Source organism: Amblyraja radiata, chromosome 16 (assembly GCF_010909765.2).
Source record: "Amblyraja radiata isolate CabotCenter1 chromosome 16, sAmbRad1.1.pri, whole genome shotgun sequence".
Taxonomy (NCBI): Eukaryota; Metazoa; Chordata; class Chondrichthyes; order Rajiformes; family Rajidae; genus Amblyraja; species Amblyraja radiata.
The window spans coordinates 35,615,609-35,903,966 of NC_045971.1; the positions used below are offsets into that span (position 1 = coordinate 35,615,609).

A 288,358-nucleotide genomic window follows, 5' to 3' on the forward strand; every position below is an offset into this window, starting at 1 on the left:
AGGGGGATTGAGTATAAAAACACGGAGGTCTTGCTGCAGCTGTACACAGTATTAGTGAGACCACATTTGGAATACTGTGTACAGTTCTGGGGTCCATACTTAAGAAAGGATGTACTAGCCCTGGAGGCAGTGCAGCGAAGGTTTACAAGATTAATTCCTGCAATGAGGGGATTGACATATGAGGAAAGGTTAAGTAGGCTGGAACTCTACTCTTTGGAGTTTAGAAGAATGAGAGGCGATCTCATTGAAACATATAAGATCGTGAGGGGCCTTGATCGGGTGGATGCACCGAGGATGTTCCCAATGATCGGGGAAACTAGAACTAGGGGACATAGTTGCAGAATAAGGGGGGGCTCTTTTAAAACTGAGATGAGGAAGAACTTCTTCACCCAGAGGGTGGTTAATTTATGGAATTCACTGCCCCAGGGAGCAGTGGAAGCAGAAACTTTAAATATATTTAAGACTAAAATAGATGGTTTTTTAGCTGCCAAGGGGATAAGGGGCTACGGGGAGAGGGCAGGGATATGGACCTAGGTATGGTTAGTATAGTAAGACCTGAGTGATCTCCTGGACAAGTGTCGATCGCCTGGATTGGGGTCGGAGAGGAATTTCCCGGATTTTTTTCCCGAATTGGACCTGGGTTTTTATCCGTTTTTTTGCCTCCCCCAGGAGATCACGAGGTTCTTGGGGTGGAGAGGGGTGATAGCGGTATAAAGGGGAGGGTAGTGTCTTGTGTTCTGTGTCTTGTGTCTACTGTTTGTGGGTAAGTGTGTCTGTTTAGTGTTCAGCCATGAGCGAATGGCGGTGCGGGCTCGACGGACCTGGTGGTCTACTCTCGCACCTACTTTCTATGTTTCTATGTTAACATGCCATTTGCTTTCCTCACTGCCTGCTGTACCTGCATGCTTACTTTCATTGACGGATGAACAAGGACCCCCAGATCCCATTGTACTTCCCCTTTTCCCAACTTGACACCATTTAGATAATAATCTTCTTCCGTTTTTGCTACCAGAAGTGGATAACCTCACATTTATCCAAATTTAACTGCATCTGCCATGCATCTGCCCACTCCCCCAACCTGTCCAAGTCACCCTGCATTCTCATAGTATCCTCCTCACAGTTTACACTGCCACCCAGCTTTGTGTCATCTGCAAATTTGCTAATGTTACTTGTATAATCCCTTAATCAAAATAATTGATGTATATTGTAAATAGCTGTGGTCCAAGCACCGAGCCTTGTTGTACCTCACTAGTCACTGCCTGCCATTCTGAAAGGGAACCGTTAATCCCTACTCTTTGTTTCCTGTCTGATAACCAATTTTCTATCCATGTCAGCACTCTACTCCCAAAACCATGTGCCCTAATTTTGCCCACTAATCTCCTATGTGGGACCTTATCAAATGCTTTCTGAAAGTCCAGGTACACTACATCCACTGGCTCTCCCTTATCCATTTTCCGAGTTACATCCTCAAAAAATTCCAGAAAATTAGTCAAACATGATTTCCCCTTCGTAAATCCATGCTGACTCTGACCGATCCGGTTACTGCTATCCAAATGCGCCGCAATTTCATCTTTTATAATTGACTCCAGCACCGATGTCAGGCTAACTGGTCTATAATTCCCTGTTTTTTCTCTCCCGCCTTTCTTAAAAAGTGGGATAACATTAGCAATTTTCCAATCCACAGGAACATATTATAATATTGAAGTACTTTTTTTCCGCTAATAATGCCAGGGGAAGATCCCAAGGGGGCCATGAGCTAAAACAGGTTGGGAACCACTGCTCTAATCCACAGGAACTGATCCTGAATCTATAGAACATTCGAAAATGGTCACCAATGCGTCCACGATTTCTAGAGCCACTTCCTTAAGTACTCTCGGATGCAGACCATCAGGCCCTGGGTATTTATCAGTCTTCAGTCACATCAGTCTACCCAACACCATTTCCTGCCTAATGTGGATTTCCCCCAGTTCCTGACACACCAGATCCTCTGCCCACTAGTACATCAGGAAGATTGTTTGTGTCCTGCTTAGTGAAGACGGATCCAAAGTACCTGTTCAACTCATCTGACATTTCCTTGTTCCCCATAATAAATTCACCTTTTTCAGTCCTCAAGGGTCCAACTTTGGTGTTAACTAATGTTTTCCTCTGCTATCCAAAATTTGCCGTTATTATTACTTTAATAATTGACTCCAGCATCTTCCCATCACCGCTGTCAGGCTAACTGGTCTATAATTCCCCGTCATCCCTACAACCTGAAATAGTAAAATTTGCAGCTATGATAGTAACAGCCATACCTCCCACTCAGGTCGGCATGAAAAGACTGTTCTCCGCACTGAAAATAATTAAATCAGATTTAAGGGCTTCAATGAAAGAGGATATGGAAGAAGCAATTCTGTTCCTAAGGGTTTTATTAATCAAATTCAAGGTACACTTTGGCAACTTTTTTTTCTCTTCACTTACCTAAAGAAGCTTTTACTACCCTCCTTTATATTCTTGGCTAGCTTGCCTTCATACCTCACCTTTTCTCCCCATTTTGCCTTTTTGGTTATCTTCTGTTGCTCTTTAAACATTACCCATTCCACTTGCTTCCCGCTCATCTTTGTTTTGTTGTACTTCTCTTTTTATTTTTTACTGTCCCTGACATCCCTTACTCCCCTTGGAATCTTTCTTCCTCTTAGGAATGAACTGATCCTGCACCTTCTGTATTAGTCCCAGAAATACCTGCCATTGTTGTTCCACTGTCATCCCAGCTAGGGTATATTTTTAGTCAACTTTGGACAGTTCCTGGCTCCTCCCTCATGGCTCCATAGTCCCCTTTGTTCGACTGTAACACTGACACCTCGGATTTATCCTTCTTCCTATCAAATTGTAGATTATAACGTATCATATTAGTCTAGGCCTCCCTGATGTAGTTTGGCCTAGTTCTGCCCTCCTCGGCCTACTGAGTCCCAGCCTACAGCCATCCCAGGACTGTTTGAGCCCAGTTTGGTGGCTAGATTTAATTTGCGCCCTTTATCCAGACTACTGTTTGGGGGCTTGTAGGTAACTGCCATTATGGTATTTTTACCCTTACAATTCCTCAGTTCTATCCATACTGACTCCACATCTCCTGATCCCATGTCATTCCTCGCAAGGGACTGAATTTCATTCCTTACCAACAGAGCTACCCATCCCCTCTGCCCACCTGTCTGTCTTTTCAATAGGACGTATGCCCTTGACTATTCAGTTCCCAGCCCTGGCCCTCTTGCAGCCATGGCTCTGTAATTCCCACAACATCATACTTGCCAATTTCTAACTGAGCCACAAGCTCGTCCACTTCATTTCATATTATTTGTGCATTCATATATAATATTTATCATCCATTACTCCTCTCACCTTTCACATCCATTCCTATTTCACTTGGCCTTACGCTCCTATCCCTTCCTGCCCCTGTGAATTCTGGTGTTTTTCTTAACTTTTCCTGTGCTGTCTTTCCCTTTAACTCCATCCTTGTATCCTTGCACCGCGGCCTCCCGCCGCCAGGAGGCGCAAAAGCCGGAGGACCAGAGGGCGCCCAGACCTCCTTCCCTGCCTCACCCACTGCTGACCAAAGATCATATAGCTCCCTCTATAATCTTTGCTGCTGACTCACATTCCCCTCCCCCCACCACGTCCGCACACCTCGGCCTCGGGCTCGGGCTCCGCCTCCTCGGGTCGCCGGCCGCAGGATCGCCTTCGAGCGGCGGCGACTGTTCCCACCTGAGCTGCGGCGCGACGCCGTCACGTGACCGGCGACCAGGTACCGCCTCCTCCCTCCCCCCCAATGACGGGCAACGCCACCGGCGAATGGGAGCAGGAACTGCTTAACCTGCCCCGACGTCACAAAGGACCAGGTCCCGCCCCCTGCATGCGTCCGAGCAATCAGAGCCGCGACCCCGCAGCAGGAGACCGCACAATATAGGCCGAGCCGCCGCCAGGTGGCAGTAAGGTCGGAGGACCATAAACGCTGCACTGCGGCTTCCCGCCGCGAGGTTGCGATGATCCCGGAGGACCAGACACGCTGCACTGCGGCCTCCCGCCACCAGGTAATAATAATAATAATAAATTTTATTTATGGGCGCCTTTCAAGAGTCTCAAGGACACCTTACAAAAATTGAGCATGTAGAGGAAAAACATGTAAGGGGAATGAAATAAATAGTAGAGACATGACTAGTACACAAAGTAAAGACAGAATTCAATACAAAACACAGTATGAGGCAATTAATGCACAGATGAAAAGGGAGGGGGACGTGGGGCTAAGGATAGGCACAGGTGAAGAGATGGGTCTTGAGGCGGGACTGGAAGATGGTGAGGGACACGGAATTGCGGATCAGTTGGGGGAGGGAGTTCCAGAGCCTGGGAGCTGCCCTGGAGAAGGCTCTGTCCCCAAAACTGCGGAGGTTGGACTTGTGGATGGAGAGGAGACCGGCTGATGTGGATCTGAGGGACCGTGAGGGTTGGTAGGGGGAGAGGAGGTCAGTGAGATATGGGGGGGCCAGATGGTGGAGGGCTTTGTAGGTGAGGACCAGGATTTTGTAGGTGATCCGGTGGGAGATGGGAAGCCAGTGAAGTTTTTGAGGACTGGAGTGATGTGATGCCAGGATTTGGTGTGGGTGATGAGTCGGGCGGCTGCGTTTTGGACCAGTTGGAGTCGGTTGACGTAGGTGGAGCTGATGCCAAGGAGAAGTGAGTTGCAATAGTCCAGTCGGGAGGAGATGAAGGCATGGATGAGTCTTTCAGCAGCAGGCGGCGTGAGAGAGGGTCTGAGTTTGGCGATGTTGCGGAGATGAAAGAAGGAGGTTTTAATGACATGGCGGATGTGAGGCTCAAGGGAGAGGGTGGAATCAAAGATCACGCCAAGGTTGCGGGCCTGGGGAGATGGGGAGACAGTGGTGCCGTCGATGGTGAGAGTGGGGTTATTGATTTTGCCGAGTGTGGCTTTGGAGCCTATGAGGAGGAATTCTGTCTTATCGCTGTTGAGTTTGAGGAAATTATGTTGCATCCAGGATATTATAGCTGACAAACAGGAGTTGATATGGGAGGGGGGGGGGGATTGTGGGGGGATTTGGTGCCAAGGTAAATCTGGGTGTCATCAGCGTAACAGTGGAAGTCCAGATTGAAGTGGCGGAGTATCTGACCAAGGGGGAGGATGTAGATGATGAAGAGGAGGGGGCCGAGTACGGAGCCTTGGGGAACGCCTTGAGTGACTGCAGCTGTAGCAGAGGTGTGGTCGTGGAGAGAGATGAAGTGGGATCTGTTGGAAAGGTAGGAACGGAGCCAGCTGAGTGCAGAGCCTTCAATGCCGAGGTCTTTGAGTCTGGTGAGCAGGGTGTTATGGTTCACTGTATCGAAGGCTGCGCTCAGGTCGAGGAGGATGAGGATGTTGAGGGAACCAGTGTCAGCAGAGGTGAGGAGGTCGTTGAGGACTTTGAGGAGAGCAGTTTCTGTGTTATGGAGGGGGCGAAAGCCAGATTGGAGGGGTTCAAGTAGGTTATACGCAAGGAGGTGGGAATGAAGTTGCGACGCAACGATACGCTCCAGGGTTTTTGACAGAAAGGGGAGGTTTGAGATTGGGCGGTAGTTAATGAGAGAGGAGGGATCAAGACCAGTAGTAGTAGTAGTGAGGTAGTAGTAGTATATCTTTATTGTCATTTTCCTGAGTACTCACATACCCAGAGGAAACAAAAAAACATTGCTCAACCAGTGTCCATTCAGTGTGCAGTAAAAAATAAATAGAAATAAAAATACATATATCATGAACAAATTAAACACTCTACTCTCTACTAAACATCAACAGGCGTTCCGATCGGCAGCGGCACGACAGTGGCTCTGATGCAGTGTGTCCAGGTTGGTGTTTGGTGCGCGATACTTTGTAGGGGGGGCAAAGTCCGTTTATCAGTCTTATAGCCTGCGGGAAGAAGCTGAGGAGCATCCTGCTGGTTTTGCAGCTAATGCTCCTGTACCTCTTCCCAGATGGGAGGATGGAGAATATGTGATGCGATGGGTGGTAAGGGTCTTTGATGATGGAGATGGCTCTGCTGATACATCTCTTCCTGTATGTCCAGCAGGAAAGGGAGTGGAGCACCAATAATCCTGCTGGCGGTCTTCACAACCCTGTCTAGTTGGAGCCGTTCGTACGCCTTGCAGCTCCCGAACCAGGAAGTGTGCCGTAGGTTTATGTGCTCTCGATTGTCCCCCTATAAAAAGTTCGTAGGTGTGTAGTGGGGAGACCTGCTTTCCGTAGTCTTCGGAGAGGGTGTATTCGCTGCTGGGCTCTCTTGACCAGTGCTGTGGTGTTGGTCGTGGACGTCAGGTCATCTGACAGGTCCTAGGAACTTCACGCTGCTGACCCTTTCCACATCAGCTCCATCGATGTGCAGAGGTGTATGGTGTTGTTTTCCTGCCCTCCTGAAGTCAACCACCATCTCCTTAGTTTTTCCCACGTTGAGAATGAGGTTGTGGGATTTGCATCATCCTGTGAGCAGCTCCACCTCCATCCTGTACGCCGACTCATCATTATCACTGATGAGACCCACCACTGTTGTGTCATCAGCGAACTTGTTGCTGAAGTTGTTGTTGAGTCTAGCAGTACAGTCGTGTAAGCAGACTAAACAGCAGGGGGCTTAGGACACAGCCTTGGGGCGAGCCAGTCCTCACGGCTATGCTTTTTGATGTCCTACTGCCCACCCTGACCGTCTGCTGCCGTTGCGATAGAAAGTTCAGGACCCAGTTACATGTGCCAGCATCAACCCCCAATAGCTCCAACTTCTCCACCAGCTGCTGTGGAATGATTGTGTTAAAAGCAGAGGTGAAGTCGATGAAGAGGATCCTGGCATAAGTATTTTTCCGATCAAGGTGTGACAGTACGAGGTTCAGTGTTGTTGAGACTGCGTCCTCTGTGGATCGGTTGGCTCTGTTGGCGAACTGCAGTGGGTCTAGATCGGCAGGTAGACTATTTTTGATATGCTGCATAACCAGTCGCTCGAAACACTTCATTACTATGGGTGTCAGAGCCACTGGTCTAAAGTCATTATGGCAGGCTGGGTTTGGGTTCTTCGGGACAGGGACGATGGTGGCACTCTTAAGACAGTTGGGCACTACTGCCTGGCTGAGTGAGATGTTAAAAATGTCTGTGAAGACATCTTTCAGTTGCTCGGCGCAGTCTCTTAAAACGCATCCAGGAATGTTGTCCGGCCCTGCAGAAATTGCGAAATACTAAGCCCGAGGGAGCATAGCGACCAAGGAGGGGTGGGGGGGGGAGGAGTGTGTCCCTCTCCCATTGCTACGGAACCTTTGCATTTTTCAGCATGAAATTGTCCAATATGGTGCATACTGTAGCGAGTCTTTTAACTTACACTTGAATGCAATATATATGCTTTAAATTGGATTAGAGCGTTTTTGAAAGGGGGGAGGCTGTGCGATCACTGATCACTGGCCTTGGGAGTACCTGGTGAGGAACTGGAGCAAACGAGTGGGGAGAGGATGTGGAAGAAGGGTGTTCCCCCTCCCAGGGTAGGAACCTTTTGAAATTTGATGTATTAAAATCATGTTTTAGTGCACTGTAGAAGTATGATTTCAATGTATTTTGTATGAAGTATTTTTAAGAGGTAACTTTTTAAGGGGTAACTTTATCCACACAAAGGGTGATGGGTGTATGGAACAAGCTGCCAGAGGAGGTAGTTGAGGCAGGGACCATCCCAACATTTAAGAAAAAGTTAGACTGATACATGGATAGGACAGGTTTGGAGGTATGGACCAAAAGCAGGTGGCGTAGCTGGGACATGTTGGCGGGTGTGGGCAAGTTGCACCGAAGGGCATGTTTTCACACTGTATCACTCTATGACAACATTATACCTCCACCATGCATAAATGCTTCAGAATCAAGTGATCGAGTTTTATTGCCATATACTCAAGCATAGAAACATAGAAAATAGGTGCAGGAATAGGCCATCGGCTCTTCGAGCCAGCACTGCCATTCAATATGATCATGGCTATTCATCTAAAATCAGCACATCTTTCCTGTTTTTTCCCCATATCCCTTGATGTCGTTAGCCCCTAGAACTAAATGTAACTCTCTCTTGAAAACATCCAGTGAATTGGCCTGCACTGCCTTCCGTGGCAGAGAATTCCACAGATTTACAACCCTCTGCGTGAAGAAAGTTTGTTCTCATCTCAGTCCTAACGGCCCCCCCCCCCCCCTTTATTCTTAAACTGTGACCCATGGTTCTGAACGCCCCCAACATCGGGAGCATTTTTCCTGCAGTTACAGTATGTGAAATCTAGCAAACAAGCAGGATGCTTTCACAAACCACCCCCATTTGAAGTCCACTATCTTCCACCGTATCTACCCAGTGCTTGGTACTTACTTCCAGCAGCCACTGGTTGTCCTCCATGATGCACCGAGCCGCAGCCTGATCCATGCCGGTCACCTGGGCGAATTCGGAAAAGAGACTCTCATGGCAGCGGCGTAACGCTTCGACGCCTCCGACTGCCCGGGACTCTTGCACTGAGGCTGCTCCATGGCCGGAGCTGCAGTGAACGACCCGCCAGCCCAGCAAACACTCGCCAGCCGCGCTCCCCGTCCGCATCTGTCCCCGCCGCTGCTTCTGCTTCCAAAACCCGCGGCCCATGCAGTTGATATGCGTTTTGAAACTTTCGTTGATCACAGAATTTCTCACAACAGAGCGAGAGAAATGTGTGATCAGCGTGAGAATTTGGTGAAATGCGTGATTCTCACGCTCAATGCATGGGAATTGGCAGACCTGCCTCTCCCTCTCCCCTCCGCTTTCTCTCCCCCTCTCTCTCCTCTCTCTCTCCTCTCTCTCTCCAACTCTCTTTCTCTATCCTCTCTCTCCCTCCCACCTCACACTCACCCCTCTCTCTCTCCCCCTCTCTTCCGCTCTCTCTCCTCTCAACCCTCTCTCTCTCCCCCCCATCCCCCTCCCCCTCTCTCTCCTCTCACCCCTCTCACTCTCTCCCCTTCCCTCTCTCCCCCCTTTTACTCCCCCCTCTCTCTCTCTCCTCTCTTCCCCTCTCTCCCCCCTCTCCCCCATCTCTCTCTCCCTCTCTCTCTCTTCCCCTCTCTCCCTCCCACCTCACTCTTCCCCTCTCTCTCGTCCCCTCTCTCCTCTCTGTCCCCTCTCTCCTCTCTCCCCCTCTCCCCCTCTCCCTTCTATTTCCCCTAACTCTCTCTCCCCTCTCTATCCCCTAACTCTCTCTGCCCCCCCTCTCGCTCCCCTCCTCTCTCTCTACTCTCCTCCCCTCACTCTCCCCTCTCTCTGCCCCCCCCCCCTCTCTCCCTCTCTCTCTTCCCTCCCACCTCACTCTTCCCCTCTCTCTCGTCCCCTCTCTCATCTCTCCCCCCCTCTCTCCCTTCACTATCCCTTAACTCTCTCTCCCCTCTCTTTCCCCTAACTCTCTCTCCCCTCTCTTTCCACTAACTCCGTCTCCCCCTCTCTCTCCCCCTCTCTTACATCTCTCTCTCTCCCTTTTCTCTCTCCCTCCCTCTCTTCCCCCTCTCCCCTTCTCTCTCTCTTTCTCCCTCCCTCTCTATCTCTCCCTCTCTCTCCCTCTCTACACACTCTCCCCTCTCTCTCTGTCTCTCCTCTCACCTCTCTCTCACCCCTCTCTCTTCCCCACTCTCTCTCTCTCTCATCTCTCTCCCTCTCTCCCCCATTTCTCCCTCTCACCTCACTCTCCTCCTGGCTCTCTCTCTCCTCTCTCTCTTTCTCCTCTCTCTATCTCCTCTTTTTCTTTGCTCCCCATCTCTCTATCTTTCCCCCTCCCTCCCCGCTCTCTTCCCCCTCTCTCTCTCCCATTCTCTCCCATTCTCTCCTACCCTGTCCTCCCCCTCTCTCTTCCCTCGTTCTTCCCTCTCACCCCTCTCTATCACCCCTCTCTCTCTTCCCCCTCTCTCTCCCCTACCTCTCTCTCTCCCCTCTCCCTCTTCTCCCTCTCCATTCACGCCCCCTCTGTCTCTCCCCTCTCTCTCCTCTCACCCCCCCCCCCCCCCCCTCTCTCTCTCCCCACTGTTTCCCTGTCTGCTTCCCCTCTCCACCTCCCTTTGAGAGTCTGTCCCTTCGGCACAGAGACTCTCGCGGCATCGGAGCTTCTGACGGCTCCGCGGCCCGGACACTCGCACTGTCCGGGGCGCTCCATGACCAGAGCTGCAGCGAGCGACTCGCTAGCCGCGCAAACACTGGAAAGCGCCGCAAACTCACCAGTCCCGGCTCCCCGCATCTGTTCCCGCCGCTGGTTCGGCTCCCATCCCTCCCGCAGCCCGGCTCTCCAACACCCGCGGACCATGCAGTTTATCCGAGTGTTGAAATTTTCGTTGATCACAAAATTTCTCACCACTGAGCGTGAGAAATGTCTGATGAGCGTGAGGGCGTGAGAGTTTGCTTGAGGGCGTGAGTCTCACGCTCAAAGCGTGAGAGTTGGCAGCCCTGCATTCAATATGATCACGGCTGATCATCCACAATCAATACCCCATTCCTGCTTTCTCCCCATCTTCCTTGATTCCGTTAGCCCCAATGGCATAATCTAACTCTTGAAAACATCCAGTGAATTGGCCTCTACTGCTTTCTGTGGCAGAAAATACCACAGATTCACAATTCTCTGGGTAAAAACGTTTTTCCTCATCTCAGTCCTAAATCACCTACCTCTTATTCTTAAACTGAGGAACCTGGTTCTGATTACCCCAACATTGGGAACATGTGTCCTGCATCTACCCTGTCCAATCCCTTAATAATGTTATATGTTTCTATACGATCCCCTCTGATCCTTCTAAATTCCAGTGAATTCAAGCCCCGTCGACCCATTCTTACATCATGTCAGTCCCGCCATCCCGGAAATTAACCTGGTGAACTGACCCTGCATTCCCTCAAAAGCAAGCATGTCCTCCCTTAAATCAGGAGACCAAAATTGCACACAATACTCCAGGTGACGGTCTCACCAGGGCCCTGCACAACCGTAGAAAGGGTTCTTTGCTCCTCAACTAAACTCCTCTCATTATAAAGGTCAACATGCCATTAGCTTTCTTCACTGCCCACTGTATCTGCTGCATACTTTCAGTGACTGATGTACAAGAACAGCCAGGTCTTGTTGTACTACCCATTTTCCTAACCTGACACCATTCAGATCATAGTGCTGGAGTAACACCTTACACTTATCTCTGTGTCTCCCTCTCCTGTGACTCTGAGTCTGAAGAAGGGTCTCGACCCAAAACGTCGCATATTTCTTCTGTTCATAGATGCTGCCTCACCCGCTGAGTTACTCCAGCGCTTTTTGTCTACCTCAGTCTTGAGAAGGTTCTTAATCATCAGAGATGCTGCTGTCCCGCTGAGTTACTCCAGCATTTTGTGTCTGTCTGTGGAGAACTTGTATAGGTGACGGTTTTTGGATCACGACTGTTCTTCAGACATGAAATATTGCCTATCCACGTTGACCAGGGATGCTGCTTGAACCAGCATTAGCATTGTCTGCCAAAGATAGGCACAAAGTGCTGGGAGAAAAATATGGGAAACCTTTCAGATCAGGACACTTGGCTACTTGTCAAACTTTGAGATGAGAAATGTCATTCTCTGGTTTTAGTTATCTATTCAACAACTACCTCCCTTTTATTGATGTTTAAGAAGGAACTGCAGATGCTGGAAAATCGAAGGTAGACAAAAATGCTGGAGAAACTCAGCGGGTGAGGCAGCATCTATGGAGCGAAGGAAATGGGCAACGTTTTGGGGCCGAACCCCTTCTTCAGCCTTCTTCAAGCGTCGCCTATTTCCTTCACTCCATAGATGCTGCCTCACCCGCTGAGTTTCTCCAGCATTTTTGTCTACCGTCCCTTTTATTGATAGCAGTATGAATATTGATTTATCTAACTTCAACTAACCCTCACTTCTCTTCTCCCTCCTTCCCCCACCCAAGTCATACCAGAATCAGTCATCTTGTTGAATCTCATTGTCTGTAACTCAATTTCACGTCACCCACAGCTAACAATGGCCTGTTTCCTTTAACATCGTCAATTATTTTGCATATCTTGAGCATCTGCTTTGTTCTGTCATTTTCACATCACCATTTTACATCCCAATGGCAGTGGCCTGCGCAGTTTGCTGGCATTTAGCGTTGGCGGAATCAGGCCCAATGGCGATGTCTCGTATCACGATGCTCCGCCACCGACCTACCCATCTACTGACGGACTTTCTCTTCCCACACGAGCTGCAGCTGCAGACCTACCCCTGGTTGTGTCTCCAGCTCCCTCACCGCCACAACTCGCTGCCCCGCTCGCCTGCCTCGCTGTGTTTGTCCCCCAGGTCCCCAATGCTCCCGCCGCACAGGGCCACGACATTCTCGCCGGTGAAGGGAGGAGATGCGGATCTGTACCGTACGCGCGCGGAACGGGTTTGTAGGCCGACCCTTAAATACAAATACTTTGTTTGAACCACCTGAATTCCCTTGTATGCGCTATTAGCATTTTCGGTCACATTATTAATCAGTCAGCACCTAGTAACGGACATACATATATATCCTGTCAAATATTAGTCCTGTCAAAAAACAAATGTTATTTGGAGGTCTTTTATGTGGTGGGTGGGGGAGGGTCGGAGAGGCGGTTTCCCTCCGAGATGCTTCTTCGCCCCTTCCTCGCGGCCTACCTTCAGAACTGGAGCAGCGTTTCCTATCGGGACTGGCCGGGACGGCAGCTTCGGTGGCGGCACAGCGCTGGGATACCAACACGGTGGCTAACTGGGTTGCTGTGCGGTAATCTCCGGAGTGCGGTGACCGCCAACTCCAACATCGAGGAGCTGTGGCTGCGGAGCGTCCAGCCCCGTGCCGCACTGGATTTAGAACACCGTGGAGCCTGGGATCCGGGATCGCCAGTCGGACCTCCAGCCAACGCGGCCTGAGGACTACGGGTGCCGCGGTCTCCGGGGAGGGAGCGGCCGCTTCAGACATTTCCAAGCCACTGAGGAGTATTTACCCAACGCCTGGGTTAAAATGCGTTTTTTGTCCTACCTGACCTGGATATATTTTCTCGGAGTGCAAGCTTTTGCTGAAGAATTGTTCCGACGCCGTTCTGTGAATTTTTTATTTTAAATTGCCTGACAATTTCAGCACTGGAGTAATTTCAAAATCAGCTTCTAAAGCCGTCAACGACGACAACGGGGCGGATATCACGGATGGGACAGGGAAAGCCGTTTATTTTATGTATATATGTGCTTCTTAAGATGCCTTTAATCCACGTTTTACGTTGCGAAATGGTGATTTAGGACCCAAACGAACCGGCAATATTGTTCTGCCGATATGGGCTTTAAATTCACCGCAACCGCAACCGCAACGTTCCAATCGATCGCTTTCCTCAAAAACCCACTCGCAAGATGATTTAAATCAAAGATTATAGAGGAGCTCCTCTATAATCTTTGATTTTAATGGCCATTAATTTACGGGAATTAAACACTATATCCCTTACATTTGGCCTATAAATCCATGACAATGAGACTTAAAAATCATGTTATATTGTGAATTCTTGTGTGAATGTTATTTGGACACTTAGGCTATTTAAAAATGTTAATCTTTTCTTAAGAAATGGATAGATGTTTAGATCTAGTAATTGAATTTTGTAATTAGCTACAATTGTGTAACTAACGAATTATATGCTTTAATTTCAGGTCATCCAAGTAAGATTGTTTAATATTTGTTTCAGAATGCTTCAATCTATAAGAACTGAAAATTTCTTTCAGTTCTGTTAATTTATAAGAAAGTTATGGACTTTTGACTGTCCTTGATCACAGCTTTTGTGTTAAGTCAATGGAAAAGCAATAGAGAACAAGATTCTAATTTCCGAGTATGAAAATGGCCATAACTGTTTCAATACTGAAGATATGAAAGTGAATTAGGTGTCAAATTAAACTTATTTTTACGCTTTATCTGATGGGATAAATTGCAGACTTGATATTTAAAATCTCGAAATTTTGTAACATTGCTATGTAAAGCACTTTGGTTTCAACGCGAGTTGATTTAAATGTGCTATATAAATAAAACTTACTTACTTACTTACTATATTACTTTATTGTAGTCGTGTTTCACTCTTTATTCTTATTATTCTTACAAGGAAAGATGTAGATTGTACATTACATTACTGACCAATGTAATGATTTATTAATATAAGCTCCGCCTATTACTACACCATTCATATTATCAAAAGCCGACATGTGCTGTTAGTTGGTGATACAGCACGGTAGAATTGATATGCTGCTGAGTGTTGTACGTGTTACTCAGTAAATGCTGTTGTACCAGTCCCTGAGTACGTGTGACTTACTCAACAGGAGCTGGGCTAGAGAAGAGCAGGGGGATGAAGGAACACAGTGGGGTAGAAGAAGAGGGAGTGACCTGGCTTGGGGTGCAGGCAGGGAGGGAGGGAGGGACGTGGAGAGTGAAGGAACAGGAGAGTGAGGAGTGAGGGGAGGAACTGGTGGAAGGTAGTGAGGGCATGGAGGACTAGAGAGGAGTGAGGAATTGAGGTAACAGTGGGAGTGAGGGGGGGGGGGTCAAGGAGAGAGTTATGCCCCTGTCCCACTTAGGAAACCTGAACGGAAACCTCTGGAGACTTTGCGCCCCACCCAAGGTTTCCCTGCGGTTCCCGGAGGTTGCAGGTGGTTGCCGGAGGTTGCAGATAGTGGAAGCAGGTAACATAGAAACATAGAAAATAGGTTCAGGAGTAGGCCATTCGGCCTTTCGAACCTGCACCGCCCTTCAATATGATCATGGCTGAACATCCAACTCAGTATCCTGTACCTGCCTTCTCTCCATACCCCCTGATACCCTTAGCCACAAGGGCCACATCTAACTCCCTCTTAAATATAGCCAATGAAATGGCCTCAACTACCTTCTGAGGCAGAGAATTCCAGAGATTCATCCAGAGATGTGTGAAAAATGTTTTTCTCACCTCGGTCCTAAAAGATTTCCCCCTTATCCTTAAACTGTGACCCCTTGTTCTGGGCTTCCCCAACCTCGGGAACAATCTTCCTGCATCTAGCCTGTCCGAACCCCTTAAGAATTTTGTAAGTTTCTATGTTCCCCCTCAATCTTCTAAATTAAGTAGGGAGACTGACAAAACCTCCGGGAACCGCACGGAAACCTTGGGTGGGGCGCAAAGTCTCCAGAGGTTTCCGTTCGGGTTTCCTAAGTGGGACAGGGGGTTGACGCGACTATTGAAATGCCCAATGATCCCTGGTTGTGACGCTGAGATGCCGATGGTTCTTTGCACCGGTCGAAGAACAGGTCGCCTCTGTTGCGACACTCGCGCTGAGAACCAATCGGCATTCTCTTTGCCTTTGTCTCCCCGTTCCACGGGTCACTGGCGGCCAATCACAGCGCAGCCCGGGTGTATGGACGTTCTATTGGGGCGGGGTATAAAAGGGATGCGTTCGGCGAATGCGACACATTGTCTGGAGCTGAGAGACTGGAAGGGACATCATGGTGGGTGATCCCGGGGCTGGGCGGCGGGGCGTCGTGTGAAACCGGTGATCGGGAGAGCCGGAATAACTCCAGAGAACCGGGAACGAAGGTCCATGGGTGGAGAGTGATTCCGCGGTGACCACGCTGGGTAACGCGTTGATCCGGTCGCACACTGTGGTGTGGCGTGGTGGAAATGTTAGCTCTCGGAACCAATATTCGTGGGAATAACACAATCATCTCTTCCCCCTTTCCTCCACCGACCCACCCCCTCTTTCTCCCTCTCTCCAGCGTGAGTGTATCTCCATTCACATCGGCCAGGCCGGAGTTCAGGTCGGCAACGCTTGCTGGGAGCTCTATTGCCTGGAGCATGGGATCCAGCCGGATGGACAGATGCCCAGCGACAAGACCATCGGCGGCGGTGACGACTCCTTTAACACCTTCTTCAGCGAGACCGGGGCGGGCAAGCACGTCCCCCGGGTCGTGTTCATTGACCTGGAGCCCACGGTGATCGGTAAGCTGAAACCGGGGAGTGTCCTGACATGTTGGGCCTTGTCTGAAACCTTCCCCGCGGCGTTTGTCGAGGGGCGTGTGATTCTTAATGAACCAGTTTCATAATGAACTGGTCCATTCTCCGTTCTCTGTTTGCTCCCCTGTAGATGAAGTGCGGACCGGCACATACCGGCAGCTCTTCCACCCCGAGCAGCTCATCGCCGGCAAGGAGGACGCAGCCAACAACTACGCCCGGGGTCACTGCTCCATCGGCAAGGAGATCGTCGACCTGGTCCTGGATCGCATCCGGAAGCTGGTACGTTGTGGAAACGAATCCAACCGTGAACCAGCGCCCGGCGTTCAACGACCTGGTGATCCTGGTTTGCCCGCGACGATTCCGCACTTCGTGAATGACCTATCCATCAGAATACTCTCTAGCAACTTTCCAACTCCAGATGTTACACACCAATTACAGTTGTTAGGGTGCGACTACAGAAGTTAGACACCTCTCCAGAGGGTCAGTTTACTCCTGCAACACTCACACTCACCCCACCTTTCTCCTTCTCAATGCTCTCCGCTTTATTTGCCCACTGGCCGACCAGTGCACCGGACTGCAGGGGTTCCTCATCTTCCACAGTTTCGGGGGCGGCACCGGCTTGGGCTTCACCTCCCTCCTCATGGAAAGACTGTCCGTCGAGTACGGCAAGAAATCCAAGCTGGAGTTTTCCGTCTACCCGGCGCCGCAGATCTCCACCGCCGTGGTCGAGCCCTACAACGCGGTGCTGGTCACCGACTGCACCCTGGAGCACTCCGACTGCTCCTTCATGCTGGACAACGAGGCTATTTACGACATCTGCCGGCGGAACTTGGACATCGAGCGTCCCACCTACACCAACCTCAACCGCCTGCTGGGGCAGGTAGTGTCGTCCATCACCGCCTCTCTGCGCTTCGACGGCGCCCTCAACGTGGACCTGCTCGAGCTCCAGACCAACCTGGTCCCCTACCCGCGCATTCACTTACCGCTGGTGACCTACGCGCCCCTGATCTCGGCCGAGAAGGCTTACCACGAGCAACTGTCCGTGTCGGAGATCACCAATGCCTGTTTCGAGCCGGCCAACCAGATCTTCAAGTGCGACCCCAGCCAGGGCAAATACATGGCGTGCTGCATGATGTACCGTGGGGATGTGGTGCCCAAGGACGTCAACGCCTCCATCGCCACCATCAAGACCAAGCGCTCCATCCAGTTCGTGGACTGGTGTCCGACCGGGTTAAAGGTGGGTGTAGATTGTAGACCAATCCACGCAACAGAAGCTTGACCCAACCCGCGGTTCCACACTGTATTGTGATATCTAACACATCCAGAACAGACGAGAACCTTCCTGAACGGTGGCCCAGGTTTCTTAACATTTAGCTCGCAATGGATACTATTGAAAGTTTCTATGAGTCTCTTCTTGCTCTCCCCCGCAGGTGGGCATCAACTGCCAGCCCCCGACGGTGGTGCCGGGGGGCGACCTGGCCAAGGTGCAACGCGCCCTCTGCATGCTGAGCAACACCACCGCCATCTCCATTGCCTGGACCCGCATGAACCTCAAGTTCGACAAGATGTACGCCAAGCGGGCCTTTGTCCACTGGTAGTGGGTGGGGGTCTGGAGGAAGGAGAGTTCCAGGACGCGCGGGAGGACATGGCGTCGCTGGAGAAGGACTACGAGGAAGTGGGAATCGATTCGGCGGATCTGGACAGGAAGGCGGAAGAGGAAGAGTGAATGTTGTTGTATATCTGGAAAGATTGGTTATTTTTAATAATGGTGTAAATCTAATTTATGAAATTAAATATATTTGAGACATAGTTTGCTATTGCGTCCTTCGCAAAGCCACAATTGCTTAATGTCTATAGTTTCATACCGTGGAAGCAGACCCCTCGGCCCAACTTGTCCATGCCCACCATGCCGCCTCATCTCTGATCATCCAATTTGCCCACGTTTGGCGAATATCATTCTATCCAATTCTTCGACACGAAACTGCATGAATATCCTTTAAATGTTACTGTACCTGCCTGTACTAGATCACCTGGAACCTCGTTCCATGTTCCACCACCGCCTGCGAGATATATGTCCCCTCAGTTTCCTATAACCTGTATCTTAATCCTATGCCCTCTAGTTTTTGATTCATCTTTGGTGCTGAAGGTTTCTGTGCATTAATTCTATCTATGCCGCTCATGGGTTCATATACCTCCACAGGAACATTACTCAGCTGTCTTTACTCCAAACATTTTAAATCTCAATCTTCCGAGTCCTGGCAACGTAAATCATCGCCTCTCACAAATCGTCACACTGATGTATCTCGGGATGGGGATGATTGTAAAGATGGGGATTGGTCATTGGGGGAAGCAATCTGTTTCTTGAAAGAGCACGGGGGTCCAAGGACCACAACGTTCCTGTCATTGAAACTCCTTGTGCTGATGGAGCGGGCTGACCGGGCGCCGACAATGGGAGATACTCCAGTGTTCATAGACCACAGAACATACCACAGTACAGCACAGGAACGGACCCAGCGGCCCACAGGATTTGCGCCGAACATGCTGCCAAGGTAGACTTATCTCATCTTCCAGTACATGATCCATATCCCTCTATTCACGGCACTTCGACGCGTCTATTGAAAAGCCTTTCCAATAGACGCGTCGAAAATACACCGCACATCTTCGTTAAAATGTCCTCCTTTTATTTCATAGCTACCCCTCTGGGGTTAAACATTTCCACCATGGGAAACCTGCTATGTCTCTACTCTATCTCTTATTATGCCCCTGTTCCACTTAGGAAACCTGAACGGAAACCTCTGGAGACTTTGCGCCCCATCCAAGGTTTCCGTGCGGTTCCCGGAGGTTGCAGGTGGTTGCCGGAGGTTGCAGGTAGTGGAAGCAGATAGGGAGACTGACAAAAACCTCCGTGAACCGCACGGAAACCTTGGGTGGGGCGCAAAGTCTCCAGAGGTTTCCATTCAGGTTTCCTAAGTGGGACGGGCATAACTCTCATAATGTTTATACCTCCATCATGTCTCTCTTCAACCTCGGCGTTCCACAATAAACTATCAAATCACGTTACCACAGCCCCCTTTGTTTTCTCGGGTTTTGCGAGCGCCTCTTGTTTTACTTCGCGGATTCCAGCTCTGATTCCAGAATTCCCAGTTCGGACCCAACTCGGCATATAGGTTCCGACATTCGATCTCCCATTTCAGTCCGCCGAAACCTACCTGATCTCCCGGTTGTTCAGCACTTTAACAGCCCCTCACATTCCCAATCTGACCTTTCTGTCCTGGCCCTCCTCCATTGTCAGAGTGAGGCCCAACGCAAATTGGAGGAACAGCACCTCATACTTTGCTTCGGTAGTTCACACCCCTGCGCTATGAACATGGACTTATCTAACTTCAAATAGCCCTTGCTTTCCCTCTCTCTCGCTCCCCTCCCCCTTTAAGTTCAAGTTCAAGTGAGTTTATTGTCATGTGTCCCTGATAGGACAATGAAATTCTTGCTTTGCTTCAGCACACAGAACATAGTACTGATTTACTACAAAACGGATCAGTGTGTCCATTTACCATTATATAAATATATACACACATGAATAAATAAACTGACCAAGTGCAAATAACAGATAACTTCCCAGTTCTCCCACATTTCTTACTGTCTCTTGCCCAAAGTAGGGGAATCGAGGACAAGAGGACATAAGTACAAGGTGAAGGGGAAAATATTCAAAAGCAATCTGAAGGCTAACGTTTTCACACAGAGGCTGGTGGGTATGCGGTACAAGCTGCCCGAGGAGCTAGTTGAGGCTGGTACTATCCCAACGTTCAAGAAATAGTTACACAGCTACATGGATAGGACAGGTTTGGAGTGATATGGACCAAGTGCACGCAGGTGGGACTGGGGTAACTGGGACATGTTGGCCGGTGAGTGCAAGTTGGGCCGAAGGGCATGTTTCCACACTGTATCACTCTATGACTAGCTTACTCCGCCATTTAATCGTGGATGATCTTTCTTCCCCTATCAGCCCCATTCCCCTGCCTTCACGCGAGAGCCTCTGCAACCCATTTGTTTCAGTCAGGTTCTCTTGAATAATAAACAAGAAGTGAATATCACCACCAGCCATCAAGATCCAGCAAACCCTGAGACAGACACCACCAAAATGTTCCTTCTGCACTCCAGCGAGTACAGGTAAAGTGTCGTCAAACGTTTAACATACGTGAACCCAAATCGGTGCTGTGGTCATTCTCATAATCATCCTCCACACCCTTTCTAACGCCAGCACATCAGTCCTTAGATATGGGGTCCCAAATTGGTCACAATACCCCAAATGCGCTCACCAGTGCCTTTTCAACCCTCAATATTACATCCGTTTTTTAAATATTATTGTCCTCTCCAAATACATGCTTGTATTGCAATTTCCTGCCTTACTATCAATTGAACTTGCAAATTACATTTTTCTGAATCCTGTATCAGCATTCCCGTTACAGCTGGTGCTTTACAGCGCCAGAGACACGGGTTCGATTCTGACTATTGGTGCTTATCTGCACGGAGTTTGTATGTTCTCCCTGTCACCGCGTCGGTTTTCCCAGCGTGCTCCGGTTTCCTCACACACTCCAAAGTCTTACAGGTTCGCAGGTTAATTTGGCGTGTGTAAATTGTCCCTGGTGTGTAGGATAATTTGAGGTAGGGGAATTGCTGGTCGCCGCACGCTCAGCCAGCCGACGGGACTCTTTTCGCGCTGTATCTCTGAAAAACAAAATACACTTGAAGGAAACTGATGAGTCTGAATTTGGGTCTCGACCGCAAACGTCCCCTATTCCTTTTCTCCAGAGATGCTTCCAGACCGCTGCTATTCCAGCATTCTGTGTCTATCTTCGGCGGTACACCAGCATCTGTAGTTCATTCCTACACAAAAGGAAATACAAGTAAGTTTTTGGAAGGTGAGATGGGACAGGGACCCGATGGAATTTATAAAAAGGAACAAAGCACTTAGATTGGGAATCGGGAAGGTCAAAAGTCCTTGGCCACTGGGAATATGAAAAATCCCATGGGTTTCAACTATACATAGATTATATGAGGGGAGGCGGGAAGAGGGGAGGACCATTCACGAGGGAAGTTATGGATTGGATGAGGAGGAAATGGCCATGGGACATTTCTTGTCTTCCCCAAATAAATGCTTGCATTGCATTTTACTGCCTTACTATCAATTCAAATTGCAAAATATATTTTTGGGAATCCTGTATCAGCATTCCAGAGTCCATTTGCACCTCAGATTTCAGAATTATCTCCTCATTTAGAGAATAATCTTCGATTGATTCCTACTATCAAAATGCTGGTCTCCGCATTTAGCTGCGCCATATTCCATCTACCATGTCTTTGCCGCCTTTCCAAACATGCCCAAATCCTTCGGCAGAGCCGCTGCTGTCTCTACACTATCTGCCCCTCCACCGACCTTCGCAGCATCACCAAACCTCGCACCAAGCATTCAATTCCCTCATCCAAATCATTGATATATAACGTGAAGAGCAGCGGCCACAGCACCGACCCCTAGACTCTGGCAGCCAATGAGTGAAGATTTACGCGGATGCTACCAGGGCTAGGGGGTCTGAGCTTATGGGAGAGGTTGAGCAGGCTGGGTCGCTATTCCTTGTAGCGCACGAGGATGAGGGTGATCGTATAGTGGTGTTAAAATAATGAGAGGAAAGGGTCGGGTAGATGCACAGAATCTCTTGCCCAGAGTAGGGGCATCGAGGACCAATAGATTCAAAGTGAAGCGGTAAAGATTTAATAGGAATTTGAACGGTAACTTTATCAAACATAGGGTGGTGGTTGCATGGAACCAGCTGCCAGAGGGGGTAGTTGCGGCTGGGACTATCCGAACGTATAAGGAACAGTTAAACAGGTACATTGATGTGACACGTTTGGGTGGATATGGTCCAAAGGCAGGCAGGTGGGACCAATGTAGCTGGGACATGCTGACCGGTGTGGGAAGTTGAGCCGAAGAGCCTTTTTCTACACTATATGTCTCTATAAAGCCATCAATGTGATATGCTTGTGATTCATCCTAACGAAATTGGAGATTGCTGGGGCTCTGATGGATTGCGCGTCATCATATTTGTAGAGTACATCTTTCAATCAATCAAGATGTTCAATGGCACTTTATTAATCAGAGATTTATCAATTGGAATCTAATTGCATGCCATCGTCACAATCAAGGGACACTCCCACCCCTAACCTCTCCCTCCCTTAAGCCCCGGTCATTCACTCTTCTCTCCACTTCTGTTGGACAGCGTGTACTAAAGCATGAAAGAACGTACCACATGATTCAGGGACAGCTTGTTCCCAGCAGACCTCTCGTGTGCTACCTTCATGTGGTTCTCATGCTTAAAAATAAAAATGCTATTTTTATTCTCTAGATGTGACACTACACTCTGCACGTTGCTCATTTGTTTCGTGCTGCGCTACCAGATACACCGAGGAGTGATGTGATCTGCCTGTATAATAGGCCTAACATTTTTTTTCGCAGAACACGTGATGGTAATCAATCAATAACCATTGATCTTAGACAATGCGATGATAGACCGGGGATCCCGGATTATGAAGTGATTAATGGAGCGAAATTGATGGTTATCTCTTGTATGCGTGGGATTAACATCGCATTCGCTGTGATCGGCAGCAATGTTTCCACTGGTAAAGTAGATAAATTAATACGACCAGTTGATTGCATGGGGTTAGGAAGTCAAATAGTTGGCGCTAGGTATCATTTGCAGGCATGTGGTCAGATACTTTAACTTCCAGCTGTAATTGATAGATTGTAATCTGGGAGGTGAAGGCAGACAATGGATTGCGTCACTGAAGGTCCATTGTTCTACGTCACACACTGTGGATTATTCAGCAACGAGCGCCTTGGAACCTTCTATGTTTGTTTCCTGTGGCAACCAAGGTCATTGTTCTCATTGCCCAATCGGCGCGCGTTTGGCCAACGCCAACGTTCTATCCCCGGGGGCCGTATAAATACCGGAGCGGCGCCGCATTGCGTCACAGTCTCGAGAACCACGCGAGCGGAGCAACATGGTCAGCGCGCGGGAGAATGTCCGCGGGACGCGCGTGTTCCCCCCGGGCGAGGGATCCACGGGGGAGGGAATCGAATGTCTACAGACACCGGACACGGGAAGGGGAGAGCGCACCCGGGAAATGGGAACCTAGTGGGTAACTGGCAACTGAGAGCGGGAATTAGACGGCGACGGGGGGAGGGAGGGCGCAAGGTAATATAGGGCAGGGAAACGAGGAATGCAATTTCGAGGAATTTGAGGGTTACATACGGCGAAGGCAGCGTGGAGAGTCTGCGAATTGCAATGTTGGGTGGAACTGAGAAGGTGGTCATATTGGGCGGGGGACGGTGAGCGATTAGGGTCAAACAGGCTATGAATAAGTCCAAATGGTGATCAAAAGGAATTATGGAAATCACGCGGCCCGCAGCAGTAAACGAGAAATTACCAACGCTCACCTCTCGCCCTAACATCTCACCGCCTGTTTCCCCTCGCCAACAGCGCGAATGTCTTTCAATCCACATCGGCCAGGCTGGCGTCCACCTTGGCAACGCTTGCTGGGAGTTGTATTGCCTGGAGCACGGGATCCAACCGGATGGACAGATGCCCAGCGACTCGACCATCGGAGGCGGCGACGAATCGTTCAACACCTTCTTCAGCGAGACGGCTGCGGGCAAGCACGTACCAAGGGCGGTGTTCATCGACCTTCCGGGGAGGGGGCAGTGTGTGGCAATGGTTAATTATCTCTCTATACCGCCCTACAGATGAGGTGCGGACCGGCACCTACCGCCAGCTCTTCCACCCCGAGCAGCTCATCACCGGCAAGGAGGACGCGGCTAATAACTACGCCCGGGGCCACTGCTCCTGGATCGCATCCGGAAGTTGGTAGGTTGCTCAGCGACTGCAAATTACCGACTGCCGCTCCACGTGCTTACAGCGCCAATGTATCCGGTTGCACCAGCCCATTCGCGAATGCTGCGGCCACGATGTTCCCAAATTCTCATTGTCACCGCTTTATTTATCACAGAGATACTCACCGAACCATCTCGCTCTGCGCCGGCTGTAGAGAGGACCATGACCCTGTCGTGTCGTTCCTTCTCTTTAAACGTTGGCACAGAATTGAGCTTTTGTCCCTTCTCCACCCTCAGGCCGATCTCTGCACCGGACTGCAGGGGTTCCTCATCTTCCACAGTTTCGGGGGCGGCAGCGGCTCGGGCCTCACCTCTCTCCTCATGGAGAGACTCTCCGTCGATTACGGCAAGAAATCCAAGCTGGAGTTTTCCGTCTAACCGGCGCCGCAAATCCCCACCGCAGTGGTCAAGCCCTACAACGCGGTGCTGGTCACCCACTGCACCCTGGAGCACTTCGACTGCGCCTTCATGATGGACAACGAGGCCATTTACGACGAGTGTCGGCGGAACCTGGACATCGAGCGCCCCACCTACCCCAGCCTCAACCGCCTGATGGCACAGTTAGTGTCATCTATCACCGCCTCGCTGCGCTTCGACAGCGCTCTCAACGTGGACCTGACTGAGTTCCAAACCAACCTGGTTCCCTACCCGCGCATCCACTTCCCGCTCGTCACCTACGCTCCCATTATTTCTGCAGAGAAGGCTTTCCACGAGGAACTGTCCGTCTCCCAATTGACCAAAGCCTTCTTCGAGCCGGGGAAGTACATGGCGTGCTGTATGCTGTACCGCGGGGACGTGGTGCCCAAGGATGTCAATGCATCTATCGCCACCATCAAGACAAAGCGCTCCATCCAGTTCGTGGACTGGTGCCCGACCGGGTTCAAGGTGAATGTGACCAACGCTCGCGTTTCCATGCACACACATGCAGTCTAACTCATCTGCTGGAATAACAACATACATTAAACGACTCAGAAGACATCCTTGGCACCATTTGTACTCTGCAAATAAATCATATCAGCACCCGAAGCACACACACACACACACACACACACACACACACACACACACACACACACACACACACACACACATTCTTCAAGGATGTGAATATTTTGCAAAGGGTGCAGGAGGGTGTCATCCGGACCATCCTTGGCCTTGCGGCCTTGTGTTTATGGGAGAGGTTAGATAAGCTGGGGCTTTTTTTATTTGGGGCGTAGAAATCTGAGGGGCAGGACATATCTGTGTCCCGGAGTGGTAGCTGTGTGGAATGAGCTTCCAGTGATGGTGGTGGAGGCAGGTTCGTTTTTATCATTTAAATATAAATTGGATAGTTATATGGATGGGAAAGGAATGGAGGGTTATGGTCTGAGCGCAGGTATATGGGAATAGGGGAGATTATGTGTTCGGCACGGACTAGAAGGGTCGAGATGGCCTGTTTCCGTGCTGTAATTGTTATATGGTTATATGGTTATATCCTGGTGTGCAAGATCACAAGGGACATGTGTAGATGGTCCATGCATACAACCAATAATATAGCTACCTCAGTACCACTAACCACGCATTAGTTATCAAGTATAATAACTCTCTCTCTATCTCTCCCTCCCTCTCTTGGTTCCAGCACGGTTACAGACTGCTAGTAGTCAGTGTTGGAATGTGTTTAACCTGAGTGATCATTAAACAATAAGTAAAGTTACAAGTGTGTCAGACGTAAACTCTTTACATGGTGTCAGATAGTTAAAACGCGCGCCTCCTGTTCATCGGGTTTTATTTATTTATAAGTGTTGCTTTATCGGAGTTTTTTCACGCACCCCTCCACCACTATGGCCTCCTCGTGCCGCAAGCCCTCGCCCCTGGTCTTTGATGCCGACATAGCGGAGCGCTGGGCGACTTTTGAGTTGGATTTCACACACTACATGAATATCGTTCACCGTAACGTCCTGACGCCGTCAAAGCATCTCTCCTGTTGAACCTTGCCGGTCCTGATGTCATGAGGAGAGCACTTGCTTTTGCTTACAATCCCGCGGTCCAGGATGACAACGATCTGGTCCTAGTACCTGCGCAGTCCGCCAACGATCCGGTTTGTTTGCTACGGAAGTTTGCTGAAATTTGTGACTTGCCCTCTAACCGCATTTTAGAGCGAGCTAAGTTCTTTACGCGGAAACAACAGCCTGATAAGCCAGTTGAGTGCTTTATTGCTGATCTGCGCTATCTCGCCCAGAGGTGCCGATTTGAAAATATGACTGACCAGCTTACTAGGGACATTTTAGTAATGGGGATGCTGGATCAGAAGTTGCGATCGGAGCTACTGAGAAAGCCAGATCTTACTCTGACCGAGGCCATGCACGCATGCAGGTTGGCCGAAGTTGTTGACCCGCCGTTCGAACAGCGGGAGTCCGATAGCCGCGCTATCAATCTAACGGTTCTCAACAGACCGCGTCCCAAAATAGACTGCAATAGACCTGTGCCGCGTACAAGCTACCCTCCCGGCGCTCACGTTGTTAAAAAGTGCCCCAATTGCAATTATGTGCATTCTATGCGGTCGCAGTGCCCGGCTTACGGAAAATCCTGCAATTTCTGCAAGAAATTTAACCATTGCTCTGCTGCCTGTCGGTCCCGTGGGAAACTTCCCCCAGCTTCCAGACAAGTATTAAACAACCTGGTACAAGTCGATAACGAGTTTGGTTCCCAGTCCTCTATCGACACTGCCCACGACTCTGAGCCAATTAGTTCTCAAGGAGATGCTAGTGTATTCACACTCCTGCACGCACCTGTTCTACTCCCTGATCCATCGGTCCTCGTTACTGTCAACAATCATTCTTTCTCGGCTAAGCTCGATACTGGGGCAAAGGTCAATGTTATGTCAACAAGCCTGTTCATGAAGATTAGACTTAATGAGCTGCTGACTGCAGACCGTTCGACTTTACATGGTTATGGGGGTGAGGTGCTGAAACCTGTGGGGAAGGTCACTTTCAATTGTGTGCTGCAGAAGTTATCGCGGCCTCTCCTGTTCTATGTTCTCGACTATGACTGTGTGACTCTGTTGGGCAACCAGGCAAGCCAGGACCTATGACTGGTGTCCTTCGACCGCACTGTCAACGAAGTGCAGGTGTTGCTGAATCCGATGTCTGAGTACCCGGACCTGTTCGACAACGAGCTGGGCAAGCTACCACTCGTTTACAAAATCGCCACAAACCCGAAAGTGGTGCCCGTGGTCCGTGCACCACACAGAGTATCCCTCGATATGAAGGATAAAGTTGAGTTTATGCTGAAAAGCATGGTCGCGATGGGAGTGCTGGAAGCGGTTAGCGAACCCACCGACTGGGTTTCTACCATGATCGCCACCCTGAAAAAGGACAAGAACGAGATACGGGTGTGCATCAATCCGAAGGACCTGAACCTCGCGATAAGACGACCACACTACCCCCATGAGAACCGTGGAAGACGTTGCAGCTCAAGTCGTTCGGATGCAGACTCCCGCCTCGCGACCGTGGTCGGTATGGCTGACTCCCCAAGATCTTACCTAAGATGTGCTCACATCTTAACATCTCAAAACTGGATGTCCTCTACGTGGCTTCATGGCTCTAACACACATGTATTGGAGCTTGCAATCCGGAGAATAATTACATCCAGAGATTTATTTAATGGAATCGCTAAGCTATTAATCAATGATAATTTGTGCAATTTAAGGGCGCAGTACTAAACTGATAATGCAAGCATATTTGTGCAAGTAGAATTAATTTTAAGATTTGTTTTCCGGCCGCAGGTGCGCATCAACTACCAGCCCCCAACAGTGGTGCCGGGGGACGACCTGGCCAAGGTGCAACGCGCCCTCTGCATCTGAGCAACACCACCGCCATCTCCATGGCCTGGACCCGCCTCAACCTCAAGTTCGACAAGATGTACGCCAAGCGGGCCTTTGTCCACTGGCACGTGGGAGAGGGGCTGGAGGGAGGAGAGTTCCAGGACGCGCGGGAGGACATGGCGTCGCTGGAGAAGGACTACCAAGATGTGGCCGTGGATTCCGCCGACCGCGAGAGAAGGGGGGAAGAGGAAGAATAAAATGTTTTAATTTAGTAGTTAAAAGTTTAATTTAATACAGATTTAATAGATTATATTGATAGATATTATACTTATGATGATAAAATTATTTTAAGGACCGATTGTTTAGTTGATTTATTTGAGAAGACGGAGAATGGAAAAAAAACAACATTGTTAGGCGGAAAGTTGGGAGAGTAATTTGGGAGCGGCTGTTCGTATGTAAGTCCTCATCCTACCTGTAGGAGTCATTTAAAGATGAGGTGATGGGAATTCAGTTCTGGCGTGCTCCGCAGAACATGAAGGATCCGGATGGAGGTTTTCCTGAAGCTTGGATGGTAAATTCAGTCAATATGAAAAGAGGAAACGACCTCGGCGGCGCAGCGGTACAGTTGGTGCTTTACAGCGCCAGAGACACGGGTTCGATTCTGACTGGTGCTTATCTGCCCGGAGTTTGTATATTTTCCCTGTCACCGCGTCGGTTTTCCCAGCGTGCTCCGGCTTCCTCACACACTCCAAAGTCTTACAGATTCGCAGATTAATTTGGCGTCTGCAAATTGTCCCTAGTGTGTAGGATAATTTTGAGGTAGGGTAGTTGCTGGTCGCCGCACACTCGGCCAGCCGACGGGACTCATTTCGCGCTGTATCTCTGAAAAACAAAAAACACTTGAAGGATGAAGATGAGTCTGAAGTAGGGCCTCGAATCGAAACGTCACCTATTCCTTTTCTACAGAGATGCTTCCTGACCGCGGCTATTCCAGCATTTTGTGTCTATCTTTGGTGGTAAACCAACATCTGTAGTTCATTCCCACACAACATGAAATACAAGTAAGTTTTGGGATGTTGAGATGGGACAGGGTCCCGGTGGAATATACAAAAAGGAGCACAGCACATAGGTAGAGCATCGGAAAGTTCAAATGTCTTTGGCCACTGGGAATATGAAAAATCTCATGGGGTTTCAACTATATATGGATTATACGAGGGGAGGCGGGGAGAGGGAAGGACCGTTAATAGGTGATGGAATTTAATACTGAGAAGTGTGAGGTGTTGCATTTTGGGACGTCGAACAAGGGAAAGAGCTACACAGTAAATGTCAATGCTCTGAGGAGTGTTGTGGGGCAGAGGGTTCTAGGCGTGCAGGTGCACGGTTCCTTAAAGGTCGAGTTTTAGTTAGATAAGGTAGTGAAAAAGGCTTATGATACATTGACCTTTAGCAGTCAGAGTAATGTATATGGAAGTTGGGAGATCATGTTGCAGTTGCACAAGTCGTTGGTAACTGCATTTAGAATATTGTGCCCTGTTGTTGGGCACCATGTTATAGCAAAGATATGTTCAAGCTTGAAAGGGTTCAGAAACGATTTACGAGGATGTTGTATTGTATTGTATTGTATTGTATTCAATTAATTGTCATTCTCTCATATTAGAGACAACGAAATGAATGTTCCTTACAGTCAAATATCATTAAATAATAAAGAAATGATAAATAAATAAAACATATTAAAATAAAAAAAAGCACAAGCACAGAAGTCCACGACACAACATAACCACAACCAATCAATCAATCAATCAATCAATCAATCAATCAATCAATCAATCAATCAATCAATCAATCAATCAATCAATCAATCAATCAATCCATCCATCCATCCATCCATCCATCCATCCATCCATCCATCCATCAAACCATCAAACCATCAAACCATCAATCAATCACATGGACTGAGCTGTGGCAGGCTGAACCACAGCGCATCAAGCTTTGAACATGTTTTTCTTCAAGCCCTCTAGTATTGATCAAGCCTTTCTGTTGTGCAAGAAGGGATTATCAGTTTTTCGTGATTTGTTTTTGTTTTTGTTTTTTTGTTTTTTTTTAAATTATTTTTATTAGAAGTACGGTAAATTACAATAATACACAGCACATATATCTTAATACATTTTTTGTACCGCTTCATTTTTTTGTGCTTTAAGTAAAAGATAGAAGTAAGGAAAGTAAAGAAAGTGCGCAAGAGTCGTGAAGTGCAAGAGAGTGTTGGGAAAAGAAAGCCGCTTAGAAAAGAAGTTAGAGAAGGAAGTAAAGTAAGAAAGTAGACCCTAGAAAAGAAAGAAAAAGAAAGTAGGAATAATCGCTCTATTATAACATTAAACTCCGCAGAAAGGGGACTACCAACCAAGTCTGTTTTTGTTGTGTTACCTCCCATTGCCAGGTCCTCATACCATTTATTTATTTATTTATTTTTTAAATTACTATTGCACCTCATGCTTGTAATAGGACCAGAAACGTAGACCACGTCTTTTGGAATTGGTCTGCTTTACCTGCTAAGAGGAATCTCATCTCTTCCAGATGTAATGTTTCAAACATATTTGATATCCACATTTTTATTGTTGGTGTGGGCGCATTTTTCCAGAATTTAAGTATGAGCTTTTTTCCCATTATTAGCCCGTAATTGAATAAATTCTTCTGATACACGTTTAATTCAGGGATACCTTCCGATATTCCAAAAATGATCCATTCTGGTTTCGGTGCCAGTTTTATTTTGATTAATTTTGAAAAAAAAATCAAATATTTCATACCAGAATTTTTGGATTTTTGTACAAAAAACAAAAGAATGCGCTATGGTAGCTTCTTGACACAGACATTTATCACAGATTGGTGAAACATTAGGAAAGATTTTATTTTATTTAGTTTTTGAATAATATAGTCTATATAATGTTTTGAATTGGATGAGCGTATGTCGTACGTTGATCGAACATTTATGCACCTGTAGTAAATGATTATCCCAGCTCTCTTTTGAAATTTTTATAGCTAATTCTTGTTCCCAGTCTCTTCTAATTCCATCTGTTGTGGGTATTTCTATGTTTAAAATGATATTATATAAATTCGATATTAGATTAGCTGATTCAGCCTTTGTCTTCATTGCTTCATCCACTAAGTCGGAAGGCATATTATGATAGTATTTTGTGTATTTTTTCAGATAATCACGAATTTGAAGATATTTAAAATATTGGTTATTTTTCAAATTATATTTCAGTTGTAGTTGTTGAAATGATAGTAATTTTCCCAATTCATACAGATCTTCGAGCGTTTTGATTCCCATTCTTTCCCATTGTATAAATGATGTGTCTATGATTGATGGTTTAAACGATGGGTTATTGACTATTGGTAATGAAAGAGATAGGTTTCTTAATTTTAGTTTCTGTTTTATTTGTTTCCATGTTCTAATTGTGCTATGTATAATTGGATTTTTATTATAATTTTTATTATTCAAATTTATTGGTGAGAGGATAGTCGCTCCTATATTACTCGGGGAGCAGTCCCCTTTTTCCATTACAATCCAGTCCGCCTGCTGGGCAGAATTGTCCAGCAGGTGAATCATATTTTTAATATTTACTGCCCAATTATAATACATAAAGTTAGGGAGCGCTAGACCCCCCCAACTCTTTTCGTTTATTAAGGTGTGTTCTTTGTATTATATGGGATTTATAATCCCATATAAAATTTGTAATGTCTGAGTCCAATTTTCTGAAAAACTTTTTTGGGAGATATATATGTATTGATTGAAATAGGTATAGGATTTGTGGTAAGAAAATCATTTTTATAGCATTTATTCTGCCTATTAAGGACCGGAAGTGTTTTCCAGAATTTAATCAAATTATTTAATTTCTTAAGTAAGGGATTATAATTGGCTTTAAACATATCCTGGTAATTTCTAGTAATTTCAATTCCCAAATATTTGAATTTTTCTGTAGCTATTTTAAAGGGTAATTTCCGGAGGTGTGTTGAGTCTTTTGGTTTTATCGACATAATTTCACTTTGTTCCACTTTATTTTATATCCTGAGAAGGATCCAAAGTCCTCAATTAAATTTAATATATTTGGTATACTAAATTGTGGTTTTGTGATGTACATCATCGGCATATAGGGATATGTTGTTATTTGAATATTTTGTATTATAACCATAAATATCCAGGTGTGTTCTTATTTTTTCAGCAAGGGGTTCAATTACCAAAGCAAATAACAGCGGTGATAATGAACATCCTTGTCTATTGCCCCTTGTTAGTTCAAATTTCGAGGATAATATATTATTAGTTAGTATTCTAGCCGTAGGTTTGTTATATAATAGTTTTATCCATGCAATGAAATTCTCTCCCAATTGGAATTTTTGCAATACTTTAATCATATAATCCCAATCTACTTGATCAAACGCGTTTTCTGCGTCCAGTGAGATGATAGATAACTCTTGGTCATGAGATTTATGTGAGTGCATTATGTTAAGCAAACGTCTCAAATTATTGAATGAATGTCTCTTAGGTATAAATCCTGTTTGATCCTAATTTATTAGTCTACTAACATACCTGCTTAGTCTACTGGCTAGTTTTTTCGCTATTATTTTTTGATCCGTATTTAACAAAGCAATAGCTCTATATGATCCTGGTTCTTCTATATTTTTATCTTTTTAAAGTATTAATATGATCGTTGATTCTGCTAGTGTTTCAGGTAAGCTTTGCTCTTTAAAAGCATATGTATACATTTTCTGTAATCGTGGAGTAACTATGTCGTAAAAAGCTTTATAAAATTCATTACTGAATCCGTCCGGTCCTGGTGTTTTTCCATTCTTTAGTGTTTTTATTGTGTCTTCTATCTCCTTTGTTTTTGGATGGTTGTTTTATCTCCTTTGAACAACTCCAATAAATATAATCTACCTAACTCACAATTTTTTTTAGATATTTACGAATTAGACATTTTTTGAATATGTTGCCAAGATTTGAGACTATCGACAACAGGGATTTGATTTCGGGTTTAATTCATTACTGAATTACTGAGAGAAGAAGGGTCAGGACCCTAAACGTCACCCATTCCTTCTCTCAAGAGATGCTGCCTGTCCCGCTGAGCTACTCCAGCTTTTTACGTTTATCTTAATGTAATACTATCTTTTTGGTGGGCTGATGTTGCGACGATTGGACGTTGGGAGGGTCCGTGTTGACGCGACTATTGAAACGCCCAATGATCCTCGATTGTGACGCCGAGATGCCGACGGTTCTTAGCGCCGTTGGAAGAACAGGTCGCCTCTGTTGCGACACTCGCGCTGAGAACCAATCGGCGTTCTCTTTGCCTTTGGCTCCGCGTTCCAGGGGTCGCAGGCGGCCAATCACAGCGCGGCCCGGGTGTATGAACGTTCTATTAGGGCGGGGTATAAAAGGGATGCGTTCGGCGAATGCGACACGTTGTCTGGAGCTGAGAGACTGGAAGGGACATCATGGTGGGTGATCCCGGGGCTGGGCGGCGGGCGTCGAGTGAAACCGGTGATGGGGAGAGCCGGGATAACTCCAGATAACCGGGAACGAAGGCCCATGGGTGCAGAGTGTTTCCGAGGTGACCACGCTGGGTAAACGCGTTGATCCGGTCGCCCACTGTGGTGTGGCGTGGGGGAAATTTTAGCACTCGGAACCAATATCCGTGGGATTAACACAATCATCTCTTCCCATTTCCTCCACCGACCCAACCCCTCTTTCTCTCTCTCTCTCCAGCGTGAGTGTATCTCCATCCACATCGGCCAGGCCGGAGTTCAGGTCGGCAACGCTTGCTGGGAGCTCTATTGCCTGGAGCACGGGATCCAGCCGGATGGACAGATGCCGAGCGACAAGACCATCGGGGGCGGCGACGACTCCTTCAACACCTTCTTCAGCGAGACGGGGGCGGGCAAGCACGTTCCCCGGGCCGTGTTCCTTGATTTGGAGCCCACGGTGATCGGTAAGCTGAAACAGGGGAGTGTCCTGACATGTTGGGCCTTGTCTGAAACCTTCCGCGCGGCGTTTGCCGATGGGCGTGTGATGCTTAATGAACCAATTTCTTAATGAACTGGTTCATTCTCCGTTTTCTGTTTGCTCCCATGTAGATGAAGTGCGGACCGGCACATACCGGCAGCTCTTCCATCCCGAGCAGCTCATCACCGGCAAGGAGGACGCGGCCAACAACTACGCCCGGGGCCACTGCTCCATCGGCAAGGAGATCGTCGACCTGGTCCTGGATCGCATCCGGAAGCTGGTAGGTTGTGGAACCGAATCCAACCGTGAACCAGCGCCCGGTGTTCAACAATCTGGTGATTCTGGTTCGCCCGTGGCCCGCAGTTCATGAATGGTTCAGCGTTCATAATGTAGCTCAGCGATCGTCACCAGACTGGATCCCCGTTCACGTCTCCTCCCCGCGCGCACAGTGTCACATAGCGATAGAGTTGTGCAACGTGGAAACAAGCCATCGACCCACACCGATGCATCTACTTTGGTCCCACCTGTCCGCGTTTGGTCCATATCCCTCCAAACCTATCATATCCATGTACATGTCATTTTAAATGTTTCTTAAACGTTGCCATAGTACCTGCATCAACTACCACTTCTGGCAGCTCGTTCGATACACAGACCACCTTTTGTACAAAAGGGTACCTCTCGGATTCCTATTCAACCACCCCCTCCCCAATCTCGCACCCCCCCCCCCCCCACACCCCCTATCGACCCCGTCCCCTCTCACCAAGTATCTCTGTCCTCTGGTTTGCTATTTTCCCAAATCTGCCTCCCTGCTCATGTACTCAAATCCTTTTGCTATGAATCGTTGGCTGGTCTATCTTCCTCTCTTAAATCCATCAACCCCATTTAGAAGATTGAGGGGGGATCTTATAGAAACTTACACAATTTTTAAGGGGTTGGACAAGCTAGATGCAGGAAGATTGTTCCCGATGTTGTCAAAGTCCAGAACAAGGGGGTCACAGTTTAAGGATAAAGGGGAAGTCTTTTATGACCGAGATGAGAAAATCATTTTACACACAGAGAGTGGTGAATCTGTGGAATTCTCTGCCACAGAAGGTAGTTGAGGCCATTTCATTGGCTGTATTTAAGAGTGGGTTATATGTGGCCCTTGTGGCTAAAGGTATCAGGGGGTATGGAGAGAAGGCAGGTACAGGATACTGAGTTGGATGATCAGCCATGATCATATTGAATGGTGGTGCAGGCTCGAAGGGCCGAATAGTCTATTCCTGCACCTATTTTCTATGTTTCTATGTAAACCTCGATCAGATTCTTGACACACGACCAACCGGCTACACAAGCGTGCTGACTATCCCTAATCCGCCTATGACCATCTACATACATTCATAACCCGTCCCTCAGATAATCCCTCGCATGTTTCCGACCACAAATGTTTAACTAAAACCACTGACGTTAGGCTCCATCCACCTCTCCAGAGGGTCAGTTTACCCCTGTAACACCCACACACACACACACACCTTTCCCCCTTCTCAATGCTCTCCGCTTTATCTGCCCACAGGCCGACCAGTGCACCGGACTGCAGGGGTTCCTCATCTTCCACAGTTTTGGGGGCGGCACCGGCTCGGGCTTCACCTCCCTCCTCATGGAGAGACTCTCCGTCGACTACGGCAAGAAATCCAAGCTGGAGTTTTCCATCTACCCGGCGCCGCAGATCTCCACCGCCGTGGTCGAGCCCTACAATGCGGTGCTGGTCACCCACTGCACCCTGGAGCACTCCGACTGCTCCTTCATGCTGGACAACGAGGCTATTTACGACATCTGTCGGCGGAACCTGGACATCGAGCGCCCCACCTACACCAACCTCAACCGCCTGCTGGGGCAGGTAGTGTCGTCCATCACCGCCTCTCTGCGCTTCGACGGCGCCCTCAATGTGGACCTGCTCGAGTTCCAGACCAACCTGGTCCCCTACCCGCGCATTCACTTCCCGCTGGTGACCTACGCGCCCCTGATCTCGGCTGAGAAGGCTTACCACGAGCAACTGTCCGTGTCGGAGATCACCAACGCCTGTTTCGAGCCGGCCAACCAGATGCTCAAGTGCGACCCCCGCCAGGGCAAATACATGGCGTGCTGCATGTTGTACCGTGGGGACGTGGTGCCCAAGGACGTCAACGCCTCCATCGCCACCATCAAGACCAAGCGCTCCATCCAGTTCGTGGACTGGTGTCCGACCGGTTTCAAGGTAGGAGGAGGTTGTGCAGAAATCCACGCGGCAGAAGCTTGACCCAAACACTGGTCTCGCACTGGGCTGTGAAATCTACGACAGCCAGACCAGCCGGTCCACGATTGTAGAAACCAGGAGACGTTCTTTTCAAACCGAGGGCCCTGGGTTTTTAACATCCGGGGAACCATTGAAGGTTTCTAGGATATTTCTGTCCAATGGGTCATGCCGGCATTTTGATAACTAGCAGGGGTTTTCCTCGTTTAAAGGCGCAAATCTTCATTTTTTTAGACAAGGATCAGTAACATTCGGCCCATTGGGTCCATGCTGACCCTCCCACACTGATCTGTTTTGTAGTAAATGCCTATTATTTTCTGTGTGCTGAAGCAAAGCAATAATTGCATTGTCCTATCAGGGACACATGACAATAAACTCACTTGAAGTTGAACTTGAACCAGTAATTCCATTCTCTCCTGTCACTTATGTCTCGCTAGAATTTAGAAGATTGAGGGGGGATCTTTTAGAAAAGAACTTACAAAATTCTTAAGGGGTTGGACAGGCTAGATGCAGGAAGATTGTTTCCGATGTTGGGAAAGTCCAGAACAAGGGGTCACAGTATAAGAATAAGGGGGAAATCTTTTAGGACCTAGATGGGAAAAACGTTTTTCTCACATAGAGTGGTGAATCTCTGGAAATCTCTGCCACAGAAGGTAGTTGAGGTCAGTTCATTGGCTATATTTTAGAGGGTGTTAGACGTGGCCCTTGTGGCTAAATGGATCAGGGGGTATGGAGAGAAGGCAGATACAGGATACTGAGTTGGATGATCAGCCATGTTCATGTTGAATGGCGGTGCAGGCGCGAAGGGCAGAATGGCCTACTCCTGCACCTATTTTTTATGTTTCTATGTTTCCACCTCCGTCCCGTTAATATGGATACTCTCAATGTGTCTGCAACCGAACTAAACGCTGTTTCTCTCTCTCCCACAGGTGGGCATCAACTACCAGCCCCCGACGGTGGTGCCGGGGGGCGACCTGGCCAAGGTACAACGAGCCGTCTGCATGCTGAGCAACACCACCGCCGTCTCCATGGCCTGGACCCGCATGAACCTCAAGTTCGACAAGATGTACGCCAAGCGGGCCTTTGTCCATTGGTACGTGGGAGAGGGGCTGGAGGAAGGGGAGTTCCAGGACGCGCGGGAGGACATGGCGTCGCTGGAGAAGGACTACGAAGAAGTGGGCATCGATTCGGCGGATCTGGACAAGAAGGCCGAAGAGGAAGAGTGAATGTCCAGAAAGACTCTATTTTTATTACTAATGTTATAAATATAATTTATGAAATGTAATAAACGTAATTAATCTATTTTAAATTCAATTCGTCTTCCCTCCTACTTAAGGCTATAATTTCGCTTGAGACTTTGGACTTTTACTTCAGCGTGCGAGCAGGCCATTCGCCCCACTGAATTCGCGCTGACCAGTACACTGTTCCCTGTACACTGGCACCATCCCACACACTAGGGACACTATATATATATTATAGGAAGCCAATTAACCTGCAAAAATGTTTGTTTCTGGAGTGTGGGAGAGGAAATCGGAGCACCCGGAGAAAACTGGTGGTGTGTGAGGCAGCAACTCTAACGCAGTGCCACTTTGCCACCGAGAGCCAGAGCCATAGAGATATGCATGGAAATTGTCAACTTGTCAATGCCGACAACATTTTCCACCTAACCCACTCTCATTTTCCCACATGTTGGCTGAGTCCAGAAGAATATCCGGATCACTGTGTAAGAATAAGAGGAGACCATTTAGGACGGAGGTGAGGAGAAACATTTCCAGCCAGAGAGTTGTGAATCTGTGGAATTCTCTGCCACAGAAGGCCAATTCACTGGATGTATTAAAGAGAGAGTTGGATATGGGTCTTAAACAGAGAGAGAGAGAGAGAGAGAGGAGAAGAGAGGAGAGAGAGGAGGAGAAGAGGAGAGATGAGCGAGAGAGGATAGAGAGAGAAGAGAGAGAGCAGGTAGCTAGAGCGAGAAGTAATCGAGAAGATTCTATCTATATCTGATCGCTATCTCTCTCGTATTAGACTCTTTTCTTCTTTGTTCTCTTTTTTCTTCTTTAGTTTTGTGGGTAAAGGTTCTCGGGGGGGAGAGGGAGCGAGAGGGGCATTCCCATTCCTGTGTCTACCTAAACAGCGCCTATCCATGACGCGGTGTGCCAGCACGCTGGAGGAGCGGGCAACGGCCCTGCCAAAGAGCGGGCAGGTGACGGGGCGCTGGCCAGTGTGGATTCACCGGTGCTCCAGCAGGTGGTCAAGGCGGTTGAAGCCTTTGCCACAGGATGGGCAGGGGAAAGGACGATCACCACTGTGGGCACACCTGTGCTGCCACAGGCTGGACATGCGGGTGAAACTCTTGCCACACTCAGCGCACTCAAAGGGTCTCTCTCTGGTGTGTATCCGCTGGTGCTCCCTCAGCCCCCGTGCTCTCTTGAAACGCTTGCCGCAGTGGGAGCAGCTGCTCGCCGGCGTGAGCCCGCCGGTGCTGCTGTAACCCCCGCGAGCTGTCAAACGCCTCACCGCTGTACGGGCAGTCGTAGGGCTGGCCACTAGTGTGGACGCGCTGGTGAGACAGGGTGTGGGAGGCCATGGCAATGCGCTCTTCACACACCGGGCTGGGGAAGGGGCAGCCGCCGGTGTTCTCCCGCTGGTGGGACAGTAGCTTGGAGGGGCTTGTGAAGCCCTTGCCGCACTGGGCGCAGTTGAAGGGGGCTCGTCGGTGTGTGTGCGCTGGTGATCCAGCAGGTGATTGGACTGAGTGAAGCCCTTGCCACAGTCGCTACAGGTGTAGGACCGCTCGCCGGTGTGCAGGCGCCTGTGCCCCTTCTGGTTCGTGGACGACTTGAAGCCTTTGCCGCAGTCGGAACAGGTGAAAGGTCGCTCACTGCTGTGCACCTGCGAGTGGACCCGCAGCCACGACAACCGGGCAAAGCTCTTACCGCAGGTGGAGCAGCCGAACGGCTTCTCGCCCGTGTGAACCCGCCGGTGGTATCTCTAGCAGGCACGGGCTCTGCCTGGCCTTGCCACACACGTCACACTCATAACGCTTCTCCTTGTTGTGCCCCGTCATGTGGTCCCTCCACTGAAGCTCAGCCCCTCGAAGCTCAGCCCGCACACAAAGCAGATGGGGGGGGGGGGGCTCACCGGCACCCTGGCCGCCCTTAATGGTCGCTCACGTCCTCGTCTCTCTGTCCACAGCAACGGCTCCTAAACCCTGCAGGAGGGGAACACAGAGGGTCAACAAGGTGGTAAACAGGACATTACTAATGGGTAAACATTACTAGTGCTTAAAGGGCAGAAGGGGAAAACGGGGGGGAGGTGAGTGTGGAGGGGTGAGTGGGGGGGGGGTCAGCAGGGGGGCTGAGGGGGCGAGTGCGGATCGAGGAGTTTGGGGGAGAGGGGGAAGTGGGGGACGGCAGGGGTTGAGGGGTGAGTGAGGGGTGATTGGGGGGTGGGGGGTGGTGAGTGGGAAGGCGGTGATTGGGAAGGCGGTGAGTGGGGGGATGGGTGATTGGGAAGAGAGGGGGGTGGGGGTTGTGAGTGGGGTGAGGGGGATGGTTGGGTGGTGAGGGATGAGTGGGTGGCGTCACCGCCAATCCGAGGTGTCTGCCGGCCCGCCACCTGCCATTGTGCAGTCACATGGGGATGGCATGCAGCATGGGAAGAAGGTCACACAGTGCTGGAGTCACTCAGCGGGTCGGGCAGCTTCTGTGGAGCGAGGGACTGCGTGACGTTTCGGGTCGAGAACCTCCTTCAGTCTGATGTGAGGTACAGAGATAAGGAAGCGTAAGGAGTAAAAACAGAGCAAAGGGAATGTAGTTCAAGGAAAATGTAGAATAGATCGTTGTTAGTTGTGAGAAGGTAACATAGAAAATAGGCGCAGGAGTAGGCCATTTGGCCCTTCGAGTTCCATTCACTGTGATCATGGGTGATCATCCACATATCCCTTGATTCCTCCCATATCTCTTGATTCCGCTAGTCTAAGAGCTAAATCCAACTTGAACATCTCCAGTAAATAAGCGAGTTCTGAATTCCGACTGCACATGCCCAGGTCATAGGTCATTTGCTATAAACATCTCGGCGGCTGTGCTGCTGCGTGTGTGCAGACCTGTGTTTTGTTCCTAGTCGGGTTCGGGCCTGGGTCTGCGGCAATGAAGTTGCTGCTGGTCATCCACATCCCCTCCCGGGTGTCCTGTTGGTGTCCGGGGTGGGCCTGCGATGGCAAGCACCGGCCCGGGGCAGTCCTGGGTACAGGGGTGTTGGGGGGAGGCGCTGGCTCTAGTTCGGCTCTGCCTATCCCTCCGGATTGGGCGACAGCCCTGGACTGGCGGGGCACCAGCCCGGAGCACTGGATGCCCCGGACTTGCAGCCGACGCGGAGGGGTGGTCACAAGCTCCGGTTTGGCTCTGCTCCGGCTCCCGGTGGGTTGGGCCTATTTCCCAGCGGCCTGAGGACCGCCTGCTGAGCCTCGCTCCTTGTCTAGTAGCTGTCGGTTGCCCCCCTCGGTGCCGGTGGGAGCCGAGTGCCGGTCATCGGTGCTGATGCACACGGGGTGCTTCAGTGGCTCGGCGGGTCAGGCAACATCTCTGGAGAAGGGTCTCGACCCGAATCATCACCCATTCCTTTTCGCCGGGGATGCTGCCTGAAAGACATTTTCATCAGGCGAGAAATAGTATTGGGTAGGCTAATGGGACTGAAGGATGTAAAATCCCCTGGGCCTGATGGTCTGCATCCCAGGATCCTCACGGAGGTTACTCTAGAAATAGTAGACGCATTGGTGATCATTTTCCAATATTCAATAGATTCAGGATCAGTTCCTGTGGATTGGAGGATAGCTAATGTTATCCTACTTTTCAAGAAAGGAGCGAGAGAGAAAACGGGGAATTACAGACCATTTAGCCTGACTTCGGTGGTGGGAAAGATGCTGGAGTCAATTATTAAAGAGGTAATAATGGGGCATTTGGAAAGCAGTAAAAAGATTAATTCAAATCAACATTGATTTTTTTTTTTAATATTTTATTTATTAGAAGTGAGTACAATGCATTGGTACAAAAACGATGTTAACATATTACATTATCTGTACAACTTCCCTTTTTTTTAAAGAGAGAAGTGAGAAAGGAGAGAAGAAAAAGAGGTTGTGATTAGGAATAGTCAACATGGATTTGTGCCTGGAACTGATTAGGAATAGTCAACATGGATTTGTGCCTGGAAGGTCATGTTTAACTAATCTTCTTGAATTTTTTGAAGATGTTACTCGGGAAATTGATGAGGGTAAAGCAGTGGATGTTGTGTATATGGACTTCAGTAAGGCCTTTGACAAGGTTCCTCATGGAAGGTTGGTTAAGAAGGTTCAATGGTTGGGTATTAATGGTGGAGTAGCAAGATGGATTCAACAGTGGCTGAATGGGAGATGCCAGAGAGTAATGGTGGATGGTTGTTTGTCAGGTTGGAGGCCAGTGACGAGTGGGGTGCCACAGGGATCTGTGTTGGGTCCACTGTTGTTTGTCATGTACATCAATGATCTGGACGATGGTGTGGTAAATTGGATTAGTAAGTATGCAGATGATACTAAGATAGGTGGGGTTGCGGGTAATGAAGTAGAGTTTCAAAGTCTACAGAGAGATTTATGCCAGTTGGAAGAGTGGGCTGAAAGATGGCAGATGGAGTTTAATGCTGATAAGTGTGAGGTGCTACATCTTGGCAGGACAAATCAAAATAGGACGTACATGGTAAATGGTAGGGAATTGAAGAATGTAGGTGAACAGAGGGATCTGGGAATAACTGTGCACAGTTCCATGAAAGTGGAATCTCATGTAGATAGGGTGGTAAAGAAAGCTTTTGGTGTGCTGGCCTTTATAAATCAGAGCATTGAGTATAGAAGTTGGGATGTAATGTTAAAATTGTACAAGGCATTGGTGAGGCCAATTCTGGAGTATGGTGTACAATTTTGGTCGCCTAATTATAGGAATGATGTTAACAAAATAGAGAGAGTACAGAGGAGATTTACTAGAATGTTGCCTGGGTTTCAGCAACTAAGTTACAGAGAAAGGTTGAACAAGTTAGGGCTTTATTCTTTGGAGCGCAGAAGGTTAAGGGGGGACTTGATAGAGGTTTTTAAAATGATGAGAGGGATAGACAGAGTTGACGTGGAAAAGCTTTTCCCACTGAGAGTAGGGAAGATTCAAACAAGGGGACATGACTTGAGAATTAAGGGACTGAAGTTTAGGGGTAACATGAGGGGGAACTTCTTTACTCAGAGAGTGGTAGCTGTGTGGAATGAGCTTCCAGTGAAGGTGGTGGAGGCAGGTTCGTTTTTATCATTTAAAAATAAATTGGATAGTTATATGGATGGGAAAGGAATGGAGGGTTATGGTCTGAGCGCAGGTATATGGGACTAGGGGAGATTATGTGTTCGGCACGGACTAGAGGGGTCGAGATGGCCTGTTTCCGTGCTGTAATTGTTATATGGTTATATGGTTATAAAAGTGAAGAATAGATTAGTGAGCGTGGGTGAAAAACCAATAAAGAAAAAGTGAAAGATAAGGAATAAGTGAAGAAGGAAAGCAGGAGGGAGATTATTCCATTGCCACAGTGAGATGATTTTTTTTAAATATTCTAAATCATCTTTCACCCATACCTGAAACTGTTGGTTTTCATGATACTATGTCACCACATGAATCCAAGAAATCAATAAATGGGGACCAACTCCTTAAGAATAGGTCTTGTTTGTCTATTAGGAGGAGTCTCATTTCTTCCAAATGTGCTGTGTCCAGCATATTACTGGTCCACATATTAAATGTGGGTATATTAGCATTTTTCCAAAATTTAAGTATAAGATTTTTTGCTGTTATTAACCCATAATTGAAAAATGAGTTTTGGTGTGTATTTAATTTGTTCCCATCTCCACTTACTCCAAATATAATCATTTCAGTGTTAGGTTCCATTTTTGTCTTAAATAGCTTTGAGAATATATCAAATATATCACACCAAAATTTATAAAGTTTTGAACAAGAGACAAATGAGTGCGTAATATTGGCATTTTGAGAAAGACATTTATCACAAATGGGAGAAATATTTGGATAAAATTTATTCAACCTAGTTTTGGAATAATATAATCTGTGTAATATTTTTAATTGAATTAAGTTATGTCTAGCATTGATCGAACATTTATGTATATGTATCAAATATTTTTCCCATGTTTCTTTTGAAATTTTTATCATTAATTATTTTTCCCAGTTTTCTCTAATTGCCTCTGTTGATGGTAATTCTATATTTAAAATACTGTTATACAAGTATGATATTAATTTTGTTGACTCCGCATTGATATTCATTACTTCTTCCAGTGGGTCTAAAATTATACTTTGGAATCTTGGTATATATTTTTTCATAAAGTCACGTACCTGTAGGTATTTAAAATATGATTGTTATTCAATTTGAATTTTGATTTTAGTTGTTGAAATGATAATAAATTTCCCAATTCATACAAATCACCTACCTTTTAAATTCCCACTTTTTCCCATTGTTTACATGTTTTATCCATACCAGATGGTTTAAATACTGGGTTATTCACTATTGGTGTTAACACTGATAAATTTCTTAATTTTAAAGTGAATTTTATTTGTTTCCAGATTCGTATTGTATTTTGTCTAATTGGATTCTTCTTATATAACATATTATTCAGCTTTATTGGGGAAAAATTATCGCTCCTAGATCGTAGGGGGCGCAATCCTCTTTCTCCATTCTTATCCAACTGTTGAGCAGTGCTGTTCAACCAATAAATTATATTTTAATATGTACTGTCCAATAATAGTATAGAAAATTAGGTAATAACCCCCCCCCCCCCCCCCCCCCCCCCCCCACCTCTTTCGGTTTGCACAAGTGATTTCTTTTAATTCTATGTGCTTTATAATCCCAAATAAAATTAACAATATTCGAGTCTAATTTTTTTTTAAGTGTTTTGGTATATATATCGACAGGACAAATCAAAATAGGACGTACATGGTAAATGGCAGGGAATTGAAGAATGCAGGTGAACAGAGGGATCTGGGGATAACTGTGCACAGTTCCCTGAAAGTGGAATCTCATGTAGATGGTAAAGAAAGCTTTTGGTGTGCTGGCCTTTATAAATCAGAGCATTGAGTATAGAAGTTGGGATGTAATGTTAAAATTGTACAAGGCATTGGTGAGGCCAATTCTGAAGTATGGGGTACAATTTTGGTCGCCTAATTATAGGAAGGATGTCAACAGCATAGAGAGAGTACAGAGGAGATTTACTAGAATGTTGACTGGGTTTCAGCAACTAAGTTACAGAGAAAGGCTGAACAAGTTAGGGCTTTATTCTTTGGAGCGCAGAAGGTTAAGGGGGGACTTGATAGAGGTCTTTAAAATGATGAGAGGGATAGACAGAGTTGACGTGGATAAGCTTTTCCCACTGAGAGTAGGGAAGATTCAAACAAGGGGACATGACTTGAGAATTAAGGGACAGAAGTTTAGGGGTAACATGAGGGGGAACTTCTTTACTCAGAGAGTGGTGGCTGTGTGGAATGAGCTTCCAGTGAAGGTGGTGGAGGCAGGTTCGTTTTTGTCATTTAAAAATAAATTGGTTAGTTATATGGACGGGAAAGGAATGGAGGGTTATGGTCTGAGCGCAGGTATATGGGACTAGGGGAGAATACGTGTTCGGCACGGACTAGAAGGGTCGAGATGGCCTGTTTCCGTGCTGTAATTGTTATATGGTTATATGGTTATATCGGTATAGATTGGAATACGTATATTATTTGTGGTAGCGCTATCATTTTTATAGCGTTTATTCTGCCGATTAGTGACAGTGGGAGCGTTCTCCAAAATTTAATCAGTGAATCAAATGTATTTAATAATGGTATTAAATTAGCATTAAATAATGATTTATATCTTCTAGTAACTTGAATACCCAAATACTTAAATTTTTCCGTTGCGATTTTAAATGGAAATTTTAATAGGTGATTCGCTTTCTGGGGTTTTAATGACATCATTTCACTTTTATTCCAATTTATTCTATAACCGGAGAAAGAGCCAAATTCCTCTATTAGATTTAATAGATTCGGGATGCTCGTTTGGGAGTTTGTAATACATAAAAGTATATGATCTGCATATAGTGATATTATATTAATAGTATCCTTAGTATTATATCCCTGAATATCCGGATGCCTTCTTATCTTTTCAGCAAGCGGCTCTATCATAAGTGCAAATAGCAGGGGTGATAAAACACAGCCCTGCCTATTGCCCCTCGATAATTGAAATTTTGAAGATAATATATTATTAGTTAGTATTCTTGCCATTGGTTTATCATATAGTAATTTAACCCATCTGATAAAATTCTCTCCCATATTAAATTTTTGGAGTACTTTGTATAAATACAGCCATTCTACCTGATCAAATGCTTTCTCTGCATCCAGAGATATAACTGACAGGTCTTCCTTTTCCGTTTTGTATGAATACATTATATTAAAAAGGCGTCTCAAATTGTTAGATGATTGTCTTTTAGGTATAAACCCCGTTTGGTCCGGATTTATCAATTTATTAATATATTTACTCAATCTTCTTGCTGAAGTTCTTGCTAAAATTTTCTGATCTGTATTTAGGAGTGATATGGCTCTATATGAGCCCGGTTCTTCTAAGTCCTTATCTTTTTTAGGTATTAATGTAATTGTGGATCCGGCTAATGTTTCTGGTAATTTATTTTCGGGAAAGGCATATTTATATTACTTAACTACCCGTGGTACCATTAACTCCTGGAAACCTTTATAGAATTCATTATTAAAACCATCTGGTCCTGGCGTTTTCCCATTTTTCAGCTCTTTTATTGTTTCACTTATTTCTTCCTTTGTGATCTGTGCTCCTAATTCCTCTTGTTCCAAAATATCCAATTTTGGCAGATTACAATTATCTAAAAAATCTACAATTATATTGTCTTCTATTTTAGTTTTAGACGTATACAAGTTTTGATAAAATTGGGCAAACCTTTTATTAATATCCTGGGGTAACGTTAATAGTTCCCCATTCTCTGATTTGATTTTAGTAATCGTCTTTTCCTTCTCCTGTTTCTTCAATTGTCTAGCCAGAAGTTTATGTGGTTTATCACCAAATTCAAACTGTGCCTGTTTTGTGATCTGAAATAATCTTATTACTCTTGCCGATAATATTCGATTAAGTTTAAATTTCAATAATGTAATCTTATAATGTTTATCTATGGTTGGGTCTTTTGCGATATCTAATTCTAATATTTTGATTTCCTTTTCTAAAGTCTCTTGTTCTATGGAGTTCTTTTTATTTTGGTAACTTTGATATGAGATTATAACTCCACGTAAAAATGCCTTAAAAGTTTCCCATAATAAAGATGGTGAAATGCCTGGTGTCTCATTTGTATCAAAAAATAATTTCATTTGTTGTTTTAAATACTCATAACCTTGTGGATTATTAATTAACTGTGTATTAAAACGCCAAAACGATTATTAATTAACTGTGTATTAAAACGCCAAAACGATATTATTAGTTAGTATTCTTGCCATTGGTTTATCATATAGTAATTTAACCCATCTGATAAAATTCTCTCCCATATTAAATTTTTGGAGTACTTTGTATAAATATTGCCATTCTACCTGATCAAATGCTTTCTCTGCAACCAGAGATATAACTGACAAGTCTTCCTTTTCCGTTTTGTATGAATACATTATATTAAAAAGGCGTCTCAAATTGTTAGACGATTGTCTTTTAGGTATAAACTCCGTTTCGTAGCAGCCATGTCAGCAGCGTGTTAGTTTTTTTCAACTTTTTTTATTTTTTAGTATGTCTTAAAGTATGTTTTTGATGTTCCTCTGTGTGTTTTGTGTGGGGGGTGGTGTGGGAAAGGGGGAAACCGGTTCGGTCGCCTCCTCCATCGAGAGGCGACTTTTTCCAGGTCGCCTCCCCCGTGGCCTAACAGCAACGATCGGCGCGGCCTTTCTACGGAGACGCGCCCGGAGCTTCAGCGGCGGGCGCAGCGTGGACTCTCGGCGTGGAGCGGGTGACCCCTCGCTGGGGCTCACCGGAGGGGAGCGCTCCGTTTCGCAAGCCCGCGGCAGCCGGCAGCCTGAAGCCGCGGTCTGCAGAGTTCCAGCTGGTGCCGCGTCTACAGCCCGGGATCCCTCGTGGGGGACCCGGGGGAAAAAGGAGCTTCCACCGCCGGCCCGCGGCCAACTTCTACCGCGGGCCCGGCGTGGACTTAACATCACCCCTGAAGGGGAGCTTCGACCGCCGGCCCTGCAGTCTACGGTGCTTCTGGCTGCGGCGGAGACTTTAAATCTCGACCGCCGCCCTGCGGCCTACACCAACTTAAAGCCGCGGTCTCCGGTGAGGAAGAGCCGATCCTGGACTGACTCTGGACTCTGGTCCTGTCCACGGGGGTAAATGAAGGAGGACTGGCCAAATGTTGTGCCTTCCACCACAGTGATGAATGCTGTGGTGGATGTTTGTGTTACATTTTTATTGTGGTTGTGTGTTCTTTATTATTGTATCGCTGCTGGCAACCCAAATTCCACCGACCCTGGTTGTGTGGCAAATAAATTCTATCTATCTATACCTGGCGTTCTCTCTAGTTTTAAAGTAAAGCTCAATGGTGAGTGATCAGAAATAATACTATTGTGATATTTAGGGTTAATCGTATAAGGAATTGATTTTGTGTCCACTTAAAAATAATAAATTCTCGAATATGTTTTATGTACCGCTGAGTAAAATGAGTATTCCCTTCCCATAGGGTTGACTATTCTCCATACGTCTGTTATATTAGTGTTTTTTATATATATGTTTAAAAATTCACTAGTTTTAGATTTAACCTTACTCTTCCTTACTTTTATTGATTTATCTACATATGTATCTATAACACAATTAAAATCCCCCCCCTAATATTACATTTTGGTAATTATATTAATCTATTATATCTATTACATCTATTAAATTGGGGATTATCAAAATTTGGTGCATAAATATTTATCAGAGTCAGTAGTGTAGAATAAATTTCTCCTGCCACTATAGTATACCTTCCTTCCTTATCAGATATAGTGTTCTTTGATATAAATGGTATACCTTTCCGAATAATAATAACCGTACCTCTAGCTTTAGAAGTAAATGACGAATAATAATTTGGCCTATCCAATTTGCTTTTAGTCTCATCTGTGTTTGTAATTTCACATGCGTTTCTTGTAAAAACGCAATATCCACCTTTAAAGATTTTAATTGAGCCATAATCTTACCCCCTTTTAATTGGATCGTTCGCACCCCTAATGTTCCAACTACAAAATGTGATTCCTCCATTCCTTTTTCACTTAATGTCTTGCATTCTTAATTAGTTTTGCTAGTTTTAATTCATGTGGTGTGGTTAAATACCTTGAGGTTTTGGGTGTGGTGTAACCGTCCCCTATTAACGTTATTTTACATCTCCTCCGTCTATAGGAAGAAAAAAGAAGTGCGTTGAAAAATACATAGAAAAAACAGAATACTATTATTAAGTAAACCATATAACAGTGAATTATAATTTTTAAAAAAGAGTGATTTTAAGGTATCAAAAATGGGATACCTTAAATTCTCATAGCCACCTAAGGTGGCCCGAATATTATTGACTTCCGCCGTTGGAATTGTACATTGAGCTCAGCTCCCAAATTAAGCTGTCCGAGACAATATCATGCCATTTCCCCTTAATATAGCCAAAAATCTTAACCTACATGGAGAAAAAAAAATTGTAACCAGTCAAGCCAAAAACGAAAGAAAAAAACAACAACCAAAATGTCATCATAAAAAATTATCATCATCATTACTTTTCCACGTAATCTCTTAAATACCCAAACTTTAAACCTTCTATAATTCTTATTCCTTACTTACAATCATGAAATCATAAGACATAAGGACAGGCCTTGGCCTTATACTCAGAGATGCACCTAATTACCAGCCTGTTCCAAGGGTTAATTTTCTTTATCCTAATAGTAACCGTCTTCCTGTCGGAACCTTTGGAACTATTCCCAATCCTTAACACCTCCCCCTTTACTACAGGTTTATAGTATTATAATCTTCTTATACCTATTTTCATTCGTTCTGGAGTATTAGAATACATCCAGGATATATTTCCTTACATTTCATCTATTGGAATTATTTAACTGTTAGTAATTTAATAAGCTTCATATAATTAGTTGGTACTTTACTATTTAATCTTCATTCTAATAGTTAAAGCTTTAAATTCAGTCCATAATATCAGTTCTGCTGTTTTTCTTCAGCCTGTCATTTTTTCTTCAGTTGTTTATCTTCTAACTTTTCGTTCAAGGTGAAATCTGAACTCTGTCGTTGAAAACACATTCCATTGAGATAAGGCTGTCTGGTTAGTGTCTGAAGCAGGTCCGCCATCTTAATTGTAGTACAGACTTTTATTGAAAGTTTTAATGCTCATCCTTCTCAATTTTCTGTACAATCTCTTGTGCGTACTTAAGTGCCTTCTCCGGATCCCTGAATGAACGTTGAGTTGTTTTGTAAGAAATAAACATCTTGGCCGGATAGACCACGCCGTATCTTATCCCTCGTTGTCCTTGCAAAGTGTTGCTTGCTTTTTTTAATTGATTCCTTTTCTCCATTACTTCGGGAGGGTAGTCCCTATAGAATATCACGGACTATCCCTCGAATATAAGCCTCTCACCGTGTGGTATCATCTTCAGGAGTTTTTCCGGGGTTGAAATATCTAAGAACTTCGCAATAATTTTTCTTGGGGGAGCATTTGTTTCTCTTCGGGGAGGACCGACTCTGTGAGCCACATCAATCCTCACATTTTCCGTCAGCTTAAAGACCTCTTTGATTATTTTGGAGACAAGCTCCAGCATATCAATTCCTTGCTCTCGTCCCTCCTTTACTCCTACAATCCTTAAGTTCAATCTTCTTGCTCTCGCCTCCAAATCTTGACATTTGTCCGTCAATTTAATCAATTGCTCCCGATTATCACTTTGTTCCTTTTTCAGAATCGATATTTCACGAGCCATCTCCTTCATTTCAGTTGTAATCCCTTCTGTCACGATGTCAGAATGTTTCATCTCTTCAATCAACATATCAAATTTCTTTTTATGATCACTTTCTAGTCTTTCAAATTCCAGTGCTGTTCTCTGATCAAAGTCACTGAATTTCTGCTTCAGAGAAGTATACATTTCCCTTGATTCTTCTCGAGCAGCATCAATTTTCTTGGATAAGTTAACTTCCAGTTTACAGAGATTGTTCTCCAGTGTAGTATTAATACTGGCAAACATTTCGGAGAAGTCTTTAGTAAGATCTTTAGTAAGATTAGCTCTTACCGTTTGTTCCAGCTGTTTCAGCTCCTTCTCCTTCTCCTTTTCTTTGGCCTCTCCTCTTGTAGCCATTTCAAATACTGCTTGTTGAGGAATGGACTCTTCTTCTGAGCTTTCAGTTGTTTGATATGAAACAGACTTTGTTGATTGAAGAGCTTCCAAATCTTCTTGAACCTGAAGTCTGATAGTAGCTTTCCTGGGTCCTCGTGTGAGTTTTCATTTTCTCATCTAAATGTCCCGTTAAACTCCGATTATTTGTTGACTTATGATGACGTCACTCCCACGACGCCAAGCAACCTTCGGTGAGTATTATTTTAAATCGTTCCCGACTTTAAAAAGGCTTTTAATGCGATTCACGGGGAGCTGAGCTCAATGCTGTGCCCTCACCACAACATGACCACACCGGAAGTCCGTCATAAGTCAACATTGATTTATGGAAGGAAAATCATGCATGACTAAGATGTGACAAGTAAAATGGATGAAGGGGAGCCAGTGGATGTAGTGTATCTAGACTTTCAGAAAGCCTTTGATAACTCCCGCACGGGAGACTGTTGACTAAAATGAGAGCACATGGTATTGGGGGGTGTTGACATGGATAAACAATTGGTTGGCAGACCGGAAGCAAAGAGTAGGAGTGAACGGGTCATTTTCAGAATGGCAGGCAGTGGCGAGTGGAGTGCCGCAAGGCTTGGTGTTGGGGCCGCAACTGTTTACCATATATATTAATGATTTGGAAGAGAGAATTAGGAGCAACACTAGCAAGTTTGCGGATGACACAAAGCCGGGTGGCAATGTGAACTGTGATGAGGATGTTACGAGGTTGCAGGGTGACCTGGACAGGTTGAGTGAGTGGGCAGATGCGTGGCAGGTGCAGTATAATATGTGAGGTTATCCACTTTGGCGGCAAAAACAAGGGGGCAGATTATTATCTCAATGGAGTTAGGTTAGGTATGGGGAAGGTGCAGTGAAACCTTGTACACCAGTCACTGATAGTTGGCTGCACGTACAGCAGGCAGTGAAGAAAGCTAATGGAATGTTGGCCTTCATAACAGTAATTTCAGTATAGGAGTAAAGAGGTTCTTCTGCAGTTGTATAGGGCTCTGGTAAGACCACATCTGGAGTATTGTGTACATTTTTAGTCTCCTAATTTGAGGAACGGCATCCTAGTGATACAGGCAGTGCAGCGTAAGTTCACGAAATTGATCCCTGGGATGGTGCGCCTGTCATATGTGGAAAGATTGAAAAGACTAGGCTTAGATTCACTAGAGTTTAGAAGGATGAGGGGGAGTTCTTATAGAAACAGATAAAATTATAAAAGGACTGGACAAGCTAGATGCAGGAAAAATGTTCCCAATGTTGGGCGTCTCCAGAACCAGGGGCCACAGCCTTAGAATAAAGGGGAGGCCATTTAAAACTGAGATGAGAAAACCCTTTTTTCACCCAGAGAGCTGTAAATTTGAGAAATTCCCTGCCACGGAGGGCAGTGGAGGCTAAGTCGCTGGATGGATTTAAGAGAGAGTTAGACAGAGCGCTAGGGGCTAATGGAATCAAGGGATATGAGTAGAAGGCAGGCACGGGTTATTGATGGGGATGATCAGCCATGATCTCAATGAATGGCGGTGCTGGCTCAAAGGCTCAAATGGCCACCTCCTGCACCTATTTTCCATGTTTCCTGCTTAGTTGTTGCAGAGTTTTGTGTGTGTGTGTCCGTTAATGGCTGGTGGTCGGCTTTAGCCGGCGCCAGAGGGGGTTGGCCGGCGGTAGCTGGGGGGGGGGGGGGGGGTGTGGGGGGAGTGGGTGCGGGTGGGGGTCACCGGTGAGTTTCTAGGTAGTTGGAGCGAGGTTGGGCTGGTTTTGGCACTCCTTCTCCGTGCTGTCAATCCTCTGATTTTAACCATATAAGATTAAGGGGAATGGGAGGCAGTCGTCTCAGGGGAGTAAGGACAGGGAAGCTAGCTTGGGGGCACAAGAGATGGGAAGATGCCAGCATGAGGGAGTAAGGGATGGGACATAACCAGCTTGGGCGAGCAAGGGGAATTGGAGGAAACCAGCTTGGGGAAGTAATGAATGGGAGGTAGTCAGCTCTGGGGGTAATGAATGATAGGTAGTCAGCTTAGGGGAGTAAGGGATGGGAGGAAGCCAGCTTGGTGGAATAAGGTATAGGATGTAATCTGCTTGGGGTAGAAAGGGGTGTGGGATAGCAAGCTAGGTGTGGTAACGGATCGGAGGTAGCCATCTTGGGGATTAAGGGATACGAGGAAGCTAGCATGGGGGAGTAACGGGTGGGAGGCAGCCAGCTTGGAGTAGTATGAGCTGGGAGGTAGCCAGCTTGGGGGAGTAAGGGCATGGAATTAACCGGCTTGGGGGTTAAGGAATGCGAAGTAGCCATCTTGGGGGATTAAGGGATGGGAGGAAGAAAGTTTGGGGGATTAAGGGGAATGGGAGGTATCCAGCCTGAGTGAATAAGGGGAATGGGAGATAGGTAGAATCGGGGGTATGGGAATGAAATGTAGCCAATTTGGTGGAGTAAAGAATGGAGGTAAAGAATGGGAGGTGGCCAGTTGGGTAGTTTAAGGGGGATGGGAGGAAGCCATCTTTGGAGAGAAAGGGGAATGGGAGGTACCCATCTTGGTGGGGGTGGGGGGGAGGGTAACGGATGTGAGGCAGCCAGCTTGGGCAGTAAGGGAATGGAAGGTAGCTAGCTTGGGGGGAGTAAGAGGAATGGGAGGTAGCCAGTATGGGGAAGTAAGGGGAATGGGAGATAGCCAGCTTGGGGGAGTAAGGAATAGGAGGTAGTAAGGAATAGGAGGTGGCCAGCTTGAAGGTGGGGGGGGGGGGGGGGTAAGGGATGGGAAGAAGGCAGCTTGGGGGAGTAAAGAATGGGATGTAGCCAGTGTGGGGGATTAAGGGGAATGGGAGGTAGACGGCTTGGTGGAGTAAGGAGGGTAATGGGAGGTAGCCAGCTTGGGGGGAGTAAGGGGAATGAGAGGTAGACTGCTTGAATGAGTAAGGGGAATGGTAGATTGTCTGCTTGGGTGAGAAAGGCGAATGCTTGTTAGCAGCTTGGTAGCAGCGTAAGGGGAATGGGTGGTAGCCAGCTTGGGGCAGTAAAGTGAAATATGGTAGCCAGCTTGTCGGAGTAAGAGATGGAGGTTGCCAGCTTGGGGGAGTAAGGGGAAGAGGAGTTCGCCAGCTTGAGGGCAGTAAGGGGAATGGGAGGTAGCCAGCTTGGGGGTTAACGAATGCGAGGCAGCCAGCTGGGGGAGTAAGGGATGGGAGGTAACCAGGTTGCAGGAGCAATGGGAATCGGAGGAGTAAGGGATGGTAGTTAGCCAATTTAGGGGATTAAGTGTGGGAGGTAGACGGTTGGGGTGTAAAGGGAGTGTGAGGAAGCCAGCTTGGGCATTAAGGAGAATGGGAGATGGTGAATTTAGGGGATTAACGGATGGGAGATAGTGAGCTGGGGGGGGGGGGTAAGGGATGGGAGGTAGCCCGCTTGGAAGTTAACGGGTGCGAGGCAGCCAGCTTGGGGGAGTAAGGGATGGGAGGCCGCCAGCTTGGGCAACAAAGGGGAATCGTAGGAAGGGAGGGAGGAAGGAAGCCAGCTTGAGGGAATAGAGGACGGGAGGTAGCCAGCTTGGTGGAGTAAAGGATGGCAGGGAGCCAATCTGGGGGAATGAAGAATGGGAGGGAGCCAGCTTGGGGGAGGTAGTAAGGGATGGTCGTAGGAACACAGCTTTTGGTAGTAAGGTATGGGAGGGAGGTAGCCAGCTTGGGGCAGTAACGGATCAGGGGTAGCCAGCTTGTGGAGTAAGATATATGAGGAAACCAGCTTGGGGGAGTAAGGGATAGGAGGCAGCCAGCATGTTGGGGGGGGGGGGAGTAAAGGGATGGGGGGTAATCAGCTTGGGGTGGTAAGGGATACGAGGAAGCCAGCTTGGGGGAGTAATGGATAGGAGGCAGCCAGCTTGGGAGAGTATGGGATGGGAGTTAGCCACCTTGGGAGAGAAAGGGCAATCGGTGTTAGCCAGCTTGGGGGGTAACGGATGTGAGGCAGCCAGCTTGAGTGATGGGAGGCAACCAGCTTGGGGAATAACGGGTGGGAGGAACCCAGATTGGGGGAGTAAGGGATGGGAGGCAACCAGCTTGGGGGAGTAAGGGATGGGAGGAACCCAGCTTGGGGGGAGTTGGGAGGTAGCCTGCTTGGGGGTGTAAAGGATGGGAGGTAGCCAGTTTGGGTTAGTAACGCATCGGAGGTAGACAGCTTGGGCGAGTAAGGGATGGTAGGAAGCAAGCTCGGGGTGTAAGGTGAATGGGACGAAACCAGCTTGGGGGGGAGCAAGGGATACGAGGAAGCCAGCTTTGGGGAGGAGCCAGCTTGGGGAGTAAGGGATCGGAGGTAGCCTGCTTGGGGAAGTAATGGGAGTCGGAGGTAGCCAGCTTGGGGAGTAAGTGATACGAGGAAGACAGCTTGGGGGATTAAGAGGAATGGGAGGTAGCCAGTTTGGGCGTGTAAGGGGAAGGGAGGTAGACTGCTTTGGGGAGTAAGGGGTATGAGAGGTAGCCATCTTGGAGGTGTAAGGGATGGGAAGAATGCTGCTTGGAGGGGGGGGGGGTGTAAGTGATGGAGAATAGCCAGCTTGGTAGTAAGGGATGGGAAGAATGCAGCTGGGAGGGGGTAAGTGATGGGGAATAGTCAGCTTGGGGAGTACGGTATGGGATGCAGCCAGCTTGGAGGAGAAAATGATCTGAGGTATCCAGCTTGGGGAAGTAAGGAATGTGAGGGAGCCAGCTTGGGGGAGTAAGGGATGGTAGGAAGCAAGCTTGTGGTGTACGGTGAATGGGAGAAAACCAGCTCGGGGGAGTAAAGGGCCTGTCCCACTTGGCCTATTTACACGACAGGCTGGTAGTGACTGACGCGCGATGCTTCTTCATGCGGCCGCACACAGTCTGGATCGCATGATGTCATTTGAAAATAGACACAAAGTGCAGTAGTAACTCAGCGGGACCGGCAGCATCTCTGGAGAGAAGGAATGGATGATGTTCCGGGTCGAGACTGTTCTTCAGTCTGAAGAAGGGTCTCGACCCGAAACATCACCCATTGCTTCTCTCCAGAGATGCTGCTGGTCCCGCTGAGTTAATCCTGCATTTTGTGTCTATCTCCCATCGTCTTGGCCCCGCTCTGGGACTCGGATTGGGGGCGGATCCTGATCCGCAACGGCCGTGAACCCCAGGCCAAGTTTGGCGATCGCCTGCCTACTTCTGCTGCAGTTGGAGGTGAGACGTTGCGCGGCGCCAGGGTGACCCACTTGACCGTCATTTACGCGTGAAGAATACTGCAGAACAAAATCCTGGAGCGCTGCGTGACACCGCGCGCAGCTCCACACTCCTCCACACCACTGGATGCGCCCGTCCCGCGCTACCCACACGCTACCAGGTCGCGTAAATGGCGCACAAATAACGGCCAAATAGGACAGGCCCTTAAAGGATACGAGGAAGCCAGCTTGGGTGAGTAAGGAATGGCAGGTAGCCAACTTGGGGGCGTAAGGGGTGGGAGGCAGTCGGCTTGGGGGAGTAAAGGGAATGCGGGGTAGCCAGCTTCGGTCATTAAGGAGAATGGGTGGCCAGTTTAGGGGATTAACGGATGGGAGCTAGTCAGCTTGAGGGGTAAGGAAAGTTTGGAAGGTAACGGCTGGGAGGCAGCCAGCTTGGGGGGAGTGAGGGATGGGGGGCCACCAGATTGGTGTAGTAAATGGAATTGGAGGAAGACAGGTTCGGGCAGTAAGGGATGGGAGGCGTGGCCTTGAGTGGTAGCGGTTGGGAGGTAGCCAGCTTGGTGGAGTAAAAAGGATGTGAGGGAGCCAATCTGGGGGCATGATGGATGGCAGGTAGCCAGCATGGGGTAGTAAGGGATTGGAGGTAGCCAGCTTGGGGTAGTATGGGATGAGAGGTAGCCAACTTGGGGTAGTAACGGATCGGAGTTAGCAGCTTGGGAGTAAGAGATACGAGGAAAGCAGCTGGGGGGGGGGGGGGGGGAGGGGGATGGGAGGTAGCCAGCTTGGTAGAGTAAGGGGAAGGGGATGTGGACAGCTTCGGTGAGTAATGGTAATGAGAGATAGCTAGCTTGGGGGTGTAAGGGATGGGAGGAATGCAGCTTGGGGGTGGGCGTAAGTGATGGGGGCAGCCAGCTTGGGGAGTAAGTGATGGGATGCAGCCAGCTTGGAGGAGAAAAGGGACTGAGGTATCCAGCTTGGTGAAGTGAGGAATGGGAGGTAGCCAGTTTGGGGAGGGTAGCCAACTTGGGGGAGAAAGGTGAACGGGAGATACCTAGCTTGCGGGAGTAAGGGGAATCGGAGGAAGTCAGATTGGGGGAGTATGGGATGGGAGGTAGCCAGCTTGGGGGGAAGGGTAAGGAATGGGAAGAAGGCAGCTTGGGGAAGTAAAAGAAATGGGAGGTAGCCAGCTTGGGGGAGTAAAAGAAATGGGAGGCATCCAGTTTGGGGGCGTAAAGGATGTGAGGCTGCCAGCTCGGGGAGTGTGGGATGGTAGGTAGCCAGCTTGGGGTGTAAGGGTAATGGGAGTTAGCCAGCTTCGGGGGAGTAAGGAGAGTGGGGGGTAGCCAGCTTGCGGGAGTAAAGGAAATGCCAGGTAGCCAGCTTGGGGCATTAAGAAGAACGGGAGATGGCGAGTATAGTGGATTAACAGTTGGGAGATAGTCAGATTGGAGGGTAACGGTTGGGAGGCGCCTGCTTGGGGGAGTAAAGGATGGAAAATAGCTTGGTGAAGTAAAGGATGGGAGGGAGACAATCTGAAGGAATGATGGATGGAAGGTAGCCTGCTTGGTGGAAGTAAGGGATAGGAGATAGACAGCTTGGGGTAGTAACGGATCGGAGGTAGCCACCTTGGGGGAGTAAGCGATGGTAGGAAGCAAGCTTGTGGTGTAAGGTGAATGGGAGAAAACCAGCTTGGGGGAGGACGGGATACGAGGAAGCCAGTTTGTGGAAGTAAGGGATGGGAAGCAGCCAGCATGGAGGATTATGGGATGGGAGGTAGCAAGCTTGGGGGAGTAAGGGATAGGAGGCAGGGCCAGCTTGGGGCGGGGAGTTGTAAGGGATGGCAAGAAGGCAGCTTGGGGGAGTAAAGAATGGGAGGTAGCAGCTTGGGGGAGTAAAGAATGGGGGTTGCCAACTTGGGGGAGTAAGGGAATGGAAATAGACTGCTTAGTGAGTAAGGGGCATAGTAGGTCACCAGCCTGGGGAGTAATTGGAATGCTTGCTAGGCAGCTTGGGGGCATATGGGGAATGGGAGGTAGTCAGCTTGAAGGGGGAGGGGTACTGGATGGGCAGAAGGCAGCTTTGGGGTGTAAAGGGTGGGATGTAGCCAGTGTGGGAGATTAAGGGGAATGGGAGATATACAGCTTGTGGGGTAATGGCTGGCAGGTAACCAGCTTGGGGGAGTAATCGGTGGCAGGTGGGCAACTTGGGGGACTAAGGGGAATGGGAGGTATCCAACCTGGGGAGTAAGGAATGGTATGCAGCCAGCATGGGGGAGTAAGGGATGACAGGAAGCCTCCTTGGGGGAATGAAGGCTGGGAGGTACCCAGTTTGGGGGAGTAAATGATAGGAGGCAGACAGCTTAGGTGAGTAAGAGAAATGGGAGGTAGGCAGTTTGGGGGAATATGGGGAAGGGGAGGAAGACTGTTTGGGGAAGCAAGGTGAATGAGAGGTAGCCAGCTTGGGGGTGTAAGGATATCCGTAATGCAACTATGGTTTCCAGAGATAACGAATCAATTGCATCTGGAGGCGCCGTGGACTAAATAATGCCCAGCTGTGATTAAACTTTGTAACAAATGACTGTGATTTGAAACACGTGTTGGGACTGACTTCGAGCAGTCAGAAAGATGGATTCAATTGTAAACATTGGCGAGTCAAAGGCTCAAGAAGGGCGAGGTTTCAGCACCATGGCCAGAGGCAGCGCCCTGGCGGAGACACGGAGAAAGGAAAGCATCAAGCAGGAAATGGACATGGTACAAGCTGGTCTGGTACCGAGTGAGCCCTTGTTACCGCTGCCCCTGCACGGATTGCATCGGATCTTTTGAGTGGCAAACAACTATGAAGTGTCAGACAGCACAGATAATGCCATCCGGATGCCCGATAAGATACACAACGATTTCGGAATCGTTCGTTCTCGTCAACATAACGAACAAGTCGGGAGGAGATTAATTTGTGAAGGGTGCGTTTCATTTTTTAAATGTATGTCAAAGATAGGGGAACATAATAGGTTATTTAAATTATGTCACGGTTTTGAACCTGGTTTTAAGAGCGTAACTTGAGGTGACTCGGGAAACATGAATAAAATGACAAGGGCATTGATAGAAAGGAGCTTTAGGAAATATTCGAGGAAGTTTCACAGGGTCGCAAAGATAACTGCGTCTGACCTTTATCAGTGTATTGAAAAAAGGCAATTCCGGATAGGTACTATGGTTCTCTTATAACTGTACACCAATTGATAACATAAATTCTTTATTTATATAGCACATTTTTAGTCAACTTGCATTGACCCCAAAGTGCTTCACATAATTACATCCACACACACAGGCAAAGGTGGGTGAAGTGTCTTGCCCAAGGACACACACAGGCAAAGGTGGGTGAAGTGTCTTGCCCAAGGACACAACGACAGTATGCACTCCAAGCGGGATTCGAACCAGCTACCTTCCGGTTGCCAGCCGAACACTTAGCCCATTGCGCCATCTGTCGTCCCGATAAAACAGTTCTTCCCCAAACTGGGGTATAGTACTGAAGAAGGGTCCCGACCCGAAACGTCACCCATTCCTTTTCTCCAGAGATACTGCCTGTCCCGCACAGTTACTCCAGCATTTTGTGTCTATCTAAGACATAGTACCGATCCTCTCAACATACCACATTAGATATTAGACAGTTCTCTGGAGCTGTTACGCCACCTTACTGAAAAAAACTACATTCTGCACTGGTAATTTCTCTTCGATCAGTTTGTTGTACTCGTGTATGGTTTCGTTCCATTCATCTACAATGTACTATCATACATATCATACATATAACATCCAGCAGGTGGCGCCAGCAATGGCTGCCTCGCCAATAGTCTGTCTCGTCCATTCCTTCATCGTTGTTTATAGTGACCTCATCACTAGGGTCTATTGGCACGAACGTTCATTTGTCACCTTGCTGATGCTGGCTTTTCACAAAGATATGACACAAAATACTGGAGTAACTCAGTAGGTCAAGCAGCATCTCTGGAAAAGAAGGAGTTCATAAGGTGACGAAGGGTCCCGACCCAAAACATTACCTATCCTTTTTCTTTTGAGATGCTGCCTGACCCACTGAATAATTCCAGCACTTTGTGTCTGTAATAAGGAGGAACGTCAGATGCTAGTTTACACCAGAGATAGACACAAAGTGCTGGAGTAGCTCAGATCAATGAAGGGTCCCGACCTGAAACATCACCTATCCATTTTCTCCAGAGATGCCGCCTGACCTGCTAAGTTACTCCAGCGCTTTGAGTCTATCTTGGTACCACACCCAATTACTGGTGTCAATAACTTTTAAGTTTCTGTGGAAGTTAAATTGTGAACAGGGGTTTGTTCTTAAAAAATGGTTCTCACTTTAGTTAAACATAACAATCAACATAATTCTGTAAACTCCTGGATAATCTCCAAATCCAATGGCTAATTAGCATCCCGAGTTCCACGTGTCAACTTGTTCTGGAATACAGAGGAAATATTTTCTTTGTCAGCTCATTAAAATACCTCAAGGATGTTGAACACCTTCAATTGATCACTAAAATCCTTCTGTTTCATCTTAAGGGCTACAAGTTTTCTCCATGTAACGTGTGCTTACAATTTATAAACAAAGATTAGGCACAAAACGCTGGAGTAACTCAGCGGGTCAGGCAGCATCTCTGGAGAAGGAATGGGTGACCTTTCGCAGACCCGAAGCATCACTTTTCCTTCTCTCCAGAGATGCTGTCTGACCCACTGAGTTACTCCAGCTTTTTGTGTCCATCTTTGGCTTAAACCAGCATCTACAGTTCATTCTACACAACCAACAAACCTTTCAAGCGAGACATCTTTACGAGACGGAGGCAAGATGGTGCACTGGGAGTAGCCAATGAAGTCACCTGGAGAATATACAAACTCCACAGAGACTGTATTAAAGGTCAGGACTGAAGCCACTTTGCTAGATGAGTGAGGCAGCAGCTCTCTACCAGCTACACTACAGTGCTGTTCATGATTTTACAATATTATCTATATTACTAAAAGTCTGATATTGACCGCTTTTGGCACACTGTGCTGCGATTTCCGAGCGAATGCCGCCACCTACGGCCGTCATTTTTGGCCACCTCGCTCAGAGCCCCCCTCCGCCTTTAGGGACTGGAGGATTTTTCCCTTCGATGGGAAAATCGAGAGATATTAATGTTTATTTTTAAATTGCCATTCTCTCTGTTGCCCCTGCTGGTGGGAGGGGGAGGGACTATAAAACCCGGAAGTGGTGTGCCTCAGTCTCTGCAAGATGGAGGAAGCCTGAGGGTCATGTCTCTCTGAGCTGTGACTAACACAGAACACATGTATACTCAACTGTGAGTGCCCTTAATGTGGTTCTAAAATGCTGACAAAAAGTGTCTATTGTTTCTAAAATTGTTGCAAAAAGTATCTCCATTGTTTCTAAAATGCATGCAAAAAAGTGTATTTTTTGGTTCTAAAATGGTTACAAAAAGTATATTGGTTCTAAAAGGCTTACAAAAAGTGTCTCTATTGGTTCTAAAATGCTTACAAAAGGTGTCTCTATTGGTTATAAAATGCTTGCAAAAAGTGGCTCTATTGGTTTTAAAATGCTTGCATAAAGTGTCTATTGGTTCTAACATGCTTGCAAAAAAAGTGTCTCTATTGGTTCTAAAATGCTTGCAACAAGTGTCTATTGGTTCTAAAATGCTTGCAAAAAGTGTCTCTTTTGGTTCTAAAATGCTTGCAAAAAGTGTGTCTCTATTGGTTCTAAACTGGTTCCATAAAATATCTCTATTGGTTCTAAAATGCTTGCAGAAATTGTATTTTTGGTTCTAAATGCTTGCAGAAAGTGCCTCTAATTGGTTCTAAAGCTTGCATAAGTGTCTATTGGTTCTAAATGCTTGCAACAAGTTTGTATTGGCTGTTGTTGGAGGTAACTGCTTTTAAAAGGCTGCACTGCAAAAAAAATGGCTGTTGTTGGTGGTGGCATCTGCTTTTAAATAGCTGCACTGGGAAAATAATGGCTGTTGTTGGTGGTGGTAACCGCTTTTAAATGGCTGCACTGGGAACAAAATGGCTGTTGTTGGTGGTGGTATCTGCTTTGAAATGCTGCATTGCAAAAACAAAATGGCTGTTGTTGGAGGAGGTAACTGCTTTTAAAAGGCTGCACTGCAAAAAAAATGGCTGTTGTTGGTGGTGGCATCTGCTTTTAAATAGCTGCACTAGAAAAAAATGGCTGTTGTTGGTGGTGGTAACTGCTTTGAAAGGCTGCATTGTAAAAAAAAAAAGGCTGTTGGTGGTGGTAACTGCTTTGAAAGATTGCACTGCAAAAAAAACTGGCTGTTGCTGGTGGTGGTAACTGCTTTGAAAGGCTGTACTGTAAAACAAAATGGCTGTTGTTGGTGGTGGTAACTGCTTTGAAAGGCTGCACTGCAAAAAAAATGGTTGTTGTTGGTGGTGGTAACTGTTTTAAAAGTGTCTATTGGTTCTAACATGCTTGCAAAAAGTGTCTATTGGTCCTAAAATGCTTGAAAAATGTGTCTATTGGTTCTAAAATGCTTGCAAAAAGTGTGTCTATTGGTTCTAAAATGGTTCCATAAAGTGTCTCTATTGGTTCTAAAATGCTTGCAGAAATTGTCTCGTGGTTCTAAAATGCTTACAGAAAGTGACTCTATTGGTTCTAAAGCTTGCAAAAAGTGTCTATTGGTTCTAAAATGCTTGCATAACGTATTTTGGCTGTTGTTGTGGCGGTAACTGCCTTGAAAGGCTGCACTGCAAAAAAAATGGCTGTTGTTGGTTGTGGTATCTGCTTTGAAAGGCTGCATTGCAAAAAAGAAAATGGCTGTTGTTGGTGGTGGTAACTGCTTTTAAAAGGCTGCACTGTAAAAAAAAATATAGCTGGTGCTGGTGATGGTGACTGCTTTTAAATAGCTGCACTGGAAAAAAAAATGACTGTTGTTGGTGGTGGTAACTGCTTTGAAAGGTTGCACTGCACAAAAATGGCTGTTGTTGGTGGTGGTAACTGCTTTGAATGGCTGCACTGCAAAAACAAATGGCTGGTGGTGGTGGTGGTAATTGCTTTTAAATGGCTGCACTGGGAAAAGATTGTTGTTGTTGGTGGTGGTGACTGCTTTGAAAGGTTGCACTGCAAAAACAATGGCTGTTGTTGGTGGTAACTTTTTGACCATCTTACTCAGTGCCTCGCCACTCATCAGGTGCAGAGGATTCTTCCCATCAATTAAAAATAAAAGTGGTTTTAGTGTTAAAAAAATGTTTTGGGAATCTCTCTACTGTCAATCATGCCATGAATGCCACGCCCCTTCCAGTTGGAGGGGGAGGGATTATAAAAGTGTGGGTGTGGCTCAGTCTATGCAAGATGGGGGAGAGAGAGGTCCCGATTGTCTGAGCTGTGAATCAACTGAACACACTGAATGTCTACTGAACTGTGAGTGTGGTGTTTTGTGTGGTTTTATAGTGCTTTCATGGTGGTTTCACCCTGCTTGAAATGGCATGAAACTGCACTAGCATATGGTGGCCTTGCACCCTGCTTGAATTGACATGAAACTGCACTTGAATTTGGTGGCCTTGCACCCCGCTTGAAGTGGCATGAAACTGCACTTGAATTTGGTGTTCTTGCACCCTGCTTGAAATGGCATGAAACTGGACTTGAATTTGGTGGCCTTGCACCCTGCTTGAAGTGGCATGAAACTGCACTTGAATGTGGTGGCCTTGCACCCTGCTTTAAATGGCATGAAAGTGCACTTGAATTTGGTGGCCTTGCACCCTGCTTGAAATGGCAGGAGACAGCACTTGAGTTTGGTGGCCCTGCACCCTGCTTGAAGTGGTATGAAACTGCACTTGAATTCGGTGGCCTTGCAGCCTGCTTGAAGTGGTCGGAAACTGCACTTGCATGCGGTGGCCTTGCACCCTGCTTAAAGTGGTCGGAAACTGCACCTGAATTTGGTGGCCTTGCACCGTGCTTGAAGTGGAATTTCAAAGAATGGCCGTGAGTCAAGTGTGTTAGTCCACCAGCCGTTAGTGAGCTGCCCGCACATCAGGCTTGAGTGACTGAGCTGCCACCTCAAGAATCCATTTTGCCCACAATGTCCATACTAACCAGTCCCTTCGGCCCACAGTACCCATACTGCATCGGGGGACCAGCCTCCCGTGTGAACAAGGGACCCAACGGGTCCCACTTAGTCCAGTAATGTTTAAGTTTCTGAAATTAAAAAAATATTTATAGTTTGTAGTGTAACTTTTTCACACAAAGGGCGGTGGGTGAATGGAACGAGTTGTCGGAGGAGGTAGTTGAGGCAGGTGTTATCACAACATTTAAGAAACATTTAGACAGGTTCATGGATCGGACAAGTTTAGAGGGATATGGGCAAAATGCAGGCAGGTGGGACCAGTGCAGATGCGGCATGTTGGCCGGTGTGGGCATGTTGGGCGGTGGGGGCAGGTTTCTCCACTGCAAAACTCGATGACTCTAGTTATAAGGCACTTTCCCTTTCACAGAAATAGTTACTGCTAATGAAATACATCTGAATACTTAGACCTGGAAAAAGCTACCACACCACAGTGATCCCTTGCATATTTTTCAAACTGGGATATAGACCATCAGATGTTTAAGATGTATCAGGTTTCAGACTCATTAACCAATACAATACCTTTTATTATTAACATCCTCCTCTTACTTCCTCATTTTCACTGACCTCTTGGTTCTTCAGCATGCCAAGGATTTTGGTGCCTCTGTGAATATAGCTTGCTACACAAGCAGGAAACATTCACTAGGATTGGTACACCAATAATGGGATTTCAAACTGAAACGTCACCTGTGCATGTTCTACGATGATGCTGCCTGACTTGCTGAGCTACTCCAGCACTTTGTCCTTTTGTGTATTAACCAGCAGCTGCAGTTCTTTGTTTCTACAATCAATGGCATGACTGCCTTAACAGCATTGATGTACAGAGTGATTTTGTGGTCCAAGTCTATAACATGCAAGTGGCATTACAATGGGTGTGTGTAGTAAATGAAGGCATATGGTATGATTGTTTTCATAGGTCAGGGCATTGAGTATCTTGTTCGTGCATATGGCATGCACAGCTCAAAGCTGTTAGGCAACTTGTTATGTTTGATCTTCTGTTTGTGCACGCCAGGTTGATTGCATTCGTTGAAACGGTGGACCTCGTGAAGGTTGCAATCTCCTACCCCAGGCATTGGGTATAAGAGTCCGGATGTCATGATGCAGCTTTATAGGACTTTGGTTTTGCTGCATTTGGAGTCAATCTCAAAAAGCTGCAGTAACTCAGTGGGTCAGGCAGCATCTCTGGGGAAAAGCAATACACAACATTTTGGGTTGAGACCATTCTTCAGACTCATTTCTCATTTACAGTGTTGCCTGCAGTTCTGGTTGTCCCATTACAAGAAGGATTTGGAGGCTTTGGAAAGGGTGCAGAGGTGGGTTACCAGAATAATGCCTGGATTAGAGGGTATTAGCTACAGGGAAAGGTTGGACAGACTTAGATTGTTTTCTCTGGAAAGTCAGAGGATGCGGAGTGACTGGTTAGAAGTAAATAAAATTATGTGAGAGACATAGATGAGGTAGACAGTCCAAAACCTACTTCCCTGGGTGAAAATATTAAATAAGAGAATTCTTAGCTTTCAGGTCATAAGTGATAGGAGTAGAATTAGGCCATTCAGCCCATCAAGTCTACTCCGCCATTCAATCATGGCTGACCTATCTCTCCCATCTTTAAGGTGATAGGGGTAAAGTTTAAAGGAGATGTGTGGGAGCACCTGGAGTTTGCTGGGGGTGCAGGCCGGTACAATTGTGCAATTTAAGAGACTTGTAGATGAGCGTTTGGTTACACAGTAATTGGAGGGATATGAATTATGTGCAGGTAGATAAGGTTATGTCTTGGCATCATGTTCGGCACAGATGATGGGCTGAAGAGCCAGGTCCTGTGCTGTAGTGTTCTTTGTTCTATGTAATCAATGCCTTGCAGCAAAACCATATATTTAATAACTCAGTGGGACAATAATTAAAAGACTGAAATAAAGTGCAACGCCCACAACTTGCTCGAAACTTATCTGTACCAAGATTACATCCATTGTGGAGAGTCAAGTTCCAACTGAATACCAGTTAGTTAGTTTAGTTTATTGTCATGTGTAAAGCTTTTGTTGCGTGCAAACTCATCAGCGGAAAGACAATACATGATTACAATCGAGCCATCAACAGTGTACAGATACATGTTAAAGGTAATAATGTGAATAATCTTTAGTGCAAGATGAGGTCCGATTAAAGATAGTCCGAGAGTCTCCAATGAGGTAGATAGTATCTCAGGACTGCTCTCTAATTGTTGGTAGGATGGTTCAGTTGCATAATAACAGCTGGAAAGAAACTGTCTCTCAACTGGAGTTGTGTGTTTACAAACATCTATACCTCTTGCCTGATGGGAGAGGGGCGGAGTGGCTGGGGTGCAACATCCTTAATGCTATTGGCCAGCATACTTGTGCTACCATAAAAGTCCAGTGGGTCAAGGTGCAGCTAAATACCATTGGTATCCACTATGCTAGAGACATTATAGAAACACAGAAAATATGTGCAGGAGTAAGCCATTCGGCCCTTCGAGCCTGCACCGCAATTCTATTTGATCATGGTTGATCACCCAACTCAGTAACCCATCCCTGCCTTCTCACCATACCCCCTGAATCCTTTTGCCACAAGGGCCACATCTAACTCCCTCTTAAATATAGCCAATGAACTGGCTTAAGCTACCTTCTGTGGCAGAGAATTCCACAGATTCACCACTCTCTGTGTAAAAAATGATTTTCTCCTCTCGGTCCTAAAATACTTCCCTCTTATCCTTAAACTGTGACCCCTAGTTCTGGACTTCCCCAACATCGGGAATAATCTTCCTGCATCTAGCCTGTCTAACCCCTTAAGAATTTTGTAGGTTTCTATAAGATCCCCCCACAATCTTCTAAATTCTAGCGTGTACAAGCCGAGTCTATCCAGTCTTTCTTCATATGAAAGTCATGACACCCCAGGAATCAGTCTGGAGAACCTTCACTGTACTCCCTCTATGGCAAGAATGTCTTTCCTCAGATTAGGAGACAAAAACTGTACGCAATATTCCAGGTGTGGTCTCACCAAAACCCTGTACAACTGCAGAAGAAACTCCCTGCTCATATACTCAAATCCTTTTGCTATGAATGCTAACATACCATTTGCTTTCTTCACTGCCTGCTGCACCTGCATGCCTACTTTCAATGACTGGTGTACCATGACACCCAGGTCTCGTTGCATCTCCCCTTTTCCTAATCGGCCACTTTCTACTTTACTGGTTTTGTCACCAAAGTGGATAACCTCACATTTATCCACATTATACTGCATCTGCCATGCATTTGCCCACTCACCCAACCTATCCAAGTCACCTTGCAGCCTCCTAGCATCCTCCTCACAGCTCACACTGCCCCCCAGCTTCGTGTCATCCGCAAACTTGGAGATGTTGCATTCAATTCCCTCTTCTAGATCATTAATATATATTGTAAATAGCTGGGGTCTCAGCACTGAGCCTTGCGGTACCCCACTAGTCACTGCCTGCCATTCTGAAAATGACCCGTTTACTCCCACTCTTTGCTTCCTGTCTGCCAGCCAGTTCGCTATCCACATCAATACTGAACCTCCAACACCGTGTGCTTTAAGTTTGCATACTAAACTCTTATGTGGGACCTTGTCGAAAGCCTTCTGAAAGTCCAGATATAACACATCCACTGGTTCTCCCTTATCCATTCTACTAGTTACATCCTCGAAAGATTCTATAAGATTCGTGTGACATGATTTACCTTTCATAAATCCATGCTGACTTTGTCTAAAGAATTCACCACTTTCCAAATGTGCTGCTATCCCATCTTTAATAACTAACTCCAGAATATTCCCCACCACCGATGTTAGACTAACTGGTCTGTAATTCCCCGTTTTCTCTCTCCCAACCTTTTTAAAAAGTGGGGTTACATTAGCTACCCTCCAGTCCTCAGAAACTACTCCAGAATCTAAAGAGTTTTGAAAAATTATCACTAATGCATCCACTATTTCTGCGGCTACTTCCTGATGTACGCTGGGATGCAAATTCTCTGGCTCTGGGGATTTATCGGCTTTTAATCCATTCAATTTACCTAACACCACTTCCCAGCAAACCTGGATTTCACTCAGTTCCTCCATCTCATTTAACAAGTCTCTTGCTATTTCCGGCAGATTATTTAAGTCTTCCTTCGTGAAGACAGAACCAAAGTAGTTATTCAATTGGTCTGCCATGTCCTTGTTCCCTATGATCCATTCGCCTGTTTCTGACTACAAGGGACCTACATTTGTTTTAGCAAATCTTTTCCTCTTCACATATCTATAAAAACTTTTGCAGTCAGTTTTTATGTTCCCTGCCAGATTAAAATAGTGATCATTTGTTAATTCATCATGGCTGAAGCAGGTGGGCTCACTTCTGACTCTACTTTACTGTGGACATTTAAATAGGAAAAGTAAACTTTCTTTATTAACAATGAATGACCCAGACAAAGGAGAATGTTACTCCTGGAAGTTCATAGTCACAGCATGGAAACAGCCCAGCATGGAAACAGCCTTCCTTCGGCCAAACTTGCCCACACCGACCAACATGCCCCGTATACACTAGTTTCACCCCGACCAACATGCCCCATCTACACTAGTCCCACCGTCCAACATGCCCCATCTGCAATAGTCCCACACCGACCAACATGCCCCGTATACACTAGTCCCACCCCGAACAACATGCCCCATCTACACTAGTCACACCCCGACCAACATGCCCCATCTACACTAGTCCCACCCCAACCAACATGCCCCATCTAAACTAGTCCCACCCCGACCAACATGCCCCATCTACACTAGTCCCACCTGCCCGCATTTGGCCCATATCCCTCCAAATCTGTCCTATCTAAGTGTCTCTTAAACGTTGTGATAGCCCCTGCATCAACTACCTCCTCTGGCAGCTCATTCCATACACCCACCACCCTGTGTGCAAATGTTGCCCCTCAGATTGACATTATTAATGTGAACCATTTGTGCACAACTCTTCTGGTGTGAGTAATAAATGAAATGATAGATAGCAAAAATACACAGTGGTGCAGCGGTAGAGTTGTTGCCTCATAGCGCCAGAGACCCGGGTTCCATCCTGAATACGGGTGCTGTTGTACGGAGTTTGCACGTTCTCCCCGTGACCTGCGTGGGTTTTCTCCGGGTGCTCCGGTTTCTTTCTGCATTCCAAAGACCTGCCGGTTTGTAGGTTAATTGGCTTCTGTAAAATTGTCCCTAATGTGTGTAGGATGGAGCAAGTGTACGGGGTGATCACTAGTCGGCAATGACTCGTTGGACCAAAGGGCCTGTTTCCGCTCAGTGTCTCTAAACTCTTAACAATACCTGGTGACTTGGCCTCCACATGAATTCCACAGATTCACCACCCTCCGGCTAAAGAAATTCCTCCTCATCTCCTTTCTAAAGGCATGGGTGGGAAAGGCAGAGAGGGTGAGGGGCCAGACACGGGCATGTGGGACTAGCTTCGATAGGCATGGCTGTGTGTTTCTGTGCTGTGGGACTGACGGGGCTCAACAGGGTAGTAGTTTGATGCTTCAGCCTGCAGCAACCCAGGAGAACTGTGTTCCAGATGCTTCATTAGTTTGTTGTTTTGCACATCGATCGGGAGGCGATGAAATCTCCCGTTCACACGCAGCTGCCAGAGCAAACAGTGTACATACAGTGATGACAAACGCAATAAATGCAATATCCAGTGCAGAACTGTGCAAGATTGTGTTGCAGAAAGCCTGGGGCAGCATGGACGAGAAGGGCCGAAGGGCCTGTCACTGGGCAAGGTGACCACCGACGCTGTTTGTGTGGAGTTTGCTCGCTTCCCCTTCCGTGGTGGACAGGATGCGGGTCGGGGCAGGGGAGACGACCTCAGCCGTCCAAGCCTCAATCCAAGCTCAGCCTTCCTCCCTGGACAACAACCGAGGGGAAAAACAGACAAAACCTCTTCCAACTACCCGAATCCCTCAGGGAATGCCCCTGTCCTGTCTTTGAAATCAAGCCGTCACAATTGTGCACGATAAGTCAGCATTATCCTTTTTTTTAATATATAGACGAAAGCTGATCAAGTTCAAGTTCAAATTTATTGTCACGTCCACCAATTAAGGTACATTGATATTTGAATTACCGTACAGCCATACTGAGTAAAAAGCAACAAGACACACAGCCACATAAAATAAAATCTAACGTAAACATCCACCACAGCGGAATCCACATTCCTCACTGTGATGGAAGCTAATAAAGTTCAATCATCTTCCCCTTTTGTTCACCCGTGGTCGGGGCTGTTGAACCCTCCGCAGTCGCCGCTTGCTGCCGACACACAACATAAAAGTCCTTTTAAACATCCATGATCCAAAGACATCCTCATGAAGAAGGCCTATGCTTGGACAGCTATCCAGCCAGAAGATGCAAAAGCATTGCGGGAGTTTGCGATATGTCTTAGATGTATGAAAGAAATGACTACCCTCTTAGACCACATGCAAGAAATGAATGTTGTTAGCAATATGAAAATGATCACTCTAAAACTGCCCTATAGACTTAGAGAAAAGATAAAGCTGGTCTGTTAGAGCAAAATGAGAATGGAGAGGCCATGCTTCCCGATCTGAACTTCAGAGAAAAGGAAGTACGGTTCATGTCAAATTTACGCTATGGGAATATTCAAGATCCTAAACCAATCACAACTGTCAACGGTTCTACCTTTCCTAAAACAAAAGATCAGGACCTAAGGGAAGTAGTTTTGTTTCCCTGTAAATACCTGCAGAAACGAAACGCCAAAAGGAAGAAGATATATCTACTGTTAAGCCAAGACAGTTCTGCTTGTCATCCAGCGAGAAGAAGACAGAGGAATTACAAAGAGATGGCCCACGAGGGAAGGGAATGGGGGGGCTGTCGATGACTGATCAGCTCGGACCTTGCATCCCATCCCAAGATTGGACACCACATTCTTGACAGGGCCAAGGAGAGCTTGTAATAGGAACACTTCTCCATCCGTTTCTCACCACGAATGGCCGACCTGCTGAGTTCTACCGGCACTTTGGAGGGGAATGGACAGGTGACATGTCGGGTCTGGACCCTTCTTTGGACTGATGGAGTTGGGGGAGAAAGCTGGAAAAAAGAGATGCGGTTGGGACAGACTCCAGGACTTGATTAGGAGGGGGAGTTTCCTTAATTTGGAGAATTCAATGTTCATGTCATTGGGCTGTAAGCTATGAGGTGCTGTTCTTCCAGATTGCGTGTCACCTCATTCTGGCAATGTAGGAGGCCCAGGACAGAAACATCAGTGTGGGAGTGGGAAGGGGAGTTAAAATGGTTGGCAACCGGGAGATCCAGCAGGTCTTGGCGGACCGAGCACACGTGTACGGTGAAATGCACGCCATTTGGCCCTTGAACCAGCACCACCATTCAATGTGATCATGGCTGATCATCCACAATCAGTACCCCGTTCCTGCCTTCTCCCCATATCCCCTGCCTCCGCTATCTTTAAGACCCCTATCTGGCTCTCGCTTGAAAGTATCCAGAGAACCGGCCTCCAGGCAGAGAATTCCACAACTCACTGTGTTAAAAACTGTTTCCTCATCACCGTTCTAAATGGCTTCCCCCTTATTCTTAAACTGTGGCCCCTGGTTCTGGACTCCCCTAACATCGGGAACATGTTTCCTGCCTCTAGCGTGTCCAAACCCTTAATAATCCTATATGTTTCAATGTGAAACCCTCTCATCCTTCTAAACTCCAGAGTGCACAAGCCCAGCCGCTCCATTCTCTCAGCATATGACTTCCCCATCCCAGGAATTAACCTTGTAAACCTACGCTGCACTCCCTCAATAGCAAGAATGTCCTTCCTCAAATCAAGGGACCAAAACTATACACAATACTCCAGGTGTGGTCTCACTAGGACCCTATACAACTGCAGAAGGACCTCTTTGCTCCTATACTCAACTGCTCTTGTTATGAAGACCAACAATTCGTTTTATTCACTGCCTGCTGTACCTGCATGCTTACTTTAAGTCACTGATGAACAAGGGCCCCCAGATCCCGTTGCACTTCCACATTTCCCAACTTGACACCATTTAGATAATAATCTGCCTTCCTGTTTCTGCTACCAAAGTGGATTATCCACATTAAACTGCATCTGCTATGCATCTGCCCACTCCCCCAACTTGTCCAAGTCGCCCTGCATTCTCATAGCATCCTCCTCACAGTTTAGACTGCCACCCAGCTTTGTTTCGTCTGCAAATTTGCTAATATTACTTTTAAATCTCTTCATTGATGTATATTGTAAATAGCTGCGGTCCCAGCACCGAGCCTTGCGGCACCCCACTAGTCACTGCCTGCCATTCTGAAAGGGACCCGTTAATTCCTACTCTTTGTTTCCTGTCTGCCAATCACTTCTCTATCCATGTCAGAACTCTACCCCCAATACCCTATGCCCTAATTTTGCCCACTAATCTCCCATGTGGAACCTTATCAAATGGTTTCTGAAAGTCCTGGTGCACTACGTCCACTGGCTCTCCCTTGTCCATTTTCATAGTTACATCCTCAAATAAATTCCAGAAGATTAGTCAAGCGTGATTTCCCCTTTGTAAATCCATGCTGACTCGGACCGATCCTGTTACTGCTATCCAACTGTGTGGCTATTTCATCTTTTATAATTGACTCCAGCAACTTCCCCACCACCGATGTCATGCTAACTGGTCTATAAATCCGTTTTCTCTCTCCCACCTTTCTTAAAAAGTGTGATCACATTAGCTCCCCTCCAATCCATAGGAACTGATCCTGAGTCTATAGAACATTGGAAAATGATCACCAATGCGTCCACAATTTCTAGAGCCACTTCCTTAAGTAACCTGGGATGCAGGCCCTGGGGATTTATCAGCCTGCAGTCCCTGCAGTCTATCCAACACAATTTCCTGCCTAATGTGGATTTCCTTCATTTCTCCATCACCCCAGATCCTCTAGCCACACGTACATCAGGAAGATTGTTTGTGTCCTCCTTAGTGAAGACTGATCCAAAGTACCTGTTCAACTCATCTGCCATGTCCTTGTTCCCCATAATAAATTCACCTTTTTCCACCTTCAACAGTCCAACTTTGGTCTTAACTAATGTTTTCCTCTTCACATACCTAAAGAAGGACCAGCAGATGCCGGTTTACAAAGAGAGACGCAATCTCCTGGAGTAACTTGCACGTCTGGAGAGCATGGACAGGCAACATTCTAGGTCAGGACCCTTCTTCAGACTGCTTGGTGTGGGGGGTGGAGAAAGTTGGAAAGGAGAGGTGGGAGTGGTAGCCTTAGATTCCCTTCCCTCTACAGATGCGGCCTGACCCACTGAGTTCCTCCACCGCTTTAGAGGGAATGGACAGACAACGTTTTGAGTCAGGACCCTTCTTCAGACTGATAGGAGAGGGTGGGGGGAGGAAGCTGGAAAAGAGAGATGGGGGCTGGACAAAGCCTGGCAAGTGATAGGTGAACACAAAATGCTGGAGTAACAACGGGACAGGCAGCATCTCTAGAGAGAAGGAATGGGTGACCTTTCAGGTTGAGACCCTTCTTCAGAAGTGATAGGTGGGTATAGGTGAGGGAGACACAAGATACTGCAGATGCTGGAATCTTGCATAGAACACAATTTAGTTGGATGCACAGAATCTCTTGCCCAGAGTGGGGGAATCGAGGATCAGATGGCATGGGTTCAAGGTGAAGGGGAAACCATTTAAAAGGAAACTTTGAGTGTGACTATCCCAAGAAACAGTAGGACAGTAGCTTGGATAGGACAAGTTTGGAGGGATATGGACCAAACGCAGGCAGGTGGGACTAGTATAGCTGGGACATGTTGGTCAGTGTGGGCAAGTTGGGCCGAAGGGCCTGTTTCCACAATATGACTAACACAAAGTACTGGAGTAACTCAGCGGGTCAGGCAGCATCTGTGCAGAACATGTATAGGTGACATTTCAGAGTGCTGGAGTAACTCAGCGGGACAGGCAGCATCTCTGGAGGACATAGATAGGTGACATTTCAGAGTGCTGCAGTAACTCAGCGGGACAGGCAGCATCTCTGGAGAGAAGGAATGGGTGACACTGAAGATGGGTCTCAACCCTGAAACGTTACCCATTCCTTCCAGCATTTTGAGTCTACCTAAACAGTGCCTATCCACGTGGCGGTGTGCCAGCAGGCTGGAGGAGCGGGCAAAGGCCTTGCCGCAGAGCGGGCAGGTGAAGGGGCGCTGGCCGGTGTGGACTCGTTGGTGCTCCAGCTGGTGGTCAAGCCGGGTGAAACCCTTGCCACACTCAGTGCACACAAAGGGCCTCTCTCCGGTGTGTATCCACTGGTGCTCCCGCAGCCCCCTTGCTCGCGTCACAGTGCGTGCAGCTGCTCGCTGGCGTGGGTTCGCCGGTGCTGCCGCAACGCCCGCGAGCTGTCAAACGCCTCACCACAGTATGGGCAGTCGTAGGGCTGGCGACTGGTGTGCACGCGCTGGTAAGACAGAACATGGGAGACCATGGGAAAGCGCTCTCCACACACCGGGCTGGGGACGGGACGGTCGCCGGCGTGCAGCCGCTGGTGGGACAGCAGCTTGTAGGAGCTGGTGAAGCCCTTGCCGCATTGGGTGCAGGTGTAGGAACGCTCGCCAGTGTGGGTGCGCTGGTGCTTCAGCAGGTGACTGGATTGGGTGAAGCCCTTGCCACACTGGGCGCAGGTGTAGGGGCGCTCGCCGGTGTGGGTGTGCTGGTGGTTCAGCAGATGGGTGGAGCGGGTGAAGCCCTTGCCGCACTGGGCGCAGGTAAAGGGGCGTTCGCGGGTGTGGGTGCGCTGGTGCTCCAGCAGGCTGCTGGACTGAGTGAAGCCCTTGCCGCACTGGGCGCAGGTGTAGGGGCACTCGCCGGTGTGGGTGCGCTGGTGGGATAGCAGCCCGGTGAAGCGGGTGAAGCCCTTGCCACACTGGGCGCAGGTGTGGGGGCGCTCGCCGGTGTGGATGCACTGGTGGGACAGTAGGCTGGTGGAGTGGGTGAAGCCTTTGCCGCACTGGGTGCAGGTGTAGGGACGCTCGCCTGTGTGGGTGCGCTGGTGGGACAGCAGGCTGTCAGAGCGGGTGAAGCCCTTGCCGCACTGGGCGCAGGTGTGGGGGCGCTCGCCGGTGTGGATGCGCTGGTGGGACAGCAAGCCGCTGGACTTAGTGAAGCCCTTGCCACACTGGGCGCAGGTGTAGGGGCGCTCGCCGGTGTGGGTGCGCTGGTGGTACAACAGGCTGTCGGAGCGGGTGAAGCCCTTGCCGCAGTCGCTGCAGGTGTAGGGCCGCTCTCCGGTGTGGGTGCGCTGGTGGGACAGCAGGCTGGTGGAGTGGGTGAAGCCCTTACCGCACTGGGTGCAGGTGTAGGGACGCTCGCCGGTGTGGGTGCGTTGATGCCCCAGCAGGTTTCTGAAGCGGGTGAAGTCCTTGCCGCATTCGCTGCAGGTATAGGGCCGCTCCCCGGTGTGCAGGCGCCTGTGCACCTTCAGGTCCGGCGACGACTTGAAGCCTTTTCCGCAGTCAGAGCAGGTGAAGGGCAGCTCACTGCTGTGCACCCGCCGATGCACCTGCAGCCCATACAACCGGGTAAAGCTCTTGCCACAGGTAGAGCAACTATAGGGCTTCTCGCCCGTGTGCACCCGCCGATGCACCTTCAGGTTATTTAAAATCTTGAAGCTCTTGCCGCAGTCGGAGCAGGTGAAGGGCCTCTCGCCAGAGTGCACGCGGTTGTGCCGCTGCATGTTTTCATAGCGGGAGAAGCTCTTGCCGCACTCCGAGCAGTTGAAGGGGCGTTCTCCCGTGTGCACCCGCTGGTGGATCTCCAGCAGGCTCGGGCTCTGCCAGGCCTTGCCACACACGTCGCACTCATAACGCTTCTCCTTGTTGTGCCCCGTCATGTGGTCCTCCATCGAAGCTCAGCCGCACACCGAACAGATGGGTTCACCGCTCACGGCACCCTGACCGCCCTCAATGGCCACTCACGTCCCCGTCTCTCCGTCCACAGCAACGGCTCCTAAACCCTGCAGGAGAGGAACACAGATGGTCAACAAGCTGGCAAACTTGCACATATTGGGTGTGTTTATGGCGGAGGTAACTTATATAATTCTGCGCGGCACAGTGGTGCAGCGGTACACTAAACCAAAGAAGTCGTCCCATTCATTCTCTCCACAGATGCTGCCTGACCCGCTGAGTTACTCCAGCACTTTGTGTCTATCTTCTCCACAGATGCTGCCTGACCCGCTGAGTTACTCCAGCACTCTCTCTCTGTCTGTCTCTCTGTCTCTCTCCTCTCTCTCTGTCACTCCCTCTCTCTCTCTGTCTCTTGTCTCTCCCTCTCTCGGTAACTGTCTCTCTTTCTCCCTCTCTCTATCTCACCAAGGCTGCCAACTCTCACGCTTTGAGCGTGAGAATCTCGCATTTGAACAAAGTCTCACGCCCTCACGTGGATCAGAAATTTCTCACGCTCTGTGGTGAGAAATTCTTTGATCAACGAAAATTTCAAAACACGGATAAACTGCATGGTCCACGGGTGTTGGGGAGCCGGGGCTGAGGGAGGGATAGGAGCAGGACCAGCGGCGGGAACAGATGCGGGGAGCCGGGGCAGGCAATGCGCTCGGCCATGGAGCAGTGCAAGAGTCCCGGGCCGTTGGAGACGTCGGAAGCGTTGCGCAGCTGCCGTGAGAGTGCCTGTGCCGAAGGGACAGACTCTCAAAGGGAGGTGGAGAGAGAGAGAGAGAGGAAGGAGACAGGGAGACAGTTGGGAGAGAGAGGGGGTGAAAGGAGAGAGAGGGCAGAGACAGAGGGGGCGTGAATGGAGAGAGAGAAGAGGAAGAGGGGGCAGAGAGCGGGGAGAGAGGGGTGAGAGTGAGGTGGGAGAGGGGGGGAAGAGATAGAGGGGTGAGGGAAGAAAGAGGGCAGAGAGAGAAGGGGTGGAGAGGATGTGAGAGAATGGGGGAAGAGAGAGGGGTGGTAAAAGAGGGAGGGGGAAGAGGGAGAGAGAAGGAAAGAGAGAAACGGGGAAAGAGAGAGGTGGGGGGGGGCAAAGAGAAAGGGGAGATAGAGACAGAGGAGAAAGAAAGAGCGGAGAGAGAGCAAGGGGAGAGTGAGGTGGGAGGGAGATATGGGGAGAGAGAGGAGAGAGGGGGAAGAGAGAGAGGTGAGAGAGAGGGGGGAAGCAAGGGGGGGGAGAGAGAGGAGAGAGAGAGAGAGAGAGAGAGAGGGAGAGGGAGAGAGGGGAAGAGGGGGAGAGTGAAGGGGAGGAGAGAGAAGAAAGAGAGGGGGAGAGAGAGAGAGGGAGGGATACAATGTTATGGGAAAGAGAGGGGAGAGAGAGTTAGGGAAAAGAGAGGGGAGAGAGTTAGGGTAAAGAGAGGGGAGAGAGGGAGAGGGAGAGAGGGGAAGAGAATAGAGAGAGAGGGAGAGAGAGAAGAGAGAGGGAAGGGGAGAGAGTGAGGGGGGGACAGGGGAGGGAGAGGGGTTTTGAGGAGAGACAGAGAGGGAGAGAGAGAGAGAGGGGGAGGGGAGAGAGAGGGAGGGAGTTGCGAGGAGAGAGCGGAAGAGAGGAGGGAGAGAGAGAGAGGGGAGAGATGAGAGTGAGGTGGGAAGGAGAGAGGGGTGAGAGAGAGGGGGAGATAGAGAGGGTGAGAGAGAGGGAGAGAGAGAGAGGGGGAGAGAGAGGGGGAGAGAGGGGGGGGAGAGAGGGGGAGAGAGAGGGGAAGAAAGAGGGGGAGAGACAGAGGGGAGAGACAGAGGGGGAGAGACAGAGGGGGAGAGACAGAGGGGGAGAGACAGAGGGGGAGAGACAGAGGGGGAGAGACAGAGGGGGAGGGGGAGAGAGAAGGGGAGAGAGAGGGAGAGAGAGGCAGGGCTGCCAACTCCCATGCATTGAGCGTGAGAATCACGCATTTCTCCAAATTCTCACACTGATCACAAATTTCTCTCGCTCTGTTTTGATCAACGAAAATGTCAAAACTCATATCAACTGCATGGGCCGCGGGTGTTGGGAGCAGAAGCAGCGACGGGGACAGATGCGGAGGGGGAGCGGGGCTGGCGAGTGTTTGCCGGGCTGGCGAGTGTTTGCCGGGCTGGCGAGTCGCTCACTGCAGCTCCGGCCATGGAGCAGCCTCAATGCATGGCGTTGGAAGCGTTGCGCCGCTGCCGTGAGAGTCTCTGTGCCAAATTCGCCCAGGTTACCGGCATGGATCTAGCTGTGGCTCGGTGCATCCTGGAGGACAACCAGTGGCTGCTGGAAGTAAGTACCAAACACTGGGTAGAAACGGCGGAAGATAGTGGACTTCAAATGGGGGTGGTTCGAGAAAGCATCCTGCTTGCCTGCTAGATTTTCACTTACTGTAACTGCAGGAAAAATGTTCCCGATGTTGGGGGAGTTCAGAACCAGGGGTCACAGTTTAAGAAGGGGGCAGTTAGGACTGAGACGAGGACAAACTTTCTTCACACAGAGAGCTGTGAATCCGTGGAATTCTCTGCCACAGAAGCCAGTGGAGGCCAATTCACTGGATGTTTTCAAGAAAGAGTTACATTTAGTTCTTGGAGCTAACAAAATCAAGGGACATGGGGAAAAAACAGGAAGGAGGTACTGATTTTAGATGAATAGTCATGATCATATTGAATGGCAGTGCTGGCTCGAAGGGCCGATGGCCTATTCCTGCACCTATTTTCTATGTTTCTATGCTTGACTATATGGCAATAAAACTCGGATCACTTCTTCTTCCTCTTTCGTGTGGCGTGCACAGCCTACAGTTGTTGGACCACTTGTTCTATTTGATCTTCTGTTTGTGCACGTCGAGTTGATTGCATTAGTCGAAACAGGGCAGACCACGTGAAAGTTGCAATCTTCCACCCCAATCACTTGATTTTGAAGAATTCATGCATGGTGGAGGTATAATGTAGTCATAGTGATACAGTGTGAAAACAGGCCCTTCGGCGCAACTTGCCCACACCTGCCAACATGTCCCAGCTACGCTACCTGCTTTTGGTACATACCTCCAAACCTGCCCAATCCATGTATCAGTCTAACTTTTTCTTAAATGTTGGGATGGTCCCTGCCTCAATTACCTCCTCTGGCAGCTTGTTCCATACACCCATCATGTTTCGGAGTTAGCTAATGTTATTGATTTGTAATGAGCCTGATTTGTAATTAGTTGACAAAACATAGAAACATAGAAAATAGGTGCAGGAGTAGGCCATTCGGCCCTTCGAGCCTGCACCGCCATTTGATATGATCATGGCTGATCATCCAACTCAGTATCCCATCCCTGCCTTCTCTCCATACCCCCTGATCCCTTTAGCCACAAGGGCCACATCTAACTCCCTCTTAAATATAGCCAATGAACTGGCCTCAACTACCTTCTGTGGCAGAGAATACCACAGATTCACCACTCTCCGTGTAAATAATGATTTTCTCATCTCGGTCCTAAAAGACTTCCCTCTTATCCTTAAACTGTGACCCCTAGTTCTGGACTTCCCCAACATCGGGTAACCTTAATTTATTAATCCGGAATATCCAGGGGATGGGATGTGTAATATTAAATGACATGAAATGTGTCAGGCTGTCTGTCACAACATACAGCCCTGATAACCCATTATTTCCTTCAGTTAAATATTGGGAAGGTAGCACTATTGTCATTTGCCACTCAATTATTATGTTTGTTTACCTCACTGACTATTTCTAACCACCCCCCCCCCCCCATTCCTTTGACAGGTTGAATAAAAATGTTCCCAAACTCGTTGTTTTATTAATTGAACACAGATATGAACATCCTCAAGGAGTGTAATCAGATGGAAACTGATTCAGATGCGATGTTTAAGAACTTGTTCAAAGAAAGAAGGGGCATATTTTAAAGTAGTGACAGACATACTTGCGGGGGAATATGTGAGGAGATTATTATTTGTCTTTAGTTTTAGCTTGAACCAGGACATCTGAAGGTTCAAAGTTTAATATAGTAATTGTGCTGATACTGACCGCAACCAACCACATAATGAATATCATACATTCAGGAGGTTTTACTTTTATGATGCCATTTAAACTTCACTTGGATTTCTATCACTTAAATGTAAAAGTAATTGGGAATGGGGAGCATTGGAACAAAAATTTGCCCTCGGTACATATTAACTGTAATGTAATAATGTATGCATGTTGGTAGGTGCAATCAAAACAAATATTTTTTTATCATTGTTGTGTTATAAATACAACAGAAAATATTATGTACTCTCAAGATCACATTTAATAGAATATTGCTTAAAGCAATATTGCTTAATATTGCTTAATATTTCTCTAAGGATACTTAGAGATAATATATATAAGCATCAGGATAAACAGGGTCTGAACAGTCAACATGGATTTGTGCCTGGAAGGTCATGTTTGACTAATCTTCTTGAATTTTTTGAAGAGGTTACTCGGGAAATTGATGAGGGTAAACCAGTGGATGTTGTCTATATGGACTTCAGTAACGCCTTTGACAAGGTTCCTCATGGATGGTTGGTTCAGAAGGTTCAATTGTTGGGTATTAATGGTGGAGTAGCAAGATGGATTCAACAGTGGCTGAATGGGAGATGCCAGGTTGGAGGCCGGTGACTAGTGGGGTGCCACAGGGATCTCTGTTGGGTCCACTGTTGTTTGTCATGTACATCAATGATCTGGATGATGGTGTGGTAAATTGGATTAGTAAGTATGTAGATGATACTAAGATAGGTGGTGTTGTGGATAATGAAGTAGATTTTCAAAGTCTACAGAGAGATTTAGGCCAATTGGAAGAGTGGGCTGAAAGATGGCAGATGGAGTTTAATGCTGATAAGTGTTAGGTGCTACATCTTGGCAGGACAAATCAAAATAGGACGTACATGGTAAATGGTAGTGAGTTGATTAATGCAGTTGAACAGAGGGATCTAGGAATAACTGTGCACAGTTCCCTGAAGGTGGAATCTCATGTAGATAGGGTGGTAAAGAAAGCTTTTGGTGGCCTGGCCTTTATAAATCAGAGCATTGAGTATAGAAGTTGGGATGTAATGTTAAAATTGTACAAGGCATTGGTGAGGCCAATTCTGGAGTATGGTGTACAATTTTGGTCGCCTAATTATAGGAAGGATGTCAACAAAATAGAGAGAGTACAGAGGAGAATTACTAGAATGTTGCCTGGGTTTCAACAACTAAGTTACATAGAAAGGTTGAACAAGTTAGGTCTTTATTCTTTGGAGCGCAGAAGGTTAAGGGGGGACTTGATAGAGGTCTTTAAAATGATGAGAGGGATAGACAGAGTTGACGTGGATAAGCTTTTCCCATTGAGAGTAGGGAAGCTCCAACCAAGAGGACATGATTTAAGGGACAGAAGTTTAGGGGTAACATGAGGGGGAACTTCTTTACTCAGAAAGCGGTAGCTGTGTGGAATGAGCTTCCAGTGGAAGTGGTGGAGGCAGGTTCGATTTTATCATTTAAAAATAAATTGGATATGTATATGGACAGGAAAGGAATGGAGGGTTATGGTCTGAGTGCAGGTAGATGGGACTAGGGAGAATAAGTGTTCGGCACGGACTAGAAGGGCCGAGGGCCTGTTTCCGTGCTGTAATTGTTATACGGTTATATGGTTAAATATATAGTTATTGGACTTTGCATTTCAGAAAAGTCCCAGCTGAGAGGAAGACAGCAAAATACTGAAAATATTGGGAGTGAAAATAACTTCAGGACAGTTTGTTATGAAAATAAAAGAAATGGTAACAGAATACTTATACAGCTGAGTGAGCATAATTTTATGGATGAGAAATTGTGTTCAACCAATTGATGACTTCTTTGACAAAGTAACTAGCATGTTAGATAACAAGGAAGCCAATGAATGTAGCAAATTTTGTTATCCATAATTTGGTCTGTGAAATGCCCGATAACGGATTACTGCATTAGATAAGCATCTGGGGACTTGAATGTAACAGGTTAAGTCCAGGGGGTCAGATATGGGGCTTTATGTGTGGGCCAGATATGTTGTCAGTGCAAAAGAGCTGGGAGCGAGGCCAAGTTTGCATCCAGAGTCAAGGTCTGGAATAGTACTAGGTGTGCAGTCAAAGCTGGGGCCAGGGGTGTGTTCAGCTTTGTAGGTAAGCTGCTATGATCATGTTAGAATAGGGGGCCAGGTGCAAGGCTGGACTCAGGGACATGAATGAGAGAAGGTAGTGAACTGGAGTCAGGGCCAGGAGTAGTACCAGGTGTGCAGTGAGACCCAGGTTGGTCAACATGGGTCAAGTGTTTGATTATAACCTGATTTCCATACGTGAATACACTAAGATCATTCATGTGCTGCACATGTTGATCAGAGCCTGGGCTTTACTGTGGAATGTAATTAGGAATGTAATTTAGTCTAACCTTATTCATACCTAATCCAATTCAAAGCATATATATTGCATTCAAGAGGCAGTTAAAAGACTCGCTACAGTATGCACCATATTGCACAATTTCAAGCTGAAAAATGCAAATGTTCCGTACTAATGGGAGGGGGGACACCCTCCTCCCACACCTTCCACCCCCCCTGGTCGCTACGCACCCTCGGGCTTGGTCTCTCGCAATTTCTCACTCTCAGCTCTCACCCAATGTTGGCAGCCCTGGAGAGAGAGAGACTGAGAGAGAGAGAGAGACAGACAGACAGAGACGGAGAGAGAGAGACAGAGAGCAGAGATCCTCCCATTCTGGAACCAAGATGGAAGTAATTTGAAAACAAAATGGAGTTAATTGTCCATCCGGAATGGGCAGCCGTACTGAAGCTGTGCCAAGATTTGAGAATAAGGCTGACATTGCAAATATATGGGTCCAGACTCCCTTATTTCCCTTTGGCTACAGATCTTTCACTCAGATTTAGAAGGTGTGTTTTATTGATAAGAAAATGTATAATTACACTAAAGTGCCTGTCCCACTTTCATGACCTAATTCACGACCTTTTTTACTCGTGGACATTTTTCATCATGATAGAAAAAACGCCCCGACCTACTGATGCCACGACTACCTATGAGCATCACCACCTCCTACCTCATGACGACCAATGCTGCGAGTATGAGTCAAGGGCAAACTCGGCAGAGGTAGTGAATTAGGTCGTGAAAGTGGGTCAGGCCCTTAACCTTTTTCTTTGTTCTTTGAGTGGAGCCTGAGAAACACTGAGCAACGCGTGTGCTCTTTGTAATTTCGCCACTCCCGTCTCCTTATCCCAGGGTACTTAAGGAAGTGGCTCTAGAAATCGTGGATGCATTGGTGATAATTTTCCAATGTTCTATAGACTCAGGATCAATTCCTGTGGATTAGAGGGTCGCCAATGTTATCCAACTCTTTTAGAAAGGCGGGAGAGAGAAAACAGGGAATTATAGACCAGTTAGCCTGACATCGGTGGTGGGGAAGTCGCTGGAGTCAATTATAAAAGATGAAATAGCCGCACATTTGGATAGCAGCAACAGGATCGGTCCGACACAGCATGGATTTACGAAGGGGAAATCATGCTTGACTAATCTTCTGGAATTTTTTGAAGATGTAACTAGGAAAATGGACAAGGGAGAGCCAGTGGATGTGATGTACCTGGACTTTCAGAAAGCATTTGATAAGGTCCCACATAGGAGATTATTGGGCAAAATTAGGTCACATGGTATTGGGGGTCAAGTGCTGACATGGATTGAAAATGGGTTGGCAGACAGGAAACAAAGAGTAGGGATTAACGGGTCCCTTTCAGAATGGCAGGCAGAGAGTAGTGGGGTACCGCAAGGCTCAGTGCTGGGACTGCAGCTATTTACAATATACATTAATGGTTTGGATGAAGGGATGAGACAGATGTTCGGCAGCTGTGGCGGGGCCTGAATGCAATCACCTCCTACAAGGCTAAACTAGGAGGCAGCTCGAATGTAGGTGAAACATCACTCCCTGACGAACTCAATGCGTTTTACGCACGCTTTGACAGGGAGAATACTGATGTGCCTTCCCGATCCCCCATTCGCTGTGATGCCATTTCAGTCTCAGTCACAAGGCCGACGTCAGGAAATCCTTCAGAGGGGTGAACCCCCGAAAAGCACCTGGTCCTGATGGTATGCCCGGTCGTGTTCTAAAAACCTGTGCGGACCAACTAGCGGGAGTTTATACGGACATTTTCAACCTCTCACTTCTGAGGTCTGAGGTCCCCACCTGCTTTAAAAAGGCATCAATTATACCGGTGCCCAAGAAGAGTAAGGTGACATGCCTCAATGACTATCGACCAGTGGCACTAATGCCGGTGGTGATGAAGTGCTTTGAGAGGCTGATCATGGAGCAAATCAACTCCTACCTGGACACACTGCAGTTCGCTTACCGCCACAACAGATCAACGGTGGATGCGATCTCGCTGGCCCTCCACTCCGCACTGGACCACTTGGACAACAAAAACTCATATGTCAGGCTGTTATTCATCGATTACAGCTCGGCATTCAACACAATCATCCCCTCCAAACTGGTTACCAAACTCGCAGAACTGGGTCTCTGCGCTTCCCTCTGCAACTGGATCCTCGACTCCCTCATCCACAGACCACAGTCTGTTCGTATTGGTGGAAATGTGTCAGCCTCGATAACAACCAGCACGGGAGCACCTCAAGGCTGCGTGCTCAGCCCCCTGCTGTACTCACTCTATACCCATGACTGCGTAGCCAACCACAGTGCGAACTCCATCATCCAGTTCGCTGACGACACCACTGTTGTGGGACGTATCACTGATGGGGATGAGTCAGAATATAGAAGGGAGATCGAGCAACTGTCCATATGGTGCCAGCGCAATAACCTGGCCCTCAACACCAGCAAAATCGAGGAACTGATTGTGGACTTTGGAAGGAGTAGGAGGGGGACCAACGGGTCGATGGTTGAAAAGATCAAGAACTTCAAATTCCTGGGCGTGCACATCTCTGAAGATCTTTCCTGGTCCGAGAACACTAACGCAATTATCAAAAAAGCTCATCAGCGCCTCTGCTTCCTGAGAAGATTACGGAGAGTCGGTTTGTCAAGGAAGACTCTCTCTAACTTCTACACGTGCACAGTAGAGAGCATGCTGACCGGTTGCATCGTGGTTTGGTTCGGCAATTTGAGCGCCCTGGAGAGGAAAAGACTACAAAAAGTAGTAAACACTGCCCAGTCCGTCATCAGCTCTGACCTTCCTTCCATCGAGGGGATTTATCGCAGTCGCTGCCTCAAAAACGCTGGCAGTATCATCAAAGACTCACACCATCCTGGCCACACACTCATCTCCCTGCTACCTTCAGGTAGAAGGTACAGGAGCCTGAAGACTGCAACAACCAGGTTCAGGAATAGCTACTTCCCCACAGCCATCAGGCTATTAAACCTGGCTCGGACAAAACTCTGATTATTAATAACCACTTTCTGCTTTTTGCACTTTATCAGTTTATTTATTCATGTGTGTATATATTTATATCATGGTATATGGACACATTTATCTGTTTTGTAGTAAATGCCTACTATTTTCTGTGTGCTTAAGCAAAGCAAGAATTTCATTGTCCTATACAGGGACACATGCCAATAAACTCACGTGAACTTGAACTTGAACTTCAAATTAACATTAGCAAATTTGCAGATTACACAAAGCTGGGTGGCAGTGTGAACTGTGAGGAGGATGCTGTGAGAATGAAGGGTGACTTGGACAGGATGTGGGAGTGGGCAGATGCATGGCAGATGAAGTTTAATGCGGATAAATGTGAGGTTATCTACTTTGGTAGCAAAAACAGGAAGGCAGATTACTATCTAAATGGCGTCAAGTTGGGAAAAGGGGAAGTACAGCGGGATCTGGGGGTCCTTGTTCATCAGTCGATGAAAGTAAGCATGCAGGTACAGCAGGCAGTGAAGAAAGCGAATGGCATGGTGGCCTTTATAACAAGTTGTACAGAGCCCTAGTGAGACCACACCTGGAGTATTGTGTGCAGTTTTGGTCCCCTAATTTGAGGAAGGACATTCTTGCTATTGTGGGAGTGCAGCGTAGGTTTACAAGGTTAATTCCCGGGATGGCAGGACTGTCATATGCTGAGAGAATGGAGCAGCTGGGCTTGTACACTCTGGAGTTTAGAAGGATGAGAGGATATCTTATTGAAACATATAAGACTGTTAAGGGTTTGGTCACGCTGGAGGCAGGAAACATGTTCCCGATGTCTGGGGAGTCCAGAACCAGGGGCCATAGTTTTAGAATAAGGGGTAAGGCATTGAGAATGGAGATGAGGAAACACTTTTTTACACAGTGTTGTGAGTCTGTGGAATTCTCTGCCTTAGCCCGGCTCAGTCCGTCCGCCCGTTTCCCCGGAGACAGAGACAGAGACCGCGGGTGAAGCGTAGACCCTCCGCTCCGTGGAGACAGGTTCTCTGGATGCTTTCAAGAGAGAGCTAGATAGGGCTCTTAAAAATAGCGGAGTCAGGGGATATGGGGTGAAGGCAGGAACGGGCTACTGATTGGGGATGATCAGCCATGATCACATTGAATGGCGGTGCTGGCTCGAAGGGCCGAATGGCCTCCTCCTTCACCTATTGTCTGACGATTTGATTAAAGATTGCTTTGGTTTTACCTTTAACAATTTTGATGTTGTCTTCTTAGGAAATCTGACACTACTCCTCCCACCACCCCCACAGCCCCCGACATTACTCCTCCACCCCCCGGCCGGGCCGCCCATCCATCACCCCCTAGGTCAGGCCCGGCCCGGCAACATCCCCGAACTCTCCACCAACCCCAGGCCCGGTCACTGTGTGCGTCTCCCGGTACGAGGCGGCGGTCTGAACCCGCCCCCGGTCCCCGCCCCCGCCCGCCCGGCCCGCCGGGGTACTCACTGCTCAGCCCGTTCGCCCGTTGCCCCGGAGACAGAGACAGAGACCGCGGGTGAAGCGTAGACCCTCCGCTCCGTCACCCCGCCCCGCCTGGAGGACCATCTGTCATCCGCTCGCCCCGCCTGGAGGACCATCTGTCATCCGCTCGCCCCGCCTGGAGGACCATCTGTCATCCGTTCGCCCCGCCTGGAGGACCATCTGTCATCCGCTCGCCCCGCCTGAAGGACAGGCCCGAGCCGAGCGCGTAAACCGCAAATGACGTCACGGATGCGCTGCCTTCCACAAGCCAAAGATCAAAGATTATAGAGGAGCTGTAGTATCTTTGCCACAAGCGACCTTATCCCAAAAGATTCTTGCTTATCCCGTCCTACAGAGTCCACACAGGCCAGGCCGGGGGTCCCAGCCCTACAGGGCCCACACAGGCCGGGGGTCCCAGCCACTACAGGGCCCACACAGGCCGGGGGTCCCAGCCCCTACAGGGCCCACACAGGCCGGGGGTCCCAGCCCCTACAGGGCCCACACAGGCCGGGGGTCCCAGCCCCTACAGTGCCCACACAGGCCGGGGGTTCCAGCCCCTACAGGCCCACACAGGCCGGGGGTCCCAGCCTTACAGGTGTGGGAGGAGGGTGTCCCCTCTCCCAATATAACGGTGCTTTTGCATTTTTCAGCTTGAAATTGTGCAATCTGGTGCATACTGTAGCGAGTCTTTTAACTTGCACTTGAATGCAACATTTATGCTTTAAATTGGATTAGGCATGAATAAGGTTAGGCTAAATTTCATCCCTAATTACATTCCACAATGTAGGCCAGGCACAATAATGACTATATTCAAAAATCAGATTATATCTGTGCTGTCTTGCATATATAGAGAAAAACACAGAGAAACAAAGCAAAAGTCGGACTTCCATCACTGTTCTGCACAAATAAATCAATCAACCTTGTTCAAGAAGGAACTGCAGATGCTGGAGAATCGAAGGTAGATAAAATTGCTGGAGAAATTCAGCGGGTGCGGCAGCATCTATGGAGGGAAGGAAAGGCAACGTTTCGGGCCGAAACCCTTCTTCAGACAGTTTCAACCTTGCCCTTTGAATATAGAAACAAGACAAAAATAATCCCACATATTCAATCATATATGGTTCAATGAAATTAAGATATACATGTAAAAATACATATGGAAACAGGTCCTTCCGCCCACCAAGTCCATACCGACCAGCAATCTACCGTACCAATTCCATCCATCACGCCAGGGACTATTTACAGAAGCCAAATAACTTATGTAGAAACATAGAATATAAAAATGTATATTAGGCACTTTGATGCCATATGATTGTACTTACTTCTAATTAAATTTTAAAAAGAAACATAGAAAATAGTTGCAGGAGTAGGCCATTCGGCCCTTCGAGCCTGCACTGCCATTCAATATGATCATGGCAGATCATCTAACTCAGTATCCTGTACCTGCCTTCTCTCCATACCCCCTGATGCCTTCAGCCACAAGGGCCACATCTAACTCCCTCTTAAATATAGCCAATGAACTGGCCTCCACTACATTCTGTGGCAGAGAATTGCACAGATTTACCACTCTGTGTAAAAAATGTTTTTCTCATCTCGGTCATAAAATACTTCCCCCTTATCCTTAAACTGTGACCCCTTGTTCTGGACTTCCCCAACATCGGGAATAATCTTCCTGCATCTAGCCTGTAAAACCTCTTAAGAATTTTGTAAGTTTCTATAAGATCCCCCCTCAAACTTCTAAATTCTAGTGAGTACAAGCCAAGACTATCCAGTCTTTCTTCATATGAAAGTCCTGACATCCCTGGAATCAGTCTGGTGAACCTTCTCTGTACTTCCTCTATGGCAAGAATGTCTTTCCTCAGTTTAGGAGACCAAAACTGTACGCAATACTCCAGGTGTGGTCTCACCAAGACACTGTACAACTGCAGTTGAACCTCCCTGCTCTTATACTCAAATCCTTTTGCTATGAATGCTAACATACCATTCGCTTTCTTCACTGCCTGCTGCAACTGCATGCCTACTTTTAATGACTGGTGTACCATGACACCCAGGTCTCGTTGCAACTCCCCTTTTCCTAATCAGCCACCATTCAGATAATAGTCTACTTTCCTATTTTTGCCACCAAAGTGGATAACCTCACATTTATCCACATTATACTGCATCTGCTGCCATGCATTTGCCCACTCACCCAACCTATCCAAGTCACCTTGCAGCCTCCTAGCATCCTCCTCACAGCTAACACTGCCCCCCAGCTTTGTGTCATCTGCAAGCTTGGAGATGTTGCATTCAATTCCCTCATCCAGATCATTAATATATATTGTAAATAGCTGGGGTCCCAGCACTGAGCCTTGCGGTACCCCACTAGTCACTGCCTGCCATTCTGAAAAGGACCCGTTTACTCCTACTCTTTGCACTTCAACAAACATACTCCTACAAACCTGCACTTCTTTCGGATATGGGAGAAACCGGAATATCCAGAGAAACCCCATGTGGTAGTAAGGCAGCAACACTACCGCTGCGTGCCCGTGCCACCCCATTAAATTATTTTTTCTGTAATATATTTGTCACGTGAATAAAGATGAACACATGATTCTGATTTCTTCCCATAGTTGGATGACGCACATGTCCAGTCATTGTGTTTTATGGCTGGTTTTCAACCTCTTCAGGCTGAAGGTCTCGACTCGAAACATCACCCATTCTTTCTCTCCAGAGATGCTGCCTGTCCTGCTGAGTTTTTCTAGTTTTTAGTGTCTATCTTCAGTTTAAATCAGCATCTGCAATTCCTTCCTACACACACACACACACACACACACAGGGAGACACACAGGAGACACACAGGAGACACACACGGGGATGTACACATACACACACAAGGAGACACACACAGGGAGACAGACACACAAGCACACACATAAGATCTTTGGGCAGGAGGGAGGGAGCGAGGCTGCAGCGGCGGACGGTAGTGGAGCGCTCGCAGCCGACGCACAGAGGCGCTGACACCCGGCGGCTGCACATCCGACCAAGAGAGAAGAGGCGCGACGTCATATAACAACAATTACAGCACGGAAACAGGCCATCTCGGCCCTACAAGTCCGCGCCGAACAATTTTTTTCCCTTAGTCCCACCTGCCTGCACTCATACCATAACCCTCCATTCCCTTCTCATCCATATGCCTATCCAATTTATTCTTAAAAGATACCAACGAACCTGCCGCCACCACTTCCACTGGAAGCTCATTCCACACCGCTACCACTCTATGAGTAAAGAAGTTCCCCCTCATGTTACCCCTAAACTTCTGTCCCTTAATTCTGAAGTCATGTCCTCTTGTTTGAATCTTCCCTATTCTCAAAGGGAAAAGCTTGATCACATCAACTCTGTCTATCCCTCTCATCATTTTAAAGACCTCTATCAAGTCCCCCCTTAACCTTCTGCGCTCCAGAGAATAAAGACCTAACTTATTCAACCTATCTCTGTAACTTAGTTGTTGAAACCCAGGCAACATTCTAGTAAATCTCCTCTGTACTCTCTCTATTTTGTTGACATCCTTCCTATAATTGGGCGACCAAAATTGTACACCATACTCCAGATTTGGTCTCACCAATGCCTTGTACATTGGTCAATCACAGCCGTCAACCGACGCGCTTTCCCAGACCGCACAGATCGCTGTCATGTGGCGTAAAGAGACAAACTGTGCAGCAAAGATCCTATAGCTCCGCTATAGGATCCTTGCTGTGCAGAGACTGAAGACAGCATGAGAATTCTGTCATCAGCATGAAGACGTAGGAATTTGCTGAAATGAGTGACTCTCACGCTCAAAGCGTGATAGTTGGCAGCAAAGATATCTTTGGTTGGCAGGCCTGATTTTGTAGTCTGGTCTTCCTTGAGGTTTTATTTCAGGTTTGCAACCTCTGCTCATTGTTCCCCCTCTCCCCCCCCCCCCCCCCCCCCCCCCCCCCCCCCCCACGTAGTGTAGGAGCCGCGGGGGGCGCCCTCTGATCCTCCGAATGCAGCGTCACCTGGTGGCGGGAGGCCGCAGTGCAGCGTGTCTGGTCCTCCGAATGTAGCGCCACCTAGCGGCGGCTCGGCCTATAGGATGCGGTCTCTTGCGGCGGGAATGCGGCTCTGATTGGTCGGACTCAAGGAGGGGGCGGGACGTGGCCCTTTGTGACGTCGGCTCGGGGAAAGCGGAACCTTCTCCCATTGGCCGCTAGCGCTGCCTGTCAGTGGTTTTTTTTTATATGTATATATTTTTACCTTTTCTTATATATTTAAAATTGCTCTTGTGAATCGCACCGTGGGATTGACTTTTAAATTTCGTTGTACCATGTGCAATGACAATAAAGAGATTCATTCATTCAAGGGAGGAGGCGGGACCTAGTCGCCGGTCACGTGACGTCATCCTGCAGCCCTGGAGCGTCGTCGCGCCGCAGCTCAGGTGGGAACAGTCGCCGATGCCGCTCGTGGGCGATCCTGCGGCCGGTGACCCGAGGAGGCGGAGCCCGAGGCCGAGGGGTGTGGACGTGGTGGGGGGAGGGGGATGTGAGTCAGTGAGTGAGGCAGGGAAGGAGGTCTGGGCGCCATCTGGTCCTCCGACTGTAGCGCCTCCTGGCGGCGGCAGGCCGCGGTGCAAGGATACAAGGATGGAGTTAAAGGGAAAGAGTACAGGGAGGTTGAGTGAGACCAAGCGTAGGCCGAAGGGCCTGTTTCCATGCTGTGTGACTTTCCAGTAAGAATGTCATTGCTGGACCTGGGTCATGTGACAATGAAATACTCTTGACCCTTGACATGCTGCCACAGCGCCTCCCTCTGGCCGCCGTTTCACATTATACCTGTCACGTTACGTCACCGTGCTTGAGGCGGACGGAGCTGGGTGACGTGATGACCAAAGATACTAGAGGAAATGGTCAATGTTTGCGCTGTCAATAATTATGGAAATCAGGATAAGCGTGAGAGACATTTAGCCTACTTCAGAATTCCAAAAGTGAGGAGAAATTACGGTCGATAGAAGCGAGAGCTGAAGGGAGAACAACAGCCAAAGTGCTTGGCGAACATTGGTCGTTTGCTCACTGTATGTCATCATCAGTAAGGCTTTATTTGTGCTTTTTCTTGATTCCTTATTTCCTTCGCTCCATAGATGCTGCTGCACCCGCTGAGTTTCTCCAGCAATTTTGTGTACCTTCAGAAGTGATAAATCTGGCTGTAAAATTTTAAATTCGCCCACGGTTCTCAAGTGGGTTTTTACATACAAAATGAAATCGCCTCTGAAGCAAAATTTACAGACAGATTTATCACTTCTGAGACTTTTTAGATACCAAACGAATCAAGAAAAAACAAAAATAATGCCTTACTGTTGATGAAATGCTGTGAGCAAATGTGATAATTCCCAATATTTTCAATTTCGATATCTGCACGGCCAATGTTCACCAACCACTTTAGCTGTTATTGTCCCTTCAGCTCTCGCTTCTCTTTACCTTCATTTCGCTTCACTTTTGGAATTCTGAAGTTGGGTACATGCCTCACGCTTACCCCGATTTCCACAATTTTTCACAGCGGTTTTTAACAGGTAGTAAAGTACGCGTTTCGTGTATTAACAACAGAAACCGGAAGCTGCAATGTCCTCCAGATGGATTGAGCGGCTCCGTGCGTCAAGCCCTTTGACCCGGTGACCTTACGTGCAACCCCCCTAAAGGAAAAGTTAAGAAAAACACCAGAATTAATGGGGCAGGAAGGGATAGGAGAGTATGGCCAAGTGAAATAGGAATGGATGTGAAAGGTGAGAGGAGTAATGGATGAAAAGTATTATATATGAATGCACAAATCATAAGAAATGAAGTGGACGAGCTTGAGGCTCAGTTTGAAATTAGCAAGTATGATGTTGAGGGAAGGGGGCGAGGGCTGGGAACTGAATAGTCAAGGGCATACGTCCTATTGAAAAGACAGATAGGTGGGCAGAGGGGATGGGGTAGCTCTGTTGGTAAGGAATTAAATTCAGTCCCTTGCGAGGGGTGACATAGAAACAGGTGATGTGGAGTCAGTATGGATAGAACTGATGAATTGTAAGGGTAAAAATACTCTAACGGGAGTTATCTACAGACCCCTAAACAGTGGCCTGGATAAAGGGCGCAAATTGAATCTAGCCACCAAACACGCTGGACTCGGCTCAAACAGTCCTGGGACGGCTGCACTGGGACTCAGTAGGCCGAGGAGGGCAGAACTAGGCTAAACTACATCAGAGAGGCCTAGACTAATATGATAAATTTTAATCTACAATTTGGGAGGGAGAAGGGTAAATCCGAGGTGTCAGTATTACAGTTGAACAAAGGGGATTATGGAGCCATGAGGGAGGAGCCAGGAGCCGTCCAAAGTTGACTGAAAATATAACCTAGCAGGGATGACAGTGGAACAACAATGGCAGGTATTTCTGGGAACAATACAGAAGGTGCAGGATCAGTTCATTCCTAAGAGCAAGAAAGATTCCAAGAGGAGTAAGGAGAGACCGTGGCTGACAAGGGATGTCAGGGACAGTATAAAAATAAAAGAGAAGAAGTACAACAAAACAAAGATGAGCGGGAAGCAAGAGGATTGGGTAATGTTTAAAGAGCAACAGAAGGCAATATGGTGAGAAAAGATGAGGTACAAAGGCAAGTAGCCAAGAATATAAAGGAGGATAGTAAAAGCTTCATTGGGTAAGTGAAGAGAAAAAAAAGCTGCCAAAGTTACCCAAATGTACCTTGAATTTGTTCAATAACATCCTTCAGAACAGAATTCTTCAAGATACTCTTTCATTGATGCCCTTAAATCTGATTTAATTATTTTCAGTGCGGAGAACAGTCTTTCCACGCTGACCTGAGTGGGAGGTATGGCTGTTACTATCATAGCTGCAAATGTTACTATTTCAGGTTGTTGGGATGATGGGGAATTATAGACCAGTTAGCCTGACAGCGGTGGTGAGAAGATGCTGGAGTCAATTATTAAAGTAGTAATAACGGCAAATTTGGATAGCAGAGGAAACAATTAGTTAAGACCAAAGTTCGACCCTTGAAGACTGAAAAAGGTGAATTTATTATGGGGAACAAGGAAATGTCAGATAAGTTGAACAGGTACTTTGGATCCGTCTTCACTAAGCAGGACACAAACAATCTTTCTGATAGAAACATAGAAAACAGGTGCAGGAGTAGGCCATTCGGCCCTTCGAGCCAACACCCCCATTCATTGTGATCATGGCTGATCGTCCCCTATCAATAACCTGTGCCTGCCTTCTCCCCAAATCATAGAAACATAGAAAATAGGTGCAGGAGTAGGCCATTCAGCCCTTCAATATGATCATGGCTGATCAACCAACTCAGTACCCTGTACCTGCCTTCTCTCCATACCCCCTGATCCCTTTAGCCACAAGGGCCACATCTAACTCCCTCTTAAATATAGCCAATGAACTGGCCTCAACTACCTTCTGTGGCAGAGAATTCCAGAGATTCACCACTGTGTGAAAAATGTTTTTCTCATCTCGGTCCAAAAAGATTTCACCCTTATCCTTAAACTGTGACCCCTTGTTCTGGACTTCCCCAACATCGGGAACAATCTTCCTGCATCTGGCCTGTCCAACCCCTTAAGAATTTTGTAAGTTTTTATAAGATCCCCCCTCAATCTTCTAAATTCTAGCGAGTACAAGCCGAGTCTATCCAGTCTTTCTTCATATGAAAGACCTGACATCCCAGGAATCAGTCTGGTGAACCTTCTCTGTACTCCCTCTATGGCAACAATGTCTTTCCTCAGATTTGGAGACCAAAACTATATGCAATACTCCAGGTGTGGTCTCACCAAGACCCTGTACAACTGCAGTAGAACCTCCCTGCTCCTATACTCAAATCCTTGTGCTATCAATGCTAACATACAATTCGCTTTCTTCACTGCCTGCTGCACCTGCATGCCTACTTTCAATGACTGGTGTACCATGACACCCAGGTCTCATAGAAACATAGAAAACAGGTGCAGCAGTAGGCCATTCGGCCCTTCGAGCCTGCACCGCCATTCAATATGATCATGGCTGAGCATCCAACTCAGTATCCTGTACCTGCCTTCTCTCCATACCCCCGATCCCTTTAGCCACAAGGGCCACATCTAACTCCCTCTTAAATATAGCCAATGAACTGGCCTCAACTACCTTCTGCGGGAGAGAATTCCAGAGATTCACCACTCTCTGTGTGAAAAATGTTTTCCTCATCTCGGTCCTAAAAGATTTCCCCCTTATCCTTAAACTGTGACTCCTTGTTCTGGACTTCCCCAACATCGGGAACTATCTTCCTGCATCTAGCCTGTCCAACCCCTTAAGAATTTTGTAATTTTCTATAAGATCCCCCCTCAATCTTCTAAATTCTAGCGAGTACAAACCAAGTCTATCCAGTCTTTCTTCATATGAAAGTCCTGACATCGCAGGAATCAGTCTGGTGAACCTTCTCTGTACTCCCTCTATGGCAAGAATGTCTTTCCCCAGATTAGGAGACCACAACTGTACGCAATACTCCAGGTGTGGTCTCACCAAGACCCTGTACAACTGCAGTAGAACCTCCCTACTCCTATACTCAAATCCTTTTGCTATGAATGCTAACATACCATTCGCCTTCTTCACTGCCTGCTGCACCTGCATGCCTACTTTTAATGACTGGTGTACCATGACACCCAGGTCTCATAGAAACATAGAAACATAGAAAACATGTGCAGCAGTAGGCCATTCGGCCCTTCGAGCCTGCACCGCCATTCAATATGATCATGGCTGATCATCCAACTCAGTATCCTGTACCTGCCTTCTCTCCATACCCCCGATCCCTTTAGCCACAAGGGCCACATCTAACTCCCTCTTAAATATAGCCAATTAACTGGCCTCAACTACCTTCTGCGGGAGAGAATTCCAGAGATTCACCACTCTCTGTGTGAAAAATGTTTTCCTCATCTCGGTCCTAAAAGATTTCCCCCAATCCTTCAACTGTGACTCCTTGTTCTGGACTTCCCCAACATCGGGAACTATCTTCCTGCATCTAGCCTGTCCAACCCCTTAAGAATTTTGTAATTTTCTATAAGATCCCCCCTCAATCTTCTAAATTCTAGCGAGTACAAACCAAGTCTATCCAGTCTTTCTTCATATGAAAGTCCTGACATCGCAGGAATCAGTCTGGTGAACCTTCTCTGTACTCCCTCTATGGCAAGAATGTCTTTCCTCAGATTAGGAGACCACAACTGTATGCAATACTCCAGGTGTGGTCTCACCAAGACCCTGTACAACTGCAGTAGAACCTCCCTACTCCTATACTCAAATCCTTTTGCTATGAATGCTAACATACCATTCGCCTTCTTCACTGCCTGCTGCACCTGCATGCCTACTTTTAATGACTGGTGTACCATGACACCCAGGTCTCGTTGCATCTCCCCCTTTCCTAATCGGCCACCATTCAGATAATAATCTACTTTCCTGTTTTTGCCACCAAAGTGGATAACCTCACATTTATCCACATTATACTGCATCTGCCATGCATTTGCCCATTCACCCAGCCTATCCAAGTCACCTTGCAGCCTCCTAGCATCCTCCTCACAGCTAACACTGCCCCACCCCCCCCCCCCCCCCCCCCCCCCCCCCCAGCTTCGTGTCATCCGCAAACTTGGAGATGTTGCATTCAATTCCCTCGTCCAAATCATTAATATATATCGTAAATAGCTGGGGTCCCAGAACTGAACCTTGCGGTACCCCACTAGTCACTGCCTGCCATTGTGAAAAGGACCCGTTTACTCCTACTCTTTGCTTCCTGTCTGCCAGACAGTTCTCTATCCACATCAATACTGAACCCCCAATACCGTGTGCTTTAAGTTTGTATACTAATCTCTTATGTAGGACCTTGTCGAAAGCCTTCTGAAAGTCCAGATATAACACATCCACTGGTTCTCCCTTATCCACTCTACTAGTTACATCCTCAAAAAATTCTATAAGATTCGTCAGACATGATTTACCCTTCATAAATCCATGCTGACTTTGTCCAATGATTTCACCACTTTCCAAATGTGCTGCTATCCCATCTTTAATAACTGATTCTAGCAGTTTCCCCAATACTGACGTTAGACTACCTGGTCTGTAATTCCCCGTTTTCTCTCTCCCTCCCTTTTTAAAAAGTGGTGTTACATTAGCTACCCTCCAATCCTCAGGAACTACTCCAGAATCTAAAGAGTTTTAGAAACATAGAAATTAGGTGCAGGAGTAGGCCATTCGGCCCTTCGAGCCTGCACCGCCATTCAATATGATCATGGCTGATCATCCAACTCAGTATCCCGTACCTGCCTTCTCTCCATACCCTCTGATCCCCTTAGCCACAAGGGCCACATCTAACTCCCTCTTAAATATAGCCAATGAACTGGCCTCGACTACCCTCTGTGGCAGGGAGTTCCAGAGATTCACCACTCTCTGTGTGGAAAAAGTTCTTCTCATCTCGGTTTTAAAGGATTTCCCCCTTATTCTTAAGCTGTGACCCCTTGTCCTGGACTTCCCCAACAACATCGGGAGCAATCTTCCTGCATCTAACCTGTCCAACCCCTTAAGAATTTTGTAAGTTTCTATAAGATCCCCTCTCAATCTCCTAAATTCTAGAGAGTATAAACCAAGCCTATCCAGTCTTTCTTCATAAGACAGTCCTGACATCCCAGGAATCAGTCTGGTGAACCTTCTCTGCACTCCCTCTATGGCAATAATGTCCTTCCTCAGATTTGGAGACCAAAACTGTACGCAATACTCCAGATGTGGTCTCACCAAGACCCTGTACAACTGCAGTAGAACCTCCCTGCTCCTATACTCAAATCCTTTTGCTATGAAAGCTAACATACCATTCGCTTTCTTCACTGCCTGCTGCACCTGCATGCCCACTTTCAATGACTGGTGTACCATGACACCCAGGTCTCGCTGCATCTCCCCTTTTCCTAGTCGGCCACCATTTAGATAATAGTCTGCTTTCCTGTTTTTGCCACCAAAATGGATAACCTCACATTTATCCACATTATACTGCATCTGCCAAACATTTGCCCACTCACCCAGCCTATCCAAGTCACCTTGCAGTCTCCTAGCATCCTCCTCACAGCTAACACTGCCCCCCAGCTTAGTGTCATCCGCAAACTTGGAGATATTGCCTTCAATTCCCTCATCCAGATCATTAATATATATTGTAAATAGCTGGGGTCCCAGCACTGAGCCTTGCGGTACCCCACTAGTCACTGCCTGCCATTGTGAAAAGGACCCGTTTACTCCTACTCTTTGCTTCCTGTTTGCCAGCCAGTTCTCTATCCACATCAATACTGAACCCCCAATGCCGTGTGCTTTAAGTTTGTAAACTAATCTCTTATGTGGGAGATTATGTGGGAAAGCTTTCTGGAAGTCCAGATACACCACATCCACTGGTTCTCCCCTATCCACGCTACTAGTTACATCCTCGAAAAATTCTATAAGATTCGTCAGACATGATTTACCTTTTGTTAATCCATGCTGACTTTGTCCAATGATTTCACCACTTTCCAAATGCGCTGCTATCCCATCTTTAATAACTGACTCTAGCAGTTTCCCCACTACCGATGTTAGACTAACTGGTCTGTAATTCCCCGTTTTCTCTCTCCCTCCCTTCTTAAAAAGTGGGGTTACGTTTGCTACCCGCCAATCCTCAGGAACTACTCCAGAATCTAAAGAGTTTTGAAAGATTATTACTAATGCATCCACTATTTCTGGAGCTACTTCCTTAAGTACTCTGGGATGCAGCCTATCTGGCCCTGGGGATTTATCGGCCTTTAATCCATTTAATTTACCCAACACCACTTCCCGGCTAACCTGGATTTCACTCAATTCCTCCAACTCCTTTGACCCGCGGTCCCCTGCTATTTCCGGCAGATTATTTATGTCTTCCTTAGTGAAGACGGAACCAAAGTAGTTATTCAATTGGTCCGCCATATCCTTGTTCCCCATGATCAACTCACCTGTTTCTGACTGCAAGGGACCTACATTTGTTTTAACTAATCTCTTTCTTTTCACATATCTATAAAAACTTTTGCAGTCAGTTTTTATGTTCCCTGCCAGTTTTCTTTCATAATCTATTTATCCTTTCCTAATTAAGCCCTTTGTCCACCTCTGCTGGTCTCTGAATTTCTCCCAGTCCTCTGGTAGGCTGTTTTTTCTGGCTAATTTGTACGCTTCATCTTTTGTTTTGATACTATCCCTGATTTACCTTGTTATCCACGGATGCACTATCTTCCCTGATTTATTTTTTTGCCAAACTGGGATGAACAATTGTTGTAGTTCATCCATGCAGTCTTTAAATGCCTTCCATTGCATATCCACCGTCAACCCATTAAGAATCAATCGCCAGTCTATCTTGACAAATTCACGTCTCATACCCTCAAAGTTACCTTTCTTTAAGTTCAGGACCCTTGTTTCTGAATTAACGATGTCACTCTCCATCCTAATGAAGAACTCAACCATATTATGGTCACTCTTGCCCAAGGGGCCACGCACAACAAGACTGCTAACTAACCCTTACTCATTACTCAATACCCAGTCTAGAATAGCTTGCTCTCTCGTTGGTTCCTCTACATGTTGGTTTAGAAAACTATCCCGCATACATTCCAAGAAATCCTCTTCCTCAGCACCCTTGCCAATTTGATTCACCCAATCTATATGTAGATTGAAGTCACCCATTATAACTGTCTTACCTTTGTTGCACGCATTTCTAATTTCCTGTTTGATGCCATCCCCAACTCCACTACTACTGTTAGGTGGCCTGTACACAACTCCCACTAGCGTTTTCTGCCCCTTAGTGTTTCGCAGCTCTACCCATATCGATTCCACATCCTCAAAGCTAATGTCCTTCCTTTCTATTGCGTTAATCTGCTCTCTAACCAGCAACGCTACCCCACCTCCTTTCCCTTTCAGTCTATCCCTCCTGAATATTGAATATCCCTGGATGTTCAGCTCCCAGCCTTGGTCACCCTGGAGCCATGTCTCCGTGATCCCAACTATATCATAGTCATTAATAGCTATCTGCACATTCAACTCATCCACCTTATTACGAATGCTCCTTGCATTGCGACACAAAGCCTTCAGGCTTGTTTTTACAACACTCTTACCCCTTATACTATTATGCTGAAAAGTGGCCCTTTTTGATTTTTGCCCTGGATTTGCCGGCCTGCCACTTTTACTTTTCACCTTGCTACCTATTGCTTCTACCCTCATTTTACACCCCTATGTCTCTATGCTCACACATTTAAGAAACCCTTTCCCTTTAACTCCATCCTCCACTATCCCATTCGACACCCCACCTCCCTTATTCAGTTTAAAACCACCCGTGTAGCAGTGGCAAACCTGCCTGCCAGAATGCTGGTCCCACACCTGTTAAGATGCAATCCGTCCCTTTTGTACAGTTCCCCCTTACCCCAAAACAGATCCCAGTGATCTAAGAATCTAAATCCCTGCCCCGTGCACCAGTTCCTCAGCCACACGTTCAGGTCCCGTATCTCCCTGTCCCTGCTCTCGCCAGCACGAGGAACTGGAAGCAAACCGGAGATAACAACCCTGGAGGTCCTGCTTTTCAGCATTTTTCCGAGCTCTCTAAAGTCACGCTGCAGAATATTCATCCCCTTCTTTCCGACATCGTTTGTGCCGACATGCACTACCACGTCCGGATGTTCACCTTCGCCCTTGAGGATTTTCTGCACTCTGTCCGTGACATCCTGGATCCTGGCACCAGGAAGGCAGCACACCATCCTCGCATCCCGTCTGTTGCCGCAGAAACCCCTGTCCGTACCTCTCACAATGGAGTCTCCCACTACAATGGCGTTGCCTGCCTTAGGCCTTTTTGGTTTTGGCTCAACAGCCCTATTCGCATCACAAGCCAGTCCGTCGCCCAGTGTAAACACCTCTTCTGTCCCGACAGCTTCTAAGTGGGTGAACCTGTTCACAAGAGGTACAACACCCGGGGACGTTGGCATTCCATGCTTCTAAGTGGGTGAATCTGTCAAATCACTTGACTCCACTAGCCCCTAGAGCTCTATCTAACTCTCTCTTAAATCCATCCAGTGATTTGGCCTCCACTGCCCTCTGTGGCAGGGAATTCCATAAATTCACAACTCTCTGGGTGAAAAAGTTTTTTCTCACCTCAGTCTTAAATGACCTCCCCTTTATTTTAAGACTGTGGCCCCTGGTTCTGGACTCGCCTAACATTGGGACCATTTTTCCTGCATCTAGCTTGTCCAGTCCTTTTATAATTTTATATATTTCTATATGAGACCCCCTCATCCTTCTAAACTCCAGTGAATACAAGCCTAGCCTTTTCAATCTTTCCTCATATGACAGTCCCGCCATCCCAGGGATCAATCTCGTGAACCTATGCTGCACTGCCTCTTCCTCAAATTAGGAGACCCAAAACTGTACACAATACTCCAGATGTGGTTTCACCAGAGCCCTATACAACTGCAGAAGAGCCTCTTTACTCCTATACTGAAATCCTCTTGTTATGAAGGCCAACATTCCATTAGCTTTCTTCACTGCCTGCTGTACCTGCATGCCAACTTTCAGTGACCGGTGTACAAGGACACCCAGGTCTCGCTGTACCTCCCCCTTACCTAACCTAACCCCATTGAGATAATAATCTGCCCCCTTGTTTTTGCTGCGAAAGTGGATAACCTCACATTTATTTATATTATACTGCATCTGCCCACTCACTCAACCTGTCCAGGTCACCCTGCAACTTCCTACCGTCCTCTTCACAGTTCACACTGCCACCCAGCTTTGTGTCATCCGCAAACTTACTAGTGTTGCTCCTAATTCCCTCTTCCAAATCATTAATATACATGGTAAACAGTTGCAGCCCCACACTGAGCCTTGCGGCACTCCACTCGCCACTGCCTGCCATTCTGAAAAGGACCCGTTCACTCCTACTCTTTGCTCCAGGTCTGCCAACCAATTTTCTATCCATGTCAACACCCTACCCCCAATACCATGTGCTCTAATTTTAGTGACCAGTCTCCCGTGCGGGACCTTAACAAAGGCTTTCTGAAAGTCTAGATACACTACATCCACTGGCACCCCTTCATCCATTTCACTTGTCACATCCTCAAAAAATTACAGAAGATTAGTCAAGCATGATTTCCCTTTCATAAATCCATGTTGACTTGGACTAATCCTTTTACTGCTATCCAAATGGCCCATTATTACCTCTTTAATAATTGACTCCAACATCTTTCCCACCACCTAAGTCAGGCTAACTGGTCTGTATTTCCCCGTTTTCTCTCTCGCTCCTTTCTTGAAAAGTGGGATAACATTAGCTATCCTCCAATCCACAGGAACTGATCCTGAATCTATTGAACATTGGAAAATGATCACCAATGCGTCCACTATTTCTAGAGCCACCTCCCTGAGGATCCTGGGATGCAGACCATCAGGTCCAGGGGATTTATCATCCTTCAGTCCCATTAGCCTACCCAATACTATTTCTCGCCTAATGAAAATGTCTTACAGTTCCTCTATCCCCTTAGAACCTCTGTCCTCCAATACATCTGGGAGATTGTTTGTGTCTTCCTTAGTGAGACAGATCCGAAGTACCTATTCCCCTCTTCTGCCATTTCCTTGTTGCCCATAATAATTTCACCCGTGTCTTCCTTCAAGGGACTCACATTTGACTTTGCTACTCTTTTTCCCTTAACATATCTAAAGAAGCTTTTACTGTCCTTCTTTATATACCTGGCCAGCTTCCCTTTGTACTTCATCTTTTCAGCCCGTATTGCCCGTTTTGTTTCCTTCTGTTGTCCTATGAAAGTTTCCCAATCCTCTGGCTTCCGGCTACCTTTTGCTGTGTTATACATCTTTTCTGTTAATTTTATTCTATCCCTAACTTCTCTTGTCAGCCACGTTTGCCTCCTACTGCCCTTAGAATCTTTCTTCCTTTTTGGAATGAAATGATCCTGCGTCTTCCGGATTATGCCCAGAAATTCCTGCCATTGCTGTTCCACCATCATTCCTGCTAGGAACCCTATCCAGTCTACCTTGGCCAGCTCCCCTCTCATGCCTTCATAGTCCCCTTTGTTCAACTGCATCACTGACACTTCCGATTTAACGTTCTCCTCAAATTGCAGATTAAAACTAATCATATTATGATCACTACCTCCAAGGAGTTCCTTTACCTCGAGTTCTCTTATCGTATCTGGTTCATTGGACAACACTAAATCCAGAATTGCTCTTTTCTCTGATCGGCTCCATTACAAACTGCTCTAAGAATCCATCTTGGAGGCATACTACAAACTCTCTTTCTTGGGGTCCTGAACCAACCTGATTTTCCCAGTCTACCTGCATATTGAAATCCCCCATCACCACAGTGGCATTACCTTTGTTACATGCCAGTTTTAACTCCTCCTGCAGCCACGTCACAGTAATCCCCACAATGTCATATCTACCATCCTCTAACTGAGCCTCAAGCTCATCTACTTTACTTCTTATACTTCGCACATTCATGTACAATACATTTAATTCCTTATGCATCTCACCTTTCACATCGATCCCTATTACACTTGGCCATACGCTCCTATCCCTTTATGAGCTTCCTTTCCCGTTAATTCTGGGATCATTAACCATCCCTTTACTCTCTTTCCCTTTAACTCCATCCTCGACTATCCCATTTGACACCCCAACCCCCTTATTCAGTTTAAAACCACCCCTGTAGCAGTGGCAAACCTGCCTGCCAGAATGCTGGTCCCCCACCTGTTCAGATGCAATCCGTCCCTTTTGAACAGTTCTCCTTTACTCCAAAACAGATCCCTGTGATCTAAGAATCGAAATCCCTGCCCCCTGCACCAGTTCCCCAGCTACACATTTAGGTCCTGTATCTCCCCGTTCCTGCTCTTGCCAGCACGAGGAACTGGAAGCAAACCGGAGATAACAACCCTGGAGGTCCTGCTTTTCAGTATTTTTCCGAGCTCTCTAATGTCACGCTGCAGAATATTCATCCCCTTCTTTCCGACATCATTTGTGCCAACATGCACTACCACTTCCGGTTGTTCACCTTCGCCCTTGAGGAGTTTCTGCACTCTGTCCGTGACATCCTGGATCCTGGCACCAGGAAGGCAGCACACCATCCTCGAGTCCTGTCTGTTCCTGCAGAAACCCCTGTTCGTACCTCTCACAATGGAGTCTCCAACTACAATGGCCGCTGTCTACATACCACCGAGCGCCTTAGCTCCGTCCGCGTCGCAGCAACTGGCCGATCACATCATGGAGGTGGAGAATTCCAATCCAGACGCGGTTGTGCTGGCGTTAGGAGACTTTAATCACGTCACCCTAAAGAAGGCTCTCCCGAGATACAAGCCTCAGATCCACATTGCCACCAGGCTGGATAATACACTGGACCAATGCTATTCCTCCATCCCCGAGGCATATCAAGCTGTGGCTAGAGCCCCTATCGGTGAGTCTGACCACAATACCATTCTCCTGATTCCTAAGTATCGTCAAAAACTTAAGGTGGAAAACCAACTGTCAAACTTTTTAGGAAATGGTCCTCACAAGCCATAGAAACTTTACAGGACTGTTTTGACTCCACTGAATGGAGCAACTTCTGGGCTGATGGCCAGTACGATATTAACACCTACACTGACACTGTTACATCGTATATTCATTTCTGTGAGAGTGTATGCATTCCAACTAAAACTGTGACTCTTTATAATAACAACAAGCCCTGGTTTAATAATGATGCGAGGTTACTATGTAGGAAGAAGCATGATGCATTTAAATATGGAGACATGGTTCAATACAAACTGCTGAAATATGAATTTCAGCGAGCTGTGATCAAAGCTAAAGCTTCCTACAGAGTAAAGCTAGAAAACAAATTACAAGCTAATGACATCAAAGGGGTGAGGCAAGGTCTGCAGGCTATCACAGACTATAAAACCAAACACCATGTTCTAGACAGCGACCCCTCCCTCCCTGGGAGGCTCAATGACTTTTACTGTCGTTTTGACAAGGGCAACCATCAGTCCCCCTCTTTAACCACAGAGCTGGGCGACACTACTCCTACTGTCTCAGAACATGACGTCAGAACCCTGCTCCGCCAGCTTAACACCAGGAAGGCAGCAGGGCCTGACGGTGTGGCGCCTGCTACATTAAGACACTGCTCTAATGAACTGACACCCGTCCTCACCTCCATTTTCAACTGGTCACTTCAACTCTCAATTGTGCCTGCTTGTTTCAAGTCAGCTGTGATCGTACCAGTCCCCAAGAAAAATAACATCACTTGTCTTAACGACTATAGGCCTGTTGCCTTAACTTCAGTCATCATGAAGGTTCTTGAGAGACTGGTATGCAAACATCTTTCCAGCATTAACCATATAACCATATAACAATTACAGCACGGAAACAGGCCATCTCGACCCTTCTAGTCCGTGCCGAACACACAATCTCCCCTAGTCCCATATACCTGCGCTCAGACCATAACCCTCCATTCCTTTCCCATCCATATAACTATCCAATTTATTTTTAAATGATAAAAACGAACCTGCCTCCACCACCTTCACTGGAAGCTCATTCCACACAGCTACCACTCTCTGAGTAAAGAAGTTCCCCCTCATGTTACCCCTAAACTTCAGTCCCTTAATTCTCAAGTCATGTCCCCTTGTTTGAATCTTCCCTACTCTCAGTGGGAAAAGCTTTTCCACGTCAACTCTGTCTATCCCTCTCATCATTTTAAAAACCTCTATCAAGTCCCCCCTTAACCTTCTGCGCTCCAAAGAATAAAGCCCTAACTTGTTCAACCTTTCTCTGTAACTTAGTTGCTGAAACCCAGGCAACATTCTAGTAAATCTCCTCTGTACTCTCTCTATTTTGTTGACATCCTTCCTATAATTAGGCGACCAAAATTGTACACCATACTCCAGAATTGGCCTCACCAATGCCTTGTACAATTTTAACATTACATCCCAACTTCTATACTCAATGCTCTGATTTATAAAGGCCAGCACACCAAAAGCTTTCTTTACCACCCTATCTATATGAGATTCCACTTTCAGGGAACTGTGCACAGTTATTCCCAGATCCCTCTGTTCACCTACATTCTTCAATTCCCTACCATTTACCATGTACGTCCTATTTTGATTTGTCCTGCCAAGATGTAGCACCTCACACTTATCAGCATTAAACTCCATCTGCCATCTTTCAGCCCACTCTTCCAACTGGCATAAATCTCTCTGTAGACTTTGAAACTCTACTTCATTACCCGCAACCCCACCTATCTTAGTATCATCTGCATACTTACTAATCCAATTTACCACACCATCGTCCAGATCATTGATGTACATGACAAACAACAGTGGCCCCAACACAGATCCCTGTGGCACCCCACTCGTCACTGGCCTCCAACCTGACAAACAACCATCCACCATTACTCTCTGGCATCTCCCATTCAGCCACTGTTGAATCCATCTTGCTACTCCACCATTAATACCCAACCATTGAACCTTCTTAACCAACCTTCCATGAGGAACCTTGTCAAAGGCCTTACTGAAGTCCATATACACAACATCCACTGCTTTACCCGCATCAATTTCCCGAGTAACATCTTCAACAAATTCAAGAAGATTAGTTAAACATGACCTTCCAGGCACAAATCCATGTTGACTGTTCCTAATCAGACCCTGTTTATCCAGATGCTTATATATATTATCTCTAAGTATTCTTTCCATTAATTTGCCCACCACTGACGTCAAACTAACAGGTCTATAATTGCTAGGTTTACTCTTAGACCCCTTTTTAAACAATGGAACAACATGCGCAGTACGCCAATCCTCCGGCACTATTCCCGTTTCTAATGACATTTGAAATATTTCTGCCATAGCCCCTGCTATTTCTACACTAACTTCCCTCAATGTCCTAGGGAATATCCTGTCCGGACCTGGAGACTGTCCACTTTTATATTTCTCAAAAGTGTCAGTACTTCCTCTTCTTTGATCCTCATAGTTTCCATAGCTACTCTACTTGTTTCCCTTACCTCACATAATTCAATATCCTTCTCCTTGGTGAATACCGAAGAAAAGAAACTGTTACATATCTCCCCCATCTCTTTTGGCTCTGCAGATAGTTGGCCACTCTGACTCTCTAATGGACCAATTTTATCCCTCGTTATCCTTTTGCTATTAATATAGCGGTAGAAACCCTTCGGATTTACTTTTACCTTACTTGCCAAAGCAACCTCATATCTTCTTTTAGCTTTTCTAATTTCTTTCTTAAGATTCTTTTTACATTCTTTATACTCCTCAAGCACCTCATTTACTCCATGCTGCCTATAACTATTGTAGATCTCCCTCTTTTTCCGAACCAAGTGTCCAATTTCCCTTGAAAACCATGGCTCTTTACAATTTCCTTTCAACCGAACAGGGACATAAAGATTCTGTACTCTTAACATTTCACCTTTAAATGTACTCCATTTCTCTTCCACATCTTTCCCATAAAACAAACTGTCCCAATTTACTCCTTTTAAATCCTTTCGCATCTCCTCAAAGTTAGCCTTTCTCCAATCAAAAATCTCAACCCTAGGTCCAGTTTTGTCCCTCTCCATAATTATATTGAAACTAATGGTATTGTGATCACTGGACCCGAACTGTTCCCCAACGCATACCTCTGCCACCTGACCCATCTCATTTCCTAACAGGAGGTCCAGTACCGCCCCTTCTCTAGTAGGTACTTCTATGTATTGTTGCAAAAAACTATCCTGCACACATTTTACAAACTCCAACCCATCCAGCCCATTTACAGAATGTGTTTCCCAGTCTATGTGTGGAAAATTGAAATCTCCCACAATCACTACCTTGTGCTTACTACTAATATCTGCAATCTCCTTACATATTTGCTCTTCCAATTCTCGCTCCCCATTTGGCGGTCTATAAATACACCCCTATAAGTGTTGCTACCCCTTTCCCATTTCTCAGTTCCACCCAAATAGCCTCCCTAGACGAGCCCTCTAATCTATCCTGCCAAAGCACTGCTGTAATATCTTCCCTGATAAGCAATGCAACACCTCCACCTCTTGCCCCTCCAATTCTATCACACCTGAAGCAATGAAATCCTGGAATATTTAGTTTCCAATCACAGCCCTCCTGCAACCATGTTTCACTGATCGCCACAACATCACAAGAGGCCCGGGGAGCCGTTGGTGAGAGGAGGACTTACCTGGAGCTGTGAGTATAAATACAGCACGGGGTTTGCTTCTACAGAGGCCCGGGGAGCCGTTGGTGAGAGGAGGACTTACCTGGAGCTGTGAGTATAAATACAGCGCGGGGTTTGGTTCTACAGAGGCCCGGGGAGCCGTTGGTGAGAGGAGGACTTACCTGGAGCTGTGAGTATAAATACAGCGCGGGGTTTGCTTCTACAGAGGCCCGGGGAGTCGTTGGTGAGAGGAGGACTTACCTGGAGCTGTGAGTATAAATACAGCGCGGGGTTTGCTTCTACAGAGGCCCGGGGAGCCGCTGGTGAGAGGAGGACTTACCTGGAGCTGTGAGTATAAATACAGCGCGGGGTTTGCTTCTACAGAGGCCCGGGGAGCCGTTAGTGTGAGGAGGACTTACCTGGAGCTGTGAGTATAAATACAGCGCGGGGTTTGCTTCTACAGAGGCCCGGGGACCCGTTGGTGAGAGGAGGACTTACCTGGAGCTGTGAGTATAAATACAGCGCGGGGTTTGCTTCTACAGAGGCCCGGGGAGCCGTTGGTGAGAGGAGGACTTACCTGGAGCTGTGAGTATAAATACAGCGCAGGGTTTGCTTCTACAGAGGCCCGGGGAGCCGTTGGTGAGAGGAGGATCACTGATCGCCACAACATCATACTTCCAGGTGTCAATCCAGGCTCTAAGTTCATCCACTTTTCTTACAATGCTCCTAGCATTAAAATATATAGATTTAAGAAACCCACCCTCTCTTATTCTCTGATTATTTTCTTTTTCTTCTCTCTCCCCTACATTTTGGGTCAGAGTGCTACCATTCTCTGCCCCCTGCTTCACACACTGATTGCTAGCTTTCCCAATTTGAGTCCCTCCCCCCAACCATACTAGTTTAAAGTCTCCCCAGTAGCCTTTGCAAATCTCCCTGCCAGGAAATTGGTCCCCCTTGAGTTCAAGTGCAACCCGTCCTTTCTGTACAGGTCGCACCTTCCCCAAAAGAGGTCCCAATGATCCAGAAACTTGAATCCATACCTACTGCACCAGTCCCTCATCCACGTATTTATCCTCCACCTCGCTCCATTCCTACTCTCACTGTCGCGTGGCACAGGCAGTAATCCTGAGATTGTTACCTTTCCAGTCCTTCTCCTTAACTCTCTACCTAACTCCCTAAATTCTTCTTTCAGGACCTCTTCTCTTTTTTTACCTATATCGTTGGCACCTATGTGCACCACAACCTCAGGCTCCTCTCCCTCCCATTTCAGGATTTCTTGGACACGTTCAGACACATCCCTGACCCTGGCACCAGGGAGGCAAACTACCACCGGGACTCCTGTCTGCGTCCACAGAATCGCCTATCCGACCCCCTGACTATAGAGTCCCCTATTACAATTGCCCTCCCCTTCTTTTCCTTACCCTTCTGAGCAACCGGACCGGTCTTTGTGCCACAAATTACACTTGATCCCTATCAATTCGCCTACAGAGCCGACAGAAGTGTAGATGATGCAGTGTCCCTCTGTGTGCACTCCATCCTCCAACACCTGGAATCCAGACCCACATATGCTCGCATTCTTTTTGTGGATTTTAGCTCCGCATTCAATACCATCGTTCCTGTAAAGTTGATACACACTTTAAAGGAACTGGGGGTCAAATCATCTCTATGTAAATGGATCTATAGCTTTCTATGTGACAGAAAACAGGTGGTAAAAATTGGTAACCATGTCTCACTGGCTAGGTTCCTGAACATCGGCGCCCCCAATGGTTGCGTTTTATCACCTCTTCTGTACTCTGTATACACACATTTTTGCTGTTCACACTCTGACTCTGTCTTGTTATTTAAGTTTGCAGATGACACATCTGTGGCAGGTCTTATTACCAATAACATCGAAACCGTTTACCGTAGTGAAGTAGAGGAGCTAGTAAGGTGGTATGGGAACAACAACCTCATACTTAACATCTCAAAAACTAAGGAGCTGGTTGTTGATTTCAGAAATAAGGCCACCCCCCTCCTCCCTCTCTTCATCAATGGAGAGGTGGTTGAGAGGGTCACCTCCTTTAAGTTCCTCGGGACCACCATACATCAATCCCTATCATGGGAGCTCAACACCAGTCTCATAATCAGTAAGTGCCACCAGCGACTCTACTTCCTGCGGCAGCTCAAAAAATTCAGGGTCAGTCGACCAGCCATGACCCACTTCTATAGGTCTACCATAGAAAGCATACTCACATTCTCCATGCTTGTCTGGTATGGTCACACAACCTCGCAGGATAAGATTCGGCTGGAGAGAATAGTGCGCCGAGCTTCTAAGATCATCGGTTGCAGCAGACTTCCCTCAGTGACATCACTTTACTCAACAAGACTCACCAGAAAGGCCAAAAAAATCATAGCAGACCACTTTCACCCGGCACATTACCTCTTTAATCTCCTCCCATCAGGAAGGAGATATAGAAGCATTAAAAGTAAAACATCTCGCTTCAGAGACAGCACCTACCTCCAAGCCATCAGATATTTGAATTTGCACTAATCACTTTGCACTTTCTTTTGCACTTGCACTTACGCTTAACATGACGCTGCTGGGTACTGTCCTTCCTGTATATATTGTCCTTCGTACGGTATTGTCTGTATTATTTATTGTGGTGTATGTGGTGGTTGTACTGTACTGTATTGTATCTGTCTGAGAGCGAACCAAGACACATTCCTATCAACTTGTTGACATGGCAATAAACTTCTTGAATCTTGAATCTTGAACAATGGAATTGCCTGATGTTGGCTTCTTTGGTTTTGGCTCAACAGCCCTATTTGCTTCACAAGCCAGTCCGCTGCTCAGTGTAATAACGTTCTTCTGTCCCGACAGCTTCTAAGTAGGTGAACCTGTTCACAAGAGGTACAACACCCGGGGACCTTTGCATTCCATGTTTCCCTCCCTTTCTCACCGTCACCCACCTTCTCTCTTCCAGTACCTTAGGTGTAACAATCTTACTGTAGGGCATGTCGAGGAACGACTCAGTTTCTTCACCAGTTCCCCAACACGGTCCTTCGGGTCCGTGTTGGGGAACTTTAATATTTTTGGACCTGATCACATAATCCTGCGGCCTCCTATGCAGCATACTTGGGCTCTCCATTGCTCACTTTTATTACACCTTGCTAATTCCAGATTATGGGAATGGATAAGAAGGATCATTTTGTGGGAACTGTTGAAGGGAGCATTGCACGTCTGGTTTCTGTATGTGTGTGGGATCTACACTCTGTTGCACTCTACTGCCCCTGTCTTATCCCACATTATTGTTATTTTATCCTTTGGTAGGAAGTGAAAAGCATTGTGGAGCAAGCCCTGAAACTGTACAGCGCTGACAGGGTTGGATTGGTGGATTATGCACTGGAATCTGCTGGTAAGTATCAGACAAAAGCCGGGGCCAAGTAAAACTCCGAATGTAACAGACTGAAAGGGTTTTGTGTGGGCTGGCACTTTAGTCATGTTTGACTTGCTCCTGTGGAATGGGGTGCTCTTTCACACTGGGCAATATGTCCTGAATAGGCAAGTACAAATCTATGTTGACAGTACAGGTTTCCACAGAGCTGCTGAGATTCACACAGCTGAATGTTAATTTAACTTGTTGCACCAGCTACAACTCATTTAATGGCCGAGCCATCGGTGGGATGGCCTTGCCCTGGGGCACCATCGGCCATCTTCATTCTGTCCACTGCTCCACCATCCCTGCAAACACGTTGGTTAGTCTCTTGTGCACTTTCTCCGAAGCTTCATGCCTTTCGGAGGGCAAGGCAGCCAGGATTGGAAGCATTACTCCAGCTGTGCCAAACCTGTGTTTTACAAAGTTCCCCATCACTTCTTTGTTCTTGTACCCTGAGCCGTTATTTATAAAGTACAGGAGTTTTTAAACAACATCCTAAACTTCCATCTTTCAGTAAACTAGGCACATATATCACCCACGTGTGTAAGAAGGATGTGAAGGTCTGATGAAGGATCTCGACCCGAAACGTCACCCATTCCAGAGACACTGTTGTTTCTTCACTCCTTTTAGAATTGTGCCCTCTAGTTTACATTGCCTTACCCCTCCTCCCAAAGTGAAATATTTCACATTTGAATTACAGCTGTAACCAGCCTGTTCAAACCCTATTCTGTATTTGCCTCCAATTCCATTAATATCCCCAGTTCACAGTATCATCTGCAAATCTGGAACTCCAAGTCATTTAATGCGTGTGAAGTAAAGGTGGGTCTTATTCTGCCCTCTGGCCAATTTTACAACTTACAATTAACCTACAAACCTGTACATCTTTGGAGTGATGAAGAGCACCCGGAGAAAACCCATGCGGTCACAGGGAGAATGTACAAACTCCGTACAGACAGCACCTGTAGTCAGGATCAAACCCAAGTGTCTGGTGCTGTCAGGCATGAGGTCTACCGATCCGTCACTGCTGCCCTGATTTAATTGCTCCCCTCTTCTGTTGGTTAGCCAGTTTTATTCCTTGAAGCAAAGTTTACATTGCAGAGAAAGTGAGAACAAAATAGATAGACTGGAGACCAGGAGACATTTTAGATGAATGTCGATACCAGCTGGATCGGTGGAGATGCAACTAGTGGCAGATGAATGAAATCTTAAACACCTGTAGATGTGCAAGAAAAGAAGACAAGCTCATGGTTTGAAATGTAGATAGAAGCTTGGTTCTTCTCTAGCTAACATTGGACTTAATTGGAATTGTGTAGAAAGCTGAAGATCTACTTTAGGTTTCAGCCATCTGCAGAATGACCAGGATGCTGCCTGGATTAGACAGAATGCTAGAATAGAATATTAGCTATAAGGAGAGGTTGGACAAACAAAATGTTTTTGCTGGAGCGTCAGAGGCTGAGACGAGACCTGATAGACGTATATAAAATTATGAGAGATAAATAGATGGAGCAGGCAGTCTTTTCCCCAGAGTGGAAATGTCAAATATGCGAGGGCATAGAGTTAAGGTGAGAGGGGGGAAGTTTAAAGGAGATGTGTGAGGCAAGTTTTTCTTGCACAGCTGCAGGTGTGCTGTCAGGGGAGGTGGTGGAAGCAGATACAATAGTAATCTTTAAAAGGCATTTGGACAGATACATGTACAGACAGGGAGTAGAGGGATGTAGACCATGTCCAGTCAGATGGGATGAGTTAGGCTGACATCATGGTTGGTGCAGACACAGTGGGACAAAAAGGCCTGTTCCTGCAATATAAATATATGTTCTACAATATATGAAAAATATATGTTCTACAAGATAAATTGTCCTTTCTGGTTAGTCTCTAAACTAGGTCAGATGTAATGCTATATGGCTTTATATAATTGAGGAAAAAAACCTCATTTGTTGCACATGTTCCCAGCGAACTGCCCACAAATAACAATATGTTTATATCTTGGTCAGTGGGTAGAAGTTTTGCTTCCATTTTATGTTACAGAAATCTTTCTCATTGTACTTAACTTTTTGCAAAAATAGCTCCTAGTTTATTATAGTTGTATTGAATGGAAAAACGATGAGAGCAAGTAAATTTGGGAAGGTACTTATCCAACCACTGCCACCTGGTGGCCATTCAGCTGTGCATTGAAAGTTTCAGCTGGATTCTGTGCTCCAACCTGTTGGACATTGTATGAAAATTAGCTTTCAAGTTTACTTAAACAATTGAGATTGTAACATTAAATTATTTCTGCAGTTGTGCTGGATGTGTTGAGTTCTTGGACAAATTGGAAAATTCTTCTTAGTGGTCAACACTCAATCAAAACCTTTCCAATCCCTCTGCCAGAGTTTTGCAGTTCTCTGCAAACCTGCATATTTCTTGAAGGATTCATGATTAACCTTGTCCATTCAGTGATATGATAATGATTCTGTTTTCTCTTGTTAGGTGGCATTGTGATCCACACTCGCTGCACAGAGATGTTAGAGACCAAGACTATTCTTAGTCTGTTTGGCATTCCACTGTGGTACCAATCTCACTCACTCAGAGCTGTAATTCAGGTATATAATCCTTGTATTGCTGCTCCCTCCTGTCTTGAAAGCAGTAACCTTCGAATACTCTCCTAGAGGCAGAAAGGTACAGGGACGCTATAGGTCCACAACTTCAAGATTTGCTGTTGGGGGCACCACAACTAGTGTGTCTTCTGCTTTCCCCAGGTTTATGTGAAACATAATCTGTCTGCATGACAGTTCTTCCCAGTCAGAAGAATGCAAGGTATTGATAGATATGTTGAAAAAAATCATGCATTGGCCCACCATGCGTGCTTGTTCAGTACCACAGTTGTGGGATATGGAATAGAAACATGGAAATTATGAACAGGAGTAAGCAATGTGGCCCTTCAAGCCCACTCAACCCCTCAGTGTGATCATGGCTGATCATCCAAATTTAGTCCCCAGTTGGGGGACTCCCCATACCTTTCTCCCCATACCTCTTGGTCCCTCTAGCTACAAGAACAATATTTAACTCATGAGTATATTCAACGATCTGATTTCAATTGCATTCCATGATAGAGAATTCCTCTGGTTCACCACTCTGGATGAAGAGATGTTTCCCCCTCTGAGTTCTACATGACCTCACCTTATCCTCGCACTGTGATCCTGGTCCTGAAATGCCCCAGTATCAGGAACATCTTACCTCAAATCTTTCCAGTCCTGTTACAACTTCTAAATGTTGTAGGTTTCTATAAAATTTTCCTTCCTTCCTAACTCCAGTGAATATTGACCAGATTGCTCTTCATACGTCAGCCCTGCCATCCCTACAGTTAATCTGCTGCACTTTTGATGTGTTCCCTCCAAAGCAAAAATATCCTTCTTCAAGGAAAAGTGGGCTCCTTCCATCTGCTTTAACCAAACTCTGAGCGTTCTGCTCCCCATTCCTCTCACCTGGATGTAGATTGCCATTGTGTTTGTCAAATCTTCAATTCAGTTCAGATTTTAAAAATCTACTTATGGAGTCATATAGCTGGAAAATTGTAGCGCGTTTTCTCATTGTTCAGGGTTGAGGTAAATTGGCATAAAACATTGAGGGATGGAGACTGCAGATTCCTGCCATAGTAACCCTCACCCCAACAACCCATCCCTGTTCCCAAAATAACCCTTGACACCGGTTCGAATCAAGAATTGGTTTATCTCTGCCTTAAAAAATATCCACTGACTTGGCCTCCACAGCCCTCTGTGGCAATGAAGTTCCTCCTCACCTCATTTCTAAAGGTGTACCCTTTAATTCTGAGGCTTTGACCTCTGGTCCTATACTCTCCCACCAGTGGAAACATCCTTTCTACATCCACTCTATGCCTTTCATTATTCTGTAAGTATCCTCGTATGCTCATGTGGATCGTGTCCAAAAATACAAATCTTTGCTGTCCCTTTAGGAAGAATCAGTGTTCTGTTGAAAGGAAGGGGGATAATTGTAGGTAGAGAATTGTGGGCGGCACAGTGGTAGAGTTGCTGCCTTACAGCGCTTGCAGCACCGGAGACCCCGGTTCGATCCCAACTATGGGTGCTGTCTGTACGGAGTTTGTACGTTCTCCCCGTGACCTGCATGAGTTTTCTCCTAGATCTTCGGTTTCCTCCCACTCTCCAAAGACGTACAGGTTTGTAGGTTAATTGGCTTGGTAAATGTAGATTGGTTTATGCATGAAAGCCAATTATAGTAGAATAGCATCACTAACCCCACCCTACTGTGTGATTCATACTAACACCCACTTCCTACACTGGTCAGTCTTAGAAGATTTACTAGAATGTTGCCTGGGTTTCAGCAACTAAGTTACAGAGAAAGGTTGAACAAGTTAGGGCTTTATTCTTTGGAGCGCAGAAGGTTAAGGGGGGACTTGATAGAGGTTTTTTAAATGATGAGAGGGATAGACAGAGTTGACGTGGAAAAGCCTTTCCCACTGAGAGTAGGGAAGATTCAAACAAGGGGACATGACTTGAGAATTAAGGGACTGAAGTTTAGGGGTAACATGAGGGGGAACTTCTTTACTCAGAGAGTGGTAGCTGTGTGGAATGAGCTTCCAGTGAAGGTGGTGGAGGCAGGTTCGTTTTTATCATTTAAAAATAAATTGGATAGTTATATGGATGGGAAAGGAATGGAGGGTTATGGTCTGAGCGCAGGTATATGGGACTAGGGGAGATTATGTGTTCGGCACGGACTAGAGGGGTCGAGATGGCCTGTTTCCATGCTGTAATTGTTATATGGTTATATGGTTATTATATAGAAGCAGTTACGATGAACTAACAACTAACGACCTGCTGTACCGTTATAATATGGGTACTGATTAAAGATGATCTTGAACTTCAGATTGTGGATTTTGCTTATATACAGTAAATGTAAAACAAAATTGTCCCGAGTGTGGGTGGGATAGTGTTAATATTTCCTGTTTCTGCGCTGTATCTCTAAACTAAACTGAGAATCTTTCCTACTTTTTTTGTTCTTGATCTCTCTTGCAGCCGCAGGTTCATCCTGGGAACTGTTGGCCATTTAAAGGCTCCCAAGGCTTTGTTGTCATCAAGCTTGCTGTCCGGATCAGGCCTACAGCCTTTACCCTAGAGCACATTCCAAGATCCATTTCTCCGCGTGGATCAATTAGACGTGCCCCTCAAGACTTCTCTGTTTATGTGAGTGAAACGTATAGAATATGAATGAATGTTTGGGAAGCATGGTGTTTGTGTGGAGCATGCAGCTGAACATGGCAAGGCTTTCTTGGACATTGGGTTCCATGTTCAGGGTCCCGAGTGGTCTCACAATCCACGTCAATAGCATTAACAAGTTCTGTTAAAAATGAGCAAATTCCATTTCACAGTCCAGAACAATAATCCCTCAACTAGAAGGCCCTCTAAAATAATCTTCAATCTTCCATGCTACACAAGTTGCTCATACTGGTGTTTAAACTGTGATTCTGGGTTTTCAATGTCTTCACTGAGTTTTGTCACTTTATTGCACAATCCTCAACACTACTAACCACAAAAGCTTCATACAGTGATGAAGCAACTTTACAACCAATAGATGAGATTCAAGTTAACATTACCCTACACATACTAGGGACAATTTTTATGCCAAGTGCTTTCCTGAGGGGGTGTGAACAATTCGTTAGTGGTATTCTCTCAGGATTGAGGATGACTTGCTTCCACTCTAGTTCTGTGGGTATAGAGGTGCCTGATGAGGCCCCTGTGGGCGACCACTCTCATCTTCTCCCACAGATGAGAGATGATGCTACGCATGCACGACATCATTTCATTCTGTTTGATTGTGTACACATTCACTTCATGTGCTAAATGAGGTGATGACATTTTTCCAATTGACATTTAGGCAACTACTTTATGACTTTACATATTCAACCAAGCTTTCTTCCAGGCAAGGGTGAAAGTCCTGCTTCCACCAGGCTGGTATAATTGTTGGGGTGACTGGAGAGTAATTTTCTGTGTGAAAAGCTTGCTAATTTCTACTTATTCACAGGGCTTGGATTATTTACTTGACCCTACCCAGCCTATTTATTTGAAGCACCGTGTTACTACTTCTGTATTAATAGATTGCATTATTTCCCATAACTCTAAAAGACAGATTGATCTGTAACTTTCCATTTTTTTAATCTCCCTCCTTTCTGGAATTTGCTACCTTCTGTTTTGTGGGAAAAGTTCTACAATTTATGGAATTCTGAAAGATGACAACCGTTGCTATAGAAACAGAAACATAGAAAATAGGTGCAGGAGTAGGCCATTCGGCCCTTCGAGCCTGCACCGCCATTCAATTTGATCATGGCTGATCATCCAACTCAGTATCCCGTACCTGCCCTCTCCATACCCCCTGATCCCCTTAGCCACAAGGGCCACATCTAACTCCCTCTTAAATATAGCCAATGAACTGGCCTCAACTACCTTATGTGGCAGAGAATTCCAGCGATTCACCACTCTCTGTGTGAAAAATGTTTTTCTCATCTCGGTCCTAAAAGACTTCCCCCTTATCCTTAAACTGTGACCCCCTGTTCTGGACTTCCCCAACATCGGGAACAATCTTCCTACATCTAGCCTGTCCAACCCCTTAAGAATTTCTATAAGATCCCCGTCAATCTTCTAAATTCTAGCGAGTACAAGCCAAGTCTATCCAGTCTTTCTTCATATGAAAGTCCTGACATCCCAGGAATCAGTCTGGTGAACCTTCTCCGTACTCCCTCTATGGCAAGAATGTATTTCCTCAGATTAGGAAACCAAAACTATACACAATACTCCAGGTGTGGTCTCACCAAAACCCTGTACAACTGCAGAAGAACCTCCCTGCTCATATACTCAAATCATTTTGCTATGAATGCTAACATGCCATTTGATTTCTTCACTGCCTGCTGCACCTGCATGCCTACTTTCAATGACTGGTGTACCAAGACACCCATGTCTCATTGCATCTCCCCTTTTCCTAATTGGCCACCATTCAGATAATAGTCTACTTTCCTGTTTTTGCCACCAAAGTGGATAATCTCACATGTATCCACATTATACTGCATTTGCCCACTCACCCAACCTATCCAAGTCACCTTGCAGCCTCCTAGCATCCTCCTCACAGCTAACACTGCCCCCCAGCTTTGTGTCATCCGCAAACTTGGAGATGTTGCATTCAATTCCATCGTCCAAATCATTAATATATATTGTAAATAGCTGGGGTCCCAGCACGGAGCCTTGTGGTACCCCACTAGTCACTGCCTGCCATTCCGAAAAGGACCCGTTTTCTTCTACTCTTTGCTTCCTGTCTGCCAGCCAGTTCTCTATCCACATCAATACTGAACCGCCAATACCGTGTGCTTTAAGTTTGCACACTAATCTCTTATGTGGGACCTTGTCGAAATCCTTCTGAAAGTCCAGGTATAATACATCCACTGGTTCTCCCTTATCTACTCTACTAGTTACATCCTCGAAAAATTCTATAAGATTCGTCAGACATGATTTACCTTTCATAAAACCATGCTGACTTTGTCTAATGACTTCACCGGGGGGGGGGACACAATTTCTTGGCGGCCGCATGCGCGCACAAACACGCACACACACACACACACATGCGCGCGCGGCTTTGGAGGCTTCAGCCGTGAGCCCTGTGGAGACCCGCTGTCAAAATAAACTTAAGCGAGAGAGATGGCGGAGCGAGCGCTTGGAGAGCTGGTGCTCGGTCTGTTCAGCAGCAAGAGTGAGATCAATATCTTGCTAGTGGGGAGAAAAAGACTCCGTACAGACAGCGCCCGAAGTCAGGATCTAAACCCGTGTTCCTGGCGCTGTGAGGCAGCAGCAACGCACGGGCCGAGTGGCCTCTCTGTGTACCTGCCAGCAGCCGCAGCAGACCCTTCACCTTCTAGACAGAGAACCGCATCCCTGGCGGTGACCCGGTCCCAGTTCCCTCTGCTCATCGGGCACCAACTCCACGCTGTACCGAATCACCCCTGAATCATGCGGCGCGCTGGGCTAGAGGAGAGAGCGAGATGTATTAGTTCGAGGCTTCGGCTGTGGGGCTTGAATCAGTCCGTTTAGGGGGTCTTTCATCGGCCGGCGGAGGCTTAATCATCGGGAGCCTTAATCGCCTCGATGCAGCAGTTTGATTTTAAGCCGTGATGGGCCCTTAGAAAGCGGCTGATAAAGTCTGGATGAAAAAAACATGGGGGGATTGTCCCCCACCTCTCAAAGCACGAGTTCCCCCTGTACCTCCCAGGGATTTCCACCCCTGCACCAAGGGATCAGATGGACTGTCAGTAATTTCTCTCACATGTGTCTTTTACTGAAGATTAAATATGTTTGGCAAGTATGTCAGGAGTAAGTGATTTGCATATAGCGCATTGTGTAAGAAGGAAATGTTGATGCTGCAGATGCTTTATGCCGAAGATGAACACAAAATGCAGGAGTAACTCAGTGGGACAGGCAGCATCTTTGGAGGGAAGGAATGGGAGGCGTTTCGGGTCGAGACCCTTCTTCAGACTCGTATTCTCGTATTATCGCAAATATCGTATTGACTGGAACAAATGACAAGTTACAAATAGAAAATTGCAAATCTGCAGGTGATGGAGGACTGAAACACGATGTCAGAAATACTCGGGTCAGGCAACAGGTGTGTAGAGATACTTTTTTAAATTGACCATTCATGCAATCTGGTCAAGGATAAACATGTTTTCAGATGCAAAGATAGGGAAACCGAGGAGAGCTGGATCAGTGGCTGATCTACTTGAAGCATCAACAAGTTTCAAACTTGCTGAACCAATCCAGATTACAGATTGTAGAAACAAGAACCTGCAGATGCTGGTTTACCGAGGAAAGACACAAAATGCTGGAGGTCCAGGAATGCTGCCGACCCACTGAGCATTTTATCTTTCCAGAATAGAAGTTAATTTTTCATGGCCACTTTATTCACAATTTGTTAGTTGCCACAAAGCAAGCCTGTGTAAGTAAGCTTGTTCTCTCCCCATCCACGATGCTACATGGAGTAAAGCTGTTGCTCCCAGTATTTCCTGCTGTCATCTGAGATCCATGTTATTCTCCTACCTCTAAAGCATCGACCTTTTCCATGATAAAATGGGGGTGTGTGGGGGAGGGGGGTGTGGGGAGGTGGGGTGTGAGGAGGGGGGGTGGGGGGGACGAGGGGGTGGGGGAGAGGGGTGTGGGGGATGGGGGGTGAGGGGGAGTGTGGGGGAGGGGGGTGTGGGGAGAGGGGGTGTGGGGGAGAGGGGTGTGGGGAGGGGGGGGTGTGGGGGGTGTGGGGGAGGGGGGATGTATGGGAATGGGGTGTGGGGAGGGGGGTGTAAGGCCCCGCTCCGTGTCACCTTCAACCCCGCAATGGCAACTTCACCCGCCCGCGTTGCGGGGTTGAAGGCGACACGAAGCGGGGCCTTACATCGCCCCGCGCGGTTTAAATGGCCGCGGGACTTGCCAGCACCCGCTGGGGGCTCCAACATCAAGACCTGGGCAGGACCTTACATCGCCCGACACGGCCTTAATGGCCGCGGGACTTGCCATCGCCCACCGGGGGCTTTGACATCGGGAGAAGAATGGAACACAGGGGAGAGACAAAGACTTTGCCTTCCATCACAGTGAGGTGGAGATTCACTGTGATGGATATTTGTGTAAATTCTCTTGGTTCTTTTCTTGTTATATGACTGCAGAAACCAAATTTTGTTTGAACTTCATTTGAGGTTCAAATGACAATAAACGGTATTGTATTGTATTGCATTACATCCCTGTTTTTGTTTTCTAGCCCCCTTTAAATATATTGCGCTTGCCAATGGGAGGGAAAGAGAGACGAGAGCGGGCTGTTACGTTTTGACCTCAAATTGCTTGGGGCGAGCACAAATTGAAGGGTTTCAAACAAGAGTGAACCCTCTGAGGTGAGGCCTGCCTGCCTGCATCTCACAAATACAGGCAAGGCAGCCCCTCCAAGGGAAGCACACCCACTGAGCCATTATAATCAAAGATCCTTTAGCGAGCAAGATAGTTCACTCCTGCTAAATCCAATGGGCTGACGTGTAGTATGCAACGGAGCGGAATGTGGGCCATTTCTTCGGCCATTTCAGTAACCTGACCCGACTTTGGTTATCCCTCTCGCAGTGTAATCGGCGTTGCGGGGGAACAGTTTGTGTGTGTGATACAGGGTTAGATTCATAATTCATAATTCTGTTAATTTTTGTTAAATATTAATGTTTATAAATTATGATTCTGTTAATTTTCTATAATGTATTTTTAAACATTTATTTTTAAATGGCTCATGTGCTGTATTTGAGTTTGTATCACACTTGCACTCTGTAATTCATCTAATCACACTGTTCACAACTGCATTATTTGGGAAAATAATAGCAATATAAAGATTCCAGTTGCTCTAGCCCTGGAATGTTACTTAATGTTTTTGTGTCTATGGAATTGTTTCTCAACAATAAAATGGGTCTGGTCTTCCCAATAGCCAGATAGTGGAATGAGATCTGTCTGTAATGGTGGGGTTATCTAAATGAAGTATTTAATTAAATAACATTTGTTTTTGAGCAAGATTTACAAATGATGTATAACCTAAGGATGGTTTTATTCAGCGAGCATACAACTGATTAGATTGTGTTGGAAAGAACATACATACACACACACATATGTGAATTTGATATAAATGTATATAATCATATAACACACACATATATATATTTCTCCAGATTTTTAATTCTAATGATAAACATTATTTCGGACTAGACAAGGGACAACATTAACTAAAACACATTGTAAACCTCCCCGCAACTTCACCCTGGTGTTCCAGCCGTGCTGATCCGGGCCAGACTCCCCACACACTGTGGAAGGAACATAGGCATCTTTTACCTTTTTATTGTGATTTATTTCTCTTTTTAAAGCTGAATATCTGATAACAACACATTAGCAGTATATTGCACCAACCCACTCAATTTTAACTAATTCATAATATAAATCCATAAACACGGTTAACACATTTCATTTCTGACATGCATGGTAAGATTCACATCATTTACCTTATTCTGTGCACGAGATATACAGGGTTGCAGTGTTCAGCATATCAGCAAACCAATGGAAGTGATGTAAAATTCAACGTATGTAACATGATGATAGCCCTGCTTACACCAAAGGACACAATGTCCAATGTAGATACAATAATAAATAAATCACCATTTGCATTGTTTTGTGCGGTTAACAGATCACAATCTCACACTATTAAGACAACGAGTGTATTTGATCAATAAATAATTTGACAACATCATGTACTTTACTTATGTGCCACTTTTTGAACTTTCCTACACTTCCTTTTAATGGTCAAGTCCTGCAGGTTTCTATTCTTAAATGTGTCCATAATGTGTGCGGACACTCACAAAGATTGCTACAATTCGTGCCTTGATTCTCTGGCAGCACAAGTTCATTTCCTTGTATTCCTGTGTATTGTTGTATTTATTAGATGGGAACTGTTGCTCCTGCTCATGTTAACATCGTCAAATTCTGTGCGGAACACTTTCTCGCACACCTCACAGAACGTGAGAAAGTGTTCAGAAGGCAGCATCAGGGAGTCGAAGTCAGACGTCGATGTGCCATATACCTTATGGTGAATGAATATGACGGCAGGATCAACTAAAGTGGCATCAGGTCATAGCAGAACTTCTCTGCATGTGTGGCATTTTGAGGACAGTTCATGTGAGGTGAGGATTCTACGAGATGTAGCCTGCGATGTAAGCCAGTGTATTCTCTTCAGTGAGATCAAGTGACATGCTGCAAACTACATGGTCCTGTTGTGCCCTATTGGTTTGGGAGAGAGATGGAGATGGTTTCTTGACTCTTCTCTGTCAGTGTTTGCAGTGTGAAGGTAAATTTGGCATGGTCAGGGGAACAGTTTGCACTCAGAGATGGCTTTATCAGTTCAGCTACCATGACCATTCTAAAATCTAAACTTCGCTGATGGGTTTTCTCGGAATCCGCCCTTTCGCCGAATGACGGAGAACAAATTCTCAACGACATCCTGATGAAGCCTAGATGTGAGCATAACACGAGCATCTGTGTTTTCCTTTATGTGCTGCCACAGCTGTGAAGTGCAAGACATTGCAAGCCGCCATCCTTTGACAAACAACACATTTTTTTTCTCCAAGCACTTTTAAGCTTTGGAGTACAGGCAAGCATGATTCAAAGAATGACCTATGTGCAGAGTTTTCACACATAGGCATCCTCAATTTTCTTTTGTCCTTGACAAATCTGCTGTTAAGTGAATCAAACAGTCCGTCTATCATTGTAATGAACTACGCAGTATAAGCAGACTCCCCAGGCAACTTTCCAATAGATGAATAGGTGTAGACGCCTGCTGCTACCGAATGGCTGAGCATCTGCGCTGCTTTGTTAACTCATTTCAGAGAAGTTGTTTAGAACAAAGTGGCCTCTGGTCAGTTTATGGACTTTCCTAATGTGCAACTGTGATTCAAGTTCAAAAAGTGCATGAATATGTGCCCACTTGATATGTTTCTTTCTGCCACACTTCTCCAATGCCTTCAAAATCATACTTCCGCAAATTGGATCTCGTGTTTTTTAGCAAGTGTGGCGGGTCATGCAGGCAAAAGATCTTGGCTTCTCCGTGGATGAAGAAAGGATGATTTTCTGTCACACCCAAGTTGTTGTACAGTCGAACATTGCTTGGGCCTTGGTCACAAACCACGGCTTTAGGCTGTAGTCCAATTGCCTTAACCTTATGTAAGCATTCATTGAGTAATGTTTGCAGTTTGTCTGCCCTTTTGCAGTCTCGCCACAGAAAGTAACCTACAGGCTGTTTCCATTTTCCAAACAGGTCTCTAATCATGAAAACGAGAGCATGATTGGCAGGCCGTGACGTCTTTCCTAGTGATCCAAAGTCCTCAAAACCCTCAACTGGATCTTCAGTAATATTGTACGAGGCCTGCACGTAGACTCATTTAATCAAAGGAGACGATACAGAATGTATCCCTCTCTGTCATTCCTGCTACCCTGTCCTTCAAAAGCTCCAAGATCTTCGGGGGAAATCCCAGTCTTACTTCGACATGACTCAACCATCTATGCAAGATACAAGATACATTTATTCGTCACATGTGCCAGATGGCACAGTGAAATGAAATTCCCATACAGCCATACAATAAAAATAAAGGACACAACACACGATAGAATTTAACATAAAACATCCCCACACAGCAGAATCAGAGTTTCCCACTGTGTGGGAAGGCACCAAAGTCAGTCTCTTCCTCCACTGTTCTCCGTGGTCAGGGCCTCCCCAAGCCCTCCGCAGTTGCCGCTACGGGCGGCCCGATGTCCAGGACCGCTCGCCGGGGTGTTGTAAGTCCGACGTCGGGGCTGCGGGACGTCCTCAGCGGTGTGGACATAGAGTCGGCCCCCTCCTACCAGAGTCGGTGGCTTCCAAAGTCCGTAGGCCGCGCCGGGTGGAGACCTGCTGCTGTAGACCCTCTGCAAGGCGCCCCAGGACTCCATGATGTTGTTCAGCGCCGCCCACGTTGGAAGCTCTCCGCACCAGAGCTCCACGATGTTGGAGCAACGGCCCAACGCTCCGGCGCTCCAAACGGCGACCCAAGTAGGCATCGCCTGCTCTGCGGTGACTCCAGCCACTGTAGCAGCCCTGGTCCGGTACTCGGTCACCGGCAGGAAAGGCCGCTCCCATCCAGTTGGTAGGCCGCGAGGTGGGGGGCGAGGACGCGACTCGGAGAAATAGTCGCGTCCCCGCCAGGAAGGGACTGGGAAACGGTTTCCCCCTTACCCTGCCCTCCTCCCCCACATAGAAAAGTTAAAGTTTCCCCCAACATAAAACTTTAGACTAACTAAAAATTTTAAAAAAGATTGAAATAACAGACAGGCTGTAGGTAGAGGCTGCTGCCAGTGCTGCGCCCCCTAGAGGATGAAATTGATGGAAGTGTGAATATGCACTGGCACAACTGATATGCTCGGGTAGAGGGACAAGGCAACTACAATGTCTGAATAACTCCATCGTTTTCCTCTTGATCTTCGAGGTCCTGACGCATTCCGCAATTGTGATGCAAAGAAAGACTTTGTAAAAATGTAAAAATTCTCCTCCGATCAAGTCACTAATGGCATTGCTTTCTGTAGTTCCCTTTTCCGTGGATATTTTCATCTGTTGTTGAGGCGGAAAATACGCTGTCTTTCATTCTTCACAGATCTTCTGTGATTTACATCTGGTGTGAATTGAAGTCCATTCTCATGAATCTGGTCCGCAGCTAAACAGTAAGAATGGTCGGCCTGTATGTTGTGTGACACTGCCAAGGAAAAAAAATTAGAAAGGGAAAAAAAGAGGTATACAAATGAAATGGATTTAGCAAATACATGTAAATAAATCAGCATCTACTGGTAATTCTCATTTGAAATAAATGTGATGCACCAATTTCAGGTTACAAAAATGAAAGTAAAATAATGATCTTGTGTGAAACTGTCCCAGGATGCGGCGCTCACTGGCTGTTCGCTGCTCCAGTCCCAGTCATGGTTCCTCGTTGACCACTCCTCTCTCACCACGGCTGAAGGTGGCCGCACGCCACCGAGACACAGGGTTGGTGAGCGGCGATCCGCCGTTTGCTCTGGAATGTTCTGGAACATCTCACACTAGAAAATATAAGTGACAATAGACAATAGGTGCAGGAGTAGTCCATTCGAGCCAGCACCGCCATTCAATGTGATCATAGCTGATCATCCCCAATCAGTACCCCGTTCCTGCCTTCTCCCCATATCCCCTGACTCCATTATTTTTAAGAGCCCTATCTAGCTCTCTCTTGAAAGCATCCTGAGAACCTGCCTCCACCGCCCTCTGAGGCGGAGAATTCCACAGACTCACCACTCTCTGTGAGAAAAAGTGTTTCCTCGCCTCCATTCTAAATGGCTTACTCCTTATTCATAAACTGTGGCCCCAAGTTCTGGACTCCCTCACCATTGGGAACATGTTTCCTGCCTCTAACATGTCCAAACCCTTAACAATCTTATATGTTTCAATGAGATATCCTCTCATCCTTCTAAACTCCAGAGTGTACAAGCCCAGTTGTCATACATACTATTACATATTGTGCCACTGACAATTATATCAGTTAGGATACATCTTTGTAATTTAGCAAAAGTGAGAAAATAAATTGTAATTTATAAATTACTTGCCTCTTTGCTGCTTTGAAGCTTCGGTGAAGATGGGAAGTTCTCATTCTTCCCCTTGAGTATCCTGCGTTGGGTAGACAGATGTTTCGGAGGTTAGGGATGTCAAAGAGCGTTGGAACTGCATTCCAATTTAGCCTAGTCTTGGCCTGCTTGTTGGAAAACTGGTCCAGTTCGAAGTGCTCAGAACAAAGACAGCAGTTCTTTGACAAGTACTCCATAATTCGGTGTAGGAGGTCATGTCGACGAGTATTCTGAACCCACTGTCTACATCTGAAATTACAGAAAATATCATGTAGACTAAATAAAACTTTCAGTACAGAACAGAGTCAATGTGTTCTTATTCTGCATTAAATAACAGAATGGCAGAAAGAAAAAATGCTCCTGGCCGCCCTCAATGGCCGCTCACTTCCCCGTCTCTCCGTCCACAGCAACGGCTCCTAAACCTTGCAGGAGGGGAACACAGAGGGTCAACACGCTGGCAAACAGGACATTACTAACGTGTGAACATTACTGGTGCTTGAAGGGGGGAAGGCAGGGGGGGGTGAGAGTGGAGGTGGTGGAGAGGAGCGGGGGGGGGGGGGGGGGGGGGGATGAGGGGGGGCAGAGGAAAGGGTGAGGAGGCAAGTGGGAGAAGTGGGGCTGCACCGACCGGTGTTGCTTAGTGTTCGGGCACCGTGTCGTGCCGCCCGCCTGCATGCCCGCTAGCCAGCTGCCCTGCGGCGTTACGTAGCCCCGCACTGTGCCGTTACATCTGCCACACGCACGGTGTGCACAACCGTCACCCTAACGTCAGCCCCAATCTGAGGGGGACAGTCGACATCGCCCGGCCGGTGATTGGCGCTGAGTTACATGGGGGGGGCGGCATGCAGCTTGGGAAGAAGGTCACAGAGTGCTCGAGTAACTCAGCGTGTCGGGCAGCGTCTGTGGTGAACGTGGATAGGTGAAGTTAGGAGGAGAGAGAGAGAGAATAAATAAATATTTATATAAATAGAAAAATAAAAAGAAGATAATAACACTCCGGTAAGCTCTGCCATTAGCAAACAACAAGATGCTGGACAAAGTTTACTCAAACATGGATGAAGCCTAAAAGCCGCCCCCTCCCCCACCTTGGACAGTCTGATCACCTCTATTGTTCCTGCTCCCAAAGTACCCTCCACTCATCAGACGTGTTAAACCCACAGCCTTCTTCTTCTTATCGAGTCCACACACAAGATTAGAAGTTGTTCAGCCAGAGCTGAACACACTTCTCGGCATCTGCACAATGGTGTCTGTCTTGCGCTTCTTGTGCTTCTTGTGCGTGGTGGTGGAAAGATTGGTTGAAACAGGGCCGCGACGTGAACGCTCTTTCCTTGGCCCCAAACCCACAGTGAGGACAGTTAAAGTTTGGTCAGAGGAGGCGGACTCCACACTTCAGCAATGTTTTGGAAACACAGACTGTAGATTTGTCTATAATGTAGATAAACATGAGGTTATCCATTTTGGTGGCAAAAACAGGAAAGTAGACTTATCTGAATGATGGCCGATTAGGAAAATGGGAGATACAAAGAGACCTGGGTGTCATGGTACATCAGAAAGTAGGCATGCAGGTGCAGCAGGCAGTGAAGAAAGCAAACGGTATGTTAGCATTCATAGCAAAAAGATTTGAATATAGGAGCAGGGAGGTTCTACTGCAGTTGTACAGGGTCTTGGTGAGACCACACCTGGAGTATTGCGTACAGTTTTGGTCTCCTCATCTGAGGAAAGACATTCTTGCTGTGGAGGGAGTACAGAGAAGGTTTGCCAGACTGATTCCTGGGATGTCAGGACTTTCATATGAAGAAAGGCTGGATAGACTCGGCTTGTACTCGCTAGAATTTAGAAGATTGAGGGGGGATCTCATAGAAACTTACAAAATTCTTAAAGGTTTGGATAGGCTAGATGCAGGAAGATTGGTTCCGATGTTGGGGAAGTCCAGAACAAGGGGTCACAGTTTAAGGATAAGGGGGAAATCTTTTAGGACCGAATTGAGAAAAACATTTTTCACACAGAGAGTGGTGAATCTCTGGAATTCTCTGCCACAGAACATAGTTGAGGCCAGTTCATTGGCTATATTTAAGTTAGATGTGGCCCTTGTGGCTAAAGGGATCAGGGGGTATGGAGAGAAGGCAGGTACAGGATATTGAGTTGGATGATCAGCCATGATTATATTGAATGGCGGTGCAGGCTCGAAGGGCCGAATGGCCTACTCCTGCACCTATTTTCTATGTTTCTAATGTACTTTCTCAAATTTGGAGACCAAAACTGCACACAATACTCCAGGTGCGGTCTCAGTAGGGCCTTGTACAACTGTAGAAGAACCTCTTTGCTCCTATACTCAACTCCACTTGTTATAAAAGGCAACATGTAATTTGCTTTCCTCACTGCATGCTGTACCTGCATGCTCACTTTCATTGACGGATGAACAAGGACCCCCAGATCCCATTGTACTTCCCCTTTTCCCAACTTGACACCATTTAGATAATAATCTTCCTTCTTGTTTTTGCTACCAAAAGTGGATAACCTCACATTTATCCAAATTAAACTGCATCTGCCATGCACCTGCCCACTCCCCCAACCTGTCCAAGTCATCCTGCATTCTCATAGCATCCTCCTCACAGTTTACACTGCCACCCAGCTTGGTGTCATCTGCAAATTTGCTAATGTTACTTGTAATCCCTTAATCTAAATCATTAATATATATTGTAAACAGCTGTGGTCCAAGCACAGAGCCTTGCTGTACCACACTGGTCACTGCCTGCCATTCTGAAAGGGAACCGTTAATCCCTACTCTTTGTTTCCTGTCTGATAACCAATTTTCTATCCATGTCAACACTCTACCCCCAATACCATGTGCCCTAATTTTGCCCACTTATCTCCTATGTGGGACCTTATCAAATGCTTTCTGACAGTCCACGTACACTACATCCACTGGCTCTCCCTTATCCATTTTCCGAGTTACCTCCTCAAAAAATTCCAGAAGATTAGTCAAGCATGATTTCCCCTTCGTAAATCCATGCTGACTCGGACTGATCCGGTTACTGCTATCCAAATGTGCCACTATTTCATCTTTTATAATTGACTCCAACATCTTCCCCACCACCGATGTCAGGCTAACTGGTCTATAATTCCCTGTTTTCTCTCTTCCGCCTTTCTTAAGAAGTGGGATAACATTAGCAATCCTCCACCCCACAGGAACGGATCCTGAATCTATAGAACATTGGAAAATGGTCACCAATGCGTCCACGATTTCTAGAGCCACTTCCTTAAGTACTCTGGGATGCAAACCATCAGGCCCTGGGGATTTATCAGCCTTCAGTCACATCAGTCTACCCAACACCATATCCTGCCTCACGTGGATTTCCTTCAGTTCACTAGACACCAGGTCCTCTGCCCACTAGTACATCAGGAAGATTGTTTGTGTCCTGCTTAGTGAAGATGAATCCAAAGTACCTGTTCAACTCATCTGACATTTCCTTGTTCCCCATAATAAATTCAACTTTTTCAGTCTTCAAGGGTCCAACTTTGGTGTTAACTAATGTTTTCCTCTGCTATCCAAAATTTGCCGTTATTACTACTTTAATAATTGACTCCAGCATCTTTCCACCACCACCGTCAGGCTAACTGGTCTATAATCCCCCGTCATCCCTACAACCTGAAATAGTAAAATTTGCAGCTATGATAGTAACAGCCATACCGCCAACTCAGGTCGGCATGGAAAGACTGTCCTCCGCACTGAAAATAATTAATTTAATTAATTGAAGATTTAAGGACTTCAATGAAAGAGGATCTGGTAGAAGCAATTCTGTTCCGAAGGATGTTATTAAACAAATTCAAGGTACACTTTGGCAACTTTTTTTTCTCTTCACTTACCTAAAGAAGCTTTTACTACCCTCCTTTATATTCTTGGCTAGCTTGCCTTCGTACCTCATCTTTTCTCCCCATTTTGCCTTTTTGGTTATCTTCTGTTGCTCTTTAAACATTACCCATTCCTCTTGCTTCCCGCTCATCTTTGTTTCGTTGTACTTCTTCTCTTTTTATTTTATACTGTCCCTGACATCCCTTACTCCCCTTGGAATCTTTCTTCCTCTTAGGAATGAACTGATCCTGCACCTTCTGTATTATTCCCAGAAATACCTGCCATTGTTGTTCCACTGTCATCCCTGCTAGGGTATATTTTCAATCAAGTTTGGACAACTCCTGGCTACTCCATCGTGGCTCCATAGTCCCCTTTGTTCAACTGCAATACAGACACCTCGGATTTATCCTTCTCCCTCTCAAAATGTAGATTAAAATTTATCATATTAGTCTAGGCCTCCCTGATGTAGTTTGGCCAAGTCTGCCCTCCTCTGCCTACCGAGTCCCAGCCTACAGCCGTCCCAGGACCGTTTGTGCCCAATCCAGCGTGTTTGGTGGCTTGATTCAATTTGCACCCTTTATCCAGGCTACTGTTTGGGGGCCTGTAGATTACTCCCATTACGGTCATTTTATCCTTACAATTCCTCAGTTCTATCCATACTGACTCCACTTCTCCCGATTCCATGTCATTCCTCGCAAGGGACTGAATTTCATTCCTTACCAACAGAGCTACCCCATCCCCTCTCCCACATGTCTGTCTTTCAATAGGACGTATGCCCTAGACTATTCAGTTCCAAGCCCTGGCCCTCTTGAAGCCATGGCTCTGTAATTCCCACATAATACTTGCCAATTTCTAACTGAGCCACAAGCTCGTCCACTTCATTTCTTATTATTTGTGCATTCATATATAATACTTTTCATCCATTACTGCTCTCACCTTTCACATCCATTCCTATTTCACTTGGCCTTACTCTCCTATCCTTTCCTCCCCCGTTAATTCTGGTGTTTTTATTAACTTTTCCTGTGCTGTCTTTCCCTTTAACTCCATCCTTGTACCCTTGCACCTCCCACCGTCAGGAGGCGCTACAGCCGGAGGACCAGGGGGCGCCCAGACGTCCTTCCCAGCCTCGCTTACTGCTGACTCACCTTCCCCTCCCCCCACCACGTCCACACGCCTCGGCCTCGGGCTCCGCCTCCTCGGGTCACCGGCCGCAGGATCGCCCACGAGCGGCGACGGCGACTGTTCCCACCTGAGCTGCGGCGTGACGACGCTCCAGAGCAAAGATTTTATAGCAGAGCAAGATAGACCACTCCTCGAAAAACGCGTAGTATGACGTGTTGATTGTCGACGCCATTTTTTTAGGCATTTTATTGGGCTTCCCCCACACTGTCATGGCGTCCTTATCTAAATCTTCATCTCACTGCTCTGCTATCAATTGTTCTAATCGTAAATCTAAACGACCCGACCTGTTATTCTTTAGGTTCCCCAATAAAAAAGAAAGGTGAGAAAACATTATTATTATTTTCAGTCGATATTCTGTCGTGAAAATGTTATTTTCCGTTCTCCCATCAACGGCCATTGGGAAACTAGGTTTGTCGGTACATTAGAAAGTTATTAGACTTATGTTTAATAGATCTTTACTTACCATAATAATAAAAACAATTTTAACACTTCTGTACGTTTTTGGTTTTGTAAGGGATTGGTCTCCAAAATATGGCCCGCGGGACACATTTTCGAGCTCAGATTCAAGTCCGAGAACGTGGCAGCTGTTACCCGTTATATCCCTCGAAGGTTGCAATCAAATATTATACAACTCTGCTCTATCATCTTTGGGTGCAATGGTGGGCCGGGGGGTTCGGCGGCGGCCGCAATCAAAGATACGAGAGGAGCTCTGCTCTATAATCTTTGGTCGGAATGGGACGGCTGCACGTTATAATGTGCTATCGTTCTGTGAGATTCAAAATCACAAACGCTCTTGAGACAAATTCAGGCAAAGAAGTGTTTTTATTAAGTTCATATTCTGCAGAATAGGTGCCTCTCCTCTGATGTCCCCTAGAGGCACACCGAGGATCGGGATGTCTTCTATCTTTATACATTTCTTTTCACTATTTTCACACCCATTGAGCTTCTTGCAATCATAACATAAAACCCAGATTCCCACGAGAACGTCGTGGAACGCCCACCCAAACTTCTACTGAAGTATTTCTATTGCTACATTTTATCTAGAATTTCTCTCTGTTCTTTATATCGTTACTTTCTATTCTACTAGCAGTCTGGCTTCTGCTGACATCTTATTTATTTCTGTTATATTTTTCTATCTCTAGTCTAAATCAACCATGTCTATTAACTCTTTCCTCACAATCCATCCTTTTCTGTTTGCTACGCACCCTTGATTTACACTATCTCCTCCTTTTCTAATGCTAGCAGCAGATTCTTTACCTCCCTATCCTCCTCTTGTTGGTCATACTGTGTTCTGAAGGCCATTATGGTGGCAGCACTGTTCTTTGTCAGGGCTGTTTCTATCAATCTCTGAGCCAATACCCGTACGCAGGGAATGATACAACATCCGAACAAACACAGTAACCCCACCATGACTATCACTGATGTTAGGGCTGATGTAAAGATGTGCTTCCCTTTCCCAAACCAGGAGTCTGGAAACCCAGTCCAGGAGGTGTCTACTCCAGAGTTCTCAGCCAATTCGATAGACAGAGAGGTGAGACCTGCTAGGGCTCTTGACACTGACCCATCCGGAGCAGTGTTGTTGGGAATTGTGAGATTGAAAAATCACAAATGCTCTTGAGACAAATTCAGGCAAAGAAGTGTTTTTATTAATTTCATATTCTGCAGAATAGGTGCCTCTCCACTGATGTCCCCTAGAGGCACACCGAGGATCGGGATGTCTTTTATCTTTATACATTTCTTTTCATTATTATCACATTCTCATCTCTCCCCATTGAGCTTCTTCCAATCATAACATAAAGCCCAGATTCCCACGAGAACGTCGTGGAACGCCCACCCAACGTCAAAGGCACCTCCCCTATCATGCATCGCATGTGCATTTAAATTAGGCATCTTGTCATAGTGGGTGTGAGTACATTTTCATGGCATCTCATCAAGCAAATGCTGTACAGAGTAGCTCATGCCCCTTCCCTCAGTTTCCGTTATGTTCTTGTGTGACTGTGGTTATCTTCTGACACTCATCCTTGAAATGTCACCATCTGTACTTGCTGCTATTATCTAGAATTTCTCTCTGTTCTTTATATTGTTACTTTCTATTCTACCAGCAGTCTGGTTTCTGCTGACACCTTATTTCTTTCTAAGTTATATTTCTATCCCTAGTCTAAATCAACCATGTCTGTTAACTCTTTCCTCACAATCCATCCTTTTCTTTTTGCTACGCACCCTTGATTTATACTATCTCCTCCTTTTCTAATGCTAGCAGAAGTTTCTTCACCTCCCTATCCTCCTCTCGTTGGTCATACTGTGTTCTGAAGGCCATTATGGTGGCAGCACTGTTCTTCGTCAGGGCTGTTTCTATCAATCGCTGAGCCAATCCCCGTACGCAGGGAATGATACAACATCCGAACAAACACAATAATCCTGCCATGACTATTACTGATGTTAGGGCTGATGTAAAGATGTGCTTCCATTTCACAAACCAGGAGTCTAGAAACCCAGTCCAGGCGGTGTGTACTCCAGAGTTCTCAGCCAATTCGATAGACAGAGAGGTGAGACCTGCTAGGGCTCTTGATACTGACCCATCCGGAGCAGTGTTGTTGGGCATGTATGTTCAACATTGTTCGCCAAACATTACACACACCCCTCCCTTCTCAGCCAGTAGCATGTCCAAGGCCATGCGATTTTGCCAGGCCATTTGGCTGGTAGCTGTCAGTTGTTCCGCTAATCCTTCAACTGCATCTCGAGTGTAATTTATAAAGCATTGTTGATTGTAGTATAAGTAGTTGATCCAGTCCACATTTTTATTAATTGTGGACCACCAGAAGAGTATGGACTCAAAGCCCGAAGCTATCTGATTTCTGGCTTTAAATTCATCGGGTACCCCTCTTGGCACCCCTATCGCATCTATATAGATGTGTGTGTCGAATGATCCTCTCACCTTATCTTCAGATCCTTAGACTCATTTTCTCTGATGACATTGCTGACTACTGGTGGTGCTGGTGTTGCCCCGGGATCCCTATTCTGACTGTCATCTATCTTGAACACCTCTCCCCTATCCTCGTATCTTCCCATCTTCCCATCTCGCTTTACTTCTATCTCAAACTTCAGACATGCGTCCATCCCTGTTTTATCTGCACATATCCAATACCTACCACTTTCCTGTATTTGGACACTCTGTATGCTCACATATATGCGTCCTGGCAATTTCTCGTTCGGGTTTTGATATACTCTCCACCTATCAGTTTGATAGGTGGTCCGATGCCACCCATATTTTGATGAAGTAAACACCGCGTGTCAATCTTTACAGGGATGGGTGCATACATACATTCTTTAGCCGCACCACCATTTTCCTTTACATACATCAAATGGGATGGTGGTGGACCTTCTATTCTGTGGTATTGCGATTTTTATGCATGTTTCATTACTTACAAGTTGCGTAACCACCCAACACACGACCCACCAACACGAAATCTTCATTTTTCCTGCGGGTTCTTGGTAAATATTAAAGTCAATGGTTCCTCTCCTTTGCGCACAGTCCATGGTCTGATATCGTCTGGTGGGGCCTCCACAGGACCCTTGACTCGACTTGCGTTTGTCCAACCTTTCTCTTTTGTTCGTACTGCTGTCTCGGTGATTAGTAACACCAGGTAGGCTCCAGTCCACTTAGGTTGCAGCTTTTCTTCTTTCCACGTTTTTATTAATACCCAGTCTCCAGCCTTGACTGAGTGAATCGAGAAGTCCAGTGGTGGGCTCTGGGCCAGCAATCCTTTAATTTTTAGTTCTGCAAGAGATTGGGACACTGCCAGTAAATAGTTCCTCAGGAACACATCGTTCCCTTGTATTGTTGGGACTCCTTCTATCTTCCCTAAGTATGGGAGCCCGAATAACATTTCATATGGTGATATCCCTATGTCTTTTCAAGGTGCTGTTCGGATTCTCAACAGGGCTATCGGGAGGCACTTAGTCCAGGGGAGTCCCGTTTCCTCTATCAACTTGGTGATTTGGGTCTTTAAGGTGCCATTCATTCTTTCCACCTTTCCTGAGCTCTGGGGATGCCATGGTGTATGCAATTTCCATTCTATTCCCAGTGCTTCGCATATCATTTCATGTGTTTTGGAGGCAAAATGGGTCCCTCTATCTGAGTCTATTGTTTCCACAATCCCATATCTGGGTATAATTTGTTCTAATAATATCTTGGCTACCGCCTGTGAGGTGGCAGTTGCCGTGGGGAATGCCTCTACCCATCTGGTGAAATGGTCCACTACCACTAACAGGTACTTCCATGTTCGTACCCGGGGCAGCTCGGTAAAATCTATCTGTATTCTTTGGAAGGGCCTAACTGCTAATGGTTGTCCTCCTCCTGGGACTGCTCTCATGATTTTCTTATTAATTCGCTGACATATTACACAGCCCCTTATGACTTGTTTGGCCATGGTAAACATCCCACAGCAAGCGTAGGTTCTGAGGAGGGTGTCACAGAGGGCTTGTGTTCCCCAATGGCTATGTCCATGTAATCTCCCTAATAACTCCCTCATTATTTCTTTGTTCGATAGCTGCTTTCCATTTGGTGTCCACCATTTCCCATTTGAAGTACGCTGAGCCCCCATTTCTTTCATGTTTTCCTGTTCTTTCTCACTAAAGATAGGTATCTTTTCCTCTGGTTCCCTTAAAGGTATTAGTGACTTCATTTCTACCATCTGTTCTGTGGCTGCTCTTTTTGCAACCCCATCCACTGCCCTATTTCCTCTGGCCTCCAGGGTGTTACCCTTCTGATGCCCTGCCACATATGCTATGGCTATTCGTTCTGGTTTTTGCAAGGCTTCCAGTGTCTGTCCTACCAATTGCTCATGCGCTAATTCTTTACCTCGAGTTGTCAACTTGGTGATTTAGGTGTTCAAGGTGCCATTCATTCTTTCCACCTTTCCTGAGCTCTGGGGATGCCATGGTGTATGCAATTTCCATTCTATTCCCAGTGCTTCACATATCATTTCATGTGTTTTGGAGGCAAAATGGGTCCCTCTATCTGAGTCTATTAGAAACATAGAAACATAGAAATTAGGTGCAGGAGTAGGCCATTCGGCCCTTCGAGCCTGTACCGCCATTCAATATGATCATGGCTGATCATCCAACTCAGTATCCCGTACCTGCCTTCTCTCCATACCCTCTGATCCCCTTAGCCACAAGGGCCACATCTAACTCCCTCTTAAATATAGCCAATGAACTGGCCTCGACTACCCTCTGTGGCAGGGAGTTCCAGAGATTCACCACTCTCTGTGTGAAAAAAGTTATTCTCATCTCGGTTTTAAAGGATTTCCCCCTTATCCTTAAGCTGTGACCCCTTGTCCTGGACTTCCCCAACATCGGGAGCAATCTTCCTGCATCTAGCCTGTCCAACCCCTTAAGAATTTTGTAAGTTTCTATAAGATCCCCTCTCAATCTCCTAAATTCTAGAGAGTATAAACCAAGTCTATCCAGTCTTTCTTCATAAGACAGTCCTGACATCCCAGGAATCAGTCTGGTGAACCTTCTCTGCACTCCCTCTATGGCAATAATGTCCTTCCTCAGGTTTGGAGACCAAAACTGTACGCAATACTCCAGGTGTGGTCTCACCAAGACCCTGTACAACTGCAGTAGAACCTCCCTGCTCCTATACTCAAATCCTTTTGCTATGAAAGCTAACATACCATTCGCTTTCTTCACTGCCTGCTGCACCTGCATGCCCACTTTCAATGACTGGTGTACCATGACACCCAGGTCTCGCTGCATCTCCCCTTTTCCTAGTCGGCCACCATTTAGATAATAGTCTGCTTTCCTGTTTTTGCCACCAAAATGGATAACCTCACATTTATCCACATTATACTGCATCTGCCAAACATTTGCCCACTCACCCAGCCTATCCAAGTCACCTTGCAGTCTCCTAGCATCCTCCTCACAGCTAACACTGACCCCCAGCTTAGTGTCATCCGCAAACTTGGAGATATTGCCTTCAATTCCCTCATCCAGATCATTAATATATATTGTAAATAGCTGGGGTCCCAGCACTGAGCCTTGCGGTACCCCACTAGTCACTGCCTGCCATTGTGAAAAGGACCCGTTTACTCCTACTCTTTGCTTCCTGTTTGCCAGCCAGTTCTCTATCCACATCAATACTGAACCCCCAATGCCGTGTGCTTTAAGTTTGTAAACTAATCTCTTATGTGGGACCTTGTCGAAAGCCTTCTGGAAGTCCAGATACACCACATCCACTGGTTCTCCCCTATCCACGCTACTAGTTACATCCTCGAAAAATTCTATAAGATTCGTCAGACATGATTTACCTTTTGTAAATCCATGCTGACTATGTCCAATGATTTCACCACTTTCCAAATGTGCTGCTATCCCATCTTTAATAACTGACTCTAGCAGTTTCCCCACTACCGATGTTAGACTAACTGGTCTGTAATTCCCCGTTTTCTCTCTCCCTCCCTTCTTAAAAAGTGGGGTTACGTTTGCTACCCGCCAATCCTCAGGAACTACTCCAGAATCTAAAGAGTTTTGAAAGATTATTACTAATGCATCCACTATTTCTGGAGCTACTTCCTTAAGTACTCTGGGATGCAGCCTATCTGGCCCTGGGGATTTATCGGCCTTTAATCCATTTAATTTACCCAACACCACTTCCCGGCTAACCTGGATTTCACTCAATATTGTTTCCACAATCCCATATCTGGGTATAATTTGTTCTAATAATATCTTGGCTACCGCCTGTGAGGTGGCAGTTGCTGTGGGGAATGCCTCTACCCATCTGGTGAAATGGTCCACTACCACTAACAGGTACTTCCATGTTCGTACCCGGGGCAGCTCGGTAAAATCTATCTGTATTCTTTGGAAGGGCCTAACTGCTAATGGTTGTCCTCCTCCTGGGACTGCTCTCATGATTTTCTTATTAATTCGCTGACATATTACACAGCCCCTTATGACTTGTTTGGCCATGGTAAACATCCCACAGCAAGTGTAGGTTCTGAGGAGGGTGTCACAGAGGGCTTGTGTTCCCCAATGGCTTTGTCCATGTAATCTCCCTAATAACTCCCTCATTATTTCTTTGTTCAATAGCTGCTTTCCATTTGGTGTCCACCATTTCCCATTTGAAGTACGCTGAGCCCCCATTTCTTTCATGTTTTCCTTTTCTTTCTCACTAAAGATAGGTATCTTTTCCTCTGGTTCCCTTAAAGGTATTAGTGACTTCATTTCTACCATCTGTTCTGTGGCTGCTCTTTTTGCAACCTCATCCACTGCCCTATTTCCTCTGGCCTCCAGGGTGTTACCCTTCTGATGCCCTGCCACATGTGCTATGGCTATTCGTTCTGGTTTTTGCAAGGCTTCCAGTGTCTGTCCTACCAATTGCTCATGCGCTAATTCTTTACCTCGAGTTGATATCATTCCTCGCTCTTTCCAGATCTTCCCAAAGGTGTGTACTACTCCAAAAGCGTATTTTGAATCGGTATATACTGTTCCTTCCTTCCCCTCCAATAATTCTAAAGCTCTCATTAATGCATATAATTCACAAGATTGAGCTGACCAACTACCAGGCAGCCTGCCGCTTTCAATTTCCTCCATAGTTTCCCCGTTCACTATACCGTACCCACTATGTATTTTTCCATCTATGCACCTTGAGGATCCATCTATAAACCACCGGCTGCCCTCAGCCAGTGGTTGCTCTTCTAAGTCTTCTCTACTTTTTGTCTGTAAATCTATTATTTTACTACAGCAGTGTACTGGGCCCTCTTCCTTGTCACCCTGTTTCTCTGCTGGATACAGGAATTGGGACGGGTTAAGGTTCTTATCCGTCATTATCATCAAATCGTCTGTTTCCATCAGGATGGCCTCATACTTTAAAAGTCTAGAGTCTGTTAACCATCTGTTGGATTTATGAGTGAGTATGGTTCTTACTGTGTGTGGTGTAGAAACAACCAGAGTGCCTCCAAAGGTTAATTTCCTACTCTCTTCCACCAATATTGCGGGAGCAGCTACCGCTTGTATGGATCCCGGCCATCCCTTGGAGACTGGATCTATTATTTTCGAGAGGAAGGCCACTGGCTGTCGATTTCCCCCTCTTTTCTGGGTGAGTACCCCTAGTGCCACCCCCTTGTCTGAATTTACAAACAGGTGGAAAGGTTGTTCTACTGAGGGCAGAGCCAACACGGGAGCAGTAATCAAACTGTTCTTTAATTTCCCAAATTCCAACTCCTGTTCTGGGGTCCACTGAACTTTGTCTTTTTCTTCTCCCAATTTTTCATACAGGAATTTTACTTGTCTGGAGTAATCATCTATCCACAGTCGACAGTATCCTATCAATCCCAGGAATATTCGGTTCTCTTTCTTATTCTTTGGTAGTGGTACTCCCATGATCCCAGCTATCCTTTCGGGGTTTATTCGTCTATCTCTGTTCCTGCACCTTTGTCCCCGGCCTTTGCCGTCTTCTTATCTGCTACTTTTGGGAGTAACTCCCTCATCATCCTGTCTCTCTCTGTTCCTTAACATCTACCACTCGCTTTACAGCCTGCATCATAAATCAGTGCCTTCCCCTTCTGTTTTATCTCATCTCTCCGCACGTACACTTTCTGGGCCTCTGTAAGCAACTGAGGTAGTGGTTTCTCATTCCAGTCATCCATCTTTTCTAATTTCTTCCTCACATCAGACCCGGATTTGGTCACGAAATTGGCCCTAAGCAATTGTTGTCCTGCCCCTGAGTCCGGGTCTATTCCGGAATACTGTTGCGTGTTCTTCCTGAGTCTCTGAAGGAACACTGTCGGGGCCTCATCTTTCTGCTGTCTTCTCAAATGCTCATTCGAAATTCTGTCCTTTGGGTACTGCCTCTCTTATCCCTTTTATAATTATATCCTGCAGGTCCTTCATATTCCCTCGTCCTGCTGCTGTTCCCTTGTCCCAATCTGGCCTCATCTTTCTGCTGTCCATTCTCAAATGCTCGTTCGAAATTCTGTCCTTTGGGTACTGCCTCTCTTATCCCTTTTATAATTATATCCTGCAGGTGCTTCATATTCCCTCGTCCTGCTGCTGTTCCCTTGTCCCAATCTGGCTCTTGTACTGGGAATTTTTCTGCTGCCCTGGAGGGTTCTCCTGTTCCCACTTTTTCATTGCTGCTGCCCTAATCATTTGCCTCTCCTCTGATGTGAAGAGATTCCCCATAATGGCCATCAACTCCTCCCATGTATAAGTGTTTGGCCCAAGGAATTGATCTAACTGCTCTGCCAGACCTAAAGGATCCCCTAGGAGGCTTTTCATTTCTTTCTTGAAATTCATCACTTCAGTACTAGTTAAGGGGACATTAACAAACCCCATTCCCCCTTGGGGTCCTCCCATGGGTACCTCTCTTAGTGGTCTAATTTTTACCGATCTTCTTTTTACTCTGTCTGACCTTCTGACTCCCTCTCCTGGTGACGGGGGATTTAATTCATCTACCCCGACCGCCTCCTGTCTCTTTATTCCCTTTTCTTTCTCACTCCTGGGTTCCGGTAGGTCACTGTCAGTGTCATCACTGTCAGTAACATCATCATTAAATTCTTGTTTTACCCTGACCTTTCTCTTTAAAACCAGAGCGGACCCAGGTGTCACATCTTCCACTCCCGTCGCCACGAGTCGGGGCGGGGGTTGAATTGACGGCGCTACTTCGGATAAATGATGTACATAGGGAGCAGCTAGGTTCTCCAGTAAATTCCATGAGGGTGCAGAGGAATTTGACTGTTCAACCTCTTCTTTTAATTTGAACAGATTACATCCCGTTTCGCATACATGGTTTCTTCTATCATTGGATTGGGTTTATTTTTCACATATACATTCAATGCCTGCTCTACCCAATCCTCATCTGACCTATCCTCTGGCCACCAGACCGAAGCTCCTTTTATCGGGTGTTTTGGCCATTCAAAATAACAATACCTTATCATTGTTGTCTTCTACAACCCCTGGGTATTTCCTGCCCCGCAGCGGTTCAGCATTCGCCCCAATGGACTATTGGGCAGAATGCGGGGATTTGGCTTACGGCCTTTCCCCTCCCTTTCAGGTTTTTCATTTACATTTCCCATTCTCTTGATCGGAATTCCTCTCCGATCTCTTATCAAATTGCCCAGGTAATACTATAATAGTCAGTTTCTTACCGGGGTCTATGCACAGAATCACTCGATATTCGCGATCTCCTATCACTCTCACTTCTTTGCCGAGTCTCTATCTGGTCCGGATACTACTGCTCAAACAACTGACGGCAAGCAAGGAGTCTGAGACCGCTGAACTCAGCAGGGTGCACCTTCCCTTCGTCCGTCTACTCCCGTCAGCTGTCCAGAGTATTTGATCTCGGAAACCGAACCCCCAAGTTGTGAGATTCAAAATCACAAACACTCTTGAGACAAATTCAGGCAAAGAAGTGTTTTTATTAATTTCATATTCTGCAGAATAGGTGCCCCTCCTCTGATGTCTCCTAGAGGCACACCGAGGATCGGGATGTCTTCTATCTTTATACATTTCTTTTCACTATTTTCACACCCATTGAGCTTCTTCCAATTGTAACATAAAACCCAGATTCCCACGAGAACATCGTGGAACACCCACCCAAACTTCTACTGAAGTATTTCTATTGCTACTTTTTATCTAGAATTTCTCTCTGTTCTTTATATCGTTACTTTCTATTCTACTAGCAGTCTGGCTTCTGCTGACATCTTATTTATTTCTGTTATATTTTTCTATCCCTAGTCTAAATCAACCATGTCTATTAACTCTTTCCTCACAGTTCCACTCCCTCTCCCCCTTCTCCCTGTCCCCCTTCTCCCTCTCCCCCCTTCTCCCTCTGCTATAAGATCTTTGCTCCAGAGCTGCAGGATGACGTCACGTGACCGGCGACCAGGTCCCGCCTCCTCCCTCCCTCCCCCCCCCCACTGACGGGCAGCGCCAGCGGCCAATGGGAGGAGGTTGTGCTTTCCCCGGCCCGACGTCACAAAGGATCACGTCCCGCACCCTCCTTACGTCCGACCAATTAGAGCCGCGTCCGTGCTGCAGGAGACCGCATCCTATAGGCCGAAGCCGATAGGCCAGACTGAAGAAGGGTTTCGGCCCGAAACGTCGCCTATTTCCTTCGCTCCATAGATGCTGCTGCACCCGCTGAGTGTCTCCAGTACTTTTGTGTACCTCCTATAGGCCGAGCCGCCGTCAGGTGTCGCTACAGTCGGAGGACCAAAAACGCTGTACTGTGGCCTCCCGCCGCTAGGGGGCGCTGCTGCTGGATAATAATAATAATAATAATAATAATAATTTTATTTATAGATCACTTTAAAAACAAACATAGTTGCAACAAAGTGCTGTACATCACTAATCACTGACAAAAAAGTTAATACACACCAATAATAACAGTTAAAAGGGAGTAAGTAAAGATATTCAAAATAAAGAAATATTAAAAACACTACAAGCAGGAGCAAAGTCTCATGCATGGTCAAAAGCCAGGGAGTATAAATGTGTTTTAATACATGACCAGATAAGCTGCACTGCGGCCTCCAGCCGCCAGGTGACGGTACAGTCGGAGGACCAGATGGTGCCCCTTGACCCCGCGGCTCCTAAACCACGTTGAGGGGCAATGAAAGCAGCTGCAGAGGCTGCAAACCTGAGATAAAACCTTATGGGGGGCCAGGCCATCTGGAGAGAAGGAATGGGTGACGTTTCAAGGTCGAGCCCCGTCCTCAGACTGAGAGTCACAGGAGTGATGTTGACGGGGATGTGGAGTGAAAAGCTTCTACATAGAAACATAGACAATAGGTGCAGGAGGAGGCCATTCGGCCCTTCAAGCCAGCACCGCCCTTCAATATGATCACGACTGATCATCCACAATCAATACCCCATTCCTGCTTCCTCCCCATATTCTTTGATTCCGTTAGCCCCAAGAGCATAATCTAACTCTTGAAAACATCCAGTGAATTGCCCTCTACTGCTTTCTGTGGCAGAATATTCCACAGGTTCACAACTCTCTGGGTGAAAACATTTTTCCTCATCTCAGTCCTAAATTACCTACCTCTTATTCTTAAACTGAGGAACCTGGTTCTGATTACCCCAACATTGGGAACATGTGTCCTGCATCTACCTTGTCCAATTCCTTAATTATGTTATATGTTTCTATACGATCCCCTCTGATCCTTCTAAATTCCAGTGAATACAACCCCAGTCGACCCATTCTTACGTCATGTCAGTCTTGCCATACCGGGAATTAACCTGGTGAACCGACTCTGCATTCCTTCAAAAGCAAGTATGTCCTACCTTAAATTAGGAGACCAAAACTGCGCACAATACACCAGGTGTGACCTCACCACGTTTCCCGTACAACTGTAGAAAGGGCTCTTTGCTCCTCAACTATACTCCTCTCATTATGAAGGTCAACAAGCCATTAACTTTCTTCACTGCCCACTGTATCTGCTGCATACTTTCAGTGACTGATGTACAAGAACACCCAGGTCTTGTTGTACTTCCCATTTTCCTAACCTGACACCATTCAGATCAGAGAGTGCTGGAGTAACATCTTATACTTATCTCTGTGTCTCCCTCTCCTGTGACTCTCAGTCTGAAGAAGGGTCTCCACTCAAAACGTCGCATATTCCTTCTGTTCATAGATGCTGCCTCACCCGCTGAGTTACTCCAGCACTTTTTGTCTACCTCAGTCTGAGGAAGGTTCTTTATCAGCAGAGATGCTGCCTGTCCCGCTGAGTTACTCCAGCATTTTGTGTCTGTCTGTGGAGAACTTGTATAGGGGACGTTTTCTGGATCACGACCCTTCTTCAGACATGAAACATTGCCTATCCACGTTGACCAAGGATGCTGCATGAACCAGCATTTGCAGTTCCTTGTGTCTGCCGAAGATAGGCACAAAGTGCTGGCAGAAATATATGGACAACCTTTCAGGTCAGGACACTTGGCTACTTGTCAAACTTTGAGATGAGAAATGTAATTCTCTGGGTTTAGTTATCTATTCAACAACCTACCTCCCTTGTATTGATGTTTAAGAAGCAACTGCAGATGCTGGAAAATCGAAGGTAGACAACAATGCTGGAGAAACTCAGTGGGTGAGGCAGCATCTATGGAGCGAAGGAAATGTGCAACGTATAGGGCCGAAACCCTTCTTCAGACTCCCTTCTTCAAACGTTGCCTATTTCCTTCACTCCATAGATGCTGCCTCACCCACTGAGTTTCTCCAGCATTTTTGTCTTCCGTCCCTATTATTGATGGAAGTATGAATATTGATTTATCTAACTTCAAGTAACCCTCACATCCCCTCTCTCGCCATCCCTCCCCCACCCAAGTCATACCAGAATCAGTCATCTTGTCGAGTCTCATTGTCTGTAACTCAATTTCACCTCACCCACAGCTAACAGTGGCCTGTTTCCTTTAACATCGTGAATTGTATTGCATATCTTGAGCATCTGCTTTGTTCTGTCATTTTCACATCGCCATTTAACTTCCCAATGGCAATGGCCTACGCAGTTTGCTGGCATTTAGCGTTGGCGGAATCAGGCCCAATGGCGATGTCTCGTATCCTGATGCTACGCCACCGATCTACCCATCTACTGACGGCCTTTCTCTTCCCTCACGAGCTGCAGCTGCAGACCTATCATAGAAACATAGAAACATAGAAATTAGGTGCAGGAGTAGGCCATTCGGCCCTTCGAGCCTGCACCGCCATTCAATATGATCATGGCTGATCATCCAACTCAGTATCCCGTACCTGCCTTCTCTCCATACCCTCTGATCCCCTTAGCCACAAGGGCCACATCTAACTCCCTCTTAAATATAGCCAATGAACTGGCCTCGACTACCCTCTGTGGCAGGGAGTTCCAGAGATTCACCACTCTCTGTGTGAAAAAAGTTCTTCTCATCTCGGTTTTAAAGGATTTCCCCTTTATCCTTAAGCTGTGACCCCTTGTCCTGGACTTCCCCAACATCGGGAGCAATCTTCCTGCATCTAGCCTGTCCAACCCCTTAAGAATTTTGTAAGTTTCTATAAGATCCCCTCTCAATCTCCTAAATTCTAGAGAGTATAAACCAAGTCTATCCAGTCTTTCTTCATAAGACAGTCCTGACATCCCAGGAATCAGTCTGGTGAACCTTCTCTGCATTCCCTCTATGGCAATAATGTCCTTCCTCAGATTTGGAGATCAAAACTGTACGCAATACTCCAGGTGTGGTCTCACCAAGACCCTGTACAACTGCAGTAGAACCTCCCTGCTCCTATACTCAAATCCTTTTGCTATGAAAGCTAACATACCATTCGCTTTCTTTACTGCCTGCTGCACCTGCATGCCCACTTTCAATGACTGGTGTACCATGACACCCAGGTCTCGCTGCATCTCCCCTTTTCCTAGTCGGCCACCATTTAGATAATAGTCTGCTTTCCTGTTTTTGCCACCAAAATGGATAACCTCACATTTATCCACATTATACTGCATCTGCCAAACATTTGCCCACTCACCCAGCCTATCCAAGTCACCTTGCAGCCTCCTAGCATCCTCCTCACAGCTAACACTGCCCCACCCCCCCCCCCCCCCCCAGCTTCGTGTCATCCGCAAACTTGGAGATGTTGCATTCAATTCCCTCGTCCAAATCATTAATATATATCGTAAATAGCTGGGGTCCCAGAACTGAACCTTGCGGTACCCCACTAGTCACTGCCTGCCATTGTGAAAAGGACCCGTTTAATCCTACTCTTTGCTTCCTGTCTGCCAGACAGTTCTCTATCCACATCAATACTGAACCCCCAATACCGTGTGCTTTAAGTTTGTATACTAATCTCTTATGTAGGACCTTGTCGAAAGCCTTCTGAAAGTCCAGATATAACACATCCACTGGTTCTCCCTTATCCACTCTACTAGTTACATCCTCAAAAAATTCTATAAGATTCGTCAGACATGATTTACCCTTCATAAATCCATGCTGACTTTGTCCAATGATTTCACCACTTTCCAAATGTGCTGCTATCCCATCTTTAATAACTGATTCTAGCAGTTTCCCCAATACTGACGTTAGACTACCTGGTCTGTAATTCCCCGTTTTCTCTCTCCCTCCCTTTTTAAAAAGTGGTGTTACATTAGCTACCCTCCAATCCTCAGGAACTACTCCAGAATCTAAAGAGTTTTAGAAACATAGAAATTAGGTGCAGGAGTAGGCCATTCGGCCCTTCGAGCCTGCACCACCATTCAATATGATCATGGCTGATCATCCAACTCAGTATCCCGTACCTGCCTTCTCTCCATACCCTCTGATCCCCTTAGCCACAAGGGCCACATCTAACTCCCTCTTAAATATAGCCAATGAACTGGCCTCGACTACCCTCTGTGGCAGGGTGTTCCAGAGATTCACCACTCTCTGTGTGGAAAAAGTTCTTCTCATCTCGGTTTTAAAGGATTTCCCCCTTATTCTTAAGCTGTGACCCCTTGTCCTGGACTTCCCCAACAACATCGGGAGCAATCTTCCTGCATCTAACCTGTCCAACCCCTTAAGAATTTTGTAAGTTTCTATAAGATCCCCTCTCAATCTCCTAAATTCTAGAGAGTATAAACCAAGCCTATCCAGTCTTTCTTCATAAGACAGTCCTGACATCCCATGAATCAGTCTGGTGAAGGTACACAAAATTGCTGGAGGAACTCAGCGGGTGCAGCAGCATCTATGGAGCGAAGGAAATAGGCGACGTTTCGGGCCGAAACCCTTCTTCAGACTGAAGAAGGGTTTCGGCCCGAAACGTCGCCTATTTCCTTCGCTCCATAGATGCTGCTGCACCCGCTGAGTTTCCCCAGCAATTTTGTGTACCTTCGATATTCCAGCATCTGCAGTTCCCTTTTGAACAATCAGTCTGGTGAACCTTCTCTGCACTCCCTCTATGGCAATAATGTCCTTCCTCAGATTTGGAGACCAAAACTGTACGCAATACTCCAGATGTGGTCTCACCAAGACCCTGTACAACTGCAGTAGAACCTCCCTGCTCCTATACTCAAATCCTTTTGCTATGAAAGCTAACATACCATTCGCTTTCTTCACTGCCTGCTGCACCTGCATGCCCACTTTCAATGACTGGTGTACCATGACACCCAGGTCTCGCTGCATCTCCCCTTTTCCTAGTCGGCCACCATTTAGATAATAGTCTGCTTTCCTGTTTTTGCCACCAAAATGGATAACCCACATGTATCCACATTATACTGCATCTGCCAAACATTGCCCACTCACTCCAGCCGATCAATCAACCTTGCAGTCTCCTAGCATCCTCCTCACAGGCTAACACTGCCCCCCAGCTTAGTGTCATCCGCAAACTTGAGATATTGCCCTATCAATTCCCTCAGCCAGATCATTAATAATATATTGTAAATAGAGCTGGGGTCGCCAGCACTGAGCCTTGCGGTACCCCCTCAGTCACTGCCTGCCATTGTGAAAAGGACCCGTTTACCTCCTACTCTTGCTTCCTGTTTGCCAGCCAGTTCTCGTATCCACAATCAGATACGTGAACCCCCAATGCCGTGTGCTTTAAAGTTGTAAACTAATCTCTTATGTGGGACACTTGTTCGAAAGCCTTCTGGAAGTTCCAGATACACCACATCCACTGGGTCTCAGGCCCTATCCACAGCTACTAGTTACATCCTCGAAAAAGTCTATAAGATTCGTCAGAACACTGGATTTACCTTTGTGGAAATCCATGCTGACTTTGTCCAAGGATTCACCACTTTCCAAATGTGCTGGCTATCCCATCGTTAATACTGACTCTAGGCAGTTTCCCACAACCGATTGTTAGACTAACTGGTCTGGTAATTCCCGTCTTTCCTCTCTCCCATCCCTTCTTAAAAGTTGGGGTTACTTTTGCTACCCGCCAATCCTCAGGAACTACTCAGAGTCTAAAGAGTTTTGAAAGATTATTAATAATGCATCCACTATTTCTGGAGCTACTTCCTTAAGTACTCTGGATGCAGCCTATCTGGCCCTGGGGATTTATCGCCTTTAATCCAGTTTATTTAACCGGCAACACCACTTCCGGCTAACCTGGATGTTCACTCAATTCCTCCAAACTCCTGTGACCCCGCGGTCCCCTGCTAGCTCCCCGGCAGATTAATTGTAATGGCTGCCTGAGTGAAAGAACGGAACAAGTTAGTTTATGCAATGGGTCCGGCCATATCCTTGTGTTCCCCATGATCAAACTCACGCCGTTTCTGACTGCAAGGGACCTGACATTATTTGTGTTAACTAATCGCTTTCTCTTTCACATATCTAATAAAAACGTTTGCAGGCAGTTTTATATGTTCCCTGCCAGTTTTGCGCGTGCATAATCTATTTTTTCCTTTCCTAATTAGCCCTTTGTCCTCCTCTCTGCTGGTCTCTGAATTTCTCCATTCCGCCGGTATGGCTGCTTTTTCGGGCTAATTTGTACGCATCATCCTTCGCTTGATACTATCCTGATTTCCCCTTGTTATCCAAGGATGCACTACCGTCCATGATTATATTCTTTTGGGCCAAACTGGGATTGAAACAATTTTTGTAGTTCATCCATGCAGTCTGTAAATGTCTTCCATTGAAATATCCACCGTCAACCCTTTAGAATTAATTGTCAGTCAATCTTGGCCATTCACCTCGCCCACAGCTAACAGTGGCCTGTTTCCTTTAACATCGTGAATTGTATTGCATATCTTGAGCATCTGCTTTGTTCTGTCATTTTCACATCGCCATTTAACTTCCCAATGGCAATGGCCTACGCAGTTTGCTGGCATTTAGCGTTGGCGGAATCAGGCCCAATGGCGATGTCTCGTATCCTGATGCTACGCCACCGATCTACCCATCTACTGACGGACTTTCTCTTCCCTCACGAGCTGCAGCTGCAGACCTATCACTGGTTGTGTCTCCAGCTCCATCACCACCACACTCGGTGCCCCGCTCGCCTGCCTCGCTGTGTTTGTCCCCCAGGTCCCCAATGCTCCCGCCGCACAGGACCCCGACATTCTCGCCGGTGAAGGCAGGAGATGCGGATCTGTACCGTACGCGCACGGGACAGGTTTGTAGGCCGACCCTTAAATACAAAGACTTTGTTTGAATCACCTGAATTCCCTTGTATGCGCTATTAGTATTTTCGGTCACATTATTAATCAGTCAGCACCTAGTAACGGGCTTATACATATATATCCTGTCATATATTAGTCCTGACAAAAAACAAGTGTTAGTTGGAGGTCTTTTATGTGGTGGGTGGGGAATGGGAAGGGGGGAACTTTATTTCCTAGTCCAGACCTGGTCGGAGAGGCGGCTTCCCTCTGAGCTGCTTCTTCGCCCCTACCTCGCGGCCTACCTTCGGAACTGGATCGGCGTTTCCTGTCGGGACCGGCCGGGACTACAGCTTCGGCGGCGGCACAGCGCTGGGATACCAACACGGACAGGGGCGATGCCTTACCGGGTCGCCGTGCGGTAAGCTCCGGAGTGCGGTGACCGCCGACTCCTACATCGACGAGCTGTGGCTGCGGAGCGTCCAGCCGCGGGCGGCGCTGGATTTGGAACACCGCGAAGTCTGGGATCTGAGATTGTCAGAGTTGGAGCTCCAGACCGGGTGCCGCAGTCTCCGGGGAGGGATCGGCCGCTTTTGACATTTCCAAACCGCTGAGGGGTGTTTACCCAACGCCGGAGTTCCAGCTTTCCGACAAAGAGGACCTGAAAACATCAGACTGGCTGCGGAGGCCACAAATAGGCCTCGACCTGAGGTGTTTCACAGAGGAAGAGGACATAACCTTTCGTTGCCTTTCCCCGCAGTGGAAAATTTTGATTCTGTTGTGTGGGGGGGACGTTCTTGTTGAATTCTATAATGTGTTCTTGTTATTTTTCTGATTTTTAATTTTTCTATGGATGTACGGAGACTTATTTATTTTATTATTTCTTTGATGTGAGGTAGGTATGTTACAAAACTTACCTTCAGCGTTGCTGCAGTTCTGCCATTGGCCGTGTGCGCGACTTTGGCTTCTCTTTATGCTTTATCTGATGGGATAAATTGCGTACTTGATTTTTTAATTCTCAAAATTTTGTAACATTGCTATGTAAAGCACTTTGGTTTCAACGCGAGTTGATTTAAACGTGCTATATAAATAAAATGTACTTACTTACTTACTTGCCATGTCACTTTATTGTAGTCGTGTTTCACTTTTTATTCTTATTAATCTTACAAGGAAAGATGTAGATTGGTTACATTACTTACTAACCAATGTAATGATTTATTAATATAAGCTCCTCCTATTACTACAACATTCATATTATCACAAGCCGAATTGTGCTGTTAGTTAGTGATGCAGCACGGTAGAATTGATATGCTGCTGAGTGTTGTATGTGTTACTCAGTAAAGACGGTTGTATCTGAGTACGTGTGACTTACTCAACATGAGCTGGGCTAGAGAAGAGCAGGGGGATGAGGAATCACAGTGGGGTAGAGGAAGAGGGAGTGACCAGGCTTGCGGTGCAGGCAGGGAGGGAGGGAGAGACGTGGAGGGTGAAGGAACAGGAGGAGGGAGGAGTGAGGGGAGGAACTGGTGCAAGGGAGTGAGAGCATGGAGGACTAGAGAGGAGTGAGGAATTGAGGTAACAGTGGGAGTGAGGGGGGATCGAGGAGAGAGTTATGCCTCTGTCCCACTTATAGAACCTGAACGGAAACCTCTGGAGACTTTGCGCCCCGCCCAAAGTTTCCGTGCGGTTCCCAGAGGTTGCAGGTGGTTGCCGGAGGTTGCAGGTAGTGGAAGCAGGTAACACAGAAACATAGAAAACAGGTGCAGGATTAGGCCATTCGGCCCTTCGAGCCTACACCGCCATTCAATATGATCATGGCTGATCATCCAACTCAGTATCCGGTACCTGCCTTCTCTCCATACCCCCTGATAGCTTTAGCCACAAGGGCCACATCTAACTCCCCCTTAAATATAGCCAATGAACTGGCCTCAACTACATCTGTGGCAGAGAATTCCAGAGATTCACCACTCTCTGTGTGAAAAATGTTTTTCTCATCTCGGTCCTAAAAGATTTCCCCCTTATCATTAAACTGTGACCCCTTGTTCTGGACTTCCCCAACATCGGGAACAATATTCCTGCATCTAGCCTGTCCAACCCCTTAAGAATTTTGTAAGTTTCTATAAGATCCCCCCTGATTCTTCTAAATTCTAGCGAGTACAAGCCGAGACTATCCAGTCTTTCTTCATATGACATCCCAGGAATCAGTCTGGAGAACCTTCTCTGTACACCCTCTAGGGCAAGAATGTATTTCTATAAGTTCTATAAGTTTCTCTAAGATCCCCCCTCAAACTTCTAAATTCTAGTAGGGAGACTGACAAAAACTTCCGGGAACCGCACGGAAACGTTGGGTGGGCGCATAGTCTCCAGAGGTTTCCGTTCGGGTTTCCAAAGTGGGTCAGGGGGTTGACGCGAATATTGAAACGCCCAATGATCTTCGGTTGTGACGCCGAGATGCCGACGGTTCTTCGCGCCGTTCGAAGAACAGGCCGCCTCTGTTGCGTCACTCGCGCTGAGAACCAATCGGCGTTCTCGTTGCCTTTGTCTCCGCGTTCCAGGTGTCGCTGGCGGCCAATCACAGCGCGGCCCGGGTGTATGAACGTTCTATTGGAGCGGGGTATAAAAGGGACGCGTTCGGCGAATGCGACACATTGTCTGGAGCTGAGAGACTGGAAGGGACATCATGGTGGGTGATCCCGGGGCTGGGCGGCGGGGCGTCGTGTGAAACTGGTGATGGGGAGAGCCGGGATAACTCCAGAGAACCTGGAACGAATGCCCATGGGTGGAGAGTGTTTCCGCGGTGACCACGCTGGGCAAACGCGTTGATCCGGTCGCACACTGCGGTGTGGCGTTGGGGAAATGTTAACACTCGGAACCGATATCCGTGGGAATAACACAACCATCTCTTCCCCCTTTCCACCGACCCACCCCCTCTTTCTCTCTCTCTCCAGCGTGAGTGTATCTCCATCCACAACGGCCAGGCCGGAGTTCAGGTCGGCAACGCTTGCTGGGAGCTCTATTGCCTGGAGCACGGGATCCAGCCGGATGGACAGATGCCCAGCGACAAGACCATCGGGGGCGGCGACGACTCCTTCAACACTTTCTTCAGCGAGACGGGGGCGGGAAAGCACGTCCCCCGGGCCGTGTTCATTGATCTGGAGCCCACGGTGATCGGTAAGGTGAAACCGGGGAAAGACCTGACATGTTGGGCTTTGTCTGAAACCTTCCCCGCGGCGTTTGCCGAGGGGCGTGTGATTCTTAATGAACTGGTTCATTCTCCGTGTTCTGTTTGCTCCCCTGTAGATGAAGTGCGGACCGGCACATACCGGCAGCTCTTCCACCCCGAACAGCTCATCACCGGCAAGGTGGATGCGGCCAACAACTACGCCCGGGGCCACTGCTCCATCGGCAAGGAGATCGTCGACCTGGTCTTGGATCGCATCTGGAAGCTGGTAGGTTGTGGAACCGAATCCAACTGTGAACCAGCGCCCGTTATTCAACGATCTGGCGTTCCTGGTTCGTCCGCGACATCTCCGCACTTCATGAACGACCTATCCCTCAGAATACTCGCTCTCAACTTTCCATCTCCAGATGTTACACACAAATTACAGTTGTTAGGGTGCGACCACAGAAGTTAAAGACGTCACCAGAGGGTCAGTTTACTCCTGCAACACTGACACTCACCCCACCTTTCTCCTTCTCAATTCTCTCCGCTTTATCTGCCCGCAGGCCGACCAGTGCACCGGACTGCAGGGGTTCCTCATCTTCCACAGTTTTGGGGGCGGCACCGGCTCGGGCTTCACCTCCCTCCTCATGGAGAGACTCTCCGTCGACTACGGCAAGAAATCCAAGCTGGAGTTTTCCGTCTACCCGGCGCCACAGATCTCCACCGCCGTGGTCGAGCACTACAACGCGGTGCTGGTCACCCACTGCACCCTGGAGCACTCCGACAGCTCCTTCATGCTGGACAACGAGGCTATTTACGACATCTGCCGGCGAAACCTGGACATCGAGCGCCCCACCTACACCAACCTCAACCGCCTGCTGGGGCAGGTGTGTCGTCCATCACGGCCTCGCTGCGCTTCGACGGCGCCCTCAACGTGGACCTGCTCGAGCTCCAGACCAACCTGGTCCCCTACCCGCGCATTCACTTCCCGCTGGTGACCTACGCGCCCCTGATCTCGGCCGAGAAGGCTTACCACGAGCAACTGTCCGTGTCGGAGATCACCAACGCCTGTTTCGAGCCGGCCAACCAGATGCTCAAGTGCGACCCCCGCCAGGGCAAATACATGGCGTGTTGCATGATGTACCGCGGGGACGTGGTGCCCAAGGACGTCAACGCCTCCATCGCCACCATCAAGACCAAGCGCTCCATCCAGTTCGTGGACTGGTGCCCGACCGGGTTCAGGGTAGGTGTAGATTGTAGACCAATCCACGCAACAGACGCTTGATTCAACCCGCGGTTCCACACTGTGATATCTACTACATCCAGAACAGACGAGAACCTTCCTGAACGGTGGCCCAGGTTTCTTAACATTTAGCTCACGATGGATACTATTGAAAGTTTCTCTGAGTCTCTTCTTTCTCTCCCCCGCAGGTGGGCATCAACTACCAACCCCCGACGATTGTGCCGGGGGGCGACCTGGCCAAGGTGCAACGAGCCGTCTGCATGCTGAGCAACACCACCGCCATCTCCATGGCCTGGACCCGCATGAACCTCAAGTTCGACAAGATGTACGCCAAGCGGGCCTTTGTCCACTGGTACGTGGGAGAGGGTCAGGAGGAAGGAGAGTTCCAGGACGCGCGGGTGGACATGGCGTCGCTGGAGAAGGACTACGAGGAAGTGGGCATCGATTCGGCGGATCTGGACAGGAAGGCGTAAGAGGAAGAGTGAATTTTGTTGTATATCTGGAAATATTAGTTATTTTTAATACTGGTGTAGGTCTAATTTATGAAATTAAATATATTTGAGACATAGTTTGCTAGTTCGTCCTTCGCAAAGGCATAATTGCTTAATGTCTATAGTTTCATACCGTGGAAGCAGACCCTTCGGCCCAACTTGTCCATGCCCACCATGCCGCCTCATCTCTGATCATCCAATTTGCCCACGTGTGGCGAATATCATTCTATCCAATTTTTCGACACGAAACTGCATACATATCCTTTAAATGTTACTGTACCTGCCTCTACAAGATCACCTGGAACCTCGTTCCATGTACCCACCATCGACTGCGAGATATATGTCCCCTCAGTTTCCTATAACTCTTTCCCCTCTCATCTTGATCCTATGCCCTCTAGTTTTTGATTCATCTTTGCTGCTGAAGGTTTCTGTGCATTAACTCTATCTATGCCGCTCATGGGTTCATATACCTCCACAGGAACATTGCTCAGCTGTCTTTATTCCAAACATTTTTAAATCTCAATCCTAGGAGTCCTGGCATCGTAAATCATCGCCTCTCACAAATCGTCACACTGATGTATCTCGGGATGGGGATGATTGTAAAGATGGGGATTGGTCATTGGGGGAAGCAATCTGTTTCTTGAAAGAGCACGGGGGTCCAAGGACCACAATGTTCTAGTCATTGAAACTCCTTGTGCTGATGGAGCGGGCTGACCGGGCGCCGACAATGGGAGATACTCTAGTGTTCATAGACCACAGAACATACCACAGTACAGCACAGGAACGGATGCAGCGGCCCACAGGATTTGCTCCGAACATGCTGCCAAGTTACACTTATCTCATCTGCCAGTACATGATCCGCATCCCTCTATTCACGGCACTTCGATGAATCTATTGAAAAGCCTTTCCAATAGACGCGACGAAACTACACCGCACAACTTCGTTAAAATGTCCTCCTTTTATTTCATAGCTACCCCTCTGGGGTTACACATTTCCACCATGGGAAACCTGCTGTGTTTCCTATCCTATCTCTTATTATGCCCCTGTCCCACTTATAGAATCTGAACGGAAACCTCTGGAGACTTTGCGCCCCATCCAAGGTTTCCGTGCGGTTCCCGGAGGTTGCAGGTGGTTGCCGGAGATTGAAGGAGGTTGCCGGAGGTTGCAGGTAGAGGAAGCAAGTGGGGAGACTGACAAAAACCTCCAGAGGTTTTGATTCAGGTTTCCTAAGTGGGACAGGGGCATAACTCTCATAATGTTTATACCTCCATCAAGTCTCTCTTCAACCTCGGCGTTCCACGATAAACTATCAAACCACGTTACCACAACCCCCTTTATTTTCTCTGGTCTTGCGTGCGCCTCTTGTTTTACTTCGCGGATTCCAGCTCTGATTCCAGAATTCCCAGTTCGGACCCAACCCGGCCTATAGGTTCCGACAGTCGATCTCCCATTTCAGCCCGCCGAAACTTACCTGATCTCCCGGTTGTTCAGCACTTTAACACCCCCTCACATTCCCAATCTGACCTTTCTGTCCTGGCCCTCCTCCATGGTCAGAGTGAGGCCCAAGGCAAATTGGAGGAACAGCACCTCATACTTTGCTTCGGTAGTTCACACCCCTGTGCTATGAACATGGACTTATCTAACTTCAAATAGCCCTTGCTTTCCCTCCCTCTCGCTCACCTCCCCCTTTAAGTTCAAGTTCAAGTTCAAGTGAGTTTATTGTCATGTGTCCCTGATAGGACAATGAAATTCTTGCTTTGCTTCAGCACACAGAACATAGTAGTGATTTACTACAAAACGGATCAGTGTGTCCATATACCATTATATAAATATATACACACATGAATAAATAAACTGATCAAGTGCAAATAACAGATAATGGGTCCTCCCCAGTTCTCCCACATTTCTTACTGTCTCTTGCCCAAAGTAGGGGAATCGAAGACAAGAGGACATAAGTACAAGGTGAAGGGGAAAATATTCAAAAGCAACCTGAAGGCTAACGTTTTCACACAAAGGCTGGTGGGTGTGCGGTACAAGCTGCCCGGGTAGCTAGTTGATGCTGGTACTATCCCAACGTTCATGAAATAGTTACACAGCTACATGGATAGGACAGGTTTGGAGTGATATGGACCAAGTGCACGCAGGTGGGACTGGGGTAACTGGGACATGTTGGCCGGTGAGTGCAGGTTGGGCCGAAGGGCCTGTTTCCACACTGTATCACTTTATGACTCTAGCTTACTCCGCCATTTAATCGTGGGTAATCTTTCTTCGCCTATCAGCCCCATTCCCCTGCCTTCACGCGATAGCCACTGCAACCCATTTGTTTCAGTCAGGTTCTTCCCTCTTCCTTCTGCACTCCAGCGAGTACAGGCACAGTGTCGTCAAACGTTTATCATACGTGAACCCAAATAGGTGCTGTGATCATTCTCATAATCATCCTCCATACCCTTTCCAACGCCAGCACATCAGTCCTTAGATATGGGATCCCAATTTGGTCACAATACCCCAAATGCGCTCACCAGTGCCTTTTCAACCCTCAATATTACATCCGACTTTTAAATATTCTTGTCCTCCCGAAATAACTGCTTGTATTGCAATTTCCTGCCTTACTATCAATTCGACTTACAAATTACATTTTTCTGAATCCGGTATCAGCATTCCAGTTACAGCTGGTGCTTTACAGCGCCTGAGACACGGGTTCGATTCTGACTACTGGTGCTTTTCTGCACGGAGTTTGTATGTTCTCCCTGTCACCGCGTCGGTTTTCCCAGCGTGCTCCGGTTTCCACCCACACTGCAAAGTCCTACAGGTTCGCACGTTAATTTGGCGTCTGTAAATTGTCCCTAGTGTATAGGATAATGTTGAGGTAGGGGAATTGCTGGTTGCCGCACGGTAGGCCAGCCGACGGGACTCTTTTCGCGCTGTAACTCTGAAAAACAAAATGCACTTGAAGGACTGTACCATCAGTCTGAAGAAGGGTTTCGGCCCGAAATGTCGCCTATTTCCTTCGCTCCATAGATGCTGCTGCACCCGCTGAGTTTCTCCAGCATTTTTGTATACCATACATTTGAAGGAAACTGATAAGTCTGAATTTGGGTCTCGACCGCAAACGTCACCTATTCCTTTCTCCAGAGATGCTTCCTGACCGTTGCTATTCCAGCATTCTGTGTCTATCTTCGGCGGTACACCAGCATATGCAGTTCATTCCTACATAAAAGGAAATACAAGTAAGTTTTAGGAAGTTGAGATGGGACAGGGACCCGATGGAATTTACAAAAAGGAACAAAGCACTTAGATAGGGAATCGGGAAGGTCAAATGTCCTTGGCCACTGGGAATATGAAAAATCCCATGGGTTTCAACTATACATAGATTATACGAGGGGAGGCGGGGAGAGGGGAGGACCATTCACGCGCAAGGGAGGGAAGTTATGGATTGGATCAGGAGGAAATGGCCATTTCTTGTCTTCCCCAAATAAATGCTTGCATTGCATTTTACTGCCTTACTATCAATTCGAATTGTAAAATATATTTTTGGGAATCCTGTATCAGCATTCCCGAGTCCCGTTGCACCTCAGATTTCAAAATTCTCTCCTAATTTAGAAAATAATCTTCGATTGATTCCTACTATCACAATGCCGGTCTCCGCTTTTAGCTGCGCCATATTCCATCTGCCATGTCTTTGCCTACTTTCCAAATATGCCCAAATCTTTCGGCAGAGTCGCTGCTTTCTCTACACTGTCTGCCCCTCCACCGACCTTCGCAGCATCACCAAACTTCGCACCAAGCATTCAATTCCCTCATCAAATCATTGATATACAACGTGAAGAACAGCGGCAACAGCACCGACCCCTAGACTCTGGCAGCCAATGAGTGAAGATTTACGCGGATGCTGCCAGGGCTAGGGGGTCTGAGCTTATGGGAGAGGTTGAGTAGGCTGGGTCGCTATTCCTTAGATCGCACGAGGTTGAGCGGTGATCGTATAGAGGTGTGAGGAAAGAGTTAACAGACATGGTTGATTTAGACTAGGGATAGAAAAATAACTTAGAAAGAAATAAGGTGTCAGCAGAAGCCAGACTGCTAGTAGAATAGAAAGTAACGATATACAGAACAGAGAGAAATTCTAGATAAAAAGTAGCAACAGAAATACTTCAGTAGAACTTTGGGTGGACGTTCCACGACGTTCTCGTGGGAATCTGGGTTTTATGTTATGAATGTAAGAAGCTCAATGGGTGTGAAAATTGTGAAAAGAAATGTATAAAGATAGAAGACACCCCGATCCTCGGTGTGCCTCTAGAGGACATCAGAAAAGAGGAACCCATTCTGCAGAATATGAAATTAATAAAAACACTTCTTTGTCTGAATTTGTCTCAAGAGCATTTGTGATTTTTGAATCTCACAACTTGGGGGTTCGTTTCCGAGATCAAATACTCTGGACAGCTGACGGGAGTAGATGGACGAAGGGAAGGTGCACCCTGCTGAGTTCAGCGGTCTCAGACTCCTTGCTTGCCATCAGCTGTTTAAGCAGTAGTATCCGGGCCACACAGAGACTCGACAAAGAAGTGGGAGTAGTCGGAAATCGCGAAAAATCAATCGAGTAATTCCAGTGCATGGAACCCAGGTAGGAAAATGACTATTAAGTACTTCCTGGGCTATTGAAAATGATGAACACGGTACGATGAACACGGTATTAAGAATGTAAGACCTTGTGGTTAACGCCCTGAAGGATTCAGGGGGCTGCAAGGCAAACCCAGAAGGGAGGGGAAAAGGCTGTGGGCCAAATCCCCGCATTCTGCCCAATAGTCCGTTGGGGCAAATGCTGGACCCTGGAGGACAGGAAATACCCAGGGGTTGGAGAAGCCAACAATGATAAGTTATAGTCAGTTGGGGAACATGCAGAGCTGCATATGGGCAGGAAGTAACCACGGAAAATGCAGAGCTGCATATGGGCAGCAGATACCCACAGAAAATGCAGAGCCGGAGGGGGCCAAAATACCCAAGGGAAAGAGAAGACAGGGGCCGAAGATCACCCGGCCAACAGGACGGGGAGTCAACGGGCAGAAGGGGAAGATAAGAAGTTCGGTAGATATTAGACCCCTGAGGGAGGTACCTAGGAGAGGACCCTGAGGGAGAAGGGAATTTGCCTCCTTGAAGATTCATTAGGTCTGACGAGAACAGTTAGATCAATTCTTGAGGGACAGGAAAATTCCTGAGACAGGATGATAAGGGAGTTATTCCCGAAAGTAGCAGATAAGACGGCAGAGGCCGCGAAAGGGGGATGTTTGTAACAAATGGTTGAAATGAGCAAGTTGTAAAATTGAACACAGACGCCCCGTGGCGGAGGTGGGAATTCCCACTGTGTTTGGGCCGTAGGGGATTGCGAACACGCTGCAAAAATGAACTCTTTGTATCCTGGTAACCTGAAAAAGAGTTGTAAAAATCGTTTCTTGATGTTCTTTTAGATTTCTTGTCAGTAAAGTTAACTGGAAATAAGTTAATTGATGAAACATGACCAGCTTTTATGTTGTTTTATGGTAGACATACAAGTTGAGAAACACAGAGAGAGAGAGAGAGAGAGAGAGAGAGAGAGAGAGAGAGAGAGAGAGAGAGAGAGAGAGAGAGAGAGAGAGAGAGGGAGAGAGAGAGAGAGATAGATAGAGAGAGAGAGAGACAGACACAGACAGAGAGAGCCAGAGAGAGAGAGAGAGAGAGAGAGAGAGAGAGAGAGAGAGAGACAGACAGACACAGAGACAGTCAGACAGAGAGAGAGAGATTTTATTTATTTAGCGAATGCAAAGTCCTTTAGCCAAGCAGTTGCCTCTTGATCTGCTGTATGAAGGGTGACAAGTCCTCCTTTGAGTCTTTGTTGAAGGCATGCTTCAATGATGTGTTGTAAGGGAGTGCCACAAGCACGCCGTGGGGTTGGACTGCTGCCCCATTTGTGAAGGCTGGCCAAGCAGGGGCCATGTCCAGTCCTGAATCTATTCAGCGTCGAGAGAGAGAGAGAGAGAGAGAGAGAGAGAGAGAGAGAGAGAGAGAGAGACAGAGAGAGAGAGAGAGAGAGGCACAGACACAGACAGAAAGAGAAAGAGAAAGGATGCCTTCTGGAGCTGTTCGCTGGCAACAGAGAGTAGAGACTTATTCGCCTTTGAGTGGGAAAACCTAAAAACCGGGCGAAAGCAACAATTCCGGTGGGCGGTGCTCCCTCAAGGTTATACAGAATCGCCAAATTTATTCGGCCAAATTTTAGAGCAGGTATTGGAGGATTTCCCAGGACACGGGGAAACGCAACTATTACAGTATGTGGATGACCTCCTTTTGTCAGGAAAGAGAGAAGAGGAAGTAAGGGACGCCACAATAAGCCTGTTAAACTTCTTGGGAAGGAAGGGGTTAAGAGTGTCTCGTAACAAGCTTCAATTTGTGAAAGAAGAGGTAAAATATCTGGGACATCTGATAAGTGGAGGAAAGAGACGAATCAACCCTGAAAGGATAGCTGGGATCACGGGAGTACCAATACCAAAGAATAAGAAAGAGAACCGAAAATTCCTGGGATTGATAGGATACTGTCGACTGTGGATAGATGATTACTCCAGACAAGTGAAATTCCTGTATCCAGCGGAGAAACAGGGTGACAAGGAAGAGGGCCCAGTACACTGCTGTAGTGAAATAATAGATTTACAGACAAAAAGTAGAGAAGACTTAGAAGAGCAATCTCTGGCTGAGGGCAGCCGGTGGTTTATAGATGGATCCTCCAGGTGCATAGGTGGAAAAAGACATAGTGGGTACGGTATAGTGGACGGGGAAACTATGGAGGAAATTGAAAGCGGCAGGCTGCCTGGTAGTTGGTCAGCTCAATCTTGTGAATTATATGCATTAATGAGAGCTTTAGAATTATTGGAGGGGAAGGAAGGAACAGTATATACCGATTCAAAATACGCTTTTGGAGTAGTACACACCTTTGGGAAGATCTGGAAAGAGCGAGGAATGATAACAACTCGATGTAAATAATTAGCTCATGAGCAATTGGTAGGACAGACACTGGAAGCCTTGCAAAAACCAGAACGAATAGCCATAGCACATGTGGCAGGGCATCAGAAGGGTAACACCCTGGAGGCCAGAGGAAATAGGGTAGTGGATGAGGTTGCAAAAAGAGCAGCCACAGAACAGATGGTAAAAATGAAGTCACTAATGCCTTTAAGGGAACCAGAGGAAAATATACCTTCCTTTAGTGAGAAAGAACAGGAAAACATGAAAGAAATGGGGGCTCAGCGTACTTCAAATGGGAAATGGTGGACACCAAATGAAAAGCAGCTATTGAACAAAGAAATAATGAGGGAGTTATTAGGGAGATTACATGGACAAAGCCATTGGGGAACACAAGCCCTCTGTGACACCCTCCTCAGAACCTACGCTTGCTGTGGGATGTTTACCATGGCCAAACAAGTCATAAGGGGCTGTGTAATATGTCAGCGAATTAATAAGGAAATCATGAGGGCAGTCCCAGGAGGAGGACAACCATTAGCAGTTAGGCCCTTCCAAAGAATACAGATAGGTTCTACCGAGCTGCCCCGGGTACGAACATGGAAGTACCTGTTAGTGGTAATGGACCATTTCACCAGATGGGTAGAGGCATTCCCCACGGCAACTGCCACCTCACAGGCGGTAGCCAAGATATTATTAGAACAAATTATACCCAGATATGGGATTGTGGAAATAATAGACTCAGATAGAGGGACCCATTTTGCCTCGAAAACACATGAAATGATATGTGAAGCACTGGGAATAGAATGGAAATTGCATACACCATGGCATCCCCAGAGCTCAGGAAAGGTGGAAAGAATGAATGGCACCTTAAAGACCCAACTCACCAAGTTGATAGAGGAAACGAGACTCCCCTTGACTAAGTGCCTTCCGATAGCCCTGTTGAGAATCCGAACGGCACCTCGTAAAGACATAGGGATATCACCATATAAAATGTTATTCGGGCTCCCATACTTAGGGAAGGTAGAAGGAGTCCCAACAATACAAGGGAACGATGTGATCATGAGGAACTATTTACTGGCAGTGTCCCAATCTCTTGCAGAACTAAAAATTAAAGGATTGCTGGCCCAGAGCCCACCACTGGACTTTCCGATTCACTCAGTCAAGGCTGGAGACTGGGTATTAATAAAAACGTGGAAAGAAGAAAAGCTGCAAGCTAAGTGGACTGGACCCTACTTGGTATTACTAATCACGGAGACAGCAGTACGAACAAAAGAGAAAGGGTGGACTCACGCAAGTCGAGTTAAGGGCCCTGTGGAGGCCCCACCAGACGATATCAGCCCGTGGACTGTGCGCAAAGGAGAAGAACCATTGGCTTTAACATTTACCAAGAACCCGCAGGAAAAATGAAGATTTCGTGTTGGTGGGTCGTGTGTTGGGTGGTTACCCAACTTGTAAGTAATGTAACATGCATAAAAATTACAATACCACAGAATAGAAGGTCCACCACCATCCCATTTAATGTATGTAAAGGAAAATGGTGGTGCGGCTATAGAATGTATGTATGCACCCATCCCTGTAAAGATTGGCACGCGGTGTTTACTTCATCAAAATATGGGTGGCATCGGACCACCTATCAAACTGATAGGTGGAGAGTATATCAAAACCCGAACGAGAAATTGCCAGGACGCGTATATGTGAGCATACAGAGTGTCCAAATACGGGAAAATGGTAGGTATTGGATATGTGCAGATAAAACAGGGAAGGACGCATGTCTGAAGTTTGAGATAGAAGTAAAGTGAGATGGGAAGATGGGAAGATATGAGGATAGGGGAGAGGTGTTCAAGATAGATGACAGTCAGAATAGGGATCCCTGGGCAACACCAGCACCACCAGTAGTCAGCAATGTCACCAGGGAAAATGAGTCTAAGGATCTGAAGATAATGATAGTAGCAGGAGAAACAGGATTAAGGCAGTTATATAATAAAGGAATACCAACAGGGGGAATAGGAGCCAACACCTGGCTTGCCTGGATGATGTACACAGCCAGAAGTATACAACGAACCAATTGTTACGCCTGCGCTGGAGCTAGGCCTCAGCTGGTCCCAGTACCATTTCCCCTGAATTGGGATAGAACACCTAGGGCTATGACATGTATACTACAGCTATTCACGAATCCCCTCTTACCAAAGAATGTGATATGCCAGAGTTATCATTACCTATTTCCGGCCAGCAACAACAATACGAAGGGCCGAAGGGAAGACCCTCGACCTCCTCCATTTACCATTCCTTTTGGGAGGAGGGGTTTGAGTGCTATACAAGAAATAACCCAGAGGGACAGGACATGGGGGAGGTGCTCAACTGCAATAAGACGTATAACATAACGGCTGAGGAACAGGGGCCACTGTTCAATAGCTCCTGGCTGAAAAAGCAGATAGTCAATAGAGCCGATGTCTGGAGGTGCGGGGAGAATACCCTGTGGCCCCGGTTAACAGGAACCTGTACCCTCATACAACTGATGATGCCCTTCACCATAGCAGTAGAACATGCTGTAGAACTCGATAAAGGAAGCCGACGACAAAAGAGAAAGGTGAGAGGATCATTCGACACACACATCTATATAGATGCGATAGGGGTGCCAAAAGGGGTACCCGATGAATTTAAAGCCAGAAATCAGATAGCTGCGGGCTTTGAGTCCATACTCTTCTGGTGGTCCACAATTTATAAAAACGTGGACTGGATCAACTACTTATACTACAATCAACAACGCTTTATAAATTACACTCGAGATGGAGTTGAAGGATTAGCGGAACAACTGACAGCTACCAGCCAAATGGCCTGGCAAAATCGCATGGCCTTGGACATGCTACTGGCTGAGAAGGGAGGGGTGTGTGCAATGTTTGGCGAACAATGTTGCACATTCATCCCCAACAACACTGCTCCGGATGGGTCAGTGTCAAGAGCCCTAGCAGGTCTCACCTCTCTGTCTATCGAATTGGCTGAGAACTCTGGAGTAGACACCTCATGGACTGGGTTTCTAGACTCCTGGTTTGGGAAATGGAAGCACATCTTTACATCAGCCATAACATCAGTGATAGTCATGGTGGGGTTACTGTGTTTGTTCGGATGTTGTATCATTCCCTGCGTACGGGGATTGGCTCAGCGATTGATAGAAACAGCCCTGACAAAGAACAGTGCTGCCACCATGATGACCTTCAGAACACAGTATGACCAACGAGAGGAGGATAGGGAGGTGAAGAATATTCTGCTACCATTAGAAAAGGAGGAGATAGTGTAAATCAAGGGTGCGTAGCAAAAAAGAAAAGGATGGATTGTGAGGAAAGAGTTAACAGATATGGTTGATTTAGACTAGGGATAGTAAAATAACTTAGAAAGAAATAAGGTGTCAGCAGATGCCAGACTGCTAGTAGAATAGAAAGTAACGATATACAGAACAGAGAGAAATTCTAGATAAAAAGTAGCAACAGAAATACTTCAGTAGAAGTTTGGGTGGACGTTCCACGACGTTCTCGTGGGAATCTGGGTTTTATGTTATGACTGGAAGAAGCTCAATGGGTGTGAAAATAGTGAAAAGAAATGTATAAAGATAGAAGACATCCCGATCCTCGGTGTGCCTCTAGGGGACATCAGAAAAGAGGCACCTATTCTGCAGAATATGAAATTAATAAAAACACTTCTTTGTCTGAATTTGTCTCAAGAGCATTTGTGATTTTTGAATCTCACAGGGGTGTTAAAAGTAATGAGAGGAAAGAATCGGGTAGATGCACAGAATATCTTGCCCAGAGTAGGGGCATCGAGGACCAATAGATTCAAGGTGAAGCGGGAAAGATTTAATCGGAATTTGAGCGGTAACCTTTTCAAACAAAGCGTGGTGGTTGCATGGAACAAGCTGCCAGAGGGGATAGTTGCGGCTGGGACTATCCGAAGGTATAAAGAACTGTTAAACAGGTACATTGATGTGACACGTTTGGATGGATATGGTCCAAAGGCAGGCAGGTGGGACCAGTGTAGCTGGGACATGCTGGCCGGTGTAGGACGTTGAGCAGAAGGGCCTGTTTCTACACTCTCTGTCTCTATAAAGCCATCAATGTGATATGCGTGTGATTCATCCTAACGAAATCGGAGATTGCTGGGTGTCTGATAAATTGCGCGACATCATATTTGTAGAGTACATCTTTCAATCAATCAAGATGTTCAATGGCACTTTATTAATCAGCGATTTATCAATTGGAATCTAATTGCATGCCATCGTCACAATCAAGGGCCACTCCCACCCCCTAACCCCTATCTCCCTTAAGCCCCGGTCATTCACTCTTCTCTCCACTTCTGTTGGACAGCGTGTACCAAAGCATGAAAGAACGTACCACCTGATTCAGGGACAGCTTGTTCCCAGCAGACCTCTCGTGTGCTACCTTCCTGTGGTCCTCATGCTTGAAAATAAAACTGCTCGTTTTATTTTCTAGATGTGACACTACACTCTGCACGTTGCTCATTTGTTTCGTGTTGCGCTACCAGATATACTGAGGAGTGATGTGATCTGCCTGTATAGTACGCCTAACGTTTTTTTCGCAGCACACGTGATGGTAATCAATCAATAACCATTGATCTTAGACAGTGCGATGATAGACCGGGGAGCCCGGATTGTGAAGTGATTAATGGAGCGAAATTGATGGTTATCTCTTGTATACGTGGGATTAACATCACATTCGCTGTGATCGGCAGCAATTTCTCCACTGGTAAAGTAGCTAAATCAATACGACCAGTTGATTGCATGTGGTTAGGACGTCAAATAGTTGGCGCTAGGTATCATTTGGAGGCATGTGGTCAGATACTTTAATTTCCAGCTGTAATTGATAGATTGTAATCTGGGTGGTGAAGGCAGACAATGGATTGCGTCACTGAAGGTCCATTGTTCATACGTCACACACTGTGGATTATTCAGCAACGAGCGCCTTGGAACCTTCTATGTTTGTTTCCTGTGGCAACCAAGGTCATTGTTCTCATTGCCCAATCGGCGCGCGTTTGGCCAACGCCACCGTTCTATCCCCGGGGGCCGTATAAATACCGGAGCGGCGCCGCATTGCGTCACAGTCTCGAGAACCACGCGAGCGCAGCAACATGGTCAGCGCGCGGGAGAATGTCCGCGGGACGCGCGTGTTCCCCCCGGGCGAGGGATCCACGGGGGAGGGAAGCGATTGTCTACAGACACCGGACACGGGAAGGGGAGAGCGCACCCAAGGAATGGGAACGTGGTGGGTAACTGGGAACTGAGAGCGGGAATGAGACGGCGACGCGGGGAGGGAGGGCGCAGGGTAATATTGGGCAGGGAAACGAGGAATGCAATTTTGAGGAATTTGAGGGTTACATTCGGCGAAGGCAGCGTGGAGAGTCTGCGAATTGCAAAGTTGGGTGGAACTGAGAAGGTGGTCATTTGGGCGGGGGACGGTGAGCGATCAGGGCCAAGCAGGCTATGATAAGTCCAAGTGGTGATCAATAGGAATTATGGAAATCACGCGGCCCGCAGCAGTAAACGAGAAATTACCAACGCTCACCTCTCGCCCTAACATCTCACCGCCTGTTTCCCCTCGCAATCAGCGCGAGTGTCTTTCAATCTACATCGGCCAGGCTGGCGTCCAGGTTGGCAACGCTTGCTGGGAGTTGTATTGCCTGGAGCACGGGATCAAACCGGATGGACAGATACCCAGCGACTCGGCCATCGGAGGCGGCGACGATTCGTTCAACGAGACGGGTGCGGGCAAGCACGTCCCCCGGGCCGTATTCATCGACCTGGAGCCCACGGTGATCGGTGAGTTGGGAGGTGCAGACCCTGTTGGCCGTTCTCTTAAGTCCTTCCCTTCCGGGGGGGGGGGGGGGGGGGCAGTGTGTGGCAATGGTTAACTCTCTTTATGCCGCCCTACAGATGAGGTGCGGACCAGCACCTACCGGCAACTCTTCCATCCCGAGCAGCTCATCACCGGCAAGGAGGACGCGGCCAATAACTACGCCCGGGGTCACTGCTCCATCGGCAAGGAGATCGTGGACCTGGTCCTGTATCGCATCCGGAAGCTGGTAGGTTGCTCAGCGACTGCAAATCAGCGACTGCAAATTACCGACTGCCGCTCCACGTGTTTACAGCGCCAATGTATCCGGTTGCACCGGCGCATTCGTGAGTGCTGCGGCCACGATGTTCCCAATAACTCATTATCACCGCTCTATTTATCACAGAGATACTCACCGAACCATCTCGCTCTGCGCCGGCTGTTGAGAGCATCATGACCCTCTCGTGTCGCTCCTTCCCTTTAAACGTTGTCACACAATTGAGCTTTTGTCCCTTCTCCACCCTCTGGCCGATCTCTGCACCGGACTGCAGGGGTTCCTCATCTTCCACAGTTTCGGGGGCGGCACCGGCTCGGGTTTCACTTCCCTCCTCATGGAGAGACTCTCCGTCGACTACCGGTGAGTTGGGAGGAAATCCAAGCTGGAGTTTTCCGTTTACCCGGCGCCGCAGATCTCCACCGCAGTGGTCGAGCCCTACAACGCGGTGCTGGTCACCCACTGCACCCTGGAGCACTCCGACTGCGCCTTCATGATGGACAACGAGGCCATTTACGACGTGTGTCGGCGGAACCTGGACATCGAGCGCCCCACCTACCCCAACCTCAACCGCCTGACGGCACAGTTAGTGTCGTCTATCACCGCCTCGCTGCGCTTCGACGGCGCTCTCAACGTGGACCTGACTGAGTTCCAGACCAACCTGGTTCCCTACCCGCGCATCCCCTTTCGCTCGTCACCTACGCTCCCATTATTTCTGCAGAAAAGGCTTACCACGAGGAACTGTCCGTCTCCCAATTGACCAACGCCTGCTTCGAGCCGGCCAACCAGTTGGTGAAGTGCGACCCTCGCCAGGAGAAGTGCATTTGCGTGCTGTATGCTGTACCGCGGGGACGTGGTGCCCAAGGACGTCAATGTCTCCATCGCCACCATCAAGACAAAGCGCTCCATCCAGTTTGTGGACTGGTGCCCGACCGGGTTCAAGGTGAGTGTGATCAACGCTCGCGTTTCCATGCACACACATGCAGTCTAATTCATCTGCTGGAATAACAACATAAATGCAACGACTCAGAATGCATCCTTGGCACCATTTGTACTCTGCAAATAAATCATATCAGCACCCGAAGGACACACACACCCCTTCTTCAAAGGTGTGAATATTTTGCAAAGGGTGCAGGATGGTGTCATCCGGACAGTCCTTGGCCTTGCGGCCTTGTGTTTATGGGACAGGTTACATAGGCTGGGTCTTTTTTTATTTGGGGCGTAGAAATCTGAGGGGGCAGGACATATCCTGGCGTGCAAGCGAGGGACATGGATAATATGTACTCTCATCTTGACATCTCAAAACTGGACGTCCTCTACGTGAGGCGAGAGATGAGATATTTAAGAAGGACCTCCCGACCAATTAATCTATTCAGAGGGTAGTCCGCATCTGGAACGAGTTGTCAGGTAAAGCTAGAAACCCTTCCGTTTGCCACATTTAAAGCATAGATAGAAATTCCCAAAACATAGGATGCACAGGAAGAGTTTAGAAGGATAAAGGGCAGTCGCATGCAAATGAGAAAAGCCCAATATGCCAACTGTGGGGCATGGAAAAGGTGGTTGGAAGAGCACGCTTCCCAGCTGCATAGCATCATACCTTCATGGCTCTAACACACATGCATCGGAGCTTGCAATCTGGAGAATAATTACATCCAGAGATTTATTTAATGGAATCGCTAAGCTATTAATCAATGACAATTTGTGCAATTTGAGGGCGCAGTATTAAACTGATAATGCAAGCATATTTGTGCAAGTAGAATTAATTTAGTAGAAGTAAGATTTTTTTTCCGGCCGCAGGTGGGCATCAACTACCGGCCCCCGACGGTGGTGCCGGGGGGCGACCTGGCCAAGGTGCAACGCGCCCTCTGCATGCTGAATAACACCACCGCCATCTCCATGGCCTGGACCCGCCTCAACCTCAAGTTCGACAGGATGTATGCCAAGCGGGCCTTTGTCCACTGGTACGTGGGAGAGGGGCTGGAGGAAGGAGAGTTCCAGGACGCGCGGGAGGACAGGGCGTCGCTGGAGAAGGACTACCAAGAGGTGACCGTGGATTCCTCCGACCTCGAGAGAAGGGGGGAAGAGGAAGAATAAAATGTATTAATTTAGTAGTTAAAAGTTTAATTTAATACAGATTTAATAGATTATGTTGATAGATATTATACTTATGATGATAAAATTATTTTGACCGAGTGTTTTGTCGATTTATTTGAGGTCGGAGAATGGAAAATAACAACATTGTTAGGCAGAGAGTGGGGAGAGTAATTTGGGAGCAGCTGTTCATATGTAAGTCCTCATCCTACATGTAGGAGTCGTTTAAAGACGAGGTGATGGAAATTCAGTTCTGGCGTGCTCCACAGAACATGAAGAATGCGGATGGCTGTTTTCCAGAAGCTTGGATGGTAAATCCAGTCAATAAGAAAAGAGGAAACGACCTCGGCGGCGCAGCGGTACAGCTGGTGCTTTACAGCGTCTGAGACGCGGGTTCGATTCTGACTATTGGTGCTTATCTGCACGGAGTTTATATGTTCTCCCTGTCATCGCGTCGGTTTTCCCAGCTTGCTCCGGCTTCCTCACACACTCCAAAGTCTTACAGGTTCGCAGGTTAATTTGGCGTTTGCAAATTGTCCCTAGTGTGTAGGATAATTTTGAGGTAGGGTAATTGCTGGTCGCCGCACGTTCGGCCAGCCGACGGGACTCCTTTCGCGCTGTATCTCTGAAAAACAAAAAAACACTTGAAGGAAACTGATGAGTCTGAAGTAGGGCCTCGAATCGAAACGTCACCTATTCCTTTTATACAGAGATGCTTCATGACTGCGGCTATTCCAGCATTGTGTGTCTATCTTCGGTGGTAAACCAGCATCTGTAGTTCATTCCCACACAAAATGAAATACAAGTAAGTTTTAGGATGTTGAGATGGGACAGGGTCCCGGTGGAATATACAAAAAGGAGCGAAGCACTCAGGTGGAGCATCGGGAAGGTCAAATGTCTTTGGCCACTGGGAATATGAAAAATCTCATGGGGTTTCAACTATATATGGATTTTACAAGGGGAGGCGGGAAGAGGGAAGGACCATTAATAGGTGATGGAATTTAATACTGAGATGTGTGAGGTGTTGCATTTTGGGACGTCGAACAAGGGAAAGAGCTACACAGTAAATGGCAATGCTCTGAGGAGTGTTGTGGGGCAGAGGGCTCTAGGCGTGCAGGTGCACGGTTCCTTAAAGGTCGAGTTTTAGTTAGATAAGGTAGTCAAAAAGGCTTATGGCACATTGACCTTTATCAGTCAGAATAATGTATATGGAAGTTGGGAGGTCATGTTGCAGTTGCATAAGTCGTTGGTAGGACCGTATTTAGAATATTGTGCCCTATTTTTGGGTGCCATGTTATAGGAAAGATATGTTCAAGCTTGAAAGGGTTCAGCAACGATTTACGAGGATGTTGTATTGTATTGTATTGTATTGTATTGTATTCAATTAATTGTCATTATCTCATATTAGGGACAACGAAATGAACAAGCATAGTCCACGACACAACGTAACCACAACACAACACAATGGCACCAAAGTTGAGGAAGGTACCATAGTCCAGCCAGCCTCTCCTCCGATCTTCCCAGATGTTCACCCGTGGTCGTGGCCTCCCGAGCAACTGCAGTCGCCGCCATGGGTAGCCCGATGCTCAGGCTTTCACGCCGTGATGATGGAACACCGACGCCGAACCCGACGGAGAACATCTTCAGCGGCCCGGACCTCCAGATCAGCTACCTCCCACCGGAGTCCGCGGCTCCCAAGTCCGCAGGCCGAGCCGGGCGGAGTCGCAGGACTCCGCGATGTAGATCAGCGCCGCCCGCGTTGGGAGCTCCGCGAACCACAGCTCCGCAATGTCGGTGCAGCAAGTCCAGCACTCCGGGGCTCGAAACGGCGATCCACAGTAAGGCATCGCCCGCCCCGCGATGTTTCCAACGCTGCGCCGCTGCTGCTGGAGCTCTGGTCGATCCCGGCAGGAGAGGCCGCGCCAATCCAGTAGGCCGCTGGGGGGGGGGGGGGGTAAGTGACGAGTAATAGTCGCATCCTCCCCAGGAAGCGACTGAAGGACGGTATCCCCCTTACCGTACCCTCTTCTCCCACTAGGACTAGACGGTGTGAGCTATAGGAGAGGTTGAGTGGGCTGGGTCTCTATTCCTTGTGGTGCAGGAAGATGAGAGGTGATCTTACAGAGGTGTACAAACTAATGAGGGGAATAGATCGGGTAGATGCACAATCTCTTGTCCAGAGCAGGCTAAATCGAGAACCAGACCACACAGGTTCAAGGTGAACGGGAAAAAAATTAACAGGAATCCGAGGGGCAACTTTTACACACAAAAGGTGGGTGTATGGAAAAAGCTGGCAGAGGAGGTAGTTGAGTCTGGGACCATCTCGTCGTTTAAGAAATAGTTAGGCAGGTCCATGGACAGGACAGGTTTGGAGGGATATGTACCAACGCAGGCAGGTGAGACTAGTGTAGCTGGGACAATGTTGACTAGTGTAGGCAGGTTGGGTCGAAGGGCCTGTTTCCGCACTGTATGATTCTAATGCCCTTATCGATTGAGGGCTGCACGGTGGCGCAGCGATAGTGTTGCTTTCTTGCAGCGGCACACATATGGGAGCGACCCTGACAACGGGTGCTTTCTACGTACCGGTCCTCGGGATGTCGCCCGGCTCTCCCCCTCACCAGATTGAACTGACGGACCCAGCCCCGCCCCTGGCGAACCCAACATGAACTTGCATCCAATCTGGCAGCTCCAGACAATGTGTCGCATCCGCCCAACGCGCCGTTTATACCTCGCCCGATAGAACGTTCAATGCAGATGGGACGCGCTGTGATTGGCTGCCAGCGTATCCGCCCGATTGAACGCGCTGTGATTGGCTTCAAGCGAACTAACCGTTGGCGTGGAACGCGGAGACAAAGGGAAATCGAACGCCGATTGGTTCTCAGTGCGAGTGACGAAACACAGGTATCGCGTTGTTTTATTAATGAGCTCACATCCCGGGTCGGAGCTTTCAACATAAAAGTCAGGAAGTCATGTGGCAGTTTAATAGCATTTATGTTTGGCAGCATTTCTGGATATTGTCTGTAATTCTGCTTGCCCCAGTACGGAAAGGATGTGGGGGCAAGCTGGAGACTCAACGCACAGGAGACTCAACGCGATGATGCTTCATTGGAGGGTAAAGGAGAGTTTGGGCAATGCAGTATCGTTTATTCTGATCCGCAGGAGGCTTTGGAGAATATCTGCAAACAGTTTGTATTTTTAAAGATATAGATAGTGCACGCAGCCAGAACATGAATGAATGAATGAAGGAACAAAGGAATCAAGGAATCAAGGAATCAAGGAATCAAGGAATCAAGGAATCAATCAATCAAAGAATCAATCAATCAAGGAATCAATCAATCAAGGAATCAATCAATCAAGGAATCAATCAATCAATCAATCAATCAATCAATCAATCAATCAATCAATCAATCAAACGATCGATCGATCGATCGATCGATCAATCAATCAATCAATCAATCAATCAATCAATCAATCAATCAATCAATCAATCAATCAATCAATCGATCGATCGATCGATCGATCACTCAATCAATCAATCAATCAATCAATCAATCAAAGAATCAATCAATCAAGGAATCAATCAATCAAGGAATCAATCAATCAATCAATCAAACAGACCATCAATCAATCAACCAATCAACCAATCAATCAAACAATCAATCAATCAATCAATCAAACCATCAATCAAACCATCAATCAAATCATCAATCAAACCATCAATCAATCACATGGACTGAGCTCTGCCAGGCTGAACCACAGCGCATCAAGCTTTGAACATGTTTTTCCCCTTTGAACCCTCTAGTATTGATCAAGCCTTTCTGTTGTGCAAGAAGGGATTATCAGTTTTTCGTGGTTTGTTTTTGGATGGTTGTTTTATCTCCTTTGAACAACTCCCCAATAAATATAATCTACCTAACTCACAATTTTTTTTAGATATTTACGAATTAGACATTTTTGAATATGTTGCCAAGATTTGAGACAATCGACAACAGGGATTTGATTTCGGGTTTAATGCATTACTGAATTACTGAGAGAAGGGTCAGGACCCTAAACGTAACCCATTCCTTCTCTCAACAGATGCTGCCTGTCCTGCTGAGCTACCCCAGCTTTTTACGTTTATCTTAATGTAATACTCTCTTTTTGGTGGGCTGATGTTGCGGCGAATGGACGTTGGGAGGGTCCGTGTTGACGCGACTATTGAAACGTCCAATGTTCTCGGTTGTGACGCCGAGATGCCGACGGTTCTTTGCGCCGTTCGAAGAACAGGTCGCCTCTGTTGCGACACTCGCGCTGAGAACCAATCGACGTTCTCTTTGCCTTTGTCTCCGCGTTCCACGGGTCGCTGGCGGCCAATCACAGCGCGGCCCGTGTGTATGAACGTTTTATTGGGGCGGGGTATAAAAGGGACGCGTTCGGCGAATGCGACACATTGTCTGGAGCTGCGAGACTGGAAGGGACATCATGGTGGGTGATCCCGGGGCTGGGCGGCGGGGCGTCGTGTGAAACCGGTGATGGGGAGAGCCGGGATAACTCCAGATATGCGACAACGAATGCCCATGGGTGGAGAGTGTTTCCGCGGTGACCACGCTGGGCAAACGCGTTGATCCGGTCGCACACTGTGGTGAGGCGTGGGGGTAATGTTAGCACTCGGAACCAATATCCGTGGGAATAACACAATCATCTCTTCCCACTTTCCTCCACCGACCCACCCCCTCTTTCTCTCTCTCTCCAGCGTGAGTGTATCTCCATCCACATCGGCCAGGCCGGAGTTCAGGTCGGCAACGCTTGCTGGGAGCTCTATTGCCTGGAGCACGGGATCCAACCGGATGGACAGATGCCCAGCGACAAGACCATCGGGGGCGGCGACGATTCATTCAACACCTTCTTCAGCGAGACGGGGGCGGGCAAGCACGTCCCCCGGGCCGTGTTCCTTGATCTGGAGCCCACGGTGATCGGTAAGGTGAAACCGGGGAGAGTCCTGACATGTTGAGCCTTGTCTGAAACCTTCCCCACGGCGTTTGCCGAGGGGCGTGTGATGCTTAATGAACCAATTTCTTAATGAACTGGTTCATTGTCCGTTCTCTGTTTCCTCCCCCTGTAGATGAAGTGCGGACCGGCACATACCGGCAACTCTTCCATCCCGAGCAGCTCATCACCGGCAAGGAGGACGCGGCCAACAACTACGCCCGGGGCCACTGCTCCATCGGCAAGGAGATCGTCGACCTGGTCCTGGATCGCATCCGAAAGCTGGTAGGTTGTGGAACCGAATCCAACCGTGAACCAGCGCCCGGTGTTCAACAATCTGGTGATGCTGGTTCGCCCGTGGCCCGCAGTTCATGAATGGTTCAGCGTTCATGATGCAGCTCAGCGATCGTCACCCGATTGGATCCCCGTTCCCGTCTCCTCCCCGCGCCCACAGAGTCATATAGCGATAGAGTTGTGCAGCGTGGAAACAAGCTATCGACCCACACCGATGCATCTACTCTGATCCCACCTGTCCGCGTTTGGTTCACATCCCTCCAAACCTATCATATTCATGTACATGCCAGTTTAAATGTTTCTTAAACGTTGCCATAGTATCTGCATCAACTACCTCTTCTGGCAGCTCGTTCGATACACAGACCAACTTTTGTGCAAGAGGGTACCACTCGGATTCCTATTCAACCAGCCCCCTCCCCAATCTCTCACCCCCACCCCCTTTCGACCCCGTTCCCTCTCACCAAGTATCTGTGCTCTGGTTAACTATTTTCCCAAATCTGCCTCCCTGCTCATGTACTCAAATCCTTTTGCTATGAATCGTTGGCTCATCTATCTTCCTCTCTTAAACCCATCAACCTGCTTTCTCCCCATTTAGAAGATAGAGGGGGGATCTTATAGAAACGTACAAAATTCCTAAAGGGTTGGACAGGCTAGATGCAGGAAGATTGTTCCCGATGTTGTCGAAGTCCAGAACAAGGGGTCACAGCTTAAGGATAAAGGGGAAGTCTTTTAGGACCGAGATGAGAAAATCATTTTTCACACGAAGAGTGGTGAATCTGTGGAATTCTCTGCCACAGAAGGTAGTTGACGCCAGTTCATTGGCTATATTTAAGAGGGAGCTAGATGCGGCCATTGTGGCTAAAGGTATCAGGGTGTATGGGGATAAGGCAGGTACAGGATACTGAGTTGGATGATCAGCCATGATCATATTGAATGGCGGTGCAGGCTCGAAGGGCCGAATGGTCTACTCCTGCGCCTATTTTCTATGTTTCTATGTAAACCTCGATCAGATTCTTGACACACGACCAACCAGCTACACAACCGTGCTGACTATCCCTAATCCGCCTATGTCCATCTACATGCATTCATAACCTGTCCCTCAGATACTCCGTCGCATCTTTCCAACCACAAATGTTTAACTAAAACCACTGATGTTAGGCTCCATCCATCTCTCCAGAGGGTCAGTTTACCCCCTGTAACACCCACACTCACCCCCACACCTTTCCCCCTTCTCAATGCTCTCCTTTTCATCTGCCCACAGGCCGACCAGTGCACCGGACTGCAGGGGTTCCTCATCTTCCACAGTTTCGGTGGCGGCACCGGCTCGGGCTTCACCTCCCTCCTCATGGAGAGACTGTCCGTCGACTACGGCAAGAAATCCAAGCTGGAGTTTTCCGTCTACCCTGCGCCGCAGATCTCCACCGCCGTGGTCGAGCCCTACAACGCGGTGCTGGTCACCCACTGCACCCTGGAGCACTCCGACTGTTCCTTCATGCTGGACAATGAGGCTATTTACGACATCTGCCGGCGGAACCTGGACATCGAGCGCCCCACCTACACCAACCTCAACCGCCTGCTGGGGCAGGTAGTGTCGTCCATCACGGCCTCGCTGCGCTTCGACGGCGCCCTCAACGTGGACTTGCTCGAGTTCCAGACCAACCTGGTCCCCTACCCGCGCATTCACTTCCCGCTGGTCACCTACGCGCCCCTGATCTCGGCTGAGAAGGCTTACCACGAGCAACTGTCCGTGTCGGAGATCACCAACGCCTGTTTCGAGCCGGCCAACCAGATGCTCAAATGCGACCCGCGCCAGGGCAAATACATGGCGTGCTGCATGTTGTACCGTGGGGACGTGGTGCCCAAGGACGTCAACGCCTCTATCGCCACAATCAAGACCAAGCGCTCCATCCAGTTCGTGGACTGGTGTCCGACCGGTTTCAAGGTAGGAGGAGGTTGTGCAGGAATCCACACGGCAGAAGCTTGACCCAAACACTGGTCTCGCACTGGGCTGTGAAATCTACCACAGTCAGACCAGCCGGTCCACGATTGCAGAAACCAGGAGACGTTCTTTCCAAACCGAGGGCCCTGGGTTCTTAACATCCAGGGAACCATTGGAGGTTTCTAGGAGACACCTGTCCAATGGGTCACGCCGGCATCTTGATAACTAGCAGGGGTTTTCCTCGTTTAAAGGCGCAAATCTTCATTTTTTTAGACACGGATCAGTAACATTCGGCCCATTGGGTCCATGCTGACCCTCCCACACTGATCTGTTTTGTAGTAAATGCCTATTATTTTCTGTGTGCTGAAGCAAAGCAATAATTTCATTGTCCTATCAGGGACACATGACAATAAACTCACTTGAAGTTGAACTTGAACCAGTAATTCCATTCTCTCCTGTCACTTATGTCTCGATAGAATTTAGAAGATTGAGGGGGGATCTTTTAGAAAAGAACGTACAAAATTCTTAAGGGGTTGGACAGGCTAGATGCAGGAAGATTGTTTCCGATGTTGGGAAAGTCCAGAACAAGGGGTCACAGTATAAGAATAAGGGGGAAATCTTTTAGGACCTAGATGGGAAAAACGTTTTTCTCACATAGAGTGGTGAATCTCTGGAAATCTCTGCCACAGAAGGTAGTTGAGGTCAGTTCATTGGCTATATTTTAGAGGGTGTTAGACGTGGCCCTTGTGGCTAAATGGATCAGGGGGTATGGAGAGAAGGCAGATACAGGATACTGAGTTGGATGATCAGCCATGTTCATGTTGAATGGCGGTGCAGGCTCGAAGGGCAGAATGGCCTACTCCTGCACCTATTTTTTTATGTTTCTATGTTTCCACCTCCGTCCCGTTAATATGGATCCTCTCAATGTGTCTGCAACCGAACTAAACGCTGTTTCTCTCTCTCCCACAGGTGGGCATCAACTACCAGCCCCCGACGGTGGTGCCGGGGGGCGACCTGGCCAAGGTACAACGAGCCGTCTGCATGCTGAGCAACACCACCGCCGTCTCCATGGCCTGGACCCGCATGAACCTCAAGTTCGACAAGATGTACGCCAAGCGGGCCTTTGTCCATTGGTACGTGGGAGAGGGGCTGGAGGAAGGGGAGTTCCAGGACGCGCGGGAGGACATGGCGTCGCTGGAGAAGGACTACGAAGAAGTGGGCATCGATTCGGCGGATCTGGACAAGAAGGCCGAAGAGGAAGAGTGAATGTCCAGAAAGACTCTATTTTTTTACTAATGTTATAAATATAATTTATGAAATGTAATAAACGTAATTAATCTATTTTAAATTCAATTCGTCTTCCCTCCTACTTAAGGCTATAATTTCGCTTGAGACTTTGGACTTTTACTTCAGCGTGCGAGCAGGCCATTCGCCCCCACTGAATTCGCGCTGACCAGTACACTGGTCCCCGTACACTGGCACTATCCTACACACTAGGGACACTATATATATTATAGGAAGCCAATTAACCTGCAAAAATAGTTGTTTCTGGAGCGTGGGAGAGGAAAACGGAGCATCCGGAGAAAACTGGTGGTGTGTGAGGCAGCAACTCTAATTCTAACGCAGTGCCACTTTGCCACCGAGAGACAGAGCCATAGAGATATTGTACCATAGTGCATGGAAATTGTCAACGTCAATTCCGACAGAATTTTCCACCTAACCCACTTTCATTTTCCCACATGTTGGCTGAGTCCAGAAGAATATCCGGATCACCGTGTAAGAATAAGGGGAGACCATTTAGGACTGAGATGAGGAGAAACATTTCCAGCCAGAGAGTTGTGAATCGGTGGAATTCTCTGCCACAGAAGGCCAATTCACTGGATGTATTCAAGAGAGAGTTGGATATGGATCTTAAAGCTAACGGAATCAAGGGATATGTGGGGAAAGCAGGATCGGGTGCTGATTTAGGATGATCAGCCGTGATCATATTGAATGGCGGTGCTGGTTCGTAGAGCCGAATGGCCTGCTTCTCAATTCAATTCAATTCAACTTTAATGTCATTGCACAAATACAAGTATGGGTACAACGAAATGCAGTTTAGCGTCAGTCCGTAGTAGTAATGCAATATAGAAATAAAAATACAGAATAATCAAACAATGTGGACGGAGGGACTGGAGAAATCTATCGGCGGGTCTTCGAGTTCAGCAATGTGATGGTATTATTGTAGAAGCTGTTCCTCATCCTACTAGTACGGGACCTGAGGCTCCTGTACAGCCTCCCTGATGGGAGGAGGGCAAACAGCCCATGGTTGGGGGGGAAGGGGTCTTTAATGATCTTCCCGGCCCGTCTCAGACACCGTTTTCGTTGGAGGGCATCCATGGCAGGGAGCGGGACACCGATGATGTACTGCGCGGTTTTCACCACCCGTTGTAGTGCCTTCCTGTCCACTACAGTGCAACTGCTGTACCATACCGTGAAGCAGGTGGTCAGGATGCTCTCTATGGTACAGCGGTAAAAGTTGGTCAGGATCTGGGGGGACAGATGCACTCATTTCTATGTTTCTATGTGAGTTTTCTAATCACACTCCAAAGACATGCAGGTTTGCAGGTGAATTAGCTTGGTGTAAATTGATCCTAGTGGTAGACGAAAAATCGTAAGAGTTTGCAGGAAATCGGCTTGGTTTAAATGTAAAACTCGGGAGAGGAACTTGGAACATCGCAGAAATGACAAATAACCGGCAAACTTTTTTATGCCCCTGTCCCACTTAGGAAACCTGAACGGAAACCTCTGGAGACTTTACGCCCCACCCAAGGGGGAGGCCCCGGTGGATTGGGGCCCAGGTGTAGAGAGTGGGACCACAAGAGAAGATAGAGAGAGAGAGAGAGAGAGAGAGAGAGAGAGAGAGAGAGAGAGAGAGAGAGAGAGAGAGAGAGAGAGAGAGAGTCTCTCTGAGAGAGAAGACGAACGCAGAGATTGAGAGCGAGCTGATCTTCGCGGAGCTCTTTGCTCTTCCTCTCTCTATATATCTCGAGCTCCTCTCCTCTCCTCTCTCCTCTCTCTCTCTCTTTCTCTCTCTTTTTCTCTCTCTCCTCTCTCCTCTCTTTTTTTTTTTCTTTTTTTTTTTCCTCCTCTCTCGCTCTCCTCGTTTTCTCCCCTTCTCGGGGGAGAGGGGGGAGAGGGAGAGAGAGGGGCATTCCCATTCCTGTGTCTACCTACACAGCGCCTATCCATGACGCGGTGTGCCAGCAGGCTGGAGCAGTGGGCAAAGGCCTTGCCACAGAGCGGGCAGGTAAAGGGGCGATGGCCGGTGTGGACTCGCCGGTGCTCCAGCAGGTGGTCAAGGCGGGTGAAGCCTTTACCATAGGACGGGCAGGGGAAGGGATTCTCACTACTGTGCGTACGCCGGTGCTGCCACAGGCTGGACATGCGGGTGAAACTCTTGCCACACTCAGCGCACTCAAAGGGTCTCTCGCTGGTGCTCCCTCAGCCCCCGTGCTCTCTTGAAACTCTTGCCGCAGTGGGAGCAGCTGCTCGCCGGCGTGAGCCCTCTGGACCTGCCGCAACCCCCGCGAGCTGTCAAACGCCTCACCGCAGTACCACAGTCGTAGGGGCTGGCCACTGGTGTGGACGCGCTGGTGAGACAGGGTGTGGGAGGCTATGGCAAAGCGCTCTCCACACACCGGGCTGGGGAAGGGGGAGTCGCCGGTGTGCTCCCGCTGGTGGGACAGCAGCTTGGAGGGGCTGGTGAAGCCCTTGCCGCACTGGGCGCAGTTGAAGGGGCGCTCGCCGGTGTGTGTGCGCTGGTGATCCAGCAGGTGATTGGACTGAGTGTAGCCCTTGCCACAATCGCTGCAGGTGTAGAGCCGCTCCCCGGTGTGCAGGTGCCTCTGCCTCTTCAGGTTCGTGGACGACTTGAAGCTTTTGCCGCTGTCGGAACAGGTGAAAGGCCGCTCATGCATCCGCAGCCATGACAACCGGGCAAAGCTCTTACCGCGGGTGGAGCAGCCGAAGGGCTTCTCGCCCGTGTGAACCCGCCGGTGGACCTCCAGCAGGCACGGGCTCTGCCAGGCCTTGCCACACACGTCACACCCATAACGCTTCTCTTTGTTGTACCCCGTCATCTGGTCCCTCCACTGAAGCTCGGCCCCTCGAAGCTCAGCTCACAAACCCCGAGCAGATGTGTGTGTGGGGGGGGGGGGGGGGGGGGGGGGGGGGCACCGGCACCCTGGCCTTCTTCAATGGCCGCTCACGTCCTCGTCTCTCCGTCCACGGCAAAGGCTCCTAAACCTGCAGGAGGGGAACACAGAGGGTTAACAAGCTGTCAAACAGGACATTACTAATGGGTAAACATTACTAGTGCTTAAAGGGCGGGAGGGGAAAACGGGGGGGGGGGGTGAGTGTGGAGGGGTGAGTGGGGCTTGAGGGGTGAGTGAGGGGTTGGGGTTGAGTGGGAAAGCGGTGAATGGGGGGAGGGATGATTGGGAAGAGAGGGGGGTGGGGTTGTGATTGGGGTGAGGGGATGGTTAGGGGGTGAGGGATGAGTGGGTGGCGTCACCGCCAATCCGAGGGGGACTGCCGGCCCCGCCACCTGCGGCTCGCCTGCAGTCCGTCTGTTTTCACTTTTTTGTTGTTGTTTATCTTGTCTTGTTTAATTACATTTTTGGTTATTAGGTTGTGTTATGTGTGTATGTGTATGGGGGGTGGGGTGGGGGAGGCTGAAACATGGTTTTCTGTCTCTCCCTTCGGGGGAATGCGACTCTTTCTGTCGTATCCCCCCTTCTTTGCCTCCGTCTACGCTGAGGCCTAATGGCAGAGCTGGCGGCCTCCAACCTGCGACCGACCTCGAGGATCCGGAGGCAGAGCCAGCCAGGACTCATCAACGCTGGCCGTCTTCGAGCTGTGGCGGCGTTCTGGCGCTCCAGTGGCAGCTGCACGACTCGGGGCTGAAACGGCGCTACGGTGAGGACGGCCCGGCGCGGAGCTGAGGCGGTGCTCCGGTGGCTGAGGCGGCCCGGCGCGGGGCTGAGGCGGTGCTCCGGTGGCTGAGGCGGCCCGGCGCGGGGCTGGGACGACGCTCTGGTGAGGGCGGCCCGGGGCGGGGCTGAGGCGGTGCTCCGGTGGCTGAGGTGGCCCGGCGCGGGGCTGGACGACGCTCTGGTGAGGGCGGCACGCCGCGGAGCTGAGACGGTGCACCGGTGGCTGATGCGGCCCGGCGCGGAGCTGAGACGGTGCTCCGGTAGCTGATGCGGCGTTCTGGCGGCAGCGATCTCGGCGGCGGGCCAGTGGACGACATCGTCGGGAGCTCGCAGGTCACAGGCTGGTGCCTGTTTTCCGGAGCTCCCGCGGCAACAGCTGCGTTCGCTGGACTGGAGGGCGGCAGCTTCGGCCACCTCGGGCCGCAGAGTTTGAACCGGCCCGTTCGCGGAGTTCGGTGAGCCGCGGGACTGACTTACCATCGCACGGTTGGGTATTGCGTCAGCGCAGAGGGAGAAGAGGAGGGAAGAGACAGTAACCCTAACATTTTTGCCTCCATCACAGTGAGTAGGTGCCTGGTGAACTCACTGTGCTGGATGTTAATTTGTGTTTATTGTGTGTTTTGTTGTTTATTATTATATGTATGGCTGCAGGCACCGAAAAGTCTGAATGACAAATAAAGGATCTAAATCTAACCTGCCATTGTGCAGTCACGTGGGGGGCGGCATGCATCATGGGAAAAAGGTCACACAGTGCTGGAGTCACTCAGCGGCTCGGGCAGCTTCTGTGGAGAGAGCGAATGCGTGACGTTTCGGGTCGAGACCCTCCTTCAGTCTGATGGGAGGTACAGAGATAAGGAAGTGTAAGGAGTAAAAACAGGGCAAATGGAATGTAGTTCAAGGGCAATGTAGAATAGATCGTTGTTAGTTGTGAGAAGGTAACATAGAAAATAGGCGCAGGAGTAGGCCATTTGGGTCTTCGAGTTCCATTCACTATGATCATGGCTGATCATCCACATATCCCCTGATTCCTCCGATATCCCTTGATTCCGCTAGTCTAAGAGCTAAATCTAACTTGAAAATCTCCAGTAAATATGCGAGTTCTGTATTTCGACTGCACATGCCCAGGTCATAGGTCATTTGCTATAAACATCTCGGCGTCTGTGCTGCTGCGTGTGTTCAGACCTGCGTTTTGTTCCAGGTCGGGTTCGAGCCTGGATCTGCGGCTATGTGAAGTTGCTGCAGGGCCATCCCCATCTCCTCGCGGATGTCCTGTTGGTGTCCGGGGTGGCCCTGCGCTGGCAGGCACCAACCCGGGGCAGTCCTGGGTACACGGGGTGTTGGGGGGAGGCACTGGCTCCAGTTCGGCTCTGCCTATCCCGCCGGGTTGGGTGACAGCCCTGGACTGGCGGGGCACCAGCCCGGAGCACTGGATGCCCCGGACTTGCAGCCGGCGCGGAGGGGTGGGCACTAGCTCCTGTTTGACTCTGCTCCGGCTCCCGGGGGGTGAGCCTGTTCCCCAGCGGCCTGGGGACCGCCTGCTGAGCCTCTCTCCTTGTCTAGTAGCTGTCGGTTGCCGAGGTGTGGACCGGCCGCCGGTCATCGGTGCGGATGCACATGGGGTGCTTCAGTGGCACGGTGGGTCAGGCAACATCTCCGGAGAAGGGTCTTGACCCGAAACATCACCCATTCCTTTTCGCCGGGGATGCTGCCTGAAAGATATTTTCATCAGGCGAGAATTAGTATTGGGTAGGCTAATGGGACTGAAGGATGATAAATCCCCTGCGCCTGATGGTCTGCATCCCATGATCCTCACGGAATTGGCTCTAGAAATAGTGGACGTATTGGTCATCATTTTCTAATATTCAATAGATTCAGGATCAGTTCCTGTGGATTGGAGTATAGCTAATGTTATCCTACTTTTCAAGAAAGGAGCGAGAGAGAAAACGGGGAATTACAGACCAGTTAGCCTGACTTCGCTGATGGGAAACATGCTGGAGTCAATTATTAAAGAGGTAATAATGGGGCATTTGGAAAGCAGTAAAAGGATTAGTCCAAGTCAACATGGATTTATGGAAGAAAAATCATGCATGACTAAACTTCTGGAATTTTTTGAAGATGTGACAAGTAAAATGGATGAAGGGGGAGCCAATGGATGTAGTGTATCTGGACTTTCAGAAAGCATTTGATAACTCCCGCAGACTGTTGACTAAAATTAGAGCACATGGTATTGGGGGTAGGGTGTTGACAGGGATAAAAAGTTGGTTGGCAGACTGGAAGCAAAGTGTTAGAGTGAACGGGTCATTTTCAGAATGGCAGGCAGTGGCGAGTGGAGTGCCGCAAGGCTCGGTGTTGGGGCCGCAACTGTTTGCCATATATATTAATGATTTGGAAGAGAGAATTAGGAGCAACACTAGCAAGTTTACGGATGACACAAAGCTGGGTGGCAATGTGAACTGTGAAGAGGATGTTAGGAGGTTGCAGGGTCACTGGGACAGGTTGAGTGAGTGGACAGATGCGTGGCAATGCAGTATAATCCTGTGAGGTTATCCACGTTGGCGGTAAAAACAAGGGGGCAGATTATTATCTCAATGGGGTTAGGTTAGGTATGGGAAGGTGCAGCGAAACCTTGTACACCAGTCACTGAAAGTTGGCGTGCAAGTACTGCAGGCAGTGAAGAAAGATAATGGAATGTTGGCCTTCATAACAATAATTTCAGTATAGGAGTAAAGAGGTTCTTCTGCAGTTGCATAGGGCTATGGTAAGTCCACATCTGGAGTATTGTGTACAGTTTTAGTCTCCTAATTTGAGGAAGGACATCCTCGTGATTCAGGCAGTGCAGCGTAAGTTTACGAGATTGATCCCTGGGATGGCGGGACTGTCATATGTGGAAAGATTGAAAAGACTAGGCTTATATTCACTAGAGTTTAGAAGGATGAGGGGGTTTCTTATAGAAACAGATAAAATTGTAAAAGGACTGGCCAAGCTAGTTGCAGGTAAAATGTTCCCAATGTTGGGCGTGTCCAGAACCAGCGGCCACAGCCTTAGAATAAAGGGGAGGCCATTTCTATTACTAGTTATTCCATAGCACAGAAACTGCTCTCCTCAAAGTCCTCAACGACCTCCTCACCTCTGCTGACACTGGTTCCCTCAACATCCTCATCCTCCTCGACCTGAGCGCAGCCTTCGATACAGTGAACCATAACATCCTGCTCACCAGACTCAAAGACCTCGGCATTGAAGGCTCTGCACTCAGCTGGCTCCGTTCCTACCTTTCCAACATATCCCACTTCATCTCTCTCCACAACCACACCTCTGCTGCAGCCACAGTCACTCAAGGCGTTCCCCAAAGCTCCGTGCTCGGCCCCCTCCTCTTCATCGTCTACATCCTCCCCCTTGGTCAGATACTCCGCCACTTCAACCTGGACTTCCACTGTTACGCTGATGTCTCCCAGATCGACCTCGGCACCAAATCCTCCCACAACTCCCCCCCCCCCTCCCATATCAACTCCTGTTGTCAGCTATAAAAACCTAGATGCAACATAACTTCTTCAAACTCAACAGCGATAAGACAGAATTCCTCCTCAGGCTCCAAAGCCACACTCAGCAAAATCAATAACCCCACTCACACCATTGACGGCACCACTGTCTCCCCATCTCCCCAGGCCCGCAAACTTGGCGTGATCTTTCATTCCACCCTCTCCCTTGAGCCTCATATCCGCCATGTCATTAAAACTTCCTTCTTTCATCTCCGCAACATCGCCAAATTCAGACACTCTCTCTCACCTCCCGCTGCTGAAAGACTGATCCATACCTTCATCTCCTCCCGATTGGACTATTGCAACTCACTTCTTCTTCGCATCAGCTCCACCTACATCAACCGACTCCAACTGGTCCAGAACGCAGCCGCCCGACTCATCACCCAGAGCAAATCCTGGCATCACATCGCTCCAGTCCTCAAACAACTTCACTGGCTTCCCATCTCCCACCGGATCACCTACAAAATCCTGATCCTCACCTACAAAGCCCTCCACCATCTGCCCCCCCCCCCCCCATATCTCACTGACATCCTCTCCCCCTACCAACCCTCACGGTACCTCAGATCCACATCAGCCGGTCTCCTCTCCATCCACAAGTCCAACCTCCGCAGTTATGGGGACAGAGCCTTCTCCAGGGCAGCTCCCAGGCTCTGGAACTCCCTCCCCCAACTGATCCTCAATTCCGTGTCCCTCACCATCTTCCAGTCCCGCCTCAAGACCCATCTCTTTACCTCTGCCTATCCTTAGCCCCACGTCCCCCTCCCTATTCATTTGTGCATTAATTGCCTCATATTGTGTTTTGTATTGAATTATGTCTTTACTTTGTGTACTAGTCATGTCTTTATTTATTTCATTCCCCTTACATGTTTTTCCTCTCCCTGCTAAATTTTTGTAAGGTGTCCTTGAGACTCTTGAAAGCGCCCATAAATAAAATTTATTATTATTATTATTATTATTATTATTTAACACTGAGATGCGAAAACCCTTTTTCACCCAGAGAGCTGTGAATTTGTGAAATTCTCTGCCACAGAGGGCAGTGGAGGCTAAGTCACTGGATGGATTTAAGAGAGAGTTAGATAGAGCGCTAGGGGCTAATGGAATCAAGGGATATGGGGAGAAGGCAGGCATGGGTTATTGATGGGGATGATCAGCCATGATCTCAATGAATGGCGGTGCTGGCTCAAAGGCTCGGATGGCCACCTCCTGCACCTATTTTCTCTGTTACCCGCTTAGTTGTTGCAGAGTTTTGTGTGTGTGTGTCCATTGATGGCTGGTGGTCGACTTTAGCCAGCGCCAGAGGGGGTTGGCCGGCGGTAGCTGGGGGGGGGGGGGAGTGGGTGCGGGTGGCGGTCCCCGGTGGGTTTCTAGGGAGTTGGAGCGAGGTTGGGCTGGGTTTGGCACTCCTTCTCCGTGCTGTCAATCCTCTGATTTTAACCATATAAGATTAAGGGGAATGAGAGGCAGTCATCTTAGGGGAGTAAGGTCAGGGGAGGTAGCCAGCGTGGGGTGAAAGGGATGGGAGGTAGCTAGCTTGGGGGCACAAGGGATGGCAAGATGCCAGCTTGAGGGAGTAAGGGATGGAATATAACCAGCTTGGGCGAGCAAGGGGAATTGGAGGAAGCCAGGTTGGGGTAGTAATGAATGGGAGGTAGCCAGCTTTGGGGGTAATGGATGGGAGGTAACCTGCTTGGGGTAGAAAGGGATGGGGGGGGGGGGGGGTAGCAAGCTAGGTGTAGTAATGGATCGGAAGTAGCCATCTTGGGGGTTAAGGGATACGGGGAAGCCTGCATGGGGGAGTAACGGCTGGGAGGCAGCCAGCTTGGGGGAGTAAGGGCAGGGAGTTAGCCGGCTTGGGGGTTAAGGAATGGGAAGTAGCCAGCTTGGGGGAGTAAGGGATGGGAGGAAGAAAGTTTGGGAGAGTAAGGGGAATGGGAGGTATCCAGCCTGAGTGAATAAGGGGAATGGGAGATAGGTAGAATCGGTGGTAAGGGGATTGAAATGTAGCCAATTTGGTGGAGTAAAGAATGGAGGTAAAGAATGGGAAGTAGCCAGCTTGGAGGTTTAAGGGGAATGGGAGGAAGCCAGCTTTGGAGAGATAGGGGAATGGGAGGTGCCCATCTTGGTGGGGGTGGGGGTGGTAATGGATGTGAGGCAGCCAGCTTGGGGAGTAAGGGGTGGGTTGCAACCAGCATGGAGGAGAAAAGCATCTGAGGTATCCAGCTTGGGGAAGTAAGGAGTGGGAGGAAGCAAGCTTGAGGGTAGTAACGGATCAGAGGTATCCAGCTTGGGGAAGTAAGGAATGGGAGGGAGCCAGCTTGTGGGAGTGAAGGATGGCAGGAAGCAAGCTTGAGGGAGAACGGTATGGGAGGTAGCCTGCTTGGGGGAGTAAGGGTAGGGAGGAAGCCAGCTTGGGGGGTAGTAACGGATCTGCGAAGATTTAGTGCAGAACGAAATCCTGGAGCGCTGCGCGCAACTCCACACTCCTCCACACCACTGGATGCGCCCGTCCCACGCTACCCACACACTACCAGGTCGCGTAAATGGCGCACAAATGACGGCCAAGTGGGACAGGCCCTTAAGGGATACGAGGAAGCCAGCTTGGGTGATTAAGGGATGGGAGCCAGCCAGCTTGGAGGAGTAAGGAATGGCAGGCAGCCAACTTGCGGGTGTAATGGGTGGGAGGTAGCCGGCTTGGGGGATTAAAGGGAATGCGGGGTAGCCAGCATCGGTCATTAAGGAGAATGGATGGCGCGTTTAGGGGATTAACGGATGGCGAGTTTAGGGGATTAACGGATGGGAGCTAGTCAGTTTGAGGGGTAAGGAAAGTTTGGAAGGTAACGGTTGGGAGGCGGCCAGCTTGGGGGAGTGAGGGATGGGGGGGGGGGGGGGGGGGTGCGCCAGCTTGGTGTAGTAAATGGAATTGGTGGTTCGGGGAGTAAGGTATGGGAGGCCACAAACTTGGGGAAGTAAGTGGAATTGGAGGAAGACAGGTTCGAGGAGTAAGGATGGGAGGCGCGACCTTGGGTGGTAACGGATGGGAGGTCTAGGCAGCTTGGTGGAGTAAAAAGGATGGGAGGGAGCCAATCTGGGGGCATGATGGATGGCAGGTAGCCAGGATGGGGTAGCAAGGGATGAATGGCAGCCTGCTTGGGGGCGTAAGGGATGAGAGGCAGCCAGCTTATGGGCGATAAAAGGGATGGGAGGTAGCCTGCAGGGGGTATTAAGGGATGGGTGGTAGTCAGCTTGGGGTAATAACGGATCGGTGGTAGTCAGCTTGTGGGAGTAAGGGATGGTAGGAAGCAGGCTTGGCGGAGTATGGGATGGGAGGTAGCCAGCGTAGGGGAGTATGGGGAATGGGAGGTAGCCAACTTGGGGTAGTAACGGATCGGAGGTAGCAGATTGGTAGTAAGAGATACGAGGAAACCAGCTGGGGGGGGAGTAAGGGGGATGGGTGGTAGTTAGCCTGTTTGGGGGGAGTGAAGGATGGGAGGTAGCCAGCTTGGTAGAGTAAGGGGAAGGGGATGTGGACAGCTAGGGTGAGTAAGAGGGATGGGAGACAGACAGTTTGGGGGTGTAAAGGAAAAGGAGGTAGCCGGAATGGAGGAGTAATGGGAATGAGAGATAGCTAGCTTGGGGGTGTAAGAGATGGGAGGAATGCAGTTTGGGGGTTGGTGGTAAGCGATGGGGGCAGCCAGCTTGGGGGGTAAGTGAGGAGGTGCCTGGTGAACTCACTGTGCTGGATGTTAATTTGTGTTTATTGTGTGTTTTGTTGTTTATTATTATATGTATGGCTGCAGGCACCGAAAAGTCTGAATGACAAATAAAGGATCTAAGTCTAACCTGCCATTGTGCAGTCACGTGGGGGGTGGCATGCATCATGGGAAGAAGGTCACACAGTGCTGGAGTCACTCAGCGGATCGGGCAGCTTCTGTGGAGAGAGCGAATGTGTGACGTTTCGGGTCGAGACCCTCCTTCCGTCTGATGGGAGGTACAGAGATAAGGAAGTGTAAGGAGTAAAAACAGGGCAAATGGAATGTAGTTCAAGGGAAATGTAGAATAGATCGTTGTTAGTTGTGAGAAGGTAACATAGAAAATAGGCGCAGGAGTAGGCCATTTGGCCCTTCGAGTTCCATTCACTATGATCATGGCTGATCATCCATATATCCCCTGATTCCTCCGATATCCCTTGATTCCGCTAGTCTAAGAGCTAAATCTAACTTGAAAATCTCCAGTAAATATGCGAGTTCTGTATTTCGACTGCACATGCCCAGGTCATAGGTCATTTGCTATAAACATCTCGGCGTCTGTGCTGCTGCGTGTGTTCAGACCTGCGTTTTGTTCCAGGTCGGGTTCGAGCCTGGGTCTGCGGCTCTGTGAAGTTGCTGCTGGGCCATCCCCATCTCCTCGCGGATGTCCTGTTGGTGTCCGGGGTGGCCCTGCGCTGGCAGGCACCAACCCGGGGCAGTCCTGGGTACACGGGGTGTTGGGGGGAGGCACTGGCTCCAGTTCGGCTCTGCCTATTCCGCCGGGTTGGGTGACAGCCCTGGACTGGCGGGGCACCAGCCCGGTGCACTGGATGCCCCGGACTTGCAGCCGGCGCGGATAGTTTGGGGGTTGGGGGTAAGTGATGGGGGCAGCCAGCTTGGGGAGTAAGTGATGGGATGCAGTCAGCTTGGAGGAGAAAAGGACTGAGTTATCCAGCTTGGGAAGTAAGGAATGGGAGGTAGCCAGCATGGGGAGGGGAAGCCAACTTGGGGGAGAAAAGTGAACGGGAGATACCTAGCTTGTGGGAGTAAGGGGAATCGGAGGAAGTCAGATTGGGGGAGTATGGGATGGGAGGGAGCCATCTTGGGGGGGAGGGTAAGGAATGGGAAGAAGGCAGCTTGGGGAAGTAAAAGAAAAGGGAGGTAGCCAGCTTGGGGGTGTAAAGGATGAGAGGCTGCCAGCTTGGGGACGTAAAGGATGTGAGGCTGCCAGCTTGGGGAGTGTGGGATGGTAGTTAGCCAGCTTGGGGTGTAAGGGTAATGGGAGTTAGCCAGCTTCGGGGCAGTAAGGAAAGTGGGGGGTAGCCAGCTTGGGGGTTAACGGATGCAGGGCGGCCAGCTTGGGGGAGTAAGGATGGGATGAGAGGCCGCCTGCTTGGGGAAGGGGAATTGGAGGAAGCCAGCTTCGGGTAGTAAGCGATGGGATGAGCGAGCTTGGGTGGTAACGGATGGGTGGAAGGTAACTTGACGGAATAAAGGATGGAAGATAGCTTGGTGAAGTAAAGGATGGGAGGGAGCCAATCTGGAGGAATGATGGCTGGATGGTACCCTGCTTGGGGGAAGTAAGGGATAGGAGATAGACAGCTTGGGGTAGTAACGGATCAGAGGTAGCCGGCTTGGGGGAGTACGCGATGGTAGGAAGCCAGCTTGTGGTGTAAGGTGAATGGGAGCAAACCAGCTTGGGGGAGGACGGGATACGAGGAAGCCAGCTTGGGGGAGTAAGGGATGGGAAGCAACCAGCATGGAGGATTATGGGATGGGAGGTATCCAGCTTGGGGGAGTAATGGGTGTGAGGTTGCCAGCTTGGGGGAGTAAGGGAATCGGGAGGTAGCCAGCTTTGGGAATTAAGGAATGGGATGCAACCAGCTTGGGGGTGAAAAGTATCGGAGGTAGCAAGCTTTGCGGAGTAAGGGATACGAGGCAGGGCCAGCTGGGGGAGGGGAGGGGTGTTGTAAGGGATGGCAAGAAGGCAGCTTGGGGAAGTAAAGAATGGGAGGAAGCAGCTTGGGGGAGTAAAGAATGGGAGGTTGCCAGCTTGGGGGAGTAAGGGAATGGAAATATACAGCTTAGTGAGTAAGGGGGATGGTTGGTCACCAGCCTGGGGGAGTAATTGGAATGCTTGCTAGGCAGCTTGGGGACATAAGGGGAATGGGAGGTAGCCAGCTTGGGGAGGTAGAGGAATGGGAGGTAGCCAGCTTGGGGGGTAACGGAGTGTGGCAGCCAGCTTGGGGAGTAAGGAGAATGGGAGGTAGCCAGCTTAGGGGGTAACGGAGGGTGACAGCCAGCTTGGGGAAGTTGGGATGTGAGGAAGCCAGCTTGGTTGAGTAGGGATGGGAGGTAGCCAGCTTGAAGGGGGAGGGCTAATGGATGGGTAGAAGGAAGCTTTGGGGAGTAAAGAATGGGATGTAGCCAGTGTGGGAGATTAAGGGGAATGCGACGTAGCCGGCTTGGTGGAGTAAGGGGAATGGGAGGTAGACAGCTTGGGTGAGTAAGAGGAATAGGAGGTAGCCAGCTTGGGGAAGTAAGGGGTGGGAGGTAGACAGCTTGAGCGAGTAAGGGGTGGGAGGTAGACAGCTTGAGCGAGTAAGGGGAATGGGAGGTAGTCTGCTTGTGGGGTAATGGGTGGCAGGTAGCCAGCTTGGGGGAGTAATCGGTGGCAGGTGGGCAACTTGGGGGAGTAAGGGGAATGGGAGGCATCCAACCTGGGAATAAGGGATGGTATGCAGCCAGCATGGGGGAGTAAGGGCTGACAGGAAGCCTCCTTGGGGGAATTGAAGGTTGGGAGGTACCCAGTTTGGGGAAGTAAAGGGCAGGAGGCAGACAGCTAAAGTGAGCAAGAGAAATGGGAGGTATGCAGTTTGGGGGAGTATGGGGAAGGGGAGGTAGACTGTTTGGGATGTAAGATGAGTGAGAGGTAGCCAGCTTCGGGGTGTAAGGATATCCGTAATGCAACTATGGTTTCCAGAGATAACGATTCGATTGCATCTGTAGGCGCCGTGGAATAAATAATGCCCAGCTGTGATTAAACTTTGCAACAAATGACTCTGATTTGAAACACGTGTTGGGACTGACTTCGACCAGTCAGAAAGATGGATTCAATTGTAAACCTTGGCGAGTCAAAGGCACAAGAAGGGCGAGGTTTTAGCACCATGGCCAGAGACAGCGCCCTGGCGGAGACACAGAGAAAGGAAAGCATCAAGCACGAAATGGACATGGTACAAGCTGGTCTGGTACCGGGTGAGCCTTTGTTACTGTAGGTGGTTATGCATGCAACCAAATATGTAGCTACCTCATTACCATTTGACACTCCCACCTTAGGTAGTGTAACTGTAGTATCTACATGCACCCTCCCCCTCTTGGTTCCAGTACGTGTGTAGACCAGTTGTGGTCAGTGCTGGGACGTGTGGATGTAGTGTCTTAATAAAGACTTAGTGAAGGACTAAGGACCACGTCTAAAAACCTTTACATGGTGTCAGAACCGTTTAATCTGCGCCTCTCGTATATCGGGTTTTATTTTGCTTTTTGAGTGTGTGTGTAGTGATGGCTTCGTCTTGTCGCAAGCCTTCCCCGTTAGTCTTTGACGCCGACATCGCGGAGCGATGGGACACGTTCGTCATGGACTACACCCATTATGTGACTATTGCACACCGTAATGACCCTGCTGCTGTCAAAGCATCGCTGCTATTGAACCTTGCTGGGCCTGATGCCATGAGGCGGGCTAAGTCGTCTGTGTACAGTCCAGCGGTCCTGGGCGAAGATGACCAGATTGCTGAGCCAGCCGAGTCTCCTGACGACCTGGTATGTCTGTTGAGGAAGTTTACTGAAATTTGTGACCTTCCCTCGAACCGCATTTTGGAGCGGGCAAGGTTTTTTTCTCGCAAGCAACAGCCTGAGGAACCTGTGGAATGTTTCATTGCCGACCTCCGCTATCTAGCTCAGCGCTGTCGTTTTGGTGAGTTGTGTGACCAGCTCACGCGGGGCATGTTAGTTACTGGCATGTTAGACCAGAAGTTGCGGGCTGATTTATTACGGAGGCCTGACCTCACGTTGAACGAAGCTGTGCATGCTTGTCGCATTGCTGAGGTTGTTACTCCGTTTCGTGGGGAGAGAGGATCTGGGAACCGTGCCGTTAGCGTGGCTGCTCTGTCTGTGCCGCGGCGTCCACCGAACAGTTTTAAACCACAGCCTCGCCCAGCTCCTGCCCCATGCCATCAGAGTGCCAGGAAGTGCCCCAATTGTGGGTATGGACATTTGCCACAGTCTCTGTGCCCTGCTAATGGAAAAGCCTGCAACTATTGCAGAAAACAGAACCACTTTGACACCTGTGGGGAGGGTAACTTTCCACTGCAAGCTACAGAAGACATCTCGTGACCTGTCTTTTTTTGTGTTGGATTGTGATTGTGTGCCTCTGCTGAGCAATCAAGCATGCCAGGATCTGGGTCTGGTTGCTTTCGACAGCACAGTCCATGAGCTGAGTGTGGTGCTGGACCCTGTCTCTGAATACCCTGACCTCTTCGATGATCAGCGCGGTAAGCTGCCGCTTGTATATAAAATTACTACTGATTCCTCCATAACTCCTGTGTGCCGTCCGCCTCATAGGGTCTCTTTCGCGATGAAAGACAAAGTTAAAGCGATGCTGGACAGAATGGTAAATTTGGGGGTGCTAGAAGCTATCAGTAAGCCCACTATATAATAACCATATAACAATTACAGCACGAAAACAGGCCATCTCGACCCTTCTAGTCCGTGCCGAACACATAATCTCCCCTAGTCCCATATACCTGCGCTCAGACCATAACCCTCCATTCCTTTCCCATCCATATAACTATCCAATTTATTTTTAAATGATAAAAACGAACCTGCCTCCACCACCTTCACTGGAAGCTCATTCCACACAGCTACCACTCTCTGAGTAAAGAGGTCCCCCCTCATGTTACCCCTAAACTTCAGTCCCTTAATTCTCAAGTCATGTCCCCTTGTTTGAATCTTCCCTACTCTCAGTGGGAAAAGCTTATCCACGTCAACTCTGTCTATCCCTCTCATCATTTTAAAGACCTCTATCAAGTCCCCCCTTAACCTTCTGCGCTCCAAAGAATAAAGCCCTAACTTGTTCAACCATCACCCACTAGCTGGGTGTCTACGATGGTTGCCACTATACAAAAAGGGAAGAATGAAATACGGGTCTGCATCAACCCGAAGGACTTGAACACTGCCATTAAGCGGCCCCATTACCCTATAATCCGATTATATCCGAAGAGGCTCTCCCCGCCTCATGAGGGATGGCGCCTGCCTGCGGCGACTTTTGCGGAGCTCCGGAAAATAAAAGGCTCAACTACAACTTCCAACAACTTACCTGGATCAGAAAAACGGCAGAAATCGGTGCCGTTTCGGACAAGCTGCTGGAGCACCTCAAGGCTCTCGCAATTTCGCGAACTCCCGCAGCTGCGGGAACCCCGGACTTTAAACTTTCCCACGCTGGCTGTGGAACTCCCGACCCGACTGTGGATCACAGGTACTGTACCTTGAAACGCCGGGATGACCCCCAGAGCCGACGGGCTGGATCTCCCAGCAACGACGGAGCTGGAGCTGCCGACTTTGAGGGAACCCCCGTTCGTTACGGAGCTGGAGCTGCCGTCTGTGAGGGAATCCCCGTTCCAGCGCAGGTCCGCAGAAACAGCAGGTACAGCAAGTACAGTACCTGGAAACAAAGGGGAAGCCTCCATTGTGTCCGGAAACGTGGCCGTCGGGCAGGACTTCAGGTCAGAATGAAGCGCAGGGGACTTCGGCCCCCTCTCCCAACTATCCTACTGGCTAATGTACAGTCCCTTGAAAACAAAGTGGAGGACTTAAGGGCAAGACTGCTTTATCAAAGGGAGCTGAGGGAATGCTCTGTGTTCTGTTTCACAGAGACATGGCTCACCCCCAGCTCCCCAGACTCAGCGGTCCAGCCTGAAGGGTTCTCCATCCACCGCATGGACCGTACCCTGGCATCTGGGAAAGGGAGAGGAGGGGGCGTCTGCCTCATGGTCAACTCTGCGTGGTGTTCCGACGTGGCAGTTCTGTCCAACTCCTGCTCTCCACACATCTAACATCTGGCGGTGAAGTGCCGTCCCTTCTACCTCCCGAGAGAATTCACCTCCGTTATCGTGACCGCGGTCTACATCCCACCCCAGGCAGACGTCCGTCTGGCACTGGAGGAGCTGCACGCCGTGGTCAACAAACACCAGACGTCTTACCCCGAGGCATTTACCACCATTGCTGGGGACTTCAATAAGGCGAACCTCAAGAAATCACTCCCCAACTTCCACCAACATGTCTCCTGCTGCACCAGAGGACCTAACACCCTCGACCACTGCTACACCACCATCAAGAATGCCTATCGTTCTATCCCTCGCCCTCACTTCGGTAAGTCCGACCATACCGCGGTGCTGCTTCTTCCTGCCTACAAGCAGCAATTAAAGAGCGCACCCCCAGAAGTGAGGACAGCACACAGCTGGTCGGGGGGGGGGGGGGGGGGGGGGCAGAAGAACAACTCCAGGACTGTTTGGAGTCTGTAGACTGGGCAATGTTCAAGGACTTGGCAACGGACTTGAACGAATATGCCACAGTCGTTACAGACTTCATAAAGAAATGTGTGGAGGACTGCATCCCTACAAAAACATTCCGAGTGTTTCCCAATCAGAAACCTTGGATGAACTTTGAGATCCACACTCTCCTGAAGTCCAGACACAGGGCATTCACATCCAAAGATACAGTGGCCTACATGAAGACCAGATACGACCTTGGTAAGGCCATCAAAAAGGCCAAAAGGGACTTCTGCTCCAAACTGGAGGACGAGACAGATGTTCGGCAGCTGTGGCAGGGTCTGAATGCAATCACCTCCTACAAGGCAAAACCAGGAGGCAGCTCGAATGCCGGTGTAACATCACTCCCTGACGAGCTCAATGCGTTTTACGCACGCTTTGACAGGGAGAATACTGATGTGCCTTCCCGATCCCCCATTCGCTGTGATGGCATTTCAGTCTCAGTCACAGAGGCCGATGTCAGGAAATCCTTCAGAGGGGTGAACCCCCGAAAAGCACCTGGACCTGATGGTATACCCGGCCGTGTTCTAAAAACCTGTGCGGACCAACTGGCGGGAGTTTTAACGGACATTTTCAACCTCTCACTTCTGAGGTCTGAGGTCCCCACCTGCTTTAAAAGGGCATCAATTATACCGGTGCCCAAGAAGAGTAAGGTGACGTGCCTCAATGACTATCGACCAGTGGCACTAACGCCGGTGGTGATGAAGTGCTTTGAGAGGTTGATCATGGAGCAAATCAACTCCTACATCGACAAAAACCTGGACCCACTGCAGTTCGCGTACCGCCACAACAGATCAACGGTGGATGCGATCTCGCTGGCCCTCCACTCCGCACTGGACCACTTGGACAACAAAAACTCATATGTCAGGCTGTTATTCATTGATTACAGCTCGGCATTTAACACAATCATCCCCTCCAAACTGGTTACCAAACTCGCAGAACTGGGTCTCTGCGCATCCCTCTGCAACTGAATCCTCGACTTCCTCGTCCACAGACCACAGTCTGTTCGTATTGGTGGAAATGTGTCAGCCTCAATAACAATCAGCACGGGAGCACCTCAAGGCTGCGTGCTCAGCCCCCTGCTGTACTCACTCTATACCCATGACTGCGTAGCGAACCACAGTGCGAACTCCATCATCAAGTTCGCTGACGACACCTCTATTGTGGGGCGTATCACTGATGGGGATGAGTACAGAAGAGAGACCGAGCAACTGTCCATATGGTGCCAGCGCAATAACCTGGCCCTTAACACCAGCAAAACCAAGGAACTGATTGTGGACTTTGGAAGGAGTAGGAGGGGGACCCACAGCCCCATTTATATCAACGGGTCGATGGTTGAAAGGGTCAAGAACTTCAAATTCCTGTGGGTGCACATCTCTGATGATCTTTCCTGGTCCGAGAACACTAACGCAATTATCAAAAAAGCTCATCAGCGCCTCTACTTCCTGAGAAGATTACGGAGAGTCGGATTGTCAAGGAAGACTCTCTCTAACTTCTACAGGTGCACAGTCGAGAGCATGCTGACCGGTTGCATCGTGGCTTGGTTCGGCAATTTGAGCGCCCTGGAGAGGAAAAGACTACAAAAAGTAGTAAACACTGCCCAGTCCATCATCGGCTCTGACCTTCCTTCCATCGAGGGGATTTATCGCAGTCGTTGCCTCAAAAAGGCTGGCAGTATCATCAAGGACCCACACCATCCTGGCCACACACTCATCTCCCTGCTACCTTCAGGTAGAAGGTACAGGAGCCTGAAGACTGCAACAACCAGGTTCAAGAGTAGCTACTTCCCCTCAGCCATCAGGCTATTAAACCTGGCTCGGCCAAAACTCTGATTATTAGCAACCACTTTCTGTTATTTGCACTACCAGTTTATTTATTCATGTGTGTATATATTTATATCATGGTATATGGACACATTTATCTGTTTTGTAGTAAATGCCTACTATTTTCTGTGTGCTCAAGCAAAGCAAGAATTTCATTGTCCTATACAGGGACACATGACAATAAACTCACTTGAACTTGAACTTGAACTTGAGGATGTTGCGGCCCAGGTTGGTCAAGCCACCGTATTCTCAGTTCTCGATGCTAGGAGTTCCTTTTGGCAGGTTCCACTGCACAGGGAGTCAACTGACTTGACAGCTTTTGCAACGCCATTTGGGAGGTACAAGTTTTTAAGAATGCCTTTTGGGATAAGCTCGGCGAGCGATGTCTTCCAGCGCTCCATGGAGCAATTGTTTGCCGGGCTGCCATGTTCCATCATTGTCGATGATATCCTCGTGTATGGTCGGGATGTCACGGAACACGACCGAAATCTCCGACGGGTCCTCGACCGGGTTCGCCAGATAAACCTCAAGCTGAACCCGTCCAAGTGTAGGTTCCGGTTGTCTGAAGTGTCGTATGTCGGCCACATCTTTACCTCTCGTGGCCTGAAGCCTGACCCAACAAAAACTGCTGCCATCTCCGAGTTCCCTGCACCTGTTGATGTCGCTGGCCTGCAGCGGTTTCTCGGTATGGTAAATTATCTGGGTAAATTTGTTCCGCGTCTAAGTGAGCTCAGTGCGCCGCTGCGCCTCCTGACAAAGAAGGATGTTGCCTGGTCGTGGAGTCCGCAGCACCAACAGTCGTTTGACACTTTGAAAAAAATGCTGTTCAGCACTCCGGTTCTCCGGTTTTTCGATCTCCGACTACCAATTGTGGTGACCTGCGATGCCTCTCGTTTTGGTCTCGGTGCAGCCTGCATGCAGCTATATGATGGAGATTCTCTGCAGCCTGTCTCGTTTGCCTCTCGTACCATGACGGACACTGAGCAAAGGTATGCCCAAATTGAGAAGGAGCTCCTTGCTGTGGTGTTTGCGTGCTCTAAGTTCCGGGACTTTCTCTTTGTGGTTCGGTTCACGATGGAAACAGACTACCAGCCGCTGGTTACGATATTAAACAAACATATTCATGCTGCCCCGGCCCGTCTGCAGCGGATGATGCTGCAGCTACAGCGGTTCGATTTCAACATTGTGTATAGGAGGGGTACCGAGATGCATGTTGCCGATGCTCTGTCGAGGGCACCTCGGTCCTCCTGTGCCCAGCATCCATACGAGCAGGAGGACCTGCACGTTCTGAATGTGAATTTTGTTCCTTCAAAGCTGCTGCGGTGCCTGCTCGAGCACACTGCTGCCGACCCTGACTTGCAGCAGCTGTCTGCTGTCATTCTGCGCGGGTGGCCCCGCAAGCATGCCTCTCAGCCTGCTGGCGTGCGCCCCTTCTTCCTGGTTCGGGATGAGCTTGTGGTTCGGGAGGGTATCGTCGTGAAAGGTCACAAGGTGGTGATCCCTGCCTCACTCTATGATGCTTACTACTCTGCTGCTCATTTGGGGCATCCGGGCGCTGACGCTATCGTTGCTCATGCTCAAGGGCAGTACTATTGGCCTGCCATGGCCAAGTATATCAAGGCTCGAGTGGCGGCGTGCTCCGAGTGCAACTCCGTGGCCCCTCACCAGCAGCGGCAGCCCCTGTTGCAGCAGCCGGCCCCCGACATGCCCTGGTCTTCACTGGCTGCAGATATTTTTGAGTGGCGTGGGAAGCACTACCTGGTGTTGGTGGACTCGTATTCATCCTGGTTTGAAGTGGACCTTCTTCCCAACATCACATCGGAGATGGTCATCGGCAAGTTGCGACGTCATTTTGCTGTCTTTGGTTCCCCGGTCAAGCTCCAGACTGACAACCGCCGTCAATTTACTAGCGCCGAATTTGCTGCCTTCGCTACGAAATGGAACTTTACTCACTTTACTAGCAGCCCTGAATTCCCTCAGAGTAACGGACTGGCTGAACGTGCTGTGCGCAGCGCGAAGACGTTGCTGGAGCAGTCTCGCTTGTCAAACTGCGATTTTTATCAGGGACTGTTAAATCTGCGAAACGTGTCTAGAGACGGTGTTTTGGGTTCACCTGCTCAGCGGCTCATGTCCCGTGTCCTCCGGCCGCCAATGCCGATCGCTCAGCAGTCGCTTGTGCCGGTGGTACGCCACCCTGATGCGGTCCACCGCCGTATTTCTCAACGCCACGAAATCCAGCGCCGGTCCCACGACAAGTCTTGCCGCCCCCTCCCCCCCCCCCCCCCCCCCTCACGACGGGTCAGGTTGTCCGTTTGCAGTCACCTACCGGGTTTTCCAAGCTTGCCACTGTAGTAGGAGTGGCGGACTCACCCCGTTCCTATTTAGTAGACTACGAGGGCATTGTGTACCGTCGCAGTCGCCAACATCTGTTAGCTGTCCGGGAGCCTGCGCCTCCGCTTCCATTCCCGGAGCCTCCCTCTCCGTGGCTCGACTCTCCTCCTCGGATTGTGCCGCCTAGTCCTGTTGTTGTTCGTGCCCCTACCGCGCCTCTAACGGTGCCTCCGAGTTCCGCCCCCCGGCTGGCACGTCTCCTCCACGTCTTTCGCCTACTGATTCTGATTCTCCTCCTGATTATTATTATTATTATTATTATTATTCTTCTTCTTCTTCTTCTTCTTCTTCTTCTTCTTCTTCTTCTTCTTCTTCTTCTTCCTCTTCCTCTTCCTCTTCCTCTTCCTCCTCCTCCTCCTCCTCCTCCTCCTCCTCCTCCTCCTCCTCCTCCTCCTCCTCCTCCTCCTCCTCCTCCTCCTCCTCCTCCTCCTCCTCTCCTCCTCCTCCTTCCCCCTCCCCCCCCCCCCCTTCACCCTCTCCTCCTTCCCCCTCCCCGCCCCCCCCCCCCCCCCCCCCCCCCCCCTCTCCTCTCCCCCCCTCCCTCCTCTCCCCTCCCCTCACCCTCCCCCTCCCCCTCCCCCTCCCCCTCCCCCTAAGATGATAGGGAGAGGAGAGGGGAGGGAGAGGAGAGGGGGAGAGGTTGGGGATGAGGGGGGAGAGGAGAGGGGGGAGAGAGGAGCAGGGGGAGAGAGGAGAGTGGGGAGAGGAGAGAGGGGGAGAGGAGAGACGAGGGGGGAGAGGAGAGAGGAGGGGGAGGAGAGGAGGGGGCGAGAGAGGAGGGGGGAGATTAGAGGGGGTGATGGCGAGAGGGGGATGGGGAGATATGTGGGGAGAGAGGTGGGGAGAGAGGTGGGGAGAGAGAGGAGAGAGATCGAGAGAAAGGGAGAGAGACGGGGGGGAGAGAGAGTGGGATAGGGAGAGAGAGAGGTGGGGAGAGAGAGGAGGGGGGAGAGAGAGGTGACTTTTTATTTCAACCGAAACCCCCCAAACAACCATTTGCAGGCAATGCTTTTTTCCCCTCAAACTAACCATATTTTCATTTTCAAACCACATTATGGGTACTCACAGCTGTGGTGACATTTGTTCAGTGTCATTCAGAGCTCTGATTGAGGCACACCACTTGCAGAGACTGATTGAGGCACACCACTTGCAGAGACTGATTGAGGCACACCACTTCCAGAGACTGATTGAGGCACACCACTTCCTGGTTTTATAGTCCCTCCCCCTCCCTCCAGCAGGGGCAGCAGAGAGAATGGGGAATTTTGTAAAAACATTAATATCTCTGTCATTTTTCATCGACCGGAAAATTCCTCGGCGCGCATGCGGCGGAGGGGGGCTCTGAGCGAGGTGGCCAAAAATGACGGCTGTAGGTGGCGGCGTTCTCTCGGAAATCGCAGCACAGATAGCCAAAAGCAGTCAAGAACAGAGATTTAGTAATATAGATAGCTGGGGTCCCAGCACTGAGCCTTGCGATACCCCACTAGTCACTGCCTGCCATTTTGCAAAGGACCCGTTTACTACTGCTCTTTGCTTCCTGTCTGCCAGCCAGTTCTCTATCCACATCAATACTGAACCCCCAATACTGTGTGCTTTAAGTTTGCATACTAATCTCTTATGTGGGACCTTGTCGAAAGCCTTCTGAAAGTCCAGATATAACACATCTACTGGTTCTCCCTTATCCACTCTATTAGTTACATCCTCGAAAAATTCTATAAGATTCGTCAGACATGATTTACCTTTCATAAATCCATGCTGACTTTGTCCTATGAATTCATCACTTTCCAAATGTGCTGCTATCCCATCTTTAATAACTGACTCCGGAATTTTCCCTACCACTGATGTTAGACTAACTGGTCTGTAATTACGTTTTCTCTCTCCCTCCCTTTTAAAAAAATGGGGTTACATTAGCAACCCTCCAGTCATCAGGAACTACTCCACAATCTAAAGAATTTTGAAAAATTATCACTAATCCATCCACTATTTCTGCGGCTACTTCCTTAAGTATCCTGGGATGCAACTTATCTGGCCCTGGGGATTTATCGGCCTTTAATCCATTCAATTTACCGAACACCACTTCCCAGCTTTCCTGGATTTCACTCAGTTCCTCCATCTCATTTAACCCCTGGTCCCTTGCTATTTCCGGCAGATTATTTATGTCTTCCTTAGTGAAGACAGAACCAAAGTAGTTATTCAATTGGTCTGTCATGTCCTTGTTCCCTATGATCAATTCGCCTGTTTCTGACTGCAAGGGACCTATATTTGTTTTAACTAATCTTTTCCTCTTCACATATCTATAAAAACTTTTGCAATCAGTTTTTATGTTCCCTGCCAGATTAAAATTGTGATGATTTGTTAATTCATCATGGCTGAAGCAGGTGGGCTCACTTCTGACTATGCTTTACTGTGGACATTTAAACAGGAAAAGTAAACTTTCTTTATTAACAATGAACGACCCAGAGAAAGGAGAATGTTACTCCTGGAAGTTCATAGTCACAGCATGGAAACAGCCCAACAAGGAAACAGGCCTTCCTTCGGCCAAACTTGCCCACACCGACCAACATGCCCCGTATACACTAGTCCCACCCCGACCAACATGCCCCATCTACACTAGTCCCACCCCGACCAACATGCCCCATCTACACTAGTCCCACCCCGACCAACATGCCCCATCTACACTAGTCCCACCTGCCCGCGTTTGGCCCATATCCCTCCAAACCTGTCCTATCCAAGTGTCTCTTAAACGTTGTGATAGTCGCTGCCTCAACTACCACCTCCGGCAGCTCATTCCATACACCCACCACCCTCTGTGTGGAAAAGTTGCCCCTCAGATTGACATTATTAATGTGAACCATTTGTGCACAACTCTGCTGGTGTGAGTAATAAATGAAATGATAGATAGAAAATATACACAGTGGTGCAGCGGTAGAGTTGCTGCCTCACAGCGCCAGAGACCCGGGTTCCATCCTGAATACGGGTGCTGTCTGTACGGGATTTGCATGTTCTTCCCGTGACCTGCGTGGGTTTTCTCCGGGTGCTCCGGTTTCCTTACGCATTCCAAAGACCTGCTGGTTTGTAGGTTAATTGACTTCTGTAAAATTGTCCTTAATGTGTGTAGGATGGAGCTAGTGTACGGGGTGATGACTGGTCGGCGATGACTCGTTGGGCCAAAGGGCCTGTTACCGCGCAGTATCTCTAAAATCTAAACAATACCCACAGATTCACCACCCTACGGCAAAAGAAATCCCTCATCTCATGTCTAAAGGCATGGGTGGGAAAGGCAGAGAGGGTGAGGGGCCAGACGCAGGCATGTGGGACTAACTTCGATAGGTATGGCTGTGTGTTTCTGTGCTGTGGGACTGACGGGGCTCAACAGGGTAGTAGTTTGATGCTTCAGCCTGCAGCAACCCAGGAGAACTGTGTACCAGATGCTTCATTAGTTTGTTGTTCTGCACATCGATCGGGAGGTGATGAAATCGCCCGTTCACACGCAGCCGTCAGAGCAAACAGTGTACATACGGTTATGACAAATGCAATATCCAGTGCAGAACAGTGCAAGATTGGGTTGCAGAAAGCCGGGGCAGCACGGACGAGGGGACAAAGGGCTTGTCTCTGGGCAAGGTGACAACCGACGCTGTCTGTGTGGAGTTTGCTTGCTTCACCCTCCGTGGTGGACCGGGTGCGGGTCGGGGCAGGGGAGACGAGCTCAGCCGTCGAAGCCTCAATCCATGCTCAGCCTTCCTCCCGCGCATCCTAGCCCTGATGGGCCAAGTGCCGCCGCCTTCCTCCCCAGGCATCAACCAAGAGGAAAAACACAGACCAAACCTCTTCCAACCAACCGAATCCCTCAGGGAATGCCCCTGTCCTGTCTTTGAAATCAAGCCATAACAATAGTGCACGATCAGTCAGCATTATCGTTTTTAAATATACAGACGAAAGCTGATCAAGTTCAATTTGGAATTTATTGTCACATCCACCAATTAAGGTACAGTGATATTTGAGTTACCGCACAGCCATACTGAGTAAAAAGCAACAAGACACACAGCCACATAAAATAAAATCTAACATAAACATCCAACACAACGGAATCCACATTCCTCACTGTGATGGAAGCAAATAAAGTTCAATCATCTTCCCCTTTTGTTCACCCGTGGTCGGGGCTGTTGAACCCTCCGCAGTCGCCGCTTGCTGCCGATACACAACATAAAAGTCCCTTTAAACTTCCATGATCCAAAGACATCCTCATGAAGAAGGCCTATGCTTGAACAGCTATCCAGCCAGAAGATGCGAAAGCATTGCGGGAGTTTGCGATATGTCCTTGAAGCATGAAAGAAATGACTACCCACTTAGACCACATGCAAGAAATGAATGTTGTTAGCAATATGAAAATGATCACTCTAAAACTGCCCTATAGACTTAGAGAAAAGATAAAGCTGGTCTGTTAGAGGAAAATGAGAACCGAGAGGCCATGCTTCCTGATCTGGTGAACTTCATAGAAAAGGAAGTACGGTTCATGTCAAATTTACGCTATGGGAATATTCAAGATCCTAAACCAATAGCAACTGTCAAAGGTTCTACCTTTACTAAAAGAAAAAGAAGATCAGCACTTAAGGGAAGTAGTTTTGTTTCCGCTGTAAATACCTGCAGAAACTAAACGCCAAAAGGAAGAAGTTACATCTAATGTTAAGCCAAGACAGTTCTGCTTGTCATCCAGCGAGAAGAAGACAGAGGAATGACAAAGAGATGGCCCACGAGGGAAGGGAAGGGGGGCTGTTGATGACTGGTCAGCTCGGACCTTGCATCCCATCCCAAGAATGGACACCACATTCTTGACAGGGCAAAGGAGAGCTTGTAATAGGAACACTTCTCCATCCGTTTCTCACCACGGATGGCCGACCTGCTGAGTTTACCGGTACTTTGGTGGGGAATGGACAGGCGATGTGTCGGGTCTGGGCCCTTCTTTGGACTGATGGAGTCGGGGGAGAAAGCTGGAAAAAAGAGATGCAGTTGGGACAGATTAGGATGGGGGAGTTTCCTTAATTTGGAGAATTCAATGTTCATGTCATTGGGCTGTAAGCTATGAGGTGCTGTTCCTCCAGATTGCGTGTCACCTCACTGGCAATGTAGGAGGCCCAGGACAGAAACATCAGTGTGGGAGTGGGAAGGGGAGTTAAATTGGTTGGCAACCGGGAGATCCAGCAGGCCTTGGAGGACTGAGCACACGTGTAGGGTGAAATGCACGCCTAGTCCTGATACAATAGACATTAAACAAGAGACAATAGGTGCAGGAGTAGGCCATTTGGCCCTTGAACCAGCACCACCATTCAATGTGATCATGGGTGATCATCCACAATCAGTACCCCGTTCCTGCCTTCTCGCCATATCCCCTGACTCCGCTATCTTTAAGACCCCTATCTGGTTCTCGCTTGAAAGTATCCAGAGAACCGGCCTCCTGAGGCAGATAATTCCACAGACTCACAACTCACTGTGTTAAAAAGTGTTTCCTCATCTCCGTTCTAAAAGGCTTCCCCCTTATTCTTAAACTGTGGCCCCTGGTTCTGGACTCCCCCAACATCGGGAACATGTTTCGTGCCTTTAGCTTGTTCAAACCCTTAATAATCCTCTACGTTTAAAAAAGATATCCTCTCATCCTTCTAAACTCCAGAGTGTACAAGCCCAGCCACTCAATTCTCTCAGTATATGACTTCCGCCAGGCCCTATACAACTGCAGAAGGACCTATTTGCTCTGATACTCAACAGCTCGTTATGAAGACCAACATGCCATTCGCTTTCTTCACTGCCTGCTGTACGTGCATGCTTACTTTCAGTCACTGATGAACAAGGACCCCCCAGATACCGTTGTACTTCCGCATTTCCCAACTTGACACCATTTAGATAATAACCTGCCTTCCTGTTTCTGCTACCAAAGTGGATAACCTCACATTTATCCACATTAAACTGCATCTACCATGCATCTGCCCATGCACCCAACCTGTCCAAGTCGCCCTGCATTCTCATAGCATCCTCCTCACAGTTCACAGTGCCACCCAGCTTTGTGTCATCTGCAAATTTGCTAATGTTACTTTTAAATCTCTACATTGATGTATATTGTAAATAGCTGCGGTCCCAGCACCGAGCCTTGCGCCACCCCACTAGTCACTGCCTGCCATTCTGAAAGGGACTCATTAATCCATACTCTTTGTTTCCTGTCTGCCAACCAATTTTCTATCCATGTCAGCACTCTACCCCAATACCCTAATTTTGCCCACTAATCTCCCATGTGGAACCTTATCAAATGCTTTCTGAAAGTCCTGGTACACTACATCCACTGGCTCTCCCTTGTCCATTTTCCTAGTTACATCCTCAAAAAATTCCAGAAGATTAGTCAAGCGTGATTTCCCCTTCGTAAATCCATACTGACTCGGACCGATCCTGTTACTGCTATCCAACTGTGCGGCTATTTCATCTTTTGTAATTGACTCCAGCAGCTTCCCCACCACCGATGTCACGCTAACTGGTCTATAATTCCGTTTTCTCTCTCCCACCTTTCTAAAAAGTGGGATAACATTAGCTACCCTCCAATCCACAGGAACTGATCCTGAGTCTATAAAACATTGGAAAATGATCACAAATGCGTCCACAATTTCTAGAGCCACTTCCCTGGGATGCAGACCGTCAGGCCCTGGGGATTTATCAGCTTGCAGTCCCATCAGTCTATCCAACACCATTTCCTGCCTAATGTGGATTTCCTTCAGTTCCTCCATCATCCCAGATCCTCTGGCCACTCGTACATCAGGTAGATTGTTTGTGTCCTCCTTAGTGAAGACAGAACCAAAGTACCTGTTCAACTCATCTGCCATTTCCTTGTTCCCCATAATAAATTCACCTTTTTCCGTCTTCAACAGTCCAACTTTGGCCTAAATAATGTTTTCCTCTTCACAAACCTAAAGAAGGAACAGCAGATGCCAGCTTACAAAGAGAGACGCAATCTCCTGGAGTAACTTGCACACTGGAGAGCATGGACAGGCAACATTCTAGGTCAGGACCCTTCTTCAGACTGCTTGGTGTGGGGGGGGGGGGGGGGAGAAAGTTGGAAAGGAGAGGTGGGAGTGGTCACCTAAGATTCTTTTCCCTCCACAGATGCGGCCTGACCCACTGAGTTCCTCCACCACTTTAGCGGGAATGGACAGCCAATGTTTTGAGTCAGGACCCTTCTTCAGACTGATTGGAGAAAGTGGGGGGAGGAAGCTGGAAAAGAGAGATGGGGGCTGGACAAAGCCTGGCAAGTGACAGGTGAACACAAAATGCTGGAGTAACAACGGGACAGGCAGCATCTCTAGAGAGAAGGAAGGGGTGACATTTCAGGTTGAGACCCTTCTTCAGAAGTGATAGGTGGGTATAGGCGAGGGAACACAAGATACTGCAGATGCTGGAATCTTGCATAGAACACAATTTAGTTAGATGTACTGAATCTCTTGCCCAGAGCGGGGGAATCGAGGATCAGATGGCATGGGTTCAAGGTGAAGGGGAAAAGATTTAAAAGGAAACTGTGGGGTAACTTTTTCACACAGAGGGTGGTGGGAGTATGGGACAAACTGTCAGAGGAGGTAGTTGAAGCTGTGACTATCTCAAGAAACAGTAGGACAGTTGCATGGATAGGACAAATTTGGAGGGATATGGACCGAACACAGGCAGGTGGGACTACTGTAGCTGGGACATGTTGGTCGGTGTGGGCAAGTTTGGCCGAAGGGCCTGTTTCCACAATATGACTAACACAAAGTACTGGAGTAACTCAGCGGGTCAGGCAGCATCTCTGGAGAACGTAGATAGGTGATATTTCAGAGTACTGGAGTAACTCAGCGGGACAGGCAGCATCTCTGGAGAGAAGGAATGGGTGACACTGAAGATGGGTCTCAACCCTGAAACGTTACCCATTCCTTCCAGCATTTTGTGTCGACCTAAACAATGCCTATCCACGTGGCGGTGTGCCAGCATGCTGGAGTAGCGGCCAAAGGCCTTGTCGCAGAGCAGGCAGGTGAAGGGGCACTGGCCGGTGTGGACTCGTCGGTGCTCCAGCAGGTGGTCAACCCGGCTGAAACCCTTGCCACGCTCAGTGCACACAAAGGGTCTCTCTCCGTTGTGTATCCGCTGGTGCTCCCGCAGCCTCCATGTTTGCGTCACAGTGGCAGCAGCTGATCGCCGGCGTGGGTCCGCCGGTGCTGCCGCAACGCCCGTGAGCTGTCAAAATCCTCACCACAGTACGGGCAGTCGTAGGGCTGGCCACTGGTGTGCACGCGCTGGTGAGACAGGGCGTGGGAGGCCATGAGAAAGCGTTCTCCACACACCGGGCTGGGGACGGGACGGTCGCCGGCGTGCACCCGTTGGTGGGACAGCAGCTTGTAGGAGCTGGTGAAGCCCTTGCCGCATTGGGTGCAGGTGTAGGGGCACTCGTCTATGTGGGTGTGCTGGTGCTTCAGCAGGTGACTGGACAGGGTGAAGCCCTTGCCACACTGGGCGCAGGTGTAGGGGCACTCGCCAGTGTGGGTGTGCTGGTGGTTCAGCAGATAGGTGGAGCGGGTGAAGCCCTTGCCGCACTGGGCGCAGGTGTGGGGGCGCTCGCCGGTGTGAGTGCGCTGGTGGGATAGCAGCCCTGTGAAGCGGGTGAAGCCCTTGCCGCACTGGGCGCAGGTGTGGGGGCGCTCGCCGGTGTGGGTGTGCTGGTGGTTCAGCAGATAGGTGGAGCGGGTGAAGCCCTTGCCGCACTGAACGCAGGTAAAGGGGCGCTCGCCGGTGTGAGTGCGCTGGTGGGATAGCAGCCCTGTGAAGCGGGTGAAGCCCTTGCCGCACTGGACGCAGGTGTGGGGGCGCTCGCCGGTGTGGGTGTGCTGGTGGGACAGCAGGCTGTCAGAGCGGGTGAAGCCCTTGCCGCACTGGACGCAGGTGTGGGGGCGCTCGCCAGTGTGGATGCTCTGGTGGGACAGCAAGCAGCTGATCTTACTGAAGCCCTTGCCGCAATGGGCGCAGGTGTAGGGGCGCTCGCTGGTGTGGGTGCGCTGGTGGTACAGCAGGCTGATGGAGCGGGTGAAGCCCTTGCCGCAGTCGCTGCAGGTGTAGGGCCGCTCCCCGGTGTGGGTGTGCTGGTGGGACAGCAGGTCGTTGGACTTGGTGAAGCCCTTACCGCACTGGGTGCAGGTGTAGGGACGCTCGCTGGCGTGGGTGCGTTGATGCCCCAGCAGGTTTCTTAAACAGGTGAAGTTCTTGCCGCATTCGCTGCAGGTATAGGGCCGCTCCCCGGTATGCAGGCGCCTGTGCACCTTCAGGTCCGGCGACGACTTGAAGCCTTTTCCGCAGTCAGAGCAGGTGAAGGGCCGCTCACTGCTGTGCACCCACTGGTGCACATGCAGCCCCGACGACTGCGTAAAGCTCTTGCCACAGGTGGAGCAGACATAGGGCTTCTCACCAGTGTGCACCCGCCGATGGATCTTCAGCACATCCGCAATCTTGAAGCTCTTACCGCAGTCAGAGCAGGTGAAGGGCCTCTCGCTGGAGTGCACGCGGTTGTGCTGCTGCAGGTCGCCGTAGCGGGTGAAGCTCTTGCCGCACTCCGAGCAGTCGAAGGGACGTTCTCCCTTGTGCACCCGCTGGTGGATCTCCAGCGAGCTCGGGCTCTGCCAGGCCTTGCCACACACGTCACACTCATAACGCTTCTCCTTGTTGTGCCCAGTCATGTGGTCCTCCATCGAAGCTCAGCCCCTTGAAGCTCAGCAGAACACTGAGCAGATGGGGGGGGGGGGCGGGGGGACTCACCGGCACTCTGACCGCCCTCAATGGCCGCTCACGTCCCCGTCTCTCTGTCCACAGTAACGGCTCCTAAACCCTGCAGGAGGGGAACACAGAGGGTCAACAAGATGGCAAACAGGACATTACTAGCACATATTGAGTGCGTTTATGGCGGAGGAAACTATTATATAATTCTGCGTGGCACAGTGGCGCAGCGGTACAGCTTCTGCCTCGCCGCTAGAGACCCGGGCTCGATCCTGACTACGGGTGCTGTCTGTGCGGAGTTTGTACGTTCTCTCCTTGACATGCGTGTTTTTACTCCGGGTGCTCCGCTTTCCTCCAACATTTCAAAGACGCTCAGGGTTGTAGATTAATCGGCCTCCGCAAAATTGTTAAATTGTCCCTAATGTACGTAGGATAGTGCTAGTGTACGGGGTGATCGCTGGTCGGCGCGGACTCCGTGGGCCGAAAGACCTGTTTCCGCGCTGCATCTCTAAACTAAACTAAACCAAAGAAGGGTCTCGACCCAAAATGTGACCCATTCATTCTCTCCACAGATGCTGCCTGACCCGCTGAGTTACTCCAGCACTTTGTCTATCTTCTCCACAGATGCTGCCTGCCCCGCTGAGTTACTCCAGCATTCTCTCTGAGGCTATCTTACTGTCTCTGTCTCTCTCTCTCTCTCTCTTTCTCTGTCTCTCTCTTTCTCTATCTCTCTCTCTCTCTGTCTGTGTCTCTCTCTGTCATTCTCTCTCTCTCTCCCTGTCCCTCTCTCTCTATCCATCTCTCCCTCTGCCCCTCTCTTTCTCTCTGTCCCTCTCTCTTCCTGTGTCTCTCCCTCTCTCTGTCTCTCTCTCTATCCCCCTCCCCCTCTCTGTCTCTCTCTCTGTCCCTCTCTCTCTATCCCTCTTTCTCTGTCCCCCTCTGTCTGTCCCTCTCTCATTCTGTCTCTCTCTCTCTCCCTCTTTTGCTGTCCCTTTCACTCTCTCTCTCTGTCCCTCTCTCTCTGTCCCTCTCTCTCTCTGTCACTCTCTCTGTCCCTCTCTCTCTCTGTCCCCCTCTCTCTCTCTCTCTCTCTCTGTCCCTCTCCCTCTGTCCCTCTCCCTCTCTGTCCCTCTCTCTCTCTGTCCCTCTGTCGCCTCCCCCTTCTCTCTCTCTCTCGCTTTCACTGTCCCTCTCTCTCTCTCTCTCTCTTTTTCTCTGAACATATCTAAATAAGCTTTTACTGTCCTTCCTTACTTTCCTGGCCAGCATACCTTCGTTCTTCATCTTTTCAGCCCGTATTGCCCCCTTCTGTTGTCCTATGAAAGTTTACCAATCCTCTGGCTTCTGGCTACTCTTTCCCTTTCCAGTCTACCTCGGCCAGCTCCTCTCTCATGCCTTCATAGTACTCTTCGTTCTCTCACTGTCTCTCTCTGTCTGTTTCTCTTCCTCTGTCTTTCTCTGTCTGTCTCTCTTTCTCTCTCTCTCTCTGTCTGTCTGTCTCTCTCCCTCTCTCTGTCTCTCTTTCTCTCTCTCTCTTTCTGTCTCTCTTTCTGTGTGTGTGTCTCTCTCTGTCAGTCTCTCTTTCTCTCTCTGTCTCAAACTCTGTCTATCTCTCTGTCTCTGTCACTCTCTCTGACTCCCTGACTCTCCCTCTCCGACTGTTTGTCTCTCTCTCTGTGTCTCTCTGTGTGTGTCTCTCTCTCTCTCTCTCTCTCTCTCTCTATCTGTCTCTCTCTCTCTCTATCTGTCTCTCTCTCTCTCTATCTCTCTGTCTCTCTCTGTCTCCATGTCTCTCTCTCTCTCCTCTCTCTGTCTCGTCATCTCTCCTTCTCTCCTGTCTATCTCTGTCTCTCTATCTGTCGCTCTCTGTCTGTCTCTCTGTCTCTCTCTTTCTCTCTCTCTCCCTCTCTCTCTCTCTCTTTCTCTGTCTGTCTGTCTCTCTCTCTCTCACTCTTTCGGTCTCTTTAGAAACATAGAAAATAGGTGCAGGAGTAGGCCATTCAATACAATCATGGCTGATCATCCAACTCAGTATCCTGTACCTTCTCTCCTGATCCCTTTAGCCACAAGGGCCACATCGAACTCCCTCTTAAATATAGCCAATGAACTGGCCTCAACTACCTTCTGTGGCAGAGAATTCCAGAAATTCACCACTCTCTGTGTGAAAAATGTTTTCCTCATCCAAAAAGATTTCCCCCTTATCCTTAAACTGTGACCCCTTGTTCTGGACTTCCCCAACATCGGGAACAATCTTCCTACATCTAGCCTGTCCAACCCCTTAAGAATTTTGTAAGTTTCTATAAGATCTCCCCTCAATCTTCTAAATTCTAGCGAGTACAAACCAAGTCTATCCAGTCTTTCTTCATATGAAAGTCCTGACATCCCAGGAATCAGTCTGGTGAACCTTCTCTGTACTACATCTATGGCATGAATGTCTTTCCTCAGATTAGGAGACCAAAACTGTACGCAATACTCCAGGTGTGGTCTCACCAAGACCCTGTACAACTGCAGTAGAACCTCCCTGCTCCTTTCTCAAATCCTTTTGCTATGAATGCTAACATACCATTCGCCTTCTTCACTGCCTGCTGCGCCTGCAAGCTTACTTTTAATGTGTTCAAGAAGGAACTGCAGATGCTGGAAGATCGAAGGTACACAAAAATGCTGGAGAAACTCAGCGGGTGCAGCAGCATCTATGGAGCAAAGGAAATAGGCGACGTTTCGGGCCGAAACCCTTCTTCAGACTGATGGGGGGTAGGGGGGAGAAGGAAGGAAAAAGGGAGGAGGAGGAGCCCGAGGGCGGGGGGATGGGAGGAGACAGCTCGAGAGTTAAGGAAGGGGAGGAGACAGCAAGGGCTAGCAAAATTGGGAGAATTCAACGTTCATGCCATCTGGTCGCAAGCATCCCAGGCGGAATATGAGGTGCTGTTCCTCCAATTTCCGGTGTTGCGCACTCTGGCAATGGAGGAGACCCAGGACAGAGAGGTCGGATTGGGAATGGGAGGGGGAGTTGAAGTGCTGAGCCGCCGGGAGTTCAGGTAGGTTATTGCGGACTGAGCGGAGGTGTTCGGCGAAACGATCGCCCAACCTCCGCCTAGTCTCCCCGATGTAAATCAGTTGACATCTAGAGCAGCGGATGCAGTAGATGAGGTTGGAGGAGATACAGGTGAACCTTTGTCGCACCTGGAACGACTGCTTGGGTCCTTGAATGGAGTCGAGGGGGGAGGTGAAGGGACAGGTGTTGCATTTCTTGCGGTTGCAACTGAAAGTGCCCGGGGAGGGGGTGGTACGGGAGGGAAGGGAAGAATTGACAAGGGAGTTGAGGAGGGAGCGGTCATTGCGGAAGGCAGACATAGGGGGAGATGGGAAGATGTGGCGAGTGGTGGGGTCACGTTGGAGGTGGCAGAAATGGCGGAGGATTATGTGTTGTATTTGCCGGCTGGTGGGGTGAAAGGTGAGGGCTAGGGGGACTCTGCCCTTGTTGCGAGTGCGGGGATGGGGAGAGAGAGCAGTGTTGCGGGGCATGGATGAGACCCTGGTGCGAGCCTCATCTATGGTGGCAGAGGGGAATCCCCGTTCCCTGAAGAACGAGGACATTTCTGATCCCCTGGTGTGGAACGTCTCATCCTGAGAACAGATGCAGCGTAGGCGGAGGAATTGGGAGTAGGGGATGGAGTCTTTACAGGGGGCAGGGTGGGAAGACGTGTAGTCCAAATAGCCATGTGAGTCAGTTGGTTTGTAGTGTATGTCGGTTACTTTTAATGACTGGTGTACCATGACACCCAGGTCTCGTTGCATCTCCCCTTTTCCTAATTGGCCACCATTCAAGTAATAGTCTACTTTCCTGTTTTTGCCACCAAAGTGGATAGCCTCACATTTATCCACATTATACTGCATCTGAGATGCATTTGCCCACTCACCCAGCCTATCCAAGTCACCTTGCAGCCTCCTAGCATCCACCTCACAGCTAACATTCCCCCCCAGCTTTGTGTCATCCGCAAACTTGGAGATGTTGCATTCAATTCCCTTGTCCAAATCATTGATATATATTGTAAATAGTTGGGGTACCAGCACTGAGCCTTGCGGTACCCCACTAGTCACTGCCTGCCATTGTGAAAACGACCCGTTTACTCCAACTCTTTGCTTCCTGTTTGCCAGACAGTTCTCTATCTCATTCTCCCTGTCTCTCTCTCTCTCTCTTGTCTCTTTTTCTCTCTCTCTGTTTATCTGTATCTCTTTCTCTGTCTCCCTCTCTCTCTCTCTCTCTCACTGCCTCTCTCATTCTGTCTGTAGCTCTCTCTTTGTCTCTCTGTGCGTGTCTCTCTCTCTCTCTCGATCTCTGTCTCTTTCGTTCTCTCTCTCGCTCTCTCTTTCTTTCTCTCTGTGTGTCTCTCTCTCACCCCACTCTTGCCGAATCTCTCTCTTTCTCTGTCTCTCTCTCTCTCTCCCTCTCTCTCTCTCTCTCTCTCTCTCTCTCTGTCTCTCTCTCTCGCTCTCCGTCTCTCTCTCTCTCAATTTTCAATTTAAGCTTTATTGGCCTGATAAAAAAACATTGTTACATTGCCAAAGTATAAAACATGACATACATGTTTAAAATGCATATCTATCTGTCTCTCACACTCCGTCTCTGTGTGTCTCTCTCTGTCTCTCTCTAGTTCTCCGACTCTGAGTCTTTCTCTCTGTTTGTCTCAGTCTCTCTGTCTGTCGCTCTCCATCTCTGTCTGTCTATCTCTACCCCTCTCTCTGTCTCCCTGTCACTTTCTCTCACTCTGTTTCTCTCTGTCTCTCTCTCTTTCTCTCTGTATCTCTTTGCATCTGTCTATCTCTCCCGCTCTGTGTCTCTCGCTGCCTCTCTCTCTGGTCTCTCTGTCTGTCTCTCACTCTCTCTCTGTTTCTCCCCGTGCCTCTGTCTCTCTCTGTCTCTCTCTTTCTGTCTTCCTCTCTGTCCCACCCTCCGTTTCACTCTCACTCTCTCACACTCCCTGCCTCTCTCTATGTCTCTCTCACTCTCTGTCTCTGGTCTCTCTCTGTCTCTCTCTTTTTCTATCTCTCCCTCTCTCTCTATCTGTCTCTCTCTCTCCCTCTGTCTCTCAATTCAATTCAATTTCAATTAAAAAAAATTATTGGCATGGTAAAAAACATTGTTATATTGCCAAAGTATAAAACATGACATACATGTTTAAAATGCATAAGTATAAATACAAATATACAATGCATGGATAGATATGTCCCTGTACATAAACAGAGGAAGTGCACCTTTGTTTCAACCTCATCTGTCAAACAGTGGCCGCATATTCTGTTTTCTCTTGGTTGCCAGAATCTCTTGTCTTCCTTTTTCAACTGCCAAATAGTGGTCACTTAACCTGTATTTGGTGAGGGTCTGTCTCTGCTTTATGTCTCTAACAGTTGAGAGATAGTCTGCCAATTTATGATCTCTTTTTAGGGCACGGTAACATTCTAATCTGCTTTGGCTTTTGGTTTCTTTATCCCAATGTTCCAAATACGTTTCTTTACATTGTTTGATAATTTGGTTCACTCTAACTGGTGATTGGGGGGTCAGTATTGATCTGAGGCCGGTCAGGGTTTAACTGGATAGGGTTTAACTGAATAGGGGTAGTTAGTCTCAGTACCAACTGACACAGGGAACTCTTTTCTGGGTTCCCCTCTTGTGTTTGAAGGGCTTTAAACTGGAGGGTATCTGGGGGGCTAGAATTAAGGTGATTCCAAACATTTAGTGCTCTTTTCTGGTTATTTATTATCAGTGGGTATCTGCCTAATTCCGCCCTACATGCGTTTGTTGGTGTTTTCCTTTGGATACAGAGGATGTTCCGACAAAATTCCGCATGCAGGGCCTCCGTTGTATGTTTTTCCCATTTACTATAACTATGGTGACTGAGCGGACCCCATACTTCACTACCATAAAGCGCAATAGGCTGGATTTCACTGTGAAATATTTTAAGCCAGATTTTAATTGGAATTTAGATGCTGTAGAATCTTCTTTTTATTGCGTTCAGAGCTCTTCGAGCTTTCTCTTTCAGTGCATTCACTGCCATATTGAAGTTCCCTGATGCTGAAACAATTAGACCAAGGTAAGTATAGCTCATAGTGTGTTCGATAACAATACCATTGAGAGTAAATTTGTATTTATCTTCCTGACACCTGGGTCTTTTCTGAAAAATCATGATGTTGCTTTTCTTTAGATTTACTGCCAGGGCCCAATTTTGGCAGTACTCATCAAGTAGGTCCAACTGTTGCTGCAGTCCCTGTTCTGTGGGGGACAGCAGAACCAAGTCATCCGCATAAAACAGGGACTTTACCTCTCCGTCCAGAAGACAGAGGCCCGGCGCTGTGCTCTGGTCCAACTTTACTGCCAAATCATTGATATATACATTAAACAGTCGGGCTCAGATTGCAGCCTTGCCGGACGCCTCTTCTCTGGGCGAAGAGATCAGTGCGTTTGTCCCCAATTTTAATGCCACATTTATTATTCAGATACATTGATTTGATAAGGTCATATACCTTTCCTCCTATACCATAGCCGAGGAGTTTGTAATAGAGCCCTTCATGCCAAATAGAGTCAAATGCTTTCTCAAAGTCAATAAAACAGACAAATATTTTCCCATTTTTTCGCTTGGTGTACATGTTTTTCAATGAGAGTGTGGTGGGTATAAATGTGGTCAGTGGTACGGTGTTTTGGGAGGAAGCCAGTTTGGTTTTTACTGAGAATGTTGTGTTTGTTAAGGAAATCCTGCATTCTGTTGTTTATGATACTGCAGTATAACTTCCCTAGGCAGCTACTGACACAGATGCCACGGTAGTTATTTGGGTCTAATTTGTTTCCACTCTTGTAAATGGGTGAAATAATCTCTCACTCTGTCTGTCTCTCTCACTCTGCCTCTCTCATTCTCTCTATCTCTCTCTCTGTCTCTGCGTGTGTGTGTGTCTCTCTCTGTGTCTCTCTATCTTTATTTCTCTCTCTGTCTCTCTCTCGCTATCGCTCTCTCTCTCTGTCTCTCCTCTCTTTCTCTCTGTCTGTATCTCTCACTTTATGACTCCCTCTCTCTCTCTCTCTCTCTCCATATCCATATTAGCATATAACAATTACAGCACGGAAACAGACCATCTCGGCCATTCTAGTCCGTGCCGAACACTTACTCTCACCTGGTCCCATCTACCTGCACTCAGACCATAACCCTCCATTCCTTTCCCGTCCATATACCTATCCAATTAATTTTTAAATGATACTAGACCAAGTGCAGAACCGCTGGGTCTGTTCCCAACGCGCGGTTGGGGGTGGGGGGTGGGGGGTGGGGGGGGTGCTGCGGCTTCACACGCACACTGACCATCCCCCACACACACACAGGGGGGAGGGGGTAGAAGGTGAGAAGGGGAGACGGGGTGGGCGAGGGGAGGGAGGGGAGACCGATGGGTCCCGTTCCCTCAACGGGGGGGGGGGGCTGGGGGCTGCTGCTTCACACGTGCACTAACCACCTGCCATACACACAGGGGGTGGTAGTGGGAGATGGGAGGGGAGAGGGGGAGAGAGAGGAGGGGGAAATGGGAGAGAGGGGGTAAAGAGAGGAGGAGGAGAGAGGGAGAGAGAGGTGAGAGGAGAGGAGGGGGCAAGAGAGTAGAGGGGAGAGGAGGTGGGGAGAGAGGAGGGGGAGATGAGGGGAGAGAGAGGAGGGGGAGGGGGGAAAGAGAGGCGGGAAAATGAAGGGGGTAGAGGGGAGGGGAGAGGGGGTTGGAGGAGGGGATAGGGGTTGGAAGGGGAGAGAGGGGGTTGGAAGATGGTAGGAGGGTTGGAGGAGGGGAGATGGGTGGGGCGGAGAGAGGGAGGGAGGGAGGAGAGGGGGAGGGAGGAGAGGGGGAAGGGAGAGAGAGGGTGGGGAGGGGGAGGAGAGCGGGAAGGGGGAGGGGCGGATAGAGGGAGGATGGAGGAGGGGAGGGAGGAAGGAGGAGGGGGAGAGAGGGGGGAGGGAGGAAGGAGGAGGAGTTGGGGAGAGGGGAGGGGGAGGTGAAGGAGATGGGGAGAGGGGTGAGGAGAGGGTGAGATGGAGAGGGGTGAGGAGAGGGGTGAGGAGAGGGGTGAGGAGACGGGTGAGGAGATAGGGAGAAGAGAGGGGGAAGAGGAAGGGTGGAGATGGGGGAGAGATTGGGGAGGGGAGGAGAGGGGGGAAGGGAGAGAGCAGGAGATGGGGAGGGGAGGAGAGCGGTGAAGGGGAAGGGGGTGGGAGAGATGGGGAGGGGTGGAGAGAGGCAATGGGGAAGGGGGAGAGGGATAGAGGGAAGGGGGAGGGGGAGAGGGAGAGATGGGTGGGGGGGGTTGAAAGGGGAGAGAGGGGGCAGGAGGAGGAGGGGGAGGGAGTGGAGGAGGGAGAGAGGGATGAGGAGAGAGGGGTGAGGAGAATAGGACATGGGGGAGAGAAGAGAGAGAGGAGAGAGGAGCGAGGAGAGAGGGGGAGGTGAGAGTGGGGAGGAGAAAGTGGGGAGGAGAAAGTGGGGAGGAGAGAGGGGTGAGAGGGGAGAGGGGAGGAGGGGGAGAGAGTGGGGAGGGGAGGAGAGGGGTGGGAAGGAGGAGTGAAGGGGGAGAGAGAGGGATGAGGATGGGGGGAGGGGACGAGAGCGGGGAGGGTGAAGCGGAGACGGGTAGGGGAAGGGGGGTGGTAGAGGGGGGAGGGGGGGGGAGAAGGTTGGGGGAGGGGAAGGGGATGGGAGAGGAGAGAGGTGGGGGAGGGGGAATGGGAGAGAGGGGGAGGGGGAGAGAGGGGAGGGGAAGGGGAAGAGCGGGAAGGGAGAGGGGGGAGAGGTGGAGAGAGATTGGAGGGGGAGAGAGAGAAGGGGAGAGATGGAGAGAGATTGGACGGGGGGAGAGAGGAGAGGGAGAGAGTGGAGGGGAGAGAGAGGAGGGGGGAGAGAACGCGGAGAGAGCGAACGGGGAGAGAGAAGGGGGAGAGAGAGAAGGGGAGAGTGAGAAGGGGGAGTGGGCGAAAGGCAGGGGGTGGAAGGGAGGGGGAGAGAGAGAGAGGGGAGAGAGAGAGGGGGAGGAAGGGGGAGAGCGAGGAGGCGTTGAGTGAGGGGATGGTGGAGAGGGCGGGGAGAGTTGGAGGGGTAGTCTAGAGAAAAGGATGGGGAGAGGTGGAGGGGGAGGGGAGGGTGGAGAGGGGGAGAGGAGAGGGGAGGGTGGGGCGGGAGAGGAGAATAAGAGGTGGAGGGAGCGGAGGGGGGTAGAAAGGAATGGGAGGCAGAGCGGGGGAGGGGGAGGAGGAAGGAGGGATGGTGGTAGAGGTGGGGGAGAGGGAGAGGTGGAGAGAGATTGGAGGGGGATAGAGGAGAAGGAGGGAGTGGAGGGGGAGAGAGAAGAGGGAGAGAGAGAGGAGGGGAAAGAGAGGAGGGGAGAGAGAGGAGGGGAGAGAGAAGGGGGAGAGACGGTGGGAAAGAGAAGTGCGGAGAGAAGGGGAGAGGGGGAAGGCATGAGGTGGAAGGGAGGGAGGGAGGTGGGAAGAAAGTGTAGTGGGAGAGAGAGAGTAGAGTGGAGAGAGTGAGAGAGTAGAATGGAGAGAGAGAGAGCGAGAGTAGAGGGGAGAGGGGGATAGGAGGGGGAGAGAGGAGGGGGTGAGTGAGGGGGAGGGAGGAGAGAGAAGAGGGGGAGTTAGAGGGGGTAGAGAAAAGGAGTGAAGGTGGAGGGGGAGAGAAGAGGAGGGGAAACATAGAAAATAGGTGCAGGAGTAGGCCATTCGGCCCTTCGAGTCTGCACCGCCATTCGATATGATCATGGCTGATCATCCAACTCTGCCTTCTCTCCACACACCCTGATCCCTTTAGCCACAAGGGCCACATCTAACTCCCTCTTAAATATAGCCAATGAACTGGCCTCAACTACCTTCTGTGGCAGAGAAGTCCACAGATTCACCACTCTCTGTGTAAAATATGATTTTCTCATCTCGGTCCTAAAAGTCTGCTCTCTTATCCTTAAACTGTGACCCCTAGTTCTGGACTTCCCCAACATCGGGAATAATCTTCCTGCATCTAGCCTGTCCAACCCCTTAAGAATTTTGTAAGTTTCTATAAGATCCCCCCTCAATCTTCTGAATTCTAGCGTGTACAAGCCGAGTCTATCCAGTCTTTCTTCATATGAAAGTCCTGCCATCCCAGGAATCAGTCTGGTGAACCTTCTCTGTACTCCCTCTATGGCAAGAATGTCTTTCCTCAGATTAGGAGACCAAAACTGTACGCAATACTCCAGGTGTAGTCTCACCAAGACCCTGTACAACTGCAGTAGAACATCCCTGCTCTTATACTCAAATCCATTTGCTATGAATGCTAACATACCATTTGCTTTCTTCACTGCCTGCTGCACCTGCATTCTTACTTTTAATGACTGGTGTACCATGACACCCAGGTCTCGTTGCATCTCCCCTTTTCCTAATCGGCCACCATTCAGATAATAGTCTACTTTCCTGTTTTTGCCACCAAAGTGGATAACCTCACATTTATCCACATTATACTGCATCTGCCATGCATTTGCCCAACCTATCCAAGTCACCTTGTAGCCTCCTAGCATCCTCCTCACAGCTAACACTGCCCCCCAACTTTGTGTCATCCGCAAACTTCGAGATGTTGCATTCAATTCCATCATCCAGATCATTAATATATATTGTAAATAGCTGGGGTCCCAGCACTGAGCCCACTGGTCACTGGCTGCCATTCTGAAAAGGACCCGTTTACTCCTACTCTTTGCTTCCTGTCTGCCAGCCAGTTCTCTATCCACATTAATACTGAATCCCCAATACCATGTGCTTTAAGTTTGTATACTAATCTCTTATGTGGGACCTTGTCGAAAGCCTTCTGAAAGTCCAGATATAACACATCCACTGGTTCTCCCCCATCCACTCTACTAGTTACATCCTCGAAAAATTCTATAAGATTCGTCAGACATGATTTACCTTTCATAAATCCATGCTGACTTTGTCCAATGAATTCACCACTTTCCAAATGCGCTGCTATTCCATCTTTATTTAACTATGTACAGGCCCAAGGCTCGACAGAGATGCACTACCTCTCTACCACTTTTATTCATTTCACAGTCAAGGTTGTTTCGGTTAATGATAGTTGGTGTGACATACAAGGGGGTTTGACATGGTTGTTGCCCTGTGGGTCTATGGATTTGGGGTTCACATCTGGTACTTGCATTCAGGTCTCCACATAGTAGCACATTTCCCTGGGCCTGGAAATGATTGATTTCCCTGTGGAGAGTTTCAAATATATCCTCTTCAAAATATGGCGATTCTGTTGGGGGTATGTAGGCGGCACATAGATATATGTCTTTTCCAATTATTCCAATGTTTTAATCAAGTTTCAACCATATATGTGATTTCCCCTGTTTTATTGATGTAATGTGAGTATCTAGTTCTTCTTTGTAACACACCAAGACCTCCCCAGAGGCTCTGCCCTTATGTATATCAGTAGTTTTTACTGAGGGCACCATGACGATGGTACCCTGAGGGACAGTGAATGAATGTATCCTTTCGATACCATGTTTCTGTTAATATCATTAAATCAGTGTCTTCTATAGAATTTAGGAACTCAGGGTTCCCAGTCTTCATCCCGAAGGTTGAAGAGTAGAGACCCTGGATATTCCAACAGCCTATATGGAATGAACTCATTTATTTGTATTTATATTCTCTTCTTTTTTTGTTTAAATAAAACCTATTTTGTGGGACAGGTGCGAAAAAACTATTTTTTTCTATAATTGGGGAATGTTAGGTACAGTTTTGTATGCCATGGTAAGGCAGAATCATACAATAACTATATTAATATTCAATATCAATTAATATACAGAATAATAACTATATTAATAATCAATATCAACAGTATTAATATTAATATCAACAATATCCACAGTACTAATTCAGTGCAATAATATCAACAATATCAACAGTACTAATTCAGTGCAATCATATGCTGTTTTTATCAGTCACTCGGAAGGGACTGTTTACATATTTGTATCCTTTGTTACCCTAGGAGGTGGGAACATAGGGTGTCTCTCACTCTCTCTCTCCATCTTTCTCTCTGTCTCTCTCTCTCTCTTTCTCCGACCCTCTGAGTGTCTGTCTCTCCTTCCCCCTTGCTCTCTCTCTCTCTCTGTCTCCCTCTCTTTCTCTCTCCGTGTCTCTCTCTCTCTGCCTCCCTCTTTCTCTCTCTCCCTCTCGCTGCCTCTCTGTCTCTCCCACTCTCTGTCTCTGTCCTCTCTCTCCATCTCTCTGTGTCTCTCACTATGACTCTCTCTCTGATTCTCTCTCTCTCTGTCTTGTCTCTCTCCCACTGTCGCTCTCTGGCTGTCTGTCTTGTCTCTCTCACTCTCTCTCTGTCTCCGAGTCTGTCTCTCTCCCTCTCTCTCGCTGCCTCTCTCTGTGTCTCTGTCTCCATCTCTCTCTCTCTGTCTGTCTCTCTCCCTCTTTCTCTGTCCCTCTCCCTCCCTGTCTCTCACTCTGTCTCTCTCACTTTCCCTGACCCTGTCTCGCTTTCTCTGTCTCTCCCTCTCTCATTGCCTCTCTCTTTCTCTGTCGCTGCCTCTCTCCCACTCTCTATCTCTCTCTCTCTCCCTGTCTGTCTCTCTCTTTCTCCCTGTTTCTCTCGCTCTCTGTATCTGTATCTATCTAGCTGTCTCTCTCTCTCTCCCTGTGTCTGTTTCTTTCTCTCCCCCTCTCTCTCTCTCGACCACTCCCCTCATCCCTGACACTACTCCCCCACCAGATGGGGGGGCGGGGGGGGGGGGGGGGGGGGTCACCGGCACCTTGACCGCCCTCAATGGCTGCTCATGTCCCCGTCTCTCTGTCCACAGCAACGGCTCCTAAATCCTGCAGGAGGGGAACACAGAGGGTCAACAAGCTGGTAAACAGGACATTACTAACGCATGGACATTACTGGTGCTTGAAGGGGGGAGGGGGGCAGAGTATGAGGGGAGTGGGTGAGGGGGTGAAGGGATGAGGTGTCAGTGCGGGCATGAGGGGTGAGTGGGGGGGGCAGAAGCGAACACCTCCTCCACCACCGCAGCCCCGAGACGGTGGTGTTGCAGCCCGGCCCGGCCCGTCTGTCAACATCCTCGAGCCTCCGCTCTGCTCCAACCGCTCTGTCCGTCTCACTCTGTCTCTCACTCTCTCTCTCTCCGTTTCTCTTTCTCTCACTCTCTCTCAAAGCAAATTTTCAGTTGACACAAAGCTGGATGGCAGTGTGAATGTAAGGTGGATGCTATGAGAATGCAGGATGACTTGGACAGGTTGGGGGAGTGGGCAGATGCATGGCAGTTGAAGTTTAATGCAGATCAATGTGAGGTTATCCACTTTGGTAGCAAAAACAGGAAGGCAGATTACTATTTAATGGTGTCAAGTTTGGAAAAGGGAAGTACAACGGGATCTGGGGGTCCTTGTACATCAGTCTATGAAAGTAAGCATGCAGGTACAGCAGGCAGTGAAGAAAGTGAATGGCATGTTTGCCTTTATAACAAGAGGAATCGAATATAGGAGCAAAGAGGGAGGGAGAGGGACAGAGAGAAAGAGGGACGACAGATGGCACAATGGGCTAAGTGTTCGGCTGGCAACCTGAAGGTGGCTGGTTCGAATCCTGCTTGGAGTGTGTACTGTCGTTGTGTCCTTGGGCAAGACACTTCACCTACCTTTGCCTGGGACTAGAGATGGAAATTAGCTACTGATTGGCTACAATCTCGCATATTTACATGCAAATGTTCATTAATATGCACTGTCCCTATAAAAATCAAATTATTATTATTATTATATATTATTATTCTGCAGTTGTACAGAGCGCTGGTGAGACCACACCTGGAGTGTGCAGTTTTGGTCCCCTAATTTGAGGAAGGATATTCTTGCTCTTGATGGAGTGCAGCGTAGGTTTACAAGGTTAATTCCCGGGATGGCTGGACTGTCATATGCTGAGAGAATGGAGCGGCTGGGCTTGTACACTCTGGAGTTTAGAAGGATGAGAGGCAATCTCATTGAAACAGATACGATTGTTAAGGGTTTGGACACGCTAGAGGCAGGAAACATGTTCCTGATGTTGAGGGAGTCAGAACCAGGGGCCACTGTTTAAGAATAAGGAGTAAGCCATTTAGAACGGAGACGAGGATACACTTTTCGTGAGTTGTGAGTCTGTGGAATTCTCCTGCACCATTCTCTCTGTCTCTTTCTCTGTGCGTCTCTCTGTGCGTCTCTCTCTCTCTCTGTCCCTCGCTCTCTCCCTCTCTCAGTTCTCTCTGTCTCTCTTTCCCCCCCCCCCCCCTCTCTCTCTCTCTCTCCCTGCCTGTCTCTCTTTCTGTACCTCTGTCTCTCTCTTACTGTCTCCCTGTCTCTGCCTCTCGCTCTCCCTCTCTCTGTCGCTCTCTTTCTCTCTCTCTCTCTCTCTCTTACTGCCTCTCTGTCTCTATCTCTCCCCATCTCTATCTCTCTCTGTGTCTCTCTCTCACTTTCTTTCTGTCGCTCTCTTTCTTTCTCTAGCTCTGTCTATCTTTCTCCCTGTCTCTCTCTCTCTGTCCCTCTCCCTGTCTCTCTCTTTGTCTCTCTCTCTGCCTCTTTCTCCGTCTATGTGTCCTCTCTCTCTGTATCTCTCCATCTCTCACTGTCTTTCTCTCTCTACCTCTGTCTCTCTCTCTGTTGCTCTCTGTCTCTCTCTGTCTCTCCTTCTGTCTCTCTTTCTCTCTTCCTCTCTCTCTCTGTCACTCTATTTCTCTCTCTCTCTGCCTTTCTCTCTGTGTCCCCCTGACCCTCTCGTTCTGTTTCTCTCTCTCTCTGTCTCTCTCTCCGTCTCTCTATCTGTCTCTCTCTCTCTCTCTCTCTGTGTATCTGCCTCTCACTCTGTCCCCCTCTCTCTGTTTCTCTCTCTGTCTCTCCCTCTGCCTCTATATCTCTGTTCCTCTCTCTGTTTCTCTCTCTGTGCCTCTCAATGTCTATCTCTGTCTCTCCATCTCTCTGTCTCTCTTTCTCTCTCTCTCTCTCTCTCTCTCTCTCTCTGCATATCTCTCTGTCTCTCTCTCTCTCTATCTATATATCGCTCTCTCTCTGTATCTCTGTATTCAATTCTGGGCACCATGTTAGAGGAAATATGTCGTCAAACTGGAAAGGGTACAGAGAAGATTTACGAGGATGTTGCCAGGACTAGAGGGCCAGAGCTATAAGGAGAGATATATTGATCCCTGGGATAGCGGGACTGGCATATGAGGAAGAATTTCCAAAGACTAGGCTTGTATTCACTGGAGTTTAGAAGGATGAGGGGAATCGAGGAGCAGATTAAATAAGTTTAAAGTGAAGGGGAAAAGATTTAATGGGAATCTGAGGGGTATATTTTTCATACAAACTCTTTAGATTCTGGAGTAGTTCCTGAGGATTGGAGGGTAGCTAATGTAACCCCACTTTTTAAAAAGGGAGGGAGAGAGAAAACAGGGAATTACAGACCAGTTAGTCTAACATCGGTAGTGGGGAAACTGCTAGAGTCAGTTATTAAAGATGGGATAGCAGCACATTTGGAAAGTGGTGAAATCATAGGGCAAAGTCAGCATGGATTTATGAAAGTTAAATCATGTCTGACGAATCTTATAGAATTTTTCAAGGATGTAACTAGTAGAGTGGATAAGGGAGAACCAGTGGATGTGTTATATCTAGACTTTCAGGAGGCTTTCGACAAGGTCCCACATCAGAGATTAGTATACAAACTTAAAGCACACGGTATTGGGGGTTCAGCATTGATGTGGAAAGAGAACTGGCTGGCAGACAGGAAGCAAAGAGTAGGAGAAAACGGGTCATTTTCACAATGGCAGGCAGTGACTAGTGGGGCACCGCTAGGCTCAGTGCTGGGACCCCAGCTATTTACAATATATATTAATGATTTGGACGAAGGAATTGAATGCAACATCTCCAAGGTTGTGGATGACACGAAGCTGGGGGGCAGCGTTAGCTGTGAGGAGGATGCTAGGAAGTTGCAAGGTGACTTGGATAGGCTGGGTGAGTGGGCAAATGCAGTATAATGAGGATAAATGTGAGGTTATCCACTTTGGTGGCAAAAACAGGAAAGTAGACTATTATCTGAATGGTGGCCGATTAGGAAAAGGGGAGATGCAACGAAACCTGGGTGTCATGGTACACCAGTCATTGAAAATAGGCATGCAGGTGCAGCAGGCAGTGAAGAAAGCGAATGGTAGGTTAGCATTCATAGCAAAAGGATTTGAGTATAGGAGCAGGGAGGTTCTACTGCAGTTGTACAGGGTCTTGTTGAGACCACACCTGGAGTATTGCGTACAGTTTTGGTCTCCTAATCTGAGAAAATACATTCTTGCCATAGAGGGAGTACAGAGAAGGTTCACCAGACTGATTCCTGGGATGTCAGGACTTTCATATGAAGAAAGACTGGATAGACTCGGCTTGTACTCGCTAGAATTTAGAAAATTGAGGGGGGATCTTATAGAAACTTACAAAATTCTTAAGTGATTGGACAGGTTAGATGCAGGAAGATTGTTCCCGATGTTGGGGAAGTCCAGAACAAGGGGTCACAGTTTAAGGATAAGGGGGAAATCTTTTAGGACCGAGATGAGAAAAACATTTTTCACACAGAGAGTGGTGAATCCCTGGAATTCTCTGCCACAGAAGGTAGTTGAGGCCAGTTCATTGGCTGTATTTAAGAGGGAGTCAGATGTGGTCCTTGTGTCTAAAGGGATCAGGGGGTATGGAGAGAAGGCAGGTACAGGATACTGAGTTGGATGATCAGCCATGATCATATTGAATGGCGGTGCAGGTTCGAAGGGCCGAATGGCCTACTCCTGCACCTAATTTCTATGTTTCTAGCTTATAGAAACATATAATATTATAAAATGACTGGACAAGCTAGATGCAGGTAAAATGTTCCGAATGTTGGGCGAGTCCAGAACCAGGGGTCATAGTCTTAGAATAAAGGGGAGTTCATTTAAGACTGAGGTGAGAAAAAACTTTTTCACCCAGAGAGTGTGAATTTATGGAATTCCCTGCCACAGAGGGCAGTGGAGGCCAAATCACTGGATGGATTTAAGAGAGAGTTAGATAGAGCTCTAGGGGCTATTGTAGTCAAGGGATATGGGGAGAAGGCAGGCATGGGGGATGATCAGCCATGATCACAATGAACGCTGGCTCGAAGGGCCTCCTCCTGCATCTATTTTCTATGTTTCTATGAGAGGTTGAGTCGGCTGGGACTCTATTTCATGGAGTACAGGATAATAAGAGATGATCTAATAGAGGTGTATAAAATCATGATTTGAATAGATATGGTTGAGTCTTTTGCCCAGAGAAGGGGAATCGAGGAGCAGAGGACAAAAGTTTAAGGTGAAGGGGAAAAGATTTAATGGAAATCTGAGGGGTATATTTTTCACACAAAGGGTGGTAGGTGCATGGAACAAACTGCCAGAGGAGGTAGTTGAGGCAGGGACTATCGCAACATTTAAGAAACAGTTAGACAGGTGCATGGATAGGACAGGTTTGGAGGGATATGGATCAAGCCTGGGCAGGTGGGACTAGTGTAGATGGGACATGCTGAGCCGAAGGGCCTGTTTACACACTGTATCACTCTATGACTCTATCTTTCCCTCGCAAACCCATTCTCCTGCCTTCTCCACATTACCTCTGACACCCGTATCAATCAAGAATCTATCAATCTCCTCCTGAAAAATGTCCACCGACTTGGCCTCCACAGCTGTCTGTGGCAATGAATTCGACAGTTCACCACCCTTTGGCTTAAGAAATTCCTGCTCATCTCCTTCCTAAAAGAACGTCCTTTAATTCTGAGGCTGTGGCCACTGGTCCTGGACTCTCCCACTAGTGGAAACATCCTCTCCACATCCACTCCATCCAGGTTTTTACTAGGCTGGGACAGACTGCGATAGCTTCACACCGTGTCCCAAAGCTTGTGTCCTGTCCTGCATCACCCAAGGCAGCAGAGACGTTATAGGAGGGGGCATGCACCGTAACAAAGTAGCTCACGATGGTTTGGGTAACATTCAGGAATGTCTAGAAGGTAGTTCTCTGCTAGTTCTTAAGCCAAAGCTAGTTCTCTGCCACAGAAAGTAGTTGAGGCCAGTTCATTGGCTATATTTAAGAGGGAGTTAGATGTGGCCCTTGTGGCTAAAGGGATCAGGGGGTATGGACAGAAGGCAGGTACAGGATACTGAGTTGGATGATCAGCCATGATCGTATTGAATGGCGGTGCAGGCTCAAAGGGCCGAATGGCCTACACCTGTACCTATTTTCTATGTTTTCTATGTCTATGCATGTCACATCATGAATATTACTGGAGAAGGGTCTTGACCCGAAATATAATCTATACCTTTTCTCCACAGTTGCTGCCTGAGTTACTCCAGCACTCTGTGAAACGTCACCTATTCATATTCTCCACAGATGCTGACTGACCCGCTGAGTTACTCCAGAACTCTGTGAAACGTCACCTATCCATGTTCTCCACAAATGCTGCCTGACCTGCTGAGTTACTTCAGCACTCTGTGAAAGGTCCCCTATCCATGTTCTCCACAGATGCTGCCTGACCCGCTGAGTTACTACAGCACTCTGTGAAATGTCACCTATTCATATTCTCCGCAGATGCTGCCTGACCCGCTGAGTTTCAACAGCACTTTGTGTCTATTTTCCCTCCACCCATCTGCCCAAGCCCACTCTCCCCTCTCCTTTCCTATGTTCCTTTCCACCCATAAACCTCTCTCTGCCTTTACATTTCATTCCTTTCAATCTGCTCTACCTATCTACATGCATTGTTCTTCAGGTTTTAGTCATAGAATGGTGCAGCGTGGAAACAGGCCCTTCAGCCCAACTTGTCCCATGTAAACTAGTCCCACTCACACATGTTTGGCCCATATCCATCTAAATCTGTCCTATCCATGTACGTGTCCGAATGTCTCTTAAACATTAGGATAGTCCCAGCCTCAACTACCTCCTCTGGCAACTCGTTCCATAGGCTGAAGAAGGTGAAGAAGATGCCTCTCAGATTCCTGTTAATTTCTGACATATTGGTCATACATTTGGTGCAAAAATGCTCCAAAATAAGGCCCAGAATGCATCAGAGAGCATCTAAAACCCCTGAGCTTCCAGCGGGCCCTGGACCCAGGCATCTAGGGACTTCACGCTTCACACTCGTGATTTGCGCAGCGCACATTATTTCACATTACGATTTTTGTAATCCTGTCATGCCACCCCCCTTGTTGAAAAGCTTCGTACGGCCCTGCTCTCTGTTTCTTTTTGTTCCTCTCTCTATCTCTCTCTCTCAGTCTCTTGTCACTTTCTCTCTGTCTCTCCCTCAGTTTCTCTCTACCTCTCTCTCTCTCTCTTTTACTGACTGTCTTTCTCTCTCTCTCTCTGTCGCTCTCCCAGTCTCTGCAGCCCCCCCCCTCTCTCTCTCTGTCTCTCCATCTCTCTCTTTCTGTGTCTCTCCATCTCTCTCTCTCCTTTCTATCTCTCTCTCTCTCTCTCTCTCCCTCTCTTTCTGCCTCTTTCTCCCTCCCTCTCTCTCTGTCTCCTCTCTCTCTCTCTCTCTCTCTGTCTCTATATATATATATATATATATATATATATATATATATATATATATATATATATATATATATATCTCTATCGCTCGGTCTCTCTCTCTCTCTGCCCCACTTTCTGTTTCTGTGTCTCACTCTCTGCCTCTCTCTCGGTCTCTCACTCTCTGTATCTCTCTCTCTCTCAGTTTCTCTGTCTCTCTCTGTCTGCCTATGTCTCTAACTCTATGCCTCTCTCTGTCTCTCTGTCTCTCGCTCTCTCACTCTCTCTCCCTCTGCCCCTCTCTCTCTATATATATGTCTCCATCAATCTGTCTCTCTGCCCCTTTCACTGTTGCACTCAGTCTCTCTTTCTGTCCCTCACTCTGTCTCCCTCTGTCTGTTTCTCTCTGTCTCACTCTCTGTCTATTTCTGTCTCTCTATCTCCCTCTCTCTCTCACGGAGTCTCTCTCTCTCTCTTTTTTCCCCCTCTTTCTCTGTCTCTCTACCTCTCTTTCTCTCTGTGTGTCTCTCTCACTCTCTGTCTTTCTCTGTCTCTCTCTCTCTCTCTCCCTGTTTCTCTCTGTCTGTTCCTCTGTATGTCTCTCACTCTCTCTCCGTCTCTCAGCCTCTGTCTCTTTCTCTCTCTGAGTGTCACTCTTTCTGTCTCCCTCTCTCACTGCCTCTCTTGTCTCTCTCTCTCTCTACCCCTGTCTCCCTCTCTCTGTGTGTCTCTCTGTCTTTCCCTCTCTGCCTCTGTGTGTGTGTGTGTGTGTCTCTGTCTCTCACTCTGTCTCCCTCTTTCTGTTTCTGTCTCTCTCTCTCTGTCTCTCACTCTCTGTCTCTCTTTCTGTCTCCCTGTCCCTCTGTCTGTCCCTCTGTCTGTCTTTAACTCTGTCTGTCTGCCTCCCTCCACCCACACTCTCTCTCTCCATCTTTCACTCACCAGGGTCCGGGGTCTCAGCGCCGGTTCATCTTCTTCTTGTTCCCGCCCAAAGATCCACGTGACCAACCGCCTGGAGGACCAACGGCGCTCGGCTCACTCCGTCTGGCCTGGAGGACCATCTGATCCGCTGGCCCGCCTGGAGGACCATCTGTGATCCGCTGGCCCACCTGGAGGACCATCTGTGATCCGCTGGCCCGCCTGGAGGACCATCCATCCGCCGGCTGGGGGAATGTGTGGAGCCGAGGGTTCTAGGAGTGCAAGTACCAGTTGGGCCAAAGAGCCTCTTTTCAACGCTGTATCACTCTATGGATCTATGACATAGCAATGTTACAAAATTTTGAGATTTTAAAAATCAAGTCTGTAATTTATCCCATCAGATAAAGCATAAAAATAAGTTTAATTTGACACCTAATTCACTTTCATATCTCAAGTATTTAAAACGTTATGGCCATTTTCATACTCGGAAATGAGCATCTTGTTCCCTATTGATTTTCTATGGACATAACAAAAAAGCTGTGATCGTGAACAGTCAAAAGCCCATAACTTTCTTAAAAATTAAGAGAACTGAAAGAAATTTTCAGTTATCATAGATTGAAGCATTCTGAAACAAATATAAAATAATCTGCATTGACGACTGCTTTGGTGCCACCTCCTGCACCCACACACAACTGACTGACTTCATCCACTTCACCACCAACTTCCATCCGGCACTCCAATACACCTGGACGATTTCCAACACTTCCCTACCATTCCTTGACCTCACCATCTCCATCGCAGGGGACAGACTCCTGACCGACATACATTACAAACCCACTGACTCACATGGCTATCTGGACTACACGTCTTCCCACCCTGCCCCCTGCAAAGACTCCATCCCCTACTCCCAATTCCTCCGCCTACGCCGCATCTGTTCCCAGGACGAGACATTTCATACCAGGGCATCGGAAATGTCCTCGTACTTCAGGGAACGGGGATTCCCCTCCGCCACCATAGATGAGGCTCACACCAGGGTCTCATCCATACCCCGCAACACTGCTCTCTCTCCCCATCCCCGCACACGCAACAAGGGCAGAGTCCCTCTGGTCCTCACCTTTCACCCCACCAGCCGGCAAATACAACACATAATCCTCCGACATTTCCGCCACCTCCAACGTGACCCCACCACTCGCCACATCTTCCCATCTCCCCCAATGTCTGCCTTCCGCAAAGACTGCTCCCTCCGCAACTCCCTCGTCAATTCTTCCCTTCCCTCCCGCACCACCCCCTCACTTTCCGTTGCAACCGCAAGAAATGCAACACCTGTCCCTTCACCTCCCCCCTCGATTCCATTCAAGGTCCCAAGCAGTCGTTCCAGGTGCGACAAAGGTTCACCTGTATCTCCTCCAACCTCATCTACTGCATCCGCTGCTCTAGATGTCAGCTCATTTACATCGGTGAGACCAAGCGTAGGTTGGGCGATCGTTTCGCCGAACACCTCCGCTCAGTCCGCAATAACCTACCTGACCTCCCGGTGGCTCAGCACTTCAACTCCCCCTCCCATTCCCAATCCGACCTCTCTGTCCTGGGTCTCCTCCATTGCCAGAGTGAGCAACAGCGGAAATTGGAGGAACAGCACCTCATATTCCGTCTGGGGTCCTTGCGTCCTCATGGCATTAACATTGAATTCTCCCAATTTGGCTAGCCCGTGCTGTCTCCTCCCCTTCCTTAACCCTCTAGCTGTCTCCTCCCACCCTCCCATCCGCCCGCCCTCGGGCTCCTCCTCCTCCTCCCCTTTTCCTTCTTTCTTTCCCCACCCCCCATCAGTCTGAAGAAGGGTTTCGGCCCGAAACGTCGCCAATTTCCTTCGCTCCATAGATGCTGCTGCACCCGCTGAGTTTCCCCAGCAATTGTGTGTACCACCCTATAAAATAATCTTACTTGGATGACCTGAAATTAAAGCATATAATTAGTTAATTACCTAATTGTAGCTAATTTCAGACTTCAATTACTAGATCTAAACATCTATCCATTTCTTAATAAATGATTAACATTTTTAAATAGCCTAAATGTCCAAATAATATTCACAAATAATTCACAATAAAACATGATTTTTAAATCTCATTTACATTAATTTATAGACCAAATGGAAGGAATTTAGTGCTCAATTGCTGTAAATAAATGCCCATTTAAATCAGCTTTCCAGTGTGTCCCTGTGGAACGCGCTGGTTTAGAACGTTCACATTGCGGTAGATTTGTGCCCCAAATGCCCAGAAAAATACTGCGGGATATAATGGGCCCAAAATGAGCTACTCGCAATATTAAACTTTGTATAAAGGGATCTTTAGAAGCCCTTTTTAATGTAAAAATAAGCTACATACCTTCTGTGGTTTGCTCTATGGGACCCTGCGGTTGCTGGTGGTCGCGGGTTTAGAGATTGATTTTTAAACTACTATAACTATTATACGAGGCCTTTAAAACTAATAATAGCTTTTGCGACGGGGTCTTCCAGCGATTTTTCGTTAATAATTAACTAGGCTGAACATCTTCGATTTGAACAGCCTAGAGAAAATCGCATTTTAAACCCGCCCCCCTCTAAACGGCGCCAAAATCGCGCACACCCGCAGCGACAGATTTTCAACGACGCTTCAGGTAGGCTTTGCAACATACCTATATGACAAAGTGCTGGAGTAACTCAGCAGGTCAGGCAGCATCTGTGGAGAGAATGAATGGATGACATTTTGGGTCGAGACCCTTCCTTAGTTTAGTTTAGAGATGCAGCGTGGAAACAGATGTTTCGGCCCGCGCCGTCCAGTGATCACCCCGTACACTAGCACTATCCCACGCACATTAGGTACAATTTAACAATTTTGCGCAGGCCGATTAATCTACGACCCTGAACGTCTTTGAAATGTTGGAGGAAACCGGAGCACCCGGAGTAAAACCCCACGCAGGTCAAGGGGAGAACGTACAAACTCCACAGAGACAGCACCCATAGTCAGGATCGAGCCCGGGTCTCTGGCGGTGAGGCAGCAGCTGTACCGCTGCGCCACTGTGCCGCACAGAATTATATTAGTGATAATTAGTGATCATTTTTAAAACTCTAAAGAGTTCTGGAGTAGTTCCTGAGGATTGGAGGGTAACTAATGTAACCCCACTTTTTCAAAAGCGAGGGATGAAAACGGGTAATTACAGACCAGTTAGTCTAACATCGGTAGTTGGGAAAATGCTAGAGTCAGTTATTAAAGATGGGATAGCAGCACATTTGGAAAGTGGAGAAATCATTGGACAAAGTCAGCATGGATTTATGAAAGATAAATGATGTCTGACGAATCTTATAGAATTTTTCGAGGATGTAACTAGTAGAGTTTATAAGGGAGAACCAGTGGATGTGTTATATCTGGACTTTCAGAAGGCTTTCGACAAGGTCACACATAAGAGATTAGTATGCAAACTTAAAGCACACGGTATTGGGAGTTCAGTATTGATGTGGAAAGAGAACTGGCTGGCAGACAGGAAGCAAAGAGTAAATGGGTCTTTTTCAGAATGGCAGGCAGTGACTAGTGGGGCACCGCAAGGCTCAGTGCTGGGACCACAGCTATGTACAATGTATATTAATGATTGGACGAGGGAATTGAATGCAGCATCTCCAAGTTTGCGGATGACACGAAGCTGGGGGGCAGTGTTAGTTGTGAGGAGGATGCTAGGAGGCTTCAAGGTGACTTGGATAGGTTGGGTTAGTGGGCAAATGCATGGTAGATGCAGTATAATGTGGATAAATGTGAGGTTATCCACTTTGGTGGCAAGAACAGGAAAGTAGACTATTATCTGAATGGTGGCCGATTAGGAAAAGGGGAGCTGCAATGAGACCTGGGTGTCATGTTAACTTGAACTTGAACCAGTAATTCCATTCTCTCCTGTCACTTGTGTTTCGCTAGAATTGAGAAGATTGAGGGGGGATCTTATAGAAACTTACAAAATTCTTAAGGGGTTGGACAGGCTAGATGCAGGAAGATTGTTCCAGATGTTGGGGAAGTCCAGAACAAGAGGTCACAGTTTAAGGATAAGGGGGAAGTCTTTTAGGACCGAGATGAGAGAAAAAAAAAAATCACACAGGGAGTAGTGAATCTGTGGAATTCTTTGCCACAGAAAGTAGTTGAGGCCAGTTCATTGGCTATATTTAAGAGGGAGTTAGATGTGGCCCTTGTGGCTAAGGGGATCAGGGGGTATGGAGAGAAGGGAGGTACAGGATACTGAGTTGGATGATCAGCCATGATCATATTGCATGGCGTTGCAGGCCCGAAGGGCCGAATGGCCTACTCCTCAACCCATTTTCTATGTTTCTATATAACGGTTTCCTCCGCCATAAATGCACCCAATATGTGCTAGTAATGTCCTGTTTGACAGCTTGTTGACCCTCTGTGTTCCCCTCCTGCAGGGTTTAGGAGCCGTTGCTGTGGACGGAGAGACGGGGACGTGAGCGGCCATTGAGGGCGGCCATGGTGCCAGTAAGCCCCCCCTGCCTCCCCCCCCATCTGCTCGGTGTGCGGGCTGATCTTTGAGCGTCTGAGCTTCGATGGAGGACCACGATGGAGGACCACGGGGCACAACAAAGAGAAACGTTATGAGTGTGACGTGTGTGGCAAGGCCTTTCAGTGTCCGAGCGAGCTGGAGGCCCACCAGCTGGTTCACACGGGAGAACGCCCCTTCGACTGCTCGGAGTGCGGCAAGAGCTTCACCAGGTCCGGCAGTCTGCTGCGGCACAACCGCGTGCACTCCAACGAAAGGCCCTCCACCTGCTCCGCCTGCGGCAAGAGCTTCAAGATGGCGAATCACCTGAAGATTCACCGGCAGGTGCACATGGGCGAGAAGCCCTATGGCTGCTCCACCTGCGGCAAGAGTTTTGCCCGGTTGTCGGGGCTGCGCGATCACCGGCGGGTGCACAGCAGTGAGCGGCCCTTCATCTGCTCCGATTGCGGCAAAGGCTTCAAGTCATCACCGGACCTGAAGGTGCACAGGCGTGTGCACACCGCGGCGCGGCCGTACACCTGCAGCGATTGTGGCAAAGGCTTCACCCACTCCCATAGCCTGCTGGTGCACCAACGCACCCACACCGGCGAGCGTCCCTACACCTGCACCAATTGCGGCAAAGGCTTCGCCCAGTCCAGTCACCTGTTGGAGCACCAGCGCACCCACACCGGCGAGCGGCCCTACACCTGCACCAAGTGCGGCAAGGGCTTCATCAAGTCCAGTTACCTGCTGGAGCACCAGCGCACCCACACCGGTGAGCGCCCCTACACCTGCAGGTACTGCGGCAAGGACTTCATCTGCTCTAGCAACCTGCTGGTGCACCAGCGCACCCACACCGGGGAGCGGCCCTACACCTGCGCCCGGTGTGGCAAGGGCTTCATTTGCTCTAGCAACCTGCTGGTGCACCAGCGAACCCACACCGCCGAGCGACCCTACACCTGCAGCTACTGCGGCAAGGGCTTCACCTGCTCCAATAGCCTGCTGGTGCACCAGCGCACCCACACCGGGGAGCGGCCCTACAACTGCACCCAGTGCGGCGAGGGCTTCACCCAGTCCAGTCAATTGCTGGAGCACCAGCACACCCACACAGGCGAGCGCCCCTTCACCTGCACCCAGTGCGGCAAGGGTTTCACTCGCTCCTCCAAGCTGCTGTCCCACCATCGGGTGCACGCTGGCGTCCGTCTCCTCCCCAGCCCGGTGTGTGCAGAGCGTTTTGCCATTGCCTCCCACACCCTGTCTCACCAGCGCATGCACACCAGTGGCCAGCCCTATGACTGCCCGTACTGCAGTGAGGAGTTTGACTGCTCGCGGGGGTTGCGGCAGCACCGGAGGACCCACGCTGGCGAGCAGCTGCTCCCACTGTGACAACAGAGCACGGCGGCTGCAGAAGCACCAATGGTTACCCTTTGTGTGCGCTGAATGTGGCAAGGGCTTCACCCGGCTTGACCACCTGCTGGAGCACAGGCCAGAGCCCCTTCACCTACCCACTCTTTGCCCACGCCTCCAGCCAGCTGGCACACCGCCACTTGGATAGGTGCTGTTTAGGTAGACACAAAATGTTGGAAGGAATGGGTAACGTTTCAGGATCAAGACCCTTTTTCAGTGTTGACCCGAAACATCACCCATTCCTTGCGTCCAGAGATGTTGCCTGTCCCGCTGAGTTACTCCAGCACTCTGAAATGTCACCCATACATGTTCTCCAGAGATGCTGCTTGACCTGCTGAGTTACTTCAGCACTTTGTGTTAGTTATAGAGTGATACAGTGTGGAAACAGGTCCTTCGGCCCAACTTGCCCACACCAACCAACATGTCCCAGCTACACTAGCCCCACCTGCCTGTGTTTGGTCCATATCCCTCCAAACTTGTCCTATCCATGTAACTGTCTAACTCTTTCTTGGGCTAGTCACAGCCTCAATTACGTCCTCTGACAGTTTGTTCCATACTCCCACCACCCTCTGTGTGAAAAAGTTACCCCTCAGTTTCCTTTGAAATCTTTTCCCCTTCACCTTGAACCCATGTCCACAGGTCCTCGATTCCTCCACTTTGAGATTCTGTGCATCTAACTAAATTGTGTTCTATGCAAGATTCCAGCATCTGCAGTATCTTGTGTCTGCCTCACCTACATCCACCTAACACTTCTGAAGAAGGGTCTCAACCTGAAACGTCACCCATTCCTTCTCTCTAGAGATGCTGCCTGTCCCGCTGAGTTACTACAGCATTTTGTGTCCACCTATCACTTGCCAGGCTTTGTCCATCCCCCATTGATCTTTTCCGGCTTCCTCTCCCCACCCTCTCCACTCAGTCTGAAGAAGGGTCCTGACTCAAAACGTCGTCTGACCATTCCCTCTAAAGCGGTGGAGGAACTCAGTGGGTCAGGCCGCATCTGTAGAGGGAAGGGAATCTAAGGCGACCACTCCCACCTCTCCTTTCCAACTTTCTCCACCCCCCCTCCCCCCACTACTCCTGATATAGTAGTGGCCAGAGGATCTGGGGTGATGTAGGAAGTGATGGAAATCCACATTAGGCAGGAAATGATGTTGGGTAGGGCGATGGGACTGATCGATCCCCAGGGCCTGATGGTCTGCGTCCCAGGGTATTTCAGGAAGTGGCTCAAGAAATCTTGGACATATTGGTGATCATTTTCCGATGTTCCATAAACTCAGGATCAGTTCCTGTGGATTGGAAGGTAGCTAATGTTATCGCACTTTTTAAGAAAGGCGTGAGAGAGAAAATTGTGAATTATATACCAGTTAGCATGTGTGATGGGGTAGATGCTGTGGTGGTGGGTTGGTGGGGAAGATGCTGGAGTCCAATTATAAAAGATGAAATAGTCGTATATTTGGATAGCAGTAACAGGATTGGTCCGAGTCAGCATGGATTTACGAAGGGGAAATCATGCTTGACTAATCTTCTGGAATTTTTTGAGGATGTAACTAGGATAATGGACAAGGGAGTGCCAGTGGATGTAGTGTACCAGGACTTTCAGAAAGCATTTGATAAGGTTCCACATGGGAGATTAGTGGGCAAAATTAGGGCACATAGTATTGGTGGTAGAGTGCTGACATGGATAGAAAATTGGTTGGCAGACAGGAAACAAAGAGTAGGGATTAACGGGTCCCTTTCAGAATGGCAGGCAGTGACTGGTGGGGTGCTGCAAGGCTTGGTGCTGGGGCCGCAGCTATTTACAATATACATCAATGAAGAGATTTAAAAGTAACATTAGCAAATTTGCAGATTAGACAAAGCTGGGTGGCAGTGTAAACTGTGAGGAGGATGCTATGAGAATGCAGGGTAACTTGGACAGGTTAGGGGAGTGGGCAGATGCATAGCAGATGCAGTTTAATGTGGATAAATGTGGGGTTATCCACTTTGGTAGCAGAAACAGGAAGGCAGATTATTATCTAAATGGTGTCAAGTTGGGAAATGCGGAAGTACAACGGTATCTGGGGGTCCTTGTTCATCAGTGACTGAAAGTAAGCATGCAGGTACAGCAGGCAGTGAAGAAAGCGAATGGCATGTTGGTCTTCATAACAAGAGCAGTTGAGTATCAGAGCAAATAGGTCCTTCTGCAGTTGTGTAGGGTCCTAGTGAGACCACACCTGGAGTATTGTGTATAGTTATGGTCCCTTGAATTGAGGAAGGACATTCTTGCTATTGAGGGAGTGCAGCGTGGGTTTACAAGGTTAATTTCTGGGATGGGGGAAGTCATATGCTGAGAGAATGGAGCGGCTGGTCTTGTGCACTCTGGAGTTTAGAAGGATGAGAGGACATCACACGCTAGAGGCAGGAAACATGTTCCCGATGTTGGAGGAGTCCAGAACCAGAGGCCACAGTTTAAGAATAAGGGGTAAGCCATTTAGAACGGAGATGAGGATACACTTTTCGTGAGTTGTGAGTCTGTGGAATTCTCTGAGGGCGGTGGGGGCCGGTTCTCTGGATACTTTCAAGCGAGAGCTAGATAGGGGTCTTAAAGATAGCGGAGTCAGGGGATATGGAGAGAAGGCAGGAACTGATTGTGGATGATCAGCCATGATCACATTGAGTGGTGGTGATGGTTCAAGGGCCAAATGGCCTACTCCTGCACCTATTGTCTCTTGTTTAATGTCTATTGTATCAGGACTAGGCGTGCATTTCACCCTACACGTGTGCTCAGTCGTCCAAGGCCTGCTGGATCTCCCGGTTGCCAACCATTTTAACTCCCCTTCCCACTCCCACACTGATGTTTCTGTCCTGGGCCTCCTACATTGCCAGAGTGCGGTGACACGCAATCTGGAGGAACAGCACCTCATAGCTTACAGCCCAATGACATGAACATTGAATTCTCCAAATTGAGGAAACTCCCCCCTCCTAATCAAGTCCTGAGGTCTGTCCCAACCCCATCTCTTTTTACCAGCTTTCTCCCCCGACTCCATCAGTCCAAAGAAGGGTCCAGACCCGACACGTCACCTGTCCATACCCCTCCAAAGTGCCGGTAGAACTCAGCAGGTCGGCCATCCGTGGTGAGAAACGGATGGAGAAGTGTTCCTATTACAAGCTCTCCTTTGCCCTGTCAAGAATGTGGTGTCCATTCTTGGGATGGGATGCAAGGTCCGAGCTGACCAGTCATCGACAGCCCCCCCTTCCCTTCCCTCGTGGGCCATCTCTTTGTCATTCCTCTGTCTTTTTCTCGCTGGATGACAAGCAGAACCGTCTTGGCTTAACAGTAGATGTATCTTTACTTGATATTGGACCATGACCCCACTGACGAGCACCAGGCCACCATTTCTAGCACCATCACCGACTTCATCAATTCCCACGCCCTACCTGACCAAGCCTCCAAACTCATCGTTCCCCAGCCCCGCACGGCCCGTTTTTACCTTCTCCCAAAAATCCACAAACCCGGCTCTCCCGGCAGACCCATTGTCTCTGCGTGTTCGTGCCCCACCGAACTCATCTCCACATACCTTGACTCCATCCTATCCCCCTTGGTCAAATCCCTCCCCACCTATGTTCTAGACACCTCAGACACTCTCCGCCGCCTCCACGCATTCCACTCTCTGGGCCCTCACCCCCTCATCTTCACCATGGATGTCCGGTCACTCTACACCTCCATCCCCCACCAGGATGGCCTCAGAGCCCTCCGGTTCTTCCTCGACCAGAGGAGCAACCTATACCCAGCCACTGACACTCTCCTCCGCTTAGCGGAGTTGGTCCTCACCCTCAATAACTTTACATTTGACTCCTCCCATTTCCTCCAAACACAAGGCGTAGCTATGGGCACACGCATGGGCCCCAGCTACGCCTGCCTCTTTGTCGGGCACGTTGAACAATCCTTGTTCGAGACGTACCAGGGCCCCATCCCCGACCTCTACCTCCGCTACATTGACGACTGCTTTGGTGCCACCTCCTGCACCCACACACAACTGACTGACTTCATCCACTTCACCACCAACTTCCATCCGGCACTCCAATACACCTGGACGATTTCCGACACTTCCCTACCATTCCTTGACCTCACCATCTCCATCGCAGGGGACAGACTCCTGACCGACATACATTACAAACCCACTGACTCACATGGCTATCTGGACTACACGTCTTCCCACCCTGGCCCCCTGTAAAGACTCCATCCCCTACTCCCAATTCCTCCGCCTACGCCGCATCTGTTCCCAGGATGAGACATTTCATACCAGGGCATCGGAAATGTCCTCGTTCTTCAGGGAACGGGGATTCCCCTCCGCCACCATAGATGAGGCTCACACCAGGGTCTCATCCATACCCCGTAACACTGCTCTCTCTCCCCATCCCCGCACACGCAACAAGGGCAGAGTCCCTCTGGTCCTCACCTTTCACCCCACCAGCCGGCAAATACAACACATAATCCTCCGCCATTTCCGCCACCTCCAACGTGACCCCACCACTCGCCACATCTTCCCATCTCCCCCCATGTCTGCCTTCCGCAAAGACCGCTCCCTCCGCAACTCCCTCGTCAATTCTTCCCTTCCCTCCCGCACCACCCCCTCCCCGGGCACTTTCCGTTGCAACCGCAAGAAATGCAACACCTGTCCCTTCACCTCCCCCCTCGACTCCATTCAAGGTCCCAAGCAGTCGTTCCAGGTGCGACAAAGGTTCACCTGTATCTCCTCCAACCTCATCTACTGCATCCGCTGCTCTAGATGTCAGCTGATTTACATCGGTGAGACCAAGCGTAGGTTGGGCGATCGTTTCGCCTAACACCTCCGCTCAGTCCGCAATAACCTATCTGACCTCCCGGTGGCTCAGCACTTCAACTCCCCCTCCCATTCCCAATCCGACCTCTCTGTCCTGGGTCTCCTCCATTGCCAGAGTGAGCAACAGCGGAAATTGGAGGAACAGCACCTCATATTCCGTCTGGGGTCCTTGCGTCCTTATGGCATTAACATTGAATTCTCCCAATTTGGCTAGCCCGTGCTGTCTCCTCCCCTTCCTTAACCCTCTAGCTGTCTCCTCCCACCCTCCCATCCGCCCGCCCTCGGGCTCCTCCTCCTCCTCCCCTTTTCCTTCTTTCTTTCCCCACCCCCCATCAGTCTGAAGAAGGGTTTTGGCCCGAAACATCACCTATTTCCTTCGCTCCATAGATGCTGCTGCACCCGCTGAGTTTCCCCAGCAATTGTGTGTACCTAGTAGATGTAGCTTCTTCCTTTTGGCCTTTCGTTTCTGCAGGTATTTACAGCGGAAACAAAACTACTTCCCTTAGGTCCTGATCTTCCTTTTGTTTTAGTAAAGGTAGAAGCTTTGACAGTTGGAAATGATTTAGGATCTTGAATATTCCCATAGCGTAAATTTGACATGAACCGTACTTCCTTTTCTATGAAGTTCACCAGATCAGAAGCATGGCCTCTCCATTCTCATTTTCCTCTAACAGACCAGCTTTATCTTTTCTCTAAGTCTATAGGGCAGTTTAAGAGTGATCATTTTCATATTGCTAACAACATTCATTTCTCCAGCTTATTTGTGTACATTAATTTCTTGCATGTGGTCTAAGAGGGTAGTCATTTATTTCATACTTCTAAGACATATCGCAAACTCCCGCAATGCTTTTGCATCTTCTGGCTGGATAGCTGTCCAAGCATAGGCCTTCTTCATGAGGATGTCTTTGGATCATGGAAGTTTCAAGGGACCTTTATGTAGTGTGTCGGCAGCGAGCGGCGACTGTGGAGGGTTCAACAGCCCCGACCACGGGTGAACAAAAGGGGAAGATGATTGAACTTTATTACCTTCCATCACAGTGAGGAATGTGGATTCCGCTGTGGTGGTTGTTTATGTTAGATTTTATTTTATGTGGCTGTGTGTCTTGTTGCTTTTTACTCAGTATGGGTGTACAGTAACTCAAATATCATTGTACCTTAATTGGTGGATGTGACAATAAATTCCAACTTGAACTTGATCAGCTTTCGTCTATATACTAAAAAAAGGATAAGGCTGACTTATCGTACACAATTGTGACGGCTTGATTTCAAAGACAGGAGTGGCTTGAGGGATTCGGGTGGTTGGAAGAGGTTTCATCTGTGTTTTTCCCCTCGGTTGCTGTCCAGGGAGGATGGCGGGGGCACTCGGCCCATCGGGGCTAGGATGCGCGGGAGGAAGGCTGAGCTTGGATTGATGCTTGGACGGCTGAGCTTGTCTCCCCAGCCCCGACCCGCATGCGGTCCACCACGGAGGGGTAAGCGTGCAAACTCCACACAGACAGCATCGGTGGTCGCTTTTCCCGGAGACAGGCCCTTCGGCCCCTCTCACCGTGCTACCTCAGGCTTTCTGCAACACAATCTTGCACAGTTCTGCACTGGATATTGCATTTATAGCGTTTGTCATCACTGTATGTACACTGTTTTCTCTGGCGGCTGCGTGTAAACGGGCGATTTCATCACCTTCCGATCGATGTGCAGAACAACAAACTAATGAAGCATCTGGAACATAGTTCTCCTGGGTTGCTGCAGGCTGAAGCATCAAACTACCACCCTGTTGAGCCCCGTCAGTCCCACAGCACAGAAACACACAGCCATGCCTATCGAAGCTAGTCCCACATGCCTGCGCCTGGCCCCTCACCCTTTCTGCCTTTCCCACCCATGACTTTAGAAAGGAGATGAGGAGGAATTTCTTTAGCCGGAGGGTGGTGAATCTGTGGAGGCCAAGTCACCGGGTATTGTTTAGATTTCAGAGATACTGCGCGGAAACAGGCCCTTCGGCCCAACGAGTCATCGCCGACCAGTGATGACCCCGTACACTAGCTCCACACTACACACATTAGGGACAATTTTACAGAAGCCAATTAACCTACAAACCAGCAGGTCTTTGGAATGCAGAAGGAAACCGGAGCACCCAGTGAAAACCCACACAGGTCACGGGGAGAACGTGCAAACTCCGTACAGACAGCACCCATATTCAGGATGTAACCCGAGTCTCTGGCCCTGTGAGGCAGCAACTCTAGCGCTGCGCCACTGTGTATTTTTGCTATCTATCATTTCATTTATTGCTCGCACCAGCAGAGTTGTGCACAAATGGTTCACATTAATAATGTCAATCTGATGGTCAACTTTTCCACACAGGGTGGTGGGTCTATGGAATGAGCTGCCGGAGGGGGTAGTTGCATAGGCCAGGTTTGGAGGGATATGGGCCAAATGCGGGCAGGTGGGACTAGTGTAGATGGGGCATGTTGGTCGGGGTGCGACTGGTGTAGATGGGGCATGTTGGTCGGGGTGGGCAAGTTTGGCCAAAGGAAGGGCCTGTTTCCATGCTGTGATTCTATGAACTTCCAGGAGCAACATTCTCCTTTCTCTGGGTCATTCATTGTTAATAAAGAAAGTTGACTTTTCCTGTTTAAATCCACAGTAAGAAGTGAGCCCACCTGCTTCAGCCATGATGAATTAACAAATCATCACTATTCACTTCTCAGACGTTAGGATTGGTCAGAACATTCCCTCCACCATGACCCTTGAAACCAATGTCCCTCAGGGTCATGATCTTGCCACCCACAACTTGTGGCCAGGTCTCAGGCCAATGGGATCCAGGCGTCCGTCCACTGGTCAGAATACTATTTCAGCCACATGAGCAGAAAAGATGAGATAGAATATGGGAAAGACATTGAGAACCTTCTGTCATGAAGGGCCGAATGGCCTACTCCTGCACATATTGTCAGGATAACAATCCATCCCCCAACATCAGCAAGACAAAAGAGTTAGCGTTTACAAGAACGATCCCAGGAATGAGTGGGTTAACGTACAATGAGCGTTTGTCGGCCCTGGGCCTGTACTTGCTGGAGTTTAGAAGATTGTGGGGGGGGGGGGGGGGGCTCATTGAAACTTCACTGAACAGTGAAAGGCCCCGGATAGAGTGGATGTGGGGAGGATGTTTCCACTTGTGGGAGAGTCTAGGACCAGAGGGCACAGCCTCAGAATTAAAGGACCTTCCTTTAGGAAGAAGATGAGGAGGACTCTCTTTAGGCAGACGGTGGTGAATCTGTGGGATTTGTTGCCACAGACGGCGGTGGAGGCCACAAGTCAGTGGATTTATTTGAGGCAGAGATAGATAGATTGTTGATTAGTGCGGGTGTCAGTGGACCTGGGCTGTGGATGGGAGCTGTGGTCCTGGGCTGTGGATGGGAGCTGTGGTCCTGGACTGTGGATGGGAGCAGTGGTCCTGGGCTGTGGATGGGAGCAGTGGTCCTGGGCTGTGGATGGGAGCAGTGGTCCTGGGCTGTGGATGGGAGCAGTGGGCCTGGGCTGTGGATGGGAGCAGTGGGCCTGGGCTGTGGATGGGAGCAGTGGTCCTGGGCTGTGGATGGGAGCAGTGGTCCTGGGCTGTGGATGGGAGCAGTGGTCCTGGGCTGTGGATGGGAGCAGTGGTCCTGGGCTGTGGATGGGAGCAGTGGGCCTGGGCTGTGGATGGGAGCAGTGGTCCTGGGCTGTGGATGGGAGCAGTGGTCCTGGGCTGTCATTGGGAGCAGAGCTCGGCGTAGAGACAGGGAGCCTTCCCTTGTGTCTGATGTGGATCTATATCTCCAGGGCATGAGGTAGGTGAGAACACTTTCGCTTTCTCCTGAATTGTGTTTGCTTCTTTGATTAATTCTGCTGACTTTTCCTTTTAATTGTTGTCATTTGAAGTGTCCAGGTTTTTTAATGATTATTTTTTCTGGTGCAACTGGAATTGTGCTGATTCTGTGCTGTATCTCCGAACTAAAAGGATGTTTCCACTAGTAGGAACGTCTCGGACCAGAGGGCACAGTCTCAGAATAAAAGGATGTATCTTTACTAAAGTGATGATACCCTAACCTTATCACAACTGAAATTGAATCTGGCTGATGTAAATGTAGAAACAACAACCTGTTTATACCAAAGATAGACACTTTGCTGGAGTAACTCAGTGGACCAGGCAGCATCTCTGGAGAAACAAGTGATTTTGGGATGGCATAAAAGGGTTCTTACCCAAAATATCACCCATCCTTTTCCTCGAGAGATGGTGCCTGACCTGCTGAGTTTCTCCAGCACTATTATCATGGTCTCTTCTATATCCCGCAGTTCTGCTCTTACTCCCCATCCCCCTACACGTAACAAGGACAGAGTCCCCCATGTCCTCACCTTACCAGCCGTCACATACAACAGATAATCCTCCAACATTTTCGCCACCTCCAACGGGATCCCACCATTGGCCTCATCTTCCCATTTTCCAATTTCAGTGGTTTCTCCCTCCTTCCCCTTCCCAGCTCTCCCACAGCCTAATGTCTCTACCTTTTCCTTCCTTTATCCCGCCCCCCCACCCCAACTTCAGTCTGAAGAAGGGTCTCGACCTGAAACGTCACCTCTTTCTTCTCTCCATAGATGCTGCCTCACCCGCTGAGTTACTCCAGCATTTTTGTCTACCTTCGATTTTTCCAACATTTGCAATTCTTTCTTAAACCACACGGTGGGAGTGTTGAACACAAATTGGAGCGACCAGTTATGTGAATTCACAGCACATTGGGAGCGCTGTCTACAAATTAGTTGTTGTGCTCTTTACTGCAAAATGGTTCTTTATTGCTCTGTGACCCTTTTCCTTTCCCCATAATGCACCCATTGCCCAGATGCCAAACTTAGTAAAAGCCCTGAAACCAGGGAAGATTTGGGATGAAAATCAAGGATCTGCAGGTGCTGGTTTACAAAACAAGGCACAAAGTGTTGGAGTAACTCAGCGGGTCAGGCAGCATCTGTGAAGAACATGGACAGGTGGGATTTTGGGTTGGGAGCCTTCAGACTGATTTCTGGGTGTGGTTCTGTTTCCTTCATGAAGGCAGTAGCAAAAATGAATTTGTCTCCTGGATAGCTGTCCAATTGTGTTTTAATTGGGGCATTCACTTTATGAAGACTGGTTTTCACTTGATGACTAATTGTTATGATTAAGAAGACAGCGAGGAATTTAAAGTGGATCCACATTGTACTTGGTTGAGGAAAGTTAATGTGAACTCGTTGTTAACTACTAGTGTGAACTGGTTAATGTTAACTCAGGGCTGCCAACATTGGGTGAGAGTTGAGAGTGACAAATTGCGAGGGAGCATTGCGACGGGATGGGGACGGGGGGGGGGGAGGAGGGTGTTCAGGTTTTTTGGGTTACGGCCGGATTCAGCCCGTGTGCCGTAGGTTGCCGAACCCTGTCCCAGATGCCTCATTGTGGTCCTCCCCATGTTTTACAACCGATTCACCTGGTTAGTTTTAACTCCGGCTGCGTCATGTTGTCAGCGGCTGCACATCCAACCAAGAAAGAAGAGAAGAGAAGAGACGTGACGTCACTCACACCCGTTCAATGACGCGCTTCCACAGACCGCACAGATCGTTGTGATATGGCGCAAAAAGACAAACTGTGCAGGGACTGAAGACAGTGTGAGAATTCTGTCATCAGCGTGAGAATTGGCTGAAATGCGTGACTCTCACGTTCAAAGCGTGAGATTTGGCAGCCCTGTCTAATGCCAGGATGTGACAACAGACGCACAGGGAGACACATACACAAAGGAAGACACACACACACACACAGGGAGACAGACACACACACAGGGAGACACACACACACACACACACACACACACACACACACACAGGGAGACAGACACACACACAGGGAGACACACACACACACAGGGAGACAGACACACACACAGGGATACACACACATACACACAGGGAGACACACACACACACACGGGGAGACACACACATACAGGGATACACACACACACAGGGATACACACACACACAGGGAGACACACACATACAGGGACACAAACACACACAGGGAGACACACACACACACACAGGGAGACACACAGAGGGAGATACACACAGGGAGACACACACAGGGTGACACACACACACAGGGAGACACACAGACATGCACACACACACACACAGGGAGACACGCACACACAGGGAGACACACACACACACAGACATGCACACACACGGAGACACACACACGGAGACACACACACAGGCAGACACACACAGGGAGACACACAGACATGCACGCACACACACACGGAGACACACAGACATGCACACACACACAGGGAGACACACACACAGACACGCACACAGGGAGACACACACACACACACACACACAGGGAGACACACACACACAGGGAGACACACAGACATGCACACACACACACACACACAGGGAGACACGCACACACAGGGAGACACACACACACACAGACATGCACACACACGGAGACACACACACACAGGCAGACACACACAGGGAGACACACAGACATGCACACACACACAGGGAGACACAGACACGCACACAGGGAGACACACACAGGGAGACACACACAGGGAGACACACACACCTTTCCTTCCCCTCCTCCATCCTCCCCCTCCATCCTCCCCCTCCCTCCCTCTCTTTCCTCCCCTCCCTCTTTCCTCCCTCCTCCCCCTCTCTCTTTTTCCTCACGCTTCCTCTTTCTCCCCTTTCTCCTTCCCTTCCTTCATCCCCTTTCTACATTCCCTCCCCCTGTCTCTCTTTGCCTCCATCCCTCCCTTTTTTTTTCTCTCTTTCTCCCCTCCCTCTCTTTCCCCGGCCTCCCAATGGGGAGTCTGGCAGGCACGGTGTAGCGTGGATTGGCGGCGCTGGCGCTGCCGTGTGGGCAGGAGGGAGGGAGGGAGGGAGGGAGCGAGGTTGCCGCGGCAGCCGGCAGCGCAGAGCTCGCAGACGGCTCACAAATGCGCTGAAACCCGCTGCCCGAGACCGACGCGCTTCCCCAATCCGTGCAGATCGCTGTCATGCGGCACAAACTGTGCAGCAAAGATCCTATAACTCCGCTATAGGATCATTGCTGTGCAGGGACTGAAGACAGCCTGTCAGCGTGAGAATTCTGTCTTCAGCGTGAGGGCGTGAGAATTGGCTGAAATGCGTGAGTGTCACGCTCAAAGCGTGAGAGTTGGTAGCCCTGGTTAACTACCCTAATTAAAGTTTGTTTATTATGAGTTCTTGTGAAGGACTTTCAGGTGAAAGGAATGTGTGTGATGTGTGGAGTGCTCATTCATTGAGCTTTGGACTGGACAGACTGTTGTAGAGATTTGTAAAGATATTTGCATGCTCTTGCTCAAAAGACAAAATGCTGGAGTAAATCTGCGGATCAGGCAGCATCTGTGGAGAACTTGGATAGGTAATGTTTCACATAGTGCTGGAGTAACTCAGCGGGCCAGGCAGCATCTGTGGAGAACATGGATAGGTGATGTTTCACATAGTGCTGGAGTAAATCAGCGGGTCAGGCAGGATGCCCATAATAAAAAGTACAGCATTGAGCAGCTCAGTCAGTAAGTTCACTGTTTGTGTACAGGGTTTGATGCCCATAGTAAGAGTTGCGCCATTGGGCAACTCAGTCAGGGAGTTCACTGTTTGTGTGAAGTGTTGTCTTTGATGTAGCTGGTATGTTGCTGTGACAGTTTGATTATGAAAATAGTCAATGTATTCTTCTACCCTGTAGGATTCACTACTGCAGACACATTTGAATTTCACTGTACCTTAATTGGTACATGTGATGATAAACTGACCTTGAAACATAGGGCCTAGAGTTATTTTTCCAGGCCCTGTCCATCCAGTGTTTGATATTTTGAGGTGAATGTAGAATCTTCTCGCCCGCTGCTGTTTCTCCCTCTACAGTTATTCTACTTGTTTCTGGTTGATGTGCCAAGGTCTTTGGAGATCTTCTAATGTCCCCAGTTTTCTATGGTTTGTGATAGATGGGCTTTGTCAACTTGCTGTTCCAAGTACTGCGTGTGATAGAGGGTATCCTGACTGCACTTGTGAGTACCTGCTTATTTTTTTACTTCAGTAGCTCAACAATTTTCTTTTAGCCATGATTGCAATATGGACAGGTTCATTTAGATGGAAATGTTCATAATTTTTCCTGCAATAACTCTTTAGATCTATGTTATTTTCTTGCAGGTTTTCAATGGGGATAAATCTTTGAGAAAGATTAACAATGTCTTTTCCTAACTGCTTGGTGGTCACGTTCCTTGTATTTCAGGGTGCTGGGATGTTGAGCGGAAGTGCTGGAGGAACTCTGAGGGTCAGGCAGCATCTGTGGGAGAAATAGACAGATGGCAGTTTGGGTTGGAAACCTTCAGACTGGAGTAGGGGGGGAGAAAGATGGAAAGTGGGGTGGGACAAAGCCAGGCATGTGGGGGTGGGTGATTGGCAGATGGATGGAATAAGTGACAAAGGCCATCTCAACTCCACCTTGTCTACCTCCCTCAACACTCTGGCCCCCCTCAAAACAAGAACCGTAACTTTCAACACATCTTCACCCTGGTACACACCTGCACTCCGTAAACTGAAACAGACTGGTCGCCGACTCGAACGACTCACAAATAAATCATTTCTCACAGTCCACCTTGAAGCTTACAAACTCCACCTCACTGACTACAAAGATGCCCTCATTGCTGCAAAATCTGCCTACCTCTCCTCCATATTCACCGATCCCTGCCTAAACCACAGAACCCTCTTCTCCACAGTGGGCAACCTCCTCAAGCCTCGAGCCAACACTCTCCCTACCTCTTCTCCGGATCTCTGCAACTCATTCCTCCACTTTTTCGCTGATAAAATCAGCACCATCTATCAATCTTTTTCCCCTGTACCCGACTCCCCAGCATCTACTCCACCACCTACCAAGGCCCCTCCTTTCAACATCTCCACTGACCTCCTTACCCCTCCTCCACACTGCTTCCTCTCCCAGTTTAACCTGGTCACCCCTATTGAAATCCCCAAACTCATCAGCTCTTCCAAACCCACTACCTGCTCCCTCGACCCTCTCCCCATTCCCCTGTTGAAGTCCTGCCTCCCCGTTCTCTGCCCCTACCTCACTAATCTCTTCAACTCATTGTCCCAAGGAATTGTCCCCTCTGCTTTCAAAACTGCTGCTGTTACACCAATCTTAAAGAAACCTGGTCTTGATCCCTCCTCTCTCATTAACTACCGCCCAATCTCAAACCTCCTCTTTCTTTCAAAAACCCTGGAGCGTGTCGTTGCGTCGCAACTTCATTCCCACCTCCTTGCGTATAACCTACTTGAACCCCTCCAATCTGGCTTTCGCCCCCTCCATAGCACAGAAACTGCTCTCCTCAAAGTCCTCAATGACCTCCTCACCTCTGCTGACACTGGTTCCCTCAACATCCTCATTCTCCTCGACCTGAGCGCAGCCTTCGATACAGTGAACCATAACATCCTGCTCACCAGACTCAAAGACCTCGGCATTGAAGGCTCGGCACTCAGCTGGCTCCGTTCCTACCTTTCCAACAGATCCCACTTCATCTCCCTCCACAACCACACCTCTGCTACAGCCACAGTCACTCAAGGTGTTCCCCAAGGCTCCGTACTCGGCCCCCTCCTCTTCATCATCTACATCCTCCCCCTTGGTCAGATACTCCGCCACTTCAACCTGGACTTCCACTGTTATGCTGATGACACCCAGATCTACCTTGGCACCAAATCCCCCCACAACCTCCATCCCCCCCCCCCCCCCTCCCCTCCCCCCCCCCCCCCCCCCTCCCCTCCCCCTCTCCTATATCAACTCCTGTTTGTCAGCTATAAAAACCTGGATGCAACATAATTTCCTCAAACTCAACAGCGATAGGACAGAATTCCTCCTCCAAGGCTCCAAAGCCACACTCAGCAAAATCAATAACCCCACTCTCACCATCGACGGCACCACTGTCTCCCCATCTCCCCAGGCCCGCAACCTTGGCGTGATCTTTGATTCCACCCTCTCCCTTGAGCCTCACATCCGCCTTGTCATTAAAACCTCCTTCTTTCATCTCCGCAACATCGCCAAACTCTGACCTCTCTCACACCGCCCGCTGCTGAAAGACTCATCCATGCCTTCATCTCCTCCCGACTAGACTATTGCAACTCACTTCTCCTTGGCATCAGCTCCACCTACATCAACCGACTCCAACTCGTCCAGAACGCAGCCGCCCGACTCATCACCCACACCAAATCCTGGCATCACATCACTCCAGTCCTCAAACAACTTCACTGGCTTCCCATCTCCCACCGGATCACCTACAAAATCCTGATCCTCACCTACAAAGCCCTCCACCATCTGGCCCCCCCATTCTCACTGACCTCCTCTCCGCCTACCAACCCTCACGGTCCCTCAGATCCACATCAGCCGGTCTCCTCTCCATCCACGTCCAACCTCCGCAGTTTTGGGGACAGAGCCTTCTCCTGGTTAGCTCCCAGGCTCTGGAACTCCCTCCCCCAACTGATCCACAATTCCGTGTCCCTCACCATCTTCCAGTCCTGCCTCAAGACCCATCTCTTCACCTCTGCCTATCCTTAGCCCCACGTCCCCCTCCCTTTTCATCTGTGCATTAATTGCCTCATATTGTGTTTTGTATTGAATTCTGTCTTTACTTTGTGTACTAGTCATGTCTCTACTATTTATTTCATTCCCCTTACATGTTTTTCCTCTACCTGCTAAATTTTTGTAAGGTGTCCTTGAGACTCTTGAAAGGCGCCCATAAATAAAATGTATTATTATAATTATTAGAGGTGAAAGTGATAAAACATGTTGGATAAGAAGGGTAGAGGTGTGGAAGATGAAGCCAGAGGGAGGTTTATGGGTGAATGTGACATGGAAGGGGGTAAAATGGAAATGTGGCATGGAGGTGGGAAATCAGCACACTGGTGATGGGAACCCCCTCTTTCGCTGCATCCACCACCCTGTGGTGAACACTTCCCTCAACACCTTGGTCACTGCTCCTTCCCTCTGTATGCTCACCTCCCAAACCAGTCTCATATTTTACTCTATCCCCTTCCACCCGTATCCCTCCCTCCAGCTTTACGTTTCACTCTTCTCATCTGTTGCACCTTTTGTCTCCTTGTTACCTCTAGCCAATGTCACAACCCATCACCCTCTCCCCTGTATCCACTAATCACATAACAGGATCCAACCTCTTTCCCACTTTCTCTGCCCGACTCCATCAGTCTGAAAGGGTCCCAACAGGAAATAACAGCATCTGTCCATTCCCTTTGTGGTCGGGTAGATGGCGCCTGATCTGCCAAGTACCTCCAGCACTTTGTTTTGGAACAGGTTACATTCCCTGGTTAAAGTAATCCTAGTTGGCTGCTGTTGCAGGGAAAGTAGTTTAATGTTGATGACACTCGAAGTCTCATTACAAATTATTAATCCTGTCATTCACCCTACTGTAGTTTTGGAATTGGTCTAAATCTGCATTTGGTTGTGTGTTGGTTGCCAGAATCAATTTCCTCTCCTCTCTGCTCTTTTGTGAAGGTGACCAATTAGTGTTAGTTTCACTTCCACTTTCTCTGCCCTACTCCATCAGTCTGAAGAAGGATCCCAACCTGAAACATTATCTGCCCATTCCCTTTGCAGGCTGGCCGATGGTGCCTGACCCACTGAGTAGCTCCAGCACTTTGTTTTAGACCAGGTTACATCCCCTGGTTAAAGTCATCCTAGTTACCTCCTGTTGCAGGGAAAGTAGTTTAATGTTCATGACACTTGTGTTTAATTCATTACAATGAGGTAATCTTGCCCCTTCCATTCACCCAACTGTAGCTTTGTTTGGAATTGGCCTAAATCTATATTTGATTTAGTATGTTAATCTGTGTTGCCAGAATCAATTTCCTCTCCTCTCTGCTCCTTTCTAAAGGGGTGACCAATTAATGTTAGTTTCCACCCAGGATCTCCAAACACTGGGTCCCCTGATGCTGGAAGAGTCTGCCAGGGTTAGACTATCATCCCCAGTCTGCCAAATGCTGCATAAACTGGACCAAACTTCACTACTGTTCCTTTACTTCACATTTAATTCAAAGTATTTCTTTGTCTGTTAAAGAAGTATCTGGTTTGTCATGGTGTGTTTCTCCAGGTATTTGAACTGCCTGTAGGCTCCTATCTGTTTCTGTGTGTGCACAGGGTTTCAATGTCCATGGTAAAGGGTACGGTATCTGGGGCTAGTGTCGGGGAGAACACTTCATGTTACATGGTAAGTTTCACATTTAGGGACACCGCGCGGAAACAGGCCCTTTGGCCCACCGAGGCCGCACCGACCAGCGATCCCTGAACATAATACTATCCTACACACACTAGGTACAATGTTACATTTATACCAAGTCAATTAACCTACAAACCTGTACGTCTTTGAATGGTAGGAGAAAAGTGAAGATCTCTGAGAAAACCCACTTGGTCACTGGGAGAACGTGCAAACTCTGTACAGAACCCGTGTCTCTGGCGCTGTGAGGCAACAACTCTACCGCTGTGCCACTGTGCTGCCCTTCAACAAAGCTGGCATGTTGCTGTGCCAGTGAATTACAGTAGTCTATGTATTCTGCTACCCTGTAGGGTTCACTACAATCCTTTCAATGGCTGATCCTGTTTCTCATGACTTTTAATTTCAATTGGAATCTCTTCCTCTCTGGGTGTCCAGTGTGAAGGAGGATGTCAGTGTGGATGAATGTTTGGGAAAGATTAACAATTGTTTTCTCTAATTGGGCTCAGCCTGTCTCAGCTTGGGGCCACTTTAGTTTAAAGACTACATTGCCCCTTCCCCTCGTTAAGGTTTATTCACTAAAGTTGTGGTCTGGGCCTACTTGAAGGAGTTTAACAGGGACCACTGGTATGTACTTGTGTCTCTATTTAGTAGTGAATTTCTGCCTGTACCTGGGGCTGTTGGTCAGGATGGGGACAATGAGGGGGATAGATATGGGGTGGGGTTGGGTTGGGTTTTTGGGGGGGGTCTCTGGGTTTTGCGCGCTGTGCCTCTGGAGTGATCAGGAAATGGGTGCTTGAGGAAACGGACAGGTATACGGGTGTAATGGGACAAGTATACGGGTGTAATGGGACAGGTATACGGGTGTAATGGGACAGGTATACGGGTGTAATGGGACAGGTATACGGGTGTAATGGGACAGGTATACGGGTGTAATGGGAATGTATACAGGTGCAATGGAACAGGTATACGGGTGTAATGGGACAGATATACGGGTGCAATGGGACAGGTATACGGGTGTAATGGGACAAGTATACGTCCAATACCTTTTGGGCTGCATGGGAGAATCCACAACGCTTGAGAAATTTGTCAAACTCGTCGGGCTCTGAGTCATCATGTGCCCCAGTGGCATCTTCTTGCAAGTCTTCGGTGGGAAAGTTCCTCGCAAACAGCTGGCGACCACATCAGTCGGCAGTTGTTTCAAACCTTCCCCTTCACAACATCTGGAAGAGATCCGGGGCCAGAAGAAATCCCATCGTTGTTCCTAAACAGCTTCTCCAGCGCCAGGTGTGGAAGGTCACAGAGAACTTGGAGCAAGATTGGGCTTAGAGATCTTCAATGATTTCCACAAAATCCCCCTCGTGACCCTCGAGTATCTCTCATTTCCTCAAATAGGCTGTGATCTGAGGTGCTTTCTCGTTTAAGTTCGTGAACCAAATCATTGAACATGAATTTTTAACATTGAGTAAAAATATTATATAAATTATACCTGGAACTCGTCAAGAACAAAACTTGCAAATATTTTTAAAATATGAGGAAAACCTCCAATTTTCTGAGTAGTAATTGTCCAATCAAAGTACGTTTAGCATTGGTCAACTGGCGTCCAACCTCTTCTTCTTCTTCTTCTTCTTCTTCTTCTTCTTCTTCTTCTTCTTCTTCTTCTTCTTCTTCTTCTTCTTCTTCTTCTTCTTCTTCTTCTTCTGTCGTGTGTCTTTTAGACCTGCAGCTCCGTTGAGGCAAGTCAGGCCAACGTGTCATCGTCCAGGTCAATATCCAACCTCAATCACACGCTTTGTTTCCTGGTCGCTAGGCTGCGAGGACTCTGGGATCATGGCTGCCTCCTCATTACATCAAGACAATAGCAAGGTTTCCAAGGAATAAAGGTAATGCCAACCGTGATGATAATTTTGTTTTACGATTGATTTATCTTTATAAAGTTATGATGTGAACTGTTAAATAAAAATGATAAATAACAAATGTACAGCTTGGGTTAGTAGTGATGGGTCTTCCCCTTCCCCCTCTTTTACATAGAAGCATAGAAAATAGGTGCAGGAGTAGGTCATTTGGCCCTTCGAGCCTGCACTGCCATTCAATATGATCATGGCTGATCATCTAACTCTGTATCCTGTACCTGCCTTCTCTCCATACCCCCTGATCCCTTTAGCCACAAGGGCCCACATCTAACTCCCTCTTAAATATAGCCAATGAACTGGCCTCAACTAATTTCTGTCGCAGAGAATTCCAGAGATTCACCACTCTCTGTGTAAAAAATGTTTTTCTCAAGTCAAGTCAAGTGAGTTTATTGTCATGTGTCCCTGTATAGGACAATGAAATTCTTGCTTTGCTTAAGCACACAGAAAACAGTAGGCATTTTCTCATCTCGGTCCTAAAAAATTTCCCCTTTATCCTTAAACTGTGACCCCTTGTTCTGGACTTCCCCAACATCGGGAACAATCTTCCTGTATCTAGCCTGTCCAACCCCTTAAGAATGTTGTAAGTTTCTATAAGATCTCCCCTCAATCTTCTAAATTCAAGCGAGTACAAGCCGAGTCTATCTAGTCTTTCTTCATATGAAAGTCCTGACATCCCAGGAATCAGTCTGGTGAACCTTCTCTGTACTCCCTCTATGGCAAGAATGTCCTTCCTCAGATTAGGAGACCAAAACTGTACGCAATACTCCAGGTGTGGTCTCACCAAGACCCTGTACAACTGCAGTAGAACCTCCCTGCTCCTATAAATCAGGTTACCCCGACCACATACCCACCAGTTAAAATTCCCCGCTTTATTATGGATCACAATTTCTACGAATTACGATCTATAAAACTATGTCGGCTCACACAAATGTGAATGCTAGTCTTCACAAAATATATGCAAACATTTTCTGAGATTTCAGGAAATTCCCAGCCCCCCTTTTGGATTCCAGGCCCGGGTACGATGTCCCCCCTGCACCACTCTCTCATAGGCCCTGTGAATATGTACGTGCATACGTGAACAAAATACTGTGTGGGGTGTGTACCTTTGTTAGGTTCCTAAAAATGGGCTCAACAAATTTGTCCCAGCAGCCCCAGATTTGGTGCCCATTGTTGAAAGTTTAACAAAGATCATCCGCTGGAATGTTAAAACCACCTCTGAAAGCTGCCTGCATGTCCTCCAAGCCAATGGATTAATGGCTGCAGAAAGTAAACAAACATGCACTTAATAACCATTGAGGACTGTGTTAATTGTAGGCCTGCGAGGATGAGAATGGAAGTAGCACAGAAGATAAACAAAGTAGGAACTTTAAAACAAATACAACATGTGCTAATTGCCTGCCTTCCCGCATATTTAATGTACCAGCTTTTGGAGACAAGATTCGAACTTCAAACATATAACCTGCGAAAGGTGTCTGCAAGAGAATGGAAGAGGGGCTGCAGAATATCATTAACAACTTGACTGCCTGCAACCCTGCAAGAAAATTACATAGATCTAAAGGGTTATTGCAGGAAAAAATATGAACATTTACATTTAAATGAACCTGTCCATATTGCAATCATGGCTAAAAAAAATGTGTTGAGCTACTGAAGTACAAAAATAAACAGGTACTCACAAGTGCAGTCAGGACACACTCTATCACAAGCAGTACTTGGAACAGCAAGTTGACAAAGCCCATCTATCACAAACCATAGAAAACTGGGGACATTAGAAGATCTCCAAAGACCTTGGCACATCAACCAGAAACAAGTAGAATAACTGTAGAGGGAGAAACAGCAGCAGGCGAGAAGATTCTACATTCACCTCAAAATATCAAACACTGGATGGACAGGGCCTGGAAAAATAACTCTAGGCCCAATGTTTCAAGGTCAGTTTATCGTCACATGTACCAATTAAGGTACAGTGAAATTCAAATGTGTCTGCAGTGGTGAATCCTACAGGGTAGAAGAATACATTGACTATTTTCATAATCAAACTGGCACAGCAACATGCCAGCTATATCAAAGACAACACTTCACACAAACAGTGAACTCCCTGACTGAGTTACCCAATGCTGTAACTATTACTATGAGCATCAAACCCTGTCCACAAACAGTGCTTTGAGAGGCTGGTCAAGAAACACATCTGCACCTTCCTCCCTCACAACATGGACCCGCTACAATTCACATACCGTCCGAACAGATCCACGGACAATGTGGTCTCCCAGGTTCTGCACACCTCTCTCTCTCTCTCTCTCATCTTGACAGCCAGAAGGTGGGACTATGTGAGGATGCTGTTCATAGACTTCAGTTCTGCCTTCAACACGATAGTCCCCACCAGACTTGCTTTCCCAGGTAGTCAAGGTGGGAGGAAATACATCAAAGTCCCTCACCCTGAGCACAGGATCCCCCCAGGTTTGCGTCCTCAGCCCCCTACTGTACTCCCTGTACACACATGACTGTGTGGCTAGGTTCAGCTCCAACTCTATAATCAAGTTTGCTGATGACACTGTGGTGGTGGGCCTGATCTCAGACAACGATGAGAAGGCCTACCGGGAGGAGGTGGCTGATCTGGCTCTCTGGTGTCAGGACAACAGCCTCCTCTTGAATATCAAAAAAACTAAGGAGCTGATAGTGGACTTTAAGAGGGCACATCATCCGAGGACGTACACACCATTGAAGATAAATGGAGATACTGTGGATGGGGTGAGCTGTTTTAAATACCTGGGAGTCCACATCTCTGAGGATCTGACATGGTCATCACATACTGCAGCACTGGTGAATAAGGCAAGGCAGCGTCTTTGCCACCTCAGGCAATTGAGGAAATTCAGAGTGTCTCTGAGGATCCTCCAGTGCTTCTACTCAGCGGCTGTGGAAAGCATCTTGTCCGGAAATATCACAATTTGGTTGGGGAATTGCTCTGTCCAGGACAAGAAGGCTCTGCAGAGAGTAGTGCGTTCGGTCGAACGCACTATGGGAACTACACTCGCCCCATGCAGGAACTATACATTAGGAGGTGTAACTCCAGAGCCAACCAGATCATGGGAGACCCCTTACACCCCTGCAACGGACTGTTCCAGCTGCTACGGTCAGGCAAACGCCTCCGTTGCCATGCTGTGAGAACGGAGAGGATGAGAAGGAGTTTCTTCCCAGAGGCCATTAGGACTGTAAACTCCTATCTCACCAGGGACTAACATTACTGAACCAATTTACTGTTGTGTGGTGTCTTTTTAAAACAGCTGTTTTTTATTTTATCCTCCCACAAATATGTAATATGGGAATTTGTGATTCTGTTCCATTCTGTTTTGTAGTTTTATTTGTTTTTTTGTACAAAGTCCGCGAGCATTGCCACTTTTCATTTCACTTCACATCTCGAATGTGTATGTGACGAATAAACTTGACTTGAACTACCTCACAGAGTTGCCCACCAAACCTATACTCTTTACTATGGGCATCCTGCCTGACCTGCTGAGTTACTCCAGCACTCTGTGAAACGTCACCTATCCATGTTCTCCACAGATGCTGCCTGACCCGCCTAGTTATTCCAGCACTCTGTGAAATGTCACCTATCCATTTTCTCCACAGATGCTGCCTGACCCGCTGAGTTACTCCAGCACTCTGTGAAATGTCACCTATCCATTTTCTCTACAGATGCTGCCTGACCCGCTGAGTTACTCCAGCACTTTATGACTTCTTTGTAAACCTGCATCTGCAGTTCCTTGATTTTTCATCCCAAATCTTCCCTGGTTTCAGGGCTTTTAGAAACTTTGGCATCTGGGCAATGGGTGCATTACTGGGAAAGGAAACAGGTCACAGACCAGTAAAGAACCATTTTGCAGTAAAGAGAACAGTTATATCTAATTTGTAGACAGCATTCCCAATGTGCAGTAAATTCATAATAATAGGTCGCTCCAATTTGTGGTCAACACTCCCACCGTGTGGTGATTCGCTGCACTGCAGGCCCATCTGATAGGTGGACAAAGTATTGGTTTGACTTGGCAGCAACAACAATTCTTGGCAATATCCTCAGAACTCTCGTCCTCACACTTTCAAAGAGTCTCCAAACATTGGAGACAGATTGGATGAGATCTTTGGGGAATTTTACACATCCTTACTCCAATCCACAGCAGACTTATTTTTCCAAGTCACTGGGTTCACAGTAAGAATGCCCCTCGGGTCCCTTCAACCCAATATTCTACATTATCCCTGCATATGTTCCAGCTCCTTGTTCCACATTGGGCTTCAATCATTAACAATTATCACTGATCAACATTTTATTGCAGATAGACAAAGTGTTTGAGTAACTCAGCTGGTCAGGCAACATCGCTGGAAGAAAAGGATGTGATATTTTGGGTAAGAACCCATCTGTTCCATCCCAAAGTCTCTTGTTTCTCCAGAGATGCTGCCTGGTCCACTGAGTTACTCCAGCAATGTGTCTATGCTTGGTATGTACCAGCATCTGCAGTTCCTTGTTTCAACATCACCCAGATTTAATTTCAGTTGTGATAAGGTTAGGGCATCATCACTTTAGTAAAGATACATCCTTTTATTCTGAAACTGTGCCCTCTGGTCCGAGACTCTCCCATTATTGGAAACATCCGTTTAGTTCTGAGATACAGCACAATTCCAATTTCACCAGAATTTTTTTTTTTTTAAACCCTGGACACAAAGACAAGACAAAGACAGTCTCTACGCTGAGCACTGCTTCCCATGCACAGCCCAGGCCCACTGCTCCCACCCACAGCCCAGGACCACTACTCCCATCCACAGCACAGGCCTACTGCTCCCATCCACAGCCCAGGACCACTGCTCCCGCCCACAGCCCAGTACAACCGCACTCAGACACTCCCACAACCCCCCCCCCCCCCCCAATACACAGCAGCTGACAATTTTCTCTAATCAGCTCCAATCAAGCCAATTACCACATTAACCCTTTGCCCACCAGTGGCCGATCAATGTTTGTTGCACACATCATGATATCCACCTGGAGCAGTAGTTGTCTGCGGGACAATAATTGCCCTCAGTTGATTAACTGCTCTTTGCACAACGTGGCTGCTTGCATTTCCTTAAGTCAGAGACGACACACAGAATCAGAATTAGGCCATTCGGCCCATCGAGTCTACCCCACCATTCAATCATGGCTGATCTATCTCTCCCTCCTAACCCCATTCTCCTACCTTCTCCCCATAACCCCTGACACCCGCACTAATCAACTATATATCTATCTCTGCCTCAAATATATCCACTGACTTGTGGCCTCCACCGCCGTCTGTGGCAACGAATCCCACAGATTCACCACCCTCTGGCTAAAGAAATTCCTCCTCATCTCCATAAAGGAAGGTCCTTTAATTCTGAGGCTGTGCCCTCTGGTCCCAGACTCTCCCACAAGTGGAAACATCCTCTCCATATCCACTCTATCCGGGCTTTCCACTGTTCGGTGAAGTTTCAATGCCCCCCCCCCCCCAATCTTCTAAACTCCAGCGAGTACATGCCCAGTGCCGACAAACGCTCATCGTACGTTAACCCACTCATACCTGGGAATGTTCTTGTAAACGCTAACTCTTTTGTCTTGATGATGTTGAGGGATGGATTGTTATCCTGACAATAGGCACATGAGTAGGCCATTCGGCCCTTCAGGACAGAAGGTTCTCAATGTCTTTCCCATATTCTACCTCATCTTTGCTGCTCATGTGGCTGAAATAATGTTCTGACCAGTGGACGGATGTTTGGATCCCATTGGCCTGAGACCTGGCCAAAAGTTGTGGGTGGCAAGGTCATGACCCTGAGGGACATTGGTGTCAATGGTCACGGTGGAGGGAATGTTCTGACCAATTCTTTTTTTTTTTTTTTGAAAATATTTTTTATTGGAGATAGGTACATAACCAAAATACATCATTACATGTCAATTATTATTACATTGTCTCCAATACTTTTTACCTTTTTTTTTTTTTAAACTAGATAGAACTAAAGAGATAGATGAAGTAAAGAAAGAAAAGAAAGAGAAGAAAAACAAAAAACAAAAACAACAAACAAAAAAAAAACAAAAAAAAAAAAAAAAGGTAGTTAAAGAAGAATGGAAAAATTTGTTAAAATAAAAAAGACTTCATTCGAGATATATTCGTACATTTCAGAGTATAATATTTCATCCATTCTTTAGCCCGCGTGCTAGTCAGGTTCCTGTGCTGAACCATTCTGACCCTTTAAGTAATCAATAAAAGGAGACCATGTTCCAACGAATGATTCCTGTTTATCCAACAGGGAAAATCTGATTCTTTCCACGTTTAAGGTCTCCGTCATTTCTATAATCCACATTTTGATTGTGGGGGCCGTAGGGCCTTTCCAAAATTTTAGAATTAATTTTTTTCCTGTTATTAAACTATAATCAATAAAGTTTCTTTGTGTTGTTCTAAGTGTTTGATTTAATTCTAATATTCCGAGTATTATTAATTTTGGATCTGGGTCCAATTGTATGCTGGTTACTTTAGATATTATACTAAAAATATTTACCCAGAATTTTTTTATTTTTATACAGTTTGCAAACATATGAGATAATGTAGCTTCTAAATGTTGACATTTATCACATATAGGTGAGATATGTTGAAAAATTTTATGTAGTTTTGTTTTTGAATAATGTAACCTATGTATTACTTTAAATTGTATTAGAGAATGTCTGGCGTTTAATGAACACTGATGTATGTGTTGCAAACTTTCTTCCCAAGTATCTTTCGTTATTACTTGATTTAATTCTTTTTCCCATGTTTGTCTGTGTAAGTCCGTCGAGGGAATGTCACTGTCTAATAAAATATTGTATATATAAGATATTAATTTTTCTGTATTAGGATGTTTGTTCCAACATTCATCAAGAATTTCTGAATTTCTAATTCGAAAATTTTGGGAGTTCGATTTTACATAATCTCTAAGTTGAAGATATCTGAAATAATCATTTCCTCGAAGTCCATAAGTCTGTTGCAATTCCTGAAATGTCAGAAAAGTACCTTCCTTGTAAAGTTGTCCCATATTTTTAATTCCATAATTCTTCCATTGTGTAAAACCCCCGTCCAACCATGAAGGCTTAAACAAAGGATTATTCACAATTGGAAGAAAAAGTGATAAATTATCTAATTTTAATGTCTTTTTTAATTGTTTCCAGATTCGTATAGCACTAAATATTATAGGGTTTTCCCTATAAATTTTTTTGTTTAATTTAGACGTAGCAAATAATATCGAACCGATATCAAAAGGTAAACAATCTTCCTTTTCCATTTTTAACCAGTCTGGTTGATGATCTATTTCTTCCAACCAGAAATTCATATTTTTAATGTTAACTGCCCAGAAATAAAACAAAAAATTGGGTAAAACCAAGCCTCCATTTATTTTTGATTTACACAAGTGTCTTTTGTTTATCCTATGATTCTTATAATCCCAGATAAAATCATTAACAATAGAGTCCAATTTTTTAAAAAAGTTTTTTGCCAGATATATCGGAATTGTCTGAAAAAGATATAGTATTTGCGGTAAAAAAATCATTTTTATGGCATTGATTTTGCCTACCATTGAGATAGGAAGTGTTTTCCAGTATTGAATATTCTTATGTAGTTTGTTCAGTAATGGGGGGAAATTTGCTTTAAATAATGATGTATATATCTTAGTTACATAAATACCTAGATATTTAAATTTTTCATTTACTATTTTAAATGGAAATTGTTGTATTGTCTGTTTGTTATGTTCCCTTATTGGCATAATTTCACTTTTATTCCAATTTATTCTGTATCCTGAAAGTGAACCAAATTGGGTTATTAGCTTTAATAAGTTTGGAATACTAATTTCTGGTTTTGTAATGTAAATTAATACATCATCTGCGTATAGAGAAATTTTATTCACTGTGTCCTTTGTGTTATACCCATGTATTTCCGGATGCCCCCTGACTCTTTCTTGTTCTGACCAATTCTAACGTCTGAGAAGTGAATAGTGAAATTTGTTAATTCATCGTGGGTGAAGCATGTGGGCTCACTTCTGACTATACTTTACTGTGGATTTAAACAGGAAAAGTAAACTTTCTTTATTAACAATGACCCAGAGAAAGGAGAATGTTGCTCCTGGAAGTTCATAGAGTCACAGCATGGAAAAAGGCCCTTCCTTCGACCAAAGATGCCCCATCTACACTAGTCCCACACCAACCAACATGCCCCATCTAGACCATCCCACCCTGACCAACATGCCCCATCTACACTAGTCCCACCCCGACCAACATGCCCCATCTACACTAGTCCCACCTGCCCGCATTTGGCCCATATCTCTCCAAACCTGTCCTATCCAAGTGTCTCTTAAACGTTGTGATAGTCCCTGCCTCAACTACCTCCTCCTCTGTGTGGAAAAGTTGCCCCTCAGATTGACATTATTAATGCGAACCATTTGTGCACAACTCTGCTGGTGTGAGTAATAAATGAAATGATAGATAGCAAAAATACACAGTGGTGCAGCGGTAGAGTTGCTGCCTCATAACGCCAGAGACCCGGGTTCCATCCTGAATACGGATGTTGTCTGAACGGAGTTTGCACGTTCTCCCCGTAACCTGCGTGGGTTTTCTCCGGCTGCTCCGGTTTCCTTCCGCATTCGAATGACCTGCTGGTTTGTAGGTTAATTGGCTTCTGTAAAATTGTCCCTAATGTGTGTAGGGTGGAGCTAGTGTACGGGGTGATCACTGGTCGGCGATGACTCGTTGGGCCGAAGGGCCTGTTTCCGCTCAGTAGCTCTAAATTCTAAACAACTCCACAGATTCACCACCCTCCGGCTAAAGAAATTCCTCCTCATCTCCTGTCTAAAGGCATGGGTGGGAAAGGCAGAGAGAGTGAGGGGCCAGACGCGGGTATGTGGGACTAGCTTCGATAGGCAAGGCTGTGTGTTTCTGTGCTGTGGGACTGACGAGGCGCAACAGGGTAGTAGGTTGATGCTTCAGCCTGCAGCAACCCAGGAGAACTTTGTTCCAGGTGCTTCATTAGTTTGTTGTTCTGCACATCGATCGGGAGGCGATGAAATTTCCCTTTGACACGCAGCCGCCAGAGCAAACAGTGTACATACAGTGATGACAATCAATAAATGCAATATCCTATGCAAAACAGTACAAGATTGTGTTGCAGAAAGCCCGTTGCAGCACGGACGAGAGGGGCCGAAGGGCCTGTCACTGGGCAAGGTGACCACCGATGCTGTCCATGTGGAGTTTGCATGCTTCCCTCACCGGATGCGGGTCGGGACAGGGGAGACGAGCTCAGCCGTCCAAGCCTCAATCCAAGCTCAGCCTTCCTCCCGCGCATCCTAGCCCCGATGGGCCGAGTGCCGCCGCCTTCCTCCCCGGACAACAACCAAGGGGAAAAACACAGACGAAAACTCTTCCAACCTCCCGAACCCCTCAGGGAATGCCCCTGTCCTGTCTTTGAAATCAAGCCATCACAATTGTGCACGATCAGTCAGCATTATCCATTTTTTAATATATTGACGAAAGCTGATCAAGTTCAAGTTGGAATTTCTTGTCACATCCACCAATTAAGGTACAGTCATATTTGAGTTACTGTACAGCCATAATATGCTGTGACCGAGCATCAAAAATGTGTCTAGAAATAGGATTTCGTGACCCAAGTCACCAAACTACATGACATTTTCCACAGATTTGGATGAAGTATAATTGAGAAGGATGTCATAACTCGTCATTGCCAAACGTTGCACATTAATTAATTAAACCAATTAGAAAATTAGATCAGGAAAATAAGCGCCATCTAGTGGCCAATGCCCGTATTACACCATGGGCAGCCTATTCCCGTGTTGCAGTCCATTTATAACCATATAACAATGACAGCACGGAAACAGGCCATCTCGACCCTTCTAGTCCGTGCCGAACACGTATTCTCCGCTAGTCCCATATACCTGCGCTCAGACCATAACCCTCCATTCCCTTCCCGTCCATATAACTATCCAATTTATTTTTAGATGATAAAAACGAACCAGCCTCCACCACCTTCACTGGAAGCTCATTCCACACAGCTACCACTCTCTGAGTAAAGAAGTTCCCCCTCATGTTACCCCTAAACTTCAGTCCCTTAATTCTCAAGTCATGTCCCCTTGTTTGAATCTTCCCTACTCTCAGTGGGAAAAGCTTTTCCACGTCAACTCTGTCTATCCCTCTCATCATTTTAAAAAACCTCTATCAAGTCCCCCCTTAACCTTCTGCGCTCCAAAGAATAAAGCCCTAACTTGTTCAACCTTTCTCTGTAACTTAGTTGCTGAAACCCAGGCAACATTCTAGTAAATCTCCTCTGTACTCTCTCTATTTTGTTGACATCCTTCCTATAATTAGGCGACCAAAATTGTACACCATACTCCAGAATTGGCCTCACCAATGCCTTGTACAATTTTAACATTACATCCCAACTTCTATACTCAATGCTCTGATTTATAAAGGCCAGCACACCAAAAGCTTTCTTTACCACCCTATCTACATGAGATTCCACTTTCATGGAACTGTGCACAGTTATTCCCAGATCCCTCTGTTCACCTACGTTCTTCAATTCCCTACCATTTACCATGTACGTCCTATTTTGATTTGTCCTGCCAAGATGTAGCACCTCACACTTATCAGCATTAAACTCCATCTGCCATCTTTCAGCCCACTCTTCCAACTGGCATAAATCTCTCTGTAGACTTTGAAACTCTTCTTCATTACCCGCAACCCCACCTATCTTAGTATCATCTGCATACTTACTAATCCAATTTACCACACCACACCTTATGCTTGTAATAGTTCCAAAAACGTAGACCACGTCTTTTGGAAGTGGTCTGCTTTGCCTGCTAAGAGGAATCTCATCTCTTCCAGATGTAGTGTTTCAAACATATTTGTTATCCACATTTTTATTGTTGGTGTAGGTGCATTTTTCCAGAATTTAAGTATGAGCTTTTTTTCCATTATTAGCCCGTAATTGAGTAAATTCTTCTGAAACACGTTTAGTTCAGGATTACCTTCCGATATTCCTAAAATGATCCATTCTTGTTTTAGGTACCAGTTTTATTTTAATTAATTTTGTAAAGATATCAAATATTTCATACCAGAATTTTTGGATTTTTGTACAAAAAACAAAAGAATGCGCTATGGTAGCTTCTTGACACAGACATTTATCACAGATGGGTGAGACATTAGGGGAAAGTTTATTTATTTTAGGTTTTGAATAATATAGTCTATGTAATGTTTTGAATTGGATGAGAGTATGTCGTACGTTGATCGAACATTTATGCACCTGTAGTAAGTGATTATCCCAGCTCTCTTTTGAAATTTTTATAGCTAATTCTTGTTCCCAGTCTCTTCTAATTCCATCAGTTGTGGGTATTTCTATGTTTAAGATGATGTTATATAGGTACGATATTAGATTCGCTGATTCCACCTTTGTCTTCATTGCTTCATCCAGTAAGTCGGTAGGCATATTATGATAGTCTTTTGTATATTTTTTCAGATAATCATGAATTTGAAGATATTTAAAATATTGATTATTTTTCAAATTATATTTCAGTTGTAGTTGTTGAAATGATAGTAATTTCCCCAATTCATACAGATCTCCGAGCGTTTTGATTCCCATTCTTTCCCATTGTATAAATGATTTGTCTATAATTGATGGTTTAAACGATGGATTATTAACTATTGGTATTAAAAGAGATAGGTTTCTTAATTTTAGATTCTGTTTTATTTGTTTCCATGTTCTAATTGTGCTATGTATAATTGGATTTTTATTATAATTTTTGTTATTCAGATGTATTGGTGAGAGGAGAGTAGCTCCTATATTACACGGAGAGCAGTCCTCTCTTTCCATTACAATCCAGTCCACCTGCTGGGCAGAATTGTCCAGCAGGTGAATCATATTTTTAATATCTACTGCCCAATTATAATACATAAAATTAGGGAGCGCTAGACCACCCAACTCTTTTCGTTTATTAAGGTGTGCTCTTTGTATTCTATGGGATTTATAATCCCATATAAAATTTGTAATGTCTGAGTCCAATTTTTTGAATTTTTTTTTTGGGAGATATACAATACAATACCTTTTATTGTCATTTGAACCTCACATGAGGTTCAAATGAAATTTGGTTTCTGCAGCCATACAAAAAAAGAACCAAGACGCACACCAACACAATTCAATTCACATAAACATCCATCACAGTGAGTCCTCCTCACTGTGATGGAAGGCAAAACTTAAACACATCTCTCCCCTGCACTCCCCTCTCCCCCCCATGTCAGTCAAAGACAGTCAAAGCCCCTGGCGGGCGATATATAGGTATTGATTGAAATAGGTATAGGATTTGTGGTAAAAAGATCATTTTTATAGTGTTTATTCTGCCTATTAGGGACATCGGAAGTGTTTTCCAGAAATCAATCAAATTATTTAGTTTCTTAAGTAAGGGATTATAATTGGCTTTAAACATATCATGGTAGTTCCTAGTAATTTCAATTCCCAAATATTTGAATTTTTCTGTGGCTATTTTAAAGGGGAATTTCCAGAGGTGTGTTGAGTCTTTTGGTTTTATCGACATAATTTCACTTTTGTTCCAATTTATTCTATATCCTGAGAAGGATCCAAAGTCCTCAATTAAATTTAATATGTTTGGTATACTAATTTGTGGTTTTGTGATGTACAGTAGTACATCATCGGCGTATAAGGATATTTTGTTATTTGAATATTTTGTATTATAACCATAAATATCCGGGTGTGTTCTTATTTTTTCAGCAAGGGGTTCAATTACCAAAACAAATAACAGCGGTGATAGTGAACATCCTTGTCTATTGCCCCTTGATAATTCAAATTTTGTGGATAGTATATTATTAGTTAGTATTCTAGCCGTGGGTTTGTTATATAATAATTTTATCCATGCGATGAAGTTCTCCCCCATTTGGAATTTTTGCAATACTTTAATCATATAATCCCATGCTACTTGATCAAACGCTTTTTCTGCGTCCAGTGAGATGATAGATAACTCTTGGCCATGAGATTTATGTGAGTGCATTATGTTAAGCAAGCGTCTCAAATTATTGAATGAGTGTCTCTTAGGTATAAATCCTGTTTGATCCTCATTTATTGGTCTACTAACATACCTGCTTAGTCTTCTGGCTAGTGTTTTCGCTATTATTTTTTGATCCGTATTTAACAAAGCAATAGCTCTGTATGATCCTGGTTCTTCTATATTTTTATCTTTTTTAAGTATTAATGTGATCGTTGATTCTGCTAATGTTTCAGGTAAGCTTTGCTCTTTAAAAGCATATGTATACATTTTCTGTAAGCGTGGAGTAACTATGTCATAAAAGGCTTTATAGAATTCATTACTGAATCCGTCTGGTCCTGGTGTTTTTCTGTTCTTAAGTGTGTTTATTGTGTCTTCTATCTCCTTAGAAGTAATTTGTGCTCCCAGTTCCTCTTGTTCCCTCAATTCTAATTGAGGGAGGTTACAATTATCCAGAAATTCTGAAACTTTATTATTGTCTATTGACGTTTTAGATGTGTATAGATTCTGGTAAAATTGAGCAAATCTTTTATTGATATCCTTGGGTAGTGTTAATAATTCCCCTCTATCTGATTTAATCTTTAGTATTGCATTCTCTTTTTCCCGTTTTTTCAATTGGCGTGCTAGAAGTTTGTGGGGTTTGTCCCCGAATTCGAAATGTTCTTGTTTTGCATTTTTGAAATAGTGTTATAACTTTCTCTGACAATAATTTGTTTAACTTGAATTTCAATACACTGTAGTAGAATTTTATTATGTTTATCCATAGTTGGATCTTTAGCATTATCTGTATCTAATTGTTTTATTTGTTCTTCTAAATGTCTTTGTTCATTCTTATTATTTTTATTTTGTAAAGCTTGAAATGAAATAATGACTCCTCTAATAAATGCTTTGAAAGATTCCCATAATAGCGTGGGGGATATATCTGGTGTATCATTTATCTCAAAAAATAGGTCCATCTGTTTTTTTAGATATATACTCCCTTGTGGGTCTTTTAAAATTTGCACGTTAAACCTCCAGAACGATTTATTCATAGACATTCCTTCTAATTTTAAAACAAAAGTTAACGGAGAATGATCTGAGATCGCATTAATGTGATATTTAGGGTTCATAGTATGGGGAATTAACTTTGTATCCACTAGGAAATAGTCTATACGTGAGTATGTTTTGTGTACCGTTGAATAAAACGAATAATCCCTTCCCGTTGGGTTTGCAATCCTCCAAACGTCTGCTATATTTGTGTTTTTCATATATGTATGTAAGAGTTCACTGGTTTTAGATTTCATATTACCTCTTTGTTTTTGCATCGATTTATCTAGATAAGGGTCTAAAACACAGTTGAAGTCTCCTCCAATTATAACATTTTGATAATTAAATTCTGCAATTATATTCAGAATTTTATTGAAAAATTGAGGGTCATCAAAATTGGGCGCATAAATGTTTACCAACGTAATTGGCGTAGTATTGATCTGTCCTGTTACTATAAGGTATCTCCCTTCCTTATCTGATATAATATTCTTTGATTTAAATGGTATTCCTTTACGAATAATGATTGCAGTGCCTCTAGATTTGGAAGTGAATGAAGAGTGAAATGTTTGGCCTATCCAGTTCGCCCTCAGTCTCGTCTGATCTTGATGTTTAAGATGCGTTTCTTGTAGAAACGAAATGTCCGTGTTATATGATTTCAACTGAGCTAGTATTTTGCCCCTTTATAAGGTTAATTAATACCCCTTATATTCCAACTACATAGTGTGATTCCTCCCATTTTCTTTTGATTGTCGTCATGCATTTTTACCAATTTTAATGACCTTATTTATTGCGGTGCATCCATACCTCAGGACTCTGGTTATTTGGGGGGCGTTTATATTATATACTTCTTTGGTAGTTCCCTTCTGCGATTGTCCTTGAAAAAAAAACACATAGATGTGACATATTGTGATTAAAAAAAAAATAGAACAAGTAAATTTACAGTGTCTGAGTTTTCGACACTGTAGTGAGTGTCCCACTCGTCTGTGGGATTCGACATCGATACAGCTTCCGGTGTAGATGTTATGAGGTTAGCCCCGCTGCCTTTATTACCCTAAACCTAGGGGGTCGGTACCATTTCCAAATCAGTTCTATTTCACCCAGTTACAGTATATATATATATGTTTCATTCCGACTTATCAAATCTAATCATATATTCAATTACATATATTCCTCACTCTTTATCTATTAACTATTTATAATTGGTTTTAGCTTTGTTAATAGTGAGCTGTTCGCTGAAAGGGTTAACCAGGAATTATGCCAGGTGCCTGAGTCTCCTCCCCTCCCCACTTGGGCTGCGGAACACATGAGATTACAGTGTTGTGTGCGTTATATAGCAGGCAACGCATTTTTACAATTTTTACCATTATATACCTCAAGTCAATTTCCATTACTGTTTCTATATTAGTATTGTTAGTTATTAATTATTATTAATTCTCTATATTTTATGAAACTATGTAAGCCTTGTAATGTTTTCCACTTTCAGCTCAGCAGATCGTCACTCCCATGTTTATCAGTCTTTCCTCGTTTGAACACAGAGTGTCCTTGAGTTGGATTCCACAATGTCCGAGGGGAGATAATAATGTCTAGACACGTCTCGTGGAAAAGCTGTTGCGTTTAATAATTTTTAAAGATTGGTGTTATTTCACTTTTCTTCTAATATTCTCGTTCGGGGAATATTCACATTATAAAAGGGTGCAATTAAATTAATTAAGCTCCAAACATTTTCATAAATTCAGACTATAGATCTTAGCTTTCAGTTAGAGTTGATTCCTGGCTCTTAATCATTGTGTTCCAGCACCTCATCAGCGACTTTGCTTTCAAGGCTTTCTTCTACTTCAATCCACTTAGCAGCACATTCTTCAGCCTTCTTAAAGCTTTTCTCACTAAATACAATGACCTTGCTGCAAGTTTCCACGACATTTATTCCACAGAACAACAAATCGGAATCTCCAGTAAAACAAGCATCTGTGAAGCCCCCTCAGCCATTTTGTGTGCTAGCCTGAAACAAAGCGCGTGATTGGCCAACTGGCAGACAACTCAATGTTAAACGTGCTTTGATTGGACTAAAAATTACCCCAAATTTTTCCGAGTTTTTTCTAATTTAATAAAAAATGTGCAAGTCTTGTTCATATCGAGTTTCAGAGTGATTTATATAAAAAAATGTACACAATATGTGAAAATTGCATGTAGTTTGGTGACTTGGGTCACGAAACTGCAGAATAAAGCTCCTCGGCCCACAGCCTATGTGCAGTATAGTGGGGTTTAGAAATGAATTCTACCCACATTTGGGTCCTCCTACTCAGCATGTTCCAAGCCAGACACGTATTTTCTCAAAGAAGACTGCAGTTAATAGAAATCTGTAACAGCCTTGTGGTTAGAATCAGCCTCTACTCATTAAGACTAATTGACAATATAATAGCTGTGATTCAGCTGTGCAAGGGGGAGAATTGAGATCATGCTAAATGGCAAACTCAAATGTGCCATGTAGGTCATTGTTAATACACTGATGATATTACTGCCGCTGCTGCTGTGGGCAAATTCATTTCACTTGCACTTTATGTGCAATATGAGGAATAAAACGGTGTTATATAGTATTGTATTGTACTAGCTGAAGCTACCAAAGTCACTATGATGTACAAACAGTATGCAGCATTGTTCCAGCAGTTGGTCAGTAAATATTACAGTTATATTTCAAAAATAATGCTAATGGCCTAACGTGGGATATTGCGAAGGTCATCTCCAGTTTGGATGTGGAGGAGATTTGCATGATTTACCAATTCTTCAGTTATTGGTATCAACTATTTATAGACCCTAAATGCATTCTATGGGTTAAATAGTGACTGAGCAAAGATGAATATTCTGCATGCTCAAATTTAGGTTGATACACTATGATGGTGACATATGTGGGTCACATTGGGTGAAATTAAGTAAAAGTAAAGTATCCTGTAATGGTTTTTACCTAATCTCATTTGCCACAGGTGTATCATCAAGTACAGATCATGACAACACAGTGCACTATGCACACACAGCGACACGAACAGAGACAGAACAAACACAAGTGGCAGTGAGCAGAGACGGCGAGTAGCCGGGAACAGGTAAGGCGCGGCCATAACGAGAGTCATAGCGAGCCCACTGATATATAGATATCGTCAAAGGTGGAAAGTCCAGTTAGTGCGATGGACTGGGATACATAATGAACTCTGCAATTTCCTGCGGTCTTGGACGAAACCACACTCTGTTGCAACCCAACCGTATGCTGTCCATGTTTATTTGTAAAAACTTGTAGTAGTGATTGGAGACGAGCAGAATTCCCTCAGTCTCTTCAGGAAGTAGTGTTGTTAGCGTGCCACTAGTGTATATGGTCCACCGCAGAACTTTGGTATTTCGCAAAGGAAATGGAAGCGAACAATCATTTCCACTTCAGCGTCATTCGTGGTCATTAGGCCATGTACTCCAACATGCTTCGTGAAATCAATAACTTGCTCTTCAATAACTAGCTCAGAGGTTGTTATTCGACACTATGCTCCAAAGTACTCTATCTCCTTCTTGTACTTTGTCTCGTCATTGTTTGTGTCGCCACACCACATCTAACCTTGTAGATGGTGGTCGAGCCAAATTTTTCCGCAGGTAGTAGATATATGGTGAGCCTACTACGGGACGAATACATATTCTTGTGGGGCAGCGGCGTTGAGAATCATCGTGGCGGAGGCATTGTCACCTATCAGACTGAAGAAGGGTCTCGACCCGAAAGGTCACCTATTGCTTCTTTGCAGAAATGCTGCTTGTCCCGCTGAGTTACTCCAGCATTTTGTGTCTCTATCTTCGGTTTAAACCAGCACCTGCAGTTCCTTGCTACATAGAAAGCTCGATAGATAGCTAGATAAATGTATAGATAGCTCTATAGCTCGATAGCCAGAAAGCCAGCTAGCTAGACAGATAGCTAGCTGACTCGAATGCTATATGTGTTGATGGTTAAATGTTTAGATAGGCAAATGCCTGGATCGCTAGTTGGCTACATGGTCGACATCTGCAGTTCCCTTTTGAACACCGTGTGGTCGATGATTATATGGCCAGGTGTCTAGCTGGCGTTCTGGCAAGATGGCTGGTGGAATAGCTGTCTAATTGTCTAGATTCCTAGATGGCTAGATGGACATTCTTGCCATAGAGGGAGTACAGAGAAGGTTCACCAGACTGATTCCTCGGATGTCAGGACTTTCATATGAAGAAAGACTGGATAGACTCGGTTTGTACTCGCTAGAATTTAGAAGATTGAGGGGGGATCTTATAGAAACTAACAAAATTCTTAAGGGGTTGGACAGGCTAGATGCAGGAAGATTGTTCCTGATGTTGGGGAAGTCCAGAACAAGGAGTCACAGTTTAAGGATAAGGGGGAAATCTTTTAGGACAGAGATGAGGAAAACATTTTTCACACAGAGTGGTGAATCTCTGGAATTCTCTGCCACAGAAGGTAGTTGAGGCCAGTTCATTGGCTATATTTAAGAGGGAGTTAGACGTGGCCCTTGTGGCTAAAGGGATCAGGGGGTATGGAAAGAAGGCAGGTACAGGATACTGAGTTGGATGATCATCCATGATCATATTGAATGGCGGTGCAGGCTCGAAGGGCCGAATGGCCTACTCCTGCACCTATTTTCTATGTTTCTATGATCCACGGCTTGATGGATATACAGCCTGGTATGTATTTATCTAGCTACATAGACAGCGAGATAGACAACAATGCTGGATAAACTTAGCGGGTGAGGCAGCATCTATGGAGCAAAGGAATTTTGATGACGGTTTCGAGTCGAGACCCTTCTTCAGACTGATGTGGGGGTGGGGTGGGCGGGACGAAGAAAGGAAGAAGCGGAGACAGTGGGCTGTGGGAGAGCTGTGAAGGGAAGGGGAAAGAGGGAGAAAGCAAGGACTACCTGAATTTGGACAAGTCAATGTTTATACTGCTGGGGTGGAATTTACCCAAGTGAAATATGAGGTGCTGCTCCTCCAATATATGGTGGGACTCACTCTGGCCATGGAGGAGGCCCAGGACAGAAAGGTCGGATTCAGAATGGGAGGCGGAGTTGAAGTGCTAAACCACCGGGAGATCAGGTTGGTTAATGCGAACCAAGCGGAGGTGTTGGGCGAAGCGATCACCAAGCCTACGCTTGGTCTCACCGATGTAGAGCAGCTGACACCTAGAACAACGGATGCAATAGATGAGGTTGGAGGAGGTAAGGTGAACCTCTGCCTCACCTGGAAAGACTGTTTAAGTCCGTGGATGGAGGTAAGCGACAAGTGCAGCATTTCCTGCGGTTTGCAAGAGAAAGTGCCAGGAGAGGGGGTGGTTTGGGTGGGAAGGGACAAATTGACCAGGGAGTTACTGAGGCAGCAGTCTCTGCGGAAAGCCGAAAGGGGAGGAGACAGCTAGATAAATAACTACCGAGCCAGGTAGCCAGAAAGATACATAGCTAGATTGCTAGAATGTTTACAGCTCGATAGGATATACTGTATAGCAATAGCTTCCTTGATAGCTAAATGTGAAAATAGCTGGATAACTATAAGCCAGTGTACTGTTCCGTTCACCTCTATCCCAGTGTGGGCATGTACCTCAGAAATATAAGACCATGGTGGATTTGAAATAAAGACAGGAATACATATTAAACACTGCAATAACCGACGTGATGGTTCCGACTACGTTTAGTCAATCTCATGGCGTTTTATTCTTACAATTAATAAGGTAAGGCATCTGTGACTAATTTACAAGATGCATGATGTCGTTGCGTGAGACACGGAGCTCAGTGTCTGTGTGCAAGCTCCTGCCTGTCCACGGCATGGATTCCAACACCAACATTCCTTAGAATAGGAAGCGGCCTGAAACCAAATCCAACCGGTTCGGCAACACAATGTTCTGTAGCTGTGATTAAAATGGTTTTAAATATGTTCTTTAACATTTTTGAAGGACCGACTTTGTGCCACTAACCACATTTATTAGAGAGAGTACATTTCTGATGGGCTGTTTTTTAATTTCCACAGTAGTGCTGTAACTGGTACTGCGGCGGACAGCAGCGTTTACACACTGGGCGGAGCCGACAACCTCCTAGTGCATGGGTACACAAAATTGCTGGAGGAACTCAGCGGGTGCAGCAGCATCTATGTGCATAGATGCTGCTGCACCCGCTGAGTTCCTCCAGCAATTTTGTGTACCTTCGATATTCCAGCATCTGCAGTTCCCTTTTGAACTCCTAGTGCATGGGGCGGATCGGATTCACAGCTTGGGATTCGTTGAAGTAAAACAAAAACACCCCATTGGTCCAAATGGAATAGCAAAGACACAAGTTGTGAGATCTACATGGAAATCCAGACAGAAAATAATTGCGAGGGTGAGGTAAGGTTTGTCTTTGACGTTGCTGCCTATGTTTCCTCCATTTGGCCCACTCTCCTTCTTCCCGCTTTCTGACCTGTCCTAGACCAGTGGCCCGGTCGCTCTGTGAGGATGGGTGGAACCAGGACTGCTACAGTCCACCTTTACCTCGGGCAAGAGTAAGTTCTAGTTAACCCTTTCTGCTACTGGGAATGCAGGAACTGGTCCAGATTTTTACACAACACGTAGGAAATCTGTCTGCGACATTCCAGGCAACATTTTTCGCAGTCGTTTTGCCCGCTGTTGCTCCCAGTAGCCAGCAATCAGCCAAGGCAGCTGCTTGCACGCAGATACTGAGCGCTGCAGCTCACAGAACTACAGCCGCACCTCGCTAATCAATATTCACCTGACTAGCCGAATGAAGCAAAGAGGAAACAATTTAAAAACACATCCGTGCTCAGTCAACACACCCTTGTAGAATTAAGGTGAGACTATCGCAGCTCAGATTTATTTCTAGTTTTTGTTTCCAATCAATATTTGAAACGTAATGACATGCATATCACGAATTGGCTGGGAAAGGGAGAGGTTTACGTGGATAGGTCAGTGGCATTAAGGAATATGGTGTTTGTAGCAAAGAGGGAATATTGGAAAGTGTTTTGGGAGTCCTGGTTCAATAATTATATACTCCGTCAGTTAATAATTTACCCAAAGTGGATGCAGAACTCACTTCATTGTTCCACTTCTGAAGCCATCCGATAATTCAATTATGCTGCCACTTCCTCACAGTAACTCCCGGTTCCAGTCTAAGACCTGGATCTCTCTAACATAACGTAAAGCAGACAGACAATGAAGTGTTTAAAAAGCTCCGTGAGTAATTGGCAGAGGAAATAAACATTCACTTTCTGTCAGTTTTCAGGCAAAAGGAAGCAATCATCTTCCAGTTCTTTGAGGAGATAACATTTCGAATAGAAAAGTGGGAATTAGGTAGTGCGTTGAATTTGGAGTTTCAAATGGCTTTGTGTGAGCCCAGATAGTCTATGATCTTGGGAGGACGGGTTAATTGGATCAGATATTGTGTGTGTTGGCAACGTTTTCCTTCGCATTCAATTGTTGCTTGATGGTTATCTTAATATTGTTCATTCCAGAACCACGGAATTTTGGGACGCTTGTCATCATCATGGCTGAAGCTGGCGATTGTGGAGGGGGTGCAGTGACATCTACATCAAGTAAACGGAAAGGTTTGTAGAGCCTTCTGTGAAATATAAATGTTGCTTTGCCAATGGGTGTGGAGTTGTTGCAAATACTGAGGTTAACAAAATAAATGCAAATAGGGAAGGGGCTGAGCACAGAGAATTTACATCTGCAGGGACAGCACAGTCACATGTGGACGGATGCAGGAACTGTGTGATAAATCGCTGCATTTTGGTTTATGTTATCATAAACGTTAAGTTAGCATATCAGTGACCAGAATCAAGGGTCATCTGCACAGAAATGGGTCTTGGACCCATGATGGGTCGGCCAGATGCCAATCCATCTACACTCTCACCAACGTCTATGGATGCGCCGCAGTAAGCATTTTATCGATGCTTCACAGCATGGCTATGTAAGAAAAAACTGCAGATGCTGGTTTTAACCAAATTGATACAAAAAGCTGGAGTAACTCAGCGGGCCAGGCAGCATCTCTGGAGAGAAGGAATGGGTGACGTTTCGGGTCGAGAAGAGGAAGGGTCTCTATCTACATTATCTACACTTCCCGCTGCCTTGGCAAGGCCACCAGCATAATGAAGGATGAGTCTCACGCCGATCACGCCCTCTTGTCTCATCTCCCACCAGGCAAGAGATATAGGTGTGAAAACGCCTGCCTCCAGATTCAATGAGAGTTCCTTCCAAGCTATATTCAGGCAATTGAACCATCATATCATCAGTTAGTGAATGGTTTCGTCCGCCCAATTGAAGTCCCTCAGACTATCATTAATCGCACTTTACTGGAATTAACTTACACTGAATACCATTCCCATTATCTTGTTTTGTGCCTTGTGGCACAAGATTGTAATGCATCATATTTTCTCTATCTGGTTTGTACGCGACAAAAACACTTTTCATTGTACCTTGGTACGTGTGACAACAACAAACTAAATGTATCCCATTTCCCAGCACTTCTAGGTTTGTTGCCTACTATCCATTTACAATTTGAATGCTTATCCAGCTGCTGCCAAAATATTGTGATAGTACTGCACCAATACCATCTCGGGCAGTGTGTCCCACACTGTGGCCATCCTCTGGTGAAAGATTATTCTTGAAAGATCATCCTGTAACCTCATAGTCCTGAATTGCACACACTCCTCCAACTTAAGACTTCCTATAAATTTGTGACTAAAAAGTGCCTCCCTGCACTTGCAATCTATGCTGCAGCTAATGACAAGAATGCTAAATGTTTTATTAGTGTGCTGCTGACTTTAGGGATCTATGGATTTGTACGGGTGTTTCTCAGTGGTCTCTAGGCCCTTGTCATTCATGGAGAATATCCCGGTTTTATTTATCCCTCCAACATGCGTCAACCTATTCTCATCAGTATTAAACTTGAAATGTCATTTCTCTGCCTAACATGTTGACTAATCATCCACAAATACTGGTACAAATCCAGTTGCAGCGGTAGAAATGCTTAATCATAGAAACATAGAAACTTAGAAAATAGTTGCATGATGAGGCCATTCGGCCCTTCGAGGCTGCACCGCCATTTATTGCGATCAGGGCTGATTTTCCCAAATCAATAACCCGTGCCTGCCTTCTCCCCATATCCTGTGATTTCACTAGCCCCTGGAGTTCTATCTAACTCTCTCTTAAATCCATCCAGTGATTTGACCTCCTCTACCCTCTGTGACAGGGAATTCCACAAATTCACAACTCTCTGAGTGAAAACGGTTTTTTTCAATTCACTTAAATGACCTCCCCTTTATTCTAAGACTGTTGCCCCTGGTTCTGGACTCGCCCAACATTGGGAACATTTTTCCTGTATCTAGCTTGTCCAGTCCTTTTATAATTTTATATGTTTCTATAAGATCCCCCTCATCCTTCTAAACTCCAGTGAATACAAGCCTAGACTTTTCAATCTTTCCTCATATGACAGTCCCGCCATCCCAGGGATTAATCTCGTGAACTGCCTCAATCACAAGGATGTCCTTCCTCAAATTAGGATTTCTTCCTCAAGTGATCAAAATTTTGGCAGAAAGACCAAATCAGGAATACTTGGAATAACATTCTCAGACTATCTCAACACAACAAGCATTCAAATTGTAATGGCAATTTCTTTACTTTCCAATGTCCAGCTTTCCGTTTGCCATTGCTACACCGGCAGGTAGGAATGATCTTCCGCAGATTAAAAGAACAAATCTTCCAGTCGTCATTTCCAGCTTAATTGATTCTTTAATTGAGTAGTTGTGCAAACAATGAGATGATTCATACCAGGTACTCCTTATTCTTGTACAAGCTGTAACTTTCCGTTCTTTCTCCTGAGTTCTTTCCACTCTGGTATTAACTGTGTACTCTCCGCCTCCAGTGACCGATCTAATCTGGTCACTCCCTGGCTACGCGATATGTAACATCCTTCTAAGTATAAAGAGCCTGCCCCCAAGTGTTTAAAATAATACTACGAGAAATATCTAGACAAAATAATGTAATTTGCCAAAAGTAGCTAGCCTAAATCTAAATGGCTCCTACACAAATTTTATTTTAGATACCTGGAGATAACATAGCACCGGATTCCAGGGCAGCTTCTTCCATGCTCTTATCGAATTAGTGAACGAACCGCTCAGAAGCTAGAGAGGTATTTCTGTTCCCTCAATTTACCTTTTTACCTATTTATGCCTTCCCCATAGAGGACATTGCACTTTCTCTAAGGAACTGCGGTGCTGCAATGCTGTGACCTACATTCTGCACTCTGTATCTCCACATTTGCTCCATCTGTTCTTGAGTTTCAACTAATTGCATCTGGGTGTGGTTTATCTGATCTGTTTGGATTACATGCAAAACCAAGCAATTCGCAGTACTTCGGCACATGTGACGTTAATGCACGAACAGTGATAATGAATGAACGACTGAGTTGGTGCAAGAATTCAGATATTTGGACAATTTGGATCTTTTCAGGGATAGAGGTGACCCGTAGATGAGGAACCTGAACAGAAAGGAGACTAACATCCTGGTGGGCAGTTTTCAAAGTGCTACAAAGGAGGGTTTAAACTGGGGGATGTAATCCAAAGTAGTTTTCAGACATTTTGAACTGAGATGTCCGTTGATGAGCACTTTGTGACCAATGGATATAATTCAATTAGCTTTGTAACCCTATATAAAGGAACAGTTCTGGCCTTAATGTAAAATTCTAAATTGGGTGGTGGAAGTCCACCTTTGACAGTATGAGATAGGAGCAGTCATTGGAGTAAGTCGTATGTGGGCAAAGGGACGTCTGAAAGGGGAAGTTTTTAAATTGTGATTGTTAGATTTCAAGATATGCATGTTGTTAGTGAAGTACCAATAAGGAACCCAGGATAATGAGAGAAATTGAGGTTCCATTCTGTAGAGTATGAGGGAGTAGAGTATGGTCTCCAGTAGTGGAGAAAGGGATGGGAAGAAGTCAACCTGGGTGAGTAAGTGTTTGGAGGTAGCCAGCTTGGTGGAGTAAAAGATGGGAGTTAGCCAGCTTATTGGAGAAATGAATGGGAGATAGCCAGCTGGCAGGAGTTAGGAGAATGTGACTAAGCCAGTAGAGTGGGGATGGGGTGTGTAGGGTGAAGAGAGGGTTCAGGAGGGGGGTGGGATGAGGAGGGTGAAGAGAGGGTTCAGGAGGCTGGAGTGGGGAGAGTTCAGGAGGTTGTGGAGGGTGTCGAGGGACAGCATGGTGCCAGGATGGGGACAGGGTGGTGTCAGCAGGATGGGGACAGGGTGGGTGGGTGACAGCATGGTGCCAGATGGGGTGACTGTGGGAAATGTGAGGCCATCCTCGCCAGCAGACAATTAAGCAGCAATGCTGTATTCCGTGAATGTTTTTTGTACTATTATACAATTAACATGATGCCTTGCTGCAGCAGCACCTGGAGTATTAGATTACATTTACTGACATAAATAAGGAATAATATTGCATTAAGTTTCATTAGACTGGCGTTGCAGGTCTGCAATGTGTAGCGAGACGTAAGCTCAGCCTCTGTTCTTTGGAGTTTGGAGGAATGAGGGGTGACCTGGATGAATGAAATGTCCATAGACTGGTTGTATGCTGGGTGTTATGTTATGTTATGCTGCATGTAAGAATTTAATGGCACCCGGACAGGGCCTCGAAGGACAAGAAGCCAAAGCGAAGAGGTGGAAGCCAAGATCGAACGGAAACAACGCCGAAAAGCCAAATAACGGTCATGATGTCTCCGGGCATGGGATTTGTCCGTGACCTTGTCACCGACGCGTCCATCACATCACAGACGGGAGGATGGTGGGGGATTTTTAATTTTCCTTTGCTGCTTTTAATCCTGAATATAAAATAAAACCCCGTGTGATTGGAACTTTCGGTTGATTTAACAAATTGATAATCCAAATTGGTTCCATTGATATTTACGCCAACAGTAACGCTGTAACAGTTATAATTTGACTACCACAATACATACACTACCGTGCATCTTGAAGGCCAGTGGTCCTTTGGGTGTGAATCAAGAAACCAGACAAAAAAATATTACTGTTTTTTTAAAGAATATCTTGGCTCCCTGAGTCAGTTCAGTGATATGACAGTACTGGTCGTTTTGCGCTCGGCGATTTCCTTCGGATTGTAGAGAAAACATTTATCAAATGCATTGGGCGAAATTAAACAAAATCCAGAACCAGCTTTCGTCTGATCTAACCGACCGCATTAACTATATTCTGCTATCCAATAGGAAATACACTCGGGGTGATAGGGTAAAATGTAAAACACATGCAGTATCAACAATGCCAACCATTTGCATGGGTTTGTAACTGAAGGTGCTGGGTACAAAGACAAGGAGGTTGTGTTGAACTTCGTTAAAACATTGGTTTCATTAAGGCTGGGATATTGGTCACTGCACTGTGCAGCAAAAATCTTATAGCGGAGCAAGATAGACCACTCCTCCGAAATCCAATGGACTGACGTGTAGTACGTGACGGAACGTCATGGCCGCCATTTCTTAATGCGAAACGTGACTATGCCACCCGCTGTAATCTAAAGCAAAGATTATAGAGCTCCTCTATAAACTTTGATCCAAAGCAAAGATCCTCGAGTATCTTGTAGCGGGAACAGCCCCCTCCTTTGCGTAGTTTCCCTTGCATTGTATTGTGCAGTTTCCCATGTATTGCTTTAACACACACTGCACATAATTAAATTTAACGTATATATATTTTATATATTTATATGAATGTGTGGCTGTGTGTGAGAGGCAAGTTAGAGATAATAAAGTTTATTCTCATGGATCAGAAGCAACTTTGATTTAAATCATCACTATTAATTTATTTGTCTTGTAAGATGATGTGCATAAACCATAAAGGCAATTATATATATAATTATATAGTAATAATAAATATATGCATATATATATTTATACACACATATATATACACATACATATATACACATACATACACATACGTATACACATACATATGCACACATACATATGGATACATTTATATGCATACATATATATACACATATATATACATACATATATACACACATATACATATACATGCATTAATACACATACATGCATATATACACATACATGCATATATACACATACATGCATATATACACATACATATATATTTATACATATGAAAATTTTCCAACGATCAATAGATTTACGATCAGTTCCGGTGGATTGGAGGATAGCTAATGCTATCCCACTTTTCAAGAAAGGAGCGTGAGAGAAAACGGGGAATTACAGACCAGTTAGCCCGACTTTGGTGGTGTGAAAGATGCTGGAGTCAATTATTAAAGATGTAATAATGGGGCATTTGGATAGCAGTAAAAGGATTAGTCCAAGTCAACATGGATTTATGAAAGGGAAATCATGTTTGGCTAATCTTCTGGTTTTTTTTGCCTCAAGGCTTGGTGTTGGGGCCGCAACTGTTTACCATATATATTAATGATTTGGAAAAGGGAATTAGGAGCAAAACTAATGCATACATACCTAAATATTTAAATTCATCTGATAAGTTGGTCAAAAAACATGGGCACCTTCTTGCTTTTTTTGAGACATGGATTTTTTAAATGTGAATGTCTCATAACAACACATTTGTGGGTCAACAGTATTTTGTACCATCCCCACAATTTCAAATAATTCTAAATTGAACTTCTTAAACAAGGAAAACAATTTTTATTTACATCATTTTGTGCGCGACATATACAGGGTTGCAGTGTTTAGCATATCAGCTAATCAATAAAAGTGATATCAAATTCAACACATTTCAAACAAAGGACAAAATTTCCAACTTATACACAATCACTAGACTAAGTGGGACCCATTGTCACAATCACTAGACTAAGTGGGTCCCAGCCTCACACGGGAGGGCAGGTCACCCAATGCAATATTCCACCTCTCCACCAATTCCTATATTGCTGGCCAGTGGGGGAAGGGGCTTTCTGTTGCGCTAGTGTGGGTGTTGTGGGCCGGAGGGACTGGTTTCCAGAGGGCTAGTATGGACATTGTGGGCCAAATGGATTCTTGGGCTGGCAGCTCAATCACTAAGTCCAGGCAACTCAGTCACTGAAGCCTGGCAGTACAGTCACTCAGACCTGCCAGGCTGGAAGCTGAGAAACTGCCAGAAATTCAGCCCAAAACAGGTTAAGAGAAGGTTAAGAGGGTAGACTGAATGGATTATTGGGCTGGCAGTTCAGTCACTTACGGCTGATGGGCTGGCAGTTCAGTCACTTACAGCTGGTGGGCTGGCAGTTCACTTACTCACGGCTCATGGGTTGGCAGTTCAGTCACTGACAGCTGGAGGGCTGGCAGTGCAGTCACTGACGGCTGGAACCGATATTGCACCAACACACTCAATTTTAAATATTTCATAATAGAGATCCATTAACATGGTTAATATTTTATTTCCGACATGCATGATAAGATTTACACAATTCACATTATTTTGTGCGCGAATTATACAAGATTGCAGTGTTCAGCATATCAGCTAACCAGTGAAAGTGATGTACAATTTAACGTATGTAACACAATGATAGCCCCACCCCTGCTTCACCAAAGAGCAAAATGTCCAACGTAGATACAATAATAAATAAATCGCCATTTGCATTAGTTTTGTGCAGTTAACAAATCACAATTTCACACAATGTACATAAAACGGCAGTATTCTGGACCCACTGTTGACATCTGAAATTACAGGAGATATCATTTAGGATTAACAAATAAAAAAAAAACTGATCATAACTACATGCCTGAACAATGGATCCATTGTGTGAAATACATATATCACTTAAGTGCAATTGTTTTCAGTTGTGTGGAGAGACCTGTATATTGAAGATGCTTTTTGCCTCTAATGTCAATTTACCTTAAATGTAGAAGAGCTTATTAAAATCTTCTTACAAAGACCATTAGGTGTTTTCTTTTAATGCTCTTTGGACCCAAGGCATAGCAGAGCTGCCAACTCTCACGAAGAGGTAAGGGAGGGAGAGAGGGAAGGGAGGGAGAGAGGGGAGAGAGGGAAGGGAGGGAGATCGAGAGAAGAGAGGGAGAGATCGAGAGAAGAGAGGGAGAGATCGAGAGAAGAGAGGGAGAAGGGGGGAGAGGGAGAAGGGGGAGAGGGAGAAGGGGGCGAGGGAGAGTGGAACGATAACACATTATAACGCACAGCCGTCCCATTCCGACCAAGGATTATAGAGCAGATGTCTTCTAGTATCTTTGATTGCAACCACCGCCACCGAACCCCCCGTCCCACCATTGCACCCAAAGATGATAGAGCAGAGTTCTATAACGGCGGGCTTGTGATGTCTCGGCAATTCGAGGGACATGATGGGTAACAGCCGTCGCCTTCCTTCCCGGACACGAATCTGAGCTAAAAAAATCTCCTGGTCGGCCTAATGTGTCCCGCGTCCTGCAGACAAGATTTACTAGAAGTGTAGGAAGGAGCTGTAGATGCTGGTTTACACCAAAGGTAGACCTAAATTGTGGGAGTAACTCAGCGGGACAAGCAGCGACTCTGGAGAGAAGGAATAGGTGATGTTTTGGATCAAGCCTCTTCTTCGGTCTGAAGAAGGGTCACGACCCGATACGTCACCCATTCCTTCTCTCCGGGAATGCTGCCGGTCTCCAGCATTGCTCCAGCTACTGAGTTACTCCAGCATTTTGTGTCTATTTTTTAGAACAGCCCTGCGACCAAGTACTTTGGTTGCAATGCTGGAGAATGTCTTTTAGGAGGAGCGAAGGCTGAGAGGAGATTTGTTTCAAAGTCATCGCGGGCAGAGGGATTAAGGTGGAACAGGTTGTACTGGAGTTTGGGCTGTTTAATCCAATGTTTTGATTTCATTGCACAGTATTTTTCTTTTCACTGTCTTGTACAATTTATGTATCATTTATGTTTTCGTGTGTTGTCTATGTGTGCCTGCGATGCTGCTGCAAGCAGGTTTTTCATTGTTCCTGTACCTCAATACACTTGCGCACATGAAAGTAAACTAGACTTGAGAACTGGAGACCATAGACTTTAAGTGGTTGACAAAAGAAACAGGAATTTAATGAGTAACTAGGATGTGAATCCAAAGCCTGACGAGGTAGAAGGAGATTTAATCGTGTTTTTTTATATAGGGTTTGGTAAGCATCTGAACTGAAACGGGTTATGGGAGATACATAAACAATGGCTGTAAATCGTCTGCTCTTACAGAAAGCATATGGACCGCGGACACTCCACCTCTCCCATCCCACCATCAGTCCAAACCGGTTACATAATTCCCTACAACGCCTCCACGGGGTCTATATTCCACAGAGATACAAAAGAGTACTTGTGAATAGACACAAAATGCTGGAGTAACTCAGCGGGACAGGCAGCGACTTCTTCAGACTGAACTGAACTCTCGTCGGTGAGAGTACTTGTGATTGTCTGAAGAAGGGTCTCTACCCGAAACATCACCCATTGCTTCTATCCAGAAATGCTGCTGTCCCGCTGAGTTACTCCAGCATTTTGTGCCTATCTTCACTTTCAGAGTTAAATAAAAAACATAGTGCTGGAGGAACTCAGCGAGCTAGGCGGCATCTGTGGAGGGAATGGATTAGGAGTTGTTTCGGGCTAGGGTTCTTCTTCAATAGGAAGGAACTGCAGATGCAGTCATCTTTGCAAAACGCCAAATGATTTCGGAAATGCCAAGAGAGCGAGAGAACGAGAGATCTAGTTAGACAGATGAGAGAGGGGGAAGGGAGAGAGAGAGAGAAATTCCAGCCTCTTAACCTCCAGCACCGTGGTAGATCAACGCTTACAAAAATAATCCGCTCTATGATCTTTGGCAGCCCAAAAGTGGTGAAGGAAATTTAAAAATCCTCCCCACCCTTCCGTCTCCCCCGGCCAGTGATGTGATGGACGCGGGGGTCTGGACCAATCGCTGACAAGATTTCAGACAAATCTCATCCTCGGAGACGTCATGTATGTTATTTGGCTTTTTGGCGTCGCGTCCGTTCAGTTATTTGGCTTTTCGCCGTCATTTCCGTTCGGTAACTTGGCTTCCACTTCTTCACTTCTCGTCCTTCGATGCCCCGTCCACACACAGAATTTAATTGTTCCATTGTGCATGTGAGAATTTAACACTCTTGACTCCTGGTTTTTCCCCTGAGTGAAGAGTCCAGAATCTGTGACTGGGGTGGTGGTCGGTGGGTTTATGAGGTGGCTTGTTTCTGACTCTGAGGAACGGTAGAACAATGACTGTCTAGCTCCACCCAGTGTAAATGTGCCTGGTGTTCCTGCCTCCATCACTGTCCCAACCCCCAGGGACCATTGCTCATATGCGGTTTCAATTAGTTGAGGACAGAGGAAGCTAATTATTCGATTATTCAGTGTCTTTGCCAGAGTTCATTGGTCAGATCCCACCTTCTGGTAACCAGTCTTCAAGCACACATTTTAGTGTATAAGTTTCTTCAAAAGTAATTTTAGCTGAGTTCCAGATCTGTACTGATCCTGTGGTGGGAGAAACGTTTCACCAGGTCTACAATCTTTCAGCCAATTCCTGTATCATCGTGCTACCCTGTATTCAACCGAATTGCTCAGGGAAACTGCTCCTCCTCCTTTCGTCCCTCATCTCATTACTCTAAACAACTCAATTGATGCTCTCGTGAAATGTAGCCTTTCCAATAATTTATCAAAGTTCCAAATACCGTTAATAATTTCCAGACTTATCCCAATTAACCACCTAACAACCTATGAATTTGACAATTTTAACCTTTGTTGGAATTAGAAAAGTGTGGTAAATGTTTGAGTTGTGTTTACGTGTTGGACCAGCATTTGTTTCATTTGAGCAGAAGTCATGAGCAGCCGGCCAATTCCACCCATGACATGTGACATGTTCTGTTTGGGGAGAGACTTCACCATTTGGACTCATCCATATTTTAAAGTATAGGTGGTGTACAACCTAAATGGGAACTTGAGGTTGTGGTTTCCCGTTTGTTTTCAGGCCTGCAGCATCTGTGGGTTTGATTAAGAAGGAACTGCAGATGCTGAAAAAATCGAAAGTAGACAAAAAGTGCTGGAGAAACTCAGCGGGTGAGACAGCATCTATGGAGCGAAGGAATAGGTGACGTTTCGGGTCGAGACCCTTTTACAGACTGGTGTGGGGGTGGAAAGAAGAAAGAGAGGGGTGGACAGTCGGCTGTGGGAGAGCTGGGAAGGGGAGAGGAAGGAGGGAGAAAGCAGGGACTACCTGAAATTGGAGAAGTCAATGTTCATACCGCTGGGGAGTAAACTGCACAAGTGAAATATGAGGTGTTGCTCCTCCATTGTTGTTGTCTCTGCGGCTTTGATTCATCTCATTCCCGGTGACGTATTGGCGGCGCGACTCACCCGTTGCAGCGGCCCCTACAGCCTGTCTGTCTTTTTTTTCTTTTTTGTCTAGTTAAATGTAGTGTTTGGTGTTTTTTAATACTGGTTTTAAATGTGTATATGTGTGGGGCGGGGGGGGGGGAGGGGGAAACTGTTTAAATCTTTTCCCTGTCTGGGAGACCCGACCTTTTCCCTGTCGGGTATCCGTTGTCGTTGGGGCCTAGCACCGTGGAGCGGCCTTCAACCTGAACGACCTGGGGGCTCGGGAGACTGCGGAGCTGCGGACTACTCACCATCATGGGGCTGGCCGGCCTCGGAGCGTGGGGAGCGGTGGTGACTCGCTGCTGCGACTCGACTCCTGGGGCTCGGAGGCTCGAGCAACGCAGCCGCAGGTCCGGTGGACTGGGACATCGGGAGCTCGCGGGTCCGGGGGGAGAGAGAGACCGCTTCCCGGAGCTCCCGCAACGCGACTTCTCCAGCCCGTGTCGCGGGGTTGGAACGACCCGGAGCGGGGTCATACATCACCCGGCACGGCTTCATGGCCGTGGGACATTCCAGCGCCCGCCGGGGGCTCCAACTTCGAGACTTTTAGATCGGGAGCGGGGCCGTAAATCGCTCGGCACGGCCTAAAATGGCCGTGGGACTTAGCATCGCCCGCCTGGGGCTTGGACATCGGGAGAGACATGGAGAACAGGGGAGAGAAAAGACTTTGCCTTCCATCACAGTGGGTTCACTGTGATGGATGTTTGTGTGAACTAAATTGTGTGCATGTCTAGGAATTGTCTTTCTTTGTATGGCTGTGGAAACAGAATTTCGTTTGAGCCTCACTGAGGCTCAAATGACAATAAAATTGTATTGTGTTGTATTGTATTGTTGTATTGTATTGAACGTAACCGGCCCCGCCCGCCCTGATGATGCACGGGCCGCAGTGCGCATGTGCACAG

The 288,358-nt window shown here is 47.5% G+C and overlaps 6 protein-coding genes, 2 long non-coding RNA genes and 4 pseudogenes across 9 annotated transcripts; 7 read left to right on the plus strand and 5 right to left on the minus strand.

Moving 5' to 3' along the window:
• Positions 1-13,790: 13,790 nt before the first annotated feature.
• Positions 13,791-35,114, minus strand: LOC116982142. Its single transcript, XR_004414366.1, has 3 exons — positions 35,103-35,114; positions 20,087-20,138; positions 13,791-13,802 (listed from the first exon to the last, which is right to left on the minus strand). It is a non-coding gene; the product is annotated as an uncharacterized LOC116982142 (long non-coding RNA).
• LOC116982136 (tubulin alpha-1 chain-like) lies at positions 15,844-17,592 on the plus strand. The gene is made up of 4 exons (XM_033035465.1): positions 15,844-15,979; positions 16,125-16,269; positions 16,547-17,231; positions 17,425-17,592. Exons 1-4 carry the CDS (start codon positions 15,859-15,861, stop codon positions 17,590-17,592), a joined length of 1,119 nt encoding a protein of 372 aa, XP_032891356.1. The 5' UTR covers positions 15,844-15,858.
• Positions 23,611-27,992, plus strand: LOC116982134 (annotated as a pseudogene).
• Positions 33,479-37,222, plus strand: LOC116982133 (tubulin alpha chain-like). The gene is made up of 4 exons (XM_033035463.1): positions 33,479-33,713; positions 33,859-34,007; positions 35,280-35,960; positions 36,926-37,222. The coding sequence occupies exons 1-4, from the start codon at positions 33,593-33,595 to the stop codon at positions 37,220-37,222; spliced, it is 1,248 nt and encodes a 415-aa protein (XP_032891354.1). The 5' UTR covers positions 33,479-33,592.
• Positions 37,223-38,133: 911 nt separating this feature from the next.
• On the minus strand, positions 38,134-230,233 carry LOC116982259 (annotated as a pseudogene).
• LOC116982124 (gastrula zinc finger protein XlCGF57.1-like) lies at positions 73,953-86,630 on the minus strand. 2 transcript variants are annotated; one of them, XM_033035447.1, is made up of 3 exons: positions 86,419-86,431; positions 82,809-82,814; positions 73,953-75,715 (listed from the first exon to the last, which is right to left on the minus strand). In XM_033035447.1, exon 3 carries the CDS (start codon positions 75,602-75,604, stop codon positions 74,042-74,044), a length of 1,563 nt encoding a protein of 520 aa, XP_032891338.1. In that variant the 5' UTR covers positions 75,605-75,715; positions 82,809-82,814; positions 86,419-86,431; the 3' UTR covers positions 73,953-74,041. The 2 variants fall into 2 exon arrangements, with proteins under 2 accessions (XP_032891338.1, XP_032891339.1); XM_033035448.1 differs by lacking the exons at positions 82,809-82,814; positions 86,419-86,431 and adding an exon at positions 86,518-86,630.
• LOC116982261 lies at positions 152,417-154,308 on the plus strand (annotated as a pseudogene).
• On the plus strand, positions 166,828-169,512 carry LOC116982262 (annotated as a pseudogene).
• On the plus strand, positions 174,230-177,973 carry LOC116982132 (tubulin alpha chain-like). The gene is made up of 4 exons (XM_033035462.1): positions 174,230-174,464; positions 174,611-174,759; positions 176,030-176,710; positions 177,677-177,973. The coding sequence occupies exons 1-4, from the start codon at positions 174,344-174,346 to the stop codon at positions 177,971-177,973; spliced, it is 1,248 nt and encodes a 415-aa protein (XP_032891353.1). The 5' UTR covers positions 174,230-174,343.
• On the minus strand, positions 208,283-210,827 carry LOC116982263 (zinc finger protein 436-like; the record flags this gene model as incomplete). Its single annotated transcript, XM_033035539.1, has 3 exons — positions 210,798-210,827; positions 209,169-209,260; positions 208,283-208,889 (listed from the first exon to the last, which is right to left on the minus strand). Coding segments are annotated over exons 1-3 (729 nt in total), but the record flags the coding sequence as incomplete, so codon positions are not given.
• Positions 230,234-233,174: 2,941 nt separating the features above from the next.
• Positions 233,175-235,894, plus strand: LOC116982265 (zinc finger protein 615-like). Its single transcript, XM_033035541.1, has 3 exons — positions 233,175-233,184; positions 234,513-235,597; positions 235,775-235,894. Exons 1-3 carry the CDS (start codon positions 233,175-233,177, stop codon positions 235,892-235,894), a joined length of 1,215 nt encoding a protein of 404 aa, XP_032891432.1.
• Positions 235,895-256,347: 20,453 nt separating this feature from the next.
• LOC116982148 lies at positions 256,348-272,781 on the minus strand. The gene is made up of 3 exons (XR_004414373.1): positions 272,769-272,781; positions 265,565-265,567; positions 256,348-256,461 (listed from the first exon to the last, which is right to left on the minus strand). It is a non-coding gene; the product is annotated as an uncharacterized LOC116982148 (long non-coding RNA).
• Between the last annotated feature and the right edge of the window lie 15,577 nt (positions 272,782-288,358).

Bases quoted from the DNA above. Each gene is read 5' to 3' on its own strand.
- LOC116982124 (XM_033035448.1), bottom strand. From the start codon at position 75,604: ATGGAGGACCACATGACGGGGCACAACAAGGAGAAGCGTTATGAGTGC.
- LOC116982132 (XM_033035462.1), top strand. From the start codon at position 174,344: ATGCCCAGCGACAAGACCATCGGGGGCGGCGACGATTCATTCAACACC. The intron at 174,465-174,610 runs GTAAGGTGAAAC...CTCCCCCTGTAG, and splicing joins TCTGGAGCCCACGGTGATCG to ATGAAGTGCGGACCGGCACA. The intron at 176,711-177,676 runs GTAGGAGGAGGT...TCTCTCCCACAG, and splicing joins GGTGTCCGACCGGTTTCAAG to GTGGGCATCAACTACCAGCC.
- LOC116982133 (XM_033035463.1), top strand. From the start codon at position 33,593: ATGCCGAGCGACAAGACCATCGGGGGCGGCGACGACTCCTTCAACACC. The intron at 33,714-33,858 runs GTAAGCTGAAAC...GCTCCCATGTAG, and splicing joins TTTGGAGCCCACGGTGATCG to ATGAAGTGCGGACCGGCACA. The intron at 34,008-35,279 runs GTAGGTTGTGGA...ATCTGCCCACAG, and splicing joins TGGATCGCATCCGGAAGCTG to GCCGACCAGTGCACCGGACT.
- LOC116982136 (XM_033035465.1), top strand. From the start codon at position 15,859: ATGCCCAGCGACAAGACCATCGGCGGCGGTGACGACTCCTTTAACACC. The intron at 15,980-16,124 runs GTAAGCTGAAAC...GCTCCCCTGTAG, and splicing joins CCTGGAGCCCACGGTGATCG to ATGAAGTGCGGACCGGCACA. The intron at 16,270-16,546 runs GCTGGTACGTTG...CTTTATTTGCCC, and splicing joins GTCCTGGATCGCATCCGGAA to ACTGGCCGACCAGTGCACCG.
- LOC116982265 (XM_033035541.1), top strand. The intron at 235,598-235,774 runs GAGCACCAGCAC...CTGTCTCACCAG, and splicing joins CCCAGTCCAGTCAATTGCTG to CGCATGCACACCAGTGGCCA.